At 40.4% G+C, this 258,473-nt stretch overlaps 12 protein-coding genes, 2 long non-coding RNA genes and 31 other non-coding genes across 51 annotated transcripts; 27 read left to right on the top strand and 18 right to left on the bottom strand.

Moving 5' to 3' along the window:
- Nucleotides 1-6,110: 6,110 nt before the first annotated feature.
- Nucleotides 6,111-9,293, bottom strand: LOC132098449 (uncharacterized). 3 transcript variants are annotated; one of them, XR_009422923.1, is made up of 4 exons: nt 9,177-9,293; nt 8,565-8,639; nt 8,167-8,249; nt 6,111-7,162 (listed from the first exon to the last, which is right to left on the bottom strand). It is a non-coding gene; the product is annotated as an uncharacterized LOC132098449 (long non-coding RNA). The 3 variants fall into 3 exon arrangements; XR_009422922.1 differs by having other exon boundaries at nt 6,112-7,162; nt 8,570-8,630; nt 9,173-9,287; XR_009422921.1 differs by having other exon boundaries at nt 6,113-7,162; nt 8,570-8,639.
- A 23,864-nt stretch (nt 9,294-33,157) lies between these two features.
- Nucleotides 33,158-96,804, top strand: LOC132099113 (rab-3A-interacting protein-like). Of its 5 annotated transcripts, none has more exons than XM_059505563.1 (12): nt 33,160-33,443; nt 42,739-42,843; nt 45,620-45,890; nt 49,405-49,582; nt 62,252-62,347; nt 66,825-66,902; nt 69,692-69,877; nt 74,995-75,123; nt 80,652-80,764; nt 91,271-91,370; nt 93,282-93,351; nt 96,294-96,804. In XM_059505563.1, exons 3-12 carry the CDS (start codon nt 45,628-45,630, stop codon nt 96,374-96,376), a joined length of 1,296 nt encoding a protein of 431 aa, XP_059361546.1. In that variant the 5' UTR covers nt 33,160-33,443; nt 42,739-42,843; nt 45,620-45,627; the 3' UTR covers nt 96,377-96,804. The 5 variants fall into 5 exon arrangements, with proteins under 5 accessions (XP_059361548.1, XP_059361546.1, XP_059361544.1 ...); XM_059505561.1 differs by having other exon boundaries at nt 69,692-69,895; XM_059505562.1 differs by having other exon boundaries at nt 33,163-33,443; nt 69,692-69,895; nt 96,297-96,804.
- A 9,108-nt stretch (nt 96,805-105,912) lies between these two features.
- On the top strand, nt 105,913-105,995 carry trnal-cag (transfer RNA leucine (anticodon CAG)). Its single transcript has one exon. It is a non-coding gene; the product is annotated as a tRNA-Leu (tRNA).
- Nucleotides 105,996-107,198: 1,203 nt separating this feature from the next.
- Nucleotides 107,199-107,272, bottom strand: trnak-cuu (transfer RNA lysine (anticodon CUU)). Its single transcript has one exon. It is a non-coding gene; the product is annotated as a tRNA-Lys (tRNA).
- A 97-nt stretch (nt 107,273-107,369) lies between these two features.
- On the top strand, nt 107,370-107,452 carry trnal-cag (transfer RNA leucine (anticodon CAG)). Its single transcript has one exon. It is a non-coding gene; the product is annotated as a tRNA-Leu (tRNA).
- Nucleotides 107,453-108,655: 1,203 nt separating this feature from the next.
- Nucleotides 108,656-108,729, bottom strand: trnam-cau (transfer RNA methionine (anticodon CAU)). Its single transcript has one exon. It is a non-coding gene; the product is annotated as a tRNA-Met (tRNA).
- Nucleotides 108,730-108,826: 97 nt separating this feature from the next.
- On the top strand, nt 108,827-108,909 carry trnal-cag (transfer RNA leucine (anticodon CAG)). Its single transcript has one exon. It is a non-coding gene; the product is annotated as a tRNA-Leu (tRNA).
- A 10,679-nt stretch (nt 108,910-119,588) lies between these two features.
- LOC132098448 (zona pellucida sperm-binding protein 3-like) lies at nt 119,589-121,601 on the top strand. Its single transcript, XM_059504563.1, has 8 exons — nt 119,589-120,122; nt 120,365-120,483; nt 120,564-120,667; nt 120,739-120,916; nt 121,012-121,129; nt 121,211-121,293; nt 121,359-121,450; nt 121,522-121,601. The coding sequence occupies exons 1-8, from the start codon at nt 119,589-119,591 to the stop codon at nt 121,599-121,601; spliced, it is 1,308 nt and encodes a 435-aa protein (XP_059360546.1).
- Nucleotides 121,602-124,156: 2,555 nt separating this feature from the next.
- LOC132098446 (zona pellucida sperm-binding protein 4-like) lies at nt 124,157-126,190 on the bottom strand (the record flags this gene model as incomplete). The annotated part of the gene is made up of 8 exons (XM_059504562.1): nt 124,157-124,239; nt 124,318-124,390; nt 124,470-124,617; nt 124,688-124,893; nt 124,949-125,111; nt 125,183-125,280; nt 125,353-125,557; nt 125,634-126,190. Coding segments are annotated over 8 exons (1,527 nt in total), but the record flags the coding sequence as incomplete, so codon positions are not given.
- Nucleotides 126,191-132,725: 6,535 nt separating this feature from the next.
- trnam-cau (transfer RNA methionine (anticodon CAU)) lies at nt 132,726-132,799 on the bottom strand. The gene has a single exon. It is a non-coding gene; the product is annotated as a tRNA-Met (tRNA).
- A 4,564-nt stretch (nt 132,800-137,363) lies between these two features.
- Nucleotides 137,364-137,446, top strand: trnal-cag (transfer RNA leucine (anticodon CAG)). The gene has a single exon. It is a non-coding gene; the product is annotated as a tRNA-Leu (tRNA).
- Nucleotides 137,447-140,414: 2,968 nt separating this feature from the next.
- On the top strand, nt 140,415-140,497 carry trnal-cag (transfer RNA leucine (anticodon CAG)). Its single transcript has one exon. It is a non-coding gene; the product is annotated as a tRNA-Leu (tRNA).
- A 2,966-nt stretch (nt 140,498-143,463) lies between these two features.
- Nucleotides 143,464-143,546, top strand: trnal-cag (transfer RNA leucine (anticodon CAG)). Its single transcript has one exon. It is a non-coding gene; the product is annotated as a tRNA-Leu (tRNA).
- Nucleotides 143,547-145,162: 1,616 nt separating this feature from the next.
- trnal-cag (transfer RNA leucine (anticodon CAG)) lies at nt 145,163-145,245 on the top strand. Its single transcript has one exon. It is a non-coding gene; the product is annotated as a tRNA-Leu (tRNA).
- Nucleotides 145,246-162,085: 16,840 nt separating this feature from the next.
- Nucleotides 162,086-162,168, top strand: trnal-cag (transfer RNA leucine (anticodon CAG)). Its single transcript has one exon. It is a non-coding gene; the product is annotated as a tRNA-Leu (tRNA).
- A 1,363-nt stretch (nt 162,169-163,531) lies between these two features.
- On the top strand, nt 163,532-163,614 carry trnal-cag (transfer RNA leucine (anticodon CAG)). The gene has a single exon. It is a non-coding gene; the product is annotated as a tRNA-Leu (tRNA).
- Nucleotides 163,615-164,724: 1,110 nt separating this feature from the next.
- Nucleotides 164,725-164,798, bottom strand: trnam-cau (transfer RNA methionine (anticodon CAU)). Its single transcript has one exon. It is a non-coding gene; the product is annotated as a tRNA-Met (tRNA).
- A 96-nt stretch (nt 164,799-164,894) lies between these two features.
- Nucleotides 164,895-164,977, top strand: trnal-cag (transfer RNA leucine (anticodon CAG)). The gene has a single exon. It is a non-coding gene; the product is annotated as a tRNA-Leu (tRNA).
- Nucleotides 164,978-166,180: 1,203 nt separating this feature from the next.
- trnam-cau (transfer RNA methionine (anticodon CAU)) lies at nt 166,181-166,254 on the bottom strand. Its single transcript has one exon. It is a non-coding gene; the product is annotated as a tRNA-Met (tRNA).
- A 2,988-nt stretch (nt 166,255-169,242) lies between these two features.
- Nucleotides 169,243-169,325, top strand: trnal-cag (transfer RNA leucine (anticodon CAG)). The gene has a single exon. It is a non-coding gene; the product is annotated as a tRNA-Leu (tRNA).
- Nucleotides 169,326-170,436: 1,111 nt separating this feature from the next.
- trnam-cau (transfer RNA methionine (anticodon CAU)) lies at nt 170,437-170,510 on the bottom strand. Its single transcript has one exon. It is a non-coding gene; the product is annotated as a tRNA-Met (tRNA).
- A 96-nt stretch (nt 170,511-170,606) lies between these two features.
- Nucleotides 170,607-170,689, top strand: trnal-cag (transfer RNA leucine (anticodon CAG)). Its single transcript has one exon. It is a non-coding gene; the product is annotated as a tRNA-Leu (tRNA).
- A 1,203-nt stretch (nt 170,690-171,892) lies between these two features.
- trnam-cau (transfer RNA methionine (anticodon CAU)) lies at nt 171,893-171,966 on the bottom strand. The gene has a single exon. It is a non-coding gene; the product is annotated as a tRNA-Met (tRNA).
- A 1,542-nt stretch (nt 171,967-173,508) lies between these two features.
- trnal-cag (transfer RNA leucine (anticodon CAG)) lies at nt 173,509-173,591 on the top strand. The gene has a single exon. It is a non-coding gene; the product is annotated as a tRNA-Leu (tRNA).
- Nucleotides 173,592-174,702: 1,111 nt separating this feature from the next.
- Nucleotides 174,703-174,776, bottom strand: trnam-cau (transfer RNA methionine (anticodon CAU)). Its single transcript has one exon. It is a non-coding gene; the product is annotated as a tRNA-Met (tRNA).
- Nucleotides 174,777-174,872: 96 nt separating this feature from the next.
- trnal-cag (transfer RNA leucine (anticodon CAG)) lies at nt 174,873-174,955 on the top strand. Its single transcript has one exon. It is a non-coding gene; the product is annotated as a tRNA-Leu (tRNA).
- Nucleotides 174,956-176,318: 1,363 nt separating this feature from the next.
- Nucleotides 176,319-176,401, top strand: trnal-aag (transfer RNA leucine (anticodon AAG)). Its single transcript has one exon. It is a non-coding gene; the product is annotated as a tRNA-Leu (tRNA).
- Nucleotides 176,402-185,235: 8,834 nt separating this feature from the next.
- On the top strand, nt 185,236-185,318 carry trnal-cag (transfer RNA leucine (anticodon CAG)). Its single transcript has one exon. It is a non-coding gene; the product is annotated as a tRNA-Leu (tRNA).
- A 1,205-nt stretch (nt 185,319-186,523) lies between these two features.
- On the bottom strand, nt 186,524-186,597 carry trnam-cau (transfer RNA methionine (anticodon CAU)). The gene has a single exon. It is a non-coding gene; the product is annotated as a tRNA-Met (tRNA).
- A 97-nt stretch (nt 186,598-186,694) lies between these two features.
- Nucleotides 186,695-186,777, top strand: trnal-cag (transfer RNA leucine (anticodon CAG)). The gene has a single exon. It is a non-coding gene; the product is annotated as a tRNA-Leu (tRNA).
- Nucleotides 186,778-188,150: 1,373 nt separating this feature from the next.
- Nucleotides 188,151-188,233, top strand: trnal-cag (transfer RNA leucine (anticodon CAG)). The gene has a single exon. It is a non-coding gene; the product is annotated as a tRNA-Leu (tRNA).
- Nucleotides 188,234-189,436: 1,203 nt separating this feature from the next.
- trnam-cau (transfer RNA methionine (anticodon CAU)) lies at nt 189,437-189,510 on the bottom strand. Its single transcript has one exon. It is a non-coding gene; the product is annotated as a tRNA-Met (tRNA).
- Nucleotides 189,511-189,606: 96 nt separating this feature from the next.
- Nucleotides 189,607-189,689, top strand: trnal-cag (transfer RNA leucine (anticodon CAG)). Its single transcript has one exon. It is a non-coding gene; the product is annotated as a tRNA-Leu (tRNA).
- A 1,207-nt stretch (nt 189,690-190,896) lies between these two features.
- Nucleotides 190,897-190,970, bottom strand: trnam-cau (transfer RNA methionine (anticodon CAU)). The gene has a single exon. It is a non-coding gene; the product is annotated as a tRNA-Met (tRNA).
- Nucleotides 190,971-191,066: 96 nt separating this feature from the next.
- On the top strand, nt 191,067-191,149 carry trnal-cag (transfer RNA leucine (anticodon CAG)). The gene has a single exon. It is a non-coding gene; the product is annotated as a tRNA-Leu (tRNA).
- Nucleotides 191,150-201,804: 10,655 nt separating this feature from the next.
- On the top strand, nt 201,805-203,837 carry LOC132098445 (zona pellucida sperm-binding protein 3-like). The gene is made up of 8 exons (XM_059504561.1): nt 201,805-202,342; nt 202,585-202,703; nt 202,784-202,887; nt 202,959-203,136; nt 203,232-203,349; nt 203,431-203,513; nt 203,576-203,667; nt 203,739-203,837. The coding sequence occupies exons 1-8, from the start codon at nt 201,809-201,811 to the stop codon at nt 203,816-203,818; spliced, it is 1,308 nt and encodes a 435-aa protein (XP_059360544.1). The 5' UTR covers nt 201,805-201,808; the 3' UTR covers nt 203,819-203,837.
- Nucleotides 203,838-206,354: 2,517 nt separating this feature from the next.
- Nucleotides 206,355-207,486, bottom strand: LOC132098444 (zona pellucida sperm-binding protein 4-like). Its single transcript, XM_059504560.1, has 5 exons — nt 207,388-207,486; nt 206,893-207,316; nt 206,675-206,822; nt 206,523-206,595; nt 206,355-206,444 (listed from the first exon to the last, which is right to left on the bottom strand). The coding sequence occupies exons 2-5, from the start codon at nt 206,994-206,996 to the stop codon at nt 206,368-206,370; spliced, it is 402 nt and encodes a 133-aa protein (XP_059360543.1). The 5' UTR covers nt 206,997-207,316; nt 207,388-207,486; the 3' UTR covers nt 206,355-206,367.
- Nucleotides 207,487-212,755: 5,269 nt separating this feature from the next.
- On the top strand, nt 212,756-213,797 carry LOC132098598 (zona pellucida sperm-binding protein 3-like). Its single transcript, XM_059504658.1, has 5 exons — nt 212,756-212,764; nt 212,871-213,100; nt 213,196-213,313; nt 213,395-213,477; nt 213,540-213,797. The coding sequence occupies exons 1-5, from the start codon at nt 212,756-212,758 to the stop codon at nt 213,676-213,678; spliced, it is 579 nt and encodes a 192-aa protein (XP_059360641.1). The 3' UTR covers nt 213,679-213,797.
- A 2,516-nt stretch (nt 213,798-216,313) lies between these two features.
- Nucleotides 216,314-218,507, bottom strand: LOC132098443 (zona pellucida sperm-binding protein 4-like). The gene is made up of 8 exons (XM_059504559.1): nt 217,781-218,507; nt 217,517-217,704; nt 217,347-217,444; nt 217,118-217,275; nt 216,852-217,044; nt 216,634-216,781; nt 216,482-216,554; nt 216,314-216,403 (listed from the first exon to the last, which is right to left on the bottom strand). The coding sequence occupies exons 1-8, from the start codon at nt 218,505-218,507 to the stop codon at nt 216,327-216,329; spliced, it is 1,662 nt and encodes a 553-aa protein (XP_059360542.1). The 3' UTR covers nt 216,314-216,326.
- A 4,464-nt stretch (nt 218,508-222,971) lies between these two features.
- On the top strand, nt 222,972-223,376 carry LOC132098442 (uncharacterized). Its single transcript, XR_009422920.1, has 2 exons — nt 222,972-223,054; nt 223,117-223,376. It is a non-coding gene; the product is annotated as an uncharacterized LOC132098442 (long non-coding RNA).
- Nucleotides 223,377-225,893: 2,517 nt separating this feature from the next.
- On the bottom strand, nt 225,894-226,849 carry LOC132098441 (zona pellucida sperm-binding protein 4-like). Its single transcript, XM_059504558.1, has 4 exons — nt 226,432-226,849; nt 226,214-226,361; nt 226,062-226,134; nt 225,894-225,983 (listed from the first exon to the last, which is right to left on the bottom strand). The coding sequence occupies exons 1-4, from the start codon at nt 226,533-226,535 to the stop codon at nt 225,907-225,909; spliced, it is 402 nt and encodes a 133-aa protein (XP_059360541.1). The 5' UTR covers nt 226,536-226,849; the 3' UTR covers nt 225,894-225,906.
- Nucleotides 226,850-234,342: 7,493 nt separating this feature from the next.
- LOC132098440 (zona pellucida sperm-binding protein 3-like) lies at nt 234,343-236,383 on the top strand. The gene is made up of 8 exons (XM_059504557.1): nt 234,343-234,885; nt 235,128-235,246; nt 235,327-235,430; nt 235,502-235,679; nt 235,775-235,892; nt 235,974-236,056; nt 236,119-236,210; nt 236,285-236,383. The coding sequence occupies exons 1-8, from the start codon at nt 234,352-234,354 to the stop codon at nt 236,362-236,364; spliced, it is 1,308 nt and encodes a 435-aa protein (XP_059360540.1). The 5' UTR covers nt 234,343-234,351; the 3' UTR covers nt 236,365-236,383.
- Nucleotides 236,384-238,902: 2,519 nt separating this feature from the next.
- Nucleotides 238,903-241,096, bottom strand: LOC132098439 (zona pellucida sperm-binding protein 4-like). Its single transcript, XM_059504556.1, has 8 exons — nt 240,370-241,096; nt 240,106-240,293; nt 239,936-240,033; nt 239,707-239,864; nt 239,441-239,633; nt 239,223-239,370; nt 239,071-239,143; nt 238,903-238,992 (listed from the first exon to the last, which is right to left on the bottom strand). The coding sequence occupies exons 1-8, from the start codon at nt 241,094-241,096 to the stop codon at nt 238,916-238,918; spliced, it is 1,662 nt and encodes a 553-aa protein (XP_059360539.1). The 3' UTR covers nt 238,903-238,915.
- Nucleotides 241,097-247,553: 6,457 nt separating this feature from the next.
- Nucleotides 247,554-249,596, top strand: LOC132098438 (zona pellucida sperm-binding protein 3-like). Its single transcript, XM_059504554.1, has 8 exons — nt 247,554-248,098; nt 248,341-248,459; nt 248,540-248,643; nt 248,715-248,892; nt 248,988-249,105; nt 249,187-249,269; nt 249,332-249,423; nt 249,498-249,596. Exons 1-8 carry the CDS (start codon nt 247,565-247,567, stop codon nt 249,575-249,577), a joined length of 1,308 nt encoding a protein of 435 aa, XP_059360537.1. The 5' UTR covers nt 247,554-247,564; the 3' UTR covers nt 249,578-249,596.
- A 2,511-nt stretch (nt 249,597-252,107) lies between these two features.
- Nucleotides 252,108-254,301, bottom strand: LOC132098437 (zona pellucida sperm-binding protein 4-like). The gene is made up of 8 exons (XM_059504553.1): nt 253,575-254,301; nt 253,311-253,498; nt 253,141-253,238; nt 252,912-253,069; nt 252,646-252,838; nt 252,428-252,575; nt 252,276-252,348; nt 252,108-252,197 (listed from the first exon to the last, which is right to left on the bottom strand). The coding sequence occupies exons 1-8, from the start codon at nt 254,299-254,301 to the stop codon at nt 252,121-252,123; spliced, it is 1,662 nt and encodes a 553-aa protein (XP_059360536.1). The 3' UTR covers nt 252,108-252,120.
- Between the last annotated feature and the right edge of the window lie 4,172 nt (nt 254,302-258,473).

Here is a 258,473-nt window from a genome sequence, read left to right as displayed (position 1 = left end):
CGCTTGTTTCCATAAAAAAAGAAAAAAAATCCACTTCAGACTTTAAGTAACTGAGCCTATAATATTCAGTGGCAGACGGACAACCCACGAGGCTATATAAAATAATGAAGAAAAATACATTTAGTTACTCTTTTTCTTTCTGTGAGAGTGCACGCGCAGATCTCCGATTCCTCTGATCAAGTTTCAACATAGATCCGACGTTATGATTTCGATCAGATGCGTCGGCTTTGTCGGTTGATGAGTCAACGTGATTTCGACGTTGAATCGATGCTTTATTTTCCACTAAATAACGTTCTGATGTTCCGACCAAATAGTGAACATTGATTCAACATCGAAATTTGATCGACGACCGATTCTGACCTTTACAACCAAAAATCGACGCTTGCTTGCTATCTGGGTTGTAAATAGCATTTTTAAATGGGCCTATTTAGACAGTTAAATAATATATAAGTCATGACTATTTTCACAATCACAATAGAAATTGTGTAATATATTTACACATTTCTCCAATGTGCTTAATAATATATATATATATATATATATATATATATATATATATATATATATATATATATATATAAACCCATTATATATTAACCCATTATACCCATTATATATATTACAAAGTTATATAACAAAACACAAATGCTTAATAATAATAATAATATAAAACAAAAGTGACTTGAATTTTGAATAATTTGAAATGAGACAGAACTTCAGCTTAAGTAATTTTACAATGGATATTAAAATGTGAAATCATGAATATCGGACCAAAAGTATATTATAATAAGTATAATATATTATTAATAGGCTACTACACAGAACAAGAGATTAATCTATATTCTCGCCAAAATGTTGGATAGATTTGGAGTGCTAATACACTCGTGATCGATCTGTTCAGTTTCCGGGAAGTTACCTTTACGTCAATGTCGATGGTTCATGATGGATGAAGAGGTCAGCTCGGCGTAATGCTTGAGTCACTATATCATGAATAATTCAAGGTGTTGTGTCACGGTGACAACGCCTGTCGTTACTGTTTGTCATCATTCTCATGACTATTAATTTGGTGATGCACACCTTCGTTTTATTGTATTTATTCATGAGATTGCGAACAAGCGCTTACCTAATGGATACGATGAGCCCACGTCCCCTGGCATCTCCCGTCGGGTGCGCGCCCGTGACGCGCAGCGTGTAGTAAATAGAGAGACGGGAATCCGTATCATTCTTTCCAAATTATATATTACATTTTTTCACAGGTAACTGTGAAAACAGACTTAGCTTATAATAAACACTGTTAAACATGAAAAGAGTATTTATTTTAAGTTTGTCATGAGTTTGTTGCTTCGTGATTAGCGCGACAGCCTGCCATTAAATGCAATGTTGGTTCAGAGTTATGAATTATCTGACTTCGACTTACATATTTGCTCATTTAACCCCGTGAAATGTCTATAACCCAGAGTAATAGCTAAGTACTAGCAAAGGCTATGTCTTAAACCATTTAATCTTTTTTACCCCCAGAGATGAGATTTGTATGATATTTACAAGATAAAATCATCGATATCAATTATACAAAAAAAAATATATATATTTTAAGTCCTTGCGTTGTAGGTAAAACTGCATTCGCTGGAGTCTGTGCAGGACAGGCTGTTGAATACAATCCTAATAATGTTGCCAGGTCTTATGTTTGATGTATCCCAGAGCCCTGACCCTTTTGGAGATGTCCTGCATTGATGCACTTGAGGGATATGGACACAGACCTCGAAAGGCTTTCCTGTCACCAGATACCTGCAAATTGCATAAGCAACATGGGAGTTTTATGTGGCATTGCCGTCTTGGTGTGGGCAACAGAGTGGTGATCCCCAGATCTTGTGTCTGGAAGATACAGATCAAATTCCCAGACCAAAGAGGCCAATATACAGGATTCCGGGTGCACCACCTTCAATAGTTTTTTTTTTAATTAGCCATTTGTAATTAGTAATACAGCTATTTCTAAACAGCATCTTATGGAAGAAACATTAGTGAACGTGAATTGTATGTTTTGTTCCCTCTTACCTCTACAATTGTGCACTTTACTTCTATTTATTTTAGTTTGGGTTAGACATTAAAATAAAAGACATTTTCAGAAAAGTTCAATATTATACATCATTTATTACAAATATTTACAAGGACCAGATTACAGTACAACAGTCACTGCAGAGGAATGTCTCCTCTTTCAATGTGGGCCTGCACAAGTTCTGCAGTGGATGGTGGCAGTACAGCAGCAAGCAACCCCAGCGCCTTGGGTCATTGGACCTGTTCAGCCATCACTTTCATCCTGCACTCAAACAATTACAAAAATGTGTGTGCACGCGATACCTTAGACATACTTCCAGTCTCTGTTCAGGATCAATTGATTCACGGAAATTTGTGGTCTTTTTTTAATATGTGGCTCCAGCATCGCTAGCAAAACATCAAACTGAGCCACTGACATTCTAAAGGAAGTAATAGTGGATGGACCCAGTATTTCCTCTTTTTTTCTCTCTTTTTAAGACAAGGACAAAAAAATCATCCTCACTACTTGAAGAAAATTTCAGATTCAGTGTGCATTTAAAAATAAAAACAATAGCTAATTTAGTGCATGTGTAATTGAATGACTGTAGATGCAAATCTGAAGTTGATGAACTTCTTCACCTGTCAAGCACGATTGTTGTTAGTGCCTGATGAGCTGCTGAACCTGTAATCACATATTAGAGTGAGTAAAAATCACAATCTCAGAGCAAATGAAAATCAAGTGACTACAATGGTTCAAACCTTGCTGGATCCATGGCTTGTTTTGGCTGCCTTCATCCAGAGGCTCATGTTCACAGCATCCAGTTGCCCATAAATGTTGGTTGTGGACATGGTGTAGGACTCCATGCCACATCATCTGCAGAAATGGACCACCACACATTACATACAGCTAGTAACTTCACCTTTCTGCATGCCCAAAGTAATACTTTTTACAGCGACATTACAAACACTTATAAAATACCTTTAACTGCTCCACGGTTAATGCTTGTTTGAAGCAATACCAAAAGTGGTTCACGATGTCCTTCATCCAGGCCAGAATTGAATTCTGATTTTTTTATGGTGCCAGCCTGATCGCACGATACAAAGGAAACAAAGCCACTGTTAATATATTGGTGTAAAATATTACATTGCCAAGACAGTAAGGCAAGTCAAAATATGCAATCTTCAGTCTTCAGGTTTATTGATTAGTCATAGAATACTGAATAATTTGGGATGATTGCATACCTGTCGTAACTTCTTTCCATGATTTTTGGCAGCATACCTTATGTCGAGAGAGTGGTAAATATCTTTGTTGCGCCCACACTATGGATCTGTAACAAATAACACATCATTTGTAATAACACAATTATCAGAAGAAAAGAAAAAAGCAATTTACATTTAGTAATTTAGCAGATGCTTTTCTCCAAAGCGACTTACAAATTAGGACTAAATTAAGCAAGTTATAGTGAAGAGGCAAAAAACAACGCAAGAGGTGCTCAAAATACAAAGTGCAAGGAATTCCTCAGAATAGTATAAGTCAGACAAGGGAGGATTAAGGGAAAAGGAAAGTTTGGAATGCTACACCGGACATACTGTCTCGGTAGTTGCACTTCTGTAGTGGCAGCATCAAGTACATGGCGAGCTGATGGAGGTTGTTGTTGTAGGTGATGTTGGCACTTTTCCTCACCAGATCTTCCTCACAGAGAACTCGTTCTTGTTCAGGAATGTATTGTGATTCCAGTTCAGGAGGATTGGGTGTGGCTACATCAAGCATAGCTTCATCTAAGCTTATTTCAGCAAGATTGTTTGTGTTGACACGTCCAGTTCTGTGTATAGAAGCAGAGTATATGGACATTGATTGCCTACTCGACACAAACCAGAAGGTAAAAATGAAGCAACATTAAAAGAAGTGTATAGTTGTGAGCATGAACACAGCATTAGTTGAACCCAAAATGAAACTACTATGTGAAATGTACCGTAGCTGAAGAAAAGGAACAAAATCCTCATCCGAGCCGTCATCATCCTGCAGTCCTTGTGAGAAGGATCAACCCAACAATCATCCATTTCAATGCTGTACAAGATGTCACAGATGAACATCAGAATAGAGGGACATGTCAGTGGAAGGCAAATAATCAGTACAGCACAATACTTACATACACATACACATATATATGTGTGTGTGTGTGTGTGTATATGTATGGAGTAGAAATATATGGAAAGCAATCTCACCTGGATTCCAAAACATCACCCTCTTGGTCATCTCTGGGACCAATGGCTGGACACCAGGTACAGGGAAATCTTTATCCCTAATTGAAAAGATCAATGATTAGTTTACAATGTGCTATGTCTTCCTGGATTATTAGGATTGAGCAGAAAAACATACAGATCACAGTCTGACTCCTCGGTTATACTGGACACCGGTGGCTTCTTTTTTGACCCTTGCTGGTGTAGACTTAACTACCTGATCCTGGTAACTAGAATAACAGGGCAAGATCATTATGTTCTCAGCAACAGAAGTAGTACTGAACAAGATTAATCAGGGTGAAACTGGGTATGAATTCCTGGGTTCAATAACTCGGAAGGGTATAAAACACATTTCAGTCGGGAAGTTCACTGTTAGTCAGCTAAAGTTTGTATAAGCACAGTAACTTACACACGCCATAAGAAATCGGAACCAGACAAATGACTAAAGTTACGTGATAAATACACCTCACAACACCTGAGTTCAGCTGGCGAACTAGCTCGTGTGGCAAGCTAGGCAATAAAACATTACACAAAAACACGTAAGAGAAACGAGTGTTTGTTAGCAAGTCTGCTAACAGCTCTGATAACCGAACGCTAGTTAGACATATGTGGAAATTACTGGACTGGTCTAATTATCAACAATGGATGAATGAACAGCAAAAACGACATAGAACAAGCAAGCGCAACGACATAGAACGCAAAAAAAGTTGACAAATAAGAAATGTACTTACTAGTCCATCAACAAGATCGCTGGGTCAGCATCCCTGTTGCATCCAGTGCTGCTTTTTAGCTCGCGCCAACGAGTGAACGCCTGACCGAGTGGGACTCTTGTCCGGTTCCTCGCGCGGGTAGATTCTCTTTTTCATTCTCATTCTCATTCTCATTCTCATTCTCATTCTCTTTTCCTTTTCTTGACTCTTCCGACTGCGTTTTCTTCGCTTTTTCTATCGTCGAGTTTCACGTCTGAAATGCGCGCAAGCAAGTCGTGATTCTCGCGAGATTTGTCGGGGGCGCTCCTCTCAAACTTCATTGCTGTTTTTTCCAGCCCATAGCCTATGGGGTGTGGTTTATGCATTTGATTTGCAAACTAAGCAATCATCGTGTCGATCGTCGCGTACCTTGCCGTGACCAAAGACGTGTGATAAGAAGCGCGACACTTTCGTCGCCCCCCTTGTCGCGTGAGAAGCTACGTGACGTCATGCGCCTTGTCGTTTTTAATATCTTTTTTTAGGTGTGTGTGTGTGTGTGTGTGTGTGTGTGTGTGTGTGATTTTGTCAAATGTCTTAAGTGCTGTAGGTAAGTGTTTTTTTGTTTGTTTTTTTTGTTAGCAAAAAGAAAGAAAAACCTGCATGTTATAACAATTTAGCTCCTCCAAATCCCCAAATATTTCATAATCTTCAGAATGCTGACGAAAATATGATTACACTGCAGTATATCTAATCAATGATCTTACAATGTTATTTAGAAGTGCAGATGTAAAACAACAACCAGGAACAACCAATTCACAGCTTTCTTGTAAGCATCACATATAACTAATGGCACCAAGATAAGGACAGTATAAAGCAAAAAGACAACATTTGTATAAGTTTAAGTGTTTTGTCCACCAGAAAACATAAATTGAAATGAGTAAAGACTTCAATCAAGTACTGTTTTAATAATTTAGTAGTTTAGAAATTATAATATTCTATAATATTCATATATACACACATTGCAATTTTTTTTAAATGATTTCTCCAAAGTTGGCCTCATTTTACAGATATTTTATGTTCTCATTCATAAAACACAAACACATCAAATAGTTAACTCTATTGTCACAGTGTGAACTCAAATAACACAATTATCCATAAGCAAGCATTCAGTAGCATCTCAGGAAATTATGAACAGGTGCACAGGTGACTGCTTTAAAAATGCATCCTAGCACTGGAGAGAGAGCTGAAAGAATCATACAGTGTAGTACAGTAAAGTAACAGTACTTTATTACAGTTACAGTGTTCTGAATTGATCTAACTAGTGTTCACTGGGCAGGGTGGTTGACTGTACTGTAAATTATAATGAGTAAACCTTATTTTAAAAAAGCATGCAAACCGATTGCCTTGAAAAAAAAACAAGTAAAGTGAAATAAGAATAGTAATTTGTACTAACAAAGGTTTATTTATAAGTGTTGTAAACTTACACCCAAGTTCTTGTAACTCAGAATCACTATTTTCAACAACTAAATTAAGTACTATACTATGTACGTATTTCAAACAACTCATTTAAATTTAGCTAAATCAAGTAACATTTCCAGCAACTTGGAACTTCTAAGTTGTATTTACTTGAACAGAAATCTAGTTTTGACCAATTGCCTTAAAAAAAGTTACCGTTACTCTAGTAACTTAAATACTTCAAAAATCTATTACAAATTCATAACAACAATGTTCTATTCTTCACACACATAATTAAATCAAATGTAGTGACAGTTCAAAGTTAAAGATGATATATTTTTTTCAATGTAGTTTTAACTTGTATTACAAACACTTTGAAACAAAGCAAAAACAATCTGCTTTTGGTTATGTTAATCAATGGAGGTAGCGGTACAATGATTTTAAATACGGCAATGAATTGGCCACACAAGTTGCCAATGTTTTTTTTTTCTGTCCCAAGTCAATCATCATATTGTAGGTGTTCTTCACAGTATCAGGGTAACCCACATGTAGCAGTGATGCAAACGTAGCACATGGTGGTCGGGAAGCAAATGTTGGAGGTAGACCCTGGAGACAGTTCTTTGCAGTACTACCCTGAACAATGATGGCAGAAGACAAGGGGTCAAGATTTGGAGAAGTACTTCATCGTCAGTGATAGTCAGCAAGCCAACAGATACTAGTGCCCAGACTGCATAAACATCAGACACCTGTATAAAACCAAATAAACACAATATTAGCAGGAAATGTGGATGATCAGTTTTCAGTGTTTTCTGTCTTGCCTACACTGCCATAACATTGGGTTAGTTCACCCAAACTTGAAAGTCATGTCATCATTTACTCACCCATGACTTTTAGTTATTTTCAGAACACAAATAAAGACATTTTCAGTGAAATCCCAGAAATGTCTGTCCTTTAACTGAATGTCTATTTACCCAAAATTTTAGACAGTTGATCATATAGCAATCACGTCTCTTTCAAAGACTTGAGCCAAACCATTCTTAATTCTCAATGCTTAACCATTCCATATATGATATGGTTTAATTTTTGACTGTTGGGCTGTTAACAGAGCTCTTTTGAATGCAACATAAACGTGTCAGTCGTTGCCTTAGTAATGCAATAGTTAAGATATCGAACCTGATGTAAATAGCACCCACGTTATGAAAGATTAAATATTACTTTTAATTTTAATATTACCTAGTTTACTTAACTCAAATAGCATGTTGCCCAGCTACAGAGAAACTGGAGGCTAGGCAAAAACAAACGACGAACCCTGAGCAGTGACTATCATCTAGGCTTTCTACAGCACGATCAGTGTGTTCAGATAAGAGTTCTGGATCAAGAACAGTTCATCAGACCATGCCTAACAGAGTTCAAGTGGAAATATAACTGAAAATGTTCCTTACAATTCATTGAACAGTTTGGCCCAAAAAGTTGATTAATCGGCTCCATTCATATGGATTGATTTGATGGTTTCTTGGGTGTCAGAGATTTGGGTTAAATATCTTCATTCGTGTCATGAAGATGCACAGTTTTTTATGGAATAGAATGACAGGAGGGAGATTAAATGGCACATTTTTAATTTTTGATTGAACTAGGTATGTAATCAACATTAATCTTTATAAAGGTATCTCAGTAATATACCAGTAAATACACAGGTATTTTTTCTAAAATGATGTGCTTCTTTAAGGTGTTACTAACTATGAGAACTTACCAAGCGGGTTAGTTGTAGAAGTATCCGGGGTGATCATGAATTAAAACAGGTAGGCCTCAGATGGGTGTGTAGTTCTGTCAAATCTGCATTTTTAATTAGTTAAAAAAGAACAACTAAGTTTAAGAAATGTAAAAATTACAATAGAAACATGTTTTTCAAAGTGTCACTAAAGAAGTCATTGAAGTCAATAAACGCTGTTTATTTTAAATATTATTAATAAATATAATAAAAAAAATTAAACATGTGAAGTGAAGTGAAGTGTACTCTTAGATATGTGAAAAGAAACACATTTACAAATACGGTTACAGGTATTCTGTAACTGCAATAAATTATTAGAAATTACAAATAAAGCATAGCACATGATTGAGTCAAAAACTGCTCTACTGCTGTTGAAATACCTCACCTTTATTATACTGAGGCCGGTGATCACAAGACCGCTGCTCAGAGAAGACAGCTGACACAAGCTTTTTTTCCTAAATATGAAAAATAGTACTCAGTGTTTTTAACACAGCAAAGAAATAATTACTGCAAAACAACGAGCTCATTCAGTTTAAACCGTATATGTCTGATCACGTAATGACTATGATTGTGTTAAAATGATGAAAATAAAATTGTAAACTGAAAAATGCCTTTAACCTAAAAAGTGGCCAATGCCTCACAGTTTTATAAAATTATAGAGGAAATTTTGCAAAAGATTACTGTTAACAATTAATATTATAAGTGGCACATAAAGATCATATTGACGACTTCTTGCATGTTCTTGAATTGTTCCTCGGAATTTACATGCTTTCATTTTTAACTAGTAAAACATTTTTCAATTTGAGAAAATTAAATTTAAAAAAAAGTCTTTAAAAGTTTTTACCTTTAACCAAATGTGCCACAAGTTGTGTATTTCTATAGTTTTTGTTCTAATATAATAGCAGAATAGCAAAGATCGTTGCTCCCTGTTAGCAAACACTGGTGCTGACAAGGAGCTAATGTTAGTCAGTTCAAATTAGCAGTTAACTTACCTTATTATTATTGTTTAGATGTAATCAATCATTCTTTGTCCAGAGGTGAAATGTAAACAGTCTTTCTACTTCTTAGTTTCAGCAAATTCGACGCAGCTTCAAAACTTTGCTTGCTGCCATGCTCACCCATATAGATATTAAGGATGGCTGAAGCGAAACAGTCGTTCCGAAGCTTTGCGAGATCCCGAAGCGCAGATGTGTCGAAACACTGATCCGAAGCGTGATTCGAAACACCCATGTCACGTGACTATGACCAAACGAAGCCTGGAAGTGTTTCACTAATTGTTTCATCAGGTGTGGTCCGCCGAATCAGCGTTTGATTGGAACGGTCGGGAACAGACCACACAATCGCACATCTGTATAAAAGTGAAATAAACGCATTTTGACCTCGTGGGTTTTTGTGAGAGGAGTTTGACTTTGAGATAGCGGATTTTTGGTGATATAGTGACATAGTGCGATTTGATTAGTTATAGGCAATTTAGACTTACATTTAAATTTACACAACACATTGACTGAGAGGCTAGAGACAGACAGAGTATACATATAGTGACACATTCATAGATACATAGATATAAATATATATAGACAGCTAGATTAATAGATAGATACATATATAGATAGATTACAGATACATATATAAATACATATATTATAGATAGATACATATATAGATAGATTATAGATACATATATAAATACATATATTATAGATAGATACATATATAGATACATAGATTATAGATACATATCTAGATACATAGATCGATTCATATATAGATAGATAGATTTGGATAGATAGATAAAATGGAAGCTCCCCAGAAGAGATGCCGTACATCTGTGGTGTGGGAGCATTTCCATTTAGAAACCCCAAATAAAGTGAGATGTGTGTATTGTGATCGGCAGCTAGCCTACTGCAACAATACATCATCCATGATGCGCCATTTGAGGAGCACTCATCATGCCATTTTGCAGGGTGCAGAGGATGGCATTCCCCCTGTACCTAGGCCTGCTACTGACACTGCTGGGCCATCTAAGCAAGGTATGCATTGTTTGGGATATAATTATAATTGAAATATAATTACAACCTTTTGGGACACTGTTTATAAAGTTTATAAGTTATATAAAGCACTGATTATAAACACTGGAAGGTTTCCAAATAATGAACCAGTAGGCTATACTTTTAATAGATGTGCACTAATTGAAGCTGTATTTTTCCAATGTATTTGTCTGAAAGTATGTTTTGTCTTCTCTTTTAAAAGTCAGACAGAGGGAATTGGATGAGGCTCTTATAAACATGGTGGTGAAGGATCTGCAGCCCTTCACCATCGTGGACGATGAGGGATTCAGGGCATTTGTGAACAAGCTTGATCCAAGCTATGTCCTCCCATCCCGGAAGGTGCTTAAAATAATGGTCAGCGAAAAGTACAACAAAGCCAAGGAGAAGACAATGGAGGACCTACAAAAGGCCGAATTTATTAGCCTTACAGCTGACATGTGGTCCTCCATTAATATGGATGGATATCTTGGTGTGACTTGCCATTACATAACACCAGAGGCAAAAATGGCAACTGTTGTACTGGGTGTAAGGAGGTTTTACCAAACCCACACAGCCCAGCATCTCATGGAGGCTAAAGCCTTGCTAATGGCTGAGTGGGGAATAACCTCCAAAGTTCAGTGCATGGTGACTGACAATGCATCTAACATGATCCTAAGTGCCCAGCTACTCCACCTTCGCCATGTCCCATGTTTTGCTCATACTTTAAATTTGATTGTGAAAAAGGCACTAGATCAAACCCCAGTCATCAATGAAATACGCCAGAAGGCCAGAAAGTTGGTGGGGTTGTTCAGATCCAGCTGCAAAGCAAAGGACAAGCTTGTGGAGATGCAGAGCTTGATGGGAAGACCAACTCTGAAACTGATACAGGAGGTTGACACGAGATGGAACAGCACATTTGACATGCTACAGCGCTTGTATGACCAACGTGAACCAGTGGCTGCTGCACTTTCCAACTTAAACAATGATACTGCTCCCCTGACAAGTATTGATTATGACATTATTGAACAATCATTGTCAATACTGCAACCATTCAAACTCGCAACAACAGAGATGTCAGAGGAAAAGAGAGTGTCTGCTTCAAAGCTTATACCACTGTACAGGATGTTGCAGCACAAGCTTGCAAAGAAAAAAGGAAATGCAACGCAGGAATCAACTGTTCAATTAGGTAGGCCACAATGACCATACTACCCATGTGATTGGCCATAACTGTCATATTATTGTCATTATTGCTCACATCTGCAAGAAGGTCTGCACTCCAGATGTGGAGGTTATGAGAGTTTTAGAGCCTTGGCACTGGCTACACTGCTGGACCCAAGGTTCAAAAATGTGGCATTTGGAAATGCTGCCAAAGCCCAGGAAGCTGAAAAGCATATCACACTGGAGTGTGCTTCACTGATGCGTTCAAACACAAATCCTGGTGAGCAGTTTCAGTCTGTGTTATGTTATGTAATCTGAATCATGTAATATAATATATCCTTCATATATGCCGTCAGTTTAGGATTTGTTACTAATTGCTGTTTTCATTTTTATTCAGACCCAGAAATGTCAACATCACACCCATCATCATCATCATCACCATCACCATCAACATCAACACCAGTAGAAACACAGGACAGTTTATGGGAACTTTTTGATACTCGCATCCATCAAACCAAGATGATACACAATGCTACAGCTGATGCCACAGTGGAAGTGAAAAAATACATCAACGATGCGTATTTGCCCAGAACTCATGATCCACTAACTTACTGGAAAGAGAGAGCAGTAATCTTTCCTCATTTGTATGTCCTTGCAAAAAATATCTTTGTATGCCAGCAACAAGTGTCCCTTGTGAGAGGATTTTTTTCAAAGGCTGGAGAAATTATCTGTAAAAAAAGAAGTAGGCTAAGTCCTTCCACAGCAGATAAATTAATATTTTTGAATAAAAATCTCTAAAAAAGTGAGACATTGTGGCTTGATTTCTTTTATTAATATTCATTTTTCATGACCAAAATAACATTATGCACAGTGAGGAGCCTATAGGTTACAAGCTTCACATATTAGAACATTATAATAACAACACAATAAACAACACATTTTTTTAATGGCTCGTCAAGGTTGTTTCAGATCAACACCTGCAAGTGACCACTAGGTGTCACCGTTGAGACGGGTGTCGGATTGATTCGAAGCCTCGAAACAATATGGCACATTTGGTTCAACTGTTTCATTGGTTCACGAGGCCTCGATTTTGCCATCACTAATAGATATGTCTATGTGCTCACTGTCCTTATTTCTTCTTCTGTTGTTTTGATCCTGTTGCGCATTTAGCGCACTGCTGCCTCTCACTGGTGAATTAATGTCATCGGTTTTTTTTAGCTACTTGAATATTTTAAGAATTACTCATTGCAGCATGTTGTTTTATTCGCCTTAAAATTAGCTGTAACTTAATAAAACCTAGTAAGTATAACAACTAAGTAAAGATAACTTATTATATTTAAGGAAGCTAAACTATTGTAGTGTTACTATTTGTACCTACTATTTGTACTGTAGGTTTTGTCATCTGAGGCCAAAGTTTGATATTGATAGATGTAAGGGTTTTTGACTGGAGAATTTGATTTTGACATGGAATATTGCACAAGTTTGTGGCCTAATGGTTAGAGACTTGGACTACTTACAAGAAGGTATCCGGTTCGAATCTCTGTGCTGGCAGGAGTTGTAGGTGGGAGTGAGTGAATGAACAGCGCTCTCTTCCACCCTCAATACCCATGACTGAACTCAATACCCTGGCACTGAACCCCCAGTTGCTCCCTGGCGCTGGATCTGTAGCTGCCCACTGCTCCGGGTGTGTGTTCACTTCTCACTGCTGTGTGTGTGTGTGCACTTGGATGGGTTAAATGCAGAGCACCAGTTCCGAGTATGGGTTACTTGGTAAATGTCAGGACTTTCACATTCAAATAGGCCTAATCCATATAATTTGGCTCACTCTAGTGGACAAAATGTATATCACAGCTTTTAGCCTCAGGTTATGTCATCACATAGGGTCTAGGCTTTGATAATAAAATAAACTGCATAACAGTTTTTTTTAGCGCTCATCATGAATCACTTTTCAAGCAATATCACCTAAAAATCCATTTTAAATCATGTAAGTCTAATCAGTGACTAACATTTAGTGTCCAAATATATTCACAGTTACAGCTTAAATAAAATAATACAATAGTAATATTGGCTAATTTTAATCTGAGTACATATGAACTTACTGGTAATAGATAATACAACACGTCTCTAAAGAAAAAACGATCACTATACATTAGACCTCATTTCTCAAAACTAGATAATTGTATGATCAGCAGATGATTATTATTTTAGAGTTCAGGTTTTTTTTTCATGTCATAAAGCTGCTTATTGCAAGAGCAGTTTCTTGTAGGCTACTCTACATGTTCAAATTAATAGCCTATATATTGATAATTAATTAATACGTTTATATATGCCTATTTGAACATTTTTGAAACTGTTTTGACACATTTTCATTTTCAAGTATTATGTCTATTAAAATAAGTCGGTACGATATAGTAGCTTACTTTTGTGTTGATGTCTACTGAAGCCTTATGATCACAGGGAGTCTGTCGTAGCGAGTCAGTTCCGGACATATATGCAAAAAACTTCTACGTACAAACAATAAACGTCTTTTTTTACGCTTTTTATGCTTAATTTAGTGAGATAATTCGTTCAGTAACTGCACATGAATCAATTATATTTTCCTCTTCAATATTTGCAGCACGAAATAAACATTAATATTTGAATGAATGTTGAAAAAAAAACTGGGCTGAGTTTCCCAAAAGCTTCGTAAGCCTAAGAAGTTCGTAAAAACGATCATACTACTGATCTTAATATCACGGTCTGTTTCCCAAAAGCATCTTAACTTAAGTAGCACTTGAAAATCATCGTAGATCTACGGGTGCTCTGGAGTATAATCGTTAAGCCCTAAGTGCATCGTAAGAAGACAGATTTATGCGGTAACCTGCAGGATAATCAGCAGATTACACCTTTAACTTGATTCAAGCGAAATGTGATTATATTTACATTTACATTTATTCATTTAGCAGAGGCTTTTATCCAAAGCGACTTACAAACTAGAACAGTGGAAGCAATCAAAAACAACAAAAAGAGCAATGATATATAAGTGCTATAACAAGTCTCAGTTAGGTTAACACAGTACACGTAGCATGGGATTTTAAATAATATAATAAATAAAAAGAAGTGTTAGAGGTAGTGTTAGAGGTATTTATATCTTTATACATACATACATAGATAGATATAATTGCATAATACATGAAAAGATAAGATGGAAGAGATGGATTTTAAGCCGATTCTTGAAGATGGCTAAGGACTCAGCTGCTCGGATTGAGTTGGGGAGGTCATTCCACCAGGAGGGAACATTTAATTTAAAAGTCCGTAAAAGTGACTTTGTGCTTCTTTGGGATGAACAATCAAGTGACGTTCACTTGAAGAACGCAAGCTTCTAGAGGGCACATAAGTCTGAAGTAACACCTTTAGCTAAAGGGGTGCAGAGCAGTGGTAGTTTTGTAGGCAAACATCAATGCCTTGAATTTTATGCGAGCAGCTACTGGAAGCCAGTGCAAATTGATTTGATTGTGCTTTATTGTACACTTTATGACTCGTTTTCTTAATTTTTTTATACATTTATAAATGAATTAATTAAAAGGGGGAGGAAAAAATAGAAATACACATCTAAATTAAATGACTGAAAATAATAATAAAAAACGAATAAAAGAAATAATGTAGGAAATGCTTCAAGGACTGGGGGGGGGGTATGTCAACGACTTATACCAATAACGTCTCTCTCTCTCTCTATACTGTATATAAAGTACATTATATATGATTATGTAAAGTATAATAAGCTATAATATAATATAATATTGTACTGTATTATAATGAATTATAATTATTATATCCAAGTTGTCTGTCTGGAACGCAGCATTAGGTTAACATCAATACGCAATCGTGTACTACTGTTACGAGCCATTCTAAGAAACAATCTGTGAAACAATAACGAACGATCGTAAAATTACTCGTAGAAAACGCTCTTAAGCGATAAGATCAATCGTTAACGGGAAACCCGGCCCAGAACAGTTTAATACAAACGAATGTCTCATGAATCGATCAGAGTTAGTTAAAAAAAAAGTTAAAAGAATGATGGATGCCACAGACTTTTTTTTTACTTCACAATATAACATAATTTTATTATGGTAAGCTTGACTTTATTTTTAAATTATGACGTTAATCTTATTTATTTAGTTATTTTTGAACGTGGCACAAAATGCTGCCATAGGCTACTGAATGAAAACACAATTATGGCACAGCGGCACAAAAAAAAAAAGAAAAGTAAAACTAGTGGCGATATATTTGTATTATTTATTAATAAAATAATGTCATCTGAGTCAATGTTGCATAAATGAATTTGACGAACCTGACTTGCCATCTCCTTATTGTATGCCTTTAGAGAGAAATGCATCTTTAGAATTACATGATGAAAGAGTTTTTGTTTTCGATTTGAATTATTAAGTTTTAAAATAGTAATTTAAAACGCAAAAAGCATTCTATAGATATATTTATCATGTCGGTGAAGCGCTCCTGCTAAAGACCAAGAAGACAGAAATCGCATCCTGTTTGTTTTCCTTATTTTACAAAAACATGAGGTTTTGTTGATATTGTGAGTGCACATATATACAAGTAGACCCTTTGGAGTTCGAAATGATGCATAGGCCTACTCTTACCTTTATGAGCAAAAATGACGGCGCATTTTTAAGTTTTTACTGTCATTAAAAAAAAATCAAGCTGGCTCCTCCATGTCCTGCAAAGCGCTCACTCTCCGCACAAACGATTGGATATGCGCCTTACAGTGCTCATTTACCTAAGTTAAATGTTTAAATTAATACTGTGAAATGCATGAAGTGTAGGCCTATTATGTCGGTTTATTTTAGGCAAGTCTTGTTGGTTTGAGAAGGCTAAATTGATCAAACATAATGCTGAACTTACTGTCTGAACGAGCTGCAGCTTGCTCGTTCCTTTAAAAATCAAAAACTTGAATTTACCAAACGCAAAATTTTCTAAACATATTTCAAAATGAACTTAATAAAGAAACAAATAGAAATGACAACTTTTCTATTAAAAATCAAAAGTGAACTATTTTAATAGCTGTGTAATAGGGAAGAGAGAGAGGAAAAAAGTTACAGTATCCAGTCGACTCGGGCAAAGGCCGGGCCCATGCAGGGCTCTATTCGTTCCCTTGTTTTAATTAGAAGTTTTCCCCCAGCTATGTACCAAAACTGCCCGGGCTCATATGCACCTGCATATCCTGCACCCAGACTATTCCACTGAGGAGACAGATGTGTACTTTGGGTGCTGTTATCATGATTATTACCTTAAAGCCTTCCTTAGGGCAAAATAGGACAAAGCCAAATTATTATTAATGTACTTATTCACACGTACGTCATCCATGCGTACGTTATCCAGACGCTTATCCACACGTACGTTATCCACACGCTTATCCAGACGCTTATCAACGCGTACGTTATCTAGACGCAAAGTAAAAAAAATCCTTTCTTTGCTACGCCGCCGCCGCGCAGTTTGAGCGCAGCTCCGACACGTGACCGTGACGTCTCATATCTTATGTCTGACGCCTGAATACTATGGGATTTTGGCCAGACGGCTGGCAAGCGTATACACGTTAGTTCTCCTCTCAGTTTGCTTAGTGAGTAGCAGAACTTGCACAAGATACACCTCATAATAGCCTCCCGTGTTCGATACGATGCACCGCCAGTCATTATCATGTAAATGAATCCCCAAATCCTTCTGCCAAATTGTTTTCAGGTAATTACATGTATCTGCAGTTACACTAAGCATTTATTTGTAATACATAAACAGTCTGAGCTTCATGTGGTAACTTAAGATAGGCATAACCGGGTTATGACTTGCATTAACTTTGGTTGTTGGCACAATGTCTAATCTGCAGATACTTCCAAAAGTTTCCTTGGCCCCCATTATTATTATTATTATTATTATTATTATTATTATTATTATTCACTAATTCAGAGTATGACATAAAAATTCAGTTTCTCATACAGATCACCAATTACAGTTATCCCTATATTATATGCTGTAATTGTTTCCAAAACACCACTGCTTTACCTATTATTACGTCCCAGGGCATAATTATTATTGTGTGCAAAAAAATTTATTTCTCTCTCTCTCTCTCTCCTGGGTGCAAATGAAGACCAGCTGACACTAATTACCATCATCTCCTGGTTTTCACTGTTTGGCTCCTGGTTGAGAAAGCTAGTGGATAAAGATGAAGATGAAAACCCAGTTTGCAGAGAACCTTTTGACTCAAGGCTGTCAAGACTGTCTTCTCCTGAATTATACAAATTTCATGGTTATTCCAGAATGATGCATATGACTGCTTATAATGCGAAGTCCTACACACTTTATGAATTTTGTTCCAAACATGTCTTTAATGAATTGTCACTGGATTTGAGTCCCATTTAGCTCCAGAGCATTGTGAAAGAATGCTAATGGGATGAAATGGTGAGGCCAGTTTCTGTTCTTTCTTGATCCGGTCCAACTCCTTCCCATAAAAAGTCCTTGATTAATTTTGTCAAATCTTTTAAAGCTAGAGTCTGGAATGTTCACGTATATCATCATGGATATAATTGAACTGCGGCTCAATAACCATTTTAACAATATAAGTTTATTTTGACTAATAGTCTAATTTTCTATCATATACAATTGATTTAAAATAACAATACGGAAGTTTATTAAGGCTAAATCTTGCAAACCATTAAAAAAAAAAATCGCACGCGCGTCTCTCTCTCTCTAATTATCGATGGGTGTGAATTGTGCTTAACAAAAACGTTAAACATCAAACAGGTTTAGTTATGAAACTGTTTGCCAATCTCATGCACTCTTTTTCAAAACTCTATTTCACACTGTGATGCGCTTTCAAAATGCTAAACACAGGTGGGTGAAAGTTAAACACCACTACAACACCGTTACAATGGTTCAACACACAACGACTCAAAAGTGTTCACACTTATTTCAAATATAGCCTAATAAATAGGCCCTAATACAAGTCAGTTCAGAGTGTGTGTATGATCTGAAAGAATTGCTTGATTAAAAATAGTTTTGAGGCAATTGTTTGATTTTTACAAAAGGTTCAGTGAATGTGGTTAGAAAATGTGATTTTGTGTTTTAGGTTTTTAGAAAGTGAGTGCTGGATTCATTGAATGGATTTTGATTCATGTAGTGGCTGAATTGTTTCAGATTCTAACTCTCGTTATTAAGTCCAAAAGTCAAACTGTATTGAAAAAAATATTAATGTAATATTTAAATATTCAGTGGCAGTCTATAGCTCTTCCAAATTATTTAAAAGGGGAAGGTAATATGTAATATTAATAATAGTTTTACACAAAATAATTCAATTACAATTGCAATATTTGATTATTTTATTTATTGCAAAATTGTGCAGCACCTACAATATATTGATCCATAAGGATGATTGGATGAGGGATGGATGTATAGATATCTATCTATGCACAAACAATATCAAACTATACAGACAAAATATTACTGAATTATGTGTGTTACACACAAGTGTTACAAGTAACCCGCAAATGGGGTAAGTTGTAACATTTGCACTTCTGTCACTTTCCGTGCAACTGTAGGCTACGCTAATGGTTAGGTCCTAGAAAAAACTTTAAGTATTCATTTGTTGCAGAGGTTTGTATGTTGCTTGTGTAAAAAAAGAAAATTAATCAAGCCAAAACCAAAATGTGTTCGGTTGTGCCCCGCTCTTCCTAAACAAAATCTAATGACATTGAATAAGCTTGGTTGGGATAGCCAACAACAACTAGGCTATGAGGAAAATAATTCGTAAAGCATAACAAAACAAACATAACACAGTCTGTAACACAAACACAAAAATCATAACTTAAAGATGCTGCTTCTCTGTGTAGACCACAGTCTGTCTGTCTCTCGTTTCTTCTCCTCATTGCCGCAGTCAAGCTATGAGAAAGAGAGCTGCACGAGCGACTCCAGAGTAAACAAGAGAAACAGAAAGAAACATAAGACAAGGACTATAACCACCGGCCACAATATATCATAGCCTATTACAAGAATATCATTGTATGGGTCTAAAGACAAAACCTCAATAGCTTAATATATGACATAACAAAAATGACATTTGGTACAGTCTACATGAATGATCAGATGCCCACTCCGGGCACAATTCCGGTAGTTCTAGTGTTAAAGTGGCAAGTTCTATAAATTTCCAAACATCTTTTCATACATATTTTATATATATTTATATATTCCCAGGGAGCACATGTTAGGTAAAAAATGTACTGTAAGTCATTTCGGATAAAAGCGTCTGCTAAATGCATAATTATTAAGTATATATATCTTGTGATGTAGAAAAAATTCTAGGCAGCAGATGTATATAAGTGTTCAATTAAGTTCAGAAATTGGTATATACAAAAGTAAATATTTGCTGCATGTATGTATTGGCTATTTAATTCTTTGGGGTGATCGTGAAAATGGTCATGGCTTTCATGGCTTGAACTGTCTAACTGTCTAAATAGGCCCATTTAAAATATGCTGTAATTATTATATGTAGGCCTAGTTGTAGCCTATATTCTGAAAAACTATAACTAAAATTATCTTGTTCTGTGTAGAAGCCTATTAATAATATATTAATATTAATTAATATATTATTACTTTTGGTCACATATTCATGATTTCAAATTTTAATATGCATTGTAAAATGACATAAGCTGAAGTTCTGTCTCATTTCAATGATTAAAAATTTAAGTCACTTTTGTTTTATATTATTATTATTATTATTAAGCATGTGTGTATGTGTGTTTTATTATATAACTTTGTATATCTTCGAAAAACACTTCAAAACAATGCATCTCAAATCTCAGATTCTTCTCAAATTCTCAGATTCTCTCTAACAAATAATTCAAAGTGGTTGAATTATAAACATATTCTTTAGAAATATGCTACAGTATAAGTGTACATGTAAATACTGTTTGGAAAAATGTGTAAATATATTACACAATTTCTATTGTGATTGTGAAAATAGTCATGACTTTTAGGGCTTTGAACAGTTATTTAACTGTCTAAATAGGCCAATTTAAAAATGCTATTTACAAGCTAATGTTGGTTCTCTCTGTTTGAGCAAGAGCAGCACCAAACCAGTAGGCGGTGCAATGTCCCAAAAATGAAGGTACGTGTTAACATGCAATTTACGTGTTAATACGCAAATTACGTGTTAACGCGTAATTACGTGTTAACGCGTAAATGACGTGTTAATGCGTAAATTGCGTCTTAACACGTAAATACGTGTTAACATGACAGTTTCACACGTTTTGGCCCTTTTGGCCTTCCATATATTTAACGCGTTAAATACGTGTTGTTTACGCGTGAAATACACGTATTTAACGTGTTGTTGACGCGTTAAAATTCACGTGTATTTGACCCTCTTGGCCTTCCATAATCTTGACTGTTTTCAGTTAGATTTTAAATGACTCAAACGGTCCCATGCGCGGCGCTGCTGTACAATTGATAATCCTGCGCCTAAATTTGTATTCTATTTAATTTTTGTAACTTTCGTTTTCTAGTTTTATGTCTATTAATACCTTAGAGTGTTTATGTTTTCTCAGAGAAACCGATTTAACAGAGCTTTCGTGAGCCGCTCTGAGCCTCCGCCTATCGGCGCTGATCCACTTGTCCGTGCGACACTTCTGTCACGCCGCGCTCCACTATATTCCTATGGGTGACGTCACGCGACTTTGTCGCACCCGCAAAGCATTCCGGGAAAGCGGCGCTTCATTTGAAAAAGTGCTGCGCGTCAAAAAGCTGGCCGATGCCCATCTTTATGCAAATGAAGTCCGTCAAACGCGGCGCGTCTATCCAATAGAAGTAGAGCATATGGAGACGGAGGGAAGTCTCTTCGCAGGTCACATCCTACTTCAAAAATGCGCGGAAACTTTAGTTCCAGAGTACAAAATGGAGGAGCTCCAACACAAGGCGGTGGTACTCCCCACACTCGCGCCGGACAACTTCACTCCGGATAGGGTGAACCCAGTGCCGACGACGTGGCTTCTTCCTCCGGAGGTAGAGCAGAGCAGCTACAATGATCATTCTCTTATTCGATTCATGGCTGAAATCCACAAAACACATCACTTCCTCGAACAAATGCTTTAAATAAGCAACATTTCCCGCTTGGTCAAAACCACGCCCATAGCGGCAAACAGAGGAAAGCCCATCAACGTACAAATGTGGGGAGGCGTCGCGACACCACGCGACAGTCGTGTCGGACTATGGCAAGCCAAAAGGGTAAGAATTACGCTATAGATGAATCGCGTTTACATTCAAAACGCCGTTTTTTACGCCGTTTAAAACGGTATCAGCGCCGTCAAATACGCCGTCCTGATGGCAAACGCCGTTAAAAACGCGGTTAACCGTAAAAAACGCCGTATTTAACGGCGTTTTAGTGTTTGTAAAAAGCGCTGCTTTTTGCGCCGTTTGGCCTGCCACAGGACGCCGTAAAAAACGCCTTTCTGATTGCACAAAAGCGCGCGTTATTTACGCCGTTTTGCTAATAGTATAATGAGCCGCGCCCACTGATTTCTGTAACCAATAAGTTTGAACTGTTCTCGTCCAATCAATGATGACATGACTAAGACCAGACTAGTTTATCTCCGAGTTCGAAGCATTCGGTTGATTGACATCAAGGTGACCAGGAGAAATTTTATTTTGCGTTGTTAACAGAAGCTGAACAATTGTACTCGACAGCTGACAGAAGATTCTGGTGTATTACAGTCAACTTTAGTGAGGTAAGATTGCTTTGTTTCAGGTTATGTAAAACATGGGCGCTGTCCTGCGACCTTTTTGCTCTAACCCCAATTAAACACACCTGATTTAGATAATCAAGCCCTCAACAGCATCCGGGAAACTTCCAGGAAGGTTTATTGCAAGTTGAGCTAAACTCTGCTGGATAGTCACTTTCTAGGACTGAGTTTACACACCCTTGTTTCTGAACCTTAGATTTGTGTGCTTTCTTTAGCCCATTAAGTTGAATGTTCTTATTCTGTTCTAAATTATTATATTGATGAACCTTTTTGCATCCTGAAAATTCAGTACATAAAAGTGGCTTCTTCTTTTTTTAAAGGCTAGAAACAATGCAAAGAAGCATTGCATGGGTGAGGAGGCTGATCACTTCACCAGAAGCAGACAAGTTACTTGATGATCTCAATGAATCTATAGCAGAGGTACAAGACCATAGGCAGCATGGACAACAAGGTAAGTCATTTCTAAACTGTATCTGTAATATCTTGAACTGTAAAATTCTGGCTTTCTAGTGTCTACCTTTTTTGTCTTTTCTAAAATCTCTCTCTGTCTTCTATACTACATTCTAACTATCCATCTATAATTTCTAATGTCAATTTATCTATTTGCTAAACTGTCTGTTTATCTGTTTAGATAAACAGATAATCTTTTCTAAACCATCATCTGTATTTCTTAATTGGCCACTTTTCTAAAATATCCATCTATCACTTCTATCTATTATTAAACTATCCAAATAGTTATTGTAGAAAACTATTTTCTAAACTATCCATCTATCATTTCTAAACTCTTCTGGAATGTCTTTTCTGTCTAAACCCTCTAGCTATAGCTTTCAAACTGTCTGTCTAGCAAGTTCTAAGTATTAATGAGCCCATATTAATTTATCTTAACTTTTAGAGAAGATTAAAAAAAGATAGTGAGTGCAATTTATTACATTAGCCATTCTGATGAGATAGTCTCATCACTTTAAACTTCAAACGATGCGAAGTAAGATTTGGTTTTAAAATTAGCTTTTTATTACTTGTAATGCATAAAGTGCACTTAGTTAATGGTTTAAAATTATTTTTGAGAAGCAATAATACTTTTGTATGCGTGTTTGTTCCAGGAGGTTCAATTTAAATCCCTCTCTGATGTATTCTGAAATAACTGATGTTGACCTCGATGTGATTACCAACGTTGTGGATGGAAATGACAAGCTGGGATCGGAGGCTGTCAGGGTGCAGTTACGGGCAGATGGAATTTGTGTACAAAGACAAGAGTACGGAGGAGCTTGGTTCGAATTAACCCAAGGGCAGCGCCACAACGGGCCATGTCACAAAGACCACACGGAAGGCTGTACAGTGTTACTGGTCCAAACTCCCTGTGGCACCTAGATGGCAACCACAAATTGATAAGGTAGATATCCGTTTCCTCTGCATTGCAAACTTTTTTTTTTCTTCTTTACTTTATTTCACTTGGTAACAACACTATTGTGTCTAATTGAATTTGATTAAAGACAAATATGGAAAAAAGTCAAGGTACCAGCACAATAACACTCTCCGTAAGATTTCATCTAATTATCATTAAAGATAAAACCCCAGAAAATATTTATGTAATATTGCACACCCATAGTTTTTATCCATTCAAAGAGATTAACTAAACAAGATTTGTGTATGATGAACCTGTCATAGTTTGTCCCTGGCAAAAAGAAACATCAACTTCATAATTCTGCCCTTTCTAAGGCTAAAGAAAAGTATTGTAGTGGCAGTGTTTTGTGAGTATGGTGTAAACTAAAGAGTTTCTGGAAAAACTCATGCTTTGATTTTGGCTGGTTTTGCAGCAAAAGACAATCAGATGTTAAAGGGATGGTTGACTGAAATGAAATTAGTCACATGTACTCATTCTTAACTTATTTAACATCTGTATGAGTTTTTCTTTGAACACAAGAATGAATTAAAAAATGCAGGTAGCTTTCATGGTATCCAAAAAAAAAAAAATACTGTGAACTTTTTGAAAGTAAGGCAATTCAATAACTTGCCGCTTGTCTTTTAATGTCATTTATTTATTTTTCTCATGTTTTAGATGGAGAATTGTCATTCACGGTTGTATAGATGGCTACAGTCGTCTTACAGTTTTTCTTTGTGCCTCGAACAACAACAACCGCAGCAGCACAGTAATGAATAGCTTTTTGAATGCTGTGGCCAGGTATGGAGTCAGTGGAGACCAGGACAACTAGAGCCCCAGATACAGATCCCCTGTAAAGACCTTGTCTCAGAGGAGCACCAGGACAAGACCACAGGAAACAGATGATTCTTCTGCACAATCTGACTTTGCTGCAGCCTGGAATTGAACTACTGGTTTCGTCTGGTCAGAGGAGAACTGATCCCCCAACTGAGCCTGGTTTCTCCCAAGGTTTTTTTTTCTCCATTCTGTCACCGATGGAGTTTCGGTTCCTTGCCGCTGTCGCCTCTGGCTTGCTTAGTTGGGGTCACTTCATCTACAGCGATATCGTTGACTTGATTGCAAATAAATGCACAGACACTATTTAACCGAACAGAGATGACATCACTGAATTCAATGAAGAACTGCCTTTAGCTATCATTTTGCATTATTGACACTGCTTTCCTAATGAATGTTGTTCAGTTGCTTTGACACAATCTTTTTTTGTTTTTTTTTTGTTTACAGCACTATATAAATAAAGGTGACTTGACTTTGAGTGCCTTCTAGGGTCCGAACAGATCATGGAGGAGTAAACCGTGATGTCTGTGTGATTAATGAACCTTTTCAGGGGCTCACAGAGAGGCAGGTAATAAGAGGCAGGAGCGTTCACAACCAAAAATTGAGAGGCTCTGGGGTGACGTGGCGGGGATTGACTGTTTATTATAATCTCTTCCACTTCCTGGAGGCTGAAGGTATCTTGGACCTAGATAATGAAATGCATCTCTGGGCTCTTCACCTTGTCTATGTGCTGAGGATCAATAGGCGTTTCTCAGCCTTTACTCGACAGTGGAATAACCATGGGCTGAGAACGGAACAACACCAGACACCCATGCACATTTTTGATCGGGGCTGCCTGGAACAAAAAGGACAGTGGATCACTGCAATAGAAGAGATCTTTGGCAGAACAGCTGGGCCAGCAAATGAAACCATTCTTCAGGTACCGGCAGCAGAATCAAGCTCGCAGGAGTCACCTTTAAGATCCATGGCTGAAGTGACTGCAAGCTAGGCACTGAACCCCCAGTTGCTTCTCAGGCGCTGGATATATATATAGCTGCTCTGTGTGTGTGTGTGTGTGTTCATGGTGTTTTCACTTCTCACTGCTGTATGTAAAATAAAAGCATCTGCTAAATTAATGAATACAATGTAAGTGTCTGTGCACTTGGATAGGACAAATGCAGACCACCAATTCGGAGTATGGGTTACCATACTTCGCAAATGTAATGACTTTCATAAAGCAACAAATACTTTTTGTGCACAAAAACAGACTTTTTCAATCTAGTGAAGGACCATCTCAGAACCGTGATTCAAGAAGCTTCGATTCTTAATGATATTTGTTTCGAATTACTCCCGAATTGAATCTAAAATATTTTAATTTTTGTTTTGAGGTCTAACTAAGATCTTAAAGGTTTTGGAAATCATGAGGGTGAGTAATGACAAATTAGATTTTTGGGTGAACTAACCCTTTAAGATGGTGTGGCATTTTAAAGTAACATCACAAATAGCAAGGTCACATTTCGAACTTGAAAATAAGTTTAAAGTTCCCACATTGTGATATTGTTGTGCATCACCAGAAAATCTTTACTGGAACTGTCCCTTTTTTTTTTTTAATGTTCCATAAGAACATCCATTTTATATAAAATACTAAAGGTATACATAAGCGAATAAAGCCAACATTCCTCAACATCTGTAGTTCTTGTGTTCCTTGGTGCAGGGGCTGGGTAGGTGTATTTAAACACTTCCATTTCATCTGTTAAACACAAAAATATGAACCGTAATATTTTACTTTTATATATAGTTTGTACTAAAATGAAAATTCCTTAGTGTAATTAAAGTAAAAAATATAAAAAAAGCTTTTTTTTTATTATTATTATTTGGCAGATGCTGTGATAACCAACTTCCCAGCAGCAGCGTTGGACTTGAGGAATGCAGTTGGGAAGCATTCGGTGTGGGCTGGGTGTGGGGACGGCAGAGAGTTTGTGCATACAAGTGTGGGCTGGGTGTGGGGACAGTGGGGAGGGCGTAGGTTCAGTGTGGGCTGGGTGTGGGCACAGTGGGGAGATTGTGCATACAAGTGTGGGCTGGGTGTGGGGACGGTGGGGACAGCGTGTATACAGTGTGGGCTGGGTGTGTAAATATATAAATATAAATACACATATACATACATACATACATACAAGGCTTTTTTTTCTTTTTGTGGGCAAGCCCAATGGGTATTCAGTATTCGGGAAATCCAGCCCAGATCCACTGCGGGACAAATAACCCGATATAACCCAACCCATCTGTTACCAAATTACGATGTAACCAAGAGCTCAATTTACGTTGGACAGCATAAGAGGTTCAAAGTTAAGTTTTAATCGTATTTCCTGATCTTGTCTAAAATAGGCCTATTTAACTTTGGACTTGAATGGAATGTCACAAATACTAAATAATTAGCCCACTTCACATTTGTGAATAGTATTTAGACTAGGCCTATGCTTTATTTCTTTCACATGCGTGTGCAGCATTAGTCCCATTTTAGTCTGATATATAGCTTAATTTTCGTTTTTCCATTCTTCAGACAGAACGAAATAATAATAATAATAATAATAATAATGATAATACTACAATCAAATTATCATTTATCTTTATTTCTTTTTGTTTGTATTTAGATTTGTCGTTAAATCAAACTTGAGTCACTCAAATAAAGAAACATTTCTAGCCCAGAGTCGGTATTGTGAAAAATATTACAATACATTTAAAATAGTGTATTCTTATAATTTCAGCAGAGTGCAGATGCTCTTTTATGTCAGGACCGCGGCGACAGCAGCATTATCTTGCTCACATTATGGTAAAGTGGGACACGATTCAGGTAAAGATACCAATCTATAGTCAATAATATATCATAATCAGACTAAAATGGACCTGAAGCTGCCCACGCATGTAAAATAATTATTAATGCATAGTCTAAGTTTATTTGTTTTTACCCACGAAAAAAACCTAGCTTAATTTCATTTTTCCGTTTCTCAAACAAAACGAAATAACAACAACAACAGACAAATAATTATAAAATCAAACCGTTTATCATTTCTCTTTACTACTTTTTTGTAGTCACTTAAATAAATAAAATATTAAAAAAAGATTTTTTTTAAACAGCAGAGAGAAGTGCATGTGGGTGACATAATACAATTGCATGGCAGTGCTGGTATTGTTAGCTAAAACTTTTTAAAGGCTAAAATAAAATAAAATGTAATATACATTATTTAAATAACTAAATTAAATAAGTTCTAAACAAAAAAAAGAAAGAAAAAAGAGAGCATTTGCAGTATTTGCGACGCAAAATACACTGTTGTGATTACAAACTCAGTAAAAAACGTGCGAAAATGCGTCAATGACACCGTATTTGACGGCGTTTTGGTGTCCATGAAAAACGCCGTTTTTTACGCCGTTCATGTTGCCATATGACGGCGTAAAAAACGCTGTTTTGGTTGTACAGAGCGCGTGTCATTCACGGCGTTTTGCTAATAATATAATGAGCCACGCCCACTGATTCCCACAGCTACGGTTTTCACCCAATCAGGCAATTGCAATGCTGCTCATTAAAACTGCTGGGCTGGTGCCGAATTATTTTATATTTAGCTGTTAATGTTTTATTTTTAGAATGGAATGTAAGCACATGGGTCAGATGTGATCTGCGAGGTCCTGCAAACAAATGGGCAAAATCAGGTAAGAAAATCGCTATACCTTTCAAAAATAGTTAATTTGTAAATGGCTAAAGGACATGTAACCTGCAGAAGATAAATATGTCCGTGTGTATATTTATATTGTATCACAGAAGCTAAAGTTAGAAGCTCATCTGATGTGTGATGCTGCTAATTTGTTAATGTCTGTCCTTTAGAGACTTTGCATAATTCATGGGGAAGTTGTGGCCTAATGGTTAGAGAGTCGGACTCCCAATTGAAAGGTTGTGAGTTCGAGTCCCGGGCCGGCAGGAATTGTGGGTGGGGGGAGTGCATGTACAGTTCTCTCTCCACCTTCAATACCACGACTTAGGTGCCCTTGAGCAAGGCATCGAACCCCCAACTGCTCCCCGGGCGCCGCAGCATAAATGGCTGCCCACTGCTCTGGGTGTGTGCTCACAGTGTGTGTGTGTGTGTGTTCACTGCTCTGTGTGTGTGCATTTCGGATGGGTTAAATGCAGAGCACAAATTCTGAGTATGGGTCACCATACTTGGCTGAATGTCACTTCACTTTCACTTTCATATTTTTCTGATGTGAATGCCATGCATTAGGCCCATTATATTGTTTATCGTTCAATAGTCTCAAAGATAACATACTCTGTTAGTGTTTTTCTTAGTAATCGCAAATGTCACTTAAATGTATAAACCCCTTAATCTTCTACGTCACTGTGACGTCACCGCTCTAGCTGGAAGCAAAACATAAGGCAGAGCTCATAAAAGTTTGAGGTTTTGACTTTAAAATGTCTTCTTGTTGGGTTTTTGGCTGCCAGAATAGAAGGAACAGAACTTTTGTTTCAAAACTAAAATTTTACCGGATCCCGGCAGACATTCCTTCACAGAAATCAAGAAGACAGTTGTGGTTGAATGCAATACGACGTACAGGCTTGACGGAGATGATCATAAATAATGCTCGTGTTTGCAGTGCACACTTCATATCAGGTAAAATAATCTATGCATATGAAATGGTGTGTTGGTTTTATCTAGTAAATCAGCAAGTTTCTGTTTTATAGGTGAAAGTCGCCAACCTTCAGTACACTAACGTCAGCAAGTTTAAATGTTAAACAAACATACAGCGATAGATGTGTGCGCCATCCTTTGAATGGTCTCTTAAGGCGAGACACTGCAGGTGAATAGGGCAAAAAAAATAACTAATAGTTATCACCTTATGTACGGAGTTGATTGAATACATTGATTATTGCAAACATTTTTTGTATTACAAGTTTTCAAAAATGTTATGTTTAAATATGCAAATGAGGCATTATTTAATGAAATATGTGCTAATTTGCATAAATGTCTAGTACAAAAATCTGAACACTAAATGAAGTCAGTTTCAAATTTTTTGTTTAATTTTTTTGACATATTAGAGTCAAATGTTTTTACAGAGGGAATTCTGGTTATCTTTTTTTGTCACTCCATAATTCAGAAAATACTTTGAACAGCCAGAAAACAATATATTTTCACAATTTTGGGGGGAATAAAATGTTGTATATAATCAAGGAAAATATATATGAACAAATCCCTCTGTAAAAATCTTCAGAATATAGACCGGAATAAAAATGTCAAGTTTGGTGTGTGTAAGTGCTACTGAAGCTGAGATTTATGGCTCAGTGTTGAAGAAAAAACTTATTTTGAGAAAACGGCCTTTAAAAATATGTATTGTAATTGAAATCTATTGACACAAACAGATAAAGTGCTATAAAGGAAATACTTAACAGTGTCTTTTGGATGTTTTCCTTGCACTAGTTTGAAAAAGCATTTTATGAAAAACCAAAAAGCCCAAAATCTCAAAATTGACAGGTGCTTGAAAAAACAGTGTTTTTGCCTGCAGTTTCTCACCTTAAAATAATACACATTGCTAATCCTAGTTAGCCCAGCGATAGGTTACATTAGAAAATAAGCCTTGACAAAATTCCCCATACCACCAAGATTGTTTAAAGCAGTGGTTCTCAAAGTGTGGTACGAGTAGCACTAACGTTAGTTAGTTAGCTCCTTCTAGTGGTACGCAGAGTAATCACTAAACAAATTAATGTTAATACATTTTAATTTGGTCTTTTGAGTAAAGTTGTTTTTTGGTGTTTCCATTTTAAATAGTACAGTTTTTGTTTCACTTTTGGTACAACGCATTTGAATTTATAATTTAATTATTTAACAGTATGTAAACAGTACAGTGTTAATGTTAAAACTGAGTATTTACAATGTTGAAGTGGCTGACAACAATAAATATTCTTATGAGGAATAAAACTGGCTCGTATAAAACTGTGCAGAGCTGTAGCTGAATAGTTAGGCCAACTATGCTGCTGAAATTTTAATGTTGGTCGTTATGGTAGTACTTGGAGAGCCAAATATTTTCTAAAGTTGGTATAAAAGGTTTGAGAACCACTGGTTTAAAGAAATGGTATAAAATGAAATCCTACTTTTTAAGAACTTTTTCAGTAAACATTTCTTTCCCCTTGTAGAGTCATCAAAGATCTAGCTTATTCTTGGCAAATTGGTAAGGAGTTGTTCATCTGCTACATTTCACTGTCACTTCAGTTGGGAGGGATGCATCGACCAATTGTTATAGGTTTTGATTTCACTTGGTTTAATAAAAATTTGATTTTACTTGATTTACAAAATACACTATATAGTTAGGATTCTAATTAAAACCGTGTAACTGGGGGCTCTAAAACACTGCTTGTGAATAATTTAATATTGCAAACTTTCATCTGAATACATTAAGTGTTTAATGAATAGCCTTGTGCACTTTTTCCAACCCCACTGTTACTGAACTGTAAAGTGAAAATATTGTATGTGATTTGTTTTGCTTTCAGTTAAAGATATTTAACGAGCTGATATTGAGTATTTAGTAAAGGACCATACAGAAAGCGCACACATGGGAGAGAGGAGAGGACTGCATCAGAAAGGACCTAGAGCTGGGACTCTTTCAAGGACCACCCAAAGCATAACCACAAAAAACGAGGCTGTTGGTTGTAACACTTTATCACAATTTGAAGAAGGTAGGGTTCTTCCGTACAGAATTAAGGTGACTGTCAAATTTAGGGCCACCTCTGGCTGTCGACAAAAATCAAGACTGGTCTTGGACCACGGATTCTGTTGCAGGTTCCATTCTCAAACAGTTCAGTATTTTCACTGCACAAATGTACGCATCTCTTGTAATGAGACCCATAAGTATAACATGTTTTCACATAAACCATATTTTTTCACCAAAATAAAAGCAACTTGTTTCAGTCAAAAAAAGTACAGGGGTTTCTAAGTACGTGGGATTGTCTTACAAGTGCAAAATGTGCAGGATTTTTATTTTTTTTTGTATTCGGATGGTTGTTCTACAGGTTTTTAACAAGCCATCCATGCACAAACACTGCAAGCTAAAGTTTGGGATCATATTCATCAGTTTTATACAGAATATTACAAAAATAAAACTTGTTTAAAAAAAAATTAGCATGTGGTAGTTTGAGGTTGATTTTAAAGCCACTGCTGCCAGTTATTTCATTTTATATATATATATATATATATATTTTTTTAAACCTTTATGAATGTACAGGGTTGATCTAAATGCGAACTAGGTCTAATTGAACGTACAGTTGTGTATTCACCCATTCATTATTCATTATTCACCCATTAACATTCATTTCCATTAGCGGGAAGTCGTGGCCTAATGGTTAGAAAGTCGGACTCCCAATCGAAAGGTTGTGAGTTTGAGTCCCGGGCCGGCAGGAATTGTGGGTGGGGGGAGTGCATGTACAGTTCTCTCTCCACCTTCAATACCACGACTTAGGTGCCCTTGAGCAAGGCATCGAACCCCCAACTGCTCCCCGGGCGCCGCAGCATAAATGGCTGCCCACTGCTCTGGGTGTGTGCTCACAGTGTGTGTGTGTGTTCACTGCTCTGTGTGTGTGCATTTTGGATGGGTTAAATGCAGAGCACAAATTCTGAGTATGGGTCACCATTCACGGGCTGAATGTCACTTTCACCAAAAGGTATACAATGGTCAAAATATTAACCTTGATCCAATTTGCAAAATCTAAACATAATTCAATGTTGACTGGCTTATGGACATGATGGAACCCGACGTCTATTCACTGTTTAATCAACGCTAAAATGCTGGCTAGACCTGCTAAGAGCCGAACATGAACCAGCGCTCGGTGACGTGGGAGTCTGGCACTTTAACAAGCAGGTGATCAACAGGCTCCATAATATGATGTGCAACTATTAAACACTATCTCACTTTAATAGGGGCTTTTTCTCATTTGGAAACATTACTCAAAGCTGTGTCCATTTATTTTCTAATGCAGTAGTAAAAGGTATCTCTGTGGTAAGTTGAATACATAAAATGGGGAAGGTAGGATAGTTGTTGAACATAATCTTAGCAATAAGCCTACATTACACTATGATGAAGAGGTGCAATTTTTTATGTTTAATGTTAGTAGAGATTAAATATCCAAAAAGGAAAGGGGTATTGTACTTAAATATCCTATTAATTCATTTGGCTAGAATGATCTGTGATCAATTAGTCTGGTCTGTTTTAAGTTACCATTGATTGGGTGAAAACAGTTTAAACATACTGGCTGCGGGAATCAGTGGGCGTGGCTCATTATACTATTAGCAAAACGCCGTGAATGACGCACGCTCTGTGCAACCAAAATGGCGTTTTTTACGCCGTCCTATGGCAACATTAACGGTGTAAAAAACGGCGTTTTTCATGGACACCAAAACGCCGTCAAATACAGCGTCATTGACACATTTTCGCACGTTTTTTACGGCGTTTGTAATCACAACGGCGTATTTCGCGGCACAAAAACGGTTTAAAACGCCGTATTTTACGGCGTTTGGCTGTAAACGCGATTCATCTATAGCGTAGTTCTGACCCTTTTGGCTTGCCATATCGGACAAGTGGATCAGCGCCGTATGGCGAACGTGCTTGGCTTCTGAAATATTAATTAGTTACCGTCATGGGCGATCAATGGGCACTCATTGGATTGGCTGAAAGGGAGGCCTTGGTAGGTGGTCCCTTTTCTAGCTGACGAATACTGTTATCTTATGAATATTAATCATGTTACATGCCTGGAAGACCTATGAAACTACCAGCGAAACGTCAGCGTGACCTATTTAATAGTCATGAGGGAAACCGTCGCAATAGTAGGAATTGTATTTTTTCAACAGCACAATCATGACGCGGGATGTTAACGTTAGCAGCCGGTGGCTCCGTTGTGTCTTTGTCTGGCCCTGGTTACTGTCGTTAACAGAAGACTAGTTTATGACGAGAAAAGCATGGGTTGTGAGAGGAAAACTGTGATCGTGCAAGCGTTAATGTATTAATATTAATTATATTCGTGTATTTAATTGAAGAAGGAGCGGGATACATGACAGACGCACAATATCTCCAGGACATGTAAGTGAACTTACACTATTAGACAGTCATCTTGCGCTTTTAACAACGATTGTTGCTTTTATTTATTGCATCAACGCCAAAACGAACGTGTTATGTCATTATGTTAATGAGGCTTTGATGCATTATTCATAAGAAGTTAATATCTATTACGTGGTGTGGATCACACTTGCAGTAACGTTACTCTGGTAACAAAGTATTCCTCCTCAGGGTTGTTGAAAGTATAAATATAAAACATGGCAGTTTGTTTTCAGGCCTTCATCCACCTCTATGCAAACATGCACGTATAAACATAGCAGGTGTGTTTTTATAATAATATGGAGTTGGTTCTGGATCCTGCGCTTCTGCTCTATATTACATTATGACAGTCTGCATGCATTATACTTGCACTACTACTGTAGTGTACTAGCAGTATCTGCTATAGGGAGCTGTTGAGGGAATTTTCCCAGCCCCTTACTGCGTCCTGTCTTAAAACAATGAGCCCTATGTAGTAAACAGCATGTGGGGGTCGAATGCCTTCAGGTCAGGCTGATACCTGATCCATGTCCTGGTGACAGTGGAGTCATTGTGCACCTGCTACAATCTACTGTAGTGTTATAAGTGTGTCTTCTACCGCATCTCCCATAGAAGGCTAAACCAATGTAGCTATAAGGGGTTATTTGTTCTAAATTAAAATTTAGTCCAAGAATAAACAAGATAACACAGCAGATCCTAATGGTGGAAACCTTTAGACAGATCTGCAGAACCTGTTCCTGGGAGATTTTTCCTTATCAAAGCTAGGTTATTTGTGAGGAAGTTCATGTGCCAGCATAGAATCAAACACGTCTTACATTTCATTACAGCTCCATACTATCCATGTTTAATGCAGCTCCCTATTGAGCGTTCACTCTACATTGTGAGAATCGCTGTGGGAACTCCTCCCCTTCTAATAGCGGTCCTCGCAATGTCACTGTAAGTTGCACTGGATATTGTCTTCCAAATAAGTAAATGTAAATAGTGGCCAGTATAGTGATGGGTTGTGATTGTCAAGTACCCTTTGTCCAATTGTTAACCAGTTTACATAGATTTTTATATTGTATTTGTATTTAGCGTGCTAAGCTTAAAGTGTCAGACAGTTTGTAGCTTAAGGGGACAGTAGCACAGAATATGTTTTGCTCTTAGATTTTTTACATTTTGATTTTCCGTTGTTTTCCTTTATGCTAGACTACCGTGTTTGACATAAACCCGAAGCAGGAAAATATGGACCACAAAAAAAAAAAAAAAAAAAAAGGGTCAACATGTGAGCAGAAACTGCAGATAACAGAAAAGAATAAAAAATGTAAAGAAAGATTGAGATGAATAAAATGATGATGCTAACCTGAACTGATGTGTGATGAGATAAATCTAGACAAATTATGAGCATGTCTTACTGAACACTAGCAATATTAGTATATCATGGTGAAAATGAATATTATATAGTTGTACAGACATCATATTTTGTATGGGCATGCTTGTATAAAATCCATTTAAAAGTTTGCGTAAAATCAGTATTACATAATACATATCGTTGGACTGTTTAATTTATTGTGAAGTCACATTATTTGAAGAAAATTATTATTTTTGTATATTAACGTAATAGATAATAAATGTAATAGATATTACAGTCGTTTATTAACTCATTTATTTTTTAAGACCAACTTAAATGTTACTTTTTCTTTGGTTTCTGCTTTTAGATTAGAGGTTTTGGTTTTGTCCAGGTAGTTTCATTTCAGTGTATTAAACGCCTCTTAATAAAAGATTCAAATCCAGGATCAAGCCTAATTATACAGTGCATACAACTGACTATTCTGTTTTTAATACTTTGCTATGTGGTATTTAAGCATGTGGTGGCTAGAGTGTTGCCAGTATGCTTCTGTAAGTTTCCTAGGGCATTTTGGGTAATCTAAATGCTGTTGATTTTTGCCTTTATATGGCTTCTATGTGTTTTCTTCCTGTCTGGCATGAAAAGAATCCTGTACACAAGTTTCAGTGTAAATAATTTGATATATTTTTTTTTCAACAGACACATAAACCAAATGAACACAGTGACCAACATTAACAACGTGCTGAGCTGCACACACATGTCTACAGACAACAGCATAGTTTAGTTTAGTCTCAGCACTCAACACTGTCTGTGTCTGTCTTATGGAGTGAAAACTCCTGTATTGTGCAGCTAGATGTAGGTGATTGTGTTCATATGACTCTGGTTAGTCATATGTCTCCCCATGACAATACATAAACTGTTAGTTTTTTAACCCTGTTAGTAAGAATTGTGCATGATTCACGGTTGCTACATGTGACAGCACCAGAAGAACTGAGGAAAGTCAATGGAGAGGGAGGCTACTAACTGACTTTTATCTGATGACTTTGACTACATTTAGCTCATCAGGAGTCAGATTCATAAAAATCTTAAGAAAAAAGTGAAGAAATTACTTGTGGTAAGAAGTGTAAGAAGTTCCTAGGTTCAGTTCTTGAAAAAAAAAAATCAAGAAATTATTTTATTTCTTGCATTTCTGCAACTGATTCTTTTGAGTGATAACTTATTCTTCTTGATCTTATTCTATAATTGAATTTGTTTAATGTGAAATTTTGTTAATAAATATTTTTATAAATCTAAAATAAAATGTAATTAAATGTAAAATATATTTAATAAGGTTATGAAAACCCCTTTACAAAGGTTAAAAAGGCCTGCAAAGGAATCAAACATTGCCTCATGGGAAGGCTAATTTCTTTCATTGACCAGAAGATGCATCTCGTTTTTTTTATTTATTTTTTCATTTATTTTTTTATAGGAGCACATTTTGCTTCTAAAAAGAAATGTACAGCCTTGTTTATACGTTTCATCAGTTTGTTGTTTGTTTTTAACTCACTTCACCAAACCAACACTACAAAATAATCAAAGAATCATATAAAACCCAGTAAAACTTTATTTTTTTATTATATTATTTGTGACATTGGAATGAAAATAATATTGTATGTATTAAACTAAACTGAACAACAATTTTTTTTTTCTAATTTCACTTAAAGGTCCCATGACATGAAAATTTCACTTTCTGAGGTTTTTTAACATTAATATGAGTTTCCCCTAGCCTGTATATGGCCCCCAAGTTTCTAGAAATTTTAATCGGTGTAAATCGAGATTTTGCTATCTTTCTCTGCCTTTGAGAAAACGGAAGCTCAACCGGGCTGATCTTGAATCTCCTCATTGTAACGTTATAAGGAGAAATGTAAAGCAAAGGAGTTACAAACAGAATTTTATGATATGGATTCGACAGCACCGCCACAAACAGTGAGTAACAGTGTTCATTAATGCCTGATCTGTGATCAGTGATTTCTGATGTGTAGCTAATCATTCAAGTTCACACAGACTTTCTTTCTAAATCTTTTAATACTGTTTATGCATCAGTGAATCAAGCCAGTGACTAAACGATCAACTTCACGTTGTTTCTCTTAGTAGCATGAAACAAATCTGTTATTTAAATTGTGATTTAACTACAGAGAGCGATCAAAGAACGCTCCCTTTTTTATCGGAGCCGACACACATCGCGAGTATATCTGCACACTTGCCCAAACTACCGTTACAATGAATGACGCTGTTATGCTGCACAACCAAGCTCTTACTGTATTCATGTGGTGTATTCATGTGTTTGCTGTTAGTTGTAGTGAAAGCATTTTGTGAGAGAAAACGTGTTGCAATAATGACGAGATCACTGCATTCACGCGATAAACAGACTCTGTTTACTCAATGCTCATCACTGCAGCCTTTCATGTGATGGGAAAAGATCGAAAAAATAATTATATAATCAACACTTCCACGATTCGTTAATCTTGACAGCTGTAATAGTAAAAATATATATATATATATTTGAGAGGGGTTCCACATGTAATACGCATTTCGAATGCAAAGATGTCAGCCAATCACAACAGTTGTCGTTTCCTCGGAGTCTCACAGCAGACACGCCCCTTCAAACAGAGCATTCAAGCCATAGGGGTAATATCAGGATATAAAAATTAGGGATGCACGATCATGATTTTTCATGGCCGATACCGATTTTTTACAAGAAACTGGCCGATTCCGATACCGATTTCCGATTTATTTATTTTTTTAAGCAACAAACAAGAAAGAAGGAATGTTTGCATAAACAAGATGTTTATTTGGTATTTAATAGGCCAAACTGGCTTTTGGCTATTGAAAACAATAACCGTAACCATCTGAAATTAACGGCAGTAACTGCACAGTAAATAGCGTAAATTCAATACAAACATAGATGATACAGACATCAGCATTTAGCTTTTGTATTTGAATTGTGTTGAAACTACAGAGAACTGGCCTTAAATTAAAAGATTAACTGTAACCATGTGAAATTAAAGGCAACAACTGCATAGTTCTACAGTCCAAACAACACAATCAACACACATTCAATAAGATGTTTCTTAATCAGCATTCATTATTTGTTTTAGTTTTAAAATTTGGTTAAAAAAAAAAAAAAAAAAAAAAAAGCTTTACCAGTGAGAATAAAAAAAGTATGCTCTATAAATAAATTATTCCAAAATGTTAAAATCAAATAATGTTGGTGCGAATAAAACAAATATGCAAAGTGTTTCATTCGTTCAATTAAAAAAAAAAATAGGGTAATGATTCACTTCTATATTTTTTTACTTGAGCCAATGTAAAATAAATAACAATTGCTCAAGTTAAAAATATAGATGTGAATCATTACCCTAAAATTTTTTCATTGGATGAATGAAACACTTTTTTTTTGAGTATTTTTAAGATGTATGTATTTTTAAGTAAAAGAAAAGTAATAATCCAATATAGAACTGACGTTTACTTCTGGCTTTTCAAACGTGTTTGCAAGTTCTAATTAAAAAAAAAAAAAAAAAAAAAGCATTTCAGTTTTGTCGCAGTTTAGTCGGTTTCGTTTCTCATCCAACACGCGAGAAGTTGAGCTGAAAATCCCTTCACTGTCTCCGCTTGTGTAGGGAGAGGTACTGTACGCTCTACAGGGAAAGGCTCTTATTTGAGCGCCAGTACACCAGCGGCTGTTTGCTTCCCGCTATCTGTGCCTCAGACATGAAGCTCTGCACTTCCATTGCTGAACGGCTGCCCGTTTCCTGTGCACAGATTTCGAAATACTTCCACACCAATTACGTGATAGCGAATGATTACAATGTAGTATGTGCACGCGGGCGCACTTCCGGAAAAATCGCCCGAAAAAAAAGACCAAAAACCGTCCGATTGCCGATCGTGTATTTTAAGCAAAAACCGTCCAGTTCCGATTTATGGCCAGTCAACCGGTGCATCCCTAAGAAAAATGCTTTTTATTTCTAAATTTTAAATGTAAAAATCATGCTAACAATATAAGTACACCTAAGGAAACATTAAAAAGCATTTAAAGAAAAGGAAATAATCCATGTCATGAGACCTGGACTTTAACATTTTCATTGACAATTTTATTAAACATGGACCTTTACTTTCATTAAATGGTCTTATTTCTTCTATTGTAGGCTCATTTTGTAAATAACCTATTAATTTAAATTTATACATTTATTTAAATTTAAGTGCAAACTGAGTGTTTAATGCAAATGTATTTGGCCACATTTACAAAGTCTGGCAATTATGTTTGCCCATCTATGCAAATGTATCTTTATGTATGGAGACAAAAGAATGAAGTTAATCACTCTTCATCTTTTGGGGTTATTTCTCATCCAACCCAAGATAACTTTAAGCAAATAATATTAAATCATATCTAAATGAATTATAATTATATTTTTATACAATGTCCAATTACTATGTTACAAATTAGGCCTTTATGGAACTTTTTCCGATTTTAATTGATGTGAAGTGTTTTAAAAATTGTAAAAAGAATCCAGTCATGTAATTGTGTTTCTTTTTATAATCGATTACTGTTGTACTCAAGTACTTAAGCCCACCCTTACATCTTACAGAAGTCTATGATGAAGGCTGTTATTGTTCATGGACCAACATGTGATCCACTCGAGAGGTTCTAAACACTCATGCTACAGATAACTAGTGATTGTCCACCGGTGAAAGTAAAAGATTGTGTAGATAGGCCGGACCATTTCCAGCAGCAGCAGAGCTCAATATTTGATGAGTGAGCAGCTCCAGCCTATCAGATATCTGTTCAGTTTATGACAGTGTTCATGAATACAATACATTCCCAGAGTTTATATGCTTATGCACTTATTTAAACTCTGAGCTGATGCATTCATGATGTACATGATTAGTGAAACATTTTGACATACTGGAATTAATTGATGTTTCTTATGGTCTTAGACCTTTACAACTTTACTGACCTTACATGGAGAAGCATCAAGAAGTGTTCAACCCACACTCTTTCAGTTGATTTTAATAGATCCCAACTGATATATCGTTTTGCAGATATTATCGGCCGTAGTGTTAGTAAAAGACCCGGTTCTTCAGTACCAAGTCTGTACAAAAAAAGAGAAAATCTTACGGTACTAGGTTTTTTTTTAAGGACCCGGTCAACCCGGTTCATGATGGGCTACCCGAAAAGTGTGTAGATGCGTTCTCTTCATAAAAGCACTGAGACGTGGCAACATCAAAAGGAGGAAACATCAAACTAACAAAGCACTTTAAAAGACAGACACCCAGATCAAATTAAAGTGTTGAAGCATGTTTCCCATACATTTATTTATTTGTGGTGGTCTGCCACAATATCCAAACTAACTGCCACAAATAGATTTTCAGCAAGGCTTTGACTTTGTTGAATAAACATTAGCAATGCACGAGTCAAAGTCAAAACCTGGTGCGGGTGTTTTTATATCACTGTATTTTTTATATCACTGTATTTTTTATATCACTGTATTTCTGAAGAAAACCGACGGTCTTCTGAAAATTAGTTACTGGGGGGAAAAGCGCCTCCTACTGGCAGAGAATGAATTTGCATATACATGCCACCACAAATATAGTGTGAGTCTGTTCTGTTATGAATATTATTAAATATTTTAATTTGAATGTCAGATTGAAATGAACGCTGTTATTAGTGTAGTTAATCGCTAACATAAGCATGGCTAACACTAAAATAATGAGCATTAGAGTGAAGTTTCTTTTTTTTCTCCTATAACTTTCATTAGGGTAAAAAAAAAATATTTACCATTTTTACAAACCAGAGGAATTTAAATTAATTGTGAATCTAAAATATGCATGCTAGAGAATGTACAAATGGATAACAATGTGTGATATCAGTCAGAAAAGCAGTTCTGGGCTTTTTTTATTTTTATTTTATTTTATTTTTAAGCTAAATGCGTTGTTATTCTTTGCTTAAAAATTAAAAGCCCTTTTAAATGAAATATGTACAAGTTTGGATTAAATGAAAGTAAAGTCAAATTTCTTAATTAGCATGTTTTCGTGTTTTTTGCTTTGGTACCAAAATTTGTTCTGAGAACCGTGGATTTTCACTGGTATCTTTTGGTACCATGACAACACTAATCGGCCAATATGACATGATATATCGGTATCGGCAAATATGCTGCAGATACATTTTTTTTTTTTTTACAGAACTTGTGATACAGATAAAATGATTGAAATGGTGTAATTACTTAGTTTGTCCAACAGAGCATCTAGAAGCCCTCTTTCGAATGAGACCTACCCTGTGTCGATAGCCCCCTGGGTTCAGGAGTTACGGGTGGTTAAATTCGTGCTCTGGTACCAACCGATCTAACGTTCCCTGGGGGCCACTGATGCACGGGGAGCGGCGTTCGAGCAGGCTCCTTGAGCTGAAGGGATCTCCAAATTTGGTGGAGATCCACCGGCACGTTCGCGAGATAGTGACACCAGTCAACACTTTCACTTCAGTAAGGAGGTCTCTAGTTCAGGCAAATCTGTGAATGAATGTTCAGAAGTGAAAAACTCTAAATTTTGATTCTTTCATTATTTACTCATCTTCATGTTGTTCCAAATCAATAAGACATATCTTTGAAACATAAATGAAGATATTTTAAATGAGATCTCTGTCCCTCCACTAAAAACCAGTTCCTCCAAAATTTCACAAAGACATTGTACAAATAATCCACATGATTTTAGCTGTTTAGTCCAATTCTTTTGAAGAGATACAATCACTAAAAATGATGAACAGTTTTCATTTAGGCTTTTATTCATATACTGAATAAACATTCATCAACTCACATACAAAGAGATCATCAAATAAGGTAAACTGAATCTCCCTGTATAATAAAAGGTTGACCCTGGGTTCCAGGGTTAAAAGTGCAGTTTATAATGACAATAACTAGGAGTAAAGGCCCTTTCACACCGGATGCGTAACGAAAAAGCGAAACGAAAAAGCGAATAGTTCGCGTGTGAATAGTTCGCGTCAAAACCATTCACATCAGCCGCGACGCGAATTTGCGATGTCTGTGACGTTCAGAGAGCTTCAACATTCCAAAACTTTTGCGCCGACAGTTGAGAAAATGGACACTTCAACATCATCATCCAGTGAAGACGAGCTTTTCATTTTCTTTAAAAGACAGAAAAGAAGGTTTTGGGTGCACCCAGTCCTAAAGAACAGAGAGTCTGAAGGGGAGTATGCCAATCTTGTACAGGAGCTAAAACTTTATCATGGCCGGTTCCGCACTTACTTTCGGATGTCTGTGGGACAATTCGAGGAGCTCCTTCAGATAGTGGCACTGCATCTGACGAGAGACAAACCACAAACTTCAGGGAACCAATTGATCCGGAGCAGCGTCTGGCAGTCTGCTTAAGGTGAGCTGTCCTCTTAAAAACATCAGCCCATAGAACACACACACAAGTAATCAGAAGATCCGTCATTTTTGCTGTGACGTCACCTTTGTTTCCTTGTATGTGATTGGCTGAAGCCTTTTTGTCGCCTCAAAAGTAAAAAAAAATCGACATCGAAGCGAAAAAAATAAAAGTAGTTTTTTCGCCTCAGCACATTCGCGTTCGGTGTAAAGGCACTCATTACACAAACAGCTGATCAAAAAATAAAACCATAATTCGCGCGTCAAAATCGCGTCCAGTGTGAAAGGACCTTAAAGCACAGTGTGAAAAGCCCTTTCAGTGGAGAGACAGAAATCTGGTTTCATTGAAAAATCTGGTTTCAAGATGAACAAAAGTCTTATGGGTTTGAAACAACATGAAGATGAGTACATGATGAATTAAAAATTTGGGGTGAACAATCCCTTTAAATGTGACTGTTCAGTGTAATTTTTTCATTTTGCTTATAATTCTGCTGTCATTCACCTGTAGCTTGAATTCTTGTTTTGTTTTGTGTGTCTGTAGGTGAAGACAATTCAGGAATCAGACGTGGTTTATGCAGAGAAAAGTTTGTTCTGCTCTTCTTGCTGACTTGTGTTCTAAAGCTTTAAACATCACTTCATCACAATGGTATGTTCACATTTCCCCAATGTGTCCTTACGGGTTATTATTTCTTAATATTATATTTTGCTGATGTTCATGTCATTCTGTGTAATGCTTTGTACAACAGACATTGAACACAATTATTATATTGGTAACACTTTACAATAATGTCTCATCTGTTAAACAAACTTATAGTAACATTTAGCAATGTATTTTTTACAGCATTTTTAAACCTTTGTACATATTAATTATTTAAAAAGTTCAAAGTGCATTAACTATTGTTAACAAACACGTATTTTGACCGTAAAAATGTTTTAGTAAATTTTGAGATTAACATCAACCAATATCAATAAATGGTGTAGAAATATTATAAATTTCTAGTTCATGTTAACTATTATTCAATTTTAGTTTACGTGAAACCTTATTGTAAAGTGTACCATTATATTAAACAAACATAATCATTCAGGGCTAGTTAGCTACTTAGCTTATATATATATATATATATATATATATATATATATATATATATATATATATATATGAAATGACCAATTGCTCATTCTGAAATCTGAAGAAAGATTTATGCTTTGTATACACATAACTTTATTCACCTTGTACAGTTATTCATGGTTTATATAATTTTGTTATAGTGTTTGTATTCATACAGTTAGGGCTGTGACGGTGGCTGATTTTTACCACCGCGGTAGTCATGGACCAACAACCGCCGGTGGCGCGGTGTTTGAAAAAAAAAAAAAAAATTATATATAAATTAGTGTCAAAAGTTGCTCGTTAACCAAGGCGATAATTTTTTCCCAGTTTAACTTATTCAAATTATTTTACGTAGGGGCGGGGATGGCCACCCACTCACAACTGCTGCTTCTGTCACTTTTTCTCAAGACAAGAAGTGAATTTATTCAGTCGCAGACTCGCAGAATGACTGAACAGGAAACGTTTCAGACACGCGCTCCACTTCACTTTATTATCAGGTGCAAGTTAAGCGAGCGCAGACGGTCCTGTGCTCAAAGGCGGTGCGCGCTTCCTTTGTGCGTATCCTTTCATATCAAACTGTGAAATAAACTATGTGCAAGCAGTGTCGTGGTCAGTTAATTCATGGAATTTCCAAAAAAGGTGATTAAAGCTGACTTAAACTGTGCATGCATGTGATATATTTTATATATATTATATACAGGATATATTTATATGCACGTCTAGAAATCAGCCCAGCACTGTCTCACTCATCTAACACATCCTATTTAACTCGTCAGTTAGTGTTTATTTGAGCACTTCTGTCAGTGAACGCTGCCGGCAAAACACTAAAATAAATATCAAAGAAATAATGTTTATTTAGGCTACAAGAAAGTAGCCTAAATAAGAAAGTTAAATACACCCTAACGGACGCGAGCGACGCAACATGAGAAAATACTCATTATAATCAGTGATGCTACACTGGATGCAGCACAACACGACATGATAAATCCCCATCCGGTCTGTGATGTAGGCTACTGACACAGAGTTCATATGTCCTGTATAGACACTAGACAGACTAAACCTGTCGCAACGTGGTTGTTGCGTCTGGTTTACTTTTCCGCCACCAAGCAAGCTCAGTAACTCCTCATCTGCACGTGCTCTCTTTGAAATAGGAATTGTTGCCATATTTCTTGTTACCATCTTTTATTTAGATCGGTGAGGTGGTATTTGCTTTCCCAACAAGATCCATCGCCCAACACTAAATTAATTTGTTGAATGTATAAACTGTATTTTCCCGCGCTCAAATCTGCCAATCTAAAGGAAACGCTGTGTTTGAGGTAATTTGTTAATTACCATAGACTTAGAATTTGCAACTATTACAGTTATTACACTTATATACAAAACTTTGTATTATGTTTGTGACGTCACGTGCACTACCGCCGGTGGCAGTAGACAACCGCGGTAGCAACCGACCACCGCGGTGACGCGGTTGTCACGGCAACCGTCACAGCCCTACATACAGTAGGCTTTAACTGCAAATGTTTCGACAATGATTTTTTTAACACCATTAATTTTGAAGCAGGCAATGATTTAAATGGTGGTTAAATTAATTATTAATTTAGCATACAACATTTTACATGGAAACGGTAATGCTATAAAACATATTTGTGCGATCTTGGAGAAACAGATGTTGCTCAATCAGGACATAAAAAAATATGTACACCATAATTTATTCAGAGAAATAACTGATTACAGTACAGACATGAAGCTTTTCATTTCAGTATAGAGCAGTATAGTAACAGAGGCTATTGTATTATTCATTGTATATTCAAATCAATCTCTGATACTAATACCTTCATGTTTAATAATTTCCTAAATAATTACGTACATAAAGAATTAGGCTATATTTTGTGTTGGATCAGTTACCTGTGTCAGTAGTGCACAGTAGACACAACCACCTAAACGGTTTAAGTATATCGCTTATCCTGCCCAAAAAGACCCTAAACATTGCAGATAATATCTAAAGTAAAAATGTATTTACATACACAGAACATAAAACCTAATCCCGTTTGACTGATTTGCTTCAAATCGGGTTATTTTAGGCCATCGGTTTGCCTGTGACTTAATGGTGCTCTCTGCCGGTTGGGAATAGTAAGCGGCTCGAACACTTCCGGTGGCTTCACTGCCTGTTGTCAGTTTAGAATGCAATGAGCGATCCAGTCATATTTAGATCAGTGAATTTTGCCCATCCTAATCCGATGGTTTTGATCATAGAAATTGTATTTCACTTTTATTTGCTCTTGTAATTTAACTACCAATCCTGTTGTTTGCACAGAGTACTGTATGAAGATATTTGGGGCGATGGCCAGTGAACCGCTCGAAGGTTTCCATGAGGTGAACCTGGCGTCACCCACCACCCCAGATCTTCATGGCGTTATCGACCCGAGTCCACCAAAGCACAACGCTCCCCCAAGTACACTGTACCGCACACACTCTCTGACTTCTGGCCAGAATGCAGCCAATGCTCTCAGAGCCGACCAGCTGCCCACCCAGCCTGTGTACTCAGCCCCCCGACACCTGGGCACAGAGGACACTCTCAATGGCAGGTAAGACTCCTGGAACATGGGGCAGCAGGTGAACCAGGCAAAACAGTGTCTACACTAGTCGCCAATGCAACAATTTGGCATTTTCCAATATTGCATCAGTTTTTGTTTGACCAGTGTGTTTGAGGCAGGACTTCATTTTAACAGCACTAAGAATGGCAGCACCTGCTTGGGTTGAGTATCATTTGAATTTCATCAATATGGAAAAAAAAGGTGCACACACAGGAATCGATAGGCAGAATCTAAATTTTAAATTTGCAAAAAGTATCCGAATCCTGACCTTAAAGGGTTAGTTCACCCAAAAACTCACTGCTCACTCTCAAGTCACCCTAGGTGTATATGACTTAAATAAAAAATGGTCTTTGATCTTTCAAGCTGTTTAATGCCACTCAGGCTTCCGACCTTAAAATGATGCTCTCGTTAATCAAGAAAAAAAAAAAAAGTGCGGGGTTGGGGGGGGGGGGTGTGATCGGGGTGTAGGCGGTTGTGATGGGTCGGGTATTGGTAAACATAATGATCGCTCACCGCTGTCAACGTTTTTTGTGCCTTTGAATCATGTCGTCGGGTCACTCCACAAGTAGTCCAATAATTTGTCACGATTGAAGTTCAAAGTGTACGCGCACCGTTCTGAATGCCACACACCCAACCATCTACTCACGTGAACAGCTTCAGTTGACTGACGAAGACCGTGAACATGGGTGATTCATGTAAGCAAATCCAATATATTGTCTTTCATTTTTATATGCAGGTCTAGTAAAATTTGACCAATCAATTGATCACTTTTGTCATGATTCCATAACATTAATGTTAAACCCTTCTGGGCTAACTTAGCAAAGTAACGCCATGTTGGTTATTGCTTACTTCTACCTAGAAAGTTTAGCAGCTTCTACAAGGCCAACATTTTTGTCGCATATGCTCCTGAAATTTAATCTGTGCGACCTAAATATATATATATATAAAACGTTATATGCGCGGAGCATATGAGCATATCTGTCCACTAATGACTCGTCCGATTTGAGAACTAATGACTCCTTTGAACCGATTCACTTTAATGAATGCTTAAATCTGATCTGGGTCGAGTTTCCCGATAATGATGTATCTTAGCTCTGAAGAGCGCTCTCAAAGTGCAAGGTTATAAACGCTCGCCGCAATTCCACGCGCTTTTCACAAAAACTTTACTTGACATGAACGCGTTCTACGTGCTACTTAAGAGTCGCTATCCATCCGCGAAATTCGTGCTGAAATATAACCTATGGAATCGTATTCTGAACGCTCAACCTAATAATCGCCTTCTGTTGTGAATTAGCAATCATAGAAGTCTATAATAAAGCACTGACAAAATGGCTGAACAAAAACACAAGAAAAGATACCTTTCAAAAATATAGAGGCAAATAAAGATGTTATTTTTAATAGATGTAAAGGACACCATAGAAATACAGGAAAAACAAAACATCTGGGAGGACAAGAAATGCCCAATAAATGGCTATATTCGTGCACGTCAGCAGCAAGTTATTGACAGATTTTTTGGATTTCATCCCTATTTTGCCCAGTCTTTGAAGCATATTTCCCACATTACTCCTTTTATGATGTTTTTTGTTCAATCATTTAATTTAGATGTGTATTTAAATTTTTCTTCCCTTTTTTAATTATTTAATTTATAAATTCATTTAAACAAAAAACAAGTACAATATTTTTTTTTAATTTATTATTATACTATATAAATTATTTCACTGTGTGCGTGTGTTGGGAGGGGGGGGGGTAGGGGGTAAGTGCACCGTATAGTTTCCTGCTTTTTTGTCCTTTGTCGATCACACCTATGATAAAAAAAATGAAGAAAGTGTCTCACACGCCTCATCATACCTCATACGTTATCCGCCCGGAGCTGCTCCCGTGTACAACTGTTGGCGCAAACTACATTAAAGTGATTGTTACATTTTTAATATGGATATTTTTCTTACCAAAACACATCAGTTCAATACAGGATGCCTTTGTTCACCCCACGGAGCCATATGAGACACTTATTTTTAATGGATGGGCACTTTATATTTAACTTCTTTTGGACTGATGCATGCAACACCCATTGAGTGCCATTAAACAGCTTGAAAGATCAAAGACAATTTTTAATATAACTCTGTCTGGATTCGTCTGAAAAAAGAAAGTAATATACACCTAGGATAACATGAGGGTGAGTAATTTAAATTTTTTGGTGACCTAACCCTTTAAGTATCCGATTCTGTAATTGGAATCAATTTTCGATTCCCAACCCTGGCGCCTGGGCACACAGCGCTCATATTCTCCCTCTTCATTGTTTGCTGTCACCATTTAACAGTTCTGTCTTATACGGATAGAATAGTAATTAGTCTAGACTGTTAAACTAAGGAATTAAAAGGTATACAAAAAAGTATTATAACAATTGCTTTTATAGTACTAGTAATAGAGAAGCAAACATTATTATACGTTCTCCTTTAGTGTCAGCTTTCAGCAAATACACATTTAAATCATATAAACAAATCTTTGAATGTCTAATAAACATTTAATTTCACAAACTTTGCATACTTAGTCGATAACTAACACAAAAGAAGATATTTTTAGAAATGTCTGTTTTTTTCCTCCATACAATGGCAGTCATGATCAGTAATCTTCATAATGCTTTTATGTTGGAGAAGAAAGTTAGGTCTTATAGATTTGGAACGACATAAGTGACGGCCGAGTGAATGTCACATTGAAAAAGAGTGACGCCAAAACTGTCCCTGTCCCATTTCCTGTCCCACTGTATTTGGCAACCTGGAATTGCCTGGAATTGAACTACTGGTTTCTTCTGGTCAGAGGAGAACTGGCCCCCCAACTGAGCCTGGTTTCTCCCAAGGTTTTTTTCTCCATTCTGTCACCGATGGAGTTTCGGTTCCTTGCCGCTGTCGCCTCTGGCTTGCTTAGTTGGGGACACTTCATCTACAGCGATATCGTTGACTTGATTGCAAATAAATGCACAGACACTATTTAACTGAACAGAGATGACATAACTGAATCCAATGATGAACTGCCTTTAACTATCATTTTTGCATTATTGACACTGTTTTCCTAATGAATGTTGTTCAGTTGCTTTGACGCAATGTATTTTGTTTAAAGCACTTTATAAATAAAGGTGACTTGACTTGACTTGATATACTAGCATTCAAATAAAAAAAAAATATGAATAACTGAGAACCAGTAATAACTGAACAGCAAATCAAATATTACTATATAATGTATAGCCTGCTTTTGGAGTTGAAGCCACCATTAAATCAAAATGGACATCTTTTACTTTTTATGGAAAGTTGCATTATTATAAATGATATAATATCTGTGTGCATGTCATTATGTTTTAAAATTCTATATTTTTTCATGATCAGCAACTTTTCCTTTCTGACGATGTGTGCACTACCGAGAGAGCTGGGCTCTAATCCCTCCCCCTCCCCTTAGTTTCAGTTAAAGCTCTTTTTAGACTGAAGAGAAATCAAATCGGTGTTTGTCTCTGCAGTGCAAAGGATCCCGCATCCGCTGTGGATGTGGTGGATGGCAACGTCCCATCCGCTGATGGAGAAGATTTTCTGGGCCTGAGCACAGACAGTCTGTCCTGTCTAAGAAGTCCGTCAGTAATGGAGGTCCGAGAGAAAGGCTATGAGAAGCTAAAGGAGGAGCTTGCCAAAGCACAACGGGTAAGATACTAAACAAATGTCACTGACACTCACTGATCTACACTTACAATTATTCATTTCGCAGATGTATTCATCCAAAACGAACGAGAAATTATGAACACCACAAACAATGTTTCAGACTCTGAAGAGTTGCATTATATCACGTCTTTTGGTTATGACACAGTGTAATTTCACAAGAGAAAAGTCTAGAGGGCTGAGTTGAAAATAAACGATTCTCACTTTGATTAACCAATATCAATTATTAATCCCAGGAATAGATCATTTAGTCTATGCGGATTTCAGTTGATGTGTGCCGTACAATAAAACTTCACTAAACATTATTTCGGTCTTGACAACTCTCGGGAGGGATTGGCATGGTAATGTATATGACAATATTAATGTATTTGGTTTTGGAGGAATAGATCTTGTACGCTGCTGTTGCTGGGGCAGAGCAAGTACAAAGACTTGCTACTGCCAATACATCCACAACATGCTGCTGTGAGCATGTAAGAACTATTGCTGCTGCAAATATAACATACATGAAAGAAACCACTCAAAGCAGGGGACATAGAAGGAACAAGACCTGGGCTACCACGCCGACTGGCATAACTCTAATTAGACGTGCACTATTTGTAATGTTTAATTAACAAAATAGATATACGTTGCAATCCTATAGTTAAGACCCCAGCACCCACCTGAGCAAATATGATAATTTAGTTATTTGATAACTGCTGTTACTTTCTCCACTTCATCAGTCCCAACGGCAGCGTTACATTTGGTTAATTCATTTTTCTGAAATGATAAAAGTTGTCGAAGTTTCTCACCAGCTGGGAACAGTCCAGGAAAAGGTCATTGAGAGTGATTATGTGCCTCTTTGGGATTGCACCATGAGGCATCGTTTAGGGCTGCACAAATAATCATGTTTTAATATTGATAACAATATCCACCCTTCTTGATTAATTAAAACAATCATCCCGATATTGCCTTGCTCGTTATTTATCCTGAAACAGTTAAAAAAAAAAAAATATTTAGGCATTTTTCGTTATATTGCATTGCTAATAAGTCTTCACTACAATAATGTTCATGCTTGTGGTTGCCAGATGTGAAGAGATTTAGTCCCCAAACAGAGCTTTAGCCACATCTGCAGTCCACATGCCTTCCTGCAACAGGGATATGGCATGATTACTCAGTTGATCAGGAACCCTGGACATCTTTTTCCTGGTGTTTGTTTATTGTCCTAAGTTATTATAACTGTGACCTTAATTGCCTACTGCCTGTAAACTGTTTAGTGTCTAAAGGACTGTTCAACTGGTGCAATAATTGTTTATGGTTTATTGAAAAAGCATGAAAAACATTGTGTAATCCCTTTCTAATGAAGATCTGTAATGCTTATTTGGATTTTACTAAATTATCTTTAAAATACTGTATCCTGAAAAAGGGATGTTTCTTTTTTTGTAGAGTAAAAAGTTAGTATAATGTTATTATTATTCTAAGACTGCCTTATCAGTGTTATCCACCTTATCATCAGTTAATTTGAACCTTTTATATTATAGTAATTTTCCAACTGACCGTCTTCCTTTTATACATAACAATAAGAATTGTACTGTATTGTAATTGTACTGTTCTGTACCTGATATATATATATATTAGGCTGGATGATTAATCGAAAAGTAATCGAAACCGAAATTCAGAATCTCTAACCGACTTAATTTTCCCATGTCGGTTATTTCGGTTTTTTAATCCTGTTAATACTTCCCCCTTAAAAGCATACTACCGCGTGTGTAGCCACATGACTCTGCTCCGTCCAGTCAGTGGCATAAAAGCAAAACACGGAGGTGAACGCCGGTTCAACACATAGTGATGGTGCGTGAGTGGTGAGCTTTGCGTCTTCACTAAACTTTGTCAGTTGTATTTGTTTTATGGTTTGGCGATTAGACGATCGGATGTGTATTATTATATCGAGCTCCCATGTTCGCGCAGCTGCATTGTGGCACGAACACTCATATAAACAGCTGTGAAGATCGCGCGCACAGAGGAACGCAAAAACTAGTTGTCAGCATTGTCCTGTGATTTATTACTAAAGTAGCTTAGAATCTCAAAACGTATTTTAGCATATTTTTCTACTTTTGAAGGAACTAGGCTATTTACAACCCACAGCTTCACAATAATATAGAGACAGTAATACTAATTCACACACAAAATCACTCATACTGGTACTGTGCTAATTTATCTTTATCTGATCTTTATTTATCTCTTACACCGAGCAATAATCTGTAAGAAATGTTACGAACATAGATAAAATAACTTCTGATAGTGAGCTATGATCGTTATTTCAATACGAAAAAATATCCCACCTTTAATAGTCGATCTCAACCGTCTGGCTGAGGTCAGTCTAAAAAGACGCTCAGGACAGTTGACAGAATGCTGCTGCGTGTCGTCATGAAAGCGCATTTTCACTTGTTATTAAGTCTTGCCATTTGCCAATTTAACCATTCAAAAAACTTTAAAGCATTCAAATACAAGACGCGGAAAAGCTGAACTGAGCAGCTGGTTACTCGCACTGTGCTCGGTGCGCACGCGGAGAGAGAGCCGCGTCTCACAGACGGTAACACTGAACGGAGCTCTCCTTTGCGGAATTGCTAATTCAACCTTTTCACACCACAGACTGAACACAATTAATCATTGCTTGGTAATTGGCCAACAAAGTATTGACTGTTGTCTGAAGTTTTGTTTGATTGCAATCCATTACACATCTTTCTATCAAAGTTATCTGATATTATCAAGATGAATTTGTTCTGACAGTTTAACTCTTGAGTTCTTGTCATATTTTATTACCATTTTCTAAACTATAGCAAATAAACTGATAATGTGAGAAATGTTTAAGGTATCTGAATAAATTTTGGTTTGACTGTATGTTTAATTTTTACAGTGCTATTTTACATTTAATTATTCGGTTTCTGTACCTGGACACTTACAAACTTGAAAAAAAACGTAAACACTGTGTAAATAGCACAAACAAATAAACAGAACGAACATACAAATTAAACACTTTCAAACAGGGCCCACTGGTACAACCTACACCGGGGCCCCGCTGACCCCAGCTATGGCCCTGCTTACAGTATAAACCTTGTAAGTGAACTATGAGGGCAACAAAACAAAACGGAAACAAAATAATCATTCATTAATCGTAACCGAGGTAAAATGTTCAATTAATTGAGGTTTTGGTTTTAGGCCATAATCGTCCAGCCCTAATATATATATATATATAAGAAGAAAAATTTAATATTGTGATATATTATTACAATTTAAAATAATTGTTTTTAAATTTATTATACTTTAAATTATCATTTATTTCTGTGATGCAAAGCTGAATTTTTAGGATCATCACATGATCCTTTAGAAATCATTCTAATATGATGATTCATTATCAAAGTTGGAAACAGTTCTGCTGCTTAATATTTTTTAGGAACATGTGATACTTTTTTAGGATACTTTGATGAATAAAAAAAAAAAAAAAAAAAAAAAAATTTAAAATATAAATATTTTGTAATAACAATATAAACTACTGGTCAGTAATTTGGGGTCAGTGATTTTTTTCTTTCTTCTTTTTAAATAAAATCAATACTTTTATTCAGCAAGGATGTGTTAAATTGATAAAAAGTGATAGTAAAGAAAATATATTATTATAATATATATTATTATAATTTTTTTTTATTTTGAATAAATGCAGTTCTTTTTAAAATTTTATTCATCAAATATATTAGACAGCAGAACTGTTTCCAACACTGATAATAAATCAGAATATTAGAATGATTTCTAAATGATCACGTGATAGACTGAGGTTACATGTGACACTGAAGGCTGGAGTAATGATGCTGAAAATTCAGCTTTGCATCACAGGAATAAATTATTTTTTTTAAAAGTATATTCAAATAGAAAACTATTATTTTAAGTTGTAATAATATTTCACAATATTACTGTTTTTTCTGTATTTTTGATCAAATAAATGCAGGCTTGATGAGCAGATGAAACTTCTTTCAAAAACATTAAAAATAGTAATGTTTCCAAACTTTTGGTCTGTACTGTATATATATATATATATATATATATATATATATATAAAATAATCAGTAGAATGGAATCAAGTTTGTAATTGAATCAGATCGCAAGCTTGTGAAGTCCAACAGAATAGTGAATTTTATGTCAGTAACCAGCTCACAATATAATATTATTAAAAAAAATCTGCTTCCTCTCAAAGCCTATTGCTTTGCTTACTGCAAAGCTTGAGTCTTATTGACTGACTTATTGCAACTCAATTTCCTGTAGCCAGTGAACAAAGGTTAACATCAGTACACCATGACTAACTATGTTGACTAGACTGCTGCAGTGACACTTCTGAAGAATTCATTGTCATTAAAACATTAAGTTTGTGGCAAAGTCACAATGAAATATTGCAGTGTTCATTATATTTTTAGTGCCCATTATTGTTATTTTTTAGCACATATTATTAATTTATGTGAATGAATCTCTTCTGATGAGATGACAGCACTATATATATATATATATATTATTTGCAGGTGTGACTAGTGGGACATGTCCCCACCACCAGGGTCGATATTGTCCCTACCACTTTTTGAAAGTAATTGAAAAATATATTTCGGAAGGTATGTAGCCTATTTAAGGGAAAACAAGATCAACAAATCATTCTTCATAATCTAATTAGGGATAAAACTTGTGCATAACTTGTGATTTGCAGCTATCACACTTTTTCATAGTGTCGTTATAGCATTTTATTTAAAAAATTGAGCACTTCGTTGTGCTAAGACCTGCCCTTTACTAAAGATTTTTTCTAGTCAACTAGTCGCATGTTACATTAAATTGATTAATATAATAATATATTAACCATACTTTAATATATTGGCAGGAGTACTAGGCTAGAGCTTATTCTGCGCTCAAGCTCGCGCATAAAGCAATTGCCTCAAAGCTCCGGCAAAGTGATTATGAATGTGTCAGGGAAAAGGAAACATTTTAATTATTTATTGATAAACTAGTGGTTTCTGATTCAGTATCGGGTGCAAAAATGAAGTTGCCAAATGCCTATGCCGATGCGAGTTTTCCTTATATTTATTTTATTATTCATATTAAAAAAATAACCTGTTTTGGTTATATTTACTATTAATTGCAGTTTCCAGACTGCGACCGACCAAATTTAGTGAGCGGTCGCACTGGTGAGACAACCGCATTGTGCAACTCATAAAAGCTGCCCTTTCTGTTGCATATGAGAAACATCAAATGGCAACTCGTTTGAACTGCGACATGCAAACGGACATGCAAGGACTGTCACCGGCAGCAAGTTTAGTTTTACTTTTCTTTTCTTTTTGCTTTTTTTTTCATTTTGAAAAGCTTATTTATGCCGTTTACCTCACGTTATGCTATTGAGGGTCTCTTTTAGGGATGCACCGAAATTAAAATTCTTGGCCGAAACCGAAAACCAAGGCCGAAAACCGAAACCAAAACACCGAAAGAAATTATGCCAACTATTAGTACCATTGTATTTATTGCTATGACCGTGTACTAACTTTACCAAAATTAAGACATTGCAATTGCATAAATTAATATGAAAGTTTCAAAGATAATTACAATTACATAAATTATTTAAAAAAAAAACCATAAAAATACATAATTACAAATTATGCAAATATTTATTAAGCACATTGCAACAATGCACAGTATAAAATAAAATTCAAACTAAAAATTTATCCCACTCATGTGTATATTAAATAATAATGTACAGGCCTACTGGCCTGCAGAAAGGTTTTAAAATGAACTGTTCTCTCATAAAAAAGTGCATTTAGGTGAAGTGCATTTGAAATTGTTCTCTGTAGGACTAGGAAGTGCATTACTTCTCCAGTATAGGCAAGAGGGTTATCACTTCTGGGGATGGGGACTTCAGACAGATAACCATCTAGCTGATGAGCAGTTGAGCTTGTCATCTGCCTGACATTTGAGAAATATTTGAGAGAGTGTATTTAATTAGGGCCAGGGCATAAATAAACATTTTTATCAAATTAAAGCAGAAATCTAGCAGAAATATGGCTACAATCTGATATGTATGTGTATATATGTATGTATGTGTGTGTGTGTGTGTGTGTATATATATATATATATATATATATATGTCACATATATAGTAGCCTAAGAACAAAATAGCCAACGTATTATTATTTGAGGCACTTTCTTGCAGAATTCCACTGAACACATCAGACAACGAGGGTGCATGCCCCTCATCTGGTGCAGAGACGAGTCTTTTTTTCTGCGCTCTGATCTCAGTCTCCTACGCTTGGAGCTTCTCCGCCTCCACGCGGGTTCTCCTCATCCAGCGCGGCCTGGATCATTTCTCGTGCACGCTGCCTTATTTCCGCATCCAAGTAATGGTCTTTATAACGCGGATCAAGCACATTCGCGATGAAGTGCAGAGGATCCGAAAAGATCTCAGTGAGACGTGTGCTAACAGACTCTACTTTTTCACTTCGTGGTCCGTCTTAATCTCTTTGTTAGGAGATGCTTTAGTGCTGCGAATAAATGAATAAGAAGAGAGAGAATGTCCTCACTGGTGTGAAGTGAATGTTGCGGGGAGCTTGTGGTCTGCGCTATGCAGGTGCAGGTCGCGGTTTCTGTTTGCATCATCACAACATTTCGGCCGTGTTGTTTCAGTGATAAAAGTCTATCGGCCGAAAACCGAAAATGCCATTTTCGGCCTGAAAATTTTCGGTGGCCGAATATTCGGTGCATCCCTAGTCTCTTTTTTGATAATCTTTTTTTTTTATTTGATTCCTCAGTGTTTGCTAAACGTTCTGTAATTTATTAGTCATTATAGGCCTAATACAGCATATAGTGTAGGCATATGCCATGCCTCATCTTATTCGTTTTTGTTCATAAACATTTTGTAAGCTAGTTTGTCATTGAATCTTACGGTTTTATTGTTCTTGTGTATTTTAATAAAAAATAACAATGAATACATTTTTTTTTTGTCTTAAAAGGTGAAAGGTGTATAGATGTAAGCGAAAGAGACAACTATCTTTTATTGTAAAACCTAACAAGATCGCGAAGATTCGAAGCCAGGCTTATAAAATAGCAAAAGAGGAACTCCTGATCAGTCAGACAGAATTAAGTTTTCCCTTAAATAGGCTACATATGTCAGTCAGACAGAATTTTCCTGTCTAAGTGGACGTTTCTGGGCCAGAGTAGACCATGCTTCATGCTGATAGTCCAAAGTGGATATGCTGAAGTGAGAAACTGCTTCTGATGTTTTAAATTTCCAATAATCCAGCTTGACATATGTCCTTTTCCTTTATGGAAATATCACGTCAGAACATCAGTATTCATAAAATATTTTGACATTATCTGAAAATAGCAGTTCGACGCAGAGAATTTGTTTGACAAATGCTGGACAGGTTTGTTTAAAGAACGTTTGCTAAATATAAACACCTTAGTCTTCTACCAAAAATAGTGATTTGGTGCATTTGAAAAGGATTGTATTTTACAGCTTACTATTTTGATAAACGACAGTTCATATTTTGGAGTTGTGATATAGATGCTAAGTATTGAAGATGAGCTCCATTGTGGTTTAGTTTTCTATTCCACTGTCACAGTCTGATTTATTTGGGACACAAAATTACAAAATGACAACAACAAACCACAAACAACCTTCAACAGGTTTTGCATAAAAAAAGTGTAACTGAATAATTGAAAGATTAGATAAACACTACACGTCACCTCTGTCTTTCTGAACATGTGCACAATCCAGTTGTGGTGTACATGATGGGTGAAGTTTATTAGTTTGTAATTGCTCTGATTATATTTCATTTTATTCATAAAAGTTAGAAGTTAAACTCTTGTCCTGTTGACACATGGCCATCTGATGAGAAAATGTGCTCTGCTAGCACAGGATCACACAGATATCAGTCTGGTATGAGTTTCTTATAGAGATTGAGAAATTAGAGTTAAAATGATGCCACACTTGGTTGAGTCTGAACACAATCCATCACATCTCAACACCTCAGTGTAACCTAAAGCTCCCAGTACAAGATGCAAAGAAAATGAAAGTGGTATAATACTGAACAAACAAAGAGTTAACAGCAGGGGGCATGTCTAACACCATCAGGGGGCGTGTCTGTGTTTGCCTCACTTCAGTGTTACACTGTAAAACCCGACAAGTTAACTTAACTCAAACCGTTTGAGTAAACCGATTGCCTTGACTGTAATACCCGACAAGTAAACTTAACTCAAACGGTTTGAGTAAACAGATATCCTTAAGTTATGTTAACTCAAACCATTTGAGGAAACCGATTGCCTTAAACCGTTTAAGTTGAAAAAACTCACAGTTATGAGTACTCTGAACTTAATTCAGTTGAGTTCACTGAAAGAAGATATACATTGCAATTAAGTAATTAAGTGATTAATTGAGAGATAATTGAGTTTAGTGATGAACACCTGCTGTTAACAAACAGAATTACTGAAGAAAAGAGAGAAAGGAAATACAGCTGACTTCAGACACAGCCTCACTCAAACCTGACAAGTTATGTTAACTCAAACCATTTGAGGAAACCGATTGCCTTAAACCATTTAAGTTGAAAAAACTAACAGTTATGAGTACTCTGAACTTAATTCAGTTGAGTTCACTGAAAGAAGATATACATTGCAATTAAGATTAACTAAGTGCTGATTGTGAATTAGTGATGAACAGCTGCCGTTGACAAACAGAATCACTGAAGAAAAGAGAAACACAAGAACTACTACAACTGACTTCAGACACAGCCTTAGATGAAATCAACTGAAATAAAATACATGAAATCTCTCAAGATCTGATTAAACAACCCCACAAACAGCATCACCAGCTCCACTTATTAATAACCAGACTGACTTTATTTCTGTCAGACGTCTACAGAAGATCTTATTGAGAATGAACTAAGGTTTAGATGTTGATTTATTGTTTCATTTGAAGTAACCATGTTAGAGATCAGTGTTTGCTTTAGTTGGGCTCTTGACCCTTTACTTCTGTCTTAGTCTTTTCTCTGGCTGTTATAACCGTGTGTTTCTAAAACACATTTGTTGTAATTCAAAAGCCCAGAAGAAATGCCATCAGGTGTTAACCTGTACCTAGGTGTAGGTTGTTATACTTTATATTGGGATGATAATTATTCATTATTATTCACAATTATTGAGCCGTACAGTACAGAGTCTAATCTTTGATGAAGTAGGTGTAGTGGTGTAGTGGTGTAATTAGTAGAAGTGGTTCTAGTAAAAAATGACACTAAGAGCCAGTGGTTCTGTGATAATCAGTTAATATAAAAATGACTTTCTAAACATTTTGTACACATACATTTTTCTTCTATGCCAGTAGTTGGTCAAACACAGACATTAATAATCAGAATATGAACCTCTACAATGGTGACAAAAAAAACATGCTGCAATGCATGCTGGGTACTATTGTATTACAAAACTCATCCATGGCTCCCAGCATGCTCTGCAGCATTTTTTTTTTTTATGGTCACCATTGTTGAGGTTCATATGCTGATTATTGATGTCTGTGTGTGACTAATTGACACCATAGAAGTCCAAACTGTTTGGAAAGTCTTTGTATTATCTGATTATCACAGAACCACTGGCTCTTAGCATCCATTTACTATAATCAATCAAATAACACAACACCTATTTCATCGGAGATTAGACTCAGTACAGTTCAATAATTGATGATTATCATCACCAATATAAAGTATAACAACCTACACCTAGGTACAGGTTAGCACCTGATGGCATTTCTTCTGGGCTTTTGAATTACAACAAATGTGTTTTAGAAACACACGGTTATAACAGCCAGAGAAAAGACTAAGACAGAAGTAAAGGGTCAAGAGCCCAACTAAAGCAAACACTGATCTCTAACATGGTTACTTCAAATGAAACAATAAATCAACATCTAAACCTTAGTTCATTCTCAGGAAGATCTTCTGTAGACGTCTGACAGAAATAAAGTCAGTCTGGTTATTAATAAGTGGAGCTGGTGATGCTGTTTGTGGGGTTGTTTAATCAGATCTTGAGAGATTTCATGTATTTTATTTAAGTTGATTTCATCTAAGGCTGTGTCTGAAGTTGTAGTAGTTCTTGTGTTTCTCTTTTCTTCAGTGATTCTGTTTGTTAGCAGCAGCTGTTCATCACTAATGCTCAATCAGCACTCAGTTAATCACTTAATTACTTGAATGCAAAGTTTCAAAACTTACATGGTTTAAATCAAGGCAATCTGTTTACTCAAACGGTTTGAGTTAAGTTAACTTGTCGGGTTTTACAGTGTAGCTCATAAACTGGGCAATCTGTTTCAAGCCAGACTACTATAAAAACACACTAGTGTCTTTGATCCCAGAGTCTGGAGGGCCACTTTCCTGCAAGATTAATGAATTGAATATAAAACATATAAAGTTTGGGGTTGTTAAATGTATGTTTTTGAAAATATCTTATGCTCACCAAAACAAATTGCAAATAATTGATCGAACAAAGAGTAATATTGTCAAAAATTACTACAATTTAAAGCAGCTTTAAAACCGTTATCTATTATAAAGGGGACATCGGATGCCCATTTTCCACAAGTTGGTATGATTCTTTAGGGTCTTCATTAAAAATCCTAAATATTTGTTTAAAACCACACCCTTTTTTCCTGGTCAAAAACAGCTCTGATCACAGCGACTCTAATCGGTGCATGTCTCTTTAAATGCTAATGAGCTACTGTTCAACCCAGCCCTCTCTTCTGGGGCAATTTGCAATAATCATAAAAAAATCTAAAGTGTGAGACTTACTTGTACTGAATGCGGTGTATTCAGTGGTGCATTACATTCAAAAACAAAACTAACCCACTGTGTCCTTAGTGGCTCTGATGTTGGGAGAAAATGAAGACACTTAAGCCCCTTTTACACTGCCATTCCGGAAAATACACGGGTAATGCGCCCCGGCAATTGTTCCCGGGTCGCTAGATTTTGCACTTTCACACTGCCAGTGATTACCCGGAATATGTACGTGCGTTCACACACAACCCGTAATGAAATGTTACATCAGGACTTGACCTGTAATGTACGAGTCGAAAATGTAAGGCACGTTAACTTTCACTTAAGCTGGCGAATGATCTCAAATTCAGTGCGGATAGTGAGGAGCTAACTGATCTCTGCTTCTTTACAGTTTGCATATTTTTTTTTCGTCGTGGACGTTGATCTGCCTTCAAAACACCCGGTAAAAGAATCGCATGATAACGTGCGTCATCACTACTACACACCTTTTTACGGCATTAGTTCTGGCTTTTGTGCACACAGAGCTCATTCTGGGACTGAACCCGGCAATGTTACTAGGTCCCCGACCCGGGATTGATCCTGGAATCAATCCCGGGACGTGTTTGCATTCACACAGAAGGTGACCCGGCTATTTTCTGGGTCCAGCGTGCAGTGTAAAAGGGGCTTTATTAAATACAAAACACCTGCATTGCTTATCAGACAATATTGTCACTATAGCCGCTGGAGCGCTGAGAAAATGACAGACAGTGTACAACTGGCAGAGGGTTGAAATATGCTAATACAGGGACAGTCCGTCAGGGTGGGGCCTGAGCAATATGATGTCATACTAATCAGAAAATCAAACGACTTGATAATTGAGACTATTTAGTTTTTTTTTGGGTATTACAAACAATAATAATAAAATGTATGTAAAATGTGACCATGTAAAAGTAAATTTTGCATCCAATGTTCCCTTTAATTTATTTATTCCTGTAATGGCACTTTCAGCAGCCATTACTGCAATCTTCAGTGTCACATCATCTTTTAGAAATTGTTCTAATATGTTGGTTTGGTGCTCAATTATTATTATTGGGTCATGGCTATTAATAATGGTTATTGATATTATTATGTTATCTTGTTATTATGAATGTGTAGAAAACATTTTTTGCTGCTTAATACCCCACCCCCAATTATTTTCTTCAGTTAACTGCTTAAATAAAAATCATTATTTGAAAAATAATATCTTTGCTTTATCTTTTGATTGATTAACTTAATGCATTCCTGTGGAATAAAAGATTTCTAGCTGAATAAAAGTTATTTATATATCCTATTATAGTATATTTTGAATTAGTTATTTTTATATTTTCAATTTCATTTTAGTGTTTTTGTTATGTGCTTTAGACATTTATTATATCTATATTTAATTTTAATTAATTTTAATTTCGTTTAGTAATTCCATTACTTCAATTTGAAAACCATGAATGGAAATTCGAAATGCTTCATTGGAAACTAACTGAAAAGTTTTTTTTTACTTTTATTTTAGCTGTATTTCAATTTAACAATTTTCTCTTACAGGTTTAGCTAACAATAACAATACCGAGCACATAGCAAACATTTACCAGTCATGCTTTTCCACAGGTTCAAATCCAGACTGCATCTGCTGCTGCCAGTAAAATGTCACCCAAATAAACTGTACATTTACTGTACACCAACAGTATTTTATTTAACATTGTTTCTGTAAAAAATATTGTAGTGTGTTGTATCATTCACCCATTTACATTAATGTCACTGGCAAAAAGAAAGAATGAGCCATACATTCCTTATTTTTCTGTTCTGTTTTTCATTTTTGTATTGTTCATGTCATTGCATGTGTCTGAAGGAGCTTAAGTTAAAAGACGAGGAGTGTGAGAGGCTTTCTAAAGTGAGAGACCAGCTGGGGCAGGAGCTGGAGGAACTCACTGCTAGCCTTTTTGAGGTTTGTTTGGTTTCTTCTGCCAAAAGACAGAGCAGATCTGTGTGTGTTTGGAAGCACTTGATCGTCTGAAGTTACTCTGAATACTCAGCACTGTAATGGGTCTACTCACATAGACAAATAATTCAAAACAGAACTAAAACAGTTTTTGATTGCACTCTGTCCACACATATGTATTAAAGTAATATTATGAAAATACAGTAATATTGTGAAATATTATTGCAATTTAAATAAAACATGATATTGTATTATATTGTAAAATATAATTTATTCCTGTGATGACTAGGCTGAATGTTCAGCTTCATTATTCCAGTCTTCAGTGTCACATTGTCCTTTGGAAATCATTCTAATAAGCTGATTTTCTGCTCCAGAATCATTTCATATTTTTATCAGTACTGAAAACAGTTGTATTAAAAGCATCATTGATTTGAAATAAAAATATTTTATAGTATATAGACTTTTATAAAGTATTAATTATTTCCAAAAATACAAAAACTTTTATGATCTTACCACAAATTTTTGACTGAAAGTGTGTATGTATATATATATACAACCCGAATTCCGGAAAAGTTGGGACGTTTTTTAAATTTTAATAAAATGAAAACTAAAAGACTTTCAAATCACATGAGCCAATATTTTATTCACAATAGAACATAGATAACATAGCAAATGTTTAAACTGACAAAGTTTACAATTTTATGCATAAAATGAGCTCATTTCAATTTTGATTTCTGCTACAGGTCTCAAAATAGTTGGGACGGGGCATGTTTACCATGCTGTAGCATCTCCTTTTCTTTTCAAAACAGTTTGAAGACGTCTGGGCATTGAGGCTATGAGTTGCTGGAGTTTTCTGTTGGAATTTGGTCCCATTCTTGCCTTATATAGATTTCCAGCTGCTGAAGAGTTCGTGGTCGTCTTTGACGTATTTTTCGTTTAATGATGCGCCAAATGTTCTCTATAGGTGAAAGATCTTGACTGCAGGCAGGCCAGGTTAGCACCCGGACTCTTCTACGACGAAGCCATGCTGTTGTTATAGCTGCAGTATGTGGTTTTGCATTGTCCTGCTGAAATAAACAAGGCCTTCCCTGAAATAGACGTTGTTTGGAGGGAAGCATATGTTGCTCTAAAACCTTTATATACCTTTCAGCATTCACAGATCCTTCCAAAACATGCAAGCTGCCCATACCGTATGCACTTATGCACCCCCATACCATCAGAGATGCTGGCTTTTGAACTGAACGCTGATAACATGCTGGAAGGTCTCCCTCCTCTTTAGCCTTGAGGACACGGCGTCCGTGATTTCCAACAAGAATGTCAAATTTGGACTCGTCTGACCATAAAACACTATTCCACTTTGAAATAGTCCATTTTAAATGAGCCTTGGCCCACAGGACACGACGGCGCTTCTGGACCATGTTCACATATGGCTTCCTTTTTGCATGATAGAGCTTTAGTTGGCATCTGCTGATGGCACGGCGGATTGTGTTTACCGACAGTGGTTTCTGAAAGTATTCCTGGGCCCATTTAGTAATGTCATTGACACAATCATGCCGATGAGTGATGCAGTGTCGTCTGAGAGCCCGAAGACCACGGGCATCCAATAAAGGTCTCCGGCCTTGTCCCTTACGCACAGAGATTTCTCCAGTTTCTCTGAATCTTTTGATGATGTTATGCACTGTAGATGATGAGATTTGCAAAGCCTTTGCAATTTGACGTTGAGGAACATTGTTTTTAAAGTTTTCCACAATTTTTTTACGCAGTCTTTCACAGATTGGAGAGCCTCTGCCCATCTTTACTTCTGAGAGACTCTGCTTCTCTAAGACAAAGCTTTTATAGCTAATCATGTTACAGACCTGATATCAATTAACTTAATTAATCACTAGATGTTCTCCCACATGAATCTTTTCAAAACTGCTTGCTTTTTTAGGCATTTGTTGCCCCCGTGCCAACTTTTTTGAGACCTGTAGCAGGCATTAAATTTTAAATGAGCTAATTAAGTGGATAAAAGTGTAAAATTTCTCAGTTTAAACATTTGCTACGTTATCTATGTTCTATTGTGAATAAAATATTGGCTCATGTGATTTGAAATTCCTTTAGTTTTCATTTTATTAAAATTTAAAAAACGTCCCAACTTTTCCGGAATTCGGGTTGTGTGTATATATATATATATATATATATATATATATATATATATATATATATATATATATATATATATATATATATATATATATATATATATATATATATATTTAACTCAGCCTACTGCACTATAACTGTCACATAAAGATATATATATTCACAAAGAAACAAACAGTATTTACAAAGAATTGAACATATCAAATTTGTTGTATAAAAAGAGTGAATGAACAAAGTCACATTCATAGAAATCATCTCCAGACAGTTTTAACATCTAATAGGGAACTTTTAAAATAATATATAAATTCCCCATGGCCCATAAATGACAATATCCATAAAAACACTCCCACTGAATATGGCTCTGTGACGTACATGTGCTATCAGGCTTGTAAAGGAGTTCACATCAAACCCTCGGTTTTCACCTCTTAATAAACTTCCGTAATAATCCTACAAATTGATTTTAAGATTATCTAGCTGAAACTATTCCACCATGATTTATTGCATCATTTGCTTTTGGGGTGCCATGAAAACTATGTAGAGTACACTAAATGTAAGTCCACTTCATATTGCTTTAGCTGTTTAGAAAATAACACTGAAGTTCAGCTGAACAAACTGTTGCATAATTCACAGTTGTATGAGCTGCAGAATCCACTGAGGTTCCAATCCATTGAATAAACAAACTCAATTGTAATTATGCCCATTTATCTTAAACGCATTGTAGGCAGTTTTGAGTAAATAAGGTTTGGTAATAGATATTTCAATGAAAACAACTTTGCTAAACCTTATTTGTAATGCAGCATGCCTCCTCTCTAATAATCACAATAGGCACAATAGGAACAATTTTACTGTGAAATTCAACAAATAAATGTCGCCACAAGAGGGTATTTCTGATGTATTTTATGTTGTAGAAAATATGGTGAAAATATATTGAAAATATACATCTTATTCAGGTGTTTGATCAAAAGCCCATTAAAAAATCTCTGGAACTGGAAATGCTAAAATGTTACAGGATTTTTCATCTACAAAACATGTCATCCCAGCAGCACTCTATTTTACAATCCCATTTCCAGTAGAGTTGGGACATTTTGTAAAATGCAATAAAAACTTAAAATGATCAAAGAAAATATCTCCCATGTCTTCCAGATGTTTCATCAACTTAATTGTATTTTGTAAATATAAACTAATTTAGATTTTTAATGACTGCAACAAACTGAAAAAAGTTGGGACAGAAGAATGCTTACAACTGTGCTACATCATCATCTTACATTTTGATTACATTTATTATTATTATTATTGTTATTATTTTATTGTTTTTGAATAGAGCATACTAATTGCTGCAGTTTTGCAAGTGGAATTTTCTTGCTTGAGACATGACTTCACCTCAACAGTCTGTGGTCTTTGTTGTCTTATTCTCTTCTTCATGGTGCAGGCCAGTCAAGCGCATCCACTCTGTGATCCTTATTGTGTAATGTTTCAAAACAGTTTAACTTGGATAATTTTATTTAGCCTCTGTCCCAGCTTTTTTGGAGTGTTGCAGCCATCAAAATGTGTTCATATTTTAAAAAAAAAGTACAATGAAGTTATGCAGTGAAAACATTGGAGATCTATTCTTTGTAGTTTTGTCAGTTAATTTCAGGTTGAAGAGAATTAGGAAATCCAAGATTCTCGTTTTTATTGCATGTTACAATTCTCCCAACTTTTATGGAAATGGGGGTGTATATTCAGTTTATTTTACCTGTTTGTGTTAATGTGATTTGTGTTAATTAGTCAAGAAAGTCTGTTTTTATGACAGCCACTGTTTAACTGAAGCAATTATATCAAAAGAAACTTGGTCTGCTTAGCAAAATTTACTTGTAATTGAGTTCACAAATCAATCACAAATCAAATTTTCAAAAAGTTGTTAAAGAATCCTTCTGAACTAAATAGGTCTCCAGATCCAAATTACTTCAATTGACTTATCTGTCATTGTGTGGACAGGGTCACAAGATTATGTTGATCTTCACATTATTTGAATCCAGATGTGCTGAGTGTTTAGGTAATCTGCTCTAAAGTCTCATTTGCCCTTTTCTGTTATGCATTTCATACTTTTCTCATATAAATATATATATATATATATATTTTTTTTTTTTATTAACTAATATATTTTATTAATTAACTTTTTATTATTATTTTCTTTCTGTCTTCCCTCATTTGCTTCTGTTGGTCAAAGTCCTCCTGTAGCACTGCTCTGCGAGGTGACTCTGGTTTGGTCCGGTCTGATGTGGTAGAGGTGTCTCTTGGTGTGGGTTATTCTCAGATGAGTTTGAGTTAATGTGGATCTGATCTGAGACGTTCTCAACAGGAGGCTCATAAGATGGTGCACGAAGCAAACCTGAAGCAGGCCACTGCGGAAAAACAACTTAAGGAGGCACTGGGAAAGGTGAGTTATGCTGACATTACTGTTTTGTTAAGGCTGAATGCCAAGACTGCACTTTCTACATGGTTAGAAATAAACTAGCCAAATGAGAGAGATACAATGCAGTTCAGAGAAGAAACAAAGCTAATCGACAAACTAAACATTAATATTTGACATTGTCACCAAGACAAAAGATTAAACTTAAACTGAGGTTATTTATTTATAGTATCCTATGTACCAGATTTACTAACAGCAAATGTAAAGATTTACCAAAGACACACATTGAAAAATTAGAGATGAAAAGGTGTGGATGCAGTTATTTTTGTGGCTGACCTTATTGTATATGCATTTGTAGGAGTTTCCCTTTTAGAAGGCAAATTTATGTAAGGAGAGAATTTAAATAACTCGTGTAACATTATTTACTATGGTTTGCAGTAATATTAACTGATATTTGCACTGCTATTTAATACCCAAAAAAGCATGTCTTAACCTCTTTTGCGCTCTATTCAGGGGTGTTGCTAGACCCTTTTTACTGGCACTTTTACTGTTCCCCAGTAAAATATTACTGATATATCCTTACATTTCAATAAAACATTAGTGTATACTGACCTGAAAAAAAAAAAAAAAAACTTTTTCTGGTAATATTTCAGCAATTAAGTATTGTCTTTTTTTTCCTGTCAGTTCTTTAGAATCACAACTTTAGAAACGGGTTTGAAAAAGGTCTGAAACTGTTCATGTTTAAGTTTGATTCATTCAAACATTTCACTCCCACACTGAGTCATTTGCAGGGGTTTCTTACACTGAAAGAGCCACAAAATAGTTTTTATAATAGTTAATTATTTGTAGAAAACGTCATCTATTGTTTGTCAATGATGAAGCAGCACTTCACTGTGTATGAAGCTTGTGAAAGACAATGCTGCAGGTAATTACAATTTATATCAATTTATGTTCAATACAGTATTCAAAAAATTATCAAAATATGGGCACACTTTTTGCTGAAGGACCTGTGCCCCTGTACTAATGAAAGGCTAGAAACGCCCTTGGTTGGACATGTTGATAATCTTTGTAGATTGTAGATCTGGCTGCATCATTTGCCCTGCTTAATGAATCTGGCCCTATATCTCTAGTATTAAAGGTAGGACATATGATCAAAAGGGGAAGACCAGTTGGGGGAAGTCGTGGCCTAATGGTTAGAGAGTCAAACTCATAATCCAAAGGTTGCAAGACTGAGTCTCTGGCCGGCAGGGATTGTAGGTGGGGGGAGTGAATGTACAGTGCTCTCGCCACCTTCAATACCATGACTGAGCTGCCCTTGAGCAAAGGCACCGAACCCCCAACTGCTCCCCGGGTGCTGCAGCATAAATGGCTGCCCACTGCTCCGGGTGTGTGTTCCCTGCTGTGTGTGTGCACTTTGGATGGGTTAAATGCAGAGCACGAATTCCCAGTATGGGTCACCATACTTGGCTGTATGTCACTTTCACATTTTCACTTTCAAAATCTAATTTTACTCTTATTTTAATAGTCATATTTTTTACAGTAACAGTACATTTCACAATATACTTATGGCTGCTATAAATTGTTGCTGCATGGTAATAGTTTTACTTACAAATGTAAAAAGGATATAACATCACTGTGCAATGGAATTTTGTTTCCTGCAACAAAACCTCTCTCGACTTTAAAGGAACATCTAATCTTGAAAAGGCACCTTAAAGTGTTTTATTCTCCATTTTTGAAAACACTGTTTTCAGACCACATGAGCACTTGCAGTGCAAGTGAGGTTTGTCTGTATGAGTTTTTGTTTTTTTCTATATTTATAACATAGTATAGTTAAGCATTATCAATAGAGGAAGAAGAGTGCTGTTTTCCCGAATATTAGCATGATTGCAAAAACAAGAAGTTAATCAGTGTTGGGAAAGTTCACTTTCAACATGAACTAGTTCAAAGTTCAAATCACAAATTTTAAAATGAACTAGTTCAGTTCATAGTTCAAACTACAAAATTTTGAACTAAAGTTCACAGTTCCAAAAATGAACTAGTTCATAGTTCTTTTTTTCCATACGTTGCTGCGAGCTATTATTTTTTTTTTAAATTATTGCCAAAGCCCATATAGAATCACAGACAGCAATTATTTTATCAGTTTTAACGATGAAGCTATGCGTCAGATTTCATCTTCATATCCAATTTTGAATCCTTATCCAACCAGGGTTTACATTAGCATTGAGGGGACAGCATTTCCCCATTGTTGCTTTAATGCTTTGTCTCCCATTCTCACCGACCTTGTCATAAACATCATAAAATTCTTTTAAATGATCATACGCCTTCTTGCTACATGCTGCTGTCGTTTGCTGTTTTTTTTTTTTGATGACGCATCACGCATGCGGCGGACGGCGGTGCGACACTGGTGGCAGGTGTTGCCAGATTGGGTGTTTTTCCGCAACATATTAAGACCCGTTTATGGTGTGTTTTAGCCGGGTTTTCGCCTGGAAGGCTCTATAGAAATCTGGCACCCTATTGAACGAAGTTAACCTGAGCGAGCGTGCCATTCACAGACACCAGAATGAACGAGTTCACAGTAACGTTCATCAGGCAGTAATACAGCACGTTCAGTTCACGTTCGCCCAAAATATGAACGAGTTCATGAACTATCGTTCAATGAACGCGTTCAGGCACAACATTGAAGTTAATATTAAGTGATATACATATTTTAAATGTAATGACGTTACATGTATTTCGTTACTCCCCAACCCTGTGTATACCTGAATTTAAACCCCTCATACGTTTGAAGTCTCACAAGACTTTCCCCTTGGATTTAGATTGATGTTCTGCAGGCTGAAGTGGCTGCTTTGAAGACTCTGGTCCTGTCAACCTCTCCCACATCCCCCTGTAAGGAAATGCCCCCTGGACCCAAAGCCCCCTTTAAGAAAGGCCACGCTCGCAACAAGAGCACGAGCAGTGCCATGTTGGGCAGCCAGCAGGAGGTCACAGTGACACAGCCCATTGTACGTGAGTGTAAAGAGGTTTGTATCTAATCATGAACGTCCTTGTGTGTAACATCACTCCCACACCTGGAGACATTTCCCATATACTCCTGGGGTTTATTCCGTGTCAACAATGATGTCTTGTTAATCACAAGCATCGGCATGTATTTCATCTAAAGAGTTTATATGTAGGCGAATCTCCAAAGAATATGTCCATTGTCCTTTCTGACTATACACTAAACTGAGCATACTGTCCAGATGACACATTTAAAAGTGTCTATAATACATGGTTACAACATATCAGCAACATTTATAAAACAAATAATAAAAACATAAAAGCAAGTGCAAGGAGATGGGTCCTCGTGTGATTTAAAATACTAATGAAGGACAACTTCTAATATGAAAATGTGTTCATGATGTGTTCACAAAATGATTGCGGTTCTTACCATATTTGATGTACTGTATGTACAACCCGAATTCCGGAAAAGTTGGGACGTTTTTTAAATTTTAATAAAATGAAAACTAAAGGAATTTCAAATCACACGAGCCAATATTTTATTCACAATAGAACATAGATAACGTAGCAAATGTTTAAACTGAGAAATTTTACACTTTTTATCCACTTAATTAGCTCATTTAAAATTTAATGCCTGCTACAGGTCTCAAAAAAGTTGGCACGGGGGAAACAAATGGCTAAAAAAGCAAGCAGTTTTGAAAAGATTCAGCTGGGAGAACATCTAGTGATTAATTAAGTTAATTGATATCAGGTCTGTAACATGATTAGCTATAAAAGCTTTGTCTTAGAGAAGCAGAGTCTCTCAGAAGTAAAGATGGGCAGAGGCTCTCCAATCTGTGAAAGACTGCGTAAAAAAATTGTGGAAAACTTTAAAAACAATGTTCCTCAACGTCAAATTGCAAATCTCATCATCTACAGTGCATAACATCATCAAAAGATTCAGAGAAACTGGAGAAATCTCTGTGCGTAAGGGACAAGGCCGGAGACCTTTATTGGATGCCCGTGATCTTTGGGCTCTCAGACGACACTGCATCACTCATCGGCATGATTGTGTCAATGACATTACTAAATGGGCCCAGGAATACTTTCAGAAACCACTGTCGGTAAACACAATCCGCCGTGCCATCAGCAGATGCCAACTAAAGCTCTATCATGCAAAAAGGAAGCCATATGTGAACATGGTCCAGAAGCGCCGTCGTGTCCTGTGGGCCAAGGCTCATTTAAAATGGACTATTTCAAAGTGGAATAGTGTTTTATGGTCAGACGAGTCCAAATTTGACATTCTTGTTGGAAATCACGGACGCCGTGTCCTCCGGGCTAAAGAGGAGGGAGACCTTCCAGCATGTTATCAGCGTTCAGTTCAAAAGCCAGCATCTCTGATGGTATGGGGGTGCATAAGTGCATACGGTATGGGCAGCTTGCATGTTTTGGAAGGCTCTGTGAATGCTGAAAGGTATATAAAGGTTTTAGAGCAACATATGCTTCCCTCCAAACAACGTCTATTTCAGGGAAGGCCTTGTTTATTTCAGCAGGACAATGCAAATGCGATGTAATGCAGCTATAACAACAGCATGGCTTCGTCGTAGAAGAGTCCGGGTGCTAACCTGGCCTGCCTGCAGTCCAGATCTTTCACCTATAGAGAACATTTGGCACATCATTAAACGAAAAATACGTTGAAGACAACCACGAACTCTTCAGCATCTGGAAATCTATATAAGGCAAGAATGGGACCAAATTCCAACAGCAAAACTCCAGAAACTCATAGCCTCAATGCCCAGACGTCTTCAAACTGTTTTAAAAAGAAAAGGAGATGCTACACCATGGTAAACATGCCCCGTCCCAACTATTTTGAGACCTGTAGCAGAAATCAAAATTGAAATGAGCTCATTTTGTGCATAAAATTGTAAACTTTCTCAGTTTAAACATTTGCTATGTTATCTATGTTCTATTGTGAATAAAATATTGGCTCATGTGATTTGAAAGTCTTTAAGTTTTAATTTTATTAAAAGTTAAAAAACGTCCCAACTTTTCCAGAATTCGGGTTGCATGTTCTAGGGGTGTGTATCGGCACGAATCTGGTGATACGATATGTATCACGATAAAGGGGTTGAGAAACGATGAGTTGCAATACTGTAAACGAGGTGATATATTGGGATATTTCTTATTTTAGGGATAGGATATAATTTTAGGAAAGTTGTCATTAAGAACACTTCACCAAATGCAAACCTTTAAAATAAATAAATTAATTAAAATATTTAACAAGAACACAGTGGGATCTGCATTTGTATTAATTAGTCCCTGTTACATTCAATGTTATGTTATGTAAGGGGGGGGGTAAATTTAGTAAAATTAAATGTATAAAATGTAAACTGTTATAAACAGACCACATATATTTTTAGACCCTGATTTAAAGGTTCACAGTTTGTTTAAAATCGTAACACGTATCTGTTTAATATCAATGAAAAATAAAGTGCTTGCAGGATTCTGTGTGAAGAACATGAGCACACGTGAACACACACACAGAATATTTGACTTTGGCGTTGCACATTTTACACACCGCATGACTTTTGTCAGTCTTTTTTTGCCTTGTTTGTAGTGAAAGCCAAAATGTTGCCAAACTTTAGCTTTGTACACCGAGGTGGAACATTTCTTTCATCCTTCATTACTAGCAGCTAACTATATTAAATTTATAACTGCAATCTAGTGGTCGGGATATAAACTCAAAACAAAACAATTGACATGAATATTGTAGGAGTTATTATAACTATATATATATATATATATATATATATATATATTACACACACACACACACACACACACTCACTGGTGACTTTATTAGGTACATCTTGCTAGTACCGAGTTGTACCCCCTTTTGCCTTACACCACATCCCAAAGGTGCTCTATTGGATTGAGATCTGGTGACTGCGGAGGCCATTTGAGTAAAGTGAACTCATTGTCATGTTCAAGAAACCAGTCTGAGATTATTTGAGCTTTGTGACATGGTGCATTATTCTGCTGGAAGTAGCCATCAGAAGATGGGTACACTGTAGGCATAAAGGGATGAACATGGTCAGCAACAATACTCAGGTAGGCTGTGGCATTTAAACAATTCTCAATTGGTACTAAAGGGCCCAAAGTGTGCCAAGAAAATCCCCCACACCACCAACAGCCTGAATTGTTGAGACAAGGCATGATGGATCCATATTTTCATGTTATTTACGCCCAATTCTGACCTTACCATCTGAATGTCACAGTAGAAATCGAGACTCATCAGACCAGGCAAAGTTTTTCCAATTTTCTGTTGTCCAATTTTGGTGAGCCTGTGCGAATTGTAGCCTCTGTTTCATGTTCTTAGCTGACAGGAGTGGCACCTGGTGTGGTTTTCTGCTGCTGTAGCCAATCTGCTTCAGGGTTCGACTTGTTGTGTGTTCAGAGATGGTATTTTGCATACTTTGGTTGTAACGAGTGGTTATTTGAGTTACTGTTGCCTTTCCATCATCTCTAACCAGTCTGCCCATTCTACTCTGACCTCTGACATCAACAAGGCATCTTCGTCCACACAACTGCAGCTCACTGGATATTTTCTCTTTTTCAGACCATTCTATGTAAACCCTAGAGATGGTTGTGCGTGAAAATCCCATTAGATCGTCAGTTTTTGAAATACTTAGACCAGCCTGTCTGGCACCAACAACCATTCCACATTCAAAGTAAATTAAATTCCCTTTCTTCCCCATTCTGATGCTCATTTTTAACTTATGCAAGTTGTCTTCACCACATCTAGATGCCTAAATGCATTGAGTTGCTGCCATGTGATTGGCTGATCAGCAATGTGTGCTACCAAGCAATTGAATAGGTGTACCTAATAAAGTGGCTGGAGTGTGTGTTTGTGTGTGTGTGTGTGTGTATATACAGTGCCCTGTATTTAAAGACAAAATTGCTTTCTCTGCTGTGGAGTCAAGACATTTGCAAATATGATTAAAAGCTGAATATGCAACAAAACTGCAGAATGTCACATTTTATTGTTAGGTCTTTCGACACATACATGTTGTACCAAATAAAAAGGACAGCACTTTTAGAGGTTTTGATGCCTTTAATGCAGCCAGTTCCAACTGTTGTTTGGGGAGTTTCTGTATTTAGTCTCCTCTTCATCTGGTGAAATTAATGTTCAATCAGATTTAAATCCGGAGATTGATTCGGGTAATCTAAGTCTTTACATCTCTTTGCCCTTAAGTGCTTTCTAAAAAGTTTGGTGACTTTTTCTTAAATATTGGCAGACAAGATGATTTTGTACCCTTCTAAATTCATTCTGCTACTGCCGTCATACATTAAGTCATCATTAAAATGAAGAGGTCCTGTTCTAGAGACAGCCATGCATGCCCATGCCATGACACCACCTCCACCAAGCTTTACAGATGAGGTTGTATGTTTAGGATTATTTACAGTTCCATTTTTTCTCCACACTTTTGCTTTCCAATCACTTAGATAAAAGTTAATCTATGTCTAATCAGTCCATCAGCTCAGTTCCAAAACTCTACTTGCTCACATTTGTGAAGAATCTTGCCTTTCTATTTTGGTGCTGATCAGTTGGTTTGCATCTTGCTTTGTAGCTTCTGTAATTCTGTGTCAAATTATCCTGTGGACTGTAGATTGACTGAGGATCACCCCAGCTTTCTGGAGGTTGTTGGTGATTTTACAGACACGTATTTTAGGATTCATTTTCACAGCTTTTATGATTAGTCTGTCATCAACTACTGTTGTTTTTCTCAGCTGATCAGGTCGTCGTTGGTTGCTGATGTCGCCAGTAGTTTCCAAACTCTTGATTTCTCCATGCCCTTTGTTTTTCCCTATAGTTCTAATTGATTTACCCTTTTCTTTTAGCAACCAAATTACTTGCTTTTCTTTCTGACTTTTCTACATTCAAAAGACATTCTTTTAATCGTTTGATGTAATTCAGATAATTCATCAAACTACTATATCATTGACCTTCAAAGGAAGATAAAGCTGCATGTAGTCATCATAACAGTAATCTCATCCAGAATTTTGAAATGGACTATAAAAGTATAAGTGTAAGCTATAATTGTCAGTATTAAGTAGTGTGTGGGTGTGTGTGTGTTTGTAGGTGGATTCTCTTCTCTTCACTGAGTTCAAAGTGTGGAAAGAGGAGCCAACCCTGGAGAGAAGCTGCTCCTTCCTCGAGCGCATTTACAGAGAAGACATCTACCCATGTCTGACATTTTCTAAGACTGAGGTATGCTTCTGCTCTCATCCCTCTGTAGAACTTATGAGCTCCTCCTTGTTATTATTTTATAGACATTTAGTTTCTGTAAATGATTAGCTAGAATAAGCTATACATGTGTGACAGCTCAGCTGATCATTGAGAATCTGGAATAATAATTTAGATCTACAGGTGCTCTCTTCTGGTTGAAGCTACTAATGAATTGTTGAAAACATTAATGTCAACTATATGAAACTGTAGTTTAGAAAGTTTCATATTGTAGATGAAAAAAAAAATAAAAAAAAATAAAAATAAGGCCTATAGTCTATACAGTGAAATTTAGGTAAAATGCTTTTAACAAGTGGTTTTAAATTTGTTTACATTTAAGAGATCTTCAACATATTAAAGTGTCTTCAATTTCTTCAGTCTTAATTATAATTTTAAGAAGTATTACATTTGGGGACAGAAAAACAGGTATTTTGATATGGCTTAATGTAATTTAAAAACTAAAAGTCTATGATTTAATAAATAGACATCAGTTATATGAATTATAACATTTACTTTATGATTTCTTTATATTGTAAAATGTTGTAAATAATTGTTGATGATTGCATCTCTCGTCTTTTTAAATGAGCAGCTTTAAGTAGTAAAGCATATACATTTCAAAATAATAGTACTTTGGTGTATTTTGGGCTTACTTATAATTGAAAGCATTTTTATGCATACACTCTTTTAAAAAAACATATATATTATTGGTGTTTCAGTTATAATATATATATATATATATATTTATACTTTATCTTCCAAAAAACAATATACAGTCGTGGCCAAACGTTTTGAGAATTACATAAATATTGGAAATTGGAAAAGTTGCTGCTTAAGTTTTTATAATAGCAATTTGCATATACTCCAGAATGTTATGAAGAGTGATCAGATGAATTGCATAGTCCTTCTTTGCCATGAAAATCAACTTAATCCCAAAAAAACCTTTCCACTGCATTTCATTGCTGTCATCAAAGGACCTGCTGAGATCATTTCAGTAATCGTCTTATCTCAGGTGAGAATGTTGACGAGCACAAGACTGGAGATCATTATGTCAGGCTGATTGGGTTAGAATGGCAGACTTGACATGTTAAAAGGAGGGTGATGCTTGAAATCATTGTTCTTCCATTGTTAACCATGGTGACCTGCAAAGAAACGCGTGCAGCAAATCATTGTGTTGCATAAAAATGGCTTCACAGGCAAGGATATTGTGGCTACTAAGATTGCACCTAAATCAACAATTTATAGGATCATCAAGAACTTCAAGGAAAGAGGTTCTTGTAAAGAAGGCTTCAGGGCATCCAAGAAAGTCCAGCAAGCGCCAGGATCGTCTCCTATAGAGGATTCAGCTGCGGGATCGGAGTGCCACCAGTGCAGAGCTTGCTCAGGAATGGCAGCAGGCAGGTGTGAGCGCATCTGCACGCACAGTGAGGCCAAGACTTTTGGAAGATGGCCTGGTGTCAAGAAGGGCAGCAAAGAAGCCACTTCTCTCCAAAAAAAACATCAGGGACAGATTGATCTTCTACAGAAAGTATAGTGAATGGACTGCTGAGGACTGGGGCAAAGTCATATTCTCAGACGAAGCCCCTTTCCAATTGTTTGGGGCATCTGGAAAAAGGCTTGTCCGGAGAAGAAAAGGTGAGCGCTACCATCAGTCCTGTGTCGTGCCAACAGTAAAGCATCCTGACACCATTCATGTGTGGGGTTGTTTCTCATGCAAGGGAGTGGGCTCACTCACAATTCTGCCCAAAAACACAGCCATGAATAAAGAATGGTACCAAAACACCCTCCAACAGCAACTTCTTCCACCAATTCAACAACAGTTTGGTGAAGAACAATGCATTTTCCAGCACGATGGAGCACCGTGCCATAAGGCAAAAGTCATAACTAAGTGGCTCGGGGACCAGAATGTAGAAATTTTGGGTCCATGGCCTGGAAACTCCCCAGATCTTAATCCCATTGAGAACTTGTGGTCAATCCTCAAGAGGCGGGTGGACAAACAAAAACCCACTAATTCTGACAAACTCCAAGAAGTGATTATGAAAGAATGGGTTGCTATCAGTCAGGATTTGGCCCAGAAGTTGATTGAGAGCATGCCCAGTCGAATTGCAGAGGTCCTGAAAAAGAAGGGTCAACACTGCAAATACTGACTCTTTGCATAAATGTCATGTAATTGTCGATAAAAACCTTTGAAATGTATGAAGTGCTTGTAATTATATTTCAGTACATCACAGAAACAACTGAAACAAAGATCTAAAAGCAGTTTAGCAGCAAACTTTTTGAAAACTAATATTTATGTAATTCTCAAAACTTTTGGCCACGACTGTATACTTTTGTTACTTCTCTCTGTCACCCTATAGTGAATAACAGTGAATATGTCGATTTTAAATCACAATAATTTTTATTATTATAGTATGAGAAAAATCGAGCGTCGATCAACCTCTAATTAGCATATATATGTATATAAACCATTTTCAATACATATGTTTATGAAAAGTGAAAGTGACGTGACACATACTCAGAATTTGTGCTCTGCATTTAACCCATCCAAAGTGCACACACACAGCAGTGAACACACACAAATCATGAACACACACCTGGAGCAGTGGACATCATTTAGGTGCCCGGGGAGCAGTTGGGGGTTTGGTGCCTTGCTCTAGGGTACCTAGGTCATGGTATTGCCGGCCCGTGATTCAAACCCACAACCCTAGGGTTAGGAGTCAAACTCTCTTACCACTAGGCCACGACTTCTCCAAATGTTAAACATGTCCATAGTACATTTAACTTGCAGTTAACATATTTTGCCGTTGAATGTGTGCCCCAGCCTGTTTAATTAAATGTTCTGTTTTTTATTTTATTTATGCTGGCCTAAAAAAAAAAGTCTTAATTATAAATATTTTTTTTATTTTATTCTTAAATATAATATATAGGGCTTAAAGTTCTCCAGCACAATGCTGGATCTCCGGCATGAGGAGTTTGCCTGTGGGAAAAAAAGTCACCCTACATTGTTTGAGTTTGAGTTCAACTACCAATGTTTGAGAGGAACACAGTTTTCACTCTCAGCAAAACTCACATTACTTGCCAATCAGAAGTTTTTGCTCTTATAAACACAAGATGTGCATTAGCTGATAAATGGAAAAAAAGCCTGGGTCACAAGCATGACAGTGAAAAAGCTGTGATGCTTAATGGTCAAAGATTTCCATCTAGCGTTATATTTACATAGAAAAGCTATTTAAAAAAATCAGTGGAGCTTTGTAAACAGCTTAGAGTAATCAAACCATCTCCATAAGAATGATATGATTGCCAGAATGAATTTACTGCGATTTTTTTTAAAAGGTCAGGTTCACACATGGGGCCCTATAATACACCTGGCGCAATGAGTCGCAAGGCGCAGCGCACGTGTGTTTGCTAGTTTCAGTCTGGGGCCGTTCAAATTTTCCTGTCCAGCGCCACGTCGTTTAACTAGCAAATGCATTTGCGCTCATTTTTGCACCCATGAGTGTGCTGAGTGTGCTTCGAAATGCGTATTACATGTGGAACCCCTCTCAAATATATATATATATTTTTTTACTATTACAGCTGTCAAGATTAACGAATCGTGGAAGTGTTGATTATATAATTATTTTTTCGATCTTTTCCCATCACATGAAAGGCTGCAGTGATGAGCATTGAGTAAACAGAGTCTGTTTATCGCGTGAATGCAGTGATCTCGTCATTATTGCAACACGTTTTCTCTCACAAAATGCTTTCACCACAACTAACAGCAAACACATGAATACACCACATGAATACAGTAAGAGCTTGGTTGTGCAGCATAACAGCATCATTCAGTTTAGGCAAGTGTGCAGATATACTCGCGATGTGTGACAGCTCCGAAAAAAAATAAAGGGAGCGTTTGATCGCTCTCTGTAGTTAAATCACAATTTAAATAACAGATTTGTTTCATGCTACTAAGAGAAACAACGTGAAGTTGATCGTTTAGTCATTGGCTTGATTCACTGATGCATAAACAGTATTAAATGATTTAGAAAGAAAGTCTGTGTGAACTTGAATAATTAGCTACACATCAGAAATCACTGATCACAGATCAGGCATTAATGAACACTGTTACTCACTGTTTGTGGCGGTGCTGTTGAGTACAAGTTCAAATTCAAGTTCATTTATTTATATAGCACATTTAAACAGCCGCTAGACAGACCAAAGTGCTTTACAGAACAAGCATATAAAAATAAAAGCAGCAAAACACACATAAGCACATAAAGAACAACTAAGCTAAGATTAATTATAAATCAAAGAAAGAGATGTAAAAAAATAAGTACAGCCTGATAAAAGTAATCAATATGCTAACGAGAATAGATAAGTTTTGACCAGAGACTTAAAAACAGAGAGGTTGGGAGCCGTTCTGATCTCTAGAGGCATGGTGTTCCACAGACGAGGTCCTGCCACCGCAAAAGCATGCTCCCCTCTACGCTTAAGTCTGACACGAGGGACTACCAGCAGCACCTGGTCCTGGGATCTGAGACTTCTGGACGGAATGTACGGATGAATAAGTTCAGAGAGATAAATCGGTGCTAGGTTGTGTAAAGATTTGAAGACAAAGAGAAGAATTTTAAAATCTATTCTCTGCCGGACTGGTAACCAATGTAAAGATCTGAGGATGGGAGAGATATGATCATATTTGCGACAATTATGGATGAGTCTGGCCGCAGCATTTTGGACTAACTGAAGACGGGAAATTGAGAATCTGATATACCGCAATATAGTGAGTTGCAATAATCCAGCCGACACGTGATGAAAGCATGAACCGCCATTTCCAGAGTTATTGGAGTGAGAAAGCCTTTGATTTTAGATAGTAACCGAAGTTGGTAGAAGCCGGAACTAACTACAGATGAGATGTGTGAATCCATATCATAAAAGTCTGTTTGTAACGCCTGTGCTGACATTGTGACTGAATTATATGTAAATATTTGGGCGGGCAAAGCAGAGAAAGGGGAGGTAACATTTCTCCATATAACGTTACAATGAGGAGATTCAAGATCAGCCCGGTTGAGCTTCCGTTTTCTCAAAGGCAGAGAAAGATAGCAAAATCTCGATTTACACCGATTAAAATTTCTAGAAACTTGGGGGCCATATACAGGCTAGGGGAACTCATATTAATGTTAAAAAACCTCAGAAAGTGAAATTTTCATGTCATGGGACCTTTAAGGAAAATAATTTTCTTTATTTTTTTTGTCAAATAACCCTGTGTATGTATCTGCTCCCGCAACCACCAGAAACCCCAGAATATAAGTAACCTTGTGCCATATACTTTTGAATAAAAATAAAAATAGCATATTGGTTTCAGTTACGAACCAAAATGTTTATCCAAAGGTAGGAAAGAAAGGGATTAATTTATGAGTAATGAGTAAAATAAATTAGTAAAAAAAAATGTTTTAATAATCTGGCCTTCTAAAGGGCAGTTTAGGAAACTTCTTTAATTTATTTGTGCATGACTGATGTATAGTTTGTGTTATCCACAGCTCGGATCAGCGATCCTGGAGGCAGTTGAGCAGAATACACTGAGTGTTGAGCCTGTGGGATTCCAGCCGCTGCCGGTGGTCAAAGCGTCTGCAGTTGAGTGTGGAGGACCCAAGTGAGTTTGGCTGAATTCAGAGCCGTTTGACATTAGGCTTGTTGTTCCAATAATCAGTGAACAGAGTAGTTTTATAAATCTTCAGCTCTCCTAAAATTGAAAGAACCAAGTATCCTGTAAATAGGCTGCTACAGTGTCATCAAATGGGATTACTAATCAGATAAATAGTTACCTTTGTTTTTAAACATATATATTATTGTGCTTATGAGACATTTAACCTTTCTTAAAATATATAAGAGCGAGAAAATAAGACCATTTTTACATTTTAATTTAATCTTTCATTTTAATGTTAGTACCGCCCCTAGTTATAAAAAAAAAAAAAAAAAACCTAGGCCATGATTTATTTCAAATGCAATTATTTCGTACTAGGTATACTTCAAATCTGTTAAAATATTTATTGACAAATCACAAAAGATTTACTGATATAAATTTATAACTTAACTTTATTTGGAATATTTATTTATTGCACAGTGCACATTATTTATAATATACCTAAAATGTATTTTAATATCAATATTAATAAGGATTGTATGATCTCTGCATAATATTAGTTTTTAAATGCAAGATATTAAACGTGTACCTCAGGCAGGGCTTGAACAAAAAATGTAATCGGTTCATTCCTAGCAGAATCGATATGTTAACGTTTCTGTTCCAGCATTCCTCTCATATTATTACCATTCCAAAACCATTTCGGGTGGAAGAAATACCAGTTAATAACGTTATTTTTTAAAAACATTTTCTTTGCCTATAATTTGCCTAATAATAGTAATAAGTACAGCGTGTTCTTTACTCAAAAAGAAAAGGAAAAAAAGAGATCTGGTAACGTTAGCCAGTAACACGCTGCGCTTAGTCACAGCCAATACAGCATCATCTTTTCTAGATTTTGGCAAAATGTAGGCTACTAAAAAAACTCATTAATAATATATCAACACTTTAAAGACATCAAAGTATTTTTAAAGATATTTAAAAATGTTTCCTGCATTGTTTAAAAAAAACACTTGTATAAGATTGCATTTTGAGAGTGAAAAAAAAACAAGTCATGGCTCACATCACATTTTATTAGCCCTACTACTATCAGAAATAATGAAGGTTAAAATGGCTGTGGTCTAAAGCAAAATGTTTACAAACATTCTAAAAACAGTTATTAGTTTCTCTCCGAAACAAATCCTCTAAAGTTTAGGCTATAAAAATGTCAATCCAAAAACAAATTAATTTAAGGTGAAGCTGATGCTTACCACTCTCATTCGGCACGAATCCAAATGCTTCCATATTCCCGATGTATCTGGATGCTAAAATATGATATATTATAGTGTTTGTACTTTCATCGACATAAAACATCATCCTTCACATCAGCTATATCAGCACAGTGAGGTGCAGTCAAGCTGAATGCAACAAATTTTGTACAACGGAACAGTGTGACTTTTTCTTTAACTGTATTTTATTTTGATAATGAACAGGCTTCAATATAGCAAAATGATGTTGTGTGTGTGCATAAGGTGTTGGCGCAATGGTAATACCAACGCTGACAGCAAGACATTTAAAGCTGTCAAGCTTTTGCAAATAAATTAAAACTGTAAAGCTTTTGCAAAATAAAGAAAACTACTCTCTGCTGTTTAAACTTTTGAACACATGTCACATTGAACCGTAATTTAGCAAATTTTTACTTTTGTTTCATTAATCTGTCATTATGATTTAAGTGAAATATATATTTAATGTAAATGCCTATATTCCTTTTTATGTAAGCCTATAGTTTTTCTGTTTTCTCCATTCACAGAAGCGCTGTCTGTGCATGTGATCTGTTGAATTCATCTTACGCTATCCTCAGATAAACTCTAAGGGTGGTGCATTGCCATTGCGATTTACCTATGATGAATTTACAGCGGAGTGGACATATCATTCGTTGGCTTCAGCACTAAATTTCCATTTGCCGTATTACTGGAATTCTTGATTGGTTGACATCAAATTTAAAAACAGTTATGGAATGATAACATAACGTAATTAACCGGTTAATGGCCATTTCAAATTTTTGATTCTGTTTGAAACTATCAAATTTGATTTAGTTTCTGTTTCTGGTTTTGTTCCTGTCAAAATTTTGTTTGTTTCCAGTTTTCATTTTCGATCCTTGAACCTGTTCAAAGCCATTACCTGAAGTATACTTGCAATAGTTTCACTTTAGCACAATCAAATATACTTAAGTATATCTTTAGATAGACCTCAGCACATCTTCTGCACAATTGTGCAGAAAAGCATGAAATTTTGCAGACTTTAAGTATACCAGTTTAGTATACAAAAAGTACAATTGCAGGGCATTTTTATTAAGCACTTAAATATGTAAATGTCAAGTCAAGTCAAGTCACCTTTATTTATATTGCGCTTTAAACAAAATGCATTGCGTCAAAGCAACTGAACAACATTCATTAGGAAAACAGTGTCAATAATGCAAAATGATAGTTAAAGGCAGTTCATCATTGAATTCAGTGATGTCATCTCTGTTCAGTTAAATAGTGTCTGTGCATTTATTTGCAATCAAGTCAATGATATCGCTGTAGATGAAGTGTCCCCAACTAAGCAAGCCAGAGGCGACAGTGGCAAGGAACCGAAACTCCATCGGTGACAGAAGCGAGAAAAAAACCTTGGGAGAAACCAGGCTCAGTTGGGGGCCAGTTCTCCTCTGACCAGACGAAACCAGTAGTTCAATTCCAGGCTGCAGCAAAGTCAGATTGTGCAGAAGAATCATCTGTTTCCTGTGGTCTTGTCCTGGTGGTCCTCTGAGACAAGGTCTTTACAGGGGATCTGTATCTGGGGCTCTAGTTGTCCTGGTCTCCGCTGTCTTTCAGGGATGTAGAGGTCCTTTCTAGGTGCTGATCCACCATCTGGTCTGGATACGTACTGGATCCGGGTGACTGCAGTGACCCTCTGATCTGGATACAGACTGGATCTGGTGGCTACGGTGACCTCGGAATAAGAGAGAAACAGACAAATATTAGCATAGATGGCATTCTTCTAATGATGTAGCAAGTACATAGGGTGCTATGGGAAGTGTTTCCGGTTCCGGTTTACCTAATTAATGCAGCCTAAAAATCCTTTAACGGATTTGGATATTAAAAGCGTATTAGTATGTTATGTGTAAGCCAGGTTAAAGAGATGGGTCTTTAATCTAGATTTAAACTGCAAGAGTGTGTCTGCCTCCCGAACAATGTTAGGTAGGTTATTCCAGAGTTTAGGCGCCAAATAGGAAAAGGATCTGCCGCCCGCAGTTGATTTTGATATTCTAGGTGTTATCAAATTGCCTGAGTTTTGAGAACGTAGCGGACGTAGAGGATTATAATGTAAAAGGAGCTCATTCAAATAATGAGGTGCAAAACCATTCAGGGCTTTATAAGTAATAAGCAATATTTTAAAATCTATACAATGTTTGATAGGGAGCCAGTGCAGTGTTGACAGGACCGGGCTAATATGGTCATACTTCCTGGTTCTAGTAAGAACTCTTGCTGCTGCATTTTGGACTAGCTGTAGTTTGTTTACTAAGCGTGCAGAACAACCACCCAATAAAGCATTACAATAATCTAACCTTGAGGTCATATATGCATGGATTAACATTTCTGCATTTGACATTGAGAGCATAGGCCGTAATTTAGATATATTTTTGAGATGGAAAAATGCAGTTTTACAAATGCTAGAAACGTGGCTTTCTAAGGAAAGATTGCGATCAAATAGCACACCTATATAGAGCTGAGTATCATCAGCATAACGGTGAAAGCTAACACCATGTGTCCTGATGATATCTCCCAAGGGTAACATATAAAGCGTGAAGAGTAGCGGCCCTAGTATTGAGCCTTGAGGTACTCCATACTGCACTTGTGATCGATATGATACATCTTCATTCACTGCTACAACTGATGGCGGTCATATAAGTACGATTTAAACCATGCTAATGCACTTCCATTGATGCCAACAAAGTGTTCAAATCTATGCAAAATAATGTTGTGGTCAATTGTGTCAAACGCAGTACTAAGATCCAATAAAACCAATTGAGAGATACATCCATGATCAGATGATAAGAGCAGATAATTTGTAACTCTAAGGAGAGCAGTCTCAGTACTGTGATACGGTCTAAATCCATACGGTCTAAATCCTGACTGGAAATCCTCACATATACCATTTTTCTCTAAGAAGGAATATAATTGTGAGGATACCACCTTTTCTAGTATCTTGGACAGAAAAGGGAGATTCGAGATTGATCTATAATTAACTAGTTCTTTGGGGTCAAGTTGTGGTTTTTTAATGAGAGGCTTAATAACAGCCAGTTTGAAGGTTTTGGGGACATATCTTAATGACAGTGAGGAATTAATAATAGTCAGAAGAGGATCTATGACTTCTGGAAGCACCTCTTCTAGGAGCTTAGATGGTATAGGGTCTAACATACATGTTGTTGGTTTAGATGATTTAACAAGTTTATACAATTCTTCCTCTCCTATAGTAGAGAATGAGTGGAACTGTTCCTCAGGGGGTCTATAGTGCACTGTCTGATGTGATACTGTAGCTGACGGCTGAATGGTTGCAATTTTATCTCTAATAGTATCGATTTCAGAAGTAAAGTAGTTCATAAAGTCATTACTGCTGTGGTGTTGGGAAATGTCAACACTTGTTGAGGCTTTATTTTTCGTTAATTTAGCCACTGTATTGAATAAATACCTGGGGTTGTGTTTGTTTTCTTCTAAAAGAGAAGAAAAGTAATCGGATAACAGGGGATTTATCATTAACATTTGTTTCTCTGGATAATGTTATATGAAGCACCATTACTTCAAATGAGTTATACTTGAAACCTGCCGTCTGAGAAATCCTGAAAACGTTGTTATAAATTAAAGCAACACCTCCCCCTTTGCCTTTTAGACGCGGCTCATGTTTATAACAGTAATCTTGGGGGGTGGACTCATTTAAAATAATGTAATCATCAGGTTTTAGCCAGGTTTCTGTCAAACAGAGTACATCTATATTATGATCAGTGATCATATTATTTACAAAAAGTGTTTTCGTAGAAAGGGATCTGATATTCAATAAGCCAAGCTTTATCATTTGTTTATCCATATTGCATCTGTTTTTTATTTGTTGAACCTCAATTAAATTGTTAATCTTAACTTGGTTTTGACATTTTTTGTATTTTCTAGTTCGGGGAACAGACACAGTCTCTATAGTGTGATATCTAGGTGAAAGAGTCTCTATGTGCTGCGAATTTACTGACCACTGTGACCGGAGGCAGCTAGCAGATGGTCGATTTAGCCAGTCTGTCTGCTTCATGACCTGGGCCCCAGTTAGTCAAGTTTAAACTCTAAGACCATTTGCCATATTTCTAGAGAGAAGTGTGGCGCCACCCCAGGAGGGATGAAGACCATCTCTTTTCAACAGGTCAGGTCTGCCCCAAAAGCTTGTCCAATTGTCTATGAAACCTATGTTATTCTGTGGGCACCACTTAGACATCCATCCATTGAGTGATGACAATCTGCTATGCATCTCATCACCACTGTAAGCAGGGAGGGGACCAGAGCATATTACAGTGTCTGACATCGTGCTTGCAAGTTCACACACCTCTTTAATGTTACTTTTAGTGATCTCCGATTGGCGAAGTCGAACATCATTAGCGCCGGCATGACTTGGCACTTTTAAATTTGCCAAGATGTCAGGCGCTCTGGCTCCCGGTAAACATTTGACTATGGTGGCTGGTGTCTCTATATTCACGTTCCGAACAATAGAATCACCAATAACTAGAGCACTTTCATCAGGTTTCTCAGTGGGTGCATCACTGAGTGGGGAGAACCTGTTTAATGTTTTGATCGGAACAGAAGAGCGGTGTTTTGACCCACGACTACGCTGCCTTACCGTCACCCAGTTGCCCTGCTGCAGGGGCTCTGTTTCCGGAACCGAACAATGTACAGGAATCCCTGAGCTAGACGCATCCAAAGCCGTATCTAGAGCCCTAACATTCTTACTGTCCTCAATTAAAGTTTGGATGCATGTCTCTAATTCTGAAATCTTCTCTGTCAGTCTAACTATTTCCCTGCATTTATCACATGTGAATCCCTCATCTGCGACAGAGGATAGATAAACTGTACATGTGGCAAGAGGTGCAAATAACAATAGCAGAAGAAGCCATTACTCACCGTGCTTGATGAAATATTCTTATTGCGGTTGTTTGATGAACTTGTGAAAAACTGGAGCGAGAGAGAGGAGAGGAGAAAAGAAAACAGCGATAGGTTCGAATGAAAACGCTAATGACAAGCTAACGAGTGCTAACGCTTTGCAGGTTTACTGCACTCACGGATATAAAATAAAAGTGAACGATCAAAGTAAATCTGATAAGATTGATCGATAATATCAGAAATATGGTGTGAATTAAGTTATATTTTATCACTTTAAAAAACAGAGAGTGTTAGTAAGATAAAGATTATAGATAAAAAATAAAATAAAAACAGCTACACGGAGCTACGATTAGCTACAGAAGGCCAACAGGAAGTAGAGAAAACACTGTCCAACAGCGACACCCGCAGGCAGGGAGTCGTATGGACAAAAAGGTCATGATGCAAAAAAACTACTTCAATCCAGGTCAGACGGTGAGGTGGTATTTTAGTATGCAAATTTATTCAAAGAATATAGAAAATGAGAATACAACTCATAACTTGCAAACAGATTAGTAAGTATTAAAATCAGCTTCAAATATAGAAAATGCAAATCCGAAATTAATATAGTTTTAAAAGCAATCCTATATATGAATTTTGCTCATTTAAAATTAATGCAGATGATTATAATATTCAAAAGTAATCAAAATGTTAAATGCATTTTAAAATAATAACACAAAGTATATGAGAATACTTGTATATCAAAAGTCAAAGCAATACAATTCAAAGTATTAGAATTCAGAGTATCTAAATAAAATCAAAGTATCTAAGTTGAATAAACCTGTAAGAAGTTCAAAGTATTCAAGTGAGCCAGAAACAAAAGGTGAAGTAAAGATGAGAAACCGAAGTTAAGTCAGGTAGAGAATGAGAAAAGAGGGTGTCTGCACCTCTTTATGTAGTCCTTTCAGAACAAAGAGTCCTGTGATCGAAGCTGAAGTCATGTCTCAAATAGATATAAGGGTATTGGTCCTATCTATCCAAAAATACCAGATTAGCCTTAAAGTCCAGTTTCACTTCCATATTTGGAAGGTCAGACTGTCTTATGGTTGCCAATATTTAGAATGTATGGCCTTAAAAGGGGTATGCTCAGTTGGATACAGGGTTACAAGTACATCAAGAGAGTGTTTTCTCTTCAATAAAAAAAACCAGACCTAGCAGAGTCAGAAATAGCTCAAGATACAGACATTGTGTCACTAAATGTGAGAGCATTATCCATCTGCAGAGGTCTTCTAAGGCCTCTGGAACAAATTGTTCTTTTTGTGCTGTTGAGCACGTAGCAAGTTTACACGTGGCAGAAATCAGAATTTCGATGCATCAGGTCGTATTGTCTTTGTGCATATAGATTAATTAGATAAATGAATAGAAACAATAAAAAACTTTAAATTCAACTTTAAATTTACTTTAATTTTAAATTCACACAGCTATAGCCTACCTAGATTGTGGAGGCCCGACGTCAGCATATTTTGCGGAGGTTTTCACTTTTTCCAGCACTCCTGTCTTTCCAAGGATGTATTTATGGAACTCTGCACAATTCATCACCAAATTAATTTTTACTTTGATTTCGCTGCTGACCAGGTTAAATGAGCACCTGTTTCTCACATCGGCCCAGGCACCTTTCATAATTGAAAACACCCGTTCTGAGTATGCGAGGATGCTCAAAATGAAAGACAGTAGCTTGGCTTGGAACGCAGACCTGCTCCTGAGTGCTTGAGCCCAAAGCTCACCTATATGGTGACTGTATCTCCAGATGAGGCAATATCTCTTTCAGAACACAGCTCTCGTTGTAGAGCTCATCCAGGTCAAGCTCATCCTCCATCTGAAGGGCAGATACAGCTGCGGTTAATTTCTGGTAGCTGATTTCTTCCTTTTCCTTTAGATTGAAACACTGGATGTTGAATAGGTGCCCAGTTTCTGAGAAATTGAACCATTTCTCAAGGTATTGCTCCGCAGTATCATAGAAACTGGTGAATTCTCTCTTGAGCCTGTCAACCCTAAGATTAATGGAGGAGAGGAGGACACGGTCAACTTTTGCTCTGAAAAAAGCATCTTTTTTGTGCTGCTGTAGTTTGGTTTGGAGGCCGTTCATCAGCGCATACACTTCAACTGAGGTGAGACTGTCACTCTCAAGACTCAGCACAGCACCAGTGAACATCTTTAAAGTATTTTGCAAGAAGAAGAGAGTGACCTCCAACTCGCTGCATTCATCTTCCTCTCCATGCTTGTTAACCCGGAGCGCATTCCAGAAGACACGAGGGCACTCCTCCTCTCCCAGCGACAATAAGTAGCTCCGCACAGCTGTCCAGGTGTTAATAAGTCTGTCAATTGCAGGGAGCAGACTCAACCATCATGTCGGGATGTGGCGCAACTGTGTATGGTACTCCATGTCAGCAAATTCAAACATTTCTTTGAGGGTGGAAACTCTCTTGGCAGAACAGCTGAAATGGTTGAATGATTTTATCACAATAGTCTCCACATCTGTTTGCATTTTTTTGATTTTGGTAAATGGAGTGTTTTCTGCCGTAATTCACTGCCGCATTGTCAGCCGGGTATGCCAAGATGTTATGGATGCTGAGTTTGTGTTCCTTTAATTTATTCAGTAAGGTGTCAGTGACAGCATCTGCGCTCTCGGCTGCCTGTTCAAAGAAATCAAGAACTCTGTGAGATTCTAGACTCCTGAGGAGGGCATCCAGAACAGAGATTGGGAATGTTTTCACATTGCCTTTATTAGAGGCATCTGTTACAATGGAAAAAAATATGTCTTTTGACTCGAGGCTCTGGGAGAAGTCAGATGCAAGGGGTGCCAGGACGTTTGTGACCAGTGCTTCAGCTTTTGTGCGACCGCAGGTGACGAGTTTAGCTATAGCCGAATCAGAGTACAGTTTTGGTGTTAACTTCATCGCACAGTCAAGCTTTACTTTCATCGCTTAAGGCTGTGGCAATCCATGGTGTTGAGGTTCCGGTACACCAGCCATGCCAACCGAATTAATAAAAAATTAGCTTATCAATGCATATCTAAATTCGTGCCTAACTACCTGTATGCTGTATGCTAAGATGCTGCAGCCAATGAGCAGCCGTGTCTATCAGACAACAACTACTCAAGATTTTGCTTTAGTATAATTTTCGGGACAATTAGGGCCAGATTCGGGATTCGGGACAATAGTTTAAATTTTCGGGACTGTCCCAAATTTTTCGGGACGTCTGGTCACGCTAGGGCGATGCGAGGAAAAGAATTGAGGACCGCTGCTTTAGAACATTGGTTTTGAAACTTGGGAATCCATTAGAATCATTAGAAGACAGAATCGCGATTCATATATGAACAGATTTCTTATGTGCACCCCTAGTTTTCTCTTCCTCTTCTCTAAAGCAGCAAAACATGGCTTCACCCCATTTGTTGGTTTATCTGGGTTTGTAATGTTCAGAACCCAGGAAGAAGTTTGTTGTAGTCCCTTGTCAGCCATTTTTGAAGGCATTAAACTGCCAGAATTTTAAAAGACGATATCTCCATTTGCATTGAACTTTCAGTGCTGCAGCTTTGCAGATATTGTTTATGCTCAAGCAGCAACAATACACATTAACTAACATTTAACATTTAAAAAAATGAAATCAGTACAAATACAGTCGTTCATTGTTAGTTCATGTTAATTCACAGTGCATTAACTAATGTTAACAAGCACAAATTTTAATTTGAATAATTAGTTAATTAGTAAATGTTGAGATTAACATCAACTAAGCTTAATAAATGCTGTGGAAGTATTCTTCATGCTTATTTCATGTTAACTAAATAATCTTATAGTAAAGTGTTACCCATGCTGGGAAACTATGATTCCCTTATACATTCATTTATATTTAACCAAAATGTTTTTATTAGACGTATTTAAAGTTTGTCAGATCCATTACTACTCCATATCTCTGATGCAGCTGTTTATTTTTATTCCATTGTTGCTAAAAATGTTGTGTAGATCAAGCTTGTCAGCATTACGTTCTTTCGTCATTCTTTCTTTCTGTATTTGTGTGTTTTTGTTGATTTTGTTCTTGTACCAATGAGCTCTTCCTGTGGCAGGTTGGTACAGACTCTCGTGTAAGTGAATTGTGATAAGACCTTCGGGTCCTCCTTATCTGACCCGTGCCACCCTGTCTCCCGATCTCCGTCCTAATTTTCCTAGTGCCCGTGTTTCAGGGAGTTAATTTCCCAGTGCCTGTTTATGTGTGCTTTGTTTTTGTTATTTACCAAAGTGTTTAGTTTACAGTCCTAAATGGCTCCTCAAGTTATATATAGTTATATATACAATATAATATAGTACTTAAAGTTTTGGATCTCTTTCCCACTGTGCAGGAAATGTGCCTTGTGTGGTCAAACCAAAACCTGCAAGCACAGAATCAAGTTTGGTGACTCCGGCAACTATTATTACGTATCTCCGTTTTGCCGTTATCGGGTGAGTATTGCATTATTGCCTTGTTATAGGCTTCACAGCATCTCCTCTGAAATTGAGAAACACATATTTGTGTTTAGTGACATATGGACACTTAAGGTGATGATACACGGGGCAGCTTTTTTGAGCAGTGTTGCTTGGGCACTTTCCCATTGAGAATGGGCAACAATTTTGTATCTGGATACTTTAGATCGGTCAATGGGCCCTGTGTCTCACCTGGGTGCACACTGATGGCAACGTTGCCCGGCAACATTGATCAAACAGTTGCCCAGTGTATCATCACCTTTTGGTAGATCAGTCTTCAGAAAAAAATCAGTTATTTCTCATTCTTCTGCATATCCAGAGAAAGCATATTTATGTGTTTCAGTGGTTGCAGAATTAATGCTTTGAAAGTCAAAATGTAATGTATTAAAAGTTTAAAACTAGATGAGTAAAGTTTGTACGAACTGTGAAGCTGGCTTGAAAAAGCCTTGACTAGAATCTTGAAGCAGTTGGAAAGTTTAGATGGATTGATTAGAAAGATGTTGGTAGCATGTTACTAACATGTTTCTAGCATGTTTGTGACATGATTAGTGTGTTGTTAGTAAGTTGCTTACATGTTTCTAACGCAATTAGCATGTTGCTTACATATTCTAGCATTTTTAGCATGTTGCTAGCATATTTTAACATGATTAGTGTGTAGTTAGCATGTTTCTAACTTAATTAGCATCTTGTTAGCATGTTTAAGCATGTTGTTAGCATGTTAGTAACATGTTTCTAGCATGATTAACATGTCGTTAGCATGTTAGCCTTTTTAGCATGTTTTAGCATGATTCATATTGATTGATTTATTAATTGATTGATTGATTGATTGATTGATTTTTTTTCATTTGGCATTTGAAAAGTCTTTGCTCATTTGAACATTTCGTCAATGTAAGCCTATGGGAATTTTATAATTTTAATCTTCATTTTTATGAAAACCTTAAGTTGTATCGTTTAGAAAAATCAAAGCAAATAATTTCAGAACAGTCTGAAGTTCTGACCCGTGTTTTCAGGTAGTAGCTTGAAAGCTCGAGGAGGAGATACTGACTAAAGTTTGGCTCAGAAGAACAAACTTAAAAAGCGGATCAGTAAGTTGGCTTTTTCATGCCAACTTAATATCAGAAAATGTATGGCAAGGCCCTGGCACTTCTAATATCAGACCATCCTACCAAATCAAGCAATTAGATTAATAATAGCAATTGCAAAGAATGGACCTGAAAGTCCGCTTCAAATTCCAGTCATTTAGATTCACTTCAACAAATTTAGCCTCTTTTGAGAGGTTGACTAGTTTAAAAACTTTTTCGAGAAAAACTGACATGAAGTCACAGCTAAGACTGATATGAGACCAGTGTCAAAACCTTAGAAATTAAAATACTGTGTCTAATAAGACTACCATTAATCATTGAACATGAATGTGATAGAGGTGTGTTACATTCTGGAGAAATGAAAGGGGACACAACAAAAATCTAATTTTAATGTTGAGTACCTATATATTAGTATTGTATCCATCATATCTCTGAAGAGTCTTTAGTTTTATCAGATTTATAAAAGAAAGACAGCTTTACGATTCTCTCCGAAAACAGTCAAAACTCCATGAGGCATATCATGGGCGGAGCTGAAGAGTTTTCTTTAAAAATAAGTGTTCTTTAAAGGGGACATAACGCACACAGTTGCAGCCAATCATCAAAAATCATAATTCTCTATAATCTTTTACAAGGCTTTTTTTCTACATGTGCTTACTTTTTTCTTTTGATTGAAATATGACAGGCTTCAGATTCATCATGTCCGCTTTTAAGTATTCCGTTTTTATGCTTTGAATGTTATCATACCATTGTTCTCATTTGCAGTAGTGAGGTTTGTACAAATGTCATTTTTCTTCTCTACCTACTTCAGATCACTTCTGTTTGCAACTTCTTCACCTACATTCGCTACATCCTCCAAGGACTTGTCAAACAACAAGATGGTAAACTAATCCAAATAATCTCCCTTGTATTCACATCATTCAAAAATACGTATAAGCATCTAAGCTTGATGCGGTTTTCCACATGGATTTCTAGAAGTTTCTGTTTTAGTTTTAAATATAAAAATAATTGATGGTGTTCCAGTATGAAATCATTGTATATTCAAGTGAATTTGTTATGTAAGGTATATACTCATAAATGCTTTATTCTAATTACTATTATTGTTATTTATTTATTTATTTTTAAGAAAAAGTTACTTTTCTGGTGATTTTCTGCATCACCAAACTACACTATGCAATCAACAGTTTCTGGTATCTACAAAGACTCTTAGACATTTAGGGAAACATGCTGGTCATGTAATTTTAGCCTGGTGGAATACATTGAGAGAGATAACCTGCTTCCCTGTACAACTGAAATGCTAAAAATATAGAAAATACAAAACCAGTATAAACCAGTTTTCATCTTGTGGGTGTATACTAGAGGTTGACGACATATCGGGCCGATATTTGTAATTTTTTATATATCGGCATCGGCCGATATCCGTGTTTAGTAGTGCCGATTTAAAGTCAGGCACGTCGGCGGGCAGCCCGTGTTATTGGTGCAGTGGAAAGTGCTGCTGCCGCTTGTGAAGGACCCCAAGCCAAAACTTTTGGAAGATTCAACAACAGTCCTGGGAGAAAATAGTAGTCAGAGAATTTCACTCTGTAAATGGGGTGGAGAAGTTGGCAGCTCTCACAAACACTGCAGCATGATTGAGGGCTACGTTACTCTGCCCGCTCACAGACATCACCGTGCTCGGAGAGACAGCTGTCCTGGAGCTGCCCAGAACGGTGAATGACATTTGTTCGGAAGCATGGTTTAATGCAGACAATAGCCAGGCTTCCAACTCATTTGTATTTAGGGATGTCAATATTCTATCATTTCCATGATCGATCATCGTTTAAAATAATGATCAATTAATAACCTTAATGCTGCAAAATGCTTCTGCAGTGGTATTATTATTATTATGTGCAAAAGCCACTTGGAAAAAAAGCTTTCTCACTCGAGTTAAAAGGGTTTTAGTCTGAATAAAATGCTAGTAGCAGGACTGTAAAATGAATAGATGTGATTATGATCATCTGATAAAATGGAGAGAGCGTGCCTTCCGTTGGAGATCATTTTACTTTGTTGACTGTTTCCCGTCAAGGAAGACCGCTGAATGCGCCTCTTTAAATGGTTTCATGGTGATCATAGTTGTATTTTAAAACGCAATTGCAATGTTTTCAAATGACACTATAGCAGTGGTTTTCAACCTGTGGGCCGCGATGGTATTGCAGGTGGGCCACCAATTACTATTAAAAGAAATAATAAAAATGTCTGAGTCATAACATAACAAAAATAAAGCACACATAAACAGGCACTGAGAAATTAACTCCCTGAAACACGGGCACTAGGAATTATCATTTCATATAATTAAAAAACAAAAAATAAATATTAAACTGTAATTATGCTTCCACTATTCGAGCTGGCTGATTTATCTTAGATATTTTTGCTGCATATGCTACAGACCAACAGCAGTTGTGCCAAGCGGTGCCATGCAGCCCAAGTTATCTTCTGTTTATTGCCAGTTAATTCAATAAAGACAGTTAACAATCTAGTTTCTGAGTACTAAGTTATTAACCTAACAATAGCGGGGTCAGTTAATTTTGGTGCAGTGGACTGCGCAAACATTTGTGTTTGGTTGCGTGGGCCGCGAGTTGAAAAAGGTTGGGAAGCATGCACTATAGTATTGAAATAAAATTATCCCAAACGTAACTGTGGCACTTGTGACTGTGCTGCCGCAGTTAACCGCTTTTTTTACATCAAACATTTTATGAAAGTATTATGACCAGTACTTTATTTGATCCTGTTCTGCAAAATGTTTGATTTAGAATTTTTGCGTTCCGCTTGGCCTATTTGTTTTAAATAATCCGGCATTTACAGTGCATTAGATCGTGACAGTGCATGAGTGCTTGCATACGAGGACGAGCGAGCGCGGGTTTGGCCAGATGTATTTGGAGGTTATTGCTCATGTCTCGTTCTGTACATATCCAAATGTTTCCATATTCGCAATGTATCTGAATGTTAAACTATAATATATATATTTTTTTATTATGTACACTAGACGGAAAAGATCATCCTTTTCACGTGAGCAAAAACGTCCTTGGCATAACAGCAGAGTGGACCGGTATACTACGGTCTATTTAAATTGTCCAGTGTAACCTTTTATATGTTTGGTTGACTTTATTTTAATAATGAACAGACTGCGATGTAAGTTTGAAATTAGAATGCACTTTAGATGTTCTGTGTCATTTATACCAAACACAAATGTTGCTGGTTGCCAGTGTTTTTGCAGAGCTACGTACTATTTATTTTTGATATATTTTATTTTTTTATACATATTTTTCAGTTTAATTGATTTTTATTTATAAAATTTTATTTATTTTTAAATGTATATTTAAGTTTACATTTCTGTTCCAACAAACTTGAAAAATTCTGCTTGATAAATGCTCTAAAACTTTTATGTAAATGATTGTCAGGGGTCCAGAAAAGTATGAAAAGCATCGTCAGAATAGTCAGCGTAGCACCATTTTGGAGAATATGAGCTGTATGCAGGCATCTTACGATTGTGGCATGGCTGACACAGAGGAGTACTGTCTGCTCATATTCTCCAAAATAGCGCTACGCTGATGTGGAGACACAGAGGAGACAAATTGTTGAATAGTCATTATTTTTGTTTTATTCACATACAAAAAGTATTATCGTCGCTTCATAATGTTACTATTGAACCACTGATGGCATTTCTGACGATGCTTTTCATACTTTTCTGGACCCTGACAGTGTATTTTATTTAGCAGTCTATGGGACAGTCACAGGCCTTGAAAATGTCCCTTCTAACACGTACATGTTGCTGTGTTTTACCAAGCAGAGCAGATGTTCTGGGAGGTCATGCAGCTACGGAAGGAAATGTCCAAAACCAAGTTAGGGTACTACAAAGACGAACTGTGAACATAGCCATCGCAGTCAGGGAATTCCATCGTCTTAACCCGGCCACTCCTTGACATGATGGAGTTTACTAGTCCTGTCAAAGTGGCTTCCCAGGGACCACCACACCTCATTATATTTATTGAAACAGAAGGAGAAGACACTAAAGCATGAACTGTAGCTGGAGGTTGTGTTCTCTCTGAAGAATCTGCACATTGAAGGATGAAACACACTCAAATAAACGCATCTCAAACTCTCTTACATTGATATGTTCAGTGCTGTAGCTAGCTGTGTGCTGTTGTGAAGTTGTTGTTATATCTGGAATGTTCTGTCTATATTCTCTCAAACCACTCTGTGTATTTCCTCATGAGTCTCATTTAGCCTCCCTCATTTTGATTTTAGTGCCTTTCTGGAAGCCTGAATAAAGTTGTGCACCTCCAGAGGAGAGTAAACACTGGTGATTGTCCTAATGAAGCAGGGACCTCTTAGAGCCACAGCATGTGAAGATACATGAAGACATTTTGCAGCTGTAAAGGGCTGTTCACATCAAGGATGATAAGTATAACGATATAAAATTATAACTATTATTATAACATAACTATAAAAATTTAATAATCATTCCAATTCTGATTGCCTGTCAGTGTTTTGATAATTCATGAGCTGGAAAACAGGGATCATTTTTAAATAGATCACAATTTTATCATGCCTCATGTAGACTTTTTGTTAATCTCAAAACACAAATGAAGAAAATTTTCATGAAATCTGAGAGGTTTCCGTTTCTCTATTGAAATTACATGTAACCAAAACTTAAAGATCCAAAAAAAGTGATAAAGTCCTTATAAAACAAATCCATATTAATTTGGCTGTTTAATCCGGCTGTTTAATCCAAGTTTTGTGAAGAGGTAAGATTGCTTAGATAAAATAAATTAATTTAATTTTGGATTTTATTCACATATAAACAATGATCAACACACATACACATATGGTAAACCCAGAAGCTTGGGTGTGCGTTCCAGTGCCTATATAATATTTCAATCTTAAATTACCTGGACTTTTATAAAAAATATCTCATAATATATCTTATAATATTTAAAAATAATCAGAAGGCAATCAGAATTCACCCAACTTTGAGGAGTTGAGCATTTGAAGAGGCAGATGGCAAAAAATGCTGCACATGCTTATAATAAACAGAATATTACTGTCTGTTGGTGTGGATGCCAATAACGTTAATTTTATAGTTTTCTTTACAGTTATTTTTGGTGTGAACAGGCCTTAAAGGTGGCAGGCATGAATTGTATCATCTAAATATTAATTTTAGAAAACATAATTCAACATCCTGGTTGGAAAAGCCATGTTGAAGTCACTGTAAAATGCATATAAAGACACTTTTATCCACTACGTATGTTAATGAACTATATTAGAATAATTATGAAATATGATGCTCGTATATAAATTTATTCAAAAGTACATAATGCAGTTTTACACATACAGTAATCTGATGAATGCCCTTTTATAATGAAATGTTTAATTTCTGAAATGTTTTGATAAAAAATGGGGGGCATAAAGTTAAACATGACATGGGGTGCACAGGCATCATCTAAATAAATTAAATGAATTAAAATGAATAAAACATCGAAAATTTGCAGTATACAACTGAAATATTTTTTATAATAATTTTTCCATCATTCCTGTTTATGTGTTGACACCCCACCCTTGCCTTTTATTAGGGACTTTAAGAAACAGCTGCAATGGTATAGCAATAGCGTTTTGGCATTCCACCACGTATGCATGACTTTGTGACGTTGTAAATGTAAGCATATTATATGGGAGAGTAGTATTCGCTTTTTTTTTTTATAAGTGGATATTCAAATCCCCACCAATCAATTAAATGAGCAGAGACAACTGAAATTCACTTAATCGCTTATGCTTAAGCTCCGAACTTGCAGTAACCAGTAGCCTACAGTCCATGGTGGAAGCTTTTAATTGAATTCACAGTCTTTTTTTTTTTTTTTCCTTTTTTTATTGTGCTTTATGTCAAACATTTTCTCAATACTGTCTGACATAAATTGCCACTCATTGAGATACAGTTGTCCAATGGAAAAAGGCTTACTGAATGAATGACATTACATTACATTCCAAAGGATCCTGTAGAAAAAGTAGTTGTTTATATTTTTTACTTTGTGAATGTCTCAGCAGAGTCGAAGAGATTATTTGTTTTAGTTCATTTTACTATTTTTACAATTTGATGAAAGAATTGCAAACAGACTTTTACGGAAAGACATGGACCTGACAGAAATGCTACAGCATTGTCATCTTTTTGCTGTTTACGCATCAGTAGCCTAAATCAAGCCAGTGACTAAACGTTCAATTGCACACTGCTAGTAGCATGGAAAAAGTTGTTATTTAAACTGTGGTTATATTATGGTCCGTGTATCTTTTGGTCATTTGATTTTCTATTTACAAATAAATAAAGATAAATGATAAACGGTTTGATTTTCGTTTTTTCGTTTTGTTTAAGAAACGCAAAACGAAAATGTAGCTGAATTTTTCGTATTTTTTGTTTGTGGGTAAAAAATGAGATTATGCTTTAATATTTGTTTGAATGTGTGGGCGGCGCTGAAACGCCCCTTTCATCCTTCTGTTCTGCACCGACAAGCGGCAACCGCAAACTCAGTTCATTTTCACCAGGAGAGAAGCAGCAGACAGCAGAGTTTATTAATCCTGCGAATTCTTTGCACAAAACATCATTTCACTAGATGCACTGAAGAGGAGCTGTGACCTTTTGCCCCCAGGAGGCGCTGCGTTCAGGTCGCAGTCTCCCCTGGAGGTGTGGGTTCAAATCCCACTTCTGACAGATCTATCGTTTGGCTGCGCTGCCTAACTGCGCCAACAAGGCTTGTGGGCTAAAGGGGGGCCGAACAAAGAATAAGTAGCTTCTAGGTCCTTGCCTTCAGGTGTGAATGCAACAGGCCATCTCTAGCCAAGCAAGGGTGTCAGGATGGCCGAGCGGTCTAAGGCGCTGCGCTCAAGCTGGGGAACAATAGTCCGTCAAAGACGGGGAAGAAGGCAAGAAAAGAGGGAAGGAAGAAAAAGAGAGGGGGAAGAAGAGGAAGAAAAGAAAGGGTAAAATTTGACGTTCAAAGATCTTCCTTTACATGCGCGCAGTGATACATCTTCCGGTTTCTTTCCTGCGGTAAATTCGCGCATTTATATTACACTGTTTTCTATTGCAGGTGCTCCCCACGACTCGGGTTCGAATCCAGCTAAAGACAACTTTTTGTAATATTGTTAATTGCTTTAAATAAATAAAGTTTCAAGGTTAATTAAATGTATATATGTGCTTTGTTTGATATTTTTTTCATTAAATTTAATACACCAATGGAAATGTGTTTTGTTATTATTAGTTATTTAGTAGTTGTTGTATTAATTTTTATTCTGATTAAGCATGTTATTTGTAGTTGTATTCATATTTAAGCATTTTATTAGTTGTAATTTTATTGATATTAAATCAGATTATTTTTAAGGTTACATTCATTCAAGACACCTTCAAATCTGTCATTTCTAATTAAAAAAGGATGCAAAAAATAGTCATTATTATGCTGAAAAATGTCTGTGACAAATGACAAAGTGCAAATAATCTTTTTAGGAATACGTTCTATTGTTGCAGTGTACTGATGAAATGTTTACTAAAGTACAAATAAAAAAGCAATAATTCTCTTCTTTTTTTTACAATTATGCCAACATAACATTAATGTATATTAAACAAATTAAATTTATATAAGTTTTCAAAAAAAATTTAAATTAAAAGGGAAATAAAAGGAAAATAAATGTAGAAATCCAAAAGCATCTCAATTTGTTTTTTTATTTATTTTACAATTATGCTAACAGAACAGTAATGATTATTAAATTAAGTTTTCAAACAATAAATTAAAAAGGTAAAAGTAAAAGTTAAATAGGATTAAAAAAGCAGTAAATAAAGTTAAATAAAATAATGTTAAACACAAATATTAACAATAGTGAACTATATTTAAACAACTATATACACACAACAATAAATACAAATATACAGTGTATACATTATTTGGGAACAGTTCTCCGCATTTCCTCTAACCACTGTTCTTTTGTAACGTTCTCAGTCTGTGGACAGTACACCTTGCCCCTGTACTGGGTATGTCCCGTTGCACTGGTTTTGAATTGTCCACACTTCCTGCAAGTGTTTGCCTTGTAGGGTCTCTTGGGCATGGTTTGTGGATTGGCAGCTGGTTGTGAATTGGTGCTCTGCACAACTGTAGGCTGTAACAGTGGCATCCTATGGACAGCTGACAGTCTTTGAACCATTTGCAGACCCTGGAACACTGGCACACCCTGAAACATCGGCAAAAATATGGTTTTCTGGTATTAAAAAAATTTGTACAAGTTTAATAATTCGTACAGAATGAAACGTGAAATGTGTCTTCATAGAATACTTTATAGATTATGCCATTACTTACAGAGGACAGTACTGCTTGGTATAGAGGCACTAGACACTGTTGCGCTGGGCTGGTCTTCAACCTGAGAAGGTCTCCTGGCCACATAAGATTTGGTTTTGCTGCAGCAATGTGAGAGCAAGTAAATCTTGGTTTGTTAAACCAAAAATGTGAGAAGACAGAATGTGTTATAATAGCAAGAATTGCTATTTATATTAATATTACTATTTTAAGTAAATGCAGGTTTTTAAAAACATTTCTTTCTGAATAGAAGTGTCATCCATAAGAGGAATTATTTATTAGCAGTATTGACTCTTGAAATTACTACAAAGTATTTGCATGATGGAATAATTGTTAATATGTGTACAGCTAATAATAGCCAGCGTCTATGTGGAATGTTACCTGAGATTGAGAAAGAAAGATAATGTAGCTTTAACACATGAGAACTATTGAGAGAGATGCCATGAGGGACATGAGTCTAGCTCAGTGACCTTCAACCCAGGCAGAGCTCAGTTAGAGAGGAAGAGGACAATCCAAGAGTAAAGCCCAGAGATGAAAGAGAGAAAGCAGACAGGTTACATTCTACATTTATCCTTGACCATGTGACTTAAACCAAATCTGAGATATTCAAACTGACCATTCAGCAGACAACAGGTGCCCCCACTGTACAAGAGGGGTGACAATTAGTAGGTCAGCCAGCATCTCATAGCATTCTTGCTTTTTCTTTTTTTCTTCTTCTTACGTTCTGAACTTTCTTGAATTTTAATTGAGCTCATACTTAAGTGGTATTATTAAAAAAGTTAAATAGTAATTCTTACCATTGAAAATTGTGTTGCAACTCTTGCTTCCACAGGTGCAGTAGACTAGGGGCAGAGGCTGGGGGTCAGGCTGACTCTGCTCCATGGCCTTCTTTGCTGTTTCAGCAGCATGAGGTTCTTCCACCAGCCTTTGTGCGGGTCCAGTAGAGGCTTAAGACGACCAAATAAAAAACAAAACAAAAAAACACTTCAATACATAATTCAGAAAGAAACCTTTTCAGTAAATATACTAATAAAAAACACTTGCTACATTAATGTTACATTTGGAGTTTGAAAACCACAGATGCATTTCAGCACACCTCCAAGCAAGGTTGTTTGGCCACGAAACAGCATCTGACATTTCTCTATCTGTAAGCATTATAACAAATATAATGCACAATACAAGTGAGTCCCTTAAGAGAGCATAAAATACTTCATTAAATTCATATATTTATTCATTCATTGATTAATTTCTAGGACACAAGTCACATTTATCGTATATATAATGTTACAACTGGTATCTCTGTTTAGAGGAGAAAGATACAAGAGAGGAACATTTCTCAAAATACCTGCAACATTACATAAATGTCTATAAACAATTATGACACACTCTGGTTTACACTGTTGTTAGCCATAACATAACACAGCCATCACATTACATCGTTCAAATGAATGGGACCAGGTAAATATTTGTTCTGAAGCCTGATGTGTTGTTCTCTTATGCAAATACATTAAACAAAGATACTAATAATGTTCGATTATGATTATTATTATTTTTTATTTCTCTATCATGCAAAGGTAACAAACACTCACCCTTTGATAAATCCCGTACCACTTTTTATGTCGAACTACGCGACAATGACCCTGGTCATAGGTCACAAACTTCAGTAATGAACCTTTTTTACCTCTGACACGCCCCCTGAGGATGATGTCATTCTTTCGTACAACTTCAGCACGGTTCGGCAACTTGATTGACACCTGAGTAGAAGAGCTGACCCCTCCACCTAGCGGTGATACGCGGAAACGTGCCGTCGACATCCCCCTGCTCTCTGAGTGGCCAAATGTCACGAATGTCAAGAGAATGTTATGAATTGCGCTTTTTGATTGGCTGGAAATGTTAAGGCGCTTCGACGCGATTCGTCCAAATGTCATAGCGCTTCGATGCGATTGGCTGCGCAGTTCGACATTGCTCAACATTTCTGAAATATTGTCAGACTATCCTTCGTCAGCTAGCGTTAAGGTCACAGTCTCCCCTGGAGCCGTGGGTTTGAATCCCACTTCCGACAGATCTATCCTTTGGCTGCAGACAGAGACTTCAGCCTTCTGCTACGTTGAGCCAGCAGGGCGTTAACTTTGACAAAACACAGCATTAGGCAAATGCAAGTATTCATTGGGCAGGCGTTGAAGACAAGCATGAGTTTTTAGACACTTTTTGAAAATGGTTAAAGCCTCCGCTGCTCGAAATTGAGACAGGCAAGCCGATCCACCAGCTGGGAACAGTCCAGGAAAAGGTCCATGAAAGTGATTTTGTGCCTCTTTGGGATAGCATCACGAGGCGTCGTTCACTTGCAGAACGCAAACATAGGACTGAACCAGCGACTTTAGGTATATTGCTGCAGAGCCAGTGGTTATCTTGTAGGCAAACATCAGTATCTTGAATCTGATGCGAACAGCTATTGGTAGCCAGTGCAAAATTACGAAGAGAGGTGTGACGTGGGCTTTCTTTGGCTCGTTGAAGACCACTCTCGCTGCTGCATCCTGGGTCAGTTGCAGAGGCTTGATAGTACGTGCCGGAAGACCCGCCAAGGGAGCATAACAGTAGCCCAGTCTGGAGAAAACAAAGAGCTTGGACAAGGAGTTGTGTGGCCTTCTCTGATCGGAAGGGTCTAATCTAGAGCTGAAACAACGAATCGATTTAATCGATTAAAATCGATTATTAAAATAGTTGTCAACTAATTTAGTCATCGATTCGTTGCTAAATAACTTTTATTTGCCGTAAGCGGCTCATTTCGTGCATATTTCAAATCTGCGGTGACCAAAGTGTGGCAGTAATGAGCAACCGGAGGTTTTACTCAGCCAGTACAACAGGAGAAGTAGCGAATAGCCAATAGCTGGCCTCGTTTTGTCACGTGCTTCCCGAACAGCGTCTCTGCAGCATTCAGCAGGATGTGGGAGTATTACTTTGAGCCTTCAAAAAAGAAGAGTAACCTGTAAACTCTGCACTACGGAACTGTTTAAGGGGACGTTCACATATCGCGTCTTTTGCGCGCTCAAGTTCGTTATTTCCAACACCGCATCGAGTTAAAACATTTCAACTTTTCAGAATGCAGCAAGCGCACCGCGGGTCATGTGACAAGAACTAACCAATCAGCTTCATCCTTTCCCGTAACAACGTTAAAAGCTCAGTCAAGATGAAAGGAACAGCTGATCATAGTTGTATATGGATTTCCATTTCGAAATAAATTTAGTAGCAGAGCTACTGCAAGCGATTTTTTGAGCTGCAAATCCATTTATCCTTTGCTGAAATTTCCGCGTCTTCAAGGAGACAGCACGTCATGGTTGCTTATCAAAGGCAGACGCCTCAGGGGCGCAACTGCACGAGCGCTTTGGAAAGGAGGAGAAAGTGGCGCGCCTAGCGTTTTCCACGCGTTTTTAGGCACGATATGTGAACGGCCCCTAAGACTTTCATTTGTGCAGATTCTCCAGTACAATGTTGTTTGCAAATGTTTAGTCGTAAAAGCTGATAACATTGCTTTTTAACAGTTAACATTTAAAGCTTTACAAACATGTTCTGTGATCAGTTTGTCGTTTACCAGTTCAAAATTCAGTCGTGCAGCCTAATTATGACTGAATGAGAGAGATAAATGTTTAAAGATATTTGAAATACACTTTTTTTTCTAAGTATTCACTGCTCTTTTTCACACAGCAGGGTTTTTGTGTGTGTCCAATTTTTTTTTCTGGACAACCTTCTGATGGATTTTACTTTAAATTGTGAGTTCCATTCAGGTTTCATGCCATTGGCACTTTTTTCGAAGGATTGTTTACAATTTCACAGCAAAAGCTATAAAGCTGTTTTCCAGTAAATAATAAAATACAATGCACTGCAATTTTATTCTGTTTTATCCTTATTCTTCGAGAAAATATGTTCTGAAAGATTCCTTAATAAGCTTTGTCCGGGATGTTAAACTACTTTAGGAGCTCTAAGGACTGCCATGGTGAAAACATTTGATATCTCCTTGTGAAATTTGCTAGAGTATGGGTCAGTGTTCTGATTGCAGAAGAGTTCGACAAAGGATTACTAACACAATAAAACAACTCCAGGTATATTTTTAATGAGGATATGACAATGCAAAATGGTTAAAATCTCTTAAAAATCTATGCTGAAGGATAAAGACCATTTATTAATAATTTACTTGGGGAAAAAATGGAAAAAACTAAAATATAAGCACATAAATCGATTAATCGTAAAAATAATCGACAGATTAATCGATTATCAAAATAATCGTTAGTTGCAGCCCTAGTCTAATCTTCCGAACGTTGTATAAGGCAAATCTGTAGGATCGGTCCAGTGCAGCAATATGGCCTTTGAAACTTCACAAAACCTCAGGAGGACGTGGCCATGTGTTACATGAATATGAGAGGGATGCTATTACTTCCTTCATGCAGTGTTAGACAGCATGAATGCAGAATTTTCACTTCATTGTATATAAAAGGATGGCACGGGTCTACACGCAATGTCGCTGGATGAGATTCAAGAAATTGACCTGGAACCTCACAGTTTTCCACAAAACATCATTTCACCTGCCCTGAAGAGGAGCTGTGGCCTTTTGCCCCCAGGAGACACAGGGAAACCCACACGGAAGGGGACAGAGAACCTCACTCTTTCTTTCTAAGCCACGGGTGTCAAACTCAGGCCCTGGAAGACCGGAGACCTGCAGAGTTTAGATTCAAGCCTGATTGAACACACCTTATCCAACTAATCATGGCCTTCAGGCTCATTTGAAAACTACATGCCTTGTGTGTTTGAGAAGGGTTGGAACAACACTCTACAGGGCTCGGGCCCTAAAGGAATTTAGTTTGATTCCCCTGGTCTAAGCACCCTCAGTGATTAGAAAAAGCACCGCTTTGCCCCGTGTGAGGCTCGAACTCACGACCCTCAGATTATGAGACTGACGCGCTGCCTAACTCTGCCAACGAGGCTTGTGGGCTAAAGGGTGCCCAAACAGAGAATAAGTAGCTTCTAGGTCCTTGCATTCAGGTGTGGCTCCAACAGGCCATCCCTAGCCAAGCAAAGTGTGTCAGGATGGCCGAGCGGTCTTAGGTGCTGCGTTCAGGTCGCAGTCTCCCCTGGAGGCGTGGGTTCGAATCCCACTTCTGACAGATGTATCCTTTGGCTGCAGACAGAGACTTCAGTCTTCTGCTACGTTGAGCCAGCAGGGCGTTAACTTTGACAAAACACAGCATTAGGCAAATGCAAGTATTCATTGGGCAGGCGTTGAAGACAAGCATGAGTTTTTAGACACTTTTTGAAAATGGTTAAAGCATCCGCTGCTCGAATTGAGATAGGCAAGCCGATCCACCAGCTGGGAACAGTCCAGGAAAAGGTCCATGAGAGTGATTTTGTGGCTCTTTGGGATGGCATCACGAGGCGTCATTCACTTGCAGAACGCAAGCATAGGACTGAACCAGCGACTTTAGGTATATTGCTGCAGAGCCAGTGGTTATCTTGTAGGCAAACATCAGTATCTTGAATCTGATGCGAACAGCTATTGGTAGCCAGTGCAAAATTACGAAGAGAGGTGTGACGTGGGCTTTCTTTGGCTCGTTGAAGACCACTCTCGCTGCTGCATCCTGGGTCAGTTGCAGAGGCTTGATAGTACATGCCGGAAGACCCGCAAAGGGAGCATAACAGTAGCCCAGTCTGGAGAAAACAAAGAGCTTGGACAAGGAGTTGTGTGGCCTGCTCTGATCGGAAGGGTCTAATCTTCCGAACGTTGTATAAGGCAAATCTGCAGGATCGGGCCAGTGCAGCAATATTGCCTTTGAAACTTCACAAAACCTCAGGAGGACGTGGCCATGTGTCACATGACTATGAGAGGGATGCTATTACTGCCTTCATGCAGTGTTAGCCAGAATTAATGCAGAATTTTCACTTCATTGTATATAAAAGGATGGCACGGGTCTACACGCAATGTGGCTGGATGAGATTCAGGAAATTTACCTGGAACCTCACAGTTTTCCACAAAACATCATTTCACCTGCCCTGAAGAGGAGCTGTGGCCTTTTGCCCCCAGGAGACACAGGGAAACCCACACGGAAGGGGACAGAGAACCTCACTCTTTCTTTCTAAGCCATGGGTGTCAAACTCAGTCCCTGGAAGGCCGGAGACCTGCAGAGTTTAGATTCAAGCCTGATTGAACACACCTGATCCAACTAATCATGGCCTTCAGGCTCATTTGAAAACTACATGCTTTGTGTGTTTGAGAAGGGTTGGAACAACACTCTACAGGGCTTGGGCCCTAAAGGAATTTAGTTTGATTCCCCTGGTCTAAGCGCCCTCAGTGATCAGAAAAAGCACCACTCTGCCCCGTGTGAGGCTCGAACTCATGACCTTCAGATTAAGAGACTGACGCGCTGCCTAACTGCACCAATGAGGCTTGTGGGCTAAAGGGCGCCCAAACAGAGAATAAGTAGCTTCTAGGTCCTTGCATTCAGGTGTGGCTCCAACAGGCCATCCCTAGCCAAGCAAAGTGTGTCAGGATGGCCGAGCGGTCTAAGGCGCTGTGTTCAGGTCGCAGTCTACCCTGGAGGCGTGGGTTCGAATCCCACTTCTGACAGATGTATCCTTTGGCTGCAGACAGAGACTTCAGTCTTCTGCTACGTTGAGCCAGCAGGGCGTTAACTTTGACAAAACACAGCATTAAGCAAATGCAGGTATTCATTGGGCATGCGTTGAAGACAAGCATGAGTCTTTAGACACTTTTTGAAAATGGTTAAAGCCTCTGCTGCTCGAATTGAGATAGGCAAGCCGATCCACCAGCTGGGAACAGTCCAGGAAAAGGTCCATGAGAGTGATTTTGTGCCTCTTTACGATGGCATCACGAGGCGTCGTTCACTTGCAGAACGCAAGCATAGGACTGAACCAGCGACTTTAGGTATATTGCTGCAGAGCCAGTGGTTATCTTGTAGGCAAACATCAGTATCTTGAATCTGATGCGAACAGCTATTGGTAGCCAGTGCAAAATTACGAAGAGAGGTGTGTTGTGGGCTTTCTTTGGCTCGTTGAAGACCACTCTCACTGCTGCATCCTGGGTCAGTTGCAGAGGCTTGATAGTACGTGCCGGAAGACCAGCCAAGGGAGCATAACAGTAGCCCAGTCTGGAGAAAACAAAGAGCTTGGACAAGGAGTTGTGTGGCCTGCTCTGATCGGAAGGGTCTAATCTTCCGAACGTTGTATAAGGCAAATCTGCAGGATCGGGCCAGTGCAGCAATATTGCCTTTGAAACTTCACAAAACCTCAGGAGGACGTGGCCATGTGTTACATGAATATGAGAGGGATGCTATTACTGCCTTCATGCAGTGTTAGCCAGCATGAATGCAGAATTTTCACTTCATTGTATATAAAAGGATGGCACGGGTCTACACGCAATGTCGCTGGATGAGATTCAGGAAATTTACCTGAAACCTCAACCTTTTCCACAAAACATCATTTCACCTGCCCTGAAGAGGAGCTGTGGCCTTTTGCCCCCAGGAGACACAGGGAAACCCACACGGAAGGGGACAGAGAACCTCACTCTTTCTTTCTAAGCCATGGGTGTCAAACTCAGTCCCTGGAAGGCCGGAGACCTGCAGAGTTTAGATTCAAGCCTGATTGAACACACCTGATCCAACTAATCATGGCCTTCAGGCTCATTTGAAAACTACATGCCTTGTGTGTTTGAGAAGGGTTGGAACAACACTCTACAGGGCTCGGGCCCTAAAGGAATTTAGTTTGATTCCCCTGGTCTAAGCGCCCTCAGTGATCAGAAAAAGCACCACTCTGCCCCGTGTGAGGCTCGAACTCATGACCTTCAGATTATGAGACTGACGCGATGCCTAACTGCGCCAACGAGGCTTGTGGGCTAAAGGGCGCCCAAACAGAGAATAAGTAGCTTCTAGGTCCTTGCATTCAGGTGTGGCTCCAACAGGCCATCCCTAGCCAAGCAAAGTGTGTCAGGATGGCCGAGCGGTCTAAGGCGCTGCGTTCAGGTCGCAGTCTCCCCTGGAGGCGTGGGTTCGAATCCCACTTCTGACAGATGTATCCTTTGGCTGCAGACAGAGACTTCAGTCTTCTGCTACGTTGAGCCAGCAGGGCATTAACTTTGACAAAACACAGCATTAAGCAAATGCAAGTATTCATTGGGCATGCGTTGAAGACAAGCATGAGTCTTTAGACACTTTTTGAAAATGGTTAAAGCCTCCGCTGCTCGAATTGAGATAGGCAAGCCGATCCACCAGCTGAGAACAGTCCAGGAAAAGGTCCATGAGAGTGATTTTGTGCCTCTTTGGGATGGCATCACGAGGCGTCGTTCACTTGCAGAACGCAAGCATAGGACTGAACCAGCGACTTTAGGTATATTGCTGCAGAGCCAGTGGTTATCTTGTAGGCAAACATCAGTATCTTGAATCTGATGCGAACAGCTATTGGTAGCCAGTGCAATATTACGAAGAGAGGTGTGACGTGGGCTTTCTTTGGCTCGTTGAAGACCACTCTCACTGCTGCATCCTGGGTCAGTTGCAGAGGCTTGATAGTACGTGCCGGAAGACCCGCCAAGGGAGCATAACAGTAGCCCAGTCTGGAGAAAACAAAGAGCTTGGACAAGGAGTTGTGTAGCCTGCTCTGATCGGAAGGGTCTAATCTTCCGAACGTTGTATAAGGCAAATCTGCAGGATCGGGCCAGTGCAGCAATATTGCCTTTGAAACTTCACAAAACCTCAGGAGGACGTGGCCATGTGTTACATGAATATGAGAGGGATGCTATTACTGCCTTCATGCAGTGTTAGCCAGCATGAATGCAGAATTTTCACTTCATTGTATATAAAAGGATGGCACGGGTCTACACGCAATGTCGCTGGATGAGATTCAGGAAATTTACCTGGAACCTCACAGTTTTCCACAAAACATCATTTCACCTGCCCTGAAGAGGAGCTGTGGCCTTTTGCCCCCAGGAGACACAGGGAAACCCACACGGAAGGGGACAGAGAACCTCACTCTTTCTTTCTAAGCCACGGGTGTCAAACTCAGTCCCTGGAAGGCCGGACACTTCTTCTTCTTCTTTCTTTTTATTGGCGGGTGGCAACCGACATTTAAGGTGCATAACCGCCACCTACTGTGCTGGAGTGTGGGCCAGAAATGTAAGCATCACAAGCGACAAAAAAAAACAAAAAAAAAAACAACACTCACTTTACCTTCTTTCTACCTTTATAATAACTTCACCAATCAATTAAATCCTTTTCATTAAACCAGTTTCTTTCAAAAAGTTAAACAAATCTCCCATTACCTGCTCTCCAATTTTAAAAAGATTTTTAAGATTCAACACATTTTCCCCAAATTTCAGTAATTCCTCTTTTAATTTTATCCTTTGATTTCCATATTTAACACATTCACTAATCACATGTTCAGCTGATTCCTCTCCCCCTCCACAATCACACAAACCTGAAGGGTGCTTTTTCAATAAATACATAGTTTTATTTAATCCAGTATGTCCTAATTTCAACCTCGAAATAATGCTACTTTCTCTAGTACATCGATCTATAGATTTCCTTTTCCCTACTTCTTGCACAATATTGTACAAATGTCGCCCTTTCTTCCCTTCATCCCATTGTCTCTGCCATGTCTTCATAATATTTTCCTTTATTTTTACTTTAACTTCAGCTTTACTTAGTGCCACTTTTGTAATTCTGTCGAGTTTCATAGCTTGCTTAGCCAACATATCTGCTGTCTCATTTCCCTCAATTCCCCTATGAGCTGGAATCCACAAAAATCTGACCGCTGCATTAATATGTTGCAGTCTATATACAGTCTCATAAATTTCGTACACAATATCAAGTCTACTATTAGATGATAAAGACTGAAGAGACATTAATGATGATAAACTATCCGAGCAAATTAGAACCTTGGTAATTTTGTTTTCCTCTACCCACTGTAATACCCTTAAAATAGCTAACATTTCCACAGTAAATACTGTCAAATGATCAGAGGTTCTTTCCTTAACATTAATCTTTAATTCTGGAATAGTGAATGCAAAACCAGTAACACCACTCTTAGGATCTTTTGAACCATCCGTAAATGCAGCTATAAATGAATTATATATAGACCTTATTCTGTCCTCCACTTTTTCTACCCAGTTTCCTTTCCCATTAAGTCTTTTTATTTCTCCTTGAATATTGAAGTCTATAATTAGTGAAACGAAAACAACCAAGGCGGCGTACTTGAAAAAGGAACAGTAGGACTGAACTTATTCTCCAGCAATTTCATTTCAATTGCTATTTTACTAGATGCCCAAGCAAAACATTCTATCTTAGCCTTCCCACTTTCCCAACAAGGAATAAGACACTTAACTGTAGGATGCCATCTTTCATTATGACCTTTTAGATTAGTCCAATAGTTCATCATCAGTTGCTCAAATCTTAAACTTAATGGAAGCTCGCCCACCTCAACTTGTAATGCACAAGCCGGAGAGGACCTTATGGCTCCACAACAAATTCGTAGTGCTTGATTTTGTATAACTTCCAGTCTCTTTAATGATGTTTTCGATGCAGATCTAAACACTATACTTCCATATTCAATTACTGGTCTTACTAAAGCCACATATATCCCTCTTAAGGCTCCTTTACTAGAACCCCACTCTATCCCACTTAAGCACCTCATTATATTTAAAATCTTCTTACACTTTTCCTCTACTATCCTTACCTGCTCTGTCCAAGTTAGTTTAGAGTCAAATGTTACCCCTAAAAACCGAAAGTAATTTACCTGCTCAATTTGATTCCCATACAATAACACCTTAGCCACCCTATCCCTCTTTTGAGTAAAAATCATCATCTTTGTCTTTTCCACTGAAAATTTAAAACCCCATGAATAAGACCATTCTTCAATTAAACCTACAGCTTCCTGTATCTTCTCTTGAACTAACAACAAGCTCTTACCATTTTTCCAAAGGGCAGCGTCATCAGCAAATAATGATTTCCCAATATCATACCTTATTTTACTAAAAACATCATTAATCATAATAGAGAAAAGTAATGGGCTTATCACACTACCCTGCGGGGTGCCATTATCCACTTTGAATTTATTAGACACTGAAGCACCAAGTTTAACCTGAATATACCTTTCAGATAGAAAACTTTTGACCCAATTAAAAACTCTTCCCTTAATACCCATTTTATCTAATTTAATCAATAGCCCCTCTTTCCATACCATATCATAAGCTTTTTCCACATCCAAGAAAACTGCCATAACCGATTCCTTATTTATCATAGCTTTTCTAACTTTTGTTTCCAAGCAAACCACAGGGTCCATTGTTCCCCGTCCTTTCCTAAACCCACTTTGATAAGGGGATAAAAGATATTTACTTTCTATATAAAATGTCATTCTTTCTACAATCATCCGTTCCATAATTTTCCCAACATGCGACGTAAGGGCAATGGGCCTGTAATTTGCTGGATTCGTTGAATCCTTACCTGGTTTTGCTATAGGTATAATAATAGCCTCTTTCCAACTTATTGGTAATCTCCCTTCTTCCCAGCTCTTATTATATATACCTAAAAGTTTCATTTGCATTAAAATTCCAAACTGTTTCAACATACTATAACTAATCTGATCTTTTCCTGGAGCAGTTACCTTAGCTTTATCTATTGCCCGTTTCATTTCACTTAATGTTAAAGGGGAATCCATAGCATCCTCTGTACTTTCCTTTCTTATTAGTGCCTCTGGGTATGCATCTCTAGTCACTTCTCTTCCTCTTTTCCCAGCCTCTGACAGATTACTAGAACTATGAATTTCAACCAAGGCCTTAGCTATGATATCAGCTTTTTCCCTATTTGTTACTGCTATGGTTTCACCTGCTTTTAAAACTGGAAACTGCCAGTCCTTTCTAATTCCCCTCATTTTCCTTATCATTCCCCACACATTTCCTAATGGAGTCGTTCTACCTATTTTATTACAATATTCTCTCCAACTGTCTCTTTTTGCCTTCTTTACTACTTTCCTAACTTGAGCCTGGGCCTTTTTGTATTCTATCAATCTTTGGAAGTTAAGATTACTCTTCAGCATTTTAAATGCCTTATTTATTACTTTAATGCTTTTCCCACACTCTTCCGTACACCATGGAACTGGTTTCCTATTCATTTTTCCTTTGCTTTTTGGAATACATAAGTTAGCCACTCTAATCAGTACTTCTTTAAACTTTTCTTCAATTTCATCTATATCCTGGCTTAAATCAATTTCACTACTCGCCTCCTCACATAGATATTCAAATTTACCCCACATTGCCTTATTTAATATCCATTTATCCTCTCTTCCTTCTTCCCTCTCATCCTTTCTCACACCTAACTTACATACAACAGGAAAATGATCACTACCCATAGTTGATTCCTCCCATAACTCCCACTCACAAATACCTGCCACCTCTTTTGACACTAGTGTTAAATCAAGTGCTGAACTTTTACCCATGTGAACATCTATTCTTGTGCTTCTCCCATCATTAATGCATACCAAATCAAACTCATCCAACAACTGTTCTACTATTAGCCCATTTAAATCAGTTCTCCCCCCTCCCCATAATGAACTATGGGCATTAAAATCTCCACATAAAACAATGCGGTCACTTGCTAGTTCAACAATCTGATTTAAATTATTACCATCTAATCTTCTACATGGATTATAATAATTTACCACAGAAAACTTCTCTTGCTTAGTCCATATTTTAACAATAATATACTCTTCCGCCCTTCCTTTTGATATAACTTGATATGGAATATTCTTCTTGATAAATGTAGCACACCCACCCCCTACACCATCTTCCCTATCATTCCTTACACTAACATAATTATATATACTAAAATCTAATTTCTGTGATAACCATGTTTCTTGTATACAGATTACATCAGGTGTAGTTGGTAACGAACTGATAAAATACTTAAATTCTTGCCCATTTGCCACCAAGCTTCTTGCATTCCATTGAAGAATAAGAACCATAATATCAGCCAACAGATGAAGCTTCCTGACTGGCCTGAGCACTTAACTCATTCCTCACCTCTTCCCAGGACAAATCATTCAGGCTAAGATGGTTCACTGCTGCCTTTACTATTATTTTTGTATTCTTTCCGTTTTTGACTTTGCCTCAGTGGTAGCATTGATGACCCCTGCTATAAAGATGACTAATTTCCGTAAATCAACCAGAACTTTACCCCCTTTTATCTGTTCATGTTAATCATTATTCAGATTCTCACTTGTCTCATTTACTACTCTTTCATCCCGGTGATTCACCAGTCCAACGGCCTCTGCATATGATATTTTATTTTTCACTCTGACCTGCTGAATCTCAACCTGCCTTTTCATTACTTCACATCCCCCATATGCCACACTGTGATTTCCTCCACAGTTACAGCATTTCAGTTGCACATCCCTTCTACATTTCTCATAATCATGGTCCTCACCACATCTAGCACACCTTCTTTTCCCTTTGCAATTCATGGCTGTGTGACCAAACCTCTGTCATTTAAAACATCTCAAAGGTTTAGGAACGTATTCTCTCACATTATACATCATATATCCTAGGGATACTCGGTTAGGAAGCATTTCATCCTCAAATTCCAACAACACACTTTCACTTACTTGTCTCACCCCATTCTTAAAGCTGGTCAATCTTCTGGCATCTTTCACTTTCCCTCCTTTTAAGTTTGCTTTTATTTCATCCACATTTACATCAACAGGGATCCCCCAAATCACCCCCCTATTCCACATGTTTCTCTTCTCCACGCGACTAACGCTACTTACTTTAAACCTTCCTATCTCCTTCATTCTACAGGCCCTTTCTCTTTGATCTTCATTTTTGCATATTATTAAAAGGTTTCCATCCCTCAAAACTTTGGCCATTTTGACATCTCCCACTTGGTTTTTTAATATCGTAGTCAACTTCACTGGATTCATACAAAGCACTCCATTTTCTTCCTCAAATCTAAGTATTACTTTGCACTCATCATCTATCTTCAAATTATCATCCTTTCCATCCACTTTAGTCATCATCCCTTTGAATTTCTTTGACCCCTCTTTTCCACTTTCACCACCCCGTTTCTCTCTTATTCTATCTCTCTCCTGACTAAACTCCATATGATCTTCATTCTTAGTGTCATCCGAGTTAGCCCATTCTGGCCCATTTCCAGCACAGCTTTGCCTACCCGACATCGTTTTCACTCCTTTGTCACGTTTCCCCATTTCTTCCAATAAAGTTCCTTGTCTTCTCTTCATTAGGTGACAGCAACTCGAAGAACTTTTATCATCGCTTCTTCAACTTTTCCTCCTGCGTAAACTTTCCAAAGGATAAGTCTCCAGTCACCAAACTTCCAACCCCCCCACCACCAAGTGGAGATATTGCCCTTTGGTCTTTTTGTATTCTACAGATTTCAGCTAATTAACGATAGGCCCTCCCTCTTCATTAACTACTGGGTGATTCTCATTGGATCTCAAGATTCAATTCTTATTGAAAGAACGCTTTAAAAGCAACACAGAGGCTGCATCCACATCTTCACTGACAACTCTCTCAAGCCTTGTTCACGCGGACGCTAAACATTCTTTCCAAATGTTTATCTTCGTCTGATACAGGCTCAAACATATCAGGTTGGAAGCCTAATCTCTCCATCTTTCACGCTGGAAAGAAGAGATCCGAGCTGTGAAACCGCCAATCAGAGCAGAGCTCGACATTATTGTTCATGACCCTTCCAAATAATTCTAGGGACAAATCCCAGGGTTGTAAATGGACATGTAAAACCGTTCTGGAGAATTTTTGCCCATACCCAAGCCACGTACCTTTTATGTAGATATCATTTAAATTATTGTATCAATGCATTCTATGGCACCTTGATACCATAACTGGGATTATGAACTCATATTTTGGCCGGAAAGAATAGTTTGAATTTCTTAACGATGGATTTGTTTCTTAGAAACACACAGCCTTTCCCTTCAAAAGACAGTAATTGATGTGAATTACTTGTGGATTATTTTTATATTTATATCAGCTCTTTGTACTTTCGTTCTGATGCCACCCATTCATTGGGGAGCAAGTGATGTAATTCTACATTTTTCCAAATCTTTTCCAATGATAAACTAAAAACTCTTTTAAAAAAAAGAGAGATTTTTATGAATATTCTCTATTATTTGAGTCATATCAGGGGCTTTTTTAATGACATTCATTGTCTATCATAGACACACTGTCAAACTTTAACTGAAAAATTGTAAATAAGTGTAGATGAAAATCTCAGATCCTTATGTCAATGTCAATGTCACCTTTATTTATATAGCGCTTTAAACAAAATACATTGCGTCAAAGCAACTGAACAACATTCATTAGGAAAACAGTGTCAATAATGCAAAAATGATAGTTAAAGGCAGTTCATCATTGGATTCAGTTATGTCATCTCTGTTCAGTTAAATAGTGTCTGTGCATTTATTTGCAATCAAGTCAACGATATCGCTGTAGATGAAGTGTCCCCAACTAAGCAAGCCAGAGGCGACAGCGGCAAGGAACAGAAACTCCATCGGTGACAGAATGGAGAAAAAAACCTTGGGAGAAACCAGGCTCAGTTGGGGGGCCAGTTCTCCTCTGACCAGACGAAACCAGTAGTTCAATTCCAGGCTGCAGCAAAGTCAGATTGTGCAGAAGAATCATCTGTTTCCTGTGGTCTTGTCCTGGTGCTCCTCTGAGACAAGGTCTTTACAGGGGATCTGTATCTGGGGCTCTAGTTGTCCTGGTCTCCGCTGTCTTTCAGGGATGTAGAGGTCCTTTCTAGGTGCTGATCCAGCATCTGGTCTGGATACGTACTGGATCCGGGTGACTGCAGTGACCCTCTGATCTGGACACAGACTGGATCTGGTGGCCACGGTGACCTCGGAACAAGAGAGAAACAGACAAATATTAGCGTAGATGCCATTCTTCTAATGATGTAGCAAGTACATAGGTTGTTATGGGAAGTGTTTCCGGTTCCGGTTTACCTAATTAATGCAGCCAAAAAATCCTTTAACGGATTTGGATAATAAAATCATATTAGTATGTTATGTGTATGCCAGGTTAAAGAGATGGGTCTTTAATCTAGATTTAAACTGCAAGAGTGTGTCTGCCTCCCGAACAATGTTAGGTAGGTTATTCCAGAGTTTGGGCGCCAAATAGGAAAAGGATCTGCCGCCTGCAGTTGATTTTGATATTCTAGGTATTATCAAATTGCCTGAGTTTTGAGAACGTAGCGGACGTAGAGAATTATAATGTAAAAGGACCTCATTCAAATACTGAGGTGCTAAACCATTCAGGGCTTTATAAGTAATAAGCAATATTTTAAAATCTATGCGATGCTTGATAGGGAGCCAGTGCAGTGTTGACAGGACCGGGCTAATATGGTCATACTTCCTGGTTCTAGTAAGAACTCTTGCTGCTGCATTTTGGACTAGCTGTAGTTTGTTTACTAAGCGTGCAGAACAACCACCCAATAAAGCATTACAATAATCTAACCTTGAGGTCATAAATGCATGGATTAACATTTCTGCATTTGACATTGAGAGCATAGGCCGTAATTTAGATATATTTTTGAGATGGAAAAATGCAGTTTTACAAATGCTAGAAACGTGGCTTTCTAAGGAAAGATTGCGATCAAGTAGCACACCTAGGTTCCTAACTGATGACGAAGAATTGACAGAGCAACCATCAAGTCTTAGACAGTGTTCTAGGTTATTACAAGCAGTGTTTTTAGGTCCTATAATTAACACCTCTGTTTTCTCAGAATTTAGCAGTAAGAAATTACTCGTCATCCAGTTTTTTATATCGACTATGCAATCCATTAGTTTTTCAAATTGGTGTGTTTCACCGGGCTGCGAAGAAATATAGAGCTGAGTATCATCAGCATAACAGTGAAAGCTAACACCATGTTTCCTGATGATATCTCCCAAGGGTAACATATAAAGCGTGATGAGTAGCGGCCCTAGTACTGAGCCTTGAGGTACTCCATACTGCACTTGTGATCGATAGGATACATCTTCATTCACTGCTACGAACTGATGGCGGTCATATAAGTACGATTTAAACCATGCTAATGCACTTCCACTGATGCCAACAAAGTATTCAAGTCTATGCAAAAGAATGTTGTGGTCAATTGTGTCAAACGCAGCACTAAGATCCAATAAAACTAATAGAGAGATACACCCACGATCAGATGATAAGAGCAGATCATTTGTAACTCTAAGAAGAGCAGTCTCAGTACTATGATACGGTCTAAATCCTGACTGGAAATCCTCACATATACCATTTTTCTCTAAGAAGGAATACAATTGTGTGGATACCACCTTTTCTAGTATCTTGGACAGAAAAGGGAGATTCGAGATTGGTCTATAATTAACTAGTTCCTTGGGGTCAAGTTGTGGTTTTTTGATGAGAGGCTTAATAACAGCCAGTTTGAAGGTTTTGGGGACATGTCCTAATGACAATGAGGAATTAATAATAGTCAGAAGAGGATCTATGACTTCTGTAAGCACCTCTTTCAGGAGCTTAGATGGTATAGGGTCTAACATACATGTTGTTGGTTTAGATGATTTAACAAGTTTATACAATTCTTCCTCTCCTATGGTAGAGAATGAGTGGAACTGTTCCTCAGGGGGTCTATAGTGCACTGTCTGATGTGATACTGTAGCTGACGGCTGAATGGTTGCAATTTTATCTCTAATAGTATAGATTTTAGAAGTAAAGTAGTTCATAAACTCATTACTGCTGTGGTGTTGGGAAATGTCAACACTTGTTGAGGCTTTATTTTTCGTTAATTTAGCCACTGTATTGAATAAATACCTGGGGTTATGTTTGTTTTCTTCTAAAAGAGAAGAAAAGTAATCGGATCTAGCAGTTTTTAATGCTTTTCTGTAGGATATGTTACTTTCCCGCCAAGCAATACGAAATACCTCTAGTTTTGTTTTCCTCCAGCTGCGCTCCATTTTTCGGGCTGCTCTCTTTAGGGTGCGAGTATGCTCATTATACCATGGTGTCAAACTGTTTTCCTTAACCTTCCTTAAGCGTAAAGGAGCAACTTTATTTAAAGTGCTAGAAAAGAGAGAGTCCATAGTTTCTGTTACATAATCAAGTTGTTCTGAGGTTTTGGATATGCTAAGGAATTTGGATACATCAGGAAGATAACTTAAAAAGCAGTCTTTTGTGTTAGAAGTGATGGTTCTTCCATACTTGTAAGAAGAAGTAGAATTTACAATTTTGGCTATATGAATTTTGCAAAGAACTAAATAATGATCTGAGATATCATCACTTGGCTGAATAATTTCAACACCATCAACATCAATTCCATGTGACAGTATTAAATCTAGAGTATGATTTTGACAATGAGTAGGTCCTGAAACGTGTTGTCTAACACCAATAGAGTTCAGAATGTCTACAAATGCTGATCCCAATGCATCGTTTTCATTATCAACATGGATATTAAAATCACCAACTATTAAAACTTTATATGCAGCCAGAACTAACTCAGATGTAAAATCACCAAACTCTTTAATAAAGTCTTATCAAGCCTTCCATTGGCTAGTGACATTCCAGAACGTTCTCATTTGTTAATTACAGGTCCAGAGGAGAATCAAAGGTAATCAGTGAAGCTGAAAGGGGAGGAGCCGCTTAAATTCAAAGCTGTACTTAATGGCAAAGACGAGGACTGGTGGGTATTGTGTTAACGTTTGTCAGGATGGGTCTTTTGCAATATGTGTTAGTGCTGGTTGTGCTTGTGGTGTTTGATCTGAAGAATGCTTTTGGAAGTTTGAGATCCAGTCAAAGTCCAAAAAGCAAGAAGCATCAATCATATCTAGCTTCCAGAGTGCCTGTTTCTTCTCAAGTGCTCGGAAACACTTTGCAGAAGGCTTCTCCGTCTCAGAGTCTTGACTACAGAGGATTTGCACAAGAGCCTCTTGGTCTTCAGGAGAAGCAGGTGTTGCAGGGACCAGTGAAGCCTTTGGACTGGAGGTTCCCCATTGTTCCAGAAGTGCCGAGTGAGATGGCGGTGGACTTCCATTTGAGGCAACCTGTGACTCCCAGTAGTGTAGCTATTCAATGTGGTGAGAACCGGGTTCATGTGGAGGTACAGCAGGACTTGTTTAGCAATGGTGAACTGATCCAGCCATCTGGTCTGACTTTGGGAGGATGTCCTGTTGTCGGTTTGGTCCCAGGCTCCAAGGTGCTCTTCTTTGAGAATGAACTGCAGGACTGCAACAGTGTGTTGATGGTAAGAGCGGTTAAGTGTTACTAGATCTATTGAACCCTACTAAAAATGGGCCCTTGTTTTGGTATCGATTGCTCCCTGAATCTATAACATCCATGGGACGGTTCTTTTATAGTGGGGGGAAAAACCCTTAATAACTGCTTACTCGGGTAACCAAGTGTTATGGCATGACTTGCTAAGATGCCTTTTGGAATGGGTTGGGGTTTGGGGAGAATCCTCTTGGTAACAACGTCAGTCTCCTATAGATGACCAAGGATGAGCTTGTCTACACCTTTGCCCTTACCTACACTCCTGAGGCGTTTGCTGGCACTCCGATTACCCGTGCAGGTGGTGCAGTTATTGGTGTTCAATGCCATTATCAAAGGTAAGTGACCTTTTGTGACTCATGGCATTGCTTGCGGTGGTGGAACCGGAAGCCCGTTTAATTGGTAACTTGAACGGCAGGTTTCAAAATGTCAGCGGTAATGCCTTGAAGCCAACTTGGGTCCCTTATGCCTCAACGGAGGCTGGTGAAGAAGTCTTGCTGTTCTCCCTGAAGCTCATGATGGGTTTGTGCAGTTTCTCTAGACCTCCTGCCTTCTGAAAGAGGCTGTGCCTAAGCAGTTCTTCCCTCTTGCAGATGACTGGTCCTATGAGAGGCCTTCAAACTCTTACTTCCTGGGTGATGTTATTAAAGTTGAGGCATCCGTGAAGGTATACAACCACGTCCCTCTGCGTGTGTTCGTGGACAGCTGTGTGGCCACCCAAGTACCTGATGTGAATGCCCTTCCGAGATATTTGTTCATTGAGAATCATGGGTGTGTTCATGTCACCAGATGCTGCAGAGTTGAGTTGTTCTCGCGTTTGCTCCTTGTAACCACTTTGTCCCCGACAACTACTTTTCACTCCTTAGATGTCTTGTGGATGCCAAGGTCACAGCTTCCAGCTCGCGCTTCATGCCTCGATCCCAGGAAGACAAAATCCGGTTCCAGCTGGAGGCCTTCATGTTCCAGGGGGGATCCAGTCCTTCTGTATGTATTCCGAGTGTTGGGGAGAACGACCTCTCCCATTTGCTTTGGTTTGTGACCCCTTACCCGTGGTGTCTCTTGCAGATCTACATAACGTGTGTTCTGAAGGCCACTCTTGCTTCTGCACCTAGTGACGCACTCCACAAATCCTGTTCCTTTGCCAATGGGTATGTTCATGCCACGTACGAATACATTAAAGGTGCCATGTCTGATTTTTTTTTTCGTATTGCAGGTGGCTTGCTGCTGATGGGAACCACCAGGTTTGTGGTTGCTGTGACTCCACATGTGGTCCTGATGGTGGAACTGCTGCTTCTCCTTTTGGAGGTAGGAAGGTGCTTTTAAGCTTGGTTTTTGACCCTTCAAGCACTTAACTCTGGTGTCTGCTTTTTTTCTAGGCCTTCAGTGGGAAGGGAAGGCCTCGCTCGGTCCTGTAGTGGTTCAAGAGCACAAGAAGCCTTTGGCTGGTCTTCAATAAATGTGGGGGAGCAAACTTATTCTTGCTTCGGTTTTTCTTGTCTAGTTTAACCAATTGATTTGAGCGAGGAAGCGGGTAGTCCTACTGTACCTATTCTCTTGCCAGAAGGAAAGGCTCCCTTTTCACGTTAGGGAAGTTAATAACCCTTTTAAAGGGACCTGCTGTGAGCTCCCTTTTGATGAGTACTGTAAAGGTGGAATACATTGCCCATGATGCTGTAAAGGGAATTCTGGGAGTTCTGCGTGAACGTCCACTTCCTAGAAGCACTGCAGATTTTGCGTGCCTCTTATGCAGTGAACTTGATTTCTTTGTGTTGGTAACTTTAAATGAGCAGTTTAATTTTCTCCTTGCATCCCCAAATAGGTTTGCTCAGTTAAATCTGTTTCCTAATGCTCCTTGTTGACATCTCTAATGCTTTTAAATCCATGTACAATAAAAGCGCACTCCCAGTATCAACACTGGCACAACATTTTCCACCTTCAGATGGGTTATTTATAGGTTTTTCCATTGTGTTAGGAAAATGGCAGGCATCTCTTAAGTTCAATTTAGTATTTGGGGAGCCAAACTTGCAGAACCTGTACTGACGTAAGGGGTTTTTTGTGCAGTAGCAGGTCAGTTATAATTCTGAGAAATCATTGCCGAAATGACACCCAAAGAGAACTAATGTTTGGACTGGTGGATGAAATTCACCAAGCATTCATATTCAGTCACGTCTGCAGTGGTTTGTGTTCTCATAGATTCACTGAAAAGTGTCAAATAGGGTTTATAGTCAAAAGTTGCATATACACAGAGATATATTTACTGATGTTTACTTCATATTTCTTCAGACAGAATCATAATTTCTATTCATTTTCCACTGATTTACGCGATCTGATGATAATGATCCGCTCCCAGCCCTGTCTCTGTGTGTATAGTCTTCCGTGTGCGCGCTGACAGAGACCGGATTCGCCCGTGTCTTGTCCATCATAACGGTGCATCATATCCCGCCCTGTCCTGCCCATGATGCATTTCCTGTACACTTCCGTGTTGATATCTGACCACAACAACACAGAGAAACCTCTGTACCCATGAAATATCCAAATAATAAACACACGATTACGTTAGTTAATAGTTGGTATGTGATTTTCTTGAGATTTGGGGCGTTTTTATAACAATATTAAAAATGTACATCTGAAATGCTAACTTGTGCAGCGACGTAAAAGGCTATAAATAGCATATTTTTACAACCGTAAACGACCAAAAGGAGGTTATTACAAACACTCAGTCAGGGTTTAAAGTGAGTTTTGAGTAAAAGTGTACTAATAATTTCATAAATAGTCTCATGTAGCTTGATGCTAACGTTAGCTCTAATGCAGCTACATAGCAGGTGCAGATCTTCTTCATAATGCATTTTGTAGTATTGTCAAAGGTTGTAAGAAAATGTTTCGTATTTTTATAGTAAGGCTTTTGATAATAGTGGGGTAAATGTATACTGGAAATGAAGCGATGTGGCTTGGTAAACCTTGAAATACCCAAAACAAAGGCTAATAGTAGTGGAATAAAAAAAAGAAAATCCTCATTTATCATTATTGTGTTATACCTGGCCGATCTGTGAAAGGCTTGTTTCGCAAGAACAATAGAATCAAACAAGAGATAATCGCATTCCAGGAGTCAAATCAATTTTATTAGCCTTTTATGAGCCTTCTCTAAAAATACACATGACATGGTCTTAGAAAAGGTTTAATAAAATTCACACTTTGTGAGATCAGATTCTGAAATATCAAAGTGAAGTATTAGTAGACTTGTGGCTTTAGCTTAATCATGTATCTAAAATCATATCCTACATCATTTAGTACACTTCAGTATGTTTTAAATATTTTTATTGACATGTTTGAGCTTCTCTATTATAACAGTCTGAGTAATTCTGATTCATGAACAGTAAACTTTGAAGTGTCAGCTTTGGGAACATTATGTATCTAGTAAGAAAGACTCCTAAGCAGCAACCTTTTAATTTTGGGTATGTCATTTGTGTCTCCATGCTGAAAATGGGGGGTGACAAGTAAGGGGTTAAATTGTGTTACGAAGACGAATGAAGTTTTTACAGGTTTGGAACAACACGGGGGTAAGGGATTAGTGACACAATTTTGGGGTGAAGTATTCCTTTAATATCACTACTTTGAGTTGCAGACAATTGACACCGTTTCGTGTTTGCTTCAAGACAGTCGAGAATTGATTTCCACTTAAAACTTGAGCTCAGCGATTTGAGTTGTATTTAAAACAAAAGCCGCAAGTAATCCACATAACTACTTTCTATATTGTGAATGTCGGGAACCAAACTACTGTTTGGAAGACAAATTAAAAGAATAAGGGGAGCCTTGTGCGGCCCCAGGTTAGCAACTGGAGGAAGGATTAAGGAATGCACAACCTTACAAAAGGTTGTGGAACCTTGGTTTAATAGTGAGAGGGGAAAACACTGGGAAGAGGCATGTAATCCCACATTCTGCTGAACCAAAACAATGCCAATAGACAAAGACACCTAAGGGTTCTGCAAAGTTTATTAAAAAAAAAAAAACACACTAGATTTACATGACCAGAGTAACTTCTCCACTAGAAACCACAGTCTGCTCCCCAGAGACAGCCTTGATACGAGTGTCTCTTCCTGAAAGAGAAATGTTCGAAGTGAGAATGCACTTCTAAAATGCTCCGTTCCTCTTGTCAAGAGAAAGCAAGAACTCACGTTTCCTAGTGCAGCTTTGCTCACAAGAGCCAGATGATGGATGGCACACCTCTGTACTGCAGTGGATGAAGATCTGACAGGGAAGAAAGAGGCTCAAGTCATAGAATCCACAAGTAGTAAATATACAGATGTTCAAGTAAAGGGGGGCATACGGTTTCCTTCAGAGCAGCCAGTGAGGCTGGATCTACAAATGTGAACATCTTCACAACAAAGCGCTTGTAGTGGGTTGGGAACTGAAGACCAGACGATCCAGTCACTGGAACCAGTGTGGTCAGATAGCGGTCGTCCTGGTAAGGGCATCTGAAAACAAGAGAAAGTTAGAAAGGGTCTCCCAGCAGACCAACTGGATAAAGATTGGCTGTACACTCACCCGTCGATCAGAAGGTCCCACTGGGGGAGACTGAGTGGACTGGGGGTTGAAGTCGTCCAACAACGTCCCAGCGTCAGGACAATGTTGGGGTCGGTCCTCTCCATAATGTGCACCTCAACATACACAGGCTCTCGCAGGACTTTTGTGATGGGATAATCAGCGTCACTGTAATAGGACGTGTAGGCCTCATCCCCTGAGGAACAACACTGGGGTTTAACCAGACTCCAGTTTGAAAGGCTTTAGGCAGACACAGGACAAGACCTTACCTTCAGCACAGCCTTTGGTGACACATTGGCCATTGGCCAGTCTGAGCTCCACCCTGAGAGGTCCAGGAGCAGCTACTGGTGGAGGTGGAGGAACAGAGTTGACCTCCACAACCAGAGCTTCCACAGAAGTTCCCGAATATCTACACTGGAAGAGAAACCTTGACGACACACAGCGAGCTTGTAGCATTTATCAGGGATTAATGGTCACACCAAGACATGGATCACCTACTCAAAATGACTGTCCCTTGTGATGGAACCATATGGTCCAATCCCCACTTCATACGAGGAGGTCATTCGGTTTTCATACACCACATATCCGCTGTCCTCCTGTGAATAGGAACGTGTCAGCATCCAGTCCATCATAAGCAATGCAGAATAAAACCAGTAGCTGCTGCTCACCATCACGCTCGTGCCACATGCGGTCACAGGGAACTGGTATATAGCAAAGGAAGGTGTAGACCCCACAGGAGCACAAGGTGGGTCATTTCCACCCAGTAGATGAACCGTATCCAGACTCAGTCGAGGCAGAGTAACGTCTCTAGACACCACTACCACAAACTGACCATCTCTAATACACTGGACAGTCACTAGAACAAGGTACAAGAGCAGGTTAAATTCAGAGAATCAGTTTGACACGAACGGAATAAGATTGAGAACACTTACCCGCCCTTCCATAGAAACACTGCTGTCCGTTAAAGCAGCAGTTGATAGCTTCACACTCAGCACCACTGATCCCAGGTAGACCACATTGGATCTGCTCAGAATCAGCTACAGCACATTTATCAAGGGGCTCTGCCTGCACTACTGGCTTCTGAAACTGCTGTTTAACTGGCTTCTGAATCGGAAACTGCGGCTTAGTTATCTGTTGAACTGGCTTCTGAAGTGGAAATTGCGGGGTAGGTAGCTGTTGAACTGGCTTCTGAAGCGGAAACTGCTGGTTAGTTAGCTGTTGAACAGGCTTCTGAAGCGGAAACTGCGGCTTAGTTAACTGTTGAACAGGCTTCTGAAGTGGAAATTGCGGGGTAGGTAGCTGTTGAACTGGCTTCTGAAGTGGAAACTGCGGTGTAGGTAGCTGTTGAACTGGTTTCTGAAGTGGAAACTGCTGGTTAGTTAGCTGTTGAACAGGCTTCTGAAGCGGAAACTGCGGCTTAGTTAGCTGTTGAACTGGCTTCCGAAGCAGAAACTGTTGGTTAGTTAGCTGTTGAACCGGCTTCTGGAGCTGAAACTGCTGGTCAGTTTGCTGCTTCTAAGGATGGCTGAAGCGAAACAGTCGTTCCGAAGCTTTGCGAGATCCCGAAGCGCAGATGTGTCGAAACACTGATCCGAAGCGTGATTCGAAACACCCATGTCACGTGACTATGACCAAACGAAGCCTCGAAGTGTTTCACTAATTGTTTCATCAGGTGTGGTCCGCCGAATCAGCGTTTGATTGGAACGGTCGGGAACAGACCACACAATCGCACATCTGTATAAAAGTGAAATAAACGCATTTTGACCTCGTGGGTTTTTGTGAGAGGAGTTAGACTTTGAGATAGCGGATTTTTGGTGATATAGTGACATATAGTGACATATAGTGCGATTTGATTAGTTATAGGCAATTTAGACTTACATTTAAATTTACACAACACATTGACTGAGAGGCTAGAGACAGACAGAGTATACATATAGTGACACATTAATAGATACATAGATATAAATATATATAGACAGCTAGATTAATAGATAGATGCATATATAGATAGATTACAGATACATATATAAATGCATATATTATAGATATATACATATATAGATAGATTATAGATACATATATAAATACATATATTATAGATAGATACATATATAGATACATAGATTATAGATACAAATCTAGATACATAGATCGATTCATATATAGATAGATAGATTTGGATAGATAGATAAAATGGAAGCTCCCCAGAAGAGATGCCGTACATCTGTGGTGTGGGAGCATTTCCATTTAGAAACCCCAAATAAAGTGAGATGTGTGTATTGTGATCGGCAGCTAGCCTACTGCAACAATACATCATCCATGATGCGCCATTTGAGGAGCACTCATCCTGCCATTTTGCAGGGTGCAGAGGATGGCATTCCCCCTGTACCTAGGCCTGCTACTGACACTGCTGGGCCATCTAAGCAAGGTATGCATTGTTTGGGATATAATTATAATTGAAATATAATTACAACCTTTTTGGACACTGTTTATAAAGTTTATAAGTTATATAAAGCACTGATTATAAACACTGGAAGGTTTCCAAATAATGAACCAGTAGGCTATACTTTTAATAGATGTGCACTAATTGAAGCTGTATTTTTCCAATGTATTTGTCTGAAAGTATGTTTTGTCTTCTCTTTTAAAAGTCAGACAGAGGGAATTGGATGAGGCTCTTATAAACATGGTGGTGAAGGATCTGCAGCCCTTCACCATCGTGGACGATGAGGGATTCAGGGCATTTGTGAACAAGCTTGATCCAAGCTATGTCCTCCCATCCCGGAAGGTGCTTAAAATAATGGTCAGCGAAAAGTACAACAAAGCCAAGGAGAAGACAATGGAGGACCTACAAAAGGCCGAATTTGTTAGCCTTACAGCTGACATGTGGTCCTCCATTAATATGGATGGATATCTTGGTGTGACTTGCCATTACATAACACCAGAGGCAAAAATGGCAACTGTTGTACTGGGTGTAAGGAGGTTTTACCAAACCCACACAGCCCAGCATCTCATGGAGGCAAAAGCATTGCTAATGGCTGAGTGGGGAATAACCTCCAAAGTTCAGTGCATGGTGACTGACAATGCATCTAACATGATCCAAAGTGCCCAGCTACTCCACCTTCGCCATGTCCCATGTTTTGCTCATACTTTAAATTTGATTGTGAAAAAGGCACTAGATCAAACCCCAGTCATCAATGAAATACGCCAGAAGGCCAGAAAGATAGTGGGGTTGTTCAGATCCAGCTGCAAAGCAAAGGACAAGCTTGTGGAGATGCAGAGCTTGATGGGAAGACCAACTCTGAAACTGATACAGGAGGTTGACACGAGATGGAACAGCACATTTGACATGCTACAGCGCTTGTATGACCAACGTGAACCAGTGGCTGCTGCACTTTCCAACTTAAACAATGATACTGCTCCCCTGACAAGTATTGATTATGACATTATTGAACAATCATTGTCAATACTGCAACCATTCAAACTCGCAACAACAGAGATGTCAGAGGAAAAGAGATTGTCTGCTTCAAAGCTTATACCACTGTACAGGATGTTGCAGCACAAGCTTGCACAGAAAAAAGGAAATGCAACGCAGGAATCAACTGTTCAATTAGGTAGGCCACAATGACCATACTACCCATGTGATTGGCCATAACTGTCATATTATTGTCATTATTATAAATATGTGTTTCTCCTGTTTTGGCTCATAGGCTCACATCTGCAAGAAGGTCTGCACTCCAGATGTGGAGGTTATGAGAGTTTTAGAGCCTTGGCACTGGCTACACTGCTGGACCCAAGGTTCAAAAATGTGGCATTTGGAAATGCTGCCAAAGCCCAGGAAGCTGAAAAGCATATCACACTGGAGTGTGCTTCACTGATGCGTTCAAACACAAATCATGGTGAGCAGTTTCAGTCTGTGTTATGTTATGTAATCTGAATCATGTAATATAATATATCCTTCATATATGCCGTCAGTTTAGGATTTGTTACTAATTGCTGTTTTCATTTTTATTCAGACCCAGAAATGTCAACATCACACCCATCATCATCATCATCACCATCACCATCAACATCAACACCAGTAGAAACACAGGACAGTTTATGGGAACTTTTTGATACTCGCATCCATCAAACCAAGATGATACACAATGCTACAGCTGATGCCACAGTGGAAGTGAAAAAATACATCAACGATGCGTATTTGCCCAGAACTCATGATCCACTAACTTACTGGAAAGAGAGAGCAGTAATCTTTCCTCATTTGTATGTCCTTGCAAAAAAATATCTTTGTATGCCAGCAACAAGTGTCCCTTCTGAGAGGATTTTTTCAAAGGCTGGAGAAATTATCTGTAAAAAAAGAAGTAGGCTAAGTCCTTCCACAGCAGATAAATTAATATTTTTGAATAAAAATCTCTAAAAAAGTGAGACATTGTGGCTTGATTTCTTTTATTAATATTCATTTTTCATGACCAAAATAACATTATGCACAGTGAGGAGCCTATAGGTTACAAGCTTCACATATTAGAACATTATAATAATAAAAAAACAACACATTTTTTTAATGGCTCGTCAAGGTTGTTTCAGATCAACACCTGCAAGTGACCACTAGGTGTCACCGTTGAGACGGGTGTCGGATTGATTCGAAGCCTCGAAACAATATGGCACATTTGGTTCAACTGTTTCATTGGTTCACGAGGCCTCGATTTTGCCATCACTAGCTGCATCATCAGAGCTTGAACATCCTGAAGCGACTTACTCCACTGTGGAACAGCATGACAGAACGCACAGACCAACGAAATCTGAACCAAACACCAACTTCCAGCCATTGTTCAACAGCTAAACACCAAGTGGAGATATTGCCCTTTGGTCTTTTTGTATTCTACAGATTTCAGCTAATTAACGATAGTCCCTCCCTCTTCATTAACTACTGGGTGATTCTCATTGGATCTCAAGATTCAATTCTTATTGAAAGAACGCTTTAAAAGCAACACAGAGGCTGCGTCCACATCTTCACTGACAACTCTCTCAAGCCTTGTTCACGCGAACGCTAAACATTCTTTCCAAATCTTTATCTTCGTCTGATACAGGCTCAAACATATCAGGTTGGAAGCCTAATCTCTCCATCTTTCACGCTGGAAAGAAGAGATCCGAGCTGTGAAACCGCCAATCAGAGCAGAGCTTGACATTATTGTTCATGACCCTTCCAAATAATTCTAGGGACAAATCCCAGGGTTGTAAATGGACATGTAAAACCGTTCTGGAGAATTTTTGCCCATACCCAAGCCACGTACCTTTTATGTAGATATCATTTAAAATATTGTATCAATGCATTCTATGGCACCTTTAACTGGGATTATAAACTCTTATAGTTTGAATTTCTTAACGATGGATTTGTTTCTTAGAAACACACAGCCTTTCCCTTCAAAAGACAGTAATTGATGTGAATTACTTGTGGATTATTTTTATATTTATATCAGCTCTTTGTACTTTTGTTCTGATGCCACCCATTCATTGGGGAGCAAGTGATGTAATTCTACATTTTTCCAAATCTTTTCCAATGATAAACTAAAAACTCTTTTAAAAAAGAGAGATTTTTATTAAAAAATCTCTATTATTTGAGTCATATCAGGTTTTTTTTTAATGACATTCATTGTCTATCATAGACACACTGTCAAACTTTAACTGAAAAATTGTAAATAAGTGTAGATGAAAATCTCAGATCCTTATCAAGCCTTCCATTGGCTAGTGACATTCCAGAACGTTCTCATTTGTAAATTACAGGTCCAGAGGAGAATCAAAGGTAATCAATAAAGCTGAAAGGGGAGGAGCCGCTTAAATTCAAAGCTGTACTTAATGGCAAAGACGAGGACTGGTGGGTATTGTGTTAACGTTTGTCAGGATGGGTCTTTTGCAATATGTGTTAGTGCTGGTTGTGCTTGTGGTGTTTGATCTGAAGAATGCTTTTGGAAGTTTGAGATCCAGTCAAAGTCCAAAAAGCAAGAAGCATCAATCATATCCAGCTTCCAGAGTGCCCGTTTCTTCTCAAGTGCTCGGAAACACTTTGCAGAAGGCTTCTCCGTCTCAGAGTCTTGACTACAGAGGATTTGCACAAGAGCCTCTTGGTCTTCAGGAGAAGCAGGTGTTGCAGGGACCAGTGAAGCCTTTGGACTGGAGGTTTCCCATTGTTCCAGAAGTGCCAAATGAGATGGCGGTGGACTTCCATTTGAGGCAACCTGTGACTCCCAGTAGTGTAGCTATTCAATGCTATTCTTTTATAGTGGGGGGAAAAACCCTTAATAACTGCTTACTCGGGTAACCAAGTGTTATGGCATGACTTGCTAAGATGCCTTTTGGAATGGGTTGGGGTTTGGGGAGAATCCTCTTGGTAACAACGTCAGTCTCCTATAGATGACCAAGGATGAGCTTGTCTACACCTTTGCCCTTACCTACACTCCTGAGGCGTTTGCTGGCACTCCGATTACCCGTGCAGGTGGTGCAGTTATTGGTGTTCAATGCCATTATCAAAGGTAAGTGACCTTTTGTGACTCATGGCATTGCTTGCGGTGGTGGAACCGGAAGCCCGTTTAATTGGTAACTGAACGGCAGGTTTCAAAATGTCAGCGGTAATGCCTTGAAGCCAACTTGGGTCCCTTATGCCTCAACGGAAATGTTAAGGCGCTTCGACGCGATTGGTCCAAATGTCATAGCGCTTCGATGCGATTGGCTGCGCAGTTCGACATTGCTCAACATTTCTGAAATATTGTCAGACTATCCTTCGTCAGCTAGCGCTCAGGTCGCAGTCTCCCCTGGAGGCGTGGGTTCGAATCCCACTTCTGACAAATCTATCCTTTGGCTGCAGACAGAGACTTCAGTCTTCTGCTACGTTGAGCCAGCAGGGCGTTAACTTTGACAAAACACAGCATTAGGCAAATGCAAGTATTCATTGGGCAGGCGTTGAAGACAAGCATGAGTTTTTAGACACTTTTTGAAAATGGTTAAAGCCTCCGCTGTTCGAATTGAGATAGGCAAGCCGAACCACCAGCTGGGAACAGTCCAGGAAAAGGTCCATGAGAGTGATTTTGTGCCTCTTTGGGATGGCATCACGAGGCGTCGTTCACTTGCAGAACGCAAGCATAGGACTGAACCAGCGACTTTAGGTATATTGCTGAAGAGCCAGTGGTTATCTTGTAGGCAAACATCAGTATCTTGAATCTGATGCGAACAGCTATTGGTAGCCAGTGCAAAATTACGAAGAGAGGTGTGACGTGGGCTTTCTTTTTTTCTCGCTGAAGACCACTCTCGCTGCTACATCCTGGGTCAGTTGCAGAGGCTTGATAGTACGTGCCGGAAGACCCGCCAAGGGAGCATAACAGTAGCCCAGTCTGGAGAAAACAAAGAGCTTGGACAAGGAGTTGTGTGGCCTGCTCTGATCGGAAGGGTCTAATCTTCCGAACGTTGTATAAGGCAAATCTGCAGGATCGGGCCAGTGCAGCAATATTGCCTTTGAAACTTCACAAAACCTCAGGAGGACGTGGCCATGTGTTACATGAATATGAGAGGGATGCTATTACTGCCTTCATGCAGTGTTAGCCAGCATGAATGCAGAATTTTCACTTCATTGTATATAAAAGGATGGCACGGGTCTACACGCAATGTCGCTGGATGAGATTTAGGAAATTTACCTGGAACCTCACAGTTTTCCACAAAACATTATTTCACCTGCCCTGAAGAGGAGCTGTGGCCTTTTGCCCCCAGGAGACACAGGGAAACCCACACGGAAGGGGACAGAGAACCTCACTCTTTCTTTCTAAGCCATGGGTGTCAAACTCAATCCCTGGAAGGCCGGACACCTGCAGAGTTTAGATTCAAGCCTGATTGAACACACCTGATCCAACTAATCATGGCTTTCAGGCTCATTTGAAAACTACATGCCTTTTGTGTTTGAGAAGGGTTGGAACAACACTCTACAGGGCTCGGGCCCTAAAGGAATTTAGTTTGATTCCCCTGGTCTAAGCGCCCTCAGTGATCAGAAAAAGCACCACTTTGCCCCGTGTGAGGCTCGAACTCACGACCTTCAGATTATGAGACTGACGCGCTGCCTAACTGCGCCAACGAGGCTTGTGGGCTAAAGGGCGCCCAAACAGAGAATAAGTAGCTTCTAGGTCCTTGCATTCAGGTGTGGCTCCAACAGGCCATCCCTAGCCAAGCAAAGTGTGTCAGGATGGTCGAGCGGTCTAAGGCGCAGTGTTCAGGTTGCAGTCTCCCCTGGAGGCGTGGGTTCGAATCCCACTTCTGACAGATGTATCCTTTGGCTGCAGACAGAGACTTCAGTCTTCTGCTACGTTGAGCCAGCAGGGCATTAACTTTGACAAAACACAGCATTAAGCAAATGCAAGTATTCATTGGGCAGGCGTTGAAGACAAGCATGAGTTTTTAGACACTTTTTGAAAATGGTTAAAGCCGATCCACCAGCTGGGAACAGTCCAGGAAAAGGTCCATGAGAGTGATTTTGTGCCTCTTTGGGATGGCATCACGAGGCGTCGTTCACTTGCAGAACGCAAGCACAGGACTGAACCAGCGACTTTAGGAATATTGCTGCAGAGCCAGTGGTTATCTTGTAGGCAAACATCAGTATCTTGAATCTGATGCGAACAGCTATTGGTAGCCAGTGCAACATTATGAAGAGAGGTGTGACGTGGGCTTTCTTTGGCTCGTTGTAGACCACTCTCGCTGCTGCATCCTGGGTCAGTTGCAGAGGCTTGATAGTACGTGCCGGAAGACCCGCCAAGGGAGCATAACAGTAGCCCAGTCTGGAGAAAACAAAGAGCTTGGACAAGGAGTTGTGTGGCCTGCTCTCATCGGAAGGGTCTAATCTTCCGAACGTTGTATAAGGCAAATCTGCAGGATCGGGCCAGTGCAGCAATATTGCCTTTGAAACTTTACAAAACCTCAGGAGGACGTGGCCATGTGTTACATGAATATGAGAGGGATGCTATTACTGCCTTCATGCAGTGTTAGCCAGCATGAATGCAGAATTTTCACTTCATTGTATATAAAAGAATGGCACGGGTCTACACGCAATGTGGCTGGATGAGATTCAGGAAATTTACCTGTAACCTCACAGTTTTCCACAAAACATCATTTCACCTGCCCTGAAGAGGAGCTGTGGCCTTTTGCCCCCAGGAGACACAGGGAAACCCACACGGAAGGGGACAGAGAACTTCACTTTTTCTTTCTAAGACACGAGTGTCAAACTCAGTCCCTGGAAGGCCGGAGACCTGCAGAGTTTAGATTCAAGCCTGATTGAACACACCTGATCCAACTAATCATGGCCTTCAGGCTCATTTGAAAACTACATGCCTTGTGTGTTTGAGAAGGGTTGGAACAACACTCTACAGGGCTCGGGCCCTAAAGGAATTTAGTTTGATTCCCTTGGTCTAAGCGCCCTCAGTGATCAGAAAAAGCACCACTTTGCCCCGTGTGAGGCTCGCACTCACGACCTTCAGATTATGAGACTGACACTGCGCCAACGAGGCTTGGGGCTAAAGGGCGCCCAAACAGAGAATAAGTAGCTTCTAGGTCCTTGCATTCAGGTGTGGCTCCAACAGGCCATCCCTAGCCAAGCAAGTGTGTCAGGATGGCCGACCGGTCTAAGGCGCTGCGTTCAGGTCGCAGTCTCCCCTGGAGGCGTGGGTCTGAATCTCACTTCTGACAGATGTATTCTTTGGCTGCAGACAGAGACTTCAGTCTTCTGCTACGTTGAGCCAACATGGCGTTAACTTTGACAAAACACAGCATTAGGCAAATGCAAGTATTCATTGGTCAGGCGTTGAAGACAAGCATGAGTTTTTAGACACTTTTTGAAAATGGTTAAAGCCTCCGCTGCTCGAATTGAGATAGGCAAGCCGAACCACTGCTGGGAACAGTCCAGGAAAAGGTCCATGAGAGTGATTTTGTGCCTCTTTGGGATGGCATCACGAGGCGTCGTTCACTTGCAGAACGCAAGCATAGGACTGAACCAGCGACTTTAGGTATATTGCTGCAGAGCCAGTGGTTATCTTGTAGGCAAACATCAGTATCTTGAATCTGATGCGAACAGCTATTGGTAGCCAGTGCAAAATTACGAAGAGACCCGCCAAGGGAGCATAACAGTAGCCCAGTCTGGAGAAAACAAAGAGCTTGGACAAGGAGTTGTGTGGCCTGCTCTGATCGGAAGGGTCTAATCTTCCGAACGTTGTATAAGGCAAATCTGCAGGATCGGGCCAGTGCAGCAATATTGCCTTTGAAACTTCAAAAAACCTCAGGAGGACGTGGCCATGTGTTACATGAATATGAGAGGGATGCTATTACTGCCTTCATGCAGTGTTAGCCAGCATGAATGCAGAATTTTCACTTCATTGTATATAAAAGGATGGCATGGGTCTACACGCAATGTGGCTGGATGAGATTCAGGAAATTTACCTGGAACCTCACAGTTTTCCACAAAACATCATTTCACCTGCCCTGAAGTGGAGCTGTGGCCTTTTGCCCCCAGGAGACACAGGGAAACCCACACGGAAGGGGACAGAGAACCTCACTCTTTCTTTCTAAGCCACGGGTGTCAAACTCAGTCCCTGGAAGGCCGGAGACCTGCAGAGTTTAGATTCAAGCCTGACTGAACACACCTGATCCAACTAATCATGGCCTTCAGGCTCATTTGAAAACTACATGCCTTGTGTGTTTGAGAAGGGTTGGAACAACACTCTACAGGGCTCGGGCCCTAAAGGAATTTAGTTTGATTCCCTTGGTCTAAGCACCCTCAGTGATCAGAAAAAGCACCACTTTGCCTCGTGTGAGGCTCGAACTCACGACCTTCAGATTATGAGACTGACACTGCGCCAACGAGGCTTGTGGGCTAAAGGGCGCCCAAACAGAGAATAAGTAGCTTTTCGGTCCTTGCATTCAGGTGTCGATCCTACAGGCCTTCCTTAGCTAGTCAACTGTGTCAGGATGGCCGAGCGGTCTAAGGCGCTGCGTTCAGGTCGCAGTCTCCCCTGGAGGCGTGGGTTCGAATCCATCTTCTGACAGATGTATCCTTCGGCTGCAGACAGAGACTTCAGTCTTCTGCTACGTTGAGTTAGCAGGGCATTAACTTTGACAAAACACAGCATTAGGCAAATGCAAGTATTCATTGGGCAGGCGTTGAAGACAAGCATGAGTCTTTAGACACTTTTTGAAAATGGTAAAAGCCTCCGCTGCTCGAATTGAGATAGGCAAGCCGAACCACCAGCTGGGAACAGTCCAGGAAAAGGTCCATGAGAGTGATTTTGTGCCTCTTTGGGATGGCATCACGAGGCGTCGTTCACTTGCAGAACGCAAGCATAGGACTGAACCAGCGACTTTAGGTATATTGCTGCAGAGCCAGTGGTTATCTTGTAGGCAAACATCAGTATCTTGAATCTGATGCGAACAGCTATTGGTAGCCAGTGCAAAATTACGAAGAGACCCGCCAAGGGAGCATAACAGTAGCCCAGTCTGGAGAAAACAAAGAGCTTGGACAAGGAGTTGTGTGGCCTGCTCTGATCGGAAGGGTCTAATCTTCCGAACGTTGTATAAGGCAAATCTGCAGGATCGGGCCAGTGCAGCAATATTGCCTTTGAAACTTCACAAAACCTCAGGAGGACGTGGCCATGTGTTACATGAATATGAGAGGGATGCTATTACTGCCTTCATGCAGTGTTAGCCAGCATGAATGCAGAATTTTCACTTCATTGTATATAAAAGGACGGCACGGGTCTACACGCAATGTCACTGGATGAGATTCAGGAAATTTACCTGGAACCTCACAGTTTTCCACAAAACATCATTTCACCTGCCCTGAAGAGGAGCTGTGGCCTTTTGCCCCCGGGAGACACAGGGAAACCCACACGGAAGGGGACAGAGAACCTCACTCTTTCTTTCTAAGCCACGGGTGTCAAACTCAGTCCCTGGAAGGCCCGAGACCTGCAGAGTTTAGATTCAAGCCTGATTGAACACACCTGATCCAACTAATCATGGCCTTCAGGCTCATTTGAAAACTACATGCCTTGTGTGTTTGAGAAGGGTTGGAACAACACTCTACAGGGCTCGGGCCCTAAAGGAATTTAGTTTGATTCCCTTGGTCTAAGCACCCTCAGTGATCAGAAAAAGCACCACTTTGCCTCGTGTGAGGCTCGAACTCACGACCTTCAGATTATGAGACTGACACTGTGCCAACGAGGCTTGTGGGCTAAAGGGCGCCCAAACAGAGAACCTCACTCTTTCTTTCTAAGCCACGGGTGTCAAACTCAGTCCCTGGACGGCCGGAGACCTGCAGAGTTTAGATTCAAGCCTGATTGAACACACCTGATCCAACTAATCATGGCCTTCAGGCTCATTTGAAAACTACATGCCTTGAGTGTTTGAGAAGGGTTGGAACAACACTCTACAGGGCTCGGGCCCTAAAGGAATTTAGTTTGATTCCCTTGGTCTAAGCACCCTCATTGATCAGAAAAAGCACCACTTTGCCTCGTGTGAGGCTCGAACTCACGACCTTCAGATTATGAGACTGACACTGCGCCAACGAGGCTTGTGGGCTAAAGGGCGCCCAAACAGAGAATAAGTAGCTTTTCGGTCCTTGCATTCAAGTGTCGATCCTACAGGCCTTCCTTAGCCAATCAACTGTGTCAGGATGGCCGAGCGGTCTAAGGCGCTGCGTTCAGGTCGCAGTCTCCCCTGGAGGCGTGGGTTCGAATCCCACTTCTGACAGATGTATCCTTTGGCTGCAGACAGAGACTTCAGTCTTCTGCTAGGTTGAGCTAGCAGGGAGTTAACTTTGACAAAACACAGCATTAGGCAAATGCAAGTATTCATTGGTCAGGCGTTGAAGACAAGCATGAGTTTTTAGACACTTTTTGAAAATGGTTAAAGCCTCCGCTGCTCGAATTGAGATAGGCAAGCCGAACCACTGCTGGGAACAGTCCAGGAAAAGGTCCATGAGAGTGATTTTGTGCCTCTTTGGGATGGCATCACGAGGCGTCGTTCACTTGCAGAACGCAAGCATAGGACTGAACCAGCGACTTTAGGTATATTGCTGCAGAGCCAGTGGTTATCTTGTAGGCAAACATCAGTATCTTGAATCTGATGCGAACAGCTATTGGTAGCCAGTGCAAAATTACGAAGAGACCCGCCAAGGGAGCATAACAGTAGCCCAGTCTGGAGAAAACAAAGAGCTTGGACAAGGAGTTGTGTGGCCTGCTCTGATCGGAAGGGTCTAATCTTCCGAACGTTGTATAAGGCAAATCTGCAGGATCGGGCCAGTGCAGCAATATTGCCTTTGAAACTTCAAAAAACCTCAGGAGGACGTGGCCATGTGTTACATGAATATGAGAGGGATGCTATTACTGCCTTCATGCAGTGTTAGCCAGCATGAATGCAGAATTTTCACTTCATTGTATATAAAAGGATGGCATGGGTCTACACGCAATGTGGCTGGATGAGATTCAGGAAATTTACCTGGAACCTCACAGTTTTCCACAAAACATCATTTCTTCTGCCCTGAAGTGGAGCTGTGGCCTTTTGCCCCCAGGAGACACAGGGAAACCCACACGGAAGGGGACAGAGAACCTCACTCTTTCTTTCTAAGCCACGGGTGTCAAACTCAGTCCCTGGAAGGCCGGAGACCTGCAGAGTTTAGATTCAAGCCTGACTGAACACACCTGATCCAACTAATCATGGCCTTCAGGCTCATTTGAAAACTACATGCCTTGTGTGTTTGAGAAGGGTTGGAACAACACTCTACAGGGCTCGGGCCCTAAAGGAATTTAGTTTGATTCCCTTGGTCTAAGCACCCTCAGTGATCAGAAAAAGCACCACTTTGCCTCGTGTGAGGCTCGAACTCACGACCTTCAGATTATGAGACTGACACTGCGCCAACGAGGCTTGTGGGCTAAAGGGCGCCCAAACAGAGAATAAGTAGCTTTTCGGTCCTTGCATTCAGGTGTCGATCCTACAGGCCTTCCTTAGCTAGTCAACTGTGTCAGGATGGCCGAGCGGTCTAAGGCGCTGCGTTCAGGTCGCAGTCTCCCCTGGAGGCGTGGGTTCGAATCCATCTTCTGACAGATGTATCCTTCGGCTGCAGACAGAGACTTCAGTCTTCTGCTACGTTGAGTTAGCAGGGCATTAACTTTGACAAAACACAGCATTAGGCAAATGCAAGTATTCATTGGGCAGGCGTTGAAGACAAGCATGAGTCTTTAGACACTTTTTGAAAATGGTAAAAGCCTCCGCTGCTCGAATTGAGATAGGCAAGCCGAACCACCAGCTGGGAACAGTCCAGGAAAAGGTCCATGAGAGTGATTTTGTGCCTCTTTGGGATGGCATCACGAGGCGTCGTTCACTTGCAGAACGCAAGCATAGGACTGAACCAGCGACTTTAGGTATATTGCTGCAGAGCCAGTGGTTATCTTGTAGGCAAACATCAGTATCTTGAATCTGATGCGAACAGCTATTGGTAGCCAGTGCAAAATTACGAAGAGACCCGCCAAGGGAGCATAACAGTAGCCCAGTCTGGAGAAAACAAAGAGCTTGGACAAGGAGTTGTGTGGCCTGCTCTGATCGGAAGGGTCTAATCTTCCGAACGTTGTATAAGGCAAATCTGCAGGATCGGGCCAGTGCAGCAATATTGCCTTTGAAACTTCACAAAACCTCAGGAGGACGTGGCCATGTGTTACATGAATATGAGAGGGATGCTATTACTGCCTTCATGCAGTGTTAGCCAGCATGAATGCAGAATTTTCACTTCATTGTATATAAAAGGACGGCACGGGTCTACACGCAATGTCACTGGATGAGATTCAGGAAATTTACCTGGAACCTCACAGTTTTCCACAAAACATCATTTCACCTGCCCTGAAGAGGAGCTGTGGCCTTTTGCCCCCGGGAGACACAGGGAAACCCACACGGAAGGGGACAGAGAACCTCACTCTTTCTTTCTAAGCCACGGGTGTCAAACTCAGTCCCTGGAAGGCCCGAGACCTGCAGAGTTTAGATTCAAGCCTGATTGAACACACCTGATCCAACTAATCATGGCCTTCAGGCTCATTTGAAAACTACATGCCTTGTGTGTTTGAGAAGGGTTGGAACAACACTCTACAGGGCTCGGGCCCTAAAGGAATTTAGTTTGATTCCCTTGGTCTAAGCACCCTCAGTGATCAGAAAAAGCACCACTTTGCCTCGTGTGAGGCTCGAACTCACGACCTTCAGATTATGAGACTGACACTGTGCCAACGAGGCTTGTGGGCTAAAGGGCGCCCAAACAGAGAACCTCACTCTTTCTTTCTAAGCCACGGGTGTCAAACTCAGTCCCTGGACGGCCGGAGACCTGCAGAGTTTAGATTCAAGCCTGATTGAACACACCTGATCCAACTAATCATGGCCTTCAGGCTCATTTGAAAACTACATGCCTTGAGTGTTTGAGAAGGGTTGGAACAACACTCTACAGGGCTCGGGCCCTAAAGGAATTTAGTTTGATTCCCTTGGTCTAAGCACCCTCATTGATCAGAAAAAGCACCACTTTGCCTCGTGTGAGGCTCGAACTCACGACCTTCAGATTATGAGACTGACACTGCGCCAACGAGGCTTGTGGGCTAAAGGGCGCCCAAACAGAGAATAAGTAGCTTTTCGGTCCTTGCATTCAAGTGTCGATCCTACAGGCCTTCCTTAGCCAATCAACTGTGTCAGGATGGCCGAGCGGTCTAAGGCGCTGCGTTCAGGTCGCAGTCTCCCCTGGAGGCGTGGGTTCGAATCCCACTTCTGACAGATGTATCCTTTGGCTGCAGACAGAGACTTCAGTCTTCTGCTAGGTTGAGCTAGCAGGGAGTTAACTTTGACAAAACACAGCATTAGGCAAATGCAAGTATTCATTGGTCAGGCGTTGAAGACAAGCATGAGTTTTTAGACACTTTTTGAAAATGGTTAAAGCCTCCGCTGCTCGAATTGAGATAGGCAAGCCGAACCACTGCTGGGAACAGTCCAGGAAAAGGTCCATGAGAGTGATTTTGTGCCTCTTTGGGATGGCATCACGAGGCGTCGTTCACTTGCAGAACGCAAGCATAGGACTGAACCAGCGACTTTAGGTATATTGCTGCAGAGCCAGTGGTTATCTTGTAGGCAAACATCAGTATCTTGAATCTGATGCGAACAGCTATTGGTAGCCAGTGCAAAATTACGAAGAGACCCGCCAAGGGAGCATAACAGTAGCCCAGTCTGGAGAAAACAAAGAGCTTGGACAAGGAGTTGTGTGGCCTGCTCTGATCGGAAGGGTCTAATCTTCCGAACGTTGTATAAGGCAAATCTGCAGGATCGGGCCAGTGCAGCAATATTGCCTTTGAAACTTCAAAAAACCTCAGGAGGACGTGGCCATGTGTTACATGAATATGAGAGGGATGCTATTACTGCCTTCATGCAGTGTTAGCCAGCATGAATGCAGAATTTTCACTTCATTGTATATAAAAGGATGGCATGGGTCTACACGCAATGTGGCTGGATGAGATTCAGGAAATTTACCTGGAACCTCACAGTTTTCCACAAAACATCATTTCTTCTGCCCTGAAGTGGAGCTGTGGCCTTTTGCCCCCAGGAGACACAGGGAAACCCACACGGAAGGGGACAGAGAACCTCACTCTTTCTTTCTAAGCCACGGGTGTCAAACTCAGTCCCTGGAAGGCCGGAGACCTGCAGAGTTTAGATTCAAGCCTGACTGAACACACCTGATCCAACTAATCATGGCCTTCAGGCTCATTTGAAAACTACATGCCTTGTGTGTTTGAGAAGGGTTGGAACAACACTCTACAGGGCTCGGGCCCTAAAGGAATTTAGTTTGATTCCCTTGGTCTAAGCACCCTCAGTGATCAGAAAAAGCACCACTTTGCCTCGTGTGAGGCTCGAACTCACGACCTTCAGATTATGAGACTGACACTGCGCCAACGAGGCTTGTGGGCTAAAGGGCGCCCAAACAGAGAATAAGTAGCTTTTCGGTCCTTGCATTCAGGTGTCGATCCTACAGGCCTTCCTTAGCCAATCAACTGTGTCAGGATGGCCGAGCGGTCTAAGGCGCTGCGTTCAGGTCGCAGTCTCCCCTGGAGGCGTGGGTTCGAATCCATCTTCTGACAGATGTATCCTTCGGCTGCAGACAGAGACTTCAGTCTTCTGCTACGTTGAGTTAGCAGGGCATTAACTTTGACAAAACACAGCATTAGGCAAATGCAAGTATTCATTGGGCAGGCGTTGAAGACAAGCGTGAGTCTTTAGACACTTTTTGAAAATGGTAAAAGCCTCCGCTGCTCGAATTGAGATAGGCAAGCCGAACCACCAGCTGGGAACAGTCCAGGAAAAGGTCCATGAGAGTGATTTTGTGCCTCTTTGGGATGGCATCACGAGGCGTCGTTCACTTGCAGAACGCAAGCATAGGACTGAACCAGCGACTTTAGGTATATTGCTGCAGAGCCAGTGGTTATCTTGTAGGCAAACATCAGTATCTTGAATCTGATGCGAACAGCTATTGGTAGCCAGTGCAAAATTACGAAGAGACCCGCCAAGGGAGCATAACAGTAGCCCAGTCTGGAGAAAACAAAGAGCTTGGACAAGGAGTTGTGTGGCCTGCTCTGATCGGAAGGGTCTAATCTTCCGAACGTTGTATAAGGCAAATCTGCAGGATCGGGCCAGTGCAGCAATATTGCCTTTGAAACTTCACAAAACCTCAGGAGGACGTGGCCATGTGTTACATGAATATGAGAGGGATGCTATTACTGCCTTCATGCAGTGTTAGCCAGCATGAATGCAGAATTTTCACTTCATTGTATATAAAAGGACGGCACGGGTCTACACGCAATGTCACTGGATGAGATTCAGGAAATTTACCTGGAACCTCACAGTTTTCCACAAAACATCATTTCACCTGCCCTGAAGAGGAGCTGTGGCCTTTTGCCCCCGGGAGACACAGGGAAACCCACACGGAAGGGGACAGAGAACCTCACTCTTTCTTTCTAAGCCACGGGTGTCAAACTCAGTCCCTGGAAGGCCCGAGACCTGCAGAGTTTAGATTCAAGCCTGATTGAACACACCTGATCCAACTAATCATGGCCTTCAGGCTCATTTGAAAACTACATGCCTTGTGTTTGAGAAGGGTTGGAACAACACTCTACAGGGCTCGGGCCCTAAAGGAATTTAGTTTGATTCCCTTGGTCTAAGCACCCTCAGTGATCAGAAAAAGCACCACTTTGCCTCGTGTGAGGCTCGAACTCACGACCTTCAGATTATGAGACTGACACTGTGCCAACGAGGCTTGTGGGCTAAAGGGCGCCCAAACAGAGAACCTCACTCTTTCTTTCTAAGCCACGGGTGTCAAACTCAGTCCCTGGACGGCCGGAGACCTGCAGAGTTTAGATTCAAGCCTGATTGAACACACCTGATCCAACTAATCATGGCCTTCAGGCTCATTTGAAAACTACATGCCTTGAGTGTTTGAGAAGGGTTGGAACAACACTCTACAGGGCTCGGGCCCTAAAGGAATTTAGTTTGATTCCCTTGGTCTAAGCACCCTCATTGATCAGAAAAAGCACCACTTTGCCTCGTGTGAGGCTCGAACTCACGACCTTCAGATTATGAGACTGACACTGCGCCAACGAGGCTTGTGGGCTAAAGGGCGCCCAAACAGAGAATAAGTAGCTTTTCGGTCCTTGCATTCAAGTGTCGATCCTACAGGCCTTCCTTAGCCAATCAACTGTGTCAGGATGGCCGAGCGGTCTAAGGCGCTGCGTTCAGGTAGCAGTCTCCCCTGGAGGCGTGGGTTCGAATCCCACTTCTGACAGATGTATCCTTTGGCTGCAGACAGAGACTTCAGTCTTCTGCTAGGTTGAGCTAGCAGGGAGTTAACTTTGACAAAACACAGCATTAGGCAAATGCAAGTATTCATTGGGCAGGCGTTGAAGACAAGCATGAGTTTTTAGACACTTTTTGAAAATGGTTAAAGCCTCCGCTGCTCGAATTGAGATAGGCAAGCCGAACCACCAGCTGGGAACAGTCCAGGAAAAGATCCATGAGAGTGATTTTGTGCCTCTTTGGGATGGCATCACGAGGCGTCGTTCACTTGCAGAACGCAAGCATAGGACTGAACCAGCGACTTTAGGTATATAACTGCAGAGCCAGTGGTTATCTTGTAGGCAAACATCAGTATCTTGAATCTGATGCGAACAGCTATTGGTAGCCAGTGCAAAATTACGAAGAGACCCGCCAAGGGAGCATAACAGTAGCCCAGTCTGGAGAAAACAAAGAGCTTGGACAAGGAGTTGTGTGGCCTGCTCTGATCGGAAGGGTCTAATCTTCCGAACGTTGTATAAGGCAAATCTGCAGGATCGGGCCAGTGCAGCAATATTGCCTTTGAAACTTCACAAAACCTCAGGAGGACGTGGCCATGTGTTACATGAATATGAGAGGGATGTTATTACTGCCTTCATGCAGTGTTAGCCAGCATGAATGCAGAATTTTCACTTCATTGTATATAAAATGATGGCACGGGTCTACACGCAATGTGGCTGGATGAGATTCAGGAAATTTACCTGGAACCTCACAGTTTTCCACAAAACATCATTTCACCTGCCCTGAAGTGGAGCTGTGGCCTTTTGCCCCCAGGAGACACAGGGAAACCCACACGGAAGGGGACAGAGAACCTCACTCTTTCTTTCTAAGCCACGGGTGTCAAACTCAGTCCCTGGAAGGCCGGAGACCTGCAGAGTTTAGATTCAAGCCTGACTGAACACACCTGATCCAACTAATCATGGCCTTCAGGCTCATTTGAAAACTACATGCCTTGTGTGTTTGAGAAGGGTTGGAACAACACTCTACAGGGCTCGGGCCCTAAAGGAATTTAGTTTGATTCCCTTGGTCTAAGCACCCTCAGTGATCAGAAAAAGCACCACTTTTCCTCGTGTGAGGCTCGAACTCACGACCTTCAGATTATGAGACTGACACTGTGCCAACGAGGCTTGTGGGCTAAAGGGCGCCCAAACAGAGAACCTCACTCTTTCTTTCTAAGCCACGGGTGTCAAACTCAGTCCCTGGACGGCCGGAGACCTGCAGAGTTTAGATTCAAGCCTGATTGAACACACCTGATCCAACTAATCATGGCCTTCAGGCTCATTTGAAAACTACATGCCTTGTGTGTTTGAGAAGGGTTGGAACAACACTCTACAGGGCTCGGGCCCTAAAGGAATTTAGTTTGATTCCCTTGGTCTAAGCACCCTCAGTGATCAGAAAAAGCACCACTTTGCCTCGTGTGAGGCTCGAACTCACGACCTTCAGATTATGAGACTGACACTGCGCCAACGAGGCTTGTGGGCTAAAGGGCGCCCAAACAGAGAATAAGTAGCTTTCCGGTCCTTGCATTCAGGTGTCGATCCTACAGGCCTTCCTTAGCCAATCAACTGTGTCAGGATGGCCGAGCGGTCTAAGGCGCTGCGTTCAGGTCGCAGTCTCCCCTGGAGGCGTGGGTTTGAATCCCACTTCTGACAGATGTATCCTTTGGCTGCAGACAGAGACTTCAGTCTTCTGCTACGTTGAGCTAGCAGGGAGTTAACTTTGACAAAACACAGCGTTAGGGAAATGCAAGTATTCATTGGGCAGGCGTTGAAGACAAGCATGAGTTTTTAGACTTTTTGAAAATGGTTAAAGCCTCCGCTGCTCGAATTGAGATAGGTAAGCCGAACCACCAGCTGGGAACAGTCCAGGAAAAGGTCCATGAGAGTGATTTTGTGCCTCTTTGGGATGGCATCACGAGGCGTCGTTCACTTGCAGAACGCAAGCATAGGACTGAACCAGCGACTTTAGGTATATTGCTGCAGAGCCAGTGGTTATCTTGTAGGCAAACATCAGTATCTTGAATCTGATGCGAAAAGCTATTGGTAGCCAGTGCAAAATTACGAAGAGACCCGCCAAGGGAGCATAACAGTAGCCCAGTCTGGAGAAAACAAAGAGCTTGGACAAGGAGTTGTCAAACTTCACAAAACCTCAGGAGGACGTGGCCATATGTTACATGAATATGAGAGGGATGCTATTACTGCCTTCATGCAGTGTTAGCCAGCATGAATGCAGAATTTTCACTTCATTGTATATAAAAGGATGGCAAGGGTCTACACGCAATGTCGCTGGATGAGATTCAGGAAATTTACCTGGAACCTCACAGTTTTCCACAAAACATCATTTCACCTGCCCTGAAGAGGAGCTGTGGCCTTTTGCCCCCGGGAGACACAGGGAAACCCACACGGAAGGGCACAGAGAACCTCACTCTTTCTTTCTAAGCCACGGGTGTCAAACTCAGTCTCTGGAAGGCCGGAGACCTGCAGAGTTTAGATTCAAGCCTAATTGAACACACCTGATCCAACTAATCATGGCCTTCAGGCTCATTTGAAAACTACATGCCTTGTGTGTTTGAGAAGGGTTGGAACAACACTCTACAGGGCTCGGGCCCTAAAGGAATTTAGTTTGATTCCCTTGGTCTAAGCGCCCTCAGTGAACAGAAAAAGCACCACTTTGCCCCGTGTGAGGCTCGAACTCACGACCTTCAGATTATGAGACTGACACTGCACCAACTAGGCTTGTGGGCTAAAGCGCGCCCAAACAGAGAATAAGTAGCTTCTAGGTCCTTGCATTCAAGTGTGGCTCCAACAGGCCATCCCTAGCCAAGCAACCTTTTCAGGATGGCCGAGCGGTCTAAGGCGCTGCGCTCAAGCTGGGGAACAATAGTCCGTCAAAGACGGGGAAGAAGGGAAGAAAAGAGGCAAGGAAGAAAAAGAGAAGGGGAAGAAGAGAAAGAAAAAATGAAGAAAAGAAAGGGTGAAATTTGACGTTCAAAGCCCAATCTTCCTTAGCATGCGCGCAGTGATACATCTTCCGGTTTCTTCTTGCGTTAAATTCGCGCATTTATATTACACTGTTTCCTATTGCAGGTGCTCCCCACGACCCGGGGTCGAATCCAGCTAAAGACAACTTTTTGTAATATTGTTAATTGCTTTAAATAAATGATGTTTCAATGTTAATTAAATGTATATATGTGCTTTGTTTGATATTTTTTTTCATTAAAATGTAAGTACACCAATGGAAATGTGTTTTGTTATTATTAGTTAATTAGTAGTTGTTGTATTAATTTTCATTCTGATTAAGCATATTATTATTGCAGTTGTATTGATATTTATTCTGATTAAGGATTTTTTTTTCTTACATTTATTCAAGACACATTCAAATCTGTCATTTCTAATTAAAGATGAAAATATTAATATGCTGGAAAATGTCTGTGACAAATGACAAATGCAAATTACTTTTTGTAGACACGTTTTATTTTTGCAGTGTACTGATGAAATGGTTATATTAAAGTGCAAATTACAAAAAAAGCAGTCATTTGCCAATTATTATTTTATTTTTACAATTATGCCAATAAAACAGTAATAAATATTAAACAAATAAAATTGTAAATAAGTTTTAAAACAACTTTAAATCAAAAGGGAAATAAAAGGGAAAAAAAATGCTAACGAACAGTAATAAATATTCAATTAAATAAGTTTTACAAACAATAAATTAAAAAGGTAAATAAAACAGTAAGTACAGTTTTAAATACAAACACAAATAAGTTAAATAGGTTTTTTAAAAAGCAGTAAATAAAATATTAAATAATTTTCAACACAAATATTAACTATAGTGAACTATATTTAAACAACTATATACACACTACAATAAATAAAAATATATACATTATTTGGGAACAGTTCTCCGCATTTCCTCCAACCACTGTTCTTTTGTAACAGTCTCAGACTGTGGGCAGTATACTTTGCCCCTGTACTGGCTATGTCCCGTTGCACTGGTTTTGAAATGTCCGCACTTCTTGCAAGTGTTCGCCTTTACAGTTCTCTTGTAGGGTCTCTTAGGCATGGTTTGCGGATTGGCAGCTGGTTGTGAACTTGTGCCCTGCACAACTGTAGGCTGTAACAGTGGCATTCCCTGAACCATTGGCATCCTCTGGACCATTGGCATCCCCTGGACCATTGGCATCCCCTGGACCATTGGCATGCCCTGGACCATTGGCAGTCTTTGAGCCATTGGCATGCCCTGGAACACTGGCACACCCTGAAGCATTGGCACACCCTGGAAACCTGGTGCTGCAGGTATAAGTATATTGTGTACCATCTGCACTGATGCTCCAGGTGCTGATGGCGTAACCAACATAGTAGTCTGTGTTGGTGCCTTGGGTCTGAGAGGAGGTCGTCCAGTAGGAGTGTGCCTCTGCTTTGCCTGACCTGCTGTGCTCTCTGGTAGCTTGTACTGGTGCTACTCCCCTGGTTGTTCTGGCTCAGTCCGTAGGCGTTTGGCAGCCTGGAGAGGTTCCTGAGCTTCAGGGAGGGGCTGAGGCAACTGAATGCCCTGAATCAGCACAGACAGTTCCTGCTTTTTCTGTCTGTTGTTATACCACTGAATCAGGGTATTCTGGTTAACCTCCACCAGCTGCATTGAGGTTCCCCCCATCACCAAGCTGTTGCCCAGTACAAGCTGCCTTATCCTCCTGTAATCCTGGAGGATTAGAGACCATCTCGACAGCGTTCCTTTGCCTTTTCTTTTGGGGCTTGGGTGGATATTGCAAAGCCTGATGAAGATGGTCTCCACCAGCAGTCTCTTCTGGTGTCGAGCTGCATACACCACCCGTTGCTTGTCCTGGTCAGCCAGGTTCTGCCAAAGTTCAATTATGAATCAGAATCAGAATCAGAATGAGCTTTATTGCCAGGTATGTTCACACATACGAGGAATTTGTTTTCGTGACAGAGCTCCACAGTGCAACATAACAGCGACAGAACAAAAAACACAATAAGGAATAAAAATACAAAAAAATACAAATAGGTGGGTAAGGATTGACAATATACAAATTGACAATGTATGGCAGGTATATTAAAATGAGCATTTATGTATGTACATGTATATTATGTGGAAAAGTTTTAACTGTACGCTAAGTATGTGTGTTGGATAAATAAGTGTATGTGTATATAAATATAAATATAAGTAGTGTAGTGTGTTCCATGTATGTACATGTATATTATGTGCAAAAGATTTAAGTGTACGCTAAGTATGTGTGTTGGATAAAAAGTGTAGTGTATATAAATATAAATAGTGTAGTGTGTCCCACAGTTATTATCAGCTGTTCATAAGATGGATTGCCTGAGGGAAGAAACTGTTCCTGTGTCTGGTCGTTCTGGTGCTCAGTGCTCTGTAGCATCGACCAGATGGCAACAGTTCAAAGAGGGAGTGTGCTGGATGTGAGGGGTCCAGAGTGATTTTAACAGCCCTTTTGCTCACTCTGGATAAGTACAGTTCTTGAATAGATGGGAGGGTTGTACCGATAATTCGCTCAGCAGTCCGGACTACCCTCTGTAGTCTTCTGAGGTCAGATTTAGAAGCTGAGCTGAACCAGACAGTTACTGAAGTGCAGAGGATGGATTCGATGATGGTGGAGTAGAACTGTTTCAGCAGATCCTGTGGCAGGTTAAACTTCCTCAGCTGGCGAAGGAAGTACAACCTCTGCTGGGCCTTTTTCACAATGGAGTCAATGTGAATGTCCCACTTCAGGTCCTGAGAGATAGTGGTGCCCAGGAACCTGAATGACTCCACTGCAGTCACAGTGCTGTTCATGATGGTGAGTGGGGGGAGTGCAGGGGGGTTTCTCCTGAAGTCCACAGTCATCTCCACTGTTTTGAGCGTGTTAAGCTCCAGGTTGTTTAGAGTGCACCAGACAGCCAGCTCTTTAACCTCCTGTCTGTAAGCAGACTCGTCACCGTCCTGAATGAGGCCGATGAGTGTGGTGTCATCTGCAAACTTCAGGAGCTTGACAGAGGGGTCCTTAGATGTGCAATCGTTAGTGTACAGGGAGAAGAGCAGTGGGGAGAGAACACAGCCCTGGGGAGCTCCGGTGCTGATTGTACGGGTGCTGGATGTGTATTTTCCCAGCCTCACTAGCTGCTGCCTGTCTGTCAGGAAGCTGTTGATCCACTGACAGACGGAGGTAGGCACGGAGAGCTGAGTTAGTTTGGGCAAGAGGAGGTTTGGGATGATCGTGTTGAAGGCAGAGCTGAAGTCCACAAACAGGATCCTCACATAGGTCCCCGGTCTGTCTAGGTGTTGCAGAACATAATGCAGTCCGATGTTTACTGCATCGTCCACAGAACTGTTTGCTCTGTAGGCAAACTGAAGAGGATCTAGCAAGGGTCCAGTGATGTCTTTCAGGTGGGCCAGCACCAGTTTTTCAAATGACTTCATGACTACAGACGTTAGAGCCACAGGCCTGTAGTCATTTAGTCCTGTAATTTTGGATTTCTTTGGGATAGGGATGATGGTGGAGTGTTTGAAGCATGAAGGGACTTCGCACAGTTCCAGCGATCTGTTGAAGATCTGTGTGAAGATGGGGGCCAGCTGGTCAGCACAGGATTTCAGACAGGCTGGTGTAACGCAATCTGGGCCTGGTGCTTTTTTCCTTTTCTGCTTCCGGAAGACCTGGCGCACCGCATCCTCGCTGATCTGTATTACAGGTGTGGGGGAGAGGGGGGATGCAGGAGGTGTGAATGGTGAGAGCGCTTGATTGGAGAGGTGTTCAGGATGGGTTGCAGGAGTTGTGAGTGGTGTGAACAGTTGTTTGGAGAGGCATTCAGGGTTGGTTGCAGGAGTTGTGAATGGTGAGAGCGGTTGATTGGAGAGGTGATCAGGATGGGTTGCAGGAGCTGTGAATGGTGTGAACGGTTGTTTGGAGAGGCATTCAGGGTTGGTTGCAGGAGTTGTGAATGGTGTGAATGGTTGTGTGGGGAGGTGTTCAGGGCAGGTGATGGGTGTTCTTTCAAACCTGCAGTAAAACTCGTTCAGATCTTCTGCCAGTCTTTGATTCTCCACAGTGCTGGGGGTGGTGTCTTGTAATTGGTGATCTTCTTTAGGCTTTTCCACACTGATGCGGAGTCCTTATTTTTTCAGAATAATTCCTCTTTGCCACTTTGATCTCCTTTTCCAGTGTGTATTTAGCCTGTTTATACAAGACATTGTCCCCCTTCCTGTAAGCATCTTCTTTGGCCTGACGGAGCTGTCTGAGTTTTGCAGTGAACCACGGTTTGTCATTGTTGTAATTTAGTTGAGTCTTGGTAGGAATACACATATCCTCACAGAAACTGATATATGATGTTACGGTCTCTGTGAGTTCATCCAGATCGGTGGCAGCAGCTTCAAAAACACTCCAATCAGTGAGGTCAAAACAAGATTGAATTATGGTGCTGGCTTCCTGATTTGTCAGGCTAAGGGCTGTGTGACCCCGGAGCTCCACCAAATATTCTGCCAGCTTGTCCACATGTTGGTATCCCGGGACATTTTGGTAGTCAACAGCCAATTAAGAAAACAAGCACAAATAAAGCTGGGGAACAATAGTCCGTCAAAGACGGGGAAGAAGGGAAGAAAAGAGGGAAGGAAGAAAAAGAGAAGGGGAAGAAGAGAAAGAAAAAATGAAGAAAAGAATGGGTAAAATTTGACGTTCAAATAACGATCTTCCTTAGCATGCGCGCAGTGATACATCTTCCGGTTTCTTCTTGCGGTAAATTCGCGCATTTATATTACACTGTTTTCTATTGCAGGTGCTCCCCTCGACTCGGGTTCGAATCCAGCTAAAGACAACTTTTTGTAATATTGTTAATTGCTTTAACTAAATAAAGTTTCAAGGTTAATTAAATTTATATATCTGCTTTGTTTGATATTTTTTTCATTAAATTTAATACACCAATGGAAATGTGTTTTGTTATTATTAGTTATTTAGTAGTTGTTGTATTAATTTTTATTCTGATTAAGCATGTTATTTGTAGTTGTATTCATATTTAAGCATTTTATTAGTTGTAATTTTATTGATATTAAATCAGATTATTTTTAAGGTTACATTCATTCAAGACACCTTCAAATCTGTCATTTCTAATTAAAAAAGGATGCAAAAAATAGTCATTATTATGCTGAAAAATGTCTGTGACAAATGACAAAGTGCAAATTATCTTTTTAGGAATACGTTCTATTGTTGCAGTGTACTGATGAAATGTTTACTAAAGTACAAATAAAAAAGCAATAATTCTCTTCTTTTTTTTTTACAATTATGCCAACATAACATTAATGTATATTAAACAAATTAAATTTATATAAGTTTTCAAAAAAAAAAAAAAAAAATTATTAAAATGGAAATAAAAGGAAAATAAATGTAGAAATCCAAAAGCATCTCAATTTTTTTTTTTTTTTTTTTATTTTACAATTATGCTAACAGAACAGTAATGAATATTAAATTAAGTTTTCAAACAATAAATTAAAAAAGTAAAAGTAAAAGTTAAATAGGATTAAAAAAGCAGTAAATAAAGTTAAATAAAATAATGTTAAACACAAATATTAACAATAGTGAACTATATTTAAACAACTATATACACACAACAATAAATAAAAATATACAGTGTATACATTATTTGGGAACAGTTCTCCGCATTTCCTCTAACCACTGTTCTTTTGTAACGTTCTCAGTCTGTGGACAGTACACCTTGCCCCTGTACTGGGTATGTCCCGTTGCACTGGTTTTGAATTGTCCACACTTCCTGCAAGTGTTTGCCTTGTAGGGTCTCTTGGGCATGGTTTGTGAATTGGCAGCTGGTTGTGAATTGGTGCTCTTTACAACTGTGTGAGAGCAAGTAAATCTTGGTTTGGTAAACCAAAAATGTGAGAAGACAGAATGTGTTATAATAGCAAGAATTATTATTTATATTAATATTACTATTTTAAGTAAATGCAGGTTTTTAAAAACATTTCTTTCTGAATAGAAGTGTCATCCATAAGAGGAATGATTTATTAGCAGTATTGACTCTTGAAATTACTACAAAGTATTTGCATGATGGAATAATTGTTAATATGTGTACAGCTAATAATAGCCAGCGTCTATGTGGAATGTTACCTGAGATTGAGAAAGAAAGATAATGTAGCTTTAACACATGAGAAGTATTGAGAGAGATGCCATGAGGGACATGAGTCTAGCTCAGTGACCTTCAACCCAGGCAGAGCTCAGTTAGAGAGGAAGAGGACAATCCAAGAGTAAAGCCCAGAGATGAAAGAGAGAAAGCAGACAGGTTACATTCTACATTTATCCTTGACCATGTGACTTAAACCAAATCTGAGATATTCAAACTGACCATTCAGCAGACAACAGGTGCCCCCACTGTACAAGAGGGGTGACAATTAGTAGGTCAGCCAGCATCTCATAGCATTCTTGCTTTTTCTTTTTTTCTTCTTCTTACGTTCTGAACTTTCTTGAATTTTAATTGAGCTCATACTTAAGTGGTATTATTAAAAAAAGTTAAATAGTAATTCTTACCATTGAAAATTGTGTTGCAACTCTTGCTTCCACAGGTGCAGTAGACTAGGGGCAGGGGCAGAGGCTGGGGGTCAGGCTGACTCTGCTCCATGGCCTTCTTTGCTGTTTCAGCAGCATGAGGTTCTTCCACCACCCTTTGTGCGGGTCCAGTAGAGGCTTAAGACGACCAAATAAAAAACAAAACAAAAAAAACACTTTAATACATAATTCAGAAAGAAACCTTTTCAGTAAATATACTAATAAAAAACACTTGCTACATTAATGTTACCTTTGGAGTTTGAAAACCACAGATGCATTTCAGCACACCTCCAAGCAAGGTTGTTTGGCCACGAAACAGCATCTGACATTTCTCTGTCTGTAAGCATTAAAACAAATATAATGCACAATACAAGTGAGTCCCTTAAGAGAGCATAAAATACTTCATTAAATTCATATATTTATTCATTCATTGATTAATTTCTGGGACACAAGTCACATTTATCTTATATATAATGTTACAACTGGTATCTCTGTTTAGAGGAGAAAGATACAAGAGAGGAACATTTCTCAAAATACCTGCAACATTACATAAATGTCTATAAACGATTATGACACACTCTGGTTTACACTGTTGTTAGCCATAACATAACACAGCCATCACATTACATCGTTCAAATGAATGGGACCAGGTAAATGTTTGTTCTGAAGCCTGATGTGTTGTTCTCTTATGCAAATACATTAAACAAAGATACTAATAATGTTCGATTATGATTATTATTATTTTTTATTTCTCTATCATGCAAAGGTAACAAACACTCACCCTTTGATAAATCTCGTACCACTTTTTGTCGAACTACGCGACAATGACCCTGGTCATAGGTCACGAACTTCAGTAATGAACCTTTTTTTACCTCTGACACGCCCCCTGAGGATGATGTCATTCTTTCGTACAACTTCGGCACGGTTCGGCAACTTGATTGACACCTGAGTAGAAGAGCTGACCCCTCCACCTAGGGGTGATACGCGGAAACGTGCCGTCGACATCCCCCTGCTCTCTGATTGGCCAAATGTCAAGAGAATGTTATAAATTGCGCTTTTTGATTGGCTGGAAATGTTAAGGCGCTTCGACGCGATTGGTCCAAATGTCATAGCGCTTCTATGCGATTGGCTGCGCAGTTCGACATTGCTCAACATTTCTGAAATATTGTCAGACTATCCTTCGTCAGCTAGCGTTAAGGTCACAGTCTCCCCTGGAGGCGTGGGTTCGAATCCCACTTCTGACAGATGTATCCTTTGGCTGCAGACAGAGACTTCAGTCTTCTGCTACGTTGAGCCAGCAGGGCGTTAACTTTGACAAAACACAGCATTAGGCAAATGCTAGTATTCATTGGGCAGGCGTTGAAGACAAGGATGAGTTTTTAGACACTTTTTGAAAATGGTTAAAGCCTCCGCTGCTCGAATTGAGATAGGCAAGCCGATCCACCAGCTGGGAACAGTCCAGGAAAAGGTCCATGAGAGTGATTTTGTGCCTCTTTGGGATGGCATCACGAGGCGTCGTTCACTTGCAGAACGCAAGCATACGACTGAACCAGCGACTTTAGGTATATTGCTGCAGAGCCAGTGGTTATCTTGTAGGCAAACATCAGTATCTTGAATCTGATGCGAACAGCTATTGGTAGCCAGTGCAAAATTATGAAGAGAGGTGTGACGTGGGTTTTCTTTGGCTCGTTGAAGACCACTCTCGCTGCTGCATCCTGGGTCAGTTGCAGAGGCTTGATAGTACATGCCGGAAGACCCGCCAAGGGAGCATAACAGTAGCCCAGTCTGGAGAAAACAAAGAGCTTGGACAAGGAGTTGTGTGGCCTGCTCTGATCGGAAGGGTCTAATCTTCCGAACGTTGTATAAGGCAAATCTGCAGGATCGGGCCAGTGCAGCAATATTGCCTTTGAAACTTCACAAAACCTCAGGAGGACGTGGCCATGTGTTACATGAATATGAGAGGGATGCTATTACTGCCTTCATGCAGTGTTAGCCAGCATGAATGCAGAATTTTCACTTCATTGTATATAAAAGGATGGCACGGGTCTACACGCAATGTGGCTGCATGAGATTCAGGAAATTTACCTGGAACCTCACAGTTTTCCACAAAACATCATTTCACCTGCCCTGAAGAGGAGCTGTGGCCTTTTGCCCCCAGGAGACACAGGGAAACCCACACGGAAGGGGACAGAGAACCTCACTCTTTCTTTCTAAGCCACGAGTGTCAAACTCAGTCCCTGGAAGGCCGGAGACCAGCAGAGTTTAGATTTAAGCCTGATTGAACACACCTGATCCAACTAATCATGGCCTTCAGGCTCATTTGAAAACTACATGCCTTGTGTGTTTGAGAAGGGTTGGAACAACACTCTACAGGGCTCGGGCCCTAAAGGAATTTAGTTTGATTCCCTTGGTCTAAGCACCCTCAGTGATCAGAAAAAGCACCACTTTGCCTCGTGTGAGGCTCGTACTCACGACCTTCAGATTATGAGACTGACACTGTGCCAACGAGGCTTGTGGGCTAAAGGGCGTCCAAACAGAGAACCTCACTCTTTCTTTTTAAGCCACTGGTGTCAAACTCAGTCCCTGGAAGGCCGGAGACCTGCAGAGTTTAGATTCAAGCCTGATTGAACACACCTGATCCAACTAATCATGGCCTTCAGGCTCATTTGAAAACTACATGCCTTGTGTGTTTGAGAATGGTTGGAACAACACTCTACAGAGCTCGGGCCCTAAAGGAATTTAGTTTGATTCCCTTGGTCTAAGCACCCTCAGTGATCAGAAAAAGCACCACTTTGCCTCGTGTGAGGCTCGAACTCACGACCTTCAGATTATCAGACTGACACTGCGCCAACGAGGCTTGTGGGCTAAAGGGCGCCCAAACAGAGAATAAGTAGCTTCTCGGTCCTTGCATTCAGGTGTCGCTCCAACAGGCCATCCCTAGCCAAGCAACTGTGTCAGGATGGCCGAGCGGTCTAAGGCGCTGCGCTCAAGCTGGGGAACAATAGTCCGTCAAAGACGGGGAAGAAGGGAAGAAAAGAGGGAATGAAGAAAAAGAGAAGGGGAAGAGGAGAAAGAAAAAATGAAGAAAAGAAAGGGTAAAATTTGATGTTCAAATACTGATCTTCCTTAGCATGCGCGCAGTGATACATCTTCCGTTTTCTTCTTGCGGTAAATTCGCGCATTTATATTACACTGTTTTCTATTGCAGGTGCTCCCCTCGACTCGGGTTCGAATCCAGCTAAAGACAACTTTTTGTAATATTGTTAATTGCTTTAAATAAATAAAGTTTCAAGGTTAATTAAATTTATATATGTGCTTTGTTTGATATTTTTTTCATTAAATTTAATACACCAATGGAAATGTGTTTTGTTATTATTAGTTATTTAGTAGTTGTTGTATTAATTTTTATTCTGATTAAGCATGTTATTTGTAGTTGTATTCATATTTAAGCATTTTATTAGTTGTAATTTTATTGATATTAAATCAGATTATTTTTAAGGTTACATTCATTCAAGACACCTTCAAATCTGTCATTTCTAATTAAAAAAGGATGCAAAAAATAGTCATTATTATGCTGAAAAATGTCTGTGACAAATGACAAAGTGCAAATTATCTTTTTAGGAATACGTTCTATTGTTGCAGTGTACTGATGAAATGTTTACTAAAGTACAAATAAAAAAGCAATAATTCTCTTCTTTTTTTTTACAATTATGCCAACATAACATTAATGTATATTAAACAAATTAAATTTATATAAGTTTTCAAAAAAAAAAAATTAATTAAAAGGGAAATAAAAGGAAAATAAATGTAGAAATCCAAAAGCATCTCAATTTGTTTTTTTTATTTATTTTACAATTATGCTAACAGAACAGTAATGAATATTAAATTAAGTTTTCAAACAATAAATTAAAAAGGTAAAAGTAAAAGTTAAATAGGATTACAAAAGCAGTAAATAAAGTTAAATAAAATAATGTTAAACACAAATATTAACAATAGTGAACTATATTTAAACAACTATATACACACAACAATAAATAAAAATATACAGTGTATACATTATTTGGGAACAGTTCTCCGCATTTCCTCTAACCACTGTTCTTTTGTAACGTTCTCAGTCTGTGGACAGTACACCTTGCCCCTGTACTGGGTATGTCTCGTTGCACTGGTTTTGAATTGTCCACACTTCCTGCAAGTGTTTGCCTTGTAGGGTCTCTTGGGCATGGTTTGTGGATTGGCAGCTGGTTGTCAATTGGTGCTCTTTACAACTGTAGGCTGTAACAGTGGCATCCTATGGACAGCTGACAGTCTTTGAACCATTTGCAGACCCTGGAACACTGGCACACCCTGAAACATCGGCACAAATATGGTTTTCTGGTATTAAAAAAATTTGTACAAGTTTAATAATTCGTACAGAATGAAACGTGAAATGTGTCTTCATAGAATACTTTATAGATTATGCCATTACTTACAGAGGACAGTACTGCTTGGTATAGAGGCACTAGACACTGTTGCGCTGGGCTGGTCTTCAACCTGAGAAGGTCTCCTGGTCACACTAAGATTTGGCTTTGCTGCAGCAATGTGAGAGCAAGTAAATCTTGGTTTGGTAAACCAAAAATGTGAGAAGACAGAATGTGTTACAATAGCAAGAATTATTATTTATATTAATATTACTATTTTAAGTAAATGCAGGTTTTTAAAAACATTTCTTTCTGAATAGAAGTGTCATCCATAAGAGGAATGATTTATTAGCAGTATTGACTCTTGAAATTACTACAAAGTATTTGCATGATGGAATAATTGTTAATATGTGTACAGCTAATAATAGCCAGCGTCTATGTGGAATGTTACCTGAGATTGAGAAAGAAAGATAATGTAGCTTTAACACATGAGAAGTATTGAGAGAGATGCCATGAGGGACATGAGTCTAGCTCAGTGACCTTCAACCCAGGCAGAGCTCAGTTAGAGAGGAAGAGGACAATCCAAGAGTAAAGCCCAGAGATGAAAGAGAGAAAGCAGACAGGTTACATTCTACATTTATCCTTGACCATGTGACTTAAACCAAATCTGAGATATTCAAACTGACCATTCAGCAGACAACAGGTGCCCCCACTGTACAAGAGGGGTGACAATTAGTAGGTCAGCCAGCATCTCATAGCATTCTTGCTTTTTCTTTTTTTCTTCTTCTTACGTTCTGAACTTTCTTGAATTTTAATTGAGCTCATACTTAAGTGGTATTATTAAAAAAGTTAAATAGTAATTCTTACCATTGAAAATTGTGTTGCAACTCTTGCTTCCACAGGTGCAGTAGACTAGGGGCAGGGGCAGAGGCTGGGGGTCAGGCTGACTCTGCTCCATGGCCTTCTTTGCTGTTTCAGCAGCATGAGGTTCTTCCACCACCCTTTCTCTGTCTGTAAGCATTATAACAAATATAATGCACAATACAAGTGAGTCCCTTAAGAGAGCATAAAATACTTCATTAAATTCATATATTTATTCATTCATTGATTAATTTCTAGGACACAAGTCACATTTATCTTATATATAATGTTACAACTGGTATCTCTGTTTAGAGGAGAAAGATACAAGAGAGGAACATTTCTCAAAATACCTGCAACATTACATAAATGTCTATAAACAATTATGACACACTCTGGTTTACACTGTTGTTAGCCATAACATAACACAGCCATCACATTACATCGTTCAAATGAATGGGACCAGGTAAATGTTTGTTCTGAAGCCTGATGTGTTGTTCTCTTATGCAAATACATTAAACAAAGATACTAATAATGTTCGATTATGATTATTATTATTTTTTATTTCTCTATCATGCAAAGGTAACAAACACTCACCCTTTGATAAATCTCGTACCACTTTTTATGTCGAACTACGCGACAATGACCCTGGTCATAGGTCACGAACTTCAGTAATGAACCTTTTTTACCTCTGACACGCCCCCTGAGGATGATGTCATTCTTTCGTACAACTTCGGCACGGTTCGGCAACTTGATTGACACCTGAGTAGAAGAGCTGGCCCCTCCACCTAGCGGTGATACGCGGAAACGTGCCGTCGACATCCCCCTGCTCTCTGATTGGCCAAATGTCACGAATGTCAAGAGAATGTTATGAATTGCGCTTTTTGATTTGCTGGAAATGTTAAGGCGCTTCGACGCGATTGGTCCAAATGTCATAGTGCTTCGATGCGATTGGCTGCGCAGTTCGACATTGCTCAACATTTCTGAAATATTGTCAGACTATCCTTCGTCAGCTAGCGCTCAGGTCGCAGTCTCCCCTGGAGGCGTGGGTTCGAATCCCACTTCTGACAGATGTATCCTTTGGCTGCAGACAGAGACTTCAGTCTTCTGCTACGTTGAGCCAGCAGGGCGTTAACTTTGACAAAACACAGCATTAGGCAAATGCAAGTATTCATTGGGCAGGCGTTGAAGACAAGCATGAGTTTTTAGACACTTTTTGAAAATGGTTAAAGCCTCCGCTGCTCGAATTGAGATAGGCAAGCCGAACCACCAGCTGGGAACAGTCCAGGAAAAGGTCCATGAGAGTGATTTTGTGCCTCTTTGGGATGGCATCACGAGGCATCGTTCACTTGCAGAACGCAAGCATAGGACTGAACCAGCGACTTTAGGTAAATTGCTGCAGAGCCAGTGGTTATCTTGTAGGCAAACATCAGTATCTTGAATCTGATGCGAACAGCTATTGGTAGCCAGTGCAAAATTACGAAGAGACCCGCCAAGGGAGCATAACAGTAGCCCAGTCTGGAGAAAACAAAGAGCTTGGACAAGGAGTTGTGTGGCCTGCTCTGATTGGAAGGGTCTAATCTTCCGAACGTTGTATAAGGCAAATCTGCAGGATCGGGCCAGTGCAGCAATATTGCCTTTGAAACTTCACAAAACCTCAGGAGGACGTGGCCATGTGTTACATGAATATGAGAGGGATGCTATTACTGCCTTCATGCAGTGTTAGCCAGCATGAATGAAGAAATTTCACTTCATTGTATATAAAAGGATGGCACGGGTCTACACGCAATGTGGCTGGATGAGATTCAGGAAATTTACCTGGAACCTCACAGTTTTCCACAAAACATCATTTCACCTGCCCTGAAGAGGAGCTGTGGCCTTTTGCCCCCAGGAGACACAGGGAAACCCACACGGAGGGGGATAGAGAACCTCACTCTTTCTCAGTCCCTGGAAGGCCGGAGACCTGCAGAGTTTAGATTCAAGCCTGATTGAACACACCTGATCCAACTAATCATGGCCTTCAGGTTCATTTGAAAACTACATGCCTTGTGTGTTTGAGAAGGGTTGGAACAACACTCTACAGGGCTCGGGCCCTAAAGGAATTTAGTTTGATTCCCTTGGTCTAAGCGCCCTCAGTGATCAGAAAAAGCACCACTTTGCCTCGTGTGAGGCTCGAACTCACAACCTTCAGATTATGAGACTGACACTGCGCCAACGAGGCTTGTGGGCTAAAGGGCACCCAAACAGAGAATAAGTAGCTTCTCGGTCCTTGCATTCAGTTGTCGCTGCAACAGGCCATCCCTAGCCAAGCAACTGTGTCAGGATGACCGAGCGGTCTAAGGCGCTGCGTTCAGGTCGCAGTCTCCCCTGGAAGCGTGGGTTCGAATCCCAATTCTGACAGAAGTATCCTTTGGCTGCAGACAGAGACTTCAGTCTTCTGCTACGTTGAGCCAGCAGGGCGTTAACTTTGACAAAACACAGCATTAGGCAAATGCAAGTATTCATTGGGCAGGCGTTGAAGACAAGCATGAGTTTTTAGACACTTTTTGAAAATGGTTAAAGCCTCCGCTGCTCGAATTGAGATAGGCAAGCCGAACCACCAGTTGAAAACAGTCCAGGAAAAGGTCCATGAGAGTGATTTTGTGCCTCTATGGGATGGCATCACGAGGCGTCGTTCACTTGCAGAACGCAAGCATAGGACTGAACCAGCGACTTTAGGTATATTGCTGCAGAGCCAGTGGTTATCTTGTAGGCAAACATCAGTATCTTGAATCTGATGCGAACAGCTATTGGTAGCCAGTGCAAAATTACGAAGAGACCCGCCAAGGGAGCATAACAGTAGCCCAGTCTGGAGAAAACAAAGAGCTTGGACAAGGAGTTGTGTGGCCTGCTCTGATCGGAAGGGTCTAATCTTCCAAACGTTGTATAAGGCAAATCTGCAGGATAGGGCCAGTGCAGCAATATTGCCTTTGAAACTTCACAAAACCTCAGGAGGACGTGGCCATGTGTTACATGAATATGAGAGGGATGCTATTACTGCCTTCATGCAGTGTTAGCCAGCATGAATGCAGAATTTTCACTTCATTGTATATAAAAGGATGGCACGGGTCTACACGCAATGTGGCTGGATGAGATTCAGGAAATTTACCTGTAACCTCACAGTTTTCCACAAAACATCATTTCACCTGCCCTGAAGAGGAGCTCTTGGCCTTCTGCCCCCAGGAGACACAGGGAAACCCACACGGAAGGGGACAGAGAACTTCACTCTTTCTTTCTAAGCCACGGGTGTCAAACTCATTCCCTGGAAGGCCGGAGACCTGCAGAGTTTAGATTCAAGCCTGATTGAACACACCTGATCCAACTAATCATGGCCTTCAGGCTCATTTGAAAACTACATGCCTTGTGTGTTTGAGAAGGGTTGGAACAACACTCTACAGGGCTCGGGCCCTAAAGGAATTTAGTTTGATTCCCTTGGTCTAAGCGCCCTCAGTGATCAGAAAAAGCACCACTTTGCCTCGTGTGAGGCTCGAACTCACGACCTTTAGATTATGAGACTGATGCACTGCCTAACTGGGCCAACGAGGCTTGTGGGCTAAAAGCCGCCCAAACAGAGAATAAGTAGCTTCTCGGTCCTTGCATCCAGGTGTGGCTCCAACAGGCCATCCCTAGCCAAGCAACTGTGTCAGGATGGCCGAGCGGTCTAAGGCGCTGTGTTCAGGTCGCAGTCTCCCCTGGAGGCGTTGGTTAGAATCCCACTTCTGACAGATGTATCCTTTGGCTGCAGACAGAGACTTCAGTCTTCTGCTACGTTGAGCCAGCAGGGCGTTAACTTTGACAAAACACAGCATTAGGCAAATGCAAGTATTCATTGGGCAGGCGTTGAAGACAAGCATGAGTTTTTAGACACTTTTTGAAAATGGTTAAAGCCTCCGCTGCTCAAATTGAGATAGGCAAGCCGAACCACTAGCTGGGAACAGTCCAGGAAAAGGTCCATGAGAGTGATTTTGTGCCTCTTTGGGATGGCATCACGAGGCGTCATTCACTTGCAGAACGCAAGCATAGGACTGAACCAGCGACTTTAGGTACATTGCTGCAGAGCCAGTGGTTATCTTGTAGGCAAACATCAGTATCTTGAATCTGATGCGAACAGCTATTGGTAGCCAGTGCAAAATTACGAAGAGAGGTGTGACGTGGGCTTTCTTTGGCTTGTTGAAGACCACTTTCGCTGCTGCATCCTGGGTCAGTTGCAGAGGCTTGATAGTACGTGCCGGAAGACCCGCCAAGGGAGCATAACAGTAGCCCAGTCTGGAGAAAACAAAGAGCTTGGACAAGGAGTTGTGTGGCCTGCTCTGATTGGAAGGGTCTAATCTTCCGAACGTTGTATAAGGCAAATCTGCAGGATCGGGCCAGTGCAGCAATATTGCCTTTGAAACTTCACAAAACCTCAGGAGGACGTGGCCATGTGTTACATGAATATGAGAGGGATGCTATTACTGCCTTCATGCAGTGTTAGCCAGCATGAATGCAGAATTTTCACTTCATTGTATATAAAAGGATGGCATGGGTCTACACGCAATGTCGCTGGATGAGATTCAGGAAATTTACCTGTAACCTCACAGTTTTCCACAAAACATCATTTCACCTGCCCTGAAGAGGAGCTGTGGCCTTTTGCCCCCAGGAGACACAGGGAAACCCACACGGAAGGGGACAGAGAACCTCACTCTTTCTTTCTAAGCCACGGGTGTCAAACTCAGTCCCTGGAAGGCCGGAGACCTGCAGAGTTTAGATTCAAGCCTGATTGAACACACCTGATCCAACTAATCATGGCCTTCAGGCTCATTTGAAAACTACATGCCTTGTGTGTTTGAGAAGGGTTGGAACAACACTCTACAGGGCTCGGGCCCTAAAGGAATTTAGTTTGATTCCCCTGGTCTAAGCGCCCTCAGTGATCAGAAAAAGCACCACTTTGCCTCGTGTGAGGCTCGAACTCACGACCTTCAGATTATGAGACTGACACTGCGCCAACGAGGCTTGTGGGCTAAAGGGCGCCCAAACAGAGAATAAGTAGCTTCTCGGTCCTCGCATTTAGGTGTCGCTGCAACAGGCCATACCTAGCCAAGCAACTGTGTCAGGATGGCCGAGCGGTCTAAGGCGCTGCGTTCAGGTCGCAGTCTCCCCTGGAGGCGTGGGTTCGAATCCCACTTCTGACAGAAGTAACCTTTGGCTGCAGACAGAGACTTCAGTCTTCTGCTACGTTGAGCCAGCAGGGCGTTAACTTTGACAAAACACAGCATTAGGCAAATGCAAGTATTCATTGGGCAGGCGTTGAAGACAAGCATGAGTTTTTAGACACTTTTTGAAAATGGTTAAAGCCTCCGCTGCTGGAATTGAGATAGGCAAGCCGAACCACCAGTTGAAAACAGTCCAGGAAAAGGTCCATGAGAGTGATTTTGTGCCTCTTTGGGATGGCATCACGAGGCGTCGTTCACTTGCAGAACGCAAGCATAGGACTGAACCAGCGACTTTAGGTATATTGCTGCAGAGCCAGTGGTTATCTTGTAGGCAAACATCAGTATCTTGAATCTGATGCGAACAGCTATTGGTAGCCAGTGCAAAATTACGAAGAGACCCGCCAAAGGAGCATAACAGTAGCCCAGTCTGGAGAAAACAAAGAGCTTGGACAAGGAGTTGTGTGGCCTGCTCTGATCGGAAGGGTCTAATCTTCCAAACGTTGTATAAGGCAAATCTGCAGGATTGGGCCAGTGCAGCAATATTGCCTTTGAAACTTCACAAAACCTCAGGAGGACGTGGCCATGTGTTACATGAATATGAGAGGGATGCTATTACTGCCTTCATGCAGTGTTAGCCAGCATGAATGCAGAATTTTCACTTCATTGTATATAAAAGGATGGCACGGGTCTACACGCAATGTGGCTGGATGAGATTCAGGAAATTTACCTGTAACCTCACAGTTTTCCACAAAACATCATTTCACCTGCCCTGAAGAGGAGCTGTGGCCTTTTGCCCCCAGGAGACACAGGGAAACCCACACGGAAGGGGACAGAGAACCTCACTCTTTCTTTCTAAGCCACGGGTGTCAAACTCAGTCCCTGGAAGGCCGGAGACCTGCAGAGTTTAGATTCAAGCCTGATTGAACACACCTGATCCAACTAATCATGGCCTTCAGGCTCATTTGAAAACTACATGCCTTGTGTGTTTGAGAAGGGTTGGAACAACACTCTACAGGGCTCGGGCCCTAAAGGAATTTAGTTTGATTCCCTTGGTATAAGCGCCCTCAGTGATCAGAAAAAGCACCACTTTGCCTCGTGTGAGGATCGAACTCACGACCTTCAGATTATGAGACTGACGCGCTGCCTAACTGCGCCAACGAGGCTTGTGGGCTAAAAGGCGCCCAAACAGAGAATAAGTAGCTTCTCGGTCCTTGCATCCAGGTGTGGCTCCAACAGGCCATCCCTAGCCAAGCAACTGTGTCAGGATGGCCGAGCGGTCTAAGGCGCTGTGTTCAGGTCGCAGTCTCCCCTGGAGGCGTGGGTTCGAATCCCACTTCTGACAGATGTATCCTTTGGCTGCAGACAGAGACTTCAGTCTTCTGCTACGTTGAGCCAGCAGGGCATTAACTTTGACAAAACACAGCATTAGGCAAATGCAAGTATTCATTGGGCAGGCGTTGAAGACAAGCATGAGTTTTTAGACACTTTTTGAAAATGGTTAAAGCCTCCGCTGCTCAAATTGAGATAGGCAAGCCGAACCACTAGCTGGGAACAGTCCAGGAAAAGGTCCATGAGAGTGATTTTGTGCCTCTTTGGGATGGCATCACGAGGCGTCATTCACTTGCAGAACGCAAGCATAGGACTGAACCAGCGACTTTAGGTACATTGCTGCAGAGCCAGTGGTTATCTTGTAGGCAAACATCAGTATCTTGAATCTGATGCGAACAGCTATTGGTAGCCAGTGCAAAATTACGAAGAGAGGTGTGACGTGGGCTTTCTTTGGCTCGTTGAAGACCACTCTCACTGCTGCATCCTGGGTCAGTTGCAGAGGCTTGATAGTACATGCCGGAAGACCCGCAAAGGGAGCATAACAGTAGCCCAGTCTGGAGAAAACAAAGAGCTTGGACAAGGAGTTGTGTGGCCTGCTCTGATCGGAAGGGTCTAATCTTCCGAACGTTGTATAAGGCAAATCTGCAGGATCGGGCCAGTGCAGCAATATTGCCTTTGAAACTTCACAAAACCTCAGGAGGACGTGGCCATGTGTTACATGAATATGAGAGGGATGCTATTACTGCCTTCATGCAGTGTTAGCCAGAATGAATGCAGAATTTTCACTTCATTGTATATAAAAGGATGGCACGGGTCTACACGCAATGTGGCTGGATGAGATTCAGGAAATTTACCTGGAACCTCACAGTTTTCCACAAAACATCATTTCACCTGCCCTGAAGAGAAGCTGTGGCCTTTTGCCCCCAGGAGACACAGGGAAACCCACACGGAAGGGGACAGAGAACCTCACTCTTTCTTTCTAAGCCACGGGTGTCAAACTCAGTCCCTGGAAGGCCGGAGACCTGCAGAGTTTAGATTCAAGCCTGATTGAACACACCTGATCCAACTAATCATCGCCTTCAGGCTCATTTGAAAACTACATGCCTTGTGTGTTTGAGAAGGGTTGGAACAACACTCTACAGGGCTCGGGCCCTAAATGAATTTAGTTTGATTCCCCTGGTCTAAGCGCCCTCAGTGATTAGAAAAAGCACCACTTTGCCTCGTGTGAGGCTCAAACTCACGACCTTCAGATTATGAGACTGACGCGCTGCCTAACTGCGCCAACGAGGCTTGTGGGCTAAAGGGCGCCCAAACAGAGAATAAGTAGCTTCTAGGTCCTTGCATTCAGGTGTGGCTCCAACAGGCCATCCCTAGCCAAGCAAAGTGTGTCAGGATGGCCGAGCAGTCTTAGGTGCTGCGTTCAGGTCGCAGTCTCCCCTGGAGGCGTGGGTTCGAATCCCACTTCTAACAGATGTATCCTTTGGCTGCAGACAGAGACTTCAGTCTTCTGCTACGTTGAGCCAGCAGGGCGTTAACTTTGACAAAACACAGCATTAGGCAAATGCAAGTATTCATTGGGCAGGCGTTGAAGACAAGCATGAGTTTTTAGACACTTTTTGAAAATGGTTAAAGCCTCCGCTGCTCGAATTGAGATAGGCAAGCCGATCCACCAGCTGGGAACAGTCCAGGAAAAGGTCCATGAGAGTGATTTTGTGCCTCTTTGGGATGGCATCACGAGGCGTCATTCACTTGCAGAACGCAAGCATAGGACTGAACCAGTGACTTTAGGTATATTGCTGCAGAGCCAGTGGTTATCTTGTAGGCAAACATCAGTATCTTGAATCTGATGCGAACAGCTATTGGTAGCCAGTGCAAAATTACGAAGAGAGGTGTGACGTGGGCTTTCTTTGGCTCGTTGAAGACCACTCTCGCTGCTGCATCCTGGGTCAGTTGCAGAGGCTTGATAGTACATGCCGGAAGACCCGCAAAGGGAGCATAACAGTAGCCCAGTCTGGAGAAAACAAAGAGCTTGGACAAGGAGTTGTGTGGACTGCTCTGATCGGAAGGGTCTAATCTTCCGAACGTTGTATAAGGCAAATCTGCAGGATCGGGCCAGTGCAGCAATATTGCCTTTGAAACTTCACAAAACCTCAGGAGGACGTGGCCCTGTGTTACATTAATATGAGAGGGATGCTATTACTGCCTTCATGCAGTGTTAGCCAGCATGAATGCAGAATTTTCACTTCATTGTATATAAAAGGATGGCATGGGTCTACACGCAATGTGGCTGGATGAGATTCAGGAAATTTACCTGGAACCTCACAGTTTTCCACAAAACATCATTTCACCTGCCCTGAAGAGGAGCTGTGGCCTTTTGCACCCAGGAGACACAGGGAAACCCACACGGAAGGGGACAGAGAACCTCACTCTTTCTTTCTAAGCCATGGGTGTCAAACTCAGTCCCTGGAAGGCCGGAGACCTGCAGAGTTTAGATTCAAGACTGATTGAACACACCTGATCCAACTAATCATGGCCTTCAGGCTCATTTGAAAACTACATGCCTTGTGTGTTTGAGAAGGGTTGGAACAACACTCTACAGGGCTCGGGCCCTAAAGGAGTTTAGTTTGATTCCCCTGGTCTAAACGCCCTCAGTGATCAGAAAAAGCACCACTCTGCCCGTGTGAGGCTCGAACTCACGACCTTCAGATTATGAGACTGACACTGCGCCAACGAGGCTTGTGGGCTAAAGGGCGCCCAAACAGAGAATAAGTAGCTTCTAGGTCCTTGCATTCAGGTGTGGCTCCAACAGGCCATCCCTAGCCAAGCAAAGTGTGTCAGGATGGCCGAGCAGTCTTAGGTGCTGCGTTCAGGTCGCAGTCTCCCCTGGAGGCGTGGGTTCGAATCCCACTTCTAACAGATGTATCCTTTGGCTGCAGACAGAGACTTCAGTCTTCTGCTACGTTGAGCCAGCAGGGCGTTAACTTTGACAAAACACAGCATTAGGCAAATGCAAGTATTCATTGGGCAGGCGTTGAAGACAAGCATGAGTTTTTAGACACTTTTTGAAAATGGTTAAAGCCTCCGCTGCTCGAATTGAGATAGGCAAGCCGATCCACCAGCTGGGAACAGTCCAGGAAAAGGTCCATGAGAGTGATTTTGTGCCTCTTTGGGATGGCATCACGAGGCGTCATTCACTTGCAGAACGCAAGCATAGGACTGAACCAGTGACTTTAGGTATATTGCTGCAGAGCCAGTGGTTATCTTGTAGGCAAACATCAGTATCTTGAATCTGATGCGAACAGCTATTGGTAGCCAGTGCAAAATTACGAAGAGAGGTGTGACGTGGGCTTTCTTTGGCTCGTTGAAGACCACTCTCGCTGCTGCATCCTGGGTCAGTTGCAGAGGCTTGATAGTACATGCCGGAAGACCCGCAAAGGGAGCATAACAGTAGCCCAGTCTGGAGAAAACAAAGAGCTTGGACAAGGAGTTGTGTGGACTGCTCTGATCGGAAGGGTCTAATCTTCCGAACGTTGTATAAGGCAAATCTGCAGGATCGGGCCAGTGCAGCAATATTGCCTTTGAAACTTCACAAAACCTCAGGAGGACGTGGCCATGTGTTACATTAATATGAGAGGGATGCTATTACTGCCTTCATGCAGTGTTAGCCAGCATGAATGCAGAATTTTCACTTCATTGTATATAAAAGGATGGCATGGGTCTACACGCAATGTGGCTGGATGAGATTCAGGAAATTTACCTGGAACCTCACAGTTTTCCACAAAACATCATTTCACCTGCCCTGAAGAGGAGCTGTGGCCTTTTGCACCCAGGAGACACAGGGAAACCCACACGGAAGGGGACAGAGAACCTCACTCTTTCTTTCTAAGCCATGGGTGTCAAACTCAGTCCCTGGAAGGCCGGAGACCTGCAGAGTTTAGATTCAAGACTGATTGAACACACCTGATCCAACTAATCATGGCCTTCAGGCTCATTTGAAAACTACATGCCTTGTGTGTTTGAGAAGGGTTGGAACAACACTCTACAGGGCTCGGGCCCTAAAGGAGTTTAGTTTGATTCCCCTGGTCTAAACGCCCTCAGTGATCAGAAAAAGCACCACTCTGCCCGTGTGAGGCTCGAACTCACGACCTTCAGATTATGAGACTGACACTGCGCCAACGAGGCTTGTGGGCTAAAGGGCGCCCAAACAGAGAATAAGTAGCTTCTCGGTCCTCGCATTCAGGTGTCGCTGCAACAGGCCATACCTAGCCAAGCAACTGTGTCAGGATGGCCGAGCGGTCTAAGGCACTGCGTTCAGGTCGCAGTCTCCCCTGGAGGCGTGGGTTCGAATCCCACTTCTGACAGAAGTATATTTTGGCTGCAGACAGAGACTTCAGTCTTCTGCTACGTTGAGCCAGCAGGGCGTTAACTTTGACAAAACACAGCATTAGGCAAATGCAAGTATTCATTGGGCAGGCGTTAAAAGACAAGCATGAGTTTTTAGACACTTTTTGAAAATGGTTAAAGCCTCCGCTGCTGGAATTGAGATAGGCAAGCCGAACCACCAGTTGAAAACAGTCCAGGAAAAGGTCCATGAGAGTGATTTTGTGCCTCTTTGGGATGGCATCACGAGGCGTAGTTCACTTGCAGAACGCAAGCATAGGACTGAACCAGCGACTTTAGGTATATTGCTGCAGAGCCAGTGGTTATCTTGTAGGCAAACATCAGTATCTTGAATCTGATGCGAACAGCTATTGGTAGCCAGTGCAAAATTACGAAGAGACCCGCCAAGGGAGCATAACAGTAGCCCAGTCTGGAGAAAACAAAGAGCTTGGACAAGGAGTTGTGTGGCCTGCTCTGATCGGAAGGGTCTAATCTTCCAAACGTTGTATAAGGCAAATCTGCAGGATTGGGCCAGTGCAGCAATATTGCCTTTGAAACTTCACAAAACCTCAGGAGGACGTGGCCATGTGTTACATGAATATGAGAGGGATGCTATTACTGCCTTCATGCAGTGTTAGCCAGCATGAATGCAGAATTTTCACTTCATTGTATATAAAAGGATGGCACGGGTCTACACGCAATGTGGCTGGATGAGATTCAGGAAATTTACCTGTAACCTCACAGTTTTCCACAAAACATCATTTCACCTGCCCTGAAGAGGAGCTGTGGCCTTTTGCCCCCAGGAGACACAGGGAAACCCACACGGAAGGGGACAGAGAACCTCACTCTTTCTTTCTAAGCCACGGGTGTCAAACTCAGTCCCTGGAAGGCCGGAGACCTGCAGAGTTTAGATTCAAGCCTGATTGAACACACCTGATCCAACTAATCATGGCCTTCAGGCTCATTTGAAAACTACATGCCTTGTGTGTTTGAGAAGGGTTGGAACAACACTCTACAGGGCTCGGGCCCTAAAGGAATTTAGTTTGATTCCCTTGGTATAAGCGCCCTCAGTGATCAGAAAAAGCACCACTTTGCCTCGTGTGAGGCTCGAACTCACGACCTTCAGATTATGAGACTGACGCGCTGCCTAACTGCGCCAACGAGGCTTGTGGGCTAAAAGGCGCCCAAACAGAGAATAAGGAGCTTTTCGGTCCTTGCATCCAGGTGTGGCTCCAACAGGCCATCCCTAGCCAAGCAACTGTGTCAGGATGGCCGAGCGGTCTAAGGCGCTGTGTTCAGGTCGCAGTCTCCCCTGGAGGCGTGGGTTCGAATCCCACTTCTGACAGATGTATCCTTTGGCTGCAGACAGAGACTTCAGTCTTCTGCTACGTTGAGCCAGCAGGGCGTTAACTTTGACAAAACACAGCATTAGGCAAATGCAAGTATTCATTGGGCAGGCGTTGAAGACAAGCATGAGTTTTTAGACACTTTTTGAAAATGGTTAAAGCCTCCGCTGCTCAAATTGAGATAGGCAAGCCGAACCACTAGCTGGGAACAGTCCAGGAAAAGGTCCATGAGAGTGATTTTGTGCCTCTTTGGGATGGCATCACGAGGCGTCATTCACTTGCAGAACGCAAGCATAGGACTGAACCAGCGACTTTAGGTACATTGCTGCAGAGCCAGTGGTTATCTTGTAGGCAAACATCAGTATCTTGAATCTGATGCGAACAGCTATTGGTAGCCAGTGCAAAATTACGAAGAGAGGTGTGACGTGGGCTTTCTTTGGCTCGTTGAAGACCACTCTCACTGCTGCATCCTGGGTCAGTTGCAGAGGCTTGATAGTACATGCCGGAAGACCCGCAAAGGGAGCATAACAGTAGCCCAGTCTGGAGAAAACAAAGAGCTTGGACAAGGAGTTGTGTGGCCTGCTCTGATCGGAAGGGTCTAATCTTCCGAACGTTGTATAAGGCAAATCTGCAGGATCGGGCCAGTGCAGCAATATTGCCTTTGAAACTTCACAAAACCTCAGGAGGACGTGGCCATGTGTTACATGAATATGAGAGGGATGCTATTACTGCCTTCATGCAGTGTTAGCCAGAATGAATGCAGAATTTTCACTTCATTGTATATAAAAGGATGGCACGGGTCTACACGCAATGTGGCTGGATGAGATTCAGGAAATTTACCTGGAACCTCACAGTTTTCCACAAAACATCATTTCACCTGCCCTGAAGAGGAGCTGTGGCCTTTTGCCCCCAGGAGACACAGGGAAACCCACACGGAAGGGGACAGAGAACCTCACTCTTTCTTTCTAAGCCACGGGTGTCAAACTCAGTCCCTGGAAGGCCGGAGACCTGCAGAGTTTAGATTCAAGCCTGATTGAACACACCTGATCCAACTAATCATCGCCTTCAGGCTCATTTGAAAACTACATGCCTTGTGTGTTTGAGAAGGGTTGGAACAACACTCTACAGGGCTCGGGCCCTAAATGAATTTAGTTTGATTCCCCTGGTCTAAGCGCCCTCAGTGATTAGAAAAAGCACCACTTTGCCTCGTGTGAGGCTCAAACTCACGACCTTCAGATTATGAGACTGACGCGCTGCCTAACTGCGCCAACGAGGCTTGTGGGCTAAAGGGCGCCCAAACAGAGAATAAGTAGCTTCTAGGTCCTTGCATTCAGGTGTGGCTCCAACAGGCCATCCCTAGCCAAGCAAAGTGTGTCAGGATGGCCGAGCAGTCTTAGGTGCTGCGTTCAGGTCGCAGTCTCCCCTGGAGGCGTGGGTTCGAATCCCACTTCTAACAGATGTATCCTTTGGCTGCAGACAGAGACTTCAGTCTTCTGCTACGTTGAGCCAGCAGGGCGTTAACTTTGACAAAACACAGCATTAGGCAAATGCAAGTATTCATTGGGCAGGCGTTGAAGACAAGCATGAGTTTTTAGACACTTTTTGAAAATGGTTAAAGCCTCCGCTGCTCGAATTGAGATAGGCAAGCCGATCCACCAGCTGGGAACAGTCCAGGAAAAGGTCCATGAGAGTGATTTTGTGCCTCTTTGGGATGGCATCACGAGGCGTCATTCACTTGCAGAACGCAAGCATAGGACTGAACCAGTGACTTTAGGTATATTGCTGCAGAGCCAGTGGTTATCTTGTAGGCAAACATCAGTATCTTGAATCTGATGCGAACAGCTATTGGTAGCCAGTGCAAAATTACGAAGAGAGGTGTGACGTGGGCTTTCTTTGGCTCGTTGAAGACCACTCTCGCTGCTGCATCCTGGGTCAGTTGCAGAGGCTTGATAGTACATGCCGGAAGACCCGCAAAGGGAGCATAACAGTAGCCCAGTCTGGAGAAAACAAAGAGCTTGGACAAGGAGTTGTGTGGACTGCTCTGATCGGAAGGGTCTAATCTTCCGAACGTTGTATAAGGCAAATCTGCAGGATCGGGCCAGTGCAGCAATATTGCCTTTGAAACTTCACAAAACCTCAGGAGGACGTGGCCATGTGTTACATTAATATGAGAGGGATGCTATTACTGCCTTCATGCAGTGTTAGCCAGCATGAATGCAGAATTTTCACTTCATTGTATATAAAAGGATGGCATGGGTCTACACGCAATGTGGCTGGATGAGATTCAGGAAATTTACCTGGAACCTCACAGTTTTCCACAAAACATCATTTCACCTGCCCTGAAGAGGAGCTGTGGCCTTTTGCACCCAGGAGACACAGGGAAACCCACACGGAAGGGGACAGAGAACCTCACTCTTTCTTTCTAAGCCATGGGTGTCAAACTCAGTCCCTGGAAGGCCGGAGACCTGCAGAGTTTAGATTCAAGACTGATTGAACACACCTGATCCAACTAATCATGGCCTTCAGGCTCATTTGAAAACTACATGCCTTGTGTGTTTGAGAAGGGTTGGAACAACACTCTACAGGGCTCGGGCCCTAAAGGAGTTTAGTTTGATTCCCCTGGTCTAAACGCCCTCAGTGATCAGAAAAAGCACCACTCTGCCCGTGTGAGGCTCGAACTCACGACCTTCAGATTATGAGACTGACACTGCGCCAACGAGGCTTGTGGGCTAAAGGGCGCCCAAACAGAGAATAAGTAGCTTCTCGGTCCTCGCATTCAGGTGTCGCTGCAACAGGCCATACCTAGCCAAGCAACTGTGTCAGGATGGCCGAGCGGTCTAAGGCACTGCGTTCAGGTCGCAGTCTCCCCTGGAGGCGTGGGTTCGAATCCCACTTCTGACAGAAGTATATTTTGGCTGCAGACAGAGACTTCAGTCTTCTGCTACGTTGAGCCAGCAGGGCGTTAACTTTGACAAAACACAGCATTAGGCAAATGCAAGTATTCATTGGGCAGGCGTTAAAAGACAAGCATGAGTTTTTAGACACTTTTTGAAAATGGTTAAAGCCTCCGCTGCTGGAATTGAGATAGGCAAGCCGAACCACCAGTTGAAAACAGTCCAGGAAAAGGTCCATGAGAGTGATTTTGTGCCTCTTTGGGATGGCATCACGAGGCGTAGTTCACTTGCAGAACGCAAGCATAGGACTGAACCAGCGACTTTAGGTATATTGCTGCAGAGCCAGTGGTTATCTTGTAGGCAAACATCAGTATCTTGAATCTGATGCGAACAGCTATTGGTAGCCAGTGCAAAATTACGAAGAGACCCGCCAAGGGAGCATAACAGTAGCCCAGTCTGGAGAAAACAAAGAGCTTGGACAAGGAGTTGTGTGGCCTGCTCTGATCGGAAGGGTCTAATCTTCCAAACGTTGTATAAGGCAAATCTGCAGGATTGGGCCAGTGCAGCAATATTGCCTTTGAAACTTCACAAAACCTCAGGAGGACGTGGCCATGTGTTACATGAATATGAGAGGGATGCTATTACTGCCTTCATGCAGTGTTAGCCAGCATGAATGCAGAATTTTCACTTCATTGTATATAAAAGGATGGCACGGGTCTACACGCAATGTGGCTGGATGAGATTCAGGAAATTTACCTGTAACCTCACAGTTTTCCACAAAACATCATTTCACCTGCCCTGAAGAGGAGCTGTGGCCTTTTGCCCCCAGGAGACACAGGGAAACCCACACGGAAGGGGACAGAGAACCTCACTCTTTCTTTCTAAGCCACGGGTGTCAAACTCAGTCCCTGGAAGGCCGGAGACCTGCAGAGTTTAGATTCAAGCCTGATTGAACACACCTGATCCAACTAATCATGGCCTTCAGGCTCATTTGAAAACTACATGCCTTGTGTGTTTGAGAAGGGTTGGAACAACACTCTACAGGGCTCGGGCCCTAAAGGAATTTAGTTTGATTCCCTTGGTATAAGCGCCCTCAGTGATCAGAAAAAGCACCACTTTGCCTCGTGTGAGGCTCGAACTCACGACCTTCAGATTATGAGACTGACACGCTGCCTAACTGCGCCAACGAGGCTTGTGGGCTAAAAGGCGCCCAAACAGAGAATAAGTAGCTTCTCGGTCCTTGCATCCAGGTGTGGCTCCAACAGGCCATCCCTAGCCAAGCAACTGTGTCAGGATGGCCGAGCGGTCTAAGGCGCTGTGTTCAGGTCGCAGTCTCCCCTGGAGGCGTGGGTTCGAATCCCACTTCTGACAGATGTATCCTTTGGCTGCAGACAGAGACTTCAGTCTTCTGCTACGTTGAGCCAGCAGGGCGTTAACTTTGACAAAACACAGCATTAGGCAAATGCAAGTATTCATTGGGCAGGCGTTGAAGACAAGCATGAGTTTTTAGACACTTTTTGAAAATGGTTAAAGCCTCCGCTGCTCAAATTGAGATAGGCAAGCCGAACCACTAGCTGGGAACAGTCCAGGAAAAGGTCCATGAGAGTGATTTTGTGCCTCTTTGGGATGGCATCACGAGGCGTCATTCACTTGCAGAACGCAAGCATAGGACTGAACCAGCGACTTTAGGTACATTGCTGCAGAGCCAGTGGTTATCTTGTAGGCAAACATCAGTATCTTGAATCTGATGCGAACAGCTATTGGTAGCCAGTGCAAAATTACGAAGAGAGGTGTGACGTGGGCTTTCTTTGGCTTGTTAAAGACCACTCTCGCTGCTGCATCCTGGGTCAGTTGCAGAGGCTTGATAGTACGTGCCGGAAGACCCGCCAAGGGAGCATAACAGTAGCCCAGTCTGGAGAAAACAAAGAGCTTGGACAAGGAGTTGTGTGGCCTGTTTTGATCGGAAGGGTCTAATCTTCCAAACGTTGTATAAGGCAAATCTGCAGGATCGGGCCAGTGCAGCAATATTGCCTTTGAAACTTCACAAAACCTCAGGAGGACGTGGCCATGTGTTACATGAATATGAGAGGGATGCTATTACTGCCTTCATGCAGTGTTAGCCAGCATGAATGCAGAATTTTCACTTCATTGTATATAAAAGGATGGCACGGGTCTACACGCAATGTGGCTGGATGAGATTCAGGAAATTTACCTGTAACCTCACAGTTTTCCACAAAACATCATTTCACCTGCCCTGAAGAGGAGCTGTGGCCTTTTGCCCCCAGGAGACACAGGGAAACCCACACGGAAGGGGACAGAGAACCTCACTCTTTCTTTCTAAGCCACGGGTGTCAAACTCAGTCCCTGGAAGGCCGGAGACCTGCAGAGTTTAAATTCAAGCCTGATTGAACACACCTGATCCAACTAATCATGGCCTTCAGGCTCATTTGAAAACTACATGCCTTGTGTGTTTGAGAAGGGTTGGAACAACACTCTACAGGGCTCGGGCCCTAAAGGAATTTAGTTTGATTCCCTTGGTCTAAGCGCCCTCAGTGATCAGAAAAAGCACCACTCTGCCCCGTGTGAAGCTCGAACTCACGACCTTCAGATTATGAGACTGACACTGCGCCAACAAGGCTTGTGGGCTAAAGGGCGCCCAAACAGAGAATAAGTAGCTTCTAGGTCCTTGCATTCAGGTGTGGCTCCAACAGGCCATCCCTAGCCAAGCAAGTGTGTCAGGATGGCCGAGCGGTCTAAGGCGCTGTGTTAAGGTCTCAGTCTCCCCTGGAGGCGTGGGTTCGAATCCCACTTCTGACAGATCTATCCTTTGGCTGCAGACAGACACTTCAGTCTTCTGCTACGTTGAGCCAGCAGGGCGTTAACTTTGACAAAACACAGCATTAGGCAAATGCAAGTATTCATTGGGCAGGTGTTGAAGACAAGCATGAGTTTTTAGACACTTTTTGAAAATGGTTAAAGCCTCCGCTGCTCGAATTGAGATAGGCAAGCCGATCCACCAGCTCAGACTCAGTCTCAGACTGTGGGCAGTATACTTTGCCCCTGTACTGGCTATGTCCCATTGCACTGGTTTTGAAATGTCCGCACTTCTTGCAAGTGTTCGCCTTTACAGTTCTCTTGTAGGGTCTCTTAGGCATGGTTTGCGGATTGGCAGCTGGTTGTGAACTTGTGCCCTGCACAACTGTAGGCTGTAACAGTGGCATTCCCTGAACCATTGGCATCCTCTGGACCATTGGCATCCCCTGGACCATTGGCATGCCCTGGACCATTGGCATGCCCTGGACCATTGGCAGTCTTTGAGCCATTGGCATGCCCTGGAACACTGGCACACCCTGAAGCATTGGCACACCCTGGAAACCTGGTGCTGCAGGTATAAGTATATTGTGTACCATCTGCACTGATGCTCCAGGTGCTGATGGCGTAACCATCATAGGAGTCTGTGTTGGTGCCTTGGGTCTGAGAGGAGGTCGTCCAGTAGGAGTGTGCCTCTGCTTTGCCTGACCTGCTGTGCTCTCTGGTAGCTTGTACTGGTGCTACTCCCCTGGTTGTTCTGGCTCAATCCGTAGGCGTTTGGCAGCCTGGAGAGGTTCCTGAGCTTCAGGGAGGGGCTGAGGCAACTGAATGCCCTGAATCAGCACAGACAGTTCCTGCTTTTTCTGTCTGTTGTTATACCACTGAATCAGGGTATTCTGGTTTACCTCCACCAGCTGCATTGAGGTTCCCCCCATCACCAAGCTGTTGCCCAGTACAAGCTGCCTTATCCTCCTGTAATCCTGGAGGATTAGAGACCATCTCGACAGCGTTCCCTTGCCTTTTCTTTTGGGGCTTGGGTGGATATTGCAAAGCCTGATGAAGATGGTCTCCACCAGACGGCAACAGTCAGGCCACTGAGCAGGTGCGCTGCTTGCTCCCAGCACACTTCTGGTGGTGCTCTCTACTCCTGGGGTTTTAGTGGGCCTCTTTGGTACTCTGAAGCGTCCACTCAGCAGTCTCTTCTGGTGTCGAGCTGCATACACCACCCGTTGCTTGTCCTGGTCAGCCAGGTTCTGCCAAAGTTCAATTATGAATCAGAATCAGAATCAGAATGAGCTTTATTGCCAGGTATGTTCACACATACGAGGAATTTGTTTTCGTGACAGAGCTCCGCAGTGCAACATAACAGCGACAGAACAAAAAACACAATAAGGAATAAAAATACAAAAAAATACAAATAGGTGGGTAAGGATTGACAATATACAAATTGACAATGTATGGCAGGTATATTAAAATGAGCATTTATGTATGTACATGTATATTATGTGGAAAAGTTTTAACTGTACGCTAAGTATGTGTGTAGGATAAATAAGTGTATGTGTATATAAATATAAATATAAGTAGTGTAGTGTGTTCCATGTATGTACATGTATATTATGTGCAAAAGATTTAAGTGTACGCTAAGTATGTGTGTTGGATAAAAAGTGTAGTGTATATAAATATAAATAGTGTAGTGTGTCCCACAGTTATTATCAGCTGTTCATAAGATGGATTGCCTGAGGGAAGAAACTGTTCCTGTGTCTGGTCGTTCTGGTGCTCAGTGCTCTGTAGCGTCGACCAGATGGCAACAGTTCAAAGAGGGAGTGTGCTGGATGTGAGGGGTCCAGAGTGATTTTAACAGCCCTTTTGCTCACTCTGGATAAGTACAGTTCTTGAATAGATGGGAGGGTTGTACCGATAATTCGCTCAGCAGTCCGGACTACCCTCTGTAGTCTTCTGAGGTCAGATTTAGAAGCTGAGCTGAACCAGACAGTTACTGAAGTGCAGAGGATGGATTCGATGATGGTGGAGTAGAACTGTTTCAGCAGATCCTGTGGCAGGTTAAACTTCCTCAGCTGGCGAAGGAAGTACAACCTCTGCTGGGCCTTTTTCACAATGGAGTCAATGTGAATGTCCCACTTCAGGTCCTGAGAGATAGTGGTGCCCAGGAACCTGAATGACTCCACTGCAGTCACAGTGCTGTTCATGATGGTGAGTGGGGGGAGTGAAGGGGGGTTTCTCCTGAAGTCCACAGTCATCTCCACTGTTTTGAGCGTGTTAAGCTCCAGGTTGTTGAGAGTGCACCAGACAGCCAGCTCTTTAACCTCCTGTCTGTAAGCAGACTCGTCACCGTCCTGAATGAGGCCGATGAGTGTGGTGTCATCTGCAAACTTCAGGAACTTGACAGAGGGGTCCTTAGATGTGCAATCGTTAGTGTACAGGGAGAAGAGCAGTGGGGAGAGAACACAGCCCTGGGGAGCTCCGGTGCTGATTGTACGGGTGCTGGATGTGTATTTTCCCAGCCTCACTAGCTGCTGCCTGTCTGTCAGGAAGCTGTTGATCCACTGACAGACGGAGGTGGGCACGGAGAGCTGAGTTAGTTTGGGCAAGAGGAGGTTTGGGATGATCGTGTTGAAGGCAGAGCTGAAGTCCACAAACAGGATCCTCACATAGGTCCCCGGTCTGTCTAGGTGTTGCAGAACATAATGCAGTCCGATGTTTACTGCATCGTCCACAGACCTGTTTGCTCTGTAGGCAAACTGAAGAGGATCTAGCAAGGGTCCAGTGATGTCTTTCAGGTGGGCCAGCACCAGTTTTTCAAATGACTTCATGACTACAGACGTTAGAGCCACAGGCCTGTAGTCATTTAGTCCTGTAATTTTGGATTTCTTTGGGATAGGGATGATGGTGGAGTGTTTGAAGCATGAAGGGACTTCGCACAGTTCCAGCGATCTGTTGAAGATCTGTGTGAAGATGGGGGCCAGCTGGTCAGCACAGGATTTCAGACAGGCTGGTGTAACGCAATCTGGGCCTGGTGCTTTTTTCCTTTTCTGCTTCCGGAAGACCTGGCGCACCGCCTCCTCACTGATCTGTATTGCAGGTGTGGGGGAGAGGGGGGATGCAGGAGGTGTGAATGGTGAGAGCGCTTGATTGGAGAGGTGTTCAGGATGGGTTGCAGGAGTTGTGAGTGGTGTGAACAGTTGTTTGGAGAGGCATTCAGGGTTGGTTGCAGGAGTTGTGAATGGTGAGAGCGGTTGATTGGAGAGGTGATCAGGATGGGTTGCAGGAGCTGTGAATGGTGTGAACGGTTGTTTGGAGAGGCATTCAGGGTTGGTTGCAGGAGTTGTGAATGGTTGTGTGGGGAGGTGTTCAGGGCAGGTGATGGGTGTTCTTTCAAACCTGCAGTAAAACTCGTTCAGATCGTCTGCCAGTCGTTGATTCTCCATAGTGCTGGGGGGTGGTGTCTTGTAATTGGTGATCTTCTTTAGGCTTTTCCACACTGATGCGGAGTCCTTATTTTTTTCAGAATAATTCCTCTTTGCCACTTTGATCTCCTTTTCCAGTGTGTATTTAGCCTGTTTATACAAGACATTGTCCCCCTTCCTGTAAGCATCTTCTTTGGCCTGACGGAGCTGTCTGAGTTTTGCAGTGAACCACGGTTTGTCATTGTTGTAATTTAGTTGAGTCTTGGTAGGAATACACATATCCTCACAGAAACTGATATATGATGTTACGGTCTCTGTGAGTTCATCCAGATCGGTGGCAGCAGCTTCAAAAACACTCCAATCAGTGAGGTCAAAACAAGATTGAATTATGGTGCTGGCTTCCTGATTTGTCAGGCTAAGGGCTGTGTGACCCCGGAGCTCCACCAAATATTCTGCCAGCTTGTCCACATGTTGGTATCCCGGGACATTTTGGTAGTCAACAGCCAATTAAGAAAACAAGCACAAATAAAGCTGGGGAACAATAGTCCGTCAAAGACGGGGAAGAAGGGAAAAGAAGAGAAAGAAGAGAAAGAAAAAATGAAGAAAAGAATGGGTAAAATTTGACGTTCAAATACCGATCTTCCTTAGCATGCGCGCAGTGATACATCTTCCGGTTTCTTCTTGCGGTAAATTCGCGCATTTATATTACACTGTTTTCTATTGCAGGTGCTCCCCTCGACTCGGGTTCGAATCGAGCTAAAGACAACTTTTTGTAATATTGTTAATTGCTTTAACTAAATAAAGTTTCAAGGTTAATTAAATTTATATATCTGCTTTGTTTGATATTTTTTTCATTAAATTGAATACACCAATGGAAATGTGTTTTGTTATTATTAGTTATTTAGTAGTTGTTGTATTAATTTTTATTCTGATTAAGCATGTTATTTGTAGTTGTATTCATATTTAAGCATTTTATTAGTTGTAATTTTATTGATATTAAATCAGATTATTTTTAAGGTTACAATCATTCAAGACACCTTCAAATCTGTCATTTCTAATTAAAAAAGGATGCAAAAAATAGTCATTATTATGCTGAAAAATGTCTGTGACAAATGACGTGCAAAGTGCAAATTATCTTTTTAGGAATACGTTCTATTGTTGCAGTCTACTGATGAAATGTTTACAAAAGTACAAATAAAAAAGCAATAATTCTCTTCTTTTTTTTTTTACAATTATGCCAACATAACATTAATGTATATTAAACAAATTAAATTTATATAAGTTTTCAAAAAAAAAAATTAATTAAAATGGAAATAAAAGGAAAATAAATGTAGAAATCCAAAAGCATCTCAATTTGTTTTTTTTTTATTTATTTTACAATTATGCTAACAGAACAGTAATGAATATTAAATTAAGTTTTCAAACAATAAATTAAAAAGGTAAAAGTAAAAGTTAAATAGGATTAAAAAAGCAGTAAATAAAGTTAAATAAAAGAATGTTAAACACAAATATTAACAATAGTGAACTATATTTAAACAACTATATACACACAACAATAAATAAAAATGTACAGTGTATACATTATTTGGGAACAGTTCTCCGCATTTCCTCTAACCACTGTTCTTTTGTAACTTTCTCAGTCTGTGGACAGTACACCTTGCCCCTGTACTGGGTATGTCCCGTTGCACTGGTTTTGAATTGTCCACACTTCCTGCAAGTGTTTGCCTTGTAGGGTCTCTTGGGCATGGTTTGTGGATTGGCAGCTGGTTGTGAATTGGTGCTCTTTACAACTGTAGGCTGTAACAGTGGCATCCTATGGACAGCTGACAGTCTTTGAACCATTTGCAGACCCTGGAACACTGGCACACCCCGAAACATCGGCAAAAATATGGTTTTCTGGTATTAAAAAAAATTGTACAAGTTTAATAATTCGTACAGAATGAAACGTGAAATGTGTCTTCATAGAATACTTTATAGATTATGCCATTACTTACAGAGGACAGTACTGCTTGGTATAGAGGCACTAGACACTGTTGCGCTGGGCTGGTCTTCAACCTGAGAAGGTCTCCTGGCCACACTAAGATTTGGCTTTGCTGCAGCAATGTGAGAGCAAGTAAATCTTGGTTTGGTAAACCAAAAATGTGAGAAGACAGAATGTGTTATAATAGCAAGAATTATTATTTATATTAATATTACTATTTTAAGTAAATGCAGGTTTTTAAAAACATTTCTTTCTGAATAGAAGTGTCATCCATAAGAGGAATGATTTATTAGCAGTATTGACTCTTGAAATTACTACAAAGTATTTGCATGATGGAATAATTGTTAATATTTGTACAGCTAATAATAGCCAGCGTCTATGTGGAATGTTACCTGAGATTGAGAAAGAAAGATAATGTAGCTTTAACACATGAGAAGTATTGAGAGAGATGCCATGAGGGACATGAGTCTAGCTCAGTGACCTTCAACCCAGGCAGAGCTCAGTTAGAGAGGAAGAGGACAATCCAAGAGTAAAGCCCAGAGATGATAGAGAGAAAGCAGACAGGTTACATTCTACATTTATCCTTGACCATGTGACTTAAACCAAATCTGAGATATTCAAACTGACCATTCAGCAGACAACAGGTGCCCCCACTGTACAAGAGGGGTGACAATTAGTAGGTCAGCAAGCATCTCATAGCATTCTTGCTTTTTCTTTTTTTCTTCTTCTTACGTTCTGAACTTTCTTGAATTTTAATTGAGCTCATACTTAAGTGGTATTATTAAAAAAGTTAAATAGTAATTCTTACCATTGAAAATTGTGTTGCAACTCTTGCTTCCACAGGTGCAGTATACTAGTGGCAGGGGCAGAGGCTGGGGGTCAGGCTGACTCTGCTCCATGGCCTTCTTTGCTGTTTCAGCAGCATGAGGTTCTTCCACCACCCTTTGTGCGGGTCCAGTAGAGGCTTAAGACGACCAAATAAAAAACAAAACAAAAAAAACACTTTAATACATAATTCAGAAAGAAACCTTTTCAGTAAATATACTAATAAAAAACACTTGCTACATTAATGTTACCTTTGGAGTTTGAAAACCACAGATGCATTTCAGCACACCTCCAAGCAAGGTTGTTTGGCCACGAAACAGCATCTGACATTTCTCTGTCTGTAAGCATTATAACAAATATAATGCACAATACAAGTGAGTCCCTTAAGAGAGCATAAAATACTTCATTAAATTCATATATTTATTCATTCATTGATTAATTTCTAGGACACAAGTCACATTTATCTTATATATAATGTTACAACTGGTATCTCTGTTTAGAGGAGAAAGATACAAGAGAGGAACATTTCTCAAAATACCTGCAACATTACATAAATGTCTATAAACAATTATGACACACTCTGGTTTACACTGTTGTTAGCCATAACATAACACAGCCATCACATTACATCGTTCAAATGAATGGGACCAGGTAAATGTTTGTTCTGAAGCCTGATGTGTTGTTCTCTTATGCAAATACATTAAACAAAGATACTAATAATGTTCGATTATGATTATTATTATTTTTTATTTCTCTATCATGCAAAGGTAACAAACACTCACCCTTTGATAAATCTCGTACCACTTTTTATGTCGAACTACGCGACAATGACCCTGGTCATAGGTCACGAACTTCAGTAATGAACCTTTTTTACCTCTGACACGCCCCCTGAGGATGATGTCATTCTTTCGTACAACTTCGGCACGGTTCGGCAACTTGATTGACACCTAAGTAGAAGAGCTGACCCCTCCACCTAGCGGTGATACGCGGAAACGTGCCGTCGACATCCCCCTGCTCTCTGATTGGCCAAATGTCAAGAGAATGTTATAAATTGTGCTTTTTGATTGGCTGGAAATGTTAAGGTGCTTCGACGCGATTGGTCCAAATGTCATAGCGCTTCGATGCGATTGGCTTCGCAGTTCGACATTGCTCAATATTTCTGAAATATTGTCAGACTATCCTTCGTCAGCTAGCGTTAAGGTCACAGTCTCCCCTGGAGGCGTGGGTTCGAATCCCACTTCTGACAGATGTATGCTTTGGCTGCAGACAGAGACTTCAGTCTTCTGCTACGTTGAGCCGGCAGGGCGTTAACTTTGACAAAACACAGCATTAGGCAAATGCTAGTATTCATTGGGCAGGCGTTGAAGACAAGGATGAGTTTTTAGACACTTTTTGAAAATGGTTAAAGCCTCCGCTGCTCGAATTGAGATAGGCAAGCCGATCCACCAGCTGGGAACAGTCCAGGAAAAGGTCCATGAGAGTGATTTTGTGCCTCTTTGGGATGGCATCACGAGGCGTCGTTCACTTGCAGAACGCAAGCATAGGACTGAACCAGCGACTTTAGGTATATTGCTGCAGAGCCAGTGGTTATCTTGTAGGCAAACATCAGTATCTTGAATCTGATGCGAACAGCTATTGGTAGCCAGTGCAAAATTATGAAGAGAGGTGTGACGTGGGTTTTCTTTGGCTCGTTGAAGACCACTCTCGCTGCTGCATCCTGGGTCAGTTGCAGAGGCTTGATAGTACATGCCGGAAGACCCGCCAAGGGAGCATAACAGTAGCCCAGTCTGGAGAAAACAAAGAGCTTGGACAAGGAGTTGTGTGGCCTGCTCTGATCGGAAGGGTCTAATCTTCCGAACGTTTTATAAGGCAAATCTGCAGGATCGGGCCAGTGCAGCAATATTGCCTTTGAAACTTCACAAAACCTCAGGAGGACGTGGCCATGTGTTACATGAATATGAGAGGGATGCTATTACTGCCTTCATGCAGTGTTAGCCAGCATGAATGCAGAATTTTCTCTTCATTGTATATAAAAGGATGGCACGGGTCTACACGCAATGTGGCTGGATGAGATTCAGGAAATTTACCTGGAACCTCACAGTTTTCCACAAAACATCATTTCACCTGCGCTGAAGAGGAGCTGTGGCCTTTTGCCCCCAGGAGACACAGGGAAACCCACACGGAAGGGGACAGAGAACCTCACTCTTCCTTTCTAAGCCACGGGTGTCAAACTCAGTCCCTGGAAGGCCGGAGACCTGCAGAGTTTAGATTCAAGCCTGATTGAACACACTTGATCCAACTAATCATGGCCTTCAGGCTCATTTGAAAACTACATGCCTGGTGTGTTTGAGAAGGGTTGGAACAACACTCTACAGGGCTCGGGCCCTAAAGGAATTTAGTTTGATTCCCCTGGTCTAAGCGCCCTCAGTGATCAGAAAAAGCACCACTTTGCCCCGTGTGAGGCTCGAACTCACGACCTTCAGATTATGAGACTGACACTGTGCCAACGAGGCTTGTGGGCTAAAGGGCGCCCAAATAGAGAATAAGTAGCTTCTAGGTCCTGGCATTCAAGTGTGGCTCCAACAGGCCATCCCTAGCCAAGCATGTGTGTCAGGATGGCCGAGCGGTCTAAGGCGCTGCGTTCAGATCGCAGTCTCCCCTGGAGGCATGGGTTTGATTCCCACTTCTGACAGATGTATCCTTTGGCTGCAGATAGAGACTTCAGTCTTCTGCTACGTTGAGCCAGCAGGGCGTTAACTTTGACAAAACACAGCATTAGGCAAATGCAAGTATTCATTGGGCAGGCGTTGAAGACAAGCATGAGTTTTTAGACACTTTTTGTAAATGGTTAAAGCCTCCACTGCTCGAACTGAGATAGGCAAGCCGATCCACCAGCTGGGAACAGTCCAGGAAAAGGTCCATGAGAGTGATTTTGTGCCTCTTTGGGATGGCATCACGAGGCGTCATTCACTTTCAGAACGCAAGCATAGGACTGAACCAGCGACTTTAGGTATATTGCTGAAGAGCCAGTGGTTATCTTGTAGGCAAACATCAGTATCTTGAATCTGATGCGAACAGCTATTGGTATCCAGTGCAAAATTACGAAGAGAGGTGTGACGTGGGCTTTCTTTTTTTCTCGTTGAAGACCACTCTCGCTGCTGCATCCTGGGTCAGTTGCAGAGGCTTGATAGTACTTGCCGGAAGACCCGCCAAGGGAGCATAACAGTAGCCCAGTCTGGAGAAAACAAAGAGCTTGGACAAGGAGTTGTGTGGCCTGCTCTGATCGGAAGGGTCTAATCTTCCGAACGTTGTATAAGGCAAATCTGCAGGATCGGGCAAGTGCAGCAATATTGCCTTTGAAACTTCACAAAACCTCAGGAGGACGTGGCCATGTGTTACATGAATATGAGAGGGATGCTATTACTGCCTTCATGCAGTGTTAGCCAGCATGAATGCAGAATTTTCACTTCATTGTATATAAAAGGATGGCACGGGTCTACACGCAATGTCGCTGGATGAGATTCAGGAAATTTACCTGGAACCTCACAGTTTTCCACAAAACATCATTTCACCTGCCCTGAAGAGGAGCTGTGGCCTTTTGCCCCCAGGAGACACAGGGAAACCCACACGGAAGGGCACAGAGAACCTCACTCTTTCTTTCTAAGCCACGAGTGTCAAACTCAGTCCCTGGAAGGCCGGAGACCTGCAGAGTTTAGATTCAAGCCTGATTGAACACACCTGATCCAACTAATCATGGCCTTCAGGCTCATTTGAAAACTACATACCTTGTGTGTTTGAGAAGGGTTGGAACAACACTCTACAGGGCTCGGGCCCTAAAGGAATTTAGTTTGATTCCTCTGGTCTAAGCGCCCTCAGTGATCAGAAAAAGCACCACTTTGCCCCGTGTGAGGCTCGAACTCACGACCTTCAGATTATGAGACTGACGCACTGCCCAACTGCGCCAACGAGGCTTGTAGGCTAAAGGGCGCCCAAACAGAGAATAAGTAGCTTCTAGGTCCTTGCATTCAGATGTGGCTCCAACAGGCCATCCCTAGCCAAGCAAAGTGTGTCAGGATGGCCGAGCGGTCTAAGGCGCTGCGTTCAGGTCGCAGTCTCCCCTGGAGGCGTGGGTTCGAATCCCACTTCTGACAGATCTATCCTTTGGCTGCAGACACAGACTTCAGTCTTCTGCTACGTTGAGCCAGCAGGGCGTTAACTTTGACAAAACACAGCATTAGGCAAATGCAAGTATTCATTGGGCAGGCGTTGAAGACAAGCATGAGTTTTTAGACACTTTTTGAAAATGGTTAAAGCCTCCGCTGCTCGAATTGAGATAGGCAATCTGATCCACCAGCTGGGAACAGTCCAGGAAAAGGTCCATGAGAGTGATTTTGTGCCTCTTTGGGATGGCATCACGAGGCGTCGTTCAGTTGCAGAACGCAAGCATAGGACTGAACCAGCGACTTTAGGTATATTGCTGCAGAGCCAGTGGTTATCTTGTAGGCAAACATCAGTATCTTGAATCTGATGCGAACAGCTATTGGTAGCCAGTGCAAAATTACGAAGAGAGGTGTGACGTGGGCTTTCTTTGGCTTGTTGAAGACCACTCTCGCTGCTGCATCCTGGGTCAGTTGCAGAGGCTTGATAGTACGTGCCGGAAGACCCGCCAAGGGAGCATAACAATAGCCCAGTCTGGAGAAAACAAAGAGCTTGGACAAGGAGTTGTGTGGCCTGCTCTGATCGGAAGGGTCTAATCTTCCGAACGTTGTATAAGGCAAATCTGCAGGATCGGCCCAGTGCAGCAATATTGCTTTTGAAACTTCACAAAACCTCAGGAGGACGTGGCCATGTGTTACATGAATATGAGAGGGATGCTATTACTGCCTTCATGCAGTGTTAGCCAGAATGAATGCAGAATTTTCACTTCATTGTATATAAAAGGATGGCACGGGTCTACACGCAATGTGGCTGGATGAGATTCAGGAAATTAACCTGGAACCTCACAGATTTCCACAAAACATAATTTCACCTGCGCTGAAGAGGAGCTGTGGCCTTTTGCCCCCAGGAGACACAGGGAAACCCACACGGAAGGGGACAGAGAACCTCACTCTTTCTTTCTAAGCCACGGGTGTCAAACTCAGTCCCTGGAAGGCCGGAGACCTGCAGAGTTTAGATTCAAGCCTGATTGAACACACCTGATCGAACTAATCATTGCCTTCAGGCTCATTTGAAAGCTACATGCCTTGTGTGTTTGAGAAGGGTTGGAACAACACTCTACAGGGCTCGGGCCCAAAAGGAATTTAGTTTGATTCCCCTGGTCTAAGCGCCCTCAGTGATCAGAAAAAGCACCACTCTGCCCCGTGTTAGGCTCAAACTCACGACGTTCAGATTATGAAACTGACGCGCTGCCTAACTGCGCCAACGAGGTTTGTGGGCTAAAGGACGCCCAAACAGAGAATAAGTAGCTTCTAGGTCCTTGCATTCAGGTGTGGCTCCAACAGGCCATCCCTAGCCAACGAACTGTGTCAGGATGGCAGAGCGGTCTAAGGCGCTGCGTTCAGGTCGCAGTCTCCCCTGGAGGCGTGGGTTCGAATCCCACTTCTGACAGATGTATCCTTTGGCTGCAGACAGAGACTTCAGTCTTCTGCTACGTTGAGCCAGCAGGGCGTTAACTTTGACAAAACACAGCATTAGGCAAATGCAAGCATTCATTGGGCAGGCGTTGAAGACAATCATGAGTTTTTAGACACTTTTTGAAAATGGTTAAAGCCTCCGCTGCTCGAATTGAGATAGGCAAGCCGATCCACCAGCTGGGAACAGTCCAGGAAAAGGTCCATGAGAGTGATTTTGTGCCTCTTTGGGATGGCATCACGAGGCGTCGTTCACTTGCAGAACGCAAGCATAGGACTGAACCAGCGACTTTAGGTATATTGCTGCAGAGCCAGTGGTTATCTTGTAGGCAAACATCAGTATCTTGAATCTGATGCGAACAGCTATTGGTAGCCAGTGCAAAATTACGAAGAGAGGTGTGACGTGGGCTTTCTTTGGCTCGTTGAAGACCACTCTCGCTGCTGCATCCTGGGTCATTTGCAGAGGCTTGATAGTACGTGCCGGAAGACCCGCCAAGGGAGCATAACAGTAGCCCAGTCTGGAGAAAACAAAGAGCTTGGACAAGGAGTTGTGTGGCCTGCTCTGATCGGAAGGGTCTAATCTTCCGAACGTTGTATAAGGCAAATCTGCAGGATCGGGCCAGTGCAGCAATATTGCCTTTGAAACTTCACAAAACCTCAGGAGGACGTGGCCATGTGTTACATGAATATGAGAGGGATGCTATTACTGCCTTCATGCAGTGTTAGCCAGCATGAATGCAGAATTTTCTCTTCATTGTATATAAAAGGATGGCACGGGTCTACACGCAATGTGGCTGGATGAAATTCAGGAAATTTACCTGGAACCTCACAGTTTTCCACAAAACATAATTTCACCTGCGCTGAAGAGATTCTGTGGCCTTTTGCCCCCAGGAGACACAGGGAAACCCACACGGAAGGGGACAGAGAACCTCACTATTTTTTTCTAAGCCACGGGTGTCAAACTCAGTCTCTGGAAGGCCGGAGACCTGCAGAGTTTAGATTCAAGCCTGATTGAACACACCTGATCCAACTAATCATGGCCTTCAGGCTCATTTGAAAACTACATGCCTTGTGTGTTTGAGAAGGGTTGGAACAACACTCTACAGGGCTCGGGCCCTAAAGGAATTTAGTTTGATTCCCTTGGTCTAAGCGCCCTCAGTGATCAGAAAAAGCACCACTTTGCCCCGTGTGAGGCTCGAACTCACGACCTTCAGATTATGAGACTGACGCGATGCCTAACTGCGCCAACGAGGCTTGTGGGCTAAAGGGCGCCCAAACAGAGAATAAGTAGCTTCTCGGTCCTTGCATCCAGGTGTGGCTCCAACAGGCCATCCCTAGCCAAGCAACTGTGTCAGGATGGCCGAGCAGTCTAAGGCGCTGCGTTCAGGTCGCAGTCTCCCCTGGAGGCGTGGGTTCAAATCCCACTTCTGACACATCTATCCTTTGGCTGCAGACAGAGACTTCAGTCTTCTGCTACGTTGAGCCAGCAGGGCGTTAACTTTGACAAAACACAGCATTAGGCAAATGCAAGTATTCATTGGGCAGGCGTTGAAGACAAGCATGAGTTTTTAGACACTTTTTGAAAATGGTTAAAGCCTCCGCTGCTCGAATTGAGATAGGCAAGCCAATCCACCAGCTGGGAACAGGCCAGGAAAAGGTCCATTAGAGTGATTTTGTGCCTCTTTGGGATGGCATCACGAGGCGTCGCTCACTTGCAGAACGCAAGCATAGGACTGAACCAGCGACTTTAGGTATATCACTGCAGAGCCAGTGGTTATATTGTAGGCAAACATCAGTATCTTGAATCTGATGCGAACAGCTATTGGTAGCCAGTGCAAAATTACGAAGAGAGGTGTGACGTGGGCTTTTTTTTTTTTTCTCATTGAAGACCACTCTCGCTGCTGCATCCTGGGTCAGTTGCAGAGGCTTGATAGTACGTGCCGGAAGACCCGCCAAGGGAGCATAACAGTAGCCCAGTCTGGAGAAAACAAAGACTTTGGACAAGGAGTTGTGTGGCCTGCTCTGATCGGAAGGGTCTAATCTTCCGAACGTTGTATAAGGCAAATCTGCAGGATCGGGCCAGTACAGCAATATTGCCTTTGAAACTTCACAAAACCTCGGGAGGACGTGGCCATGTGTTACATGAATATGAGAGGGATGCTATTACTGCCTTCATGCAGTGTTAGCCAGAATGAATGCAGAATTTTCACTTCATTGTATATAAAAGGAAGGCACGGGTCTAAATGCAATGTGGCTGGATGAGATTCAGGAAATTAACCTGGAACCTCACAGTTTTCCACAAAACATCATTTCACCTGCCCTGAAGAGGAGCTGTGGCCTTTTGCCCCCAGTAGACAAAGGGAAACCCACACGGAAGGGGACAGAGAACCTCACTCTTTCTTTCTAAGCCATGGGTGTCAAACTCAGTCCCTGGAAGGCCGGAGACCTGCAGAGTTTAGATTCAAGCCTGATTGAACACACCTGATCCAACTAATCATTGCCTTCAGGCTCATTTGAAAACTACATGCCTTGTGTGTTTGAGAAGGGTTGGAACAACACTCTACAGGGCTCGGGCCCTAAAGGAATTTAGTTTGATTCCCCTGGTCTAAGCACCCTCAGAAATCAGAAAAAGCACCACTCTGCCCCATGTGAGGCTCGAACTCACAACCTTCAGATTATGAGACTGACGTGCTGCCTAACTGCGCCAACGAGGCTTGTGGGCTAAAGGGCGCCCAAACAGAGAATAAGTAGCTTCTCGGTCCTTGCATCCAGGTGTGGCTCCAACAGGCCATCCCTAGCCAAGCAACTGTGTCAGGATGTCCGAGCGGTCTAAGGCGCTGCGTTCAGGTCGCAGTCTCCCGTGGAGGTGTGGGTTCGAATCCCACTTCTGACAGATCTATCCTTTGGCTGCAGACAGAGACTTCAGTCTTCTGCTACGTTGAGCCAGCATGGCGTTAACTTTGACAAAACACAGCATTAGGCAAATGCAAGTATTCATTGGGCAGGCGTTGAAGACAAGCATGAGTTTTTAGACACTTTTTGAAAATGGTTAAAGCCTCCGCTGCTCGAATTGAGATAGGCAAGCCGAACCACCAGCTGGGAACAGTCCAGGAAAAGGTCCATGAGAGTGATTTTGTGCCTCTTTGGGATGGCATCACGAGGCGTCGTTCACTTGCAGAACGCAAGCATAGGACTGAACCAGCGACTTTAGGTATATTGCTGCAGAGCCAGTGGTTATCTTGTAGGCAAACATCAGTATCTTGAATCTGATGCGAACAGCTATTGGTAGCCAGTGCAAAATTACGAAGAGAGGTGTGACGTGGGCTTTCTTTTTTTCTCGTTGAAGACCACTCTCGCTGCCGCATCCTGGGTCAGTTGCAGAGGCTTGATAGTACGTGCCGGAAGACCCGCCAAGGGAGCATAACAGTAGCCCAGTCTGGAGAAAACAAAGAGCTTGGACAAGGAGTTGTGTGGCCTGCTCTGATCGGAAGGGTCTAATCTTCCGAACGTTGTATAAGGCAAATCTGCAGGATCGGGCCAGTGCAGCAATATTGCCTTTGAAACTTCACAAAACCTCAGGAGGACGTGGCCATGTGTTACATGAATATGAGAGGGATGCTATTACTGCCTTCATGCAGTGTTAGCCAGCATGAATGCAGAATTTTCCCTTCATTGTATATAAAAGGATGGCACGGGTCTACACGCAATGTCGCTGGATGAGATTCAGGAAATTAACCTGGAACCTCACAGTTTTCCACAAAACATCATTTCACCTGCCCTGAAGAGGAGCTGTGGCCTTTTGGCCCCAGGAGACACAGGGAAACCCACACGGAAGGGGACAGAGAACCTCACTCTTTCTTTCTAAGCCACATGTGTCAAACTCAGTCCCTGGAAGGCCGGACACTTCTTCTTCTTCTTTCTTTTTATTGGTGGGTGGCAACCGACATTTAAGGTGCATAACCGCCACCTACTGTGCTGGAGTGTGGGCCAGAAATGTAAGCATCACAAGCGACAAAAAAAAACAAAAAAAAAACACTCACTTTACCTTCTTTCTACCTTTATAATAACTTCACCAATCAATTAAATCCTTTTCATTAAACCAGTTTCCTTCAAAAAGTTAAACAAAGCTCCCATTACCTGCTCTCCAATTTTAAAAAGATTTTTAAGGTTCAACACATTTTCCCCAAATTTCAGTAATTCCTCTTTTAATTTTATCCTTTGATTTCCATATTTAACACATTCACTAATCACATGTTCAGCTGATTCCTCTCCCCCTCCACAATCACACAAACCTGAAGGGTGCTTTTTCAATAAATACATAGTTTTATTTAATCCAGTATGTCCTAATTTCAACCTCGACATAATGCTACTTTCTCTAGTACATCGATCTATAGATTTCCTTTTCCCTACTTCTTGCACAATATTGTACAAATGTCGCCCTTTCTTCCCTTCATCCCATTGTCTCTGCCATGTCTTCATAATATTTTCCTTTATTTTTACTTTAACTTCAGCTTTACTTAGTGCCACTTTTGTAATTCTGTCGAGTTTCAAAGCTTGCTTAGCCAACATATCTGCTGTCTCATTTCCCTCAATCCCCCTATGAGCTGGAATCCACAAAAATCTGACCGCTGCATTAATATGTTGCAGTCTATATACAGTCTCATAAATTTCGTACACAATATCAAGTCTACTATTAGATGATAAAGACTGAAGAGACATTAATGATGATAAACTATCCGAGCAAATTAGAACCTTGGTAATTTTGTTTTCCTCTACCCACTGTAATACCCTTAAAATAGCTAACATTTCCACAGTAAATACTGTCAAATGATCAGAGGTTCTTTCCTTAACATTAATCTTTAATTCTGGAATAGTGAATGCAAAACCAGTAACACCACTCTTAGGATCTTTTGAACCATCCGTAAATGCAGCTATAAATGAATTATATATAGACCTTATTCTGTCCTCCACTTTTTCTACCCAGTTTCCTTTCCCATTAAGTCTTTTTATTTCTCCTTGAATATTGAAGTCTATAATTGTCTATAATTAGTGGCGAAAACAACCAAGGCGGCGTACTTGAAAAAGGAACAGTAGGACTGAACTTATTCTCCAGCAATTTCATTTCAATTGCTATTTTACTAGATGCCCAAGCAAAACATTCTATCTTAGCTTTCCCACTTTCCCAACAAGGAATAAGACACTTAACTGTAGGATGCCATCTTTCATTATGACCTTTTAGATTAGTCCAATAGTTCATCATCAGTTGCTCAAATCTTAAACTTAATGGAAGCTCGCCCACCTCAACTTGTAATGCACAAGCTGGAGAGGACCTTATGGCTCCACAACAAATTCGTAGTGCTTGATTTTGTATAACTTCCAGTCTCTTTAATGATGTTTTCGATGCAGATCTAAACACTATACTTCCATATTCAATCACTGGTCTTACTAAAGCCACATATATCCCTCTTAAGGCTCCCTTACTAGAACCCCACTCTATCCCAGTTAAGCACCTCATTATATTTAAAATCTTCTTACACTTTTCCTCTACTATCCTTACCTGCTCTGTCCAAGTTAGTTTAGAGTCAAACGTTACCCCTAAAAACCGAAAGTAATTTACCTGCTCAATTTGATTCCCATACAATAACACCTTAGCCACCCTATCCCTCTTTTGAGTAAAAACCATCATCTTTGTCTTTTCCACTGAAAATTTAAAACCCCATGAATAAGACCATTCTTCAATTAAACCTACAGCTTCCTGTATCTTCTCTTGAACTAACAACAAGCTCTTACCATTTTTCCAAAGGGCAGCGTCATCAGCAAATAATGATTTCCCAATATCATACCTTATTTTACTAAAAACATCATTAATCATAATAGAGAAAAGTAATGGGCTTATCACACTACCCTGCGGGGTGCAATTATCCACTTTGAATTTATTAGACACTGAAGCACCAATTTTAACCTGAATATACCTTTCAGATAGAAAACTTTTGACCCAATTAAAAACTCTTCCCTTAATACCCATTTTATCTAATTTAATCAATAGCCCCTCTTTCCATACCATATCATAAGCTTTTTCCACATCCAAGAAAACTGCCATAACCGATTCCTTATTTATCAAAGCTTTTCTAACTTCTGTTTCCAAGCAAACCACAGGGTCCATTGTTCCCCGTCCTTTCCTAAACCCACTTTGATAAGGGGATAAAAGATATTTACTTTCTATATAAAATGTCATTCTTTCTACAATCATCCGTTCCATAATTTTCCCAACATGCGACGTAAGGGCAATGGGCCTGTAATTTGCTGGATTCGTTGAATCCTTACCTGGTTTTGCTATAGGTATAATAATAGCCTCTTTCCAACTTATTGGTAATCTCCCTTCTTCCCAGCTCTTATTATATATACCTAAAAGTTTCATTTGCATTAAAATTCCAAACTGTTTCAACATACTATAACTAATCTGATCTTTTCCTGGAGCAGTTACCTTAGCTTTATCTATTGCCCGTTTCATTTCACTTAATGTAAAAGGGGAATCCATAGCATCCTCTGTACTTTCCTTTCTTATTAGTGCCTCTGGGTATGCATCTCTAGTCACTTCTCTTCCTCTTTTCCCAGCCTCTGACAGATTACTAGAACTATGAATTTCAACCAAGGCCTTAGCTATGATATCAGCTTTTTCCCTATTTGTTACTGCTATGGTTTCACCTGCTTTTAAAACTGGAAACTGCCAGTCCTTTCTAATTCCCCTCATTTTCCTTATCATTCCCCACACATTTCCTAATGGAGTCGTTCTACCTATTTTATTACAATATTCTCTCCAATTGTCTCTCTTTGCCTTCTTTACTACTTTCCTAACTTGAGCCTGGGCCTTTTTGTATTCTATCAATCTTTGGAAGTTAAGATTACTCTTCAGCATTTTAAATGCCTTATTTCTTACTTTAATGCTTTTCCCACACTCTTCCGTCCACCATGGAACTGGTTTCCTATTCATTTTTCCTTTGCTTTTTGGAATACATAAGTTAGCCACTTTAATCAGTACTTCTTTAAACTTTTCTTCAATTTCATCTATATCCTGGCTTAAATCAATTTCACTACTCACCTCCTCACATAGATATTCAAATTTACCCCACATAGCCTTATTTAATATCCATTTATCCTCTCTTCCTTCTTCCCTCTCATCCTTTCTCACACCTAACTTACATACAACAGGAAAATGATCACTACCCATAGTTGATTCCTCCCATAACTCCCACTCACAAATACCTGCCACCTCTTTTGACACTAGTGTTAAATCAAGTGCTGAACTTTTACCCGTGTGAACATCTATTCTTGTGCTTCTCCCATCATTAATGCATACCAAATCAAACTCATCCAACAACTGTTCTACTATTAGCCCATTTAAATCAGTTCTCCCCCCTCCCCATAATGAACTATGGGCATTAAAATCTCCACATAAAACAATGCGGTCACTTGCTAGTTCAACAATCTGATTTAATTTATTACCATCTAATCTTCTACATGGATTATAATAATTTACCACAGAAAACTTCTCTTGCTTAGTCCATATTTTAACAATAATATACTCTTCCACCCTTCCTTTTGATATAACTTGATATGGAATATTCTTCTTGATAAATGTAGCACACCCACCCCCTACACCATCTTCCCTATCATTCCTTACACTAACATAATTATATATACTAAAATCTAATTTCTGTGATAACCATGTTTCTTGTATACAGATTACATCAGGTGTAGTTGGTAACGAACTGATAAAATACTTAAATTCTTGCCCATTTGCCACCAAGCTTCTTGCATTCCATTGAAGAATAAGAACCACAGATGAAGCTTCCTGACTGGCCTGAGCACTTAACTCATTCCTCACCTCTTCCCAGGACAAATCATTCAGGCTAAGATGGTTCACTGCTCCGTTTTTGACTTTGCCTCAGTGGTAGCATTGATGACCCCTGCTATAAAGATGACTAATTTCCTTAAATCAACCAGAACTTTACCCCCTTTTATCTGTTCATGTTGATCATTATTCAGATTCATTATTCACTTGTCTCATTTACTACTCTTTCATCCCTGTGATTCACCAGTCCAACGGCCTCTGCATATGATATTTTATTTTTCACTCTGACCTGCTGAATCTCAACCTGCCTTTTCATTACTTCACATCCCCCATATGCCACACTGTGATTTCCTCCACAGTTACAGCATTTCAGTTGCACATCCCTTCTACATTTCTCATAATCATGGTCCTCACCACATCTAGCACACCTTCTTTTCCCTTTGCAATTCATGGCTGTGTGACCAAACCTCTGGCATTTAAAACATCTCAAAGGTTTAGGAACGTATTATCTCACATTATACATCATATATCCTAGGGATACTTGGTTAGGAAGCATTTCATCCTCAAATTCCAACAACACACTTTCACTTACTTGTCTCACCCCATTCTTAAAGCTGGTCAATCTTCGGGCATCTTTCACTTTCCCTCCTTTTAAGTTTGCTTTTATTTCATCCACATTTACATCAACAGGGATCCCCCAAATCACCCCCCTATTCCACATGTTTCTCTTCTCCACGCGACTAACGCTACTTACTTTAAACCTTCCTATCTCCTTCATTCTACAGGCCCTTTCTCTTTGATCTTCATTTTTGCATATTATTAAAAGGTTTCCATCCCTCAAAACTTTGGCCATTTTGACATCTCCCACTTGGTTTTTTAATATCGTAGTCAACTTCACTGGATTCATACAAAGCACTCCATTTTCTTCCTCAAATCTAAGTATTACTTTGCACTCATCGCTCTATCTTCAAATTATCATCCTTTCCATCCACTTTAGTCATCATCCCTTTGAATTTCTTTGACCCCTCTTTTCCACTTTCACCACCCCGTTTCTCTCTTATTCTATCTCTCTCCTGACTAAACTCCATATGATCTTCATTCTTAGTGTCATCCGAGTTAGCCCATTCTGGCCCATTTCCAGCACAGCTTTGCCTACCCGACATCGTTTTCACTCCTTTGTCACGTTTCCCCATTTCTTCCAATAAAGTTCCTTGTCTTCTCTTCATTAGGTGACAGCAACTCGAAGAACTTTTATCATCGCTTCTTCAACTTTTCCTCCTGCGTAAACTTTCCAAAGGGTAAGTCCCCCCCCCCCCCCCCCACCCCCACCCCCACCCCCACCCCCAAGTGGAGATATTGCCCTTTGGTCTTTTTGTATTCTACAGATTTCAGCTAATTAACGATAGGCCCTCCCTCTTCATTAACTACTGGGTGATTCTCATTGGATCTCAAGATTCAATTCTTATTGAAAGAACGCTTTAAAAGCAACACAGAGGCTGCATCCACATCTTCACTGACAACTCTCTCAAGCCTTGTTCACGCGGACGCTAAACATTCTTTCCAAATCTTTATCTTCGTCTGATACAGGCTCAAACATATCAGGTTGGAAGCCTAATCTCTCCATCTTTCACGCTGGAAAGAAGAGATCCGAGCTGTGAAACCGCCAATCAGAGCAGAGCTCGACATTATTGTTCATGACCCTTCCAAATAATTCTAGGGACAAATCCCAGGGTTGTAAATGGACATGTAAAACCGTTCTGGAGAATTTTTGCCCATACCCAAGCCACGTACCTTTTATGTAGATATCATTTAAAATATTGTATCAATGCATTCTATGGCACCTTGATACCATAACTGGGATTATGAACTCATATTTTGGCCGGAAAGAATAGTTTGAATTTCTTAACGATGGATTTGTTTCTTAGAAACACACAGCCTTTCCCTTCAAAAGACAGTAATTGATGTGAATTACTTGTGGATTATTTTTATATTTATATCAGCTCTTTGTACTTTCGTTCTGATGCCACCCATTCATTGGGGAGCAAGTGATGTAATTCTACATTTTTCCAAATCTTTTCCAATGATAAACTAAAAACTCTTTTAAAAAAAAGAGAGATTTTTATGAATATTCTCTATTATTTGAGTCATATCAGGGGCTTTTTTAATGACATTCATTGTCTATCATAGACACACTGTCAAACTTTAACTGAAAAATTGTAAATAAGTGTAGATGAAAATCTCAGATCCTTATGTCAATGTCAATGTCACCTTTATTTATATAGCGCTTTAAACAAAATACATTGCGTCAAAGCAACTGAACAACATTTATTAGGAAAACAGTGTCAATAATGCAAAAATGATAGTTAAAGGCAGTTCATCATTGGATTCAGTTATGTCATCTCTGTTCAGTTGAATAGTGTCTGTGCATTTATTTGCAATCAAGTCAACGATATCGCTGTAGATGAAGTGTCCCCAACTAAGCAAGCCAGAGGCGACAGCGGCAAGGAACAGAAACTCCATCGGTGACAGAATGGAGAAAAAAACCTTGGGAGAAACCAGGCTCAGTTGGGGGGCCAGTTCTCCTCTGACCAGACGAAACCAGTAGTTCAATTCCAGGCTGCAGCAAAGTCAGATTGTGCAGAAGAATCATCTGTTTCCTGAGGTCTTGTCCTGGTGCTCCTCTGAGACAAGGTCTTTACAGGGGATCTGTATCTGGGGCTCTAGTTGTCCTGGTCTCCGCTGTCTTTCAGGGATGTAGAGGTCCTTTCTAGGTGCTGATCCAGCATCTGGTCTGGATACGTACTGGATCCGGGTGACTGCAGTGACCCTCTGATCTGGACACAGACTGGATCTGGTGGCCACGGTGACCTCGGAACAAGAGAGAAACAGACAAATATTAGCGTAGATGCCATTCTTCTAATGATGTAGCAAGTACATAGGTTGTTATGGGAAGTGTTTCCGGTTCCGGTTTACCTAATTAATGCAGCCAAAAAATCCTTTAATGGATTTGGATAATAAAATCATATTAGTATGTTATGTGTATGCCAGGTTAAAGAGATGGGTCTTTAATCTAGATTTAAACTGCAAGAGTGTGTCTGCCTCCCGAACAATGTTAGGTAGGTTATTCCAGAGTTTGGGCGCCAAATAGGAAAAGGATCTGCCGCCTGCAGTTGATTTTGATATTCTAGGTATTATCAAATTGCCTGAGTTTTGAGAACGTAGCGGACGTAGAGGATTATAATGTAAAAGGACCTCATTCAAATACTGAGGTGCTAAACCATTCAGGGCTTTATAAGTAATAAGCAATATTTTAAAATCTATGCGATGCTTGATAGGGAGCCAGTGCAGTGTTGACAGGACCGGGCTAATATGGTCATACTTCCTGGTTCTAGTAAGAACTCTTGCTGCTGCATTTTGGACTAGCTGTAGTTTGTTTACTAAGCGTGCAGAACAACCACCCAATAAAGCATTACAATAATCTAACCTTGAGGTCATAAATGCATGGATTAACATTTCTGCATTTGACATTGAGAGCATAGGCCGTAATTTAGATATATTTTTGAGATGGAGAAATGCAGTTTTACAAATGCTAGAAACGTGGCTTTCTAAGGAAAGATTGCGATCAAGTAGCACACCTAGGTTCCTAACTGATGACGAAGAATTGACAGAGCAACCATCAAGTCTTACACAGTGTTCTAGGTTATTACAAGCAGTGTTTTTAGGTCCTATAATTAACACCTCTGTTTTTTTCAGAATTTAGCAGTAAGAAATTACTCGTCATTCAGTTTTTTATATCGACTATGCAATCCATTAGTTTTTCAAATTGGTGTGTTTCACTGGGCTGCGAAGAAATATAGAGCTGAGTATCATCAGCATAACAGTGAAAGCTAACACCATGTTTCCTGATGATATCTCCCAAGGGTAACATATAAAGCGTGAAGAGTAGCGGCCCTAGTACTGAGCCTTGAGGTACTCCATACTGCACTTGTGATCGATAGGATACATCTTCATTCACTGCTACGAACTGATGGCGGTCATATAAGTACGATTTAAACCATGCTAATGCACTTCCACTGATGCCAACAAAGTATTCAAGTCTATGCAAAAGAATGTTGTGGTCAATTGTGTCAAACGCAGCACTAAGATCCAATAAAACTAATAGAGAGATACACCCACGATCAGATGATAAGAGCAGATCATTTGTAACTCTAAGAAGAGCAGTCTCAGTACTATGATACGGTCTAAATCCTGACTGGAAATCCTTACATATACCATTTTTCTCTAAGAAAGAATATAATTGTGTGGATACCACCTTTTCTAGTATCTTGGACAGAAAAGGGAGATTCGAGATTGGTCTATAATTAACTAGTTCCTTGGGGTCAAGTTGTGGTTTTTTGATGAGAGGCTTAATAACAGCCAGTTTGAAGGTTTTGGGGACATGTCCTAATGACAATGAGGAATTAATAATAGTCAGAAGAGGATCTATGACTTCTGTAAGCACCTCTTTCAGGAGCTTAGATGGTATAGGGTCTAACATACATGTTGTTGGTTTAGATGATTTAACAAGTTTATACAATTCTTCCTCTCCTATGGTAGAGAATGAGTGGAACTGTTCCTCAGGGGGTCTATAGTGCACTGTCTGATGTGATACTGTAGCTGACGGCTGAATGGTTGCAATTTTATCTCTAATAGTATCGATTTTAGAAGTAAAGTAGTTCATAAACTCATTACTGCTGTGGTGTTGGGAAATGTCAACACTTGTTGAGGCTTTATTTTTCGTTAATTTAGCCACTGTATTGAATAAATACCTGGGGTTATGTTTGTTTTCTTCTAAAAGAGAAGAAAAGTAATCGGATCTAGCAGTTTTTAATGCTTTTCTGTAGGATATGTTACTTTCCCGCCAAGCAATACGAAATACCTCTAGTTTTGTTTTCCTCCAGCTGCGCTCCATTTTTCGGGCTGCTCTCTTTAGGGTGCGAGTATGCTCATTATACCATGGTGTCAAACTGTTTTCCTTAACCTTCCTTAAGCGTAAAGGAGCAACTTTATTTAAAGTGCTAGAAAAGAGAGAGTCCATAGTTTCTGTTACATAATCAAGTTGTTCTGAGGTTTTGGATATGCTAAGGAATTTGGATACATCAGGAAGATAACTTAAAAAGCAGTCTTTTGTGTTAGAAGTGATGGTTCTTCCATACTTGTAACAAGAAGTAGAATTTACAATTTTGGCTATATGAATTTTGCAAAGAACTAAATAATGATCTGAGATATCATCACTTGGCTGAATAATTTCAACACCATCAACATCAATTCCACATGACAGTATTAAATCTAGAGTATGATTTTGACAATGAGTAGGTCCTGAAACGTGTTGTCTAACACCAATAGAGTTCAGAATGTCTACAAATGCTGATCCCAATGCATCGTTTTCATTATCAACATGGATATTAAAATCACCAACTATTAAAACTTTATATGCAGCCAGAACTAACTCAGATGTAAAATCACCAAACTCTTTAATAAAGTCTTATCAAGCCTTCCATTGGCTAGTGACATTCCAGAACGTTCTCATTTGTTAATTACAGGTCCAGAGGAGAATCAAAGGTAATCAGTGAAGCTGAAAGGGGAGGAGCCGCTTAAATTCAAAGCTGTACTTAATGGCAAAGACGAGGACTGGTGGGTATTGTGTTAACGTTTGTCAGGATGGGTCTTTTGCAATATGTGTTAGTGCTGGTTGTGCTTGTGGTGTTTGATCTGAAGAATGCTTTTGGAAGTTTGAGATCCAGTCAAAGTCCAAAAAGCAAGAAGCATCAATCATATCTAGCTTCCAGAGTGCCTGTTTCTTCTCAAGTGCTCGGAAACACTTTGCAGAAGGCTTCTCCGTCTCAGAGTCTTGACTACAGAGGATTTGCACAAGAGCCTCTTGGTCTTCAGGAGAAGCAGGTGTTGCAGGGACCAGTGAAGCCTTTGGACTGGAGGTTCCCCATTGTTCCAGAAGTGCCGAGTGAGATGGCGGTGGACTTCCATTTGAGGCAACCTGTGACTCCCAGTAGTGTAGCTATTCAATGCGGTGAGAACCGGGTTCATGTGGAGGTACAGCAGGACTTGTTTAGCAATGGTGAACTGATCCAGCCATCTGGTCTGACTTTGGGAGGATGTCCTGTTGTCGGTTTGGTCCCAGGCTCCAAGGTGCTCTTCTTTGAGAATGAACTGCAGGACTGCAACAGTGTGTTGATGGTAAGAGCGGTTAAGTGTTACTAGATCTATTGAACCCTACTAAAAATGGGCCCTTGTTTTGGTATCGATGGCTCCCTGAATCTATAACATCCATGGGACGGTTCTTTTATAGTGGGGGGAAAAACCCTTAATAACTGCTTACTCGGGTAACCAAGTGTTATGGCATGACTTGCTAAGATGCCTTTTGGAATGGGTTGGGGTTTGGGGAGAATCCTCTTGGTAACAACGTCAGTCTCCTATAGATGACCAAGGATGAGCTTGTCTACACCTTTGCCCTTACCTACACTCCTGAGGCGTTTGCTGGCACTCCGATTACCCGTGCAGGTGGTGCAGTTATTGGTGTTCAATGCCATTATCAAAGGTAAGTGACCTTTTGTGACTCATGGCATTGCTTGCGGTGGTGGAACCGGAAGCCCGTTTAATTGGTAACTTGAACGGCAGGTTTCAAAATGTCAGCGGTAATGCCTTGAAGCCAACTTGGGTCCCTTATGCCTCAACGGAGGCTGGTGAAGAAGTCTTGCTGTTCTCCCTGAAGCTCATGATGGGTTTGTGCAGTTTCTCTAGACCTCCTGCCTTCTGAAAGAGGCTGTGCCTAAGCAGTTCTTCCCTCTTGCAGATGACTGGTCCTATGAGAGGCCTTCAAACTCTTACTTCCTGGGTGATGTTATTAAAGTTGAGGCATCCGTGAAGGTATACAACCACGTCCCTCTGCGTGTGTTCGTGGACAGCTGTGTGGCCACCCAAGTACCTGATGTGAACGCCCTTCCGAGATATTTGTTCATTGAGAATCATGGGTGTGTTCATGTCACCAGATGCTGCAGAGTTGAGTTGTTCTCGCGTTTGCTCCTTGTAACCACTTTGTCCCCGACAACTACTTTTCACTCCTTAGATGTCTTGTGGATGCCAAGGTCACAGCTTCCAGCTCGCGCTTCATGCCTCGATCCCAGGAAGACAGAATCCGGTTCCAGCTGGAGGCCTTCATGTTCCAGGGGGGATCCAGTCCTTCTGTATGTATTCCCAGTGTTGGGGAGAACGACCTCTCCCATTTGCTTTGGTTTGTGACCCCTTACCTGTGGTGTCTCTTGCAGATCTACATAACGTGTGTTCTGAAGGCCACTCTTGCTTCTGCACCTAGTGACGCGCTCCACAAATCCTGTTCCTTTGCCAATGGGTATGTTCATGCCACGTACGAATACATTAAAGGTGCCATGTCTGATTTTTTTCGTATTGCAGGTGGCTTGCTGCTGATGGGAACCACCAGGTTTGTGGTTGCTGTGACTCCACATGTGGTCCTGATGGTGGAACTGCTGCTTCTCCTTTTGGAGGTAGGAAGGTGCTTTTAATCTTGGTTTTTGACCCTTCAAGCACTTAACTCTGGTGTCTGCTTTTTTTCTAGGCCTTCAGTGGGAAGGGAAGGCCTCGCTCGGTCCTGTAGTGGTTCAAGAGCACAAGAAGACTTTGGCTGGTCTTCAATAAATGTGGGGGAGCAAACTTATTCTTGCTTCGGTTTTTCTTGTCTAGTTTAACCAATTGATTTGAACGAGGAAGCGGGTAGTCCTACTGTACCTATTCTCTTGCCAGAAGGAAAGGCTCCCTTTTCACGTTAGGGAAGTTAATAACCCTTTTAAAGGGACCTGCTGTGAGCTCCCTTTTGATGAGTAATGTAAAGGTGGAATACATTGCCCATGATGCTGTAAAGGGAATTCTGGGAGTTCTGCGTGAACGTCCACTTCCTAGAAGCACTGCAGATTTTGCGTGCCTCTTATGCAGTGAACTTGATTTCTTTGTGTTGGTAACTTTAAATGAGCAGTTTAATTTTCTCCTTGCATCCCCAAATAGGTTTGCTCAGTTAAATCTGTTTCCTAATGCTCCTTGTTGACATCTCTAATGCTTTTAAATCCATGTACAATAAAAGCGCACTCCCAGTATCAACATTTTCCACCTTCAGATGGGTTATTTATAGGTTTTTCCATTGTGTTAGGAAAATGGCAGGCATCTCTTAAGTTCAATTTAGTATTTGGGGAGCCAAACTTGCAGAACCTGTACTGACGTAAGGGGTTTTTTGTGCAGTAGCAGGTCAGTTATAATTCTGAGAAATCATTGCCGAAATGACACCCAAAGAGAACTAATGTTTGGACTGGTGGATGAAATTCACCAAGCATTCATATTCAGTCACGTCTGCAGTGGTTTGTGTTCTCATAGATTCACTGAAAAGTGTCAAATAGGGTTTATAGTCAAAAGTTGCATATACACAGAGATATATTTACTGATGTTTACTTCATATTTCTTCAGACAGAATCATAATTTCTATTCATTTTCCACTGATTTACGCGATCTGATGATAATGATCCGCTCCCAGCCCTGTCTCTGTGTGTATAGTCTTCCGTGTGCGCGCTGACAGAGACCGGATTCGCCCGTGTCTTGTCCATCATAACGGTGCATCATATCCCGCCCTGTCCTGCCCATGATGCATTTCCTGTACACTTCCGTGTTGATATCTGACCACAACAACACAGAGAAACCTCTGTACCCATGAAATATCCAAATAATAAACACACGATTACGTTAGTTAATAGTTGGTATGTGATTTTCTTGAGATTTGGGGCGTTTTTATAACAATATTAAAAATGTACATCTGAAATGCTAACTTGTGCAGCGACGTAAAAGGCTATAAATAGCATATTTTTACAACCGTAAACGACCAAAAGGAGGTTATTACAAACACTCAGTCAGGGTTTAAAGTGAGTTTTGAGTAAAAGTGTACTAATAATTTCATAAATAGTCTCATGTAGCTTGATGCTAACGTTAGCTCTAATGCAGCTACATAGCAGGTGCAGATCTTCTTCATAATGCATTTTGTAGTATTGTCAAAGGTTGTAAGAAAATGTTTTGTATTTTTATAGTAAGGCTTTTGATAATAGTGGGGTAAATGTATACTGGAAATGAAGCGATGTGGCTTGGTAAACCTTGAAATACCCAAAACAAAGGCTAATAGTAGTGGAATAAAAAAAAGAAAATCCTCATTTATCATTATTGTGTCATACCTGGCCGATCTGTGAAAGGCTTGTTTCGCAAGAACAATAGAATCAAACAAGAGATAATCGCATTCCAGGAGTCAAATCAATTTTATTAGCCTTTTATGAGCCTTCTCTAAAAATACACATGACATGGTCTTAGAAAAGGTTTAATAAAATTCACACTTTGTGAGATCAGATTCTGAAATAAAGTGAAGTATTAGTAGACTTGTGGCTTTAGCTTCATCATGTATCTAAAATCATATCCTACATCATTTAGTACACTGCAGTATGTTTTAAATATTTTTATTGACATGTTTGAGCTTATCTCTATTATAACAGTCTGAGTAATTCTGATTCATGAACAGTAAACTTTGAAGTGTCAGCTTTGGGAACATTATGTATCTAGTAAGAAAGACTCCTAAGCAGCAACCTTTTAATTTTGGGTATGTCATTTGTGTCTCCATGCTGAAAATGGGGGGTGACAAGTAAGGGGTTAAATTGTGTTACGAAGACGAATGAAGTTTTTACAGGTTTGGAACAACACGGGGGTAAGGGATTAGTGACACAATTTTGGGGTGAAGTATTCTTTTAATATCACTACTTTGAGTTGCAGACAATTGACACCGTTTCGTGTTTGCTTCAAGACAGTCGAGAATTGATTTCCACTTAAAACTTGAGCTCAGCGATTTGAGTTGTATTTAAAACAAAAGCCGCAAGTAATCCACATAACTACTTTCTATATTGTGAATGTCGGGAACCAAACTACTGTTTGGAAGACAAATTAAAAGAATAAGGGGAGCCTTGTGCTGCCCCAGGTTAGCAACTGGAGGAAGGATTAAGGAATGCACAACCTTACAAAAGGTTGTGGAACCTTGGTTTAATAGTGAGAGGGGAAAACACTGGGAAGAGGCATGTAATCCCACATTCTGCTGAACCAAAACAATGCCAATAGACAAAGACACCTAAGGGTTCTGCAAAGTTTATTTAAAAAAAAAAAAAACACTAGATTTACATGACCAGAGTAACTTCTCCACTAGAAACCACAGTCTGCTCCCCAGAGACAGCCTTGATACGAGTGTCTCTTCCTGAAAGAGAAATGTTCGAAGTGAGAATGCACTTCTAAAATGCTCCGTTCCTCTTGTCAAGAGAAAGCAAGAACTCACGTTTCCTAGTGCAGCTTTGCTCACAAGAGCCAGATGATGGATGGCACACCTCTGTACTGCAGTGGATGAAGATCTGACAGGGAAGAAAGAGGCTCAAGTCATAGAATCCACAAGTAGTAAATATACAGATGTTCAAGTAAAGGGGGGCATACGGTTTCCTTCAGAGCAGCCAGTGAGGCTGGATCTACAAATGTGAACATCTTCACAACAAAGCGCTTGTAGTGGGTTGGGAACTGAAGACCAGACGATCCAGTCACTGGAACCAGTGTGGTCAGATAGCGGTCGTCCTGGTAAGGGCATCTGAAAACAAGAGAAAGTTAGAAAGGGTCTCCCAGCAGACCAACTGGATAAAGATTGGCTGTACACTCACCCGTCGATCAGAAGGTCCCACTGGGGGAGACTGAGTGGACTGGGGGTTGAAGTCGTCCAACAACGTCCCAGCGTCAGGACAATGTTGGGGTCGGTCCTCTCCATAATGTGCACCTCAACATACACAGGCTCTCGCAGGACTTTTGTGATGGGATAATCAGCGTCACTGTAATAGGACGTGTAGGCCTCATCCCCTGAGGAACAACACTGGGGTTTAACCAGACTCCAGTTTGAAAGGCTTTAGGCAGACACAGGACAAGACCTTACCTTCAGCACAGCCTTTGGTGACACATTGGCCATTGGCCAGTCTGAGCTCCACCCTGAGAGGTCCAGGAGCAGCTACTGGTGGAGGTGGAGGAACAGAGTTGACCTCCACAACCAGAGCTTCCACAGAAGTTCCCGAATATCTACACTGGAAGAGAAACCTGGACGACACACAGCGAGCTTGTAGCATTTATCAGGGATTAATGGTCACACCAAGACATGGATCACCTACTCAAAATGACTGTCCCTTGTGATGGAACCATATGGTCCAATCCCCACTTCATACGAGGAGGTCATTCGGTTTTCATACACCACATATCCGCTGTCCTCCTGTGAATAGGAACGTGTCAGCATCCAGTCCATCATAAGCAATGCAGAATAAAACCAGTAGCTGCTGCTCACCATCACGCTCGTGCCACATGCGGTCACAGGGAACTGGTATATAGCAAAGGAAGGTGTAGACCCCACAGGAGCACAAGGTGGGTCATTTCCACCCAGTAGATGAACCGTATCCAGACTCAGTCGAGGCAGAGTAACGTCTCTAGACACCACTACCACAAACTGACCATCTCTAATACACTGGACAGTCACTAGAACAAGGTACAAGAGCAGATTAAATTCAGAGAATCAGTTTGACACGAACGGAATAAGATTGAGAACACTTACCCGCCCTTCCATAGAAACACTGCTGTCCGTTAAAGCAGCAGTTGATAGCTTCACACTCAGCACCACTGATCCCAGGTAGACCACATTGGATCTGCTCAGAATCAGCTACAGCACATTTATCAAGGGGCTCTGCCTGCACTACTGGCTTCTGAAACTGCTGTTTAACTGGCTTCTGAATCGGAAACTGCGGCTTAGTTATCTGTTGAACTGGCTTCTGAAGTGGAAATTGCGGGGTAGGTAGCTGTTGAACTGGCTTCTGAAGCGGAAACTGCTGGTTAGTTAGCTGTTGAACAGGCTTCTGAAGTGGAAATTGGGGGGTAGGTAGCTGTTGAACTGGCTTCTGAAGTGGAAATTGCGGGGTAGGTAGCTGTTGAACTGGTTTCTGAAGTGGAAACTGCTGGTTAGTTAGCTGTTGAACAGGCTTCTGAAGCGGAAACTGCGGCTTAGTTAGCTGTTGAACTGGCTTCCGAAGCGGAAACTGTTGGTTAGTTAGCTGTTGAACTGGCTTCTGGAGCTGAAACTGCTGGTCAGTTTGCTGCATCATCAGAGCTTGAACATCCTGAAGCGACTTACTCCACTGTGGAACAGCATGACAGAACGCACAGACCAACGAAATCTGAACCAAACACCAACTTCCAGCCATTGTTCAACAGCTAAACACCAAGTGGAGATATTGCCCTTTGGTCTTTTTGTATTCTACAGATTTCAGCTAATTAACGATAGTCCCTCCCTCTTCATTAACTACTGGGTGATTCTCATTGGATCTCAAGATTCAATTCTTATTGAAAGAACGCTTTAAAAGCAACACAGAGGCTGCGTCCACATCTTCACTGACAACTCTCTCAAGCCTTGTTCACGCGGACGCTAAACATTCTTTCCAAATCTTTATCTTCGTCTGATACAGGCTTAAACTAGTGATGGCAAAATCGAGGCCTCGTGAACCAATGAAACAGTTGAACCAAATGTGCCATATTGTTTCGAGGCTTCGAATCAATCCGACACCCGTCTCAACGGTGACACCTAGTGGTCACTTGCAGGTGTTGATCTCAAACGACCTTGACGAGCCATTAAAAAAATGTGTTGTTTTTTTATTATTATAATGTTCTAATATGTGAAGTTTGTAACCTATAGGCTCCTCACTGTGCATAATGTTATTTTGGTCATGAAAAATGAATATTAATAAAAGAAATCAAGCCACAATGTCTCACTTTTTTAGAGATTTTTATTCAAAAATATTAATTTATCTGCTGTGGAAGGACTTAGCCTACTTCTTTTTTTACAGATAATTTCTCCAGCCTTTGAAAAAATCCTCTCACAAGGGACACTTGTTGCTGGCATACAAAGATATTTTTTTGCAAGGACATACAAATGAGGAAAGATTACTGCTCTCTCTTTCCAGTAAGTTAGTGGATCATGAGTTCTGGGCAAATACGCATCGTTGATGTATTTTTTCACTTCCACTGTGGCATCAGCTGTAGCATTGTGTATCATCTTGGTTTGATGGATGCGAGTATCAAAAAGTTCCCATAAACTGTCCTGTGTTTCTACTGGTGTTGATGTTGATGGTGATGGTGATGATGATGATGATGATGGGTGTGATGTTGACATTTCTGGGTCTGAATAAAAATGAAAACAGCAATTAGTAACAAATCCTAAACTGACGGCATATATGAAGGATATATTATATTACATGATTCAGATTACATAACATAACACAGACTGAAACTGCTCACCAACTTGTGTTTGAACGCATCAGTGAAGCACACTCCAGTGTGATATGCTTTTCAGCTTCCTGGGCTTTGGCAGCATTTCCAAATGCCACATTTTTGAACCTTGGGTCCAGCAGTGTAGCCAGTGCCAAGGCTCTAAAACTCTCATAACCTCCACATCTGGAGTGCAGACCTTCTTGCAGATGTGAGCCTATGAGCCAAAACTGGAGAAACACATATTTATAATAATGACAATAATATGACAGTTATGGCCAATCACATGGGTAGTATGGTCATTGTGGCCTACCTAATTGAACAGTTGATTCCTGCGTTGCATTTCCTTTTTTCTGTGCAAGCTTGTGCTGCAACATCCTGTACAGTGGTATAAGCTTTGAAGCAGACACTCTCTTTTCCTCTGACATCTCTGTTGTTGCGAGTTTGAATGGTTGCAGTATTGACAATGATTGTTCAATAATGTCATAATCAATACTTGTCAGGGGAGCAGTACCATTGTTTAAGTTGGAAAGTGCAGCAGCCACTGGTTCACGTTGGTCATACAAGCGCTGTAGCATGTCAAATGTGCTGTTCCATCTCGTGTCAACCTCCTGTATCAGTTTCAGAGTTGGTCTTCCCATCAAGCTCTGCATCTCCACAAGCTTGTCCTTTGCTTTGCAGCTGGATCTGAACAACCCCACTATCTTTCTGGCCTTCTGGCGTATTTCATTGATGACTGGTGTTTGATCTAGTGCCTTTTTCACAATCAAATTTAAAGTATGAGCAAAACATGGGACATGGCGAAGGTGGAGTAGCTGGGCACTTAGGATCATGTTAGATGCATTGTCAGTCACCATGCACTGAACTTTGGAGATTATTCCCCACTCAGCCATTAGCAAGGCTTTAGCCTCCATGAGATGCTGGGCTGTGTGGGTTTGGTAAAACCTCCTTACACCCAGTACAACAGTTGCCATTTTTGCCTCTGGTGTTATGTAATGGCAAGTCACACCAAGATATCCATCCATATTAATGGAGGACCACATGTCAGCTGTAAGGCTAACAAATTCGGCCTTTTGTAGGTCCTCCATTGTCTTCTCCTTGGCTTTGTTGTACTTTTCGCTGACCATTATTTTAAGCACCTTCCGGGATGGGAGGACATAGCTTGGATCAAGCTTGTTCACAAATGCCCTGAATCCCTCATCGTCCACGATGGTGAAGGGCTGCAGATCCTTCACCACCATGTTTATAAGAGCCTCATCCAATTCCCTCTGTCTGACTTTTAAAAGAGAAGACAAAACATACTTTCAGACAAATACATTGGAAAAATACAGCTTCAATTAGTGCACATCTATTAAAAGTATAGCCTACTGGTTCATTATTTGGAAACCTTCCACTGTTTATAATCAGTGCTTTATATAACTTATAAACTTTATAAACAGTGTCCCAAAAGGTTGTAATTATATTTCAATTATAATTATATCCCAAACAATGCATACCTTGCTTAGATGGCCCAGCAGTGTCAGTAGCAGGCCTAGGTACAGGGGGAATGCCATCCTCTGCACCCTGCAAAATGGCATGATGAGTGCTCCTCAAATGGCGCATCATGGATGATGTATTGTTGCAGTAGGCTAGCTGCCGATCACAATACACACATCTCACTTTATTTGGGGTTTCTAAATGGAAATGCTCCCACACCACAGATGTACGGCATCTCTTCTGGGGAGCTTCCATTTTATCTATCTATCCAAATCTATCTATCTATATATGAATCGATCTATGTATCTAGATATGTATCTATAATCTATGTATCTATATATGTATCTATCTATAATATATGTATTTATATATGTATCTATAATCTATCTATATATGTATCTATCTATAATATATGTATTTATATATGTATCTGTAATCTATCTATATATGTATCTATCTATTAATCTAGCTGTCTATATATATTTATATCTATGTATCTATTAATGTGTCACTATATGTATACTCTGTCTGTCTCTAGCCTCTCAGTCAATGTGTTGTGTAAATTTAAATGTAAGTCTAAATTGCCTATAACTAATCAAATCGCAAATGTCACTATATCACCAAAAATCCGCTATCTCAAAGTCAAACTCCTCTCACAAAAACCCACGAGGTCAAAATGCGTTTATTTCACTTTTATACAGATGTGCGATTGTGTGGTCTGTTCCCGACCGTTCCAATCAAACGCTGATTCGGCGGACCACACCTGATGAAACAATTAGTGAAACACTTCGAGGCTTCATTTGGTCATAGTCACGTGACATGGGTGTTTCGAATCACGCTTCGGATCAGTGTTTCGACACATCTGCGCTTCGGGATCTCGCAAAGCTTCGGAACGACTGTTTCGCTTCAGCCATCCTTAGTGCTCGGAAACACTTTGCAGAAGGCTTCTCCGTCTCAGAGTCTTGACTACAGAGGATTTGCACAAGAGCCTCTTGGTCTTCAGGAGAAGCAGGTGTTGCAGGGACCAGTGAAGCCTTTGGACTGGAGGTTTCCCATTGTTCCAGAAGTGCCGAGTGAGATGGCGGTGGACTTCCATTTGAGGCAACCTGTGACTCCCAGTAGTGTAGCTATTCAATGCGGTGAGAACCGGGTTCATGTGGAGGTACAGCAGGACTTGTTTAGCAATGGTGAACTGATCCAGCCATCTGGTCTGACTTTGGGAGGATGTCCTGTTGTCGGTTTGGTCCCAGGCTCCAAGGTGCTCTTCTTTGAGAATGAACTGCAGGACTGCAACAGTGTGTTGATGGTAAGAGCGGTTAAGTGTTACTAGATCTATTGAACCCTACTAAAAATGGGCCCTTGTTTTGGTATCGATGGCTCCCTGAATCTATAACATCCATGGGACGGTTCTTTTATAGTGGGGGGAAAAACCCTTAATAACTGCTTACTCGGGTAACCAAGTGTTATGGCATGACTTGCTAAGATGCCTTTTGGAATGGGTTGGGGTTTGGGGAGAATCCTCTTGGTAACAACGTCAGTCTCCTATAGATGACCAAGGATGAGCTTGTCTACACCTTTGCCCTTACCTACACTCCTGAGGCGTTTGCTGGCACTCCGATTACCCGTGCAGGTGGTGCAGTTATTGGTGTTCAATGCCATTATCAAAGGTAAGTGACCTTTTGTGACTCATGGCATTGCTTGCGGTGGTGGAACCGGAAGCCCGTTTAATAGGTAACTTGAACGGCAGGTTTCAAAATGTCAGCGGTAATGCCTTGAAGCCAACTTGGGTCCCTTATGCCTCAACGGAGGCTGGTGAAGAAGTCTTGCTGTTCTCCCTGAAGCTCATGATGGGTTTGTGCAGTTTCTCTAGACCTCCTGCCTTCTGAACGAGGCTGTGCCTAAGCAGTTCTTCCCTCTTGCAGATAACTGGTCCTATGAGAGGCCTTCAAACTCTTACTTCCTGGGTGACGTTATTAAAGTTGAGGCATCCGTGAAGGTATACAACCACGTCCCTCTGCGTGTGTTTGTGGACAGCTGTGTGGCCACCCAAGTACCTGATGTGAACGCCCTTCCGAGATATTTGTTCATTGAGAATCATGGGTGTGTTCATGTCACCAGATGCTGCAGAGTTGAGTTGTTCTCGCGTTTGCTCCTTGTAACCACTTTGTCCCCGACAACTACTTTTCACTCCTTAGATGTCTTGTGGATGCCAAGGTCACAGCTTCCAGCTCGCGCTTCATGCCTCGATCCCAGGAAGACAAAATCCGGTTCCAGCTGGAGGCCTTCATGTTCCAGGGGGGATCCAGTCCTTCTGTATGTTTTCCGAGTGTTGGGGAGAACGACCTCTCCCATTTGCTTTGGTTTGTGACCCCTTACCCGTGGTGTCTCTTGCAGATCTACATAACGTGTGTTCTGAAGGCCACTCTTGCTTCTGCACCTAGTGACGCGCTCCACAAATCCTGTTCCTTTGCCAATGGGTATGTTCATGCCACGTACGAATACATTAAAGGTGCCATGTCTGATTTTTTTCGTATTGCAGGTGGCTTGCTGCTGATGGGAACCACCAGGTTTGTGGTTGCTGTGACTCCACATGTGGTCCTGATGGTGGAACTGCTGCTTCTCCTTTTGGAGGTAGGAAGGTGCTTTTAAGCTTGGTTTTTGGCCCTTCAAGCACTTAACTCTGGTGTCTGCTTTTTCTAGGCCTTCAGTGTGAAGGGAAGGCCTCGCTCGGTCCTGTAGTGGTTCAAGAGCACAAGAAGACTTTGGCTGGTCTTCAATAAATGTGGGGGAGCAAACTTATTCTTGCTTCGGTTTTTCTTGTCTAGTTTAACCAATTGATTTGAGCGAGGAAGCGGGTAGTCCTACTGTACCTATTCTCTTGCCAGAAGGAAAGGCTCCCTTTTCACGTTAGGGAAGTTAATAACCCTTTTAAAGGGACCTGCTGTGAGCTCCCTTTTGATGAGTACTGTAAAGGTGGAATACATTGCCCATGATGCTGTAAAGGGAATTCTGGGAGTTCTGCGTGAACGTCCACTTCCTAGAAGCACTGCAGATTTTGCGTGCCTCTTATGCAGTGAACTTGATTTCTTTGTGTTGGTAACTTCAAATGAGCAGTTTAATTTTCTCCTTGCATCCCCAAATAGGTTTGCTCAGTTAAATCTGTTTCCTAATGCTCCTTGTTGACATCTCTAATGCTTTTAAATCCATGTACAATAAAAGCGCACTCCCAGTATCAACATTTTCCACCTTCAGATGGGTTATTTATAGGTTTTTCCATTGTGTTAGGAAAATGGCAGGCATCTCTTAAGTTCAATTTAGTATTTGGGGAGCCAAACTTGCAGAACCTGTACTGACGTAAGGGGTTTTTTGTGCAGTAGCAGGTCAGTTATAATTCTGAGAAATCATTGCCGAAATGACACCCAAAGAGAACTAATGTTTGGACTGGTGGATGAAATTCACCAAGCATTCATATTCAGTCACGTCTGCAGTGGTTTGTGTTCTCATAGATTCACTGAAAAGTGTCAAATAGGGTTTATAGTCAAAAGTTGCATATACACAGAGATATATTTACTGATGTTTACTTCATATTTCTTCAGACAGAATCATAATTTCTATTCATTTTCCACTGATTTACGCGATCTGATGATAATGATCCGCTCCCAGCCCTGTCTCTGTGTGTATAGTCTTCCGTGTGCGCGCTGACAGAGACCGGATTCGCCCGTGTCTTGTCCATCATAACGGTGCATCATATCCCGCCCTGTCCTGCCCATGATGCATTTCCTGTACACTTCCGTGTTGATATCTGACCACAACAACACAGAGAAACCTCTGTACCCATGAAATATCCAAATAATAAACACACGATTACGTTAGTTAATAGTTGGTATGTGATTTTCTTGAGATTTGGGGCGTTTTTATAACAATATTAAAAATGTACATCTGAAATGCTAACTTGTGCAGCGACGTAAAAGGCTATAAATAGCATATTTTTACAACCGTAAACGACCAAAAGGAGGTTATTACAAACACTCAGTCAGGGTTTAAAGTGAGTTTTGAGTAAAAGTGTACTAATAATTTCATAAATAGTCTCATGTAGCTTGATGCTAACGTTAGCTCTAATGCAGCTACATAGCAGGTGCAGATCTTCTTCATAATTTATTTTGTAGTATTGTCAAAGGTTGTAAGAAAATGTTTTGTATTTTTATAGTAAGGCTTTTGATAATAGTGGGGTAAATGTATACTGGAAATGAAGCGATGTGGCTTGGTAAACCTTGAAATACCCAAAACAAAGGCTAATAGTAGTGGAATAAAAAAAAGAAAATCCTCATTTATCATTATTGTGTCATACCTGGCCGATGTGTGAAAGGCTTGTTTCGCAAGAACAATAGAATCAAACAAGAGATAATCGCATTCCAGGAGTCAAATCAATTTTATTAGCCTTTTATGAGCCTTCTCTAAAAATACACATGACATGGTCTTAGAAAAGGTTTAATAAAATTCACACTTTGTGAGATCAGATTCTGAAATAAAGTGAAGTATTAGTAGACTTGTGGCTTTAGCTTCATCATGTATCTAAAATCATATCCTACATCATTTAGTACACTTCAGTATGTTTTAAATATTTTTATTGACATGTTTGAGCTTATCTCTATTATAACAGTCTGAGTAATTCTGATTCATGAACAGTAAACTTTGAAGTGTCAGCTTTGGGAACATTATGTATCTAGTAAGAAAGACTCCTAAGCAGCAACCTTTTAATTTTGGGTATGTCATTTGTGTCTCCATGCTGAAAATGGGGGGTGACAAGTAAGGGGTTAAATTGTGTTACGAAGACGAATGAAGTTTTTACAGGTTTGGAACAACACGGGGGTAAGGGATTAGTGACACAATTTTGGGGTGAAGTATTCTTTTAATATCACTACTTTGAGTTGCAGACAATTGACACCATTTCGTGTTTGCTTCAAGACAGTCGAGAATTGATTTCCACTTAAAACTTGAGCTCAGCGATTTGAGTTGTATTTAAAACAAAAGCCGCAAGTAATCCACATAACTACTTTCTATATTGTGAATGTCGGGAACCAAACTACTGTTTGGAAGACAAATTAAAAGAATAAGGGGAGCCTTGTGCGGCCCCAGGTTAGCAACTGGAGGAAGGATTAAGGAATGCACAACCTTACAAAAGGTTGTGGAACCTTGGTTTAATAGTGAGAGGGGAAAACACTGGGAAGAGGCATGTAATCCCACATTCTGCTGAACCAAAACAATGCCAATAGACAAAGACACCTAAGGGTTCTGCAAAGTTTATTAAAAAAAAAAAACACTAGATTTACATGACCAGAGTAACTTCTCCACTAGAAACCACAGTCTGCTCCCCAGAGACAGCCTTGATACGAGTGTCTCTTCCTGAAAGAGAAATGTTCGAAGTGAGAATGCACTTCTAAAATGCTCCGTTCCTCTTGTCAAGAGAAAGCAAGAACTCACGTTTCCTAGTGCAGCTTTGCTCACAAGAGCCAGATGATGGATGGCACACCTCTGTACTGCAGTGGATGAAGATCTGACAGGGAAGAAAGAGGCTCAAGTCATAGAATCCACAAGTAGTAAATATACAGATGTTCAAGTAAAGGGGGGCATACGGTTTCCTTCAGAGCAGCCAGTGAGGCTGGATCTACAAATGTGAACATCTTCACAACAAAGCGCTTGTAGTGGGTTGGGAACTGAAGACCAGACGATCCAGTCACTGGAACCAGTGTGGTCAGATAGCGGTCGTCCTGGTAAGGGCATCTGAAAACAAGAGAAAGTTAGAAAGGGTCTCCCAGCAGACCAACTGGATAAAGATTGGCTGTACACTCACCCGTCGATCAGAAGGTCCCACTGGGGGAGACTGAGTGGACTGGGGGTTGAAGTCGTCCAACAACGTCCCAGCGTCAGGACAATGTTGGGGTCGGTCCTCTCCATAATGTGCACCTCAACATACACAGGCTCTCGCAGGACTTTTGTGATGGGATAATCAGCGTCACTGTAATAGGACGTGTAGGCCTCATCCCCTGAGGAACAACACTGGGGTTTAACCAGACTCCAGTTTGAAAGGCTTTAGGCAGACACAGGACAAGACCTTACCTTCAGCACAGCCTTTGGTGACACATTGGCCATTGGCCAGTCTGAGCTCCACCCTGAGAGGTCCAGGAGCAGCTACTGGTGGAGGTGGAGGAACAGAGTTGACCTCCACAACCAGAGCTTCCACAGAAGTTCCCGAATATCTACACTGGAAGAGAAACCTGGACGACACACAGCGAGCTTGTAGCATTTATCAGGGATTAATGGTCACACCAAGACATGGATCACCTACTCAAAATGACTGTCCCTTGTGATGGAACCATATGGTCCAATCCCCACTTCATACGAGGAGGTCATTCGGTTTTCATACACCACATATCCGCTGTCCTCCTGTGAATAGGAACGTGTCAGCATCCAGTCCATCATAAGCAATGCAGAATAAAACCAGTAGCTGCTGCTCACCATCACGCTCGTGCCACATGCGGTCACAGGGAACTGGTATATAGCAAAGGAAGGTGTAGACCCCACAGGAGCACAAGGTGGGTCATTTCCACCCAGTAGATGAACCGTATCCAGACTCAGTCGAGGCAGAGTAACGTCTCTAGACACCACTACCACAAACTGACCATCTCTAATACACTGGACAGTCACTAGAACAAGGTACAAGAGCAGGTTAAATTCAGAGAATCAGTTTGACACGAACGGAATAAGATTGAGAACACTTACCCGCCCTTCCATAGAAACACTGCTGTCCGTTAAAGCAGCAGTTGATAGCTTCACACTCAGCACCACTGATCCCAGGTAGACCACATTGGATCTGCTCAGAATCAGCTACAGCACATTTATCAAGGGGCTCTGCCTGCACTACTGGCTTCTGAAACTGCTGTTTAACTGGCTTCTGAATCGGAAACTGCGGCTTAGTTATCTGTTGAACTGGCTTCTGAAGTGGAAATTGCGGGGTAGGTAGCTGTTGAACTGGCTTCTGAAGCGGAAACTGCTGGTTAGTTAGCTGTTGAACAGGCTTCTGAAGCGGAAACTGCGGCTTAGTTAACTGTTGAACAGGCTTCTGAAGTGGAAATTGCGGGGTAGGTAGCTGTTGAACTGGCTTCTGAAGTGGAAACTGCGGTGTAGGTAGCTGTTGAACTGGCTTCTGAAGTGGAAACTGCGGTGTAGGTAGCTGTTGCACTGGTTTCTGAAGTGGAAACTGCTGGTTAGTTAGCTGTTGAACAGGCTTCTGAAGCGGAAACTGCGGCTTAGTTAGCTGTTGAACTGGCTTCCGAAGCGGAAACTGTTGGTTAGTTAGCTGTTGAACTGGCTTCTGGAGCTGAAACTGCTGGTCAGTTTGCTGCATCATCAGAGCTTGAACATCCTGAAGCGACTTACTCCACTGTGGAACAGCATGACAGAACGCACAGACCAACGAAATCTGAACCAAACACCAACTTCCAGCCATTGTTCAACAGCTAAACACCAAGTGGAGATATTGCCCTTTGGTCTTTTTGTATTCTACAGATTTCAGCTAATTAACGATAGTCCCTCCCTCTTCATTAACTACTGGGTGATTCTCATTGGATCTCAAGATTCAATTCTTATTGAAAGAACGCTTTAAAAGCAACACAGAGGCTGCGTCCACATCTTCACTGACAACTCTCTCAAGCCTTGTTCACGCGGACGCTAAACATTCTTTCCAAATCTTTATCTTCGTCTGATACAGGCTCAAACTAGTGATGGCAAAATCGAGGCCTCGTGAACCAATGAAACAGTTGAACCAAATGTGCCATATTGTTTCGAGGCTTCGAATCAATCCGACACCCGTCTCAACGGTGACACCTAGTGGTCACTTGCAGGTGTTGATCTCAAACGACCTTGACGAGCCATTAAAAAAATGTGTTGTTTTTTTATTATTATAATGTTCTAATATGTGAAGCTTGTAACCTATAGGCTCCTCACTGTGCATAATGTTATTTTGGTCATGAAAAATGAATATTAATAAAAGAAATCAAGCCACAATGTCTCACTTTTTTAGAGATTTTTATTCAAAAATATTAATTTATCTGCTGTGGAAGGACTTAGCCTACTTCTTTTTTTACAGATAATTTCTCCAGCCTTTGAAAAAATCCTCTCACAAGGGACACTTGTTGCTGGCATACAAAGATATTTTTTTGCAAGGACATACAAATGAGGAAAGATTACTGCTCTCTCTTTCCAGTAAGTTAGTGGATCATGAGTTCTGGGCAAATACGCATCGTTGATGTATTTTTTCACTTCCACTGTGGCATCAGCTGTAGCATTGTGTATCATCTTGGTTTGATGGATGCGAGTATCAAAAAGTTCCCATAAACTGTCCTGTGTTTCTACTGGTGTTGATGTTGATGGTGATGGTGATGATGATGATGATGATGGGTGTGATGTTGACATTTCTGGGTCTGAATAAAAATGAAAACAGCAATTAGTAACAAATCCTAAACTGACGGCATATATGAAGGATATATTATATTACATGATTCAGATTACATAACATAACACAGACTGAAACTGCTCACCAACTTGTGTTTGAACGCATCAGTGAAGCACACTCCAGTGTGATATGCTTTTCAGCTTCCTGGGCTTTGGCAGCATTTCCAAATGCCACATTTTTGAACCTTGGGTCCAGCAGTGTAGCCAGTGCCAAGGCTCTAAAACTCTCATAACCTCCACATCTGGAGTGCAGACCTTCTTGCAGATGTGAGCCTATGAGCCAAAACTGGAGAAACACATATTTATAATAATGACAATAATATGACAGTTATGGCCAATCACATGGGTAGTATGGTCATTGTGGCCTACCTAATTGAACAGTTGATTCCTGCGTGGCATTTCCTTTTTTCTGTGCAAGCTTGTGCTGCAACATCCTGTACAGTGGTATAAGCTTTGAAGCAGACACTCTCTTTTCCTCTGACATATCTGTTGTTGCGAGTTTGAATGGTTGCAGTATTGACAATGATTGTTCAATAATGTCATAATCAATACTTGTCAGGGGAGCAGTACCATTGTTTAAGTTGGAAAGTGCAGCAGCCACTGGTTCACGTTGGTCATACAAGCGCTGTAGCATGTCAAATGTGCTGTTCCATCTCGTGTCAACCTCCTGTATCAGTTTCAGAGTTGGTCTTCCCATCACGCTCTGCATCTCCACAAGCTTGTCCTTTGCTTTGCAGCTGGATCTGAACAACCCCACTATCTTTCTGGCCTTCTGGCGTATTTCATTGATGACTGGTGTTTGATCTAGTGCCTTTTTCACAATCAAATTTAAAGTATGAGCAAAACATGGGACATGGCGAAGGTGGAGTAGCTGGGCACTTAGGATCATGTTAGATGCATTGTCAGTCACCATGCACTGAACTTTGGAGATTATTCCCCACTCAGCCATTAGCAAGGCTTTAGCCTCCATGAGATGCTGGGCTGTGTGGGTTTGGTAAAACCTCCTTACACCCAGTACAACAGTTGCCATTTTTGCCTCTGGTGTTATGTAATGGCAAGTCACACCAAGATATCCATCCATATTAATGGAGGACCACATGTCAGCTGTAAGGCTAACAAATTCGGCCTTTTGTAGGTCCTCCATTGTCTTCTCCTTGGCTTTGTTGTACTTTTCGCTGACCATTATTTTAAGCACCTTCCGGGATGGGAGGACATAGCTTGGATCAAGCTTGTTCACAAATGCCCTGAATCCCTCATCGTCCACGATGGTGAAGGGCTGCAGATCCTTCACCACCATGTTTATAAGAGCCTCATCCAATTCCCTCTGTCTGACTTTTAAAAGAGAAGACAAAACATACTTTCAGACAAATACATTGGAAAAATACAGCTTCAATTAGTGCACATCTATTAAAAGTATAGCCTACTGGTTCATTATTTGGAAACGTTCCAGTGTTTATAATCAGTGCTTTATATAACTTATAAACTTTATAAACAGTGTCCCAAAAGGTTGTAATTATATTTCAATTATAATTATATCCCAAACAATGCATACCTTGCTTAGATGGCCCAGCAGTGTCAGTAGCAGGCCTAGGTACAGGGGGAATGCCATCCTCTGCACCCTGCAAAATGGCATGATGAGTGCTCCTCAAATGGCGCATCATGGATGATGTATTGTTGCAGTAGGCTAGCTGCCGATCACAATACACACATCTCACTTTATTTGGGGTTTCTAAATGGAAATGCTCCCACACCACAGATGTACGGCATCTCTTCTGGGGAGCTTCCATTTTATCTATCTATCCAAATCTATCTATCTATATATGAATCGATCTATGTATCTAGATATGTATCTATAATCTATGCATCTATATATGTATCTATCTATAATATATGTATTTATATATGTATCTATAATCTATCTATATATGTATCTATCTATAATATATGTATTTATATATGTATCTGTAATCTATCTATATATGTATCTATCTATTAATCTAGCTGTCTATATATATTTATATCTATGTATCTATTAATGTGTCACTATATGTATACTCTGTCTGTCTCTAGCCTCTCAGTCAATGTGTTGTGTAAATTTAAATGTAAGTCTAAATTGCCTATAACTAATCAAATCGCACTATGTCACTATATCACCAAAAATCCGCTATCTCAAAGTCAAACTCCTCTCACAAAAACCCACGAGGTCAAAATGCGTTTATTTCACTTTTATACAGATGTGCGATTGTGTGGTCTGTTCCCGACCGTTCCAATCAAACGCTGATTCGGCGGACCACACCTGATGAAACAATTAGTGAAACACTTCGAGGCTTCATTTGGTCATAGTCACGTGACATGGGTGTTTCGAATCACGCTTCGGATCAGTGTTTCGACACATCTGCGCTTCGGGATCTCGCAAAGCTTCGGAACGACTGTTTCACTTCAGCCATCCTTAGTGCTCGGAAACACTTTGCAGAAGGCTTCTCCGTCTCAGAGTCTTGACTACAGAGGATTTGCACAAGAGCCTCTTGGTCTTCAGGAGAAGCAGGTGTTGCAGGGACCAGTGAAGCCTTTGGACTGGAGGTTTCCCATTGTTCCAGAAGTGCCGAGTGAGATGGCGGTCGACTTCCATTTGAGGCAACCTGTGACTCCCAGTAGTGTAGCTATTCAATGCGGTGAGAACCGGGTTTATGTGGAGGTACAGCAGGACTTGTTTAGCAATGGTGAACTGATCCAGCCATCTGGTCTGACTTTGGGAGGATGTCCTGTTGTCGGTTTGGTCCCAGGCTCCAAGGTGCTCTTCTTTGAGAATGAACTGCAGGACTGCAACAGTGTGTTGATGGTAAGAGCGGTTAAGTGTTACTAGATCTATTGAACCCTACTAAAAATGGGCCCTTGTTTTGGTATCGATGGCTCCCTGAATCTATAACATCCATGGGACGGTTCTTTTATAGTGGGGGGAAAAACCCTTAATAACTGCTTACTCGGGTAACCAAGTGTTATGGCAGGACTTGCTAAGATGCCTTTTGGAATGGGTTGGGGTTTGGGGAGAATCCTCTTGGTAACAACGTCAGTCTCCTATAGATGACCAAGGATGAGCTTGTCTACACCTTTGCCCTTACCTACACTCCTGAGGCGTTTGCTGGCACTCCGATTACCCGTGCAGGTGGTGCAGTTATTGGTGTTCAATGCCATTATCAAAGGTAAGTGACCTTTTGTGACTCATGGCATTGCTTGCGGTGGTGGAACCGGAAGCCCGTTTAATTGGTAACTTGAACGGCAGGTTTCAAAATGTCAGCGGTAATGCCTTGAAGCCAACTTGGGTCCCTTATGCCTCAACGGAGGCTGGTGAAGAAGTCTTGCTGTTCTCCCTGATACTTCTGTATGTATTCCGAGTGTTGGGGAGAACGACCTCTCCCATTTGCTTTGGTTTGTGACCCCTTACCCGTGGTGTCTCTTGCAGATCTACATAACGTGTGTTCTGAAGGCCACTCTTGCTTCTGCACCTAGTGACGCGCTCCACAAATCCTGTTCCTTTGCCAATGGGTATGTTCATGCCACGTACGAATACATTAAAGGTGCCATGTCTGATTTTTTTCGTATTGCAGGTGGCTTGCTGCTGATGGGAACCACCAGGTTTGTGGTTGCTGTGACTCCACATGTGGTCCTGATGGTGGAACTGCTGCTTCTCCTTTTGGAGGTAGGAAGGTGCTTTTAAGCTTGGTTTTTGGCCCTTCAAGCACTTAACTCTGGTGTCTGCTTTTTCTAGGCCTTCAGTGTGAAGGGAAGGCCTCGCTCGGTCCTGTAGTGGTTCAAGAGCACAAGAAGACTTTGGCTGGTCTTCAATAAATGTGGGGGAGCAAACTTATTCTTGCTTCGGTTTTTCTTGTCTAGTTTAACCAATTGATTTGAGCGAGGAAGCTGGTAGTCCTACTGTACCTATTCTCTTGCCAGAAGGAAAGGCTCCCTTTTCACGTTAGGGAAGTTAATAACCCTTTTAAAGGGACCTGCTGTGAGCTCCCTTTTGATGAGTACTGTAAAGGTGGAATACATTGCCCATGATGCTGTAAAGGGAATTCTGGGAGTTCTGCGTGAACGTCCACTTCCTAGAAGCACTGCAGATTTTGCGTGCCTCTTATGCAGTGAACTTGATTTCTTTGTGTTGGTAACTTCAAATGAGCAGTTTAATTTTCTCCTTGCATCCCCAAATAGGTTTGCTCAGTTAAATCTGTTTCCTAATGCTCCTTGTTGACATCTCTAATGCTTTTAAATCCATGTACAATAAAAGCGCACTCCCAGTATCAACATTTTCCACCTTCAGATGGGTTATTTATAGGTTTTTCCATTGTGTTAGGAAAATGGCAGGCATCTCTTAAGTTCAATTTAGTATTTGGGGAGCCAAACTTGCAGAACCTGTACTGACGTAAGGGGTTTTTTGTGCAGTAGCAGGTCAGTTATAATTCTGAGAAATCATTGCCGAAATGACACCCAAAGAGAACTAATGTTTGGACTGGTGGATGAAATTCACCAAGCATTCATATTCAGTCACGTCTGCAGTGGTTTGTGTTCTCATAGATTCACTGAAAAGTGTCAAATAGGGTTTATAGTCAAAAGTTGCATATACACAGAGATATATTTACTGATGTTTACTTCATATTTCTTCAGACAGAATCATAATTTCTATTCATTTTCCACTGATTTACGCGATCTGATGATAATGATCCGCTCCCAGCCCTGTCTCTGTGTGTATAGTCTTCCGTGTGCGCGCTGACAGAGACCGGATTCGCCCGTGTCTTGTCCATCATAACGGTGCATCATATCCCGCCCTGTCCTGCCCATGATGCATTTCCTGTACACTTCCGTGTTGATATCTGACCACAACAACACAGAGAAACCTCTGTACCCATGAAATATCCAAATAATAAACACACGATTACGTTAGTTAATAGTTGGTATGTGATTTTCTTGAGATTTGGGGCGTTTTTATAACAATATTAAAAATGTACATCTGAAATGCTAACTTGTGCAGCGACGTAAAAGGCTATAAATAGCATATTTTTACAACCGTAAACGACCAAAAGGAGGTTATTACAAACACTCAGTCAGGGTTTAAAGTGAGTTTTGAGTAAAAGTGTACTAATAATTTCATAAATAGTCTCATGTAGCTTGATGCTAACGTTAGCTCTAATGCAGCTACATAGCAGGTGCAGATCTTCTTCATAATGCATTTTGTAGTATTGTCAAAGGTTGTAAGAAAATGTTTTGTATTTTTATAGTAAGGCTTTTGATAATAGTGGGGTAAATGTATACTGGAAATGAAGCGATGTGGCTTGGTAAACCTTGAAATACCCAAAACAAAGGCTAATAGTAGTGGAATAAAAAAAAGAAAATCCTCATTTATCATTATTGTGTCATACCTGGCCGATCTGTGAAAGGCTTGTTTCGCAAGAACAATAGAATCAAACAAGAGATAATCGCATTCCAGGAGTCAAATCAATTTTATTAGCCTTTTATGAGCCTTCTCTAAAAATACACATGACATGGTCTTAGAAAAGGTTTAATAAAATTCACACTTTGTGAGATCAGATTCTGAAATAAAGTGAAGTATTAGTAGACTTGTGGCTTTAGCTTCATCATGTATCTAAAATCATATCCTACATCATTTAGTACACTGCAGTATGTTTTAAATATTTTTATTGACATGTTTGAGCTTATCTCTATTATAACAGTCTGAGTAATTCTGATTCATGAACAGTAAACTTTGAAGTGTCAGCTTTGGGAACATTATGTATCTAGTAAGAAAGACTCCTAAGCAGCAACCTTTTAATTTTGGGTATGTCATTTGTGTCTCCATGCTGAAAATGGGGGGTGACAAGTAAGGGGTTAAATTGTGTTACGAAGACGAATGAAGTTTTTACAGGTTTGGAACAACACGGGGGTAAGGGATTAGTGACACAATTTTGGGGTGAAGTATTCTTTTAATATCACTACTTTGAGTTGCAGACAATTGACACCGTTTCGTGTTTGCTTCAAGACAGTCGAGAATTGATTTCCACTTAAAACTTGAGCTCAGCGATTTGAGTTGTATTTAAAACAAAAGCCGCAAGTAATCCACATAACTACTTTCTATATTGTGAATGTCGGGAACCAAACTACTGTTTGGAAGACAAATTAAAAGAATAAGGGGAGCCTTGTGCTGCCCCAGGTTAGCAACTGGAGGAAGGATTAAGGAATGCACAACCTTACAAAAGGTTGTGGAACCTTGGTTTAATAGTGAGAGGGGAAAACACTGGGAAGAGGCATGTAATCCCACATTCTGCTGAACCAAAACAATGCCAATAGACAAAGACACCTAAGGGTTCTGCAAAGTTTATTAAAAAAAAAAAAAAACACTAGATTTACATGACCAGAGTAACTTCTCCACTAGAAACCACAGTCTGCTCCCCAGAGACAGCCTTGATACGAGTGTCTCTTCCTGAAAGAGAAATGTTCGAAGTGAGAATGCACTTCTAAAATGCTCCGTTCCTCTTGTCAAGAGAAAGCAAGAACTCACGTTTCCTAGTGCAGCTTTGCTCACAAGAGCCAGATGATGGATGGCACACCTCTGTACTGCAGTGGATGAAGATCTGACAGGGAAGAAAGAGGCTCAAGTCATAGAATCCACAAGTAGTAAATATACAGATGTTCAAGTAAAGGGGGGCATACGGTTTCCTTCAGAGCAGCCAGTGAGGCTGGATCTACAAATGTGAACATCTTCACAACAAAGCGCTTGTAGTGGGTTGGGAACTGAAGACCAGACGATCCAGTCACTGGAACCAGTGTGGTCAGATAGCGGTCGTCCTGGTAAGGGCATCTGAAAACAAGAGAAAGTTAGAAAGGGTCTCCCAGCAGACCAACTGGATAAAGATTGGCTGTACACTCACCCGTCGATCAGAAGGTTCCACTGGGGGAGACTGAGTGGACTGGGGGTTGAAGTCGTCCAACAACGTCCCAGCGTCAGGACAATGTTGGGGTCGGTCCTCTCCATAATGTGCACCTCAACATACACAGGCTCTCGCAGGACTTTTGTGATGGGATAATCAGCGTCACTGTAATAGGACGTGTAGGCCTCATCCCCTGAGGAACAACACTGGGGTTTAACCAGACTCCAGTTTGAAAGGCTTTAGGCAGACACAGGACAAGACCTTACCTTCAGCACAGCCTTTGGTGACACATTGGCCATTGGCCAGTCTGAGCTCCACCCTGAGAGGTCCAGGAGCAGCTACTGGTGGAGGTGGAGGAACAGAGTTGACCTCCACAACCAGAGCTTCCACAGAAGTTCCCGAATATCTACACTGGAGGAGAAACCTGGACGACACACAGCGAGCTTGTAGCATTTATCAGGGATTAATGGTCACACCAAGACATGGATCACCTACTCAAAATGACTGTCCCTTGTGATGGAACCATATGGTCCAATCCCCACTTCATACGAGGAGGTCATTCGGTTTTCATACACCACATATCCGCTGTCCTCCTGTGAATAGGAACGTGTCAGCATCCAGTCCATCATAAGCAATGCAGAATAAAACCAGTAGCTGCTGCTCACCATCACGCTCGTGCCACATGCGGTCACAGGGAACTGGTATATAGCAAAGGAAGGTGTAGACCCCACAGGAGCACAAGGTGGGTCATTTCCACCCAGTAGATGAACCGTATCCAGACTCAGTCGAGGCAGAGTAACGTCTCTAGACACCACTACCACAAACTGACCATCTCTAATACACTGGACAGTCACTAGAACAAGGTACAAGAGCAGATTAAATTCAGAGAATCAGTTTGACACGAACGGAATAAGATTGAGAACACTTACCCGCCCTTCCATAGAAACACTGCTGTCCGTTAAAGCAGCAGTTGATAGCTTCACACTCAGCACCACTGATCCCAGGTAGACCACATTGGATCTGCTCAGAATCAGCTACAGCACATTTATCAAGGGGCTCTGCCTGCACTACTGGCTTCTGAAACTGCTGTTTAACTGGCTTCTGAATCGGAAACTGCGGCTTAGTTATCTGTTGAACTGGCTTCTGAAGTGGAAATTGCGGGGTAGGTAGCTGTTGAACTGGCTTCTGAAGCGGAAACTGCTGGTTAGTTAGCTGTTGAACAGGCTTCTGAAGTGGAAATTGGGGGGTAGGTAGCTGTTGAACTGGCTTCTGAAGTGGAAATTGCGGGGTAGGTAGCTGTTGAACTGGCTTCTGAAGTGGAAACTGAGGTGTAGGAAGCTGTTGAACTGGTTTCTGAAGTGGAAACTGCTGGTTAGTTAGCTGTTGAACAGGCTTCTGAAGCGGAAACTGCGGCTTAGTTAGCTGTTGAACTGGATTCCGAAGCGGAAACTGTTGGTTAGTTAGCTGTTGAACTGTCTTCTGGAGCTGAAACTGCTGGTCAGTTTGCTGCATCATCAGAGCTTGAACATCCTGAAGCGACTTACTCCACTGTGGAACAGCATGACAGAATGCACAGACCAACGAAATCTGAACCAAACACCAACTTCCAGCCATTGTTCAACAGCTAAACACCAAGTGGAGATACTACTACTACTACTACTAGTGTTTAATGGCGGTTTGGCAGACCAACATAAATGGTGCATTTCCGCCACCTACTGATCTGGAGTGTGGAGTGTACTTGGCTTTGGAAGAGAGAGAAAAAAAAAAAAAAAAAAAAAAAAAAAAAAAAAAAAAAAAAAAAAAAAAAAAAAAAAAAAAAAATTTAAAAAAAAAAAAAAAAAAAAAAAAAAAAAAAAAAAAAATTAAATTCTATTTACTATTCCTGTTTTATTTAGATATTTAAATAATAATTCATGAATTCTTGATTGTCTTATTCCATTTCCTAGTAATACTTTAATTGAAATTGTATCAACTCCCATCCTTCCTAACTCTTGACTTAACTGTTGTCTCTCCCTTTCATATGCAGCACATTCTAAAAGAATATGCTGCACTGTTTCTAACTCCCCGCAATTGTCACATTTTCCTGTATCATGCTTCCCTATTTTATAAAGACTATAATTTAATGCAGTGTGACCAATTCTTAACCTTGTAATAATGACATCTTTTTTCCTATTTCCATATCTTTTCCTCTCATTTCCAACCCGTTCCTGAATTTGATAAAGATGTCTTCCTTTTGAGTCATTATTCCATATCTTTTGCCATTTTTTACTAATTTCAATTGCTATTAACCTCTTGATTTCTGATTTACTTAATGATACCTTAATTTCTATTTGTGGATGCTTTAATGCTTTCTTTGCCAACTTATCTACCTCCTCATTACCATCCACACCCACATGTGCTGGCACCCAGAGGAAGAATACCAATACCCCTAACTGCCTTGCTCTAAATAAACCTTGCAAAACTTCAAATATTAAATCTTGTCGAGATTCCGATTTTCCACTCATAAGACTAGTGAGAGCAGCCATTGAATCCGTACATATCACAATTCTTGATGGTTGCACTTCTTCAATCCACTGTATTGCTAATATGATAGCTAGTAATTCAGTAGTAAATACTGACACATGATCCGATACTCTTTTTGCAATTTTTATATTAAATGTAGGAATGAATACTGCTGCTGCTGTTCTACAAGACTCTGGATCCTTTGACCCATCTGTAAATACCTGTAATACTGAATAATATTCTCGATTTACATACTGTTCAACTACTAACTTAGTTGGTATGCTTATTTGATTATTTATTTCTTTATGTATTTGTAAGTCAATTAATGGCATAGGATACATCCAAGGGGGAATTGCTGGTATAGGAACAGAAGGGGCTATTAAATATTCTTTCAATCCCAAGCTATTTGCCTCCTTCCCTACTACCCAACCAAAGCTTTCTATTTCTTTGTATTCATACTCCCAACATTCCTTCAAAAGTATTTTTACTGGATGACTTTCCAGATGTCCACATACACCAGACCAGTATCTCATCCTCAATTGAAGTCTGCGTTGTTCCAATGATAATTCTCCTAATTCAACTTGTAATGATACTACCGGAGAAGATCTAAATGCTCCACAACAAATTCGCAATGCCTGATTTTGTATTACTTGTATTTTTTTAAGTAAAGTTTTATTCGCAGAACTATATACCATACTTCCATAGTCTATATTTGACCTGATCACTGCATAATAAATTCTTTTCAGTGACTGGCAACTTGCTCCCCAGTCCGCACCTGACAAGCATCTTAAGACATTTATTCCTTTTTTACACTTTTCTATCAATTTCTGAATATGAACTCCAAAGTTTAATTTATAATCCATCCACATACCCAGAAATCTCACTACATTGACTTGTTCCAGCTGATTACCATACATTTTAATATTTAACATAGGATTATTTTTCTTATTTGAAAAACAAATTACTTGTGTTTTTACCACAGAAAATCGAAAACCCCAACTATTTGACCATTTCTCCACCTCCTTCACTGCTTTTTGCATTTTATTCTCTACAAGCAGCCTATTACGCCCCCTTTTCCACAATGCCCCGTCGTCTGCATACAATGATCTTCCTATTCCAGTCTCAATATTTCTAAATATATCACTAATCATTAAGTTGAAAAGAATAGGGCTGCTCACACTTCCCTGGGGAGTTCCATTCTCAATTGAGAGAATCCTAGAATATGCAGACCCTACTCTAACTTGAATCGTTCTTCCAAACAAAAAACTTGAAATCCAGTTATACATTTTTCCCTCAATTCCCAAACTTTCCAATTTCATTAACAGCCCTTCTTTCCACAACATATCATAAGCCTTTTCAACATCGAAAAAGACTCCCACCAACATTTCTTTATTAACTTGAGCTTTTCGAATTTCCGCCTCCAAACTCAGAATTGAATCCATCGTATTTCGCCCTTTTCTAAATCCGCTTTGACATGCTGACAGCATACCTTTACTCTCCATTTCATACGTCAACCTATTCATAACCATCCGTTCCATAAGTTTGCATAAATTGGATGTCAATGCAATTGGTCTATAACTAACTGGCTGGGAATGGTCTTTTCCAGGTTTAGCGATTGGCACTATTACTCCATGTTTCCAACTCACAGGAATCTTCCCTGAATCCCAAATTTTATTAAAAAGTCTTAAAATTATATTCAATGATCCATCTGACAATTGCTTAATCATCTCATAACAGATTTCATCCTTTCCTGGGGAAGTATGTTTAACCCCTACAAGTGCTCTCTTTAACTCATATAAAGTAAATGTTGAGTCTAACCTACTTCCTGACGGAATCTTCTTTTCATATATATGCTCATTCTCTTTCACTTTCTGTTCCCTATACTTCTTCATATTATCTGTAATATTATCATTACTATGCACCTTTACAAATGCTTCCACTAACATCTCTGCTTTATCACTATCTTTTATCGCTATTTTCCCATGTCCTACTAAAACTGGAATATTAATATTTCTCTGAATCCCTCCCATCTTCCTAATCATGTTCCAAACTTCATTTATTTCAATGTCTTCCCCTATTCTATTGCAATATTCTCTCCAGAACATTCTTTTTGCTATTCTTATTTCTCTCCTAACCATAGCCTGAGCTCTCTTAAAAATAATGTAATCAGTAAACAATACAGATTTTCTGGCTTTCTTCATTGCTTTATTTCTTTCCCTCACTGCCTTACTACATTTTTCATTCCACCACGGGACTGCTTTTCTTCTACTTATAGTTTTCGTTTTTCCTATTACTTCCTCTGCCGTATTTCTTAACACTTTAATTACTTTCATACTTAACTCTTCTATTTCTTCAATTTCTCCCATTTCGTTCATATTGTTATTACACAGTTCTTTAAAAAGCTCCCAATTAGCTCCCTTAAATTTCCATCTTGGCATTCTCTCCACCACAGTTTGTACAATATCCACACCAATTTGACACCATATTGGATAGTGATCACTTCCCATTGAACTTTGCTTGCTTACACTCCATTCACATTTTCTAGCTAGATCTTCTGAAACCAGAGTAATATCTAATGCTGAATTACGCCCATTACTCACATCTATTCTTGTTATACTTCCATTATTAATACATACTAACCGTCCCCAATCTAGCATTTCTTCCACTATTAACCCATTATAATCTGTTTTAACACTCCCCCATAATGTATTATGTGCGTTAAAATCACCACACCATACTACCTTCTGACTAGTATTACCTCTTATTTTTTCCACTGCATTCTTACATAGCTTTTCACATGGATTATAAAAATTAATTATTTTTATACTTTGATTCCCTTCCCATACTTCCATCATCAACGCCTCTTGATCCTCACTCACTTCTACATTCCTGTATCCCACCCCTTGTTTTATAAATATTGCTACCCCACCTCCATTACAGTTTTTCCTATCTTTCCTAATTAGTTGATACCCTTGCAAAACAAAATTTAACTGAGGTTTAAACCATGTCTCCTGTATACATATAATATCTGGTCTTTTATCCAGATCAGAGATGAATTTTTTAAACTCTTGTCCATTAGCAATTAAGCTTCTCGCATTCCACTGGAATATTAAAAGCACCATTATGAACCACCACATCCTGCTTGCGTATTTGTTAACTGCATCTTTAATTTTTCATTAATCATTTCCACAGAAATCCCCTCAATCTCTAGATATTTTTCAGCTGCTTTTATTATTATTCTGATTCTTTCAGTCCGGCTTTCTGTTTGCGCAGAACAATTCACCACTTCAGCTATAAAGGTTACAAATGCCACATTATTCTTAATCCCAAAGCTCTCTTTAGTTTTTCCCTGAGCCGTTTCCATCTTTTGTTGAGGAATTCCTTTACCTTTATCCCCTGATTCCAAAGTATTTCCTACTTTCTTCACCGCCTCCGAATATGACAATCCTTCCTTTATTCTTACATTTTGCACTTGAGCTGCATTTTTCCTCACCTCACATCCTCCATACCCCGCACTATGCTCCCCTCCGCAATTACAACACTTGGGATCAACTCCTTGCTCGCATTTGCCATATTCATGCTCTCCACCGCATCTCGCACACCTTTGTTTACCTCTGCATACAGCCGCTACATGTCCAAACTTTTGGCATTTGTAGCATCTTAGTGGAGGGGGTACGTAAAGCCTAACCGAGAAACTCATAAATCCTAAAAAGACTTTACTTGGCAGCTTATCCTCATCAAACTGAATCATCACTGATAGACTATCTCCCCTTTCATTGTTTCTATTACATTTAAGTCTTTTCACACCAATTACTGCGCCTCCCGTAAGACCTTTCTTAATCTTTTCCTCTGTTACATCAGTAGGGATCCCTGTAATTACTCCTTTAACCCATTTCTTTTCTTCTTGAACTGAACAATTCACACCCTGTCCCATGATCGTTTTAATTTCTAGAGCCTTTTTCTGTTGTCTACTGTCCTTACAATATATAATCAATCTACCATCCCTCAACTTCTTCACACTTTCAACCAGTCCTATTTTTTCCTTAATCACTTTAGATAATTTCAGTGGATTAATGACACTGAAAGATCCAGCATCTAATTTCAACAATACCTTAAACTCTTCTTTCCTTCCCCTTGTCACGTGTAATCCATTCTCACTTTCAGTTTCCGATTCATTTCTTCTATTTTTCTTCCTTTTCCGATTTCCTACTGTACTCCATTCACTATCTCCACCTTCCGCGCCAAAATTTTCATCCTCCATTTCCGGATCGCTACCGGATTCTACTCCACTTCCTACCATGCACACTCCAGTCACAGATCAGCTGTCTTCCGCCAGCCCCACCCACCAAGTGGAGATATTGCCCTTTGGTCTTTTTGTATTCTACAGATTTCAGCTAATTAACGATAGTCCCTCCCTCTTCATTAACTACTGGGTGATTCTCATTGGATCTCAAGATTCAATTCTTATTGAAAGAACGCTTTAAAAGCAACACAGAGGCTGCGTCCACATCTTCACTGACAACTCTCTCAAGCCTTGTTCACGCGGACGCTAAACATTCTTTCCAAATCTTTATCTTCGTCTGATACAGGCTCAAACATATCAGGTTGGAAGCCTAATCTCTCCATCTTTCACGCTGGAAAGAAGAGATCCGAGCTGTGAAACCGCCAATCAGAGCAGAGCTCGACATTATTGTTCATGACCCTTCCAAATAATTCTAGGGACAAATCCCAGGGTTGTAAATGGACATGTAAAACCGTTCTGGAGAATTTTTGCCCATACCCAAGCCACGTACCTTTTATGTAGATATCATTTAAAATATTGTATCAACGCATTCTATGGCACCTTTAACTGGGATTATGAACTCCTATTTTGGCCGGAAAGAATAGTTTGAATTTCTTAACGATGGATTTGTTTCTTAGAAACACACAGCCTTTCCCTCCAAAAGACAGTAATTGATGTGAATTACTTGTGGATTATTTTTATATTTATATCAGCTCTTTGTACTTTCGTTCTGATGCCACCCATTCATTGGGGAGCAAGTGATGTAATTCTACATTTTTCCAATTCTTTTCCAATGATAAACTAAAAACTCTTTTAAAAAAAAGAGAGATTTTTATGAATATTCTCTATTATTTGAGTCATATCAGGGGCTTTTTTAATGACATTCATTGTCTATCATAGACACACTGTCAAACTTTAACTGAAAAATTGTAAATAAGTGTAGATGAAAATCTCAGATCCTTATCAAGCCTTCCATTGGCTAGTGACATTCCAGAACGTTCTCATTTGTTAATTACAGGTCCAGAGGAGAATCAAAGGTAATCAGTCAAGCTGAAAGGGGAGGAGCCGCTTAAATTCAAAGCTGTACTTAATGGCAAAGACGAGGACTGGTGGGTATTGTGTTAACGTTTGTCAGGATGGGTCTTTTGCAATATGTGTTAGTGCTGGTTGTGCTTGTGGTGTTTGATCTGAAGAATGCTTTTGGAAGTTTGAGATCCAGTCAAAGTCCAAAAAGCAAGAAGCATCAATCATATCCAGCTTCCAGAGTGCCTGTTTCTTCTCAAGTGCTCGGAGACACTTTGCAGAAGGCTTCTCCGTCTCAGAGTCTTGACTACAGAGGATTTGCACAAGAGCCTCTTGGTCTTCAGGAGAAGCAGGTGTTGCAGGGTCCAGTGAAGCCTTTGGACTGGAGGTTTCCCATTGTTCCAGAAGTGCCGAGTGAGATGGCGGTGGACTTCCATTTGAGGCAACCTGTGACTCCCAGTAGTGTAGCTATTCAATGCGGTGAGAACCGGGTTCATGTGGAGGTACAGCAGGACTTGTTTAGCAATGGTGAACTGATCCAGCCATCTGGTCTGACTTTGGGAGGATGTCCTGTTGTCGGTTTGGTCCCAGGCTCCAAGGTGCTCTTCTTTGAGAACGAACTGCAGGACTGCAACAGTGTGTTGATGGTAAGAGCGGTTAAGTGTTACTAGATCTATTGAACCCTACTAAAAATGGGCCCTTGTTTTGGTATCGATGGCTCCCTGAATCTATAACATCCATGGGACGGTTCTTTTATAGTGGGGGGAAAAACCCTTAATAACTGCTTACTCGGGTAACCAAGTGTTATGGCATGACTTGCTAAGATGCCTTTTGGAATGGGTTGGGGTTTGGGGAGAATCCTCTTGGTAACAACGTCAGTCTCCTATAGATGACCAAGGATGAGCTTGTCTACACCTTTGCCCTTACCTACACTCCTGAGGCGTTTGCTGGCACTCCGATTACCCGTGCAGGTGGTGCAGTTATTGGTGTTCAATGCCATTATCAAAGGTAAGTGACCTTTTGTGACTCATGGCATTGCTTGCGGTGGTGGAACCGGAAGCCCGTTTAATTGGTAACTTGAACGGCAGGTTTCAAAATGTCAGCGGTAATGCCTTGAAGCCAACTTGGGTCCCTTATGCCTCAACGGAGGCTGGTGAAGAAGTCTTGCTGTTCTCCCTGAAGCTCATGATGGGTTTGTGCAGTTTCTCTAGACCTCCTGCCTTCTGAACGAGGCTGTGCCTAAGCAGTTCTTCCCTCTTGCAGATGACTGGTCCTATGAGAGGCCTTCAAACTCTTACTTCCTGGGTGACGTTATTAATGTTGAGGCATCCGTGAAGGTATACAACCACGTCCCTCTGCGTGTGTTTGTGGACAGCTGTGTGGCCACCCAAGTACCTGATGTGAACGCCCTTCCGAGATATTTGTTCATTGAGAATCATGGGTGTGTTCATGTCACCAGATGCTGCAGAGTTGAGTTGTTCTCGCGTTTGCTCCTTGTAACCACTTTGTCCCCGACAACTACTTTTCACTCCTTAGATGTCTTGTGGATGCCAAGGTCACAGCTTCCAGCTCGCGCTTCATGCCTCGATCCCAGGAAGACAAAATCCGGTTCCAGCTGGAGGCCTTCATGTTCCAGGGGGGATCCAGTCCTTCTGTATGTATTCCGAGTGTTGGGGAGAACGACCTCTCCCATTTGCTTTGGTTTGTGACCCCTTACCCGTGGTGTCTCTTGCAGATCTACATAACGTGTGTTCTGAAGGCCACTCTTGCTTCTGCACCTAGTGACGCGCTCCACAAATCCTGTTCCTTTGCCAATGGGTATGTTCATGCCACGTACGAATACATTAAAGGTGCCATGTCTGATTTTTTTCGTATTGCAGGTGGCTTGCTGCTGATGGGAACCACCAGGTTTGTGGTTGCTGTGACTCCACATGTGGTCCTGATGGTGGAACTGCTGCTTCTCCTTTTGGAGGTAGGAAGGTGCTTTTAAGCTTGGTTTTTGACCCTTCAAGCACTTAACTCTGGTGTCTGCTTTTTTTTTTCTAGGCCTTCAGTGGGAAGGGAAGGCCTCGCTCGGTCCTGTAGTGGTTCAAGAGCACAAGAAGACTTTGGCTGGTCTTCAATAAATGTGGGGGAGCAAACTTATTCTTGCTTCGGTTTTTCTTGTCTAGTTTAACCAATTGATTTGAGCGAGGAAGCGGGTAGTCCTACTGTACCTATTCTCTTGCCAGAAGGAAAGGCTCCCTTTTCACGTTAGGGAAGTTAATAACCCTTTTAAAGGGACCTGCTGTGAGCTCCCTTTTGATGAGTACTGTAAAGGTGGAATACATTGCCCATGATGCTGTAAAGGGAATTCTGGGAGTTCTGCGTGAACGTCCACTTCCTAGAAGCACTGCAGATTTTGCGTGCCTCTTATGCAGTGAACTTGATTTCTTCGTGTTGGTAACTTCAAATGAGCAGTTTAATCTTCTCCTTGCATCCCCAAATAGGTTTGCTCAGTTAAATCTGTTTCCTAATGCTCCTTGTTGACATCTCTAATGCTTTTAAATCCATGTACAATAAAAGCGCACTCCCAGTATCAACACTGGCACAACATTTTCCACCTTCAGATGGGTTATTTATAGGTTTTTCCATTGTGTTAGGAAAATGGCAGGCATCTCTTAAGTTCAATTTAGTATTTGGGGAGCCAAACTTGCAGAACCTGTACTGACGTAAGGGGTTTTTTGTGCAGTAGCAGGTCAGTTATAATTCTGAGAAATCATTGCCGAAATGACACCCAAAGAGAACTAATGTTTGGACTGGTGGATGAAATTCACCAAGCATTCATATTCAGTCACGTCTGCAGTGGTTTGTGTTCTCATAGATTCACTGAAAAGTGTCAAATAGGGTTTATAGTCAAAAGTTGCATATACACAGAGATATATTTACTGATGTTTACTTCATATTTCTTCAGACAGAATCATAATATCTATTCATTTTCCACTGATTTACGCGATCTGATGATAATGATCCGCTCCCAGCCCTGTCTCTGTGTGTATAGTCTTCCGTGTGCGCGCTGACAGAGACCGGATTCGCCCGTGTCTTGTGCATCATATCCCGCCCTGTCCTGCCCATGATGCATTTCCTGTACACTTCCGTGTTGATATCTGACCACAACAACACAGAGAAACCTCTGTACCCATGAAATATCCAAATAATAAACACACGATTACGTTAGTTAATAGTTGGTATGTGATTTTCTTGAGATTTGGGGCGTTTTTATAACAATATTAAAAATGTACATCTGAAATGCTAACTTGTGCAGCGACGTAAAAGGCTATAAATAGCATATTTTTACAACCGTAAACGACCAAAAGGAGGTTATTACAAACACTCAGTCAGGGTTTAAAGTGAGTTTTGAGTAAAAGTGTACTAATAATTTCATAAATAGTCTCATGTAGCTTGATGCTAACGTTAGCTCTAATGCAGCTACATAGCAGGTGCAGATCTTCTTCATAATGCATTTTGTAGTATTGTCAAAGGTTGTAAGAAAATGTTTTGTATTTTTATAGTAAGGCTTTTGATAATAGTGGGGTAAATGTATACTGGAAATGAAGCGATGTGGCTTGGTAAACCTTGAAATACCCAAAACAAAGGCTAATAGTAGCGGAATAAAAAAAAGAAAATCCTCATTTATCATTATTGTGTCATACCTGGCCGATGTGTGAAAGGCTTGTTTCGCAAGAACAATAGAATCAAACAAGAGATAATCGCATTCCAGGAGTCAAATCAATTTTATTAGCCTTTTATGAGCCTTCTCTAAAAATACACATGACATGGTCTTAGAAAAGGTTTAATAAAATTCACACTTTGTGAGATCAGATTCTGAAATATCAAAGTGAAGTATTAGTAGACTTGTGGCTTTAGCTTCATCATGTATCTAAAATCATATCCTACATCATTTAGTACACTTCAGTATGTTTTAAATATTTTTATTGACATGTTTGAGCTTATCTCTATTATAACAGTCTGAGTAATTCTGATTCATGAACAGTAAACTTTGAAGTGTCAGCTTTGGGAACATTATGTATCTAGTAAGAAAGACTCCTAAGCAGCAACCTTTTAATTTTGGGTATGTCATTTGTGTCTCCATGCTGAAAATGGGGGGTGACAAGTAAGGGGTTAAATTGTGTTACGAAGACGAATGAAGTTTTTACAGGTTTGGAACAACACGGGGGTAAGGGATTAGTGACACAATTTTGGGGTGAAGTATTCCTTTAATATCACTACTTTGAGTTGCAGACAATTGACACCGTTTCGTGTTTGCTTCAAGACAGTCGAGAACTGATTTCCACTTAAAACTTGAGCTCAGCGATTTGAGTTGTATTTAAAACAAAAGCCGCAAGTAATCCACATAACTACTTTCTATATTGTGAATGTCGGGAACCAAACTACTGTTTGGAAGACAAATTAAAAGAATAAGGGGAGCCTTGTGCGGCCCCAGGTTAGCAACTGGAGGAAGGATTAAGGAATGCACAACCTTACAAAAGGTTGTGGAACCTTGGTTTAATAGTGAGAGGGGAAAACACTGGGAAGAGGCATGTAATCCCACATTCTGCTGAACCAAAACAATGCCAATAGACAAAGACACCTAAGGGTTCTGCAAAGTTTATTAAAAAAAAAAAAAAAACACTAGATTTACATGACCAGAGTAACTTCTCCACTAGAAACCACAGTCTGCTCCCCAGAGACAGCCTTGATACGAGTGTCTCTTCCTGAAAGAGAAATGTTCGAAGTGAGAATGCACTTCTAAAATGCTCCGTTCCTCTTGTCAAGAGAAAGCAAGAACTCACGTTTCCTAGTGCAGCTTTGCTCACAAGAGCCAGATGATGGATGGCACACCTCTGTACTGCAGTGGAAGAAGATCTGACAGGGAAGAAAGAGGCTCAAGTCATAGAATCCACAAGTAGTAAATATACAGATGTTCAAGTAAAGGGGGGCATACGGTTTCCTTCAGAGCAGCCAGTGAGGCTGGATCTACAAATGTGAACATCTTCACAACAAAGCGCTTGTAGTGGGTTGGGAACTGAAGACCAGACGATCCAGTCACTGGAACCAGTGTGGTCAGATAGCGGTCGTCCTGGTAAGGGCATCTGAAAACAAGAGAAAGTTAGAAAGGGTCTCCCAGCAGACCAACTGGATAAAGATTGGCTGTACACTCACCCGTCGATCAGAAGGTCCCACTGGGGGAGACTGAGTGGACTGGGGGTTGAAGTCGTCCAACAACGTCCCAGCGTCAGGACAATGTTGGGGTCGGTCCTCTCCATAATGTGCACCTCAACATACACAGGCTCTCGCAGGACTTTTGTGATGGGATAATCAGCGTCACTGTAATAGGACGTGTAGGCCTCATCCCCTGAGGAACAACACTGGGGTTTAACCAGACTCCAGTTTGAAAGGCTTTAGGCAGACACAGGACAAGACCTTACCTTCAGCACAGCCTTTGGTGACACATTGGCCATTGGCCAGTCTGAGCTCCACCCTGAGAGGTCCAGGAGCAGCTACTGGTGGAGGTGGAGGAACAGAGTTGACCTCCACAACCAGAGCTTCCACGGAAGTTCCCGAATATCTACACTGGAAGAGAAACCTGGACGACACACAGCGAGCTTGTAGCATTTATCAGGGATTAATGGTCACACCAAGACATGGATCACCTACTCAAAATGACTGTCCCTTGTGATGGAACCATATGGTCCAATCCCCACTTCATACGAGGAGGTCATTCGGTTTTCATACACCACATATCCGCTGTCCTCCTGTGAATAGGAACGTGTCAGCATCCAGTCCATCATAAGCAATGCAGAATAAAACCAGTAGCTGCTGCTCACCATCACGCTCGTGCCACATGCGGTCACAGGGAACTGGTATATAGCAAAGGAAGGTGTAGACCCCACAGGAGCACAAGGTGGGTCATTTCCACCCAGTAGATGAACCGTATCCAGACTCAGTCGAGGCAGAGTAACGTCTCTAGACACCACTACCACAAACTGACCATCTCTAATACACTGGACAGTCACTAGAACAAGGTACAAGAGCAGGTTAAATTCAGAGAATCAGTTTGACACGAACGGAATAAGATTGAGAACACTTACCCGCCCTTCCATAGAAACACTGCTGTCCGTTAAAGCAGCAGTTGATAGCTTCACACTCAGCACCACTGATCCCAGGTAGACCACATTGGATCTGCTCAGAATCAGCTACAGCACATTTATCAAGGGGCTCTGCCTGCACTACTGGCTTCTGAAACTGCTGTTTAACTGGCTTCTGAATCGGAAACTGCGGCTTAGTTATCTGTTGAACTGGCTTCTGAAGTGGAAATTGCGGGGTAGGTAGCTGTTGAACTGGCTTCTGAAGCGGAAACTGCTGGTTAGTTAGCTGTTGAACAGGCTTCTGAAGCGGAAACTGCGGCTTAGTTAACTGTTGAACAGGCTTCTGAAGTGGAAATTGCGGGGTAGGTAGCTGTTGAACTGGCTTCTGAAGTGGAAACTGCGGTGTAGGTAGCTGTTGAACTGGCTTCTGAAGTGGAAACTGCGGTGTAGGTAGCTGTTGAACTGGTTTCTGAAGTGGAAACTGCTGGTTAGTTAGCTGTTGAACAGGCTTCTGAAGCGGAAACTGCGGCTTAGTTAGCTGTTGAACTGGCTTCCGAAGCGGAAACTGTTGGTTAGTTAGCTGTTGAACTGGCTTCTGGAGCTGAAACTGCTGGTCAGTTTGCTGCATCATCAGAGCTTGAACATCCTGAAGCGACTTACTCCACTGTGGAACAGCATGACAGAACGCACAGACCAACGAAATCTGAACCAAACACCAACTTCCAGCCATTGTTCAACAGCTAAACACCAAGTGGAGATCTTCTTCTTCTAGGATTTAATGGCGGTTGGCAAACCAACTTAAAAGGTGCATTCCCGCCACCTACTGATATGGAGTGTGAAGCGCATATTTGGAAAGGAAGTTTAAACTAGATCTAACCAAGTGGAGATTCTTCTTCTTCTTCTAGGATTTAATGGCGGTTGGCAAACCAACTTAAAAGGTGCATTCCCGCCACCTACTGATATGGAGTGTGAAGCGCATATTTGGAAAGGAAGTTTAAACTAGATCTACTCTTTAAAAAAAAAAAAAAAAAAAAAAAAAAAAAAAAAAAAAAAAAAAAAAAAAAAAAAAAAAAAAAAAAAAAAAAAAAAAATTATATATATATATCCATATAAAATTTACACATAATGGAGTTTTAAATCCTATTAAATAATCCTGTTTCCTTTAAAAATATAAATAACTCATGATAAACTCTTGATTGTTTAGCACCTTGTCCTAGGAGAACCTGAAGTGTCAACTCATTGATTCCTACACTTCTTAAAGCATGTCTTAACTGGGACCGCTCTCTTTCATAAGCTTCGCATTCTAAAAGGACATGCTCTATATTTTCAACTAACCCACATTTGTCACAATTTCCATTCTCATGTTTACCAATTCTTTGTAAGCTTTGATTTAATAAACAATGTCCAATACGCATTCTTGTTATTAAAACATCCTCTTTCCGGTTTCCGAATCTTCTTCTCTCTGACCCAACTTTTCCTTGAATGCAGTAAAAATGTCTACCTTTCTTTCCTTCATTCCATTCTTTCTGCCAAATTTCCTGTATTTGTTTAGCTATTATCACTTTAATTTCTGTTTTACTTAATGCCACTTCAATGTCAATTTGTGAATGATTTAATGCCTGTTTAGCCTGATTATCAGCCTCCTCATTTCCTTTCACACCCATATGCGATGGAACCCATACAAGATTCACCAGAAGTCCATACTGTCTTGTTCTGTAAAGACTCTGCATTACTTCATTTATCATGTCTTGCCTTGCTGATGATGTTCCACTTTCCAAGCTATTTAGTGCGGATAAAGAATCTGTACATATCACTACCCTTGTTGGTTGGATTTCTTCTATCCACTGAAGCGCTAGACATATTGCAATAATTTCTGCAGAGAATACTGAAAGATAATCTGATATTCTTTTTGCTATTCTAATGTTAAAAAGTGGAATATATACCGCTACTGCTGTTTTCCCAGATTCTGGATCTTTTGAACCATCAGTGTATATTTGAACTGCACTATAATAACTTTGATCAATGTATTGCTGTATATTAAAATTTCCTAATCCATTTGTATTGTTATGCTTTTCTTTAAGCAATTGAGTATCAATCAAAGGCATTGGGAAAAACCAAGGAGGAATTGCTGACCTAGCCACAGTAGGAGCAACATTGAAGTCACTTAATCCCATTCTCCGGGCTTCCTCACTGGCCTTCCATCCAAAACTTGATAACTTTTTATGTCCATATTCCCAACAATCCTCCAACACCATTTTAACTGGGTGACTGTCCAAGTGTCCCTTTATACTTATAAAATACCTCATCTTTAACTTGAGCCTACGAATTACTTGAGGCATTACACCCATCTCTACTTGCACTGCTGTTATTGGAGAGGATCTAAACGCTCCACAACAAACTCGCAAAGCTTGTGACTGAATTGCCTCTATTTTTACGAGTTGTGTTTTGGATGCAGTGCAATATACCATACTGCCATAATCTATTGCTGATCTTATTAGAGCACAATATATTATTTTAAGAGACTGGCGACATGCTCCCCAATCAACTCCTGCTAAACACCTCATGATATTTAATGCTTTTTTGCATTTGTCAACCAGTTTCTGGATATGCATACTAAAATTCAATTTCAAATCCATCCATATACCCAGAAACCTCACAACTGCTGTTTGCTTCACTTCTTGTCCATACAATCTGATGTTAATGGTAGGGTTACTTTTCCTTTTTGCAAAACAAATTACCTGCGTTTTATCTACTGAAAACCGAAATCCCCATTCATTTGCCCAATTTTCTACCATTTTAACGGCATTCTGCAAACATCTTTCCACATTCTTTACATTACGCCCTCTTTTCCACAGTGCTCCATCATCCGCATATAAAGATCTTCCAATGCCCCTATCAACCTTTGTAAAGATGTCGTTAATCATAATATTAAACAGAATTGGACTACTAACGCTTCCCTGAGGTGTTCCATTCTCTATTGTGTGTATCTGAGAAAAAGCAGTACTTACTCTTACTTGTATAGTTCTGTTAAACAGGAAATCCCTGATCCAGTTATACATTCTTCCTTTAATTTCCATTTTTTCTAACTTAATTAAAAGTCCCTCTTTCCACATCATGTCATAAGCTTTTTCAACATCAAAAAATACCCCAACTAAAGCTTCCTTATTTACCTGAGCCTTTCTTATTTCAGATTCCAGGCACAGTACTGAGTCCATTGTATTACGTCCTTTCCTAAATCCACTTTGATAAGGTGATAAAATATTATCCCTTTCAATGACATATACTAATCTACTCATGACCATACGCTCCATTATTTTGCATAGATTAGACGTTAAAGCTATAGGTCTATAATTATTTGGCTGTGTATGATCTTTGCCTGGTTTTGGAATTGGCACTATGACACCATGCTTCCAGTCATTTGGTAACTTTCCTAACTCCCAAACCTTATTAAAAAGCCTCAAAATTGTCTCTAATGCTGTCTCTGATAAATGTTTTACCATCTCATAACAAATGTCATCTCTGCCTGGAGATGTTTGCTTAACCCCTGCAAGCGCTTTTTTCAATTCGTACAAATTAAACTCTGAATCCATTGTACTTCCTGAAAGTCCCTTTTCCTCCAATAAATGAGGATATTTACTTAGTATCTGGTCCCTAGTTTTCCTCGCATCCTCTGATAAATTCGAATTACTATGAATTTTAACGAATGTTTCTGCAAATACCTCTGCTTTACCGCTTTCAGATATAATTTGTCTATTATTATATTCTAATACAGGTATGTTGTAACCTCTTTGTATCCCTCCCATCTTTCGTATCATATTCCATAACTCACTTATTTCAATGTCTTCCCCTATTCTATTACAAAATTCCCTCCAATAATTTCTTTTAGATGTCCGAATGACTCTTCTCACTATAGCTTGTGCCCTTTTATAACTTATTAAATCATTATAATTAAGTGACCTTCTTACCTTCTTGAGTGCTTTATTTCTCCTTTTTGTTGCCTCACTACACTCCTCGTTCCACCATGGCATAACTTTCTTCCTGCTGCCTGCCTTCCTCTTACCTATTACTTCTACTGCTGTACTCTGAAGAACCTTGCATATTTCATCATTAAAAACATCAACATCTTCTATACATTTACTAATGTCCTTCATTTTGCTTCCACATAACTCCTTATACTTATCCCAATCCGCTGACTTGAACCTCCACCTAGGCATTCTTTCCCCCACTCTTTGTTCTATATCTACTCCAACTTTACTGCAAATAGGAAAATGATCACTTCCTACAGTACTTTGTTTTAGTACTTTCCATTCACATTTACTCGCTAAACTTTCAGATACTATTGTCAAGTCTAATACCGAATGCCTTCCCTTATTCAAATCAATTCTAGTATGACTTCCATCATTAATGCACACTAATCTTCCCCAATCTAGCATATCTTCAATGATCTTACCATTATAATCTGTTTTTGCGCTTCCCCATATTGAACTATGAGCGTTAAAATCACCACACCACACCATTTTTTGACTTTCATTTCCTCCTATACTTTCTAGAATATCCTTGCTTAACCTATCACATGGATTGTAAAAATTAATTACTCTAATACACCTTGATCCTTCCCATATTTCCACCACCACAACTTCTACTTCCCCATCTACCTCAACTGTTTTATACCCGATTCCTTGCTTTATAAAAGTAGCTACTCCACCTCCATTCCCTTGTTGTCTATCCCTCCGAATAGTAGTATATCCATGTATTAGAAAGTTATATTGTGACTTAAGCCAAGTTTCCTGTATACATATAATATCTGGGCCTTTCTCTTGGTCTGCTATAAATTTCTTAAACTCCTGTCCATTTGCAATCAAACTTCTTGCATTCCATTGCAAAATATATAACACCATTAAGATCCACCACATGTTGTCTGACTATTTACTGCTTGACTATTTAATGTTGGAATCTTGAGCCTTTCATTTATCATGTCAACAGTAACATTCCCCAGATCCAAGTACTTTTCTGCAGCTCTGATAATGATTTTAATTCTTTCAGTCCTGCTTTCAGTTTGAGCTGAACAGTTCACTACTTCAGCGATAAATGTTACAAATGCCACTTTATCATCCACTACTACCTTTTCATCTCTTTGTTCTTTACTCTGTTGTTTTGAATGAATTTCTTCATTCATATTTTCATTTGTTTTAGGAATCTGGTTTACTTTCTTCAATGCCTCAGCGTATGTTATTCCTTCTGTCGTTCTAACATTTTGAACCTTGACTGCCTTTTTCCGTACCTGACAACCACCGTATCCTGCACTATGATCCCCACCACAGTTGCAGCATTTAGGATTTACACCTTGCCCACATTTGCCGTACTCATGTTCACCTCCACACCGCGCACATCTCTGCTTACCTCTGCATACTGCCGCTACATGACCGAATTTTTGACACTTATAACATCTTAGCGGCGGAGGAACGTATGGTCTTACTGCATATCTTACAAATCCTAAATAAACTTTCTCTGGCATTTTATTTTCATCAAAGTTTATCATTACTGAGAGGCTATCCATCTTCTCGTTATTTCTAACACACTTGAGCCGTTTAACAAACTTTACTGCTGCTCCCGTGATATTTCTTTTAATCTTCTCCTCCGTGACATCTGTCGGAATCCCTGTTACAACACCTCTAACCCAATTCTTTTCTTCCGGTATCGAGCACAACACCTTATGTCCAATCATCGATTTTATACCCAGAGCTGATTTTTGCTGCCTACTGTCTTTACAAAACAACAACAGATTGCCATCCCTCAAAGTCGTAATGCTTTCAACTGTCCCTATCATTTCTTTCAATGTTTTCGTCAGCTTCAACGGATTAATCGCATTTACAGAGTCAACAAACTTCAACAATACCTTATATTCCTCTTTCCTTCTTCTAGTCTGGAGATTTCCTTTCTCACTACCCGATTCTGAAGATTGTTTCTTTCTTTTCCGATTTTCTACTACACTCCACTTACTACTTCCATTCTCGCCGCCTCCACTATCCACATCCTCCATTTCCGGATCACTTCCGGAATCTACGCTACTTCCTTCCATCATCACTCCACACCTCCACCTGCCACCACCGTAGTCTCACCCACCACCAAGTGGAGATATTGCCCTTTGGTCTTTTTGTATTCTACAGATTTCAGCTAATTAACGATAGTCCCTCCCTCTTCATTAACTACTGGGTGATTCTCATTGGATCTCAAGATTCAATTCTTATTGAAAGAACGCTTTAAAAGCAACACAGAGGCTGCGTCCACATCTTCACTGACAACTCTCTCAAGCCTTGTTCACGCGGACGCTAAACATTCTTTCCAAATCTTTATCTTCGTCTGATACAGGCTCAAACATATCAGGTTGGAAGCCTAATCTCTCCATCTTTCACGCTGGAAAGAAGAGATCCGAGCTGTGAAACCGCCAATCAGAGCAGAGCTCGACATTATTGTTCATGACCCTTCCAAATAATTCTAGGGACAAATCCCAGGGTTGTAAATGGACATGTAAAACCGTTCTGGAGAATTTTTGCCCATACCCAAGCCACGTACCTTTTATGTAGATATCATTTAAAATATTGTATCAACGCATTCTATGGCACCTTTAACTGGGATTATGAACTCCTATTTTGGCCGGAAAGAATAGTTTGAATTTCTTAACGATGGATTTGTTTCTTAGAAACACACAGCCTTTCCCTCCAAAAGACAGTAATTGATGTGAATTACTTGTGGATTATTTTTATATTTATATCAGCTCTTTGTACTTTCGTTCTGATGCCACCCATTCATTGGGGAGCAAGTGATGTAATTCTACATTTTTCCAATTCTTTTCCAATGATAAACTAAAAACTCTTTTAAAAAAAAGAGAGATTTTTATGAATATTCTCTATTATTTGAGTCATATCAGGGGCTTTTTTAATGACATTCATTGTCTATCATAGACACACTGTCAAACTTTAACTGAAAAATTGTAAATAAGTGTAGATGAAAATCTCAGATCCTTATCAAGCCTTCCATTGGCTAGTGACATTCCAGAACGTTCTCATTTGTTAATTACAGGTCCAGAGGAGAATCAAAGGTAATCAGTCAAGCTGAAAGGGGAGGAGCCGCTTAAATTCAAAGCTGTACTTAATGGCAAAGACGAGGACTGGTGGGTATTGTGTTAACGTTTGTCAGGATGGGTCTTTTGCAATATGTGTTAGTGCTGGTTGTGCTTGTGGTGTTTGATCTGAAGAATGCTTTTGGAAGTTTGAGATCCAGTCAAAGTCCAAAAAGCAAGAAGCATCAATCATATCCAGCTTCCAGAGTGCCTGTTTCTTCTCAAGTGCTCGGAGACACTTTGCAGAAGGCTTCTCCGTCTCAGAGTCTTGACTACAGAGGATTTGCACAAGAGCCTCTTGGTCTTCAGGAGAAGCAGGTGTTGCAGGGTCCAGTGAAGCCTTTGGACTGGAGGTTTCCCATTGTTCCAGAAGTGCCGAGTGAGATGGCGGTGGACTTCCATTTGAGGCAACCTGTGACTCCCAGTAGTGTAGCTATTCAATGCGGTGAGAACCGGGTTCATGTGGAGGTACAGCAGGACTTGTTTAGCAATGGTGAACTGATCCAGCCATCTGGTCTGACTTTGGGAGGATGTCCTGTTGTCGGTTTGGTCCCAGGCTCCAAGGTGCTCTTCTTTGAGAACGAACTGCAGGACTGCAACAGTGTGTTGATGGTAAGAGCGGTTAAGTGTTACTAGATCTATTGAACCCTACTAAAAATGGGCCCTTGTTTTGGTATCGATGGCTCCCTGAATCTATAACATCCATGGGACGGTTCTTTTATAGTGGGGGGAAAAACCCTTAATAACTGCTTACTCGGGTAACCAAGTGTTATGGCATGACTTGCTAAGATGCCTTTTGGAATGGGTTGGGGTTTGGGGAGAATCCTCTTGGTAACAACGTCAGTCTCCTATAGATGACCAAGGATGAGCTTGTCTACACCTTTGCCCTTACCTACACTCCTGAGGCGTTTGCTGGCACTCCGATTACCCGTGCAGGTGGTGCAGTTATTGGTGTTCAATGCCATTATCAAAGGTAAGTGACCTTTTGTGACTCATGGCATTGCTTGCGGTGGTGGAACCGGAAGCCCGTTTAATTGGTAACTTGAACGGCAGGTTTCAAAATGTCAGCGGTAATGCCTTGAAGCCAACTTGGGTCCCTTATGCCTCAACGGAGGCTGGTGAAGAAGTCTTGCTGTTCTCCCTGAAGCTCATGATGGGTTTGTGCAGTTTCTCTAGACCTCCTGCCTTCTGAACGAGGCTGTGCCTAAGCAGTTCTTCCCTCTTGCAGATGACTGGTCCTATGAGAGGCCTTCAAACTCTTACTTCCTGGGTGACGTTATTAATGTTGAGGCATCCGTGAAGGTATACAACCACGTCCCTCTGCGTGTGTTTGTGGACAGCTGTGTGGCCACCCAAGTACCTGATGTGAACGCCCTTCCGAGATATTTGTTCATTGAGAATCATGGGTGTGTTCATGTCACCAGATGCTGCAGAGTTGAGTTGTTCTCGCGTTTGCTCCTTGTAACCACTTTGTCCCCGACAACTACTTTTCACTCCTTAGATGTCTTGTGGATGCCAAGGTCACAGCTTCCAGCTCGCGCTTCATGCCTCGATCCCAGGAAGACAAAATCCGGTTCCAGCTGGAGGCCTTCATGTTCCAGGGGGGATCCAGTCCTTCTGTATGTATTCCGAGTGTTGGGGAGAACGACCTCTCCCATTTGCTTTGGTTTGTGACCCCTTACCCGTGGTGTCTCTTGCAGATCTACATAACGTGTGTTCTGAAGGCCACTCTTGCTTCTGCACCTAGTGACGCGCTCCACAAATCCTGTTCCTTTGCCAATGGGTATGTTCATGCCACGTACGAATACATTAAAGGTGCCATGTCTGATTTTTTTCGTATTGCAGGTGGCTTGCTGCTGATGGGAACCACCAGGTTTGTGGTTGCTGTGACTCCACATGTGGTCCTGATGGTGGAACTGCTGCTTCTCCTTTTGGAGGTAGGAAGGTGCTTTTAAGCTTGGTTTTTGACCCTTCAAGCACTTAACTCTGGCGTCTGCTTTTTTTTTTCTAGGCCTTCAGTGGGAAGGGAAGGCCTCGCTCGGTCCTGTAGTGGTTCAAGAGCACAAGAAGACTTTGGCTGGTCTTCAATAAATGTGGGGGAGCAAACTTATTCTTGCTTCGGTTTTTCTTGTCTAGTTTAACCAATTGATTTGAGCGAGGAAGCGGGTAGTCCTACTGTACCTATTCTCTTGCCAGAAGGAAAGGCTCCCTTTTCACGTTAGGGAAGTTAATAACCCTTTTAAAGGGACCTGCTGTGAGCTCCCTTTTGATGAGTACTGTAAAGGTGGAATACATTGCCCATGATGCTGTAAAGGGAATTCTGGGAGTTCTGCGTGAACGTCCACTTCCTAGAAGCACTGCAGATTTTGCGTGCCTCTTATGCAGTGAACTTGATTTCTTCGTGTTGGTAACTTCAAATGAGCAGTTTAATTTTCTCCTTGCATCCCCAAATAGGTTTGCTCAGTTAAATCTGTTTCCTAATGCTCCTTGTTGACATCTCTAATGCTTTTAAATCCATGTACAATAAAAGTGCACTCCCAGTATCAACACTGGCACAACATTTTCCACCTTCAGATGGGTTATTTATAGGTTTTTCCATTGTGTTAGGAAAATGGCAGGCATCTCTTAAGTTCAATTTAGTATTTGGGGAGCCAAACTTGCAGAACCTGTACTGACGTAAGGGGTTTTTTGTGCAGTAGCAGGTCAGTTATAATTCTGAGAAATCATTGCCGAAATGACACCCAAAGAGAACTAATGTTTGGACTGGTGGATGAAATTCACCAAGCATTCATATTCAGTCACGTCTGCAGTGGTTTGTGTTCTCATAGATTCACTGAAAAGTGTCAAATAGGGTTTATAGTCAAAAGTTGCATATACACAGAGATATATTTACTGATGTTTACTTCATATTTCTTCAGACAGAATCATAATATCTATTCATTTTCCACTGATTTACGCGATCTGATGATAATGATCCGCTCCCAGCCCTGTCTCTGTGTGTATAGTCTTCCGTGTGCGCGCTGACAGAGACCGGATTCGCCCGTGTCTTGTGCATCATATCCCGCCCTGTCCTGCCCATGATGCATTTCCTGTACACTTCCGTGTTGATATCTGACCACAACAACACAGAGAAACCTCTGTACCCATGAAATATCCAAATAATAAACACACGATTACGTTAGTTAATAGTTGGTATGTGATTTTCTTGAGATTTGGGGCGTTTTTATAACAATATTAAAAATGTACATCTGAAATGCTAACTTGTGCAGCGACGTAAAAGGCTATAAATAGCATATATTTACAACCGTAAACGACCAAAAGGAGGTTATTACACTCAGTCAGGGTTTAAAGTGAGTTTTGAGTAAAAGTGTACTAATAATTTCATAAATAGTCTCATGTAGCTTGATGCTAACGTTAGCTCTAATGCAGCTACATAGCAGGTGCAGATCTTCTTCATAATGCATTTTGTAGTATTGTCAAAGGTTGTAAGAAAATGTTTTGTATTTTTATAGTAAGGCTTTTGATAATAGTGGGGTAAATGTATACTGGAAATGAAGCGATGTGGCTTGGTAAACCTTGAAATACCCAAAACAAAGGCTAATAGTAGCGGAATAAAAAAAAGAAAATCCTCATTTATCATTATTGTGTCATACCTGGCCGATGTGTGAAAGGCTTGTTTCGCAAGAACAATAGAATCAAACAAGAGATAATCGCATTCCAGGAGTCAAATCAATTTTATTAGCCTTTTATGAGCCTTCTCTAAAAATACACATGACATGGTCTTAGAAAAGGTTTAATAAAATTCACACTTTGTGAGATCAGATTCTGAAATATCAAAGTGAAGTATTAGTAGACTTGTGGCTTTAGCTTCATCATGTATCTAAAATCATATCCTACATCATTTAGTACACTTCAGTATGTTTTAAATATTTTTATTGACATGTTTGAGCTTATCTCTATTATAACAGTCTGAGTAATTCTGATTCATGAACAGTAAACTTTGAAGTGTCAGCTTTGGGAACATTATGTATCTAGTAAGAAAGACTCCTAAGCAGCAACCTTTTAATTTTGGGTATGTCATTTGTGTCTCCATGCTGAAAATGGGGGGTGACAAGTAAGGGGTTAAATTGTGTTACGAAGACGAATGAAGTTTTTACAGGTTTGGAACAACACGGGGGTAAGGGATTAGTGACACAATTTTGGGGTGAAGTATTCCTTTAATATCACTACTTTGAGTTGCAGACAATTGACACCGTTTCGTGTTTGCTTCAAGACAGTCGAGAACTGATTTCCACTTAAAACTTGAGCTCAGCGATTTGAGTTGTATTTAAAACAAAAGCCGCAAGTAATCCACATAACTACTTTCTATATTGTGAATGTCGGGAACCAAACTACTGTTTGGAAGACAAATTAAAAGAATAAGGGGAGCCTTGTGCGGCCCCAGGTTAGCAACTGGAGGAAGGATTAAGGAATGCACAACCTTACAAAAGGTTGTGGAACCTTGGTTTAATAGTGAGAGGGGAAAACACTGGGAAGAGGCATGTAATCCCACATTCTGCTGAACCAAAACAATGCCAATAGACAAAGACACCTAAGGGTTCTGCAAAGTTTATTAAAAAAAAAAAACACTAGATTTACATGACCAGAGTAACTTCTCCACTAGAAACCACAGTCTGCTCCCCAGAGACAGCCTTGATACGAGTGTCTCTTCCTGAAAGAGAAATGTTCGAAGTGAGAATGCACTTCTAAAATGCTCCGTTCCTCTTGTCAAGAGAAAGCAAGAACTCACGTTTCCTAGTGCAGCTTTGCTCACAAGAGCCAGATGATGGATGGCACACCTCTGTACTGCAGTGGATGAAGATCTGACAGGGAAGAAAGAGGCTCAAGTCATAGAATCCACAAGTAGTAAATATACAGATGTTCAAGTAAAGGGGGGCATACGGTTTCCTTCAGAGCAGCCAGTGAGGCTGGATCTACAAATGTGAACATCTTCACAACAAAGCGCTTGTAGTGGGTTGGGAACTGAAGACCAGACGATCCAGTCACTGGAACCAGTGTGGTCAGATAGCGGTCGTCCTGGTAAGGGCATCTGAAAACAAGAGAAAGTTAGAAAGGGTCTCCCAGCAGACCAACTGGATAAAGATTGGCTGTACACTCACCCGTCGATCAGAAGGTCCCACTGGGGGAGACTGAGTGGACTGGGGGTTGAAGTCGTCCAACAACGTCCCAGCGTCAGGACAATGTTGGGGTCGGTCCTCTCCATAATGTGCACCTCAACATACACAGGCTCTCGCAGGACTTTTGTGATGGGATAATCAGCGTCACTGTAATAGGACGTGTAGGCCTCATCCCCTGAGGAACAACACTGGGGTTTAACCAGACTCCAGTTTGAAAGGCTTTAGGCAGACACAGGACAAGACCTTACCTTCAGCACAGCCTTTGGTGACACATTGGCCATTGGCCAGTCTGAGCTCCACCCTGAGAGGTCCAGGAGCAGCTACTGGTGGAGGTGGAGGAACAGAGTTGACCTCCACAACCAGAGCTTCCACGGAAGTTCCCGAATATCTACACTGGAAGAGAAACCTGGACGACACACAGCGAGCTTGTAGCATTTATCAGGGATTAATGGTCACACCAAGACATGGATCACCTACTCAAAATGACTGTCCCTTGTGATGGAACCATATGGTCCAATCCCCACTTCATACGAGGAGGTCATTCGGTTTTCATACACCACATATCCGCTGTCCTCCTGTGAATAGGAACGTGTCAGCATCCAGTCCATCATAAGCAATGCAGAATAAAACCAGTAGCTGCTGCTCACCATCAAGCTCGTGCCACATGCGGTCACAGGGAACTGGTATATAGCAAAGGAAGGTGTAGACCCCACAGGAGCACAAGGTGGGTCATTTCCACCCAGTAGATGAACCGTATCCAGACTCAGTCGAGGCAGAGTAACGTCTCTAGACACCACTACCACAAACTGACCATCTCTAATACACTGGACAGTCACTAGAACAAGGTACAAGAGCAGGTTAAATTCAGAGAATCAGTTTGACACGAACGGAAGAAGATTGAGAACACTTACCCGCCCTTCCATAGAAACACTGCTGTCCGTTAAAGCAGCAGTTGATAGCTTCACACTCAGCACCACTGATCCCAGGTAGACCACATTGGATCTGCTCAGAATCAGCTACAGCACATTTATCAAGGGGCTCTGCCTGCACTACTGGCTTCTGAAACTGCTGTTTAACTGGCTTCTGAATCGGAAACTGCGGCTTAGTTATCTGTTGAACTGGCTTCTGAAGTGGAAATTGCGGGGTAGGTAGCTGTTGAACTGGCTTCTGAAGCGGAAACTGCTGGTTAGTTAGCTGTTGAACAGGCTTCTGAAGCGGAAACTGCGGCTTAGTTAACTGTTGAACAGGCTTCTGAAGTGGAAATTGCGGGGTAGGTAGCTGTTGAACTGGCTTCTGAAGTGGAAACTGCGGTGTAGGTAGCTGTTGAACTGGCTTCTGAAGTGGAAACTGCGGTGTAGGTAGCTGTTGAACTGGTTTCTGAAGTGGAAACTGCTGGTTAGTTAGCTGTTGAACAGGCTTCTGAAGCGGAAACTGCGGCTTAGTTAGCTGTTGAACTGGCTTCCGAAGCGGAAACTGTTGGTTAGTTAGCTGTTGAACTGGCTTCTGGAGCTGAAACTGCTGGTCAGTTTGCTGCATCATCAGAGCTTGAACATCCTGAAGCGACTTACTCCACTGTGGAACAGCATGACAGAACGCACAGACCAACGAAATCTGAACCAAACACCAACTTCCAGCCATTGTTCAACAGCTAAACACCAAGTGGAGATCTTCTTCTTCTTCTTCTAGGATTTAATGGCGGTTGGCAAACCAACTTAAAAGGTGCATTCCCGCCACCTACTGAAATGGAGTGTGAAGCGCATATTTGGAAAGGAAGTTTAAACTAGATCTACTCTTTTAAAAAAAAAAAAAAAAAAAAATTATTATATATATATATCCATATAAAATTTACACATAATGGAGTTTTAAATCCTATTAAATAATCCTGTTTCCTTTAAAAAATATAAATAACTCATGATAAACTCTTGATTGTTTAGCACCTTGTCCTAGGAGAACCTGAAGTGTCAACTCATTGATTCCTACACTTCTTAAAGCATGTCTTAACTGGGACCGCTCTCTTTCATAAGCTTCGCATTCTAAAAGGACATGCTCTATATTTTCAACTAACCCACATTTGTCACAATTTCCATTCTCATGTTTACCAATTCTTTGTAAGCTTTGATTTAATAAACAATGTCCAATACGCATTCTTGTTATTAAAACATCCTCTTTCCGGTTTCCGAATCTTCTTCTCTCTGACCCAACTTTTCCTTGAATGCAGTAAAAATGTCTACCTTTCTTTCCTTCATTCCATTCTTTCTGCCAAATTTCCTGTATTTGTTTAGCTATTATCACTTTAATTTCTGTTTTACTTAATGCCACTTCAATGTCAATTTGTGAATGATTTAATGCCTGTTTAGCCTGATTATCAGCCTCCTCATTTCCTTTCACACCCATATGCGATGGAACCCATACAAGATTCACCAGAAGTCCATACTGTCTTGTTCTGTAAAGACTCTGCATTACTTCATTTATCATGTCTTGCCTTGCTGATGATGTTCCACTTTCCAAGCTATTTAGTGCGGATAAAGAATCTGTACATATCACTACCCTTGTTGGTTGGATTTCTTCTATCCACTGAAGTGCTAGACATATTGCAATAATTTCTGCAGAGAATACTGAAAGATAATCTGATATTCTTTTTGCTATTCTAATGTTAAAAAGTGGAATATATACCGCTACTGCTGTTTTCCCAAATTCTGGATCTTTTGAACCATCAGTGTATATTTGAACTGCACTATAATAACTTTGATCAATGTATTGCTGTATATTAAAATTTCCTAATCCATTTGTATTGTTATGCTTTTCTTTAAGCAATTGAGTATCAATCAAAGGCATTGGGAAAAGCCAAGGAGGAATTGCTGACCTAGCCACAGTAGGAGCAACATTGAAGTCACTTAATCCCATTCTCCGGGCTTCCTCACTGGCCTTCCATCCAAAACTTGATAACTTTTTATGTCCATATTCCCAACAATCCTCCAACACCATTTTAACTGGGTGACTGTCCAAGTGTCCCTTTATACTTATAAAATACCTCATCTTTAACTTGAGCCTACGAATTACTTGAGGCATTACACCCATCTCTACTTGCACTGCTGTTATTGGAGAGGATCTAAACGCTCCACAACAAACTTGCAAAGCTTGTGACTGAATTGCCTCTATTTTTACGAGTTGTGTTTTGGATGCAGTGCAATATACCATACTGCCATAATCTATTGCTGATCTTATTAGAGCACAATATATTATTTTAAGAGACTGGCGACATGCTCCCCAATCAACTCCTGCTAAACACCTCATGATATTTAATGCTTTTTTGCATTTGTCAACCAGTTTCTGGATATGCATACTAAAATTCAATTTCAAATCCATCCATATACCCAGAAACCTCACAACTGCTGTTTGCTTCACTTCTTGTCCATACAATCTGATGTTAATGGTAGGGTTACTTTTCCTTTTTGCAAAACAAATTACCTGCGTTTTATCTACTGAAAACCGAAATCCCCATTCATTTGCCCAATTTTCTACCATTTTAACGGCATTCTGCAAACATCTTTCCACATTCTTTACATTACGCCCTCTTTTCCACAGTGCTCCATCATCCGCATATAAAGATCTTCCAATGCCCCTATCAACCTTTGTAAAGATGTCGTTAATCATAATATTAAACAGAATTGGACTACTAACGCTTCCCTGAGGTGTTCCATTCTCTATTGTGTGTATCTGAGAAAAAGCAGTACTTACTCTTACTTGTATAGTTCTGTTAAACAGGAAATCCCTGATCCAGTTATACATTCTTCCTTTAATTTCCATTTTTTCTAACTTAATTAAAAGTCCCTCTTTCCACATCATGTCATAAGCTTTTTCAACATCAAAAAATACCCCAACTAAAGCTTCCTTATTTACCTGAGCCTTTCTTATTTCAGATTCCAGGCACAGTACTGAGTCCATTGTATTACGTCCTTTCCTAAATCCACTTTAAGGTGATAAAATATTATCCCTTTCAATGACATATACTAATCTACTCATGACCATACGCTCCATTATTTTGCATAGATTAGACGTTAAAGCTATAGGTCTATAATTATTTGGCTGTGTATGATCTTTGCCTGGTTTTGGAATTGGCACTATGACACCATGCTTCCAGTCATTTGGTAACTTTCCTAACTCCCAAACCTTATTAAAAAGCCTCAAAATTGTCTCTAATGCTGTCTCTGATAAATGTTTTACCATCTCATAACAAATGTCATCTCTGCCTGGAGATGTTTGCTTAACCCCTGCAAGCGCTTTTTTCAATTCGTACAAATTAAACTCTGAATCCATTGTACTTCCTGAAAGTCCCTTTTCCTCCAATAAATGAGGATATTTACTTAGTATCTGGTCCCTAGTTTTCCTCGCATCCTCTGATAAATTCGAATTACTATGAATTTTAACGAATGTTTCTGCAAATACCTCTGCTTTACCGCTTTCAGATATAATTTGTCTATTATTATATTCTAATACAGGTATGTTGTAATCTCTTTGTATCCCTCCCATCTTTCGTATCATATTCCATAACTCACTTATTTCAATGTCTTCCCCTATTCTATTACAAAATTCCCTCCAATAATTTCTTTTAGATGTCCGAATGACTCTTCTCACTATAGCTTGTGCCCTTTTATAACTTATTAAATCATTATAATTAAGTGACCTTCTTACCTTCTTGAGTGCTTTATTTCTCCTTTTTGTTGCCTCACTACACTCCTCGTTCCACCATGGCATAACTTTCTTCCTGCTGCCTGCCTTCCTCTTACCTATTACTTCTACAGCTGTACTCTGAAGAACCTTGCATATTTCATTATTAAAAACATCAACATCTTCTATACATTTACTAATGTCCTTCATTTTGCTTCCACATAACTCCTTATACTTATCCCAATCCGCTGACTTGAACCTCCACCTAGGCATTCTTTCCCCCACTCTTTGTTCTATATCTACTCCAACTTTACTGCAAATAGGAAAATGATCACTTCCTACAGTACTTTGTTTTAGTACTTTCCATTCACATTTACTCGCTAAACTTTCAGATACTATTGTCAAGTCTAATACCGAATGCCTTCCCTTATTCAAATCAATTCTAGTATGACTTCCATCATTAATGCACACTAATCTTCCCCAATCTAGCATATCTTCAATGATCTTACCATTATAATCTGTTTTTGCGCTTCCCCATATTGAACTATGAGCGTTAAAATCACCACACCACACCATTTTTTGACTTTCATTTCCTCCTATACTTTCTAGAATATCCTTGCTTAACCTATCACATGGATTGTAAAAATTAATTACTCTAATACACCTTGATCCTTCCCATATTTCCACCACCACAACTTCTACTTCCCCATCTACCTCAACTGTTTTATACCCGATTCCTTGCTTTATAAAAGTAGCTACTCCACCTCCATTCCCTTGTTGTCTATCCCTCCGAATAGTAGTATATCCATGTATTAGAAAGTTATATTGTGACTTAAGCCAAGTTTCCTGTATACATATAATATCTGGGCCTTTCTCTTGGTCTGCTATAAATTTCTTAAACTCCTGTCCATTTGCAATCAACCTTCTTGCATTCCATTGCAAAATATATAACACCATTAAGATCCACCACATGTTGTCTGACTATTTACTGCTTGACTATTTAATGTTGGAATCTTGAGCCTTTCATTTATCATGTCAACAGTAACATTCCCCAGATCCAAGTACTTTTCTGCAGCTCTGATAATGATTTTAATTCTTTCAGTCCTGCTTTCAGTTTGAGCTGAACAGTTCACTACTTCAGC

Source organism: Carassius carassius, chromosome 22 (assembly GCF_963082965.1).
Source record: "Carassius carassius chromosome 22, fCarCar2.1, whole genome shotgun sequence".
NCBI classification, from domain to species: Eukaryota; Metazoa; Chordata; class Actinopteri; order Cypriniformes; family Cyprinidae; genus Carassius; species Carassius carassius.
The sequence above is the reverse complement of the archived record's forward strand: the minus strand, read 5'-3'. Positions and strand labels throughout refer to the sequence as shown.

Coding starts and splice junctions, on each gene's coding strand:
- LOC132099113 (XM_059505561.1), top strand. CDS start 45,628: ATGAAGATATTTGGGGCGATGGCCAGTGAACCGCTCGAAGGTTTCCAT. Junction 75,124..80,651: donor TGACATTTTCTAAGACTGAG/GTATGCTTCTGC, acceptor TGTTATCCACAG/CTCGGATCAGCGATCCTGGA. Junction 91,371..93,281: donor CTCCGTTTTGCCGTTATCGG/GTGAGTATTGCA, acceptor TACCTACTTCAG/ATCACTTCTGTTTGCAACTT.
- LOC132098448 (XM_059504563.1), top strand. CDS start 119,589: ATGGGTCTTTTGCAATATGTGTTAGTGCTGGTTGTGCTTGTGGTGTTT. Junction 120,123..120,364: donor ACTGCAACAGTGTGTTGATG/GTAAGAGCGGTT, acceptor AGTCTCCTATAG/ATGACCAAGGATGAGCTTGT. Junction 120,668..120,738: donor CTCCCTGAAGCTCATGATGG/GTTTGTGCAGTT, acceptor TCCCTCTTGCAG/ATGACTGGTCCTATGAGAGG.
- LOC132098445 (XM_059504561.1), top strand. CDS start 201,809: ATGGGTCTTTTGCAATATGTGTTAGTGCTGGTTGTGCTTGTGGTGTTT. Junction 203,137..203,231: donor TTGTTCATTGAGAATCATGG/GTGTGTTCATGT, acceptor TTCACTCCTTAG/ATGTCTTGTGGATGCCAAGG. Junction 203,350..203,430: donor AGGGGGGATCCAGTCCTTCT/GTATGTATTCCC, acceptor TGTCTCTTGCAG/ATCTACATAACGTGTGTTCT.
- LOC132098444 (XM_059504560.1), bottom strand. CDS start 206,996: ATGGAGAGGACCGACCCCAACATTGTCCTGACGCTGGGACGTTGTTGG. Junction 206,596..206,674: donor TGGCTGCTCTGAAGGAAACC/GTATGCCCCCCT, acceptor CTTCCCTGTCAG/ATCTTCATCCACTGCAGTAC. Junction 206,445..206,522: donor GCAAAGCTGCACTAGGAAAC/GTGAGTTCTTGC, acceptor TTTCTCTTTCAG/GAAGAGACACTCGTATCAAG.
- LOC132098598 (XM_059504658.1), top strand. Junction 213,314..213,394: donor AGGGGGGATCCAGTCCTTCT/GTATGTTTTCCG, acceptor TGTCTCTTGCAG/ATCTACATAACGTGTGTTCT. Junction 213,478..213,539: donor TCCTGTTCCTTTGCCAATGG/GTATGTTCATGC, acceptor TTCGTATTGCAG/GTGGCTTGCTGCTGATGGGA.
- LOC132098443 (XM_059504559.1), bottom strand. CDS start 218,507: ATGGCTGGAAGTTGGTGTTTGGTTCAGATTTCGTTGGTCTGTGCGTTC. Junction 217,445..217,516: donor CATGTGGCACGAGCGTGATG/GTGAGCAGCAGC, acceptor TCCTATTCACAG/GAGGACAGCGGATATGTGGT. Junction 217,276..217,346: donor ACAAGGGACAGTCATTTTGA/GTAGGTGATCCA, acceptor TGTGTCGTCCAG/GTTTCTCTTCCAGTGTAGAT.
- LOC132098441 (XM_059504558.1), bottom strand. CDS start 226,535: ATGGAGAGGACCGACCCCAACATTGTCCTGACGCTGGGACGTTGTTGG. Junction 226,362..226,431: donor TGGAACCTTCTGATCGACGG/GTGAGTGTACAG, acceptor TCTTGTTTTCAG/ATGCCCTTACCAGGACGACC. Junction 226,135..226,213: donor TGGCTGCTCTGAAGGAAACC/GTATGCCCCCCT, acceptor CTTCCCTGTCAG/ATCTTCATCCACTGCAGTAC.
- LOC132098440 (XM_059504557.1), top strand. CDS start 234,352: ATGGGTCTTTTGCAATATGTGTTAGTGCTGGTTGTGCTTGTGGTGTTT. Junction 234,886..235,127: donor ACTGCAACAGTGTGTTGATG/GTAAGAGCGGTT, acceptor AGTCTCCTATAG/ATGACCAAGGATGAGCTTGT. Junction 235,431..235,501: donor CTCCCTGAAGCTCATGATGG/GTTTGTGCAGTT, acceptor TCCCTCTTGCAG/ATGACTGGTCCTATGAGAGG.
- LOC132098439 (XM_059504556.1), bottom strand. CDS start 241,096: ATGGCTGGAAGTTGGTGTTTGGTTCAGATTTCGTTGGTCTGTGCGTTC. Junction 239,865..239,935: donor ACAAGGGACAGTCATTTTGA/GTAGGTGATCCA, acceptor TGTGTCGTCCAG/GTTTCTCTTCCAGTGTAGAT. Junction 239,371..239,440: donor TGGGACCTTCTGATCGACGG/GTGAGTGTACAG, acceptor TCTTGTTTTCAG/ATGCCCTTACCAGGACGACC.
- LOC132098438 (XM_059504554.1), top strand. CDS start 247,565: ATGGGTCTTTTGCAATATGTGTTAGTGCTGGTTGTGCTTGTGGTGTTT. Junction 248,644..248,714: donor CTCCCTGAAGCTCATGATGG/GTTTGTGCAGTT, acceptor TCCCTCTTGCAG/ATGACTGGTCCTATGAGAGG. Junction 249,106..249,186: donor AGGGGGGATCCAGTCCTTCT/GTATGTATTCCG, acceptor TGTCTCTTGCAG/ATCTACATAACGTGTGTTCT.
- LOC132098437 (XM_059504553.1), bottom strand. CDS start 254,301: ATGGCTGGAAGTTGGTGTTTGGTTCAGATTTCGTTGGTCTGTGCGTTC. Junction 253,239..253,310: donor CATGTGGCACGAGCTTGATG/GTGAGCAGCAGC, acceptor TCCTATTCACAG/GAGGACAGCGGATATGTGGT. Junction 252,576..252,645: donor TGGGACCTTCTGATCGACGG/GTGAGTGTACAG, acceptor TCTTGTTTTCAG/ATGCCCTTACCAGGACGACC.